Below are 212,895 nucleotides of genomic sequence, written 5' to 3'. Positions count from 1 at the left end.
TTTTTCAGCGACTTTTCCTTCTTGGTGGTATATAAAATAATGGCACCTTGAAATTGATACTAGCTGGGGGCTCAGAGGTTAAAGCGTCTGCCTCCAATGCGGGAGACCCGGGTTCGGTACATGGGTCGGGAGGCTCGCCTGGATAAAGAAATGGTAACCCACTCCAATATTCTTGCCTGGAGAATCCCATGGACAGAAGAGCCTGGCGGGCTACAGTCCACGGGGTCGTAAAGAGTCGGACACGACTGAGCGACTTCACTTCACTTATATTTGATTAAATACAGAATATAAATCCTCCGCGTTTATGTTCCTCTGTCTTCACTAGCAAAAGTTTAATATATCATTCCATATGAAAGTTTATTTTTGTTGCATTAAACTTAATTATAAGTTTAGTTGGGAATGGGTAATAACTTCTCACTTCCAAATTGTAGATTGCATCTGTATGAAAATTCTCCAGAAATTGTAAAACATTATATATATCCTGCGTATTTTTTCACATTTAATGATTACTATTTAATAGACCGGAGAGGCAATGGCACCCCACTCCAGTACTCTTGCCTGGAGAATCCCATGGACGGAGGAGCCTGGTAGGCTGCAGTCCATGAGGTCGCTAAGAGTCGGACACGACTGAGCGACTTCACTTTCACTTTTCACTTTCATGCGTTGGAGAAGGATGGCAACCCACTCCAGTGTTCTTGCCTGGATAATCCCAGGGACAGAGGAGCCTGGTAGGAGGCCGTCTATGGGGTCGCACAGAGTCGGACACGACTGAAGCGACTTAGCAGCAGCAGCAGCAGCAGTTAATAGAAGTAATCAACACTTTCCGCGCCGACCAGACGATCCTAGGTCACGCAGTTCAACTCACGCAGGTACACGCGCCCCACCCACCCCGGAGCCGGTCCATACACACTTGACAAGTACACACACAGGTGCAGAAGGCAAAGCTCTGATTGGCCGAGCGTCACGGGACGCGCACGCAGAGGCCCCCTCGGAGCATGCGCGGGAAATTAGACGCAGGCGCGGCGCCCCCCGGCGCATGCTCAGTATGCCTCGGTCGCAGCTTGGGCGCCGGCGCGGGGTCGCGAAGTGCCGGCCGCCCCGCCACTGTCCGGCATGAAGGGCTGGGGTCTCGCAGCTCCCTCCTCCCCGCTCCAGCGCCATGGAATGCCTGCGGAGCCTGGCCCAGCTCCTGCCCCGTGCGGTGGGGCTGCCCCGGCGTACCCTGTGTGCTCTGGCCTTGGGCCTGACCCCCGGCACTCGCCCCGTCGTCGCCTACGGCCGCGCCACCGAATTGCTCGGAAGGAGGCGGGCCGCGCCGCTGTGCTGGTCCCGCCGGCTCCCAGTGACAGGTACCGTTGTCCCTGCCCTGCAGTCCCGCGACGCCAGGCTTGCGGTGATCCCAGGGCCAGACCCGACCGCCCGAGCCCACGTGGCTGTGGCTGCCTGCCCCGCGGCCTGCTCAGTCCTCGGCCTCTGGGTCGGCCCTGGGCGCCAAGGGCCTGCCCTCTTGCACAGGTCTGCGGGAGGAGCTGTGTCCACCAGCTCCGAACTCGACTGAGCACCGTCCCCTGGGCCCTGCTAGAGTCCCGCCAGCCCTCTGTCCTCCCCACCGGTCCAGCTGCAAACAGGGCTGAGTGCGCCTGTGAGGTTTTTGAGAATTTCGCCCCCATCCATCGTAATAGTGCTGAAACCAAGATTAGGCTTATCTACCTGGAATGTTTTTTATAAGTACTTCTCCTGTCTGTCTCTTTCTTTTGAACGGACACATTTAGACATTTGTCCAGTTGCTCAGGAAAAGGATAGTGAGGCTGAAGACTTCAGAAACTGCTTCTGAGAAAGATCTGAGTTTTCTTCAAGTACTGTATAACCAGATAGAAGGGGATGGAGGTAGAAGTCTGAGGTGTTCCCCCCTCCCCCCCAAATGATAAACCACGATGCTACCTTGACATTTTCAGAAATGTGACAATGTGGGTGCTGCTGCTAAGTCGCTTCAGTCATGTCTGACTCTGTGCAACCCCATAGACGGCAGCCCACGAGGCTCCCCCATCCCTGGGATTCTCCAGGCAAGAACACTGGAGTGGGTTGCCATTTCCTTCTCCAATGCATGAAAGTGAAAAGTGAAAGTGAAGTCGCTCAGTCGTGTCTGACTCCTAGCGACCCCATGGACTACAGCCCACCAGGCACTCCGTCCATGGGATTTTCCAGGCAAGAGTACTGAAGTGGGGTGCCGTTGCCTTCTCCGAATGTGGGTGCTAATACTGCTCAAAAACCCAAGTCATGTATGGCTTCTCAAAAATGTTCTCAAACAAGTTTTCGCGATTGTACTCTAAAAACGCTCCTAAAGTAGCTCACTATCTCCACCTGCTTCCTCATGCTCATTAGGAGAGTCTTTCCAAATTGGGTTACATTTCACATTCCCTTCCTTTGGTAACTGCCTGAGAAACCAGGCTTAGCCGATCTAACCTTTTAGGACAAGCATTGAGATTCAGAATCTCCCTTTGATACCTTAGGGTGAACGATGTCAGATTTGTGATCTCTGAAGAAGATTTAGTTTTGGGATCAGAGACCAGGCTTGACCCCTCAGGGCTCTTGTGTGGCAGTTTTATTAAAGTGAAAAAGAGACAGAGAAAGCTGACATAGACATCAGAAAGGGGCGAAGAGTGCCCCATTTGCTAGTCTTAGCAAGGGAGCTGTATACTGTTTTAATTATTACAATAAATCAAAAGACTGTCTCAAGGTTGTAAAGATCTTACCAGACCCACTCCCACAATTTACATTTTACGATAACGGGATTCAGTTCAGTTGCTCAGTCGTGTGGGACTCTTCGGGACCAATGGACTGCAGCATGCCAGGCCTCCCTGTCCATCACCAACTCCCGGAGTTCACTCAAACTCATGGCCATTGAGTTGGTGATGCCATCCAACTATCTCATCCTCTGTTGTCCCCTTCTCCCGCCTTCAGTCTTTCCCAGCATCAGGGTCTTTTCAAATGAGTTGGTTCTTCACATCAAAGGTGGCCAAAGTATTGGAGTTTCAGCTTCAGTATTAGTCGTTCCAATGAATATTCAGGACTGATTTCCTTTAGGATGGACTGGTTGGAATAACAGGATTAGAATTTAACAATAGAAAGATCTTACCAGACCCACTCCCATAATATACGTTTTAAGATAAAAGTATTAGTCAGAAGGTTTTCAGGAAGAAGAAACTGTCCTCAAGCAGGATATGTTGTTGTTATATAATCCTTAGTACAGAGCTTAAACTGAGTTGTTTTGTTTTGTAATCATCAGTTCCAGGCTTAAAGAAAAAAAATGTTTTATGTGACTAATACTAAGGAATGTAGAGCAGGAAAAAAAGACCTTTGTCCTTTCCTCCTCCTTGAGAACTCCAGACCCCTATCTCCTCTTCAGGAACCCCAGACCTGTCTCTCCTCCTTGGGGACCATGGACTTCTTATCAATCTCCCTAGAAATTGACTTTCTCACCTCAGGTAACACTTGATCTAACTTGTGATGTATTAGCAAATGCTGATTTGTGGCGCTGTAACTTTTAGTCTGTCTATCAGATCTAGTCCCTTAAATCTATTTCTCACTTCCACTGTATAATCGTAAGGGATTGGATTTAGGTCATACCTGAATGGCCTAGTGGTTTTCCCTACTTTCTTCAATTTAAGTGTATATTTGGCAATAAGGAGTTCATGATCTGAGCCACAGTCAGCTCTTGGTTTTGTTTTTGTTGACTGTATAGAGCTTCTCCATCTTTGGCTGCAAAGAATATAATCAATCTGATTTCAGTGTTGACCATCTGGTGATGTCCATGTGTAGAGTCTTCTCTTGTGTTGTTGGAAGAGGGTGTTTGTTATGACCAGTGCATTTTCTTGGCAAAACTCTATTAGTCTTTGCCCTGCTTCATTCCATATTCCAAGGCCAAATTTGCCTGTTACTCCAGATGTTTTTCTTGACTTCCTACTTTTGCATTCCAGTCCCCTGTAATGAAAAGGACATCTTTCTTGGGTGTTAGTTCTAAAAGGTCTTGTAGGTCTTCATAGAACCGTTCAACTTCAGCTTCTTCAGCATTACTGGTTGGGGCATAGACTTGGATTACTGTGATACTGAATGGTTTGCCTTGGAAACGAACAGAGATAATTCTGTCATTTTTGAGATTGCATCCAAGTACTGCATTTTGGACTGTTTTGTTGACCATGATGGCTACTCCATTTCTTCTAAGGGATTCCTGCCCACAGTAGTAGATATAATGGTCATCTGAATTAAATTCACCCAGAGGAATTGGGGGCAGGAGGAGAAGGGGACAACAGAGGATGAGATGGCTGGATGGCATCACTGACTCGATGGACGTGAGTCTGAGTGAACTCCGGGAGTTGGTGATGGACAGGGAGGCCTGGAGTGCTACGATTCATGGGGTTGCAAAGGGTTGGACGCGACTGAACTGAACTGAACTTTTATTCAGCTGACCCTCGTAAGGTGGTTTGTACAGGGGAACCAACAAACCTCAGGTGGTAACAAATTATGTCTTTGAATGTATAGGAAAGAATAAGATCAGAAATGAGAATATAGCTTCATATTCTATGGATAGGAATTCTGCCCATGCTTCTTGTGTTTAGTACTGTGAACAGGGTCCTTTCTCAGGCATTAAATTTACTTGGTTATACTTGAGAGCTTTTCTTCAACTTAGTCTAATCACGTTTTCAGGTAAAGGTTTGCCTTTATTCCAGTTCACCGGGGTCTTTATTCCAGTGCAGTGAAATATTTCACAAGTATTCACTCTAAAGTATATCAGTGGATGTAGAAAATGGACTTGTGAAAATGCTGGGTAAGGAGAGGGTGGGATGAATTGAGAGAGGAGCATCGACGTATACACACCATGAGTAAAATGGATAGTTAGTGGGGAGCTGCTGTATAGCACAGGGAGCTCAGCTCGGTGTTCTGTGATGACCAAAAGGGGTGGGACCGGGGCAGGGAGGCTCAAGAGGGAAGGGATGGATATGTACACATAGCTGATGCACCTACAGCAGAAACCAAGACAACATTGTGAAGCAGTTATGCTCCCATTTTTAAAAATAATTAAAAAAGCATATCAGTGGGGAAGAAATTAAATATAGAGTTAAAATCTGTAGGTGTCATAATTTATAGATTAATCAAATAGTCCTGATATTTGAAATGCTGAGAGGTCAGGTAGTTCTTGGAATGTATGTTTTCTGAACTATGTCTTCCAATGTAACTTTCATGAAGAACCCTTCTACATTGTATGAAAAGGAATAGGCGTTTTACTTTAATCTCAGAACATTGTTAACACATTTGATGTCCAACTACAAGATATAATAATTAGAAAGGAAAAGGGGCGATTGGAATCCATAAATTTTTCTAATGCCTCACCTAAACTATTACTTTTTAAAAACCATGTTTTGCCAAACCTAACATCAGATCAGATCAGTCGCTCAGTCGTATACGACTCTTTGCGACCCCATGAATCGTAGCACGCCAGGCCTCCCTGTCCATCACCAACTCCTGGAGTTCACTCAGACTCACGTCCATCGAGTCAGTGATGCCATCCAGCCATCTCACCCTCTGTCGTCCCCTTCTCCTCCTGCCCCCAATCCCTCCCAGCATCAGAGTCTTTGCCAATGAGTCAACTCTTCACATGAGGTGGCCAAAGTACTGGAGTTTCAGCTAAATGTTAAACGTGTTTCTTATTTTCCTTCTGGGAAAAAAATTCAAAACATAGTGAAATAGTTTGAAGACCTCTACAGACTATGAGAGTTGTGTCTTAGCTATATGTGAAAACCAATCGTATGCTCACAAGGAATTCTCTAATTCACTCTTCAGGTGAAATTTACCGGAATAGAACTTCGGATGTGTCTCAAGCCACTTTAGCCAGTGTATCCCCGGTGTTCACTGTGGTGAGTATGTGTGATCCATTTGATGACTTACAGAGAGTACGTACTTATTAAGTTAACTGGGCTGGACTGATCAGCCATGAAACTACTTACTTAGTTTCATAATGTATAAGTCATTGTCTTTTGTTTAGCCAATGACTTGAGTGCCAGCTAGATTTGCTGCATAGCACTCTTGAGTCTTTGCTAATATCTGCAGAGCTTGTCTTAGTACTAGAACGAGTGGCTCAAATCACAATTCAGAGCTTCCTAGTTGAAACTCAAGATTTCTCCAGAAATCTGTTCAGAAGTCCTTGAAGGCTATTAGCCACAAAATGGCTTGAACCTGTGCTATGCAACATAATACATGCAGAAGCATTTTGGAGGTAGCACAGGGTATTACTTAAAACTGCAAGCTTTGTTGGATCTTGATCTCTGCAATGCTGTCTAGAATGGTTCAGAGAAAAAAATTGAATAAAACAACATAAATGGTGTGTATCTACACACACATTTAGAGAGAGAAAAATAAGGCCATTGGGGCACATATTAACAAAGGGAGACTCTAGGTCAAGGTTACATGGAAATTGGTTGTAATATTCTTGTAACATTTTTGTAGGCTTTTAATTTTTTTAAATCTTAATTTTTAGAGAAAGTGCTTGCTCTGAGCCGGAGTTTGTAAATTCAGATCTCAACTGTGTCTCTTACTAACTAGACGGACTTGGACAAGTTACGATAATATCTTTGTGCCTTGGTTTTCTCATCTGTATAGGCTGGGAAAGATTGAGAGCAGGAGGAGAAGGGGATGACAGAGCATGAGATGGTTGGATGGCATCATCAACTCAATGGACATGGGTTTGGGTGGACTCCGGGAGTTGGTGATGGACAGGGAGGCCGGCGTGCTGCGGTTCATGGGGTCGCAGGGAGTCAGACACGACTGAGCGACTGAACTGAAACTAGGAGTAATAGTACCTACCTTGTAGAATTATGAGATTTAAATGAACTTAAATATGTAAAACCCTTAAAAATAATACCTCACACATGGTAAGCGTTCAGCGTATATATTAGCCATTATATATTGTCATTATTATTTAGGCTTTTTAACATAGCTTTTCTTTATGAACTATACAGAACAAGACAACTCCCAGAACTGCATGGAGAAATTGTCACTGTTATTCACTCTTCTGGGAGTTAGCCAGTTTAATTAAACAATACAAAGTCAGATGTTAAAATTGAAAGAAGGTTCTTTGCAGGTGAACTCATTGTCTACCAAGAACACTTAAAATCAGTTGATGCTATTTGAAATAATGTGAGTTCCTTTACAATGTAAACATTTTTTAAAAAACCAGTTTGTATGATCTCATTTTTTAATTAAAAAATCCCATTAAAAATGATACAGATAAATACAAAGATGCAAAAATTTTCATCATACATTGTTCAGTTGAAAGGAGAGGAGAGACTGCAAGGAAGTGTATGTAGCGTGAATGTATTTAGTAAGAATAAGTCTGGAAGGGCATTTAGTAAAATATTAGCATGGTTTTCTCTAAAATTTGTGACCAAATAGTTTTATTTGCGAATTTTCTGCAGCAGATGTATGTATTTGAAATAAGCTTAAGGAGGAAAGCTAGTATATATTACACAAAACAAAACTTTCCTTGATGTAGGTTTCCCTTTAACTCTGATGTTTTATGGTACTTATATATTCCTATTGATGTTATCTTTGCTCACAAGAAGCGAGCTGAAATATACTATGCAGTTTTATTGTGGTATTATTAACATAGCATTCATATTTAGGACTTGTGTCTTAGAGTGTGTCTTCTGAAAATACATATTTAAATAGTAATTAATGAAGCCCAGCACACAGTGATTCATTTAACATTATTTTGACATCTTCAGACTTGACTTGTGGACAAGTGTTACAGGAAAATGTTCCCTCTGCTTTATAGGAAGTAAATACAGTTTCTGCATTGTGTCCTCTCTGCACTATCAGAAGAGGTCTTTTCTGTAAATACTTATTGATTCTGCAGCACCCACCAGAGAGACCTCTTAGCATCCCACAGATATTAATACTTAGATTCTCAAGATAAGCCACGTTTGGTCCCAGTCTATTTAGAAAGCAAAAGGATAGGAAATTCACAAGGGCAGTATTTGGTGTTTTCTCTTCAAAAGAAGTCCTTCCAGCCATCCAGGGGGTGCTGTGGCCCCCTGTGTGACGCTCAGTACGAGGAGAGGATATTCTCAAAGGTGGGTGCGAGATCCACCTTGGCTTAGACCCCCTGAGGCCCTCTAGTGCCAGTATCTCTCGTCACTATCCCAGGGGCACATCCCAGGCTCCTGCAAGGAGCAGTCAGTTCCAAGAGCCACTGTCTTCGGCAAAGGCAGAACTGTGGCTCCCCTCCAGGCATCACGATCCATTCCCAGTCTCTCCAGTGCAGCCTGTTGAGCAGTGATGGGGCATTGTTACCATGAACGATATGGTCTAGTAACACAGCTGACACTCCTTTATCAGATCTTCTGAGGAACCAAGGTAGATGGTTAATCCAAGGTCAGATTTGTCCTGGCAAAGGAAAGGGGACTTGTTGTTTTAATCCTGAACTCATAACTGAATTTAACTTAAGAACAGCAGATATAGTTTATATCTTCATTATTTTAGAGTTATTTTCATCATACCATATGATATGATACCACAAATCATGTGCTGATATGGGAGAAAATAATGCTTTTATTATCTGTCTCCAGACAAAATTTGACAAAGAAGGAAAGGTGACTTCTTTTGGTGAGTATCTATAATTTTCTTTTAAATCAACCCACTGGAAGTAAAGAAACTATTATATTTTGAGTAGAATATTGTTTGCCTATATGGATGTGTTGAAGATGATCTTTCTTAAGCATTTGTCCATTAGGCCTAATTACTAGCAGCATTTGACCTGTACTATAATTTTTGGGGGTTGGGGGTGGGGGCTTAGAAGCCACTCACTCTAACAGAATGTTAAAGGAAGAGTTTTGGCTGGTATGCAGCCAAGAGAAAAACACTTTTCCCTCTTGTTTCTCTTCATTAGTCTCCCTTTCACTGCCCTGGTCCTCATGTTCATTTCCTCCTGCGCCATGTTAAAGGCAGAATCGAGTAATACCACTGCCGTTGCAGTTGCAGTGGGTGACAGCAGACAGGAGGGACAGGGAACTGGATGATAGTTATTGAAGCTCTGCCAGCCATGGCTCTTGCGGACGGTTACTTTTTAAAATGAAACTCAGCATTACTTTACTGTCTGACCTCAGGTGCAGGTTTCGGGTCTCCCTGTCCTTCCTACCCTGTAGTCCTGTTCCTACTGTTGCTGAAATCCTAGTGGGGTATATTGGATATTTTTTGGCTCAGTATCACCTCAAAAAGTTGTTCTACTTAGAGCTCTATCACAGGTGTGGCTTGATACTATAAGAATAGATGCTTCCATTACCAGCATGATTTCTTGAGTTTCTTCATCTATTTTGCCTTTTCTTAGGTCATAAATTTAGTTTTCAGGTAGGAGAATCTAGTGATTTTATTTTCTCATTTTGTATTAGTCTAAGAACAAAGACAATTGGACTATCTGTTCATAGATTTAAAATACTGAACTTAATAATGTAGTAAGGAAAAAATAGAAAATGTAGTTCTGTACAGTTCATATTTAAAAATCCATGCATCTAGAGCTAGGAATTGTTACTGTAAGTTCTAATGATATATAACTATGGTTTTTATACTGGTCCCAAGGGGTGTCTCTAAGTGCAGAGAAATTTTAGGAAGTATGGTTAAGAGAAGAAAAGAAAAATTAGTTTGACTAGATTTAGCCTGAATATGTTTTTGAGGTAGAAATGGGTGTTAAAAAAGACCCATTTTGATTACTTAGCCATTAAAAAGAATGAAATAATGGCATTTGCAGCAACATGGATATAGAGATTGTCATACTGAGTTAAGTAAGTCAGACAGAAAAGGAGAATTATTGTGTGATATCCTTTATATGTGGACTCTAAAAAGAAAAGATACAAATGAACTTACAAAATAAAGACTCACAGACTTAAAGAACAAACTTACGGTTGTAGGGGGAGTGGGGAAAGTCAGGGGGAAGGGATAATTAGGGAGTTTGGGATGAACGTGTACACACTGCTATATTTAAAATGGATAACCAACAAGGACCCACCATATAGCATATGGAACTCTGCTCAGTGTTATGTGGCAGCCTGGATGGGAGGGGAGTTTGGGGGAGAATGGATACATGTGTATCTATATGGCTGAGTCCCTTCACTCTTCACCTGAAATTGTCACAACATTGTTAATTGGCTATACCCCAATGCAAAATTAAAAGTAAAAAAAAAGTGCAGTGGCATAAATTGCAAAAAAAAGCAAAAAGACCCATTTTAGCTCTTGTTTCTGGTAGTAATAGAAGATTATCTCAATGGTGTTGAGAGGGGTACTCTGACATAAAAATCTAAACTTTTTGGTTCATAAGTTTACCCACTCTTTTTATTGAACACATTTCTTTTTTAGAAAGGAAGAAAACTGACTTATATCAAGAATTAGGTCTTCAAGCCAGAGATTTGAGGTTTCAGCATTTAATGAGCATCACAACCAGAAACAATAGGATTATCATGCGAATGGAGGTAAAGGATTTTATTTCATTTGTATTTCTCCCCTGCAATCTTAAAGTTCCTTTCTCACTATCTTGATCAGTAGTTTAAAAGTAATTTGTAATAAAAAAATAGATGTGTGAAACTATTGTGTAGTATAACGTGGTGTTAGGAGTAGAACTCCTTTTACGTGAATTGTATACCTGTGCTCAGCAGGTGTAGCCCTGCTCTGTTAATAATGGAAAAGGTCTCACTGCAGTCTCCTTTCTCACTGTTTGAATTTAGTCTCTAGTTTCTGAAATAAGAGAAAGATTCTTGATTTATACCAGACTTTTTCAGTCATATACAGTATATATGTAATTGCATTGTAACTTCAGCTACTAAGAATATATTCTGGTTTTCAACATAGCCTAGAAGTAGCCTTTATATTTTATCATCTTTTGTTTTTTAAATATTTGTTTATTTGACTGCTGGATGTTAGTTGCTGCATGTGGGATCTAGTTCCCTGACCCGGGATTGAACTGGGGGCCCCCTGCATTGGGAGCACAGAATCTTAGCCACTGGACCACCAGGAAAGTCCCTAAAGTTTATAACTAGCATCTTTCAAAACTTGTTAAAAAGTGCCTCTTTAATAGAGAAGTATGTGATAAAGCAAACTATTTTATAATATAACATGTTAAGAGTAGAACTCATTTTACATGGATTATAGAAGAACATTAATTATAGCATCTAATTGGTATGTGTATAGGTATTCACTGTATAATTTTTCAACTTTTCTGAATAAAAATGTTCATATTACAGTTGACCTTTGAGCCTCATGGGGGTGGGGGCACCGAACGTCCAAGCAGTAAAAAATACATGTATACGTTAGAGTTCCTCCATCCCTGCTGTCCTCAGATTCAGCCACCGCAGATCATGTATTTGTGTGGTATTTACTACTGAAAAACATCTGCATGTAAAGTGACCCAAACAGAATATGTTAGCCTTTCTCTTCAGAATAAATTTTTAACTTCATAGTATTCTAAATTAGAGCACTAAGGCTACATTTTATCTTTATGATTTCAAATTAGCCTAGTATGTTTTGGTGATATTTTAAAAAGGAAACTTCCACACTTCAGCCAAACCAATCATGATTAAACTAATATTTTCTAAAAGTCTGCTGAAAGCTTGACTTTTAAAAGACCTTCTCTTGTTTGCTTTGTTCTCTATATTTCTCTTGATTTCCTTGGAAATCCTAGTAAATGCATAATTTGCTTAATTCTAGTTCTGTTGAGAGTGAGTTAGGTATTAAGACTTGCATTTATTTTAGGCTTCCTTTCTTTAAAAAAAAAAATCTTGGTTTTTTGTTTTTGTTGATTTGTTTTTGAAAAACCAAATGAACAGTGATTTGATTTAGGCTTAGTCCAAAATTAATAGAGTATTGGCACGTCCCTGGTGATCCAGTGGCTAAGATTCCTTGCTCCCAATGCAGGGCCTAGGTTCGATCCCTGGTCAGGGAACGAGGTCCCACGTGCTGCAGCTAAGACTCAGTGCAGCCAAATAAATAGTTTTTAAAAATTAATGGAGTATTAAATCCTAAATATTTTATGACTGTTACTTTTCCTCTACAACTTACATATATGCCTGTGTACATATATCTATCTACAGATACGTGTGTGTGTCTGTGTGTGTGTATATATATATATATATATATATATTTTTTTTTTTTTTTTTTAAACAGTATTTGAAAGCTGTGATAACTCCGGAGTGTCTTCTGATACTAGATTATCGTAATTTAAATTTGGAACAGTGGCTCTTCCGGGAACTCCCTTCACAGTTGGCTGGAGAGGGTCAACTTGTCACATACCCTTTACCTTTTGAGTTTAGAGCTATAGAAGCACTCTTGCAATATCGGGTAAGCCTGTGGTTTGTCTAGCTTCTTGAATGTTTCCTGATTTTACAATGCTATGGAGGAGGAAGACACTCTGGTTTTTTCTTTTTTTGGCTGTGCTGGGTCTTTGTTGCTGTGTGGGCTTTTCTCTAGTTGTAGCAAGCGGGGCCTTCTCTCTAGCTGTGGTGCACAGGCTTCTAATTGCCGTGGCTTCTCTTGTTGCTCAGGGTTTCCCTGGTGGCTCAGATGGTAAAGAATCTGCCTGCAACGCAGGAGACTGGGGTTCGATACCTGGGTCGGGAAGATCCCCTGGAGAAGGAAATGGCTATCCACTCCAGTATTCTTTCCTAGGAAATCTTATGGACAGAGGAGTCTGGTGGGCTACAGTCCATGGGATTGCAGAGTCGGACATGACTTAGCCACTAAACAAGACTCTTGTTTCTGAGCACAGGCTCCAGAGTGCTAGGGCTTCAGTATCAGTAATTGTGACTCCTGGGCTCAGTAGTTATGACTCCTGGGCTCTAGAGAACAGGCTCAGCAGTTGTGGTGCACAGGCTGAGTTGCCTCCCAGCATATAGGATCTTGCCAGCTCTGGGATCAAACCCATGTCTCCTGCATTGGCAGGTGGATTCTTTACGATTGAGCCACCAGGGAAGCACTGGTATTGTTTTAATGGCACTTACCGTAACCACACCCTCCCCCCAGATAGAAGCATCTCAGGGTCTTATATGCGGAAAGTACTTAATTCTTAAACTTTATGACTCAAATAGATCTAAAGTCTCTAGGTATAGCATACAGAGTCTCTTTAACGGTCATGTTATGACATTGAGTGAAACACATCTCTGGTTGTCTATCCTGACATCCTGTTCAAGGATACTAATTCAAAATACTTATCTTAAATATGATATAAATGAACATACCAAAAGGTTTTAGCTGTATGCCATTTTATTCTCTAACTAAATTGTGTGTTGGGTAACTGCTTACACATGATAAAGTGAAGTGAAGTCACTCAGTCTTGTCCAACTCTTTGTGACCCAATGGACTGTAGCCCACCAGGCTTATCCATGCATGGAATTTTCTAGGCAAGAATACTGGAGTGGGTTGCCATTTCCTTCTCCAGGGGATCTTCCCGACCCAGGGATCGAACCTGGGTCTCCCGCATTGCGGGCAGACGCTTTACCGTCTGAGCCACCAGGGAAGCCCTACACATGATAAATATAATACAAATATTTCATCAGATCATTCTGATACTTACCAGCCATTCTTTGATTTGTTTGTACAATCCTTTGTCGAGGTAGCTAAATGATGCCTCTGTTTGAGACCTAGTTTGACGTAGGAATTGTGTACACTTCTCACAGCGCTTGTATTGATAATCACTGAGGGTCTGGGGATCTTGTCAAGCTCCAAACAAGGATGGTCACTGCTTTCTTGGCTGTGACAAATCTTTCATCATCTATTCTTCCCCCATCAGTCAGGATAGTACTGTTCAGGACCTGGCTACAAGCAAGAGCCAGTGCCATGAGCATCCTAACCAGAGTGGGAGAAGAGGAGAGAAGAGGGGAGAGTAAAGGGGGCATGAGGTGGGTGGGGGGTTGGTGGTACCTGGCACCCTTCTCTTTGTCTGCCTTGCTCTATTGAGGTAGTAGGAGATGGCTCCATTCCTTACTGGGGTTAATGAGGCAATAGTACCAGCTAGTACCAGCCATGGAGAAGGCAATAGCATCCCACTCCAGTACTCTTGCCTGGAAAATCCCATGGATGGAGGAGCCTGGTAGGCTGCAGTCCATGGGATCGCTGAGGGTCAGACACGACTGAGCAACTTCACTTTTCTTTTCACTTTCATGCATTGGAGAAGGAAATGGCAACCCACTCCAGTGTTCTTGCCTGGAGAATCCCAGGAACGGGGGAGCCTGGTGGGCTGCCGTCTGTGGGGTCACACAGAGTCGGACACAACTGAAGTGACTTAGCAGCAGCAGCAGTATCAGCCAGTGAGATGGTGGCTAGTTGAAGCCTACTCAGTAAGCAGGGAAATAATAGAAAGAAAGGAATGAAGGTACATGAACAGTGGTCAGCGGTGAAGCAACGCAGACTGAGTCAGCTCTCAGGAGCCCATGCTGGGGTGGAGAGTGTGTTAGAATTTACACTATTAATTAATTTCACTACTTAATTCAGCTACTGTTAGGCTGTGTACTAACAGTTATTGGAAGTATTTTAATATTTTAACAGTATTTCTATATCATGGAGAAGGGCAACCCACTCCACTATTCTTGCCTGGAAAATCCCATGGACAGAGGGCTGTGGTCCGTAGGGTTGCCGAGAGTCTAACACAACTGAAGCGACTTAGCATGCACATAAACATGTCTGTATCAGTGCATACCTGCTGATTAATCCTGCTGTGCCTATATTAACATGAGTAATAAATATACATTTGACTTTTCAACTTTACTTTTTAGAGTTTAAGATATGTTTTGTTTTTTAAGAGCTTTTTTATTTTTTCCAAAAGAACTTTATTCATAGGAGTTTTGAACTACATCCTATTCTGTTACAAAGAACATAGGTATTGTTTACCAGATGTGAAGTTCGTTTTAACCAGGGAATGGCAGCTTTTCTTTTAATCACTCTTCCATTCCTTTCATACTAAGTGTCTATAGGGGGAGGACTCTTACAGGAATTAATTTCCTGTCACCCAAATGGGAGCCTGGCAACAACATTATGCATGATTATCTTTTAACCTAGGAGATCCAGTTTTTTAATCATCTGGGATAGGCATTCCAACAGTAACCATGTTCTGAAATGTTACCAGCCTTCCTAGCTGTTTTCGATTTCTGTATTTAATCAGAGGATTCACTGACCCCGAGTATTCTAAAAAGATTGTTTTAATTCTTATGAAAGGTCATGTTGTTATCTAGATCAACACCCTTCAGGGGAAACTTAGCGTTTTACAACCACTGATCCTTGAGACGTTGGACGCTTTAGTGGATCCCAAACATTCTTCCGTAGACAGAAGCAAACTGCACATCTTGCTACAAAATGGCAAAAGGTAAATATGGGTGATTTACCAAGTTGGGAATTAGACACAGATGTCTTAAACTTCTCTTTCAGTAGTCTTAAGAGTGAAATGTTTAACGTAAATTCAGGTCCAAAATTAGTGTAATTATTAACTATCTTAAAAATACCAACTAGTCTTGCAAATGGTAATGACATTATTTACTTTGAAACTTACTCTCAAGGCCTTCATTGCCATATCTGGTTTTCATTATTGTTAAAAATCTGTCTTTCATAACTTTTAAGTAGGAAAGTAGCCTAGGTGGGAAGTTGAGCTAAAGGAGGAACACAAACTAATGTTTATTGAAAAGCTGTTTTCAATGAAATGCTGTATCTGTCTCTTTTATATGTGTGATCTCATCTCAACCTGTCATCAGTCAGGTGACAGGTCACCATGTCATCGACATGGTCCTCATTTTGAAGATAAGAAAATCGAGGTCTAAGTAACTTGTCTAAACTTTAAGAGCTACTAAATGACAGGTCTATATTCAAATCGTATTTTTTTTCCCTCCAAAGTTCATGAGGTTTTTGTTTGTTGATGATAATGCATTCCAGAATTTAATATATTAATTTGTATTACAGATTGAATGATCAGTCCCTCAGGATTTGTACCCCCTAAAATCCCTTCAAGAGTTAACAGTTAAAATTCCTGAGTCAATTTTTTGTCCAAAAATATTAGGATGTTCTTATCAAATAAAAGTAAATGGTCTCTTCTTGTATTATCACTGCCATAATTAAGAATAAAAGTAAATTTCTGGCCCCAAAAGCTTACATCACAGTGGTTGTATGTTTCTGAGATAAAGAACATATGCTGAAAATTATATTGTTGTTTAATTTTATCACTTAATATATTAACAGTCTTGTATTGGGAATTGATTCTCAAACTGCATAGTAAATACCAAAAATTTTTTACAAGTCAGTGTTTATCATGAATGTATAAGGGAGTCTGCTTGATAAGACATTAGAAAGGTACTACTCCTGTAGGGAAATTTTTTTATGGGTTTATGTTATTGATCATTTCTATACAATTATTCTTACAGCCTGTCAGAGTTAGAAACAGATATTAAAATCTTCAAAGAGTCCATCTTAGAGATCTTGGATGAAGAAGAGCTGCTGGAAGACCTCTGTCTGACAAAGTGGAGTGACCCACAAGTCTTGTAAGTGAACAGTGATGCTTTGTTAGTTTTTCCCTTAGAATCAGTTGTCTTCTTCAGAGAACTTTTTATAAAGAAGAACATTTTTCTGGAATAGAGGGTGCACTTTTCATCCCCAGTTTCATTATTTCCTTTTCCGTATTGCATCTAACTGAATTTAATGAAGACTTATTAAGTGCTTGCTCTGTGTACAACAACTATAAAGATAAACACGCCATTGCCTTTATCTTCAAATGCCTGACCAGCAGAGTGACCTACACAGCTAACTGCTGGAGAGGTCAGTGGGAGAGATGGGGAAAAGGGTGGATGGAGTGCAGGGAGGCAAGTGAGACACTGGCACAGATTCTGTAAGTCTGGTTAATATAAAAACACTCACCTTACTGACCTTTCATCTCTTATGAACTTAAAAATCATGTATGCTTGTGTATATGCAAGTTTAAGTGCTGCCTTTTCGAATGTTTTTGTTCTTTGTGACTATCAGTATCAGAGATAATACAGGCACCTTTGTAATGTGCATAGTTTCTGTAGTGTGTACAGGTATTTTAATTGAGAGATTAGTTACCTATATCTTAATAGGGACACAAAATAAAAAGGGCTTTATAACCCTTGATATTCTAACAGATAGATATAGTAGCAGAAACTCAAACACTTGAACCAGAGTGTTTCATTCCTGCTTATCCTCTTTGGTAGGATTGGGGTATAACTAAAGAGGGGGAAAAAACTATTAATTTTTTTTTACTGAAGTATAATTGGTTTACAGTTTTGTGCGAATTTGTGTTATACAGCAGAGTGACTCAGTTGCACACCTGTGTATATTCCTTTTTTAGATTCTCTTCCGTTGTGGTTTCTCCCAGGAGATCGGTTATAGTTCCCTGTTGTGTACAGTAGGGCCTGGTGTCAGCCATTCCATATGTAAGAGTTTGCATCCACTACAGACTCCCGGTCCAGCCCTCTCTGTCGCCTCCTCCCCCTTGGTAATCACAAGCCTGTTCTCTGTGTCTGTTTTGTGGATAGGTTCATTATGCCACACTTTAGATTCCACGTGTAAACGATACCATGTATTTGTTTTTCTGACTTCACGTAGTATGATAATCTCTAGTTGTATCCACGTTGCTGCCAAAATGGCATTAGTTCATTCTTTTTATGGCTGAGAAGTATTCCATTGTACACACATACCACATCTTTATTCATCTGTCCGCAGACGTTGAGGTTGTTGCAATGTCTCGGCTGTTGTAAATAGTGCTGCTACACTATGCATTTGCTACGTTGGAGTCCATATAGCTTTTTGAATTATAGCTTTGTCCAGGTATATGCCCTGGACTAGGATTGCTGGATTATACAGTAATTTTATTTTTAGTTTTCTATGGAATCCCCATAGAATACTGTTTTCCATAGTGGCCACACTAATTTTAGTTTTCTATGGAATCCCCATAGAATACTGTTTTCCATAGTGGCCACACTAATTTACTTCCCCACTAACAGAATAGGAGGATTCTCTTTTCTCCACACCTGCTCTAGCTTTTGCTATTTGTAGAGTTTCTGATGATGGCTGTTCTGACTAGTGTGAAGTGGTACCTCATTATAGTTTTGATTTGTATTTCTCTAATAATTAGTGATGTTGAGCATCTTTTCATGTGCCTACTGGCCATTTCATGTCTTTGGAGAAATGTCTGTTAAGGTCTTCAGCCCATTTCTCGATTGGGTTATGTGGTTTTGGGTTTTTGTTGTTGTGTTGTATGAGCTGTTTGTATATTTTGAAAATTAAGCCCTTGTCAGTTGCATCATTTGCAAATATTTTCTTCCAGTCTGTAGGTTGTCTTTTGGGTTTTTTTTTTGTTTTTTTTTAATTGTTCCTTTGGTGGCTCAGAGGTTAAAGCGTCTGCCTGGAATGTGGGAGACTCGGGTTCAATCCCTGGGTGGGAAGATCCCCTGGAGAAGGAAATGGCAACCCACTCCAGTACTCTTGCCTGGAGAATCCCATGGAAGAAGGAACCTGGTAGGCTACAGTCTGTGGGGTCACAAAGAGTCGGACACGACTGAGCAACTTCACTTTCACTTTTGCAGTGCAAAGCTTCTAAGTTTGCTTAGGTACCGCTTTTTTATCAATATTTCTGTTGCCTTGGGAGACTGACCTAAAAATACTGGTATGATTAATGTCAGGTTATGTTTTGCTTTTGCTGTCTTATAGTTTAATGATATCATGTCTTGCGTTTGAAGTCTTTAAGCCATTTTGAGTTTATTTTTGTGTAGGGTGTGAGGGTGTATTCTAACTTCATTGTCTTACATGCAGCTGTCCAAATTTCCCAGCACTGCTTACTGAAGAGACTGTCTTTTTCCCGTTGTATATTCTTGCCTCCTTTGTCAAAGATTAATTGATGATAGGTGTGTGGGTTTGTTTCTGGGTTCTCTATTCTGTTCCATTGATCCCTAGTCTTCATTTTGTACCAGTTACCACATTGTTTTACTGTAGCTTCCTGGTATTGTCTGAGGTCTGAGAGAGTTTATGCCTCCTGTTTTGTTTCTGTTTCCTCGGGATTGCTTTGGCAGTTCTGGGCTTTTTATGGTTCCCTATAAATTTTTGGATTATTTATTCTAATTCTATGAAAATGTCATGGGTAATTAGATAGGGATCTCATTAAATTTGTATATTACTTTGGGTAGTATTGCCATTTAAACAATATTCTTTCAATCCAAGAGCATGGAATATCTTTCCATTTCTTTGAATCCTCTTTAATTTTAACATTCCCTTTTCTGTATTTCATCGTTAGTGTAAAACTGATTTCTAAATGTTAATCTTATATTCTGCTACTTTGCAAAATTTAATTATAGATCTAGTAGGTTTATTTCCTGCAGTCCTTAAGGTTTTCTATGCATTTTCATGTCTTCTGCATATGATGACAATTTTATCTCTTCCTTTCCAATTTGAATACCTTTTCTTGCCATGGTTAGGACTTCCATTACTACATTGAATAGAAGTAGTAAGGGTGGGCCTCCTTGTTTTCTTATTCCAGATATAGTGGGAAGACTTTCAGCTTTTCACTGTTGAATATTATATTGGCTTTGGGTTTGTCATAAGTGGCTTTTACTGTGTTTTTATTATGAATGGATTGAATTTTGTCAGATGCTTTTTCTGTATCTGTTGAGACGATCATATGGTTTTTGACTTTTATTTACATGGTGTATTACATTGGGGATTCCCAGGTAGCACTAGTGGTAAAGAACCCACCTGCCAATGCAGAAGATGTAAGAGACTCAAGTTTGATTCCTGGGCTGAGAAAATCCCTTGAAAGGTATGACAACCCACTCCAGTATTCTTGCCCCGCAAATTCCCATGGACAGAGGAGCCTAGCAAGCTACAGTCCATGGGGTTGTAACTGACTGAGCACTGATTGATTGATTTTGCATATGTTGAAGCATCCTTGTGAATTTGTGATAAATCCCTCTTGGTTTTGGTACATGATCTTTTTAATATGTTGTTGGATTCAGTTTGCTAATATTTTGTTGAGAATTTTTATATCTATATTCATTGAAGGTATTTGCCCTATGGTTTTCTGTTTTGGTGGTATTTGTTTAGTTTTGTTATCAGGTGATTGATGGTGGCTTCATGGCAATCCACTCCGGTATTCTTGCCTGGAGAATTCCACGGACAGAGCATGGTGTCACAGAATCAGACACGACTGAGTGACTAACACACTTTCCTATTACTAGATAGAATGTCTTTGGGAGTGATCCCCCCTCTCCAGTCTTAGAATAGTTTAACAAGGATGAGTTTAAGAAGTTCTTTGTACGTTTGGAAGAATTCACCTGTAAAGCCACCTGGTCCTGTACTTTTGTTTGTAGGGAGTTTTTGTTTGTTTTTTTAAATTACAGATTCTATTTCACTTCTAGTGATCAGTCTGTTCAGATTATCTTGTCTCCTTGATTTAGTTTTGGTGGACTATATCTTTCTAGAAAGTTGTCCATTTCTTCTAAGTTGTCAAATTTGTTGGCATACAATTGTTCATAGTATTCTCTGAAGGGTTTTTTGTATTTCTGCAGTATCAGTTGAAATTTCTCCTTTTTCATTTCCTAATTTATTTGGATTCTATCTTTTTTCTTCTTGGTGAGACTGGCCAGAGGTTTGTCAATTTTATTTATCCTTTCAAAGACCCAGTTCTTGATTTTACTGAATTTTTTTTTTTAATTTTATTTATTTTGGGCTGTGCTGGGTCTTCATTGTTGCATGGACTTTCTCTGGTTCTGGCAAGTGGGGATTACTCCAGTAGCAGTGCACAGGCTTCTCATCGGAGTGACTTCTCCTATTTCGGAGCACAGGCTCCCAGGCACTCGGGACTTCAGCAGTTGCAGCTCCTGGGCTCTAGAGCACAGTTGTGGCATGCGGGTTTAGTTGCTCTGAAGCATGTGGGATCTTCCCAAACCAAGGATCAAACCCATGTTGTGTCTCCTACAGTGGGAGTTGGATTCTTTACCACTGAGCCATGAGGGAAGCCTGGTGTTGGGGTGTTTTTTCTATTTTTTTTTAATCTCCTTTTATTTCCTTCCTGATCTTTATTATTTCCCTCCTACTGACTTAAGGTTTTGTTTTTTGTTTTTTTCTGATTCTTTTAGGTGGTATGTTAGGTTGTTAATTTGAGATTTTTTTTCTTGTTTTTTGAGGGAGGTGTGTAATTTCCTTTTTGATTTCCTCATTGACCTGTTGGGTAGTAACTTATGGATTTCTTTTCCTTTTGTTGATTTCTAGCTTCGTCCTGTTGTGAGGAAAAATGCTTGAAATAATTTCTTTACTCTTATGGTTGTTGAGGTTAGTTTTGTATCCTAGTATGTGGTCAGCCCTAGAGAATGCTCCATGTGCACTTGAAAAGAGTGTGTGTTCTGGGTGTTTTGGAAATAATGTCCTGAAAATACCAGTTAAGTCTTAACTGTTTTATCATTTAGGATCTCTGTTGCCTTAGTGATTTTTCTGTCTAGAGGATCTGCCCATTGATGTGAATGGGGTGATAAAGTCTTCTTATCAGTTTCTTCTTTTTTAGCGGTTAGTATTTTATGTGTTTGGGGCAATATATGTTGACAAGTGTAAAATCCTCTTCTTGTATTGATCCTTTTACCATTATATGTTTTCCTTCTTTTCCTTTATGGCTTTTGTTTTAATGTCTATATGTCTGGTAAGATTATTGTAACTCCTGTTTTCTTGTCATTTCCATTTGCATGTTTTTCCTTCCGCTCACTCTGAATCTGTGTGTGTCCTTTGCCCTAAGGTGGCTGTCTTGTAGGCAGCATATCGTAGGCTCTTATTTGTTTATCCAGTTTGCCATTCTGTTTTGATTTGAGTGTTCAGTCCATTGACATTCAAAGTAGTTATTGATACTTACATATTTACTGCCAGTTTAAACCTTTTTTCCCAGTCTATTCTGTTTCCTTTTTGTTCCTTTGTCTTTCTCTGTTTTCTTTTTGTGGTTTGATGATTTCCTTTTCTCTTACCCTTGTATTCTCTTTGGTTTTTTTTTTTAAACTATTGTATGTTTTTGATTTGTGGGTACCCTGTTTTTCAGGTATGTTAACCGTTTCCTATATCTGCTTGCTTTAGGCTGATAGTCATATTAGGCTCACACACATTCTAAAAAATAAGAATCCACATTTTCGTACTCTCCTTCCCCACATTTTATGATTTTGACGTCCTTTTTTTACATCACGTCTTGTTTATCCTTTTACTGTTCCTTGTGTTTATCTTCCTTTCGTAAATAGGTTTTTTTCCTATTTGACCTCTATACTGGCTAACTTAAGTGATTTATTTTCCAACTGTGAGTTCCTCTTTACTGTATCTTTCTTTTCTATTTAGAGAAGACCTTTCAATATTTCTTTAAAATAGGTTTCATATTGCTGTATTCTTCATTTTTTGCTTATCTGAGAAATTCTTTATTTCCCCATCCTTAATGGTATTCTTGCTGGGTAGCGGACTTCGTGTTGCAGATTTTTCCCTTTTTAAACTTTGAACGTAGTTTGCCACTCCCTTCTGGCTTGCATCATTTCTGTAGAGCAATCAACTGATAGCCTTCTGGCAGTTCCCTGGTAATTAACTCTCTTTCTCTTGCTACCTTTAGAATCCTCTCTAACTTCTGCTGTTTTTATATGTCTTGGTGTGGATTTGTTTCTTGTTTGGAACCCTCTGTGCTTTCTGTATCTGGATGTCTGATTCCTTCTTTAGGTTTGGATAGTTTTTAGCTATAATTTCATCACATTTTTCCAGCTACAGTTTCATCAAATACATATTTAATCCCCTTTTCTCCTTCTGGAATCACGTTTATGTGTAGATTGGCACACTTTATTCTGTTATCCCATTGGTCTCTTATATTGCTTTTTTTTTTTTCCACTCTGGCTTTCTGTCTACTGCTTTGATTGGGTAATTTTCATGATGACACCTGAGCCTCAACACCCAGCCTCCACTTGTCCCATCGAAGGAACATCTGAGTCTGGGGAGTGCCAAGCACCCACACCAACCAACTATGCGGGTCTTTCCACTTTGCCCTCCACAAACCTGTTGCTGCGCTCTCTTCCAAGGCTCCCCACCTGCCTCTCCCCCATCCCAGCTGATCTCTCCACCAGTGAGGTGCCTTCCCCAGGGATGAAAACCTTTTCTTTTTCACTGTTCCCTCCCAGGAGCAGTCCCATCCAGTTCCCTTCTCTTTATCTTTTTCCCTTTTTCTTTTGTCCTACCCAGTTATGTGAAGGTTTTCTTACCGTTTTGGAAGTCTGAGATCTACGGTGTTCAGTAGATGTTCCGCGAGAATTGTCCCAGGTGGATGTATCTTGATGTATTTGTGGGAGAACGTGAGAGCCACATACCGCTCCTCTGCTGTCTTGAGCTGTTTTGACTGTATTTACATTTTTCAGAACCAGTTTTCTTCCTCTATGGAAGTGATACTTTACATTTACCTTGGAAAGGACATGCTCATTATGTTTGTTTTTACTTTTTGGTTGTGTTTTACCTGATAGTGATCTGGACTTTGCACTAATTTGTCAGCATTCACATGTCTGGATTTTCCTGTAAATGGTAGTGTGTGTATTTGCATGAGTGTCCCTGGGTTCAGGGATGTGGAATACAGTAAAGCCTGTGTAGGGATAAACTCGTGTCCTTAATTTATCTGCGCCATGTTTAGGATCAGTTAGCAAAGCCACTCAGACTGGCCTCAATCACAATAATAGAAAAGGCAGAGGCTACTTTTTTGTGTGTGATACCTGAATTACTGTTGTTGTTCACTCACCAAGTTGTGTCTGACTCTGTTGTCACCCCATGAACTGCAGCATGCCAGGCTTCCCTGTCCTTCACTATCTGCCTGAGTTCACTCAAACCCATGTCCATCCAGTTGGTGATGCCATCCAACCATCCCATTCTCTGTCACCCCTTCTCCTTTTGCCCTCAATCTTTCCCAGCATCAGGGTCTTTTCCAGTGAATCAGGTCTTCGCATCAGGTGGCCAGAGGATTGGAGCTTCAGCTTCAGTATCAGTCCTTCCAATGAATATTCAGGGTTGATTTCATTTACAATTGGTTTGATCTCCTTGCAGTCCAAGGGACTCTCAAGAGTCTTCTCCAAGACCACATTTCAAAAGTGTCAATTCTTTAGCACTCCCCCTTCTTTATGGTCCAACTCTCACATCCACACATGACTACTGGAGAAACTATAGCTTTGACTATTCAGAGTTTTGTCAGTAAAGTGATGTTTCTACTTTTTAATACATTGTCTAGGTTTGTCATAGCTTTTCCTCCAAGGAGCAAACGTCTTTTAATTTCAGACTGCAGTCACCATCCACAGTGATTGTGGAACCCAGGAAAAGAAAATCTGTCACTGTTTCCATTTTCTCATCTGTTTGTTATGAAGTGATGAGACCGAATGCCGTGATCTTTGTTTTTTGAACATTGAGTTGTAAACCAACTTTTTCACTTTCCTGTTTCACTTTCATCGAGAGACTCTTTAGTTCCTCTTCACTTTCTGCCTTTAAAGTGCTATCATCTGCATATCTGTGGTTGTTGGTATTTCTCCCAGCAATCTTGATTCTTGCTTATGATTCTTCCAGCCCTGCATTTCACATGATGTACTCTGCCTAAAAGTTAAATAAGCAGATGACCGTAATACAGCCTTGATGTTCTCCTTTCACAATTTGGAACCAGTCTGTTGTTCCATGTCCATTTCTAACTGTTGCTTCTTGAGCTGCATACAGTTTTCTCAGGAGGCAGGTAAGGTGATCTGACATTCCCATTCTCTTTAAGAATTTCCCACAGTTTGTTGTGATTCACACAGTCAAAGGCTTTAGCGTAGTCAGTGAAGCAGAAGTAGATGTTTTTCTGGAATTCTCTTACTTTTTCTGTGATCCAACGGATGTTGGCAATTTGATCTCTGGTTCTTTACCTTTTCTAAATCTATATGAAAGTTCTTGGTTCACATACTGTTGAAGGGTAGCTTGGAGGATTTTGAACATAATCATGCTAGCATGTGAAATGAGTGCAGTTGTATTGTAATTTGAACATTCTTTGGCATTGAAATGAAAACTGACCTTTTCCAGTTCTGTGGCCACTACTGAGTTTTCCAGATTTGCTGGCATATTGAGTGCAGCACTTTAACAGCATCATCTTTTAGGATTTGAGAGAGTTCACTTGGAATTCCATCACCTCCAGTAGCTTTGTAGTAATGCTTCCTAAGGCCTACTTGACTTCACACTCCAGCATGTCTGGCTCAGGTGAGTGACCACACACCATCATGGTTATCTGGGTTGTAAGATCTTTTTTATATAGTTCTTCTGTGTTTTGTTGCTATCTCTTCTTAATCAATGCTGCTTCTGTTGGGTCCTTTCCATTTCTGTGCTTTATTGTGCCCATCTTTGCATGAAATGTTCTATCTCTAATTTTCTTGAAGAAATCTCATAGTCTTTCCCATTCTTTAGTTTTCCTCTATTTCTTTGCATTGTTCACTTAAGAAGGCTTTCTGTCTCTCCTTGATACTCTCTAGAACTCTGCATTCAGTTGGGTATATCTTTCCGTTTCTCCTTTTTCTTTTGCTTCTTTTCTTTTCTCAGCTATTTGTAAGGCCTTCTCAGAAACCACTATGCCTTCTTGCATTTTTCTTGGGGATGGTTTTGGTCACTAGGTCCTGTATAGATTCACGAACCTTTCTTTGTCCATAGTTTTTCAGGCACTCTGTCTACCAGATCTAATCCCTTGAATCTATTCGTCACTTCCACTGTATAATCGTAAGGGATTTGATTTAGGTCATACCTGAATGGCATAGTGGTTTTCCCTACTTCAGTTTGAGCCTTAGCTGATTATCTGAGCCGTAGTCAATTCCAGGTCTTGTTTTTGCTGACTGTATAGTTTCTTCATCTTTGGCTGCAAAGAATAAATCATTCTGATTTCAGTATTGACCATCTGGTGATGTCCATGTGTTGAGTCATCTCTTGTGTTGTTGGAGGAGGGTGTTTGCCATGACCAGTTCATTCTCTTGGCAAAACTGTTAGCCTTTGCCCAGCTTCATTTTGTAATCTAGGACCATCTGAATTAAGTTTACCCTTTCCCGTCCATTTTAGTTCACTGATTGCTAAAATGTCGTTGTTCATTTTTGCCATCCCCTGTTTGGCCGTATCCAATTTACCATGATTCATGAACCTAACATTCCAGGTTCCTGTGCAATATTGTTCTTTATAGCATCAGACATTATTTACACCACCAGACACAACTGGGCATCATTTCCGCTTTGTCTCAGCCTCTTCATTCTTTCTGGAGCTAAGTCTCTGCTCTTCCCCAGTGGCATATTAGACACCTTCTGCCCTGGGGGGCGCTCATCTTTCAATGTCATATCTTTTTGCCTTTTTATACTGTTCTTAGGATTCTCACTGCATGAATACTAAAGTGGTGTGCCGTTCCCTTCTCCAGTGGACCATGTTTTGTCAGGTCCTGACTAGCAAGGACATGCCCTCCATCTGTTCCACGTAGCCTGGCGCCCTGGTTGTCCCACTGCTGGTCCTCTTGAGTGTGTAAACCTTTACTGGCTGCTGGGTGTTGGTCAGCATACCGCCTGGGGACCTGGGCAAAGGCCCCTGGAGTTGCTGGGAAGGGGGTCCAGGGAAGCCTGGAGCCAATCGATATTGGAGGGCGCCCAGGAGCAGAGGGCTCCCTGGCCTCTCTGCTGCCGCTGGCCACCCTGGGGCCAATCTTCCACCCAGGAGCCACAAGGAGCCGAGGATAACTGAATATTGTATACTAATTCAGGAAGCTTTGTGGTACTAAATGTTTAACACATGTATCGAGGGCATGTTAGTCATGTGAACTCTTTTAATTAAAGTGAAAAGAGCAGCGCTGGGATTGACCATGCAGAGGAGATGGAGTTGCTGTTGGAAAACTACTACCGATTAGCTGAGGATCTTTCCAACGCAGCTCGGGAACTCAGGGCACTGATCGATGATTCACAGAGTATCATATTCATCAATCTGGACAGGTAAGAGGGTGTCATAGAAAACTATCCATGTTTTTTTAATAAAGTAGTTATTGCACAGTATAAAGTGTTTAAGGCTGGCTTTGTTTTTCCATTTTGGAAAGAATTATCCCATTTATCCCATCATTATCATTTATAACTACTACATGGGAGTGTCTTTTTAAGGTGTACGTTTAGCCCCTGTGATCTTTAATAGTGAATTTGTGGTGCTCGGTTGGTGGGCCCTTCTGATCTAAGCAGTTGTTCTCCTCCCCAGCCACCGTAATGTGATGATGAGGTTGAACCTACAGTTGACCATGGGAACCTTCTCCCTTTCACTCTTTGGGCTAATGGGAGTTGCTTTCGGAATGAATTTGGAATCTTCCCTTGAGGAGGTGAGAATGTATTATTTCAATAATCTAGGGATGGTTTTTAATGTTTTGAAGATCATTTCTTTTTCATGGATTTTGTTTTGTTTTCATTATTTACTTTACTCGGTCAGTTTTTAGCTGTGGCACTCGAAATCTTCATTTTTGCATGCTGGATCTTCGATTGTAGTGCATGGACTCTGTAGATCTGACTTGGAGGCTCCAGAACGCATCAGCTCAGTAACTGAGACACACAGGCTTAGTTGCTCCAAGTCATGTGGGATCTTAGTTCCTGGACCAGGGATTGAACCCGCGTCCCCTGCATTGCACAGTGGATTCTTAACCCCTGGACTACTTTAATGGATTTTAAAAAGAAAGTTCTAACCTCTATAGTTGCTTATTGGGATAAAATATGTACTGTAAATCATTTGAAATTCAAACAGTATTGTTAGACCCTGTAATGTAGAATGGCCTAGGTTTGAACAAACCAGAGCCTGTGCTGGGATTCAGGAAACTGTCACATAGGGCAGTTTAGGACTACCTTATGTTTCTTATAACAGATAACTACACATGGGAGAGATTTGACAATAGTATTATACTGTGAGGCAGTGTTAATGAGGGATTTTTTTTTTAACTTATATGTCAGGCAATGTGCCATGCAGTTGCATGCTTTGATTCAGTCATCAAAAGTCTGAAAATGAATGTATTTTCCCTGCTTTTTTTTTTTTTTTCCTGAATATTTACAATTTTTATTTGTCAAAAACACTATGTGACTATGAATTTATACCCTCTATCAGTAATTCTCAATTTAGCCCTAAATATATGTATTACATATATATTTGCCTTGAGAAACAGGATCCATTATCCCTTATCTGACACCATTGGGGCAGATGAGCGCAAAATTCAGAATTTCTCAATTTAGAGTTTTGTATATTACTGCAGCACCTGACACTCCCCGCACAGCATCTCATAACCACATACAACATTTCTGCAGAGAAACTCATAAACATTCACACAAAGTAGGATAAATGAAGATCGCAGATGATCATTTTTGACATTATCCTGTTCCTATAAATTAGTATGTACATGTTTAAGGTCCTAAGACATATTTGGAAAAAAAGACAAACATATCAAACCCATTTTCCCTTTTCAAAAGGAACTAATGGGAAATTCATTGTGCATCAGTGAGTCACAGCTCGTGGGCTCAATGCGGGGGCGGGGAGGGTTCCTGAATGATGCCATTTGGCAACAAGGACAGTCTTTACTGGTCAGGGCCAGCAATTTAAATGGAAAATGAAAAGAACTTGATTTATTCATTAACTTTTATACTAGAAATACAAAGGCACCGAGTTTCCATCACTAGCATAAATTTCATCGACCAGCCAAGCAGAGCCCTGCTGGGTGGCCACACACAGAGAGAGAATCTGAGGTTTCCAGGATCGTTTAGCCCCTCAAGGTTCTCCTTCCAGCCCTGTTGCCCAATTGTGTCTAGTGGCTGCAGCCCCAGAGGGAACCCTGAGCATCCTCAGCCTGGACACAGAGCTCTACTCCCTGTTCTGCCCACCCCCCACCCCAGGGTCTTCCCTCTGCTGCTGGGAGGGACTCAGTCTTTAGACACCAGTGGAGGAGTCAGTGGGAAGCCCCACAGCTGGGAGAACGAACCAACATGGAGACCTCCTGCTCCCAAGGTCTTTCATCAAGTGGCCTGAACTCCTTTGCCTGGCCATGGTTTGTTTCCATTGTGTGTGTGCTCAGTCGCTCAGTCATGTCTGACTCTTTGCAACCCCATGGACTGTAGACCACCAGACTCCTCTGTCCATAGGATTTCCCAAGCAAGAATACTGGAGTGGGTTGCCATTTCCTTCTCCTTCCCTGCTTTTTTTAATAGGTAGAAAAACTGAGGCTCAGAAAATATAATTTGCCCAAGAGCACAGAGCTAGGAAACAACAAAACTAGGATTTAGACTCCAAGATTTGCATCCTTCACTTTGCTCCATATTTAACACTGACTGGCAGAGTTTTCATGTCCTTGTAGCCTGTACTTTCAGATGTCCTACTGTGAGATTTTTTTCTTTTTTTTTTTTCTTTTTTTAATTGAAGGTTAATTGCTTTACAGAATTTTGTTGTTTTCTGTTAAACCTCCACATGAATCAGCCATGAGTATACATATATTCCCTCCCTTTTGAACCTCCCTCCCCATCCCACCCCTCTAGTTCGATACAGAGCCCCTGTTTGAGTTTCCTGAGACGTACAGCTAATTCCCATTGGCTATCTATTTTGCATATGGTAATGTAAGTTTCCATGTTACTCTCTCCATACATCTCATCCTCTCCTCCCCCTCCCCATGTCCATCAGTCTATTCTTTATGTCTGTTTCTCTGTTGTTGCCCTGTAAATAAATTCTTCAGTAACATTTTTCTGGATTCCATACATATGCTTTAGAATACGGTATTTATATTTCTGACTTAATTCACTCCGTATAATAGGTTCTAGGTTCATCCACCTCATCAGAACTGACTCATGCATTCCTTTTTATGGCTGAGTAATATTCCATTGTGTATATGTACCACAACTTCTTTATCCATTTATCTGTCAGTGGCCATCTAGGTTGCTTTCACGTTCTAGCTATTGTAAATAGTGCTGCAGTGAACATTGGGGTACATGTGTCTTGTTCAATTTTGGTTTCCTCAGGATATATGCCTAGGAGTGGGATTGCTGGGTCATATGGTAGTTTTATTCCTAGATTTTTAAGGAATCTCCATACCGTCTTCCATAGTGGCTGTATCAATTTACATTCCCCCCAATAGTGCAAGAGCGTTCCCTTTTCTCCACACCTTCTCCAGCATTTGTTGTTTGTAGACTTTGATGATGGCCATTTTGACTGGTGTGAGGTGATCTCATTGTAGTTTTGATTTGCATTTCTCTAACAATGAGCGATGTTGAGCATCTTTTCATGTGTTTGTTAGCCATCTGTATGTCATCTGGAGAAATGTCTGTTTAGGTCTTTTTCCCACTTTTTGATTGGGTGGGTTGTTTTTCTGATATTGAGTTGTATGAGCTGCTTGTATGTTTTGGAAATTAATCCTTTGTCAGTTGTTTCATTTGCTATTATTTTCTCCCGTTCTGAGGGTTGTCTTTTCACCTTGCTTATAGCTTCCTTTGCTGTGCCAAAGCTTTAAAGTTTTATCAGGTCCCACTTGTTTTTGTTTTTATTTCCGTTACTCTAGAAGGTGGGTCATAGAGGATCTTGCTTTGATTTATGTCATAGAGTGTTCTGCCTATGTTTTCCTCTAAGAGTTTTATAGTTTCTGGTCTTACATTTAGGTCTTTACTCCATTTTGAGTTTATCTTTGTGTATGGTGTTAGGAAGTGTTCTAATTTCATTCTTTTCCATGTAGCTGTCAAGTTTTCCCAACACCATTTATTAAAGAGGCTATCTTTGCCCCATTGTATATTCTTGCCTCCTTTGTCAAAAATAAGGTACCCATAGGGGCATGGGTTTATTTCTGGGCTTTCTCTCTTGTTCCGTTGGTCTACATTTCTGTTTTAGAAAAATATGGAATGCTTCACGAAGTTGCATGTATGTCATCCTTGTACAGGGGCCATGCTAATCTTCTCTGTATTGTTCCACTTTTAGTATATGTGGTGCTAAAGTGAGCACCTACTGTGAGATTTCTTTAGAAATGAATTTTCATTTGCGTTCAGCAGGCACACTCTGGTGCTAAATTTTGTGTCCTGATTAACAGGTGTGTGCTCTATGTCTGTTTTAAAGTGGTCCCTTTTAAAAAGTGGTCTTTAAAAGAAGCAGTTCTAATGGTCACTCTTCTGTGTAAAACTATTTGGGTGTAGGGGGGTGGTGTTGATTCTCCTTAAGATAGAAATCCAAACTCCCTGGCCGGTAAGGCTTTGCCTGGCCTGCTGTGCCCACATCCCCATCTTGTCTGCAGCCATCTTGTCCTCACTGTCCGTTGATTCATCAGTATTCTTACACTGCTTCCACACATCTCTTCTTACGTCCCACCTTTTTTTGCCTGGTCTGGTCTGTAGTTGCTAAGTCATTTGCAACCCTATGGATTGTAGCCCACCAGGCTCCTCTGTCCATGGAATTTCCCAGACAAGAATACTGGTGTGGATTGCCATTTCCTTCTCCAGGGGATCTTCCTGACCCAGGGATTGAACTTGCATCTTCCACGTTGGCAGGAGGATTCTGTACCACTGAGCCACCAGGGACCTCCCCCTTTTTTTTGCCTAGTTAATGTCTATTCGTCTCCCAGGTTTCAACTGTTGTGTTATTTCCAAGGAGACTCTTCACTGACCACACCCCCAACCCACCTGAGTAAAATTACTCTTCTAGTTATTTATGCCAAAATAATCCTACACTTCCCTTTGCCATGATCCTCAGACTTGGAATTGCTTGTCTGCAAAAGATCATAGGTGGCTCAAGTGGTAAAGAATCTGCCTGCAGTGCAGGAAACCTGGGTTTGATCCCTGGTTTGGGAAGATCCCCTGGAGAAGGGAACAGCTACCAACTTCAGTATTCTGGCCTGGAGAATTCCATGGACACTACTGAACAACTTTCACTCACACACACCTGAGAAAGGTCATAAGCTCCCTGCAGCAGTGTTTGTCACCTCCTTATAAGATGTGAAAGGAAAGTAAATGCAGTACATTGATTCATTCATCTTACAGATACGGTGTTTGGTGCCTATTACACACTAAACACTGCTTTTAGCTGTGGGGGTGTAGCAGTGAATCCCTGCCCTTATGGAGTCTGTTTCAGTGGGGGAGAGAGAAGAAACAGATTCATGGTAGGTTAGGCGATAAGTACCATAAAGAAAATTTTCTAAAGGAAATCAGTCCTGAATATTCATTGGAAGGACTGATGCTTTGGCCAATACTTTGGCCATCTGATGCAAAGAACTGACTCTTTGGAAAAGACCCTGATGCTGGAAAAGAGTGAAGGCAGGAGAAGAAGGGGACAACAGAGGATGAGATGGTTGGATGGCATCACCGACTCAATGGACATGAGTTTGAGCAAGCTCCAGGAGTTGGTGATGGACAGGGAGGCCTGGAGTGCTACAGTCCATGCGGTTGCAGAGAGTCAAACATAACTAAGTGACTGCATAAAGAAAATTAAAGCTAGGTAGAGGGTAGAGGGAGAGAGACTGTTAGCAGGAGGAGAGACAAGGGGCATTGTAGAGATGGCGTGGTTGAGGAAGGTCTTTCTGTGAAGGTGACCCTAGAGCAGAGCCTGAATGAAAAGAGAACATGGAAAGACCTGGGAGAAAGGGTGGTCTAAGCAGAGGGAACCACCCATGTGAAGACTGAGGCAAGGGTGTACTGAGCTTGTTGAAGGAGCAGCAGGAAGGCCAGAGTGGTCAGAGGAGGGGTGTCAAGTGGAGGAAAGTGGTAGTGAGAGGTCAGAAGGACAGAAGAGGGAGAGCATGTTGATTTGGAGCTTGGTAAGTGTTCAGGCTTATACTAGGTATGATAGGAATCTCTTAGAGGCTTTTAAGCCCAAATGTAGTAAAAAGTCCAGTAGTTACCAAACTATCTTGTGCAACATAAACCAGCCCTGGACATCCTCAGAAGGTCCTTCTGAAGACCTTTGCCAGTTTCCCAGCTCGTGAGTGTGTAACTCTGTACAAGTTCCTGTCCTTCTCCCAAGTCATTCTGTTTATGTACATGCACTCTTTCTGCAGGCTAACTCCATCTTATCGCATTCTAATGTTTTTTTCTAAATGCCTGTTGTTGTTGTTAATTTTTTAAAAGAATTTTTAGAAATTCCTTTCTGATAGTTTCTTGTTTAAGATAATATCAAACTATTTCAAGAATAGTAAAAGAATTCCCATACAGCCTTTACCCAGATTCTTGAAACAGCAACATTTTATCATATTTATCATTCTGTCAGTATATATATACTTTTTCCTAAATCATTTGAGAATAAACAACAAATATGAAACTCCTGATGTCTAGATATTTCAGTATATATTTTCTAAAAACACTGACATTCTCTTACATAACCACAGCTCACTTGTGACAATCAGAAAACAGCATTGAAACAACACTGTTTTTCTGATCTGTGGACCCTGGTCAGGTTTCACCACTTAGCACAGTAGAGCCATTTACCTCATAGAAAATCTTAAATGGTGTGTTGCGTGTATTAATAGTCATTGTGTCTCCTTAGGTTCCTTTAACCTAGGCCAGTTTTTCTGACTGTCTTTCATGGCCTTGATGCTCACAAAGAATGTAGGTCAGTTGTTTGGCTCTTGATTACTCTTGGTTACTAGAGTCTGGTTGTGACACGTTTTTGTCAGTGTTCTTCACATTGAATCCCATCAGGAGACCTTGGTGTTAGTTTGTCTCATTACTGGTGATACTAACTCTGATCATTTGGTTAAGGTGGTGTCTGCTGATTTTCTGTCCTATGAAGTTACTTTCTCTGTGGAATTAAGTATATTCTAAGAACCCTGCCATTCATCAAATTTGCACCCTCTAGTTTTTTTTTTTTTTAATTAAATATAGTTGATTGTGTTAATTTCTGCTGTACAGCAAAGCGATTCAGTTATACATATAATACATTTTTTAATGTTCTTTTCCATTGTGGTTTGTAATGGGATATTGAATGCAGTTTTCTGTGCTGTACAGTAGAACCTTGTTATCCATTCTGTATATAATAGTTTACATCTGCTAACCCCAAACTCCACTCCAGTCTCCCCCAAGCCCCTGGCGAGCGCAAGCCTGTTCTGTATGTCTGTTTTGTAGACAGGTGCATTTGTGTCATATTTTATTTATTATTTTTTTATTTAAATTTATTTTTTTTAATTAGAGGTTAATTACTTTACAGTATTGCATTGGTTTTGCCATACATCAACATGAATCCACCATGGGTGTACACGTGTTAGATTCCACATATCAGTGACATCATATGTCTTTTTCTTTCTGACTTAGTGTGATAATCTCTGGGTCCATCCGTGTTGCTGCAAGTGGTGTTATTTCATTCCTTTTGTGGCTGAGTAGTACTCCACTGTATGTAGGCGCCACATCTGTATCCAGTCATGGGTCCGTGGATACTTGGCTTGTTCTCGTGTCTTGGGGCTGTCATGAGTAGTGCTGCAGTGAACACTGGGGTGCATGTGTCTTTTTGAATTATGATTTTCTCTGGATATATGCCACGGAGTGGGATTTCTGGATCATATGGCAGTTCTGCTTTTAGGTTTTTAAGGAACTGCCCTCCTGATTTCCATAGAGGCTGCACCAACTTACACTCCTCCAGCAGTGTAGGAGGGTTCCCTTTTCTCCACACCTTTTCCAGCATTTGTTAATTGTACATTTTTTAATGTGGCCATTCTGACCAGTGCAGGATGGCATCTAATTGTAGTTTTGATGTGCATTTCTTTAATAATTTGCACCCTCTAGTTTTAGTATCTGCTGTTGATCCAAAAAATGCTTCATGCCTGAATCAGATACTACAGGGATGATTATCAATAGTCATTGCTAATTATTCCTACTTTTGTTCTTTGTCAGATAGAGCCTTCCTTCTCTCCCAATTATTTATTCATTTGTGTCAGTATGGACTCATGGGATCTTATTTAATCAATGAGTTACAATCTGTCACACTGCCCTCATTATTTATCTTGATATTCAAATTGTTCCTTTCATACCATCTTCTAAGTACTTTTGACATGTCCCCATCAGTTTAGGGCTTTTTTAGTAGCCTTTGGCATACCAGGATGCTGTAGGTGTCTTATTTCTAAGGAGTAGATAGGCTAGACGGTGGAGATGAAGAGCTCAAAACACAGGTACTTATGCATGCTGTAATACTATAGGGAATACCCAAAGCGGGGGGCGGGCATTGAAAATCCAACTTTCAGACACATTCCCCTCCCTTAATTTCCTAGAGGTCTCACACTCTGCTCTGTGTATATTTTAATGACACATGGAATTTTTAACTTGCTTAGCTCTCAAGTTCATCATATTTTAGCAATCCCAGGCTTCATTTATAGAGCATTACAGAACCAGTCTACAGGAAAGAACAGTAATCTGGGTATGCTAAATCTTATTTAAACATAATTTTTACTTAATAAATTAGGGTCTTTTTTAGAATAACTGGAAATGTATTCATCCAGGCAGTTAACTGACATTAGCACTTGTCTTCTTGATAAATGATGTCTAACATCTAACTTCATGTTAAAAGGAAGCAGATTTCTGCATCATATATGGCTTGAATTTCCATCAGTGGTTATTGGTCATTTATGCAGTGGCTATCTTGGAGGAAATTGGGCTCCCAATCATTGGAGACCAAGCCATTGTTGATAATAAATAATGGCATTTCTATAGCTTAGGCTTCTAACATGTGAGAGATTAAATTCTGTGATTCTGTATATTCACACATGAACTTGAAAGCCCTGCACTGCAAAAAATACAATTTTGAAAATGACATGGGAATTCCCTGGCAGTCCAGTGGTTAGAACTCTGAGCTTCCACTGCCCAGGACCCGGTTCAAGATCTGGGCAGAGAAACTAAGATCCTACAAGCCATGTTGCATGGCCACAAAGAAAGAAAATGACAGGGAAAATGTTTACTATAACTTTGAGGTTTCCAAACTTTCTTGGTTCATGATGCTTTTAGTGTTTGGGGCTTCCCTGGTGGCTCAGTGGTAAAAAAAATCCGCCTGCCAATGTCGGAGACGCAGGTTTGATTCGTGGGTTGGAAGATCCCCTGGAGAAGGAAATGGCAACCCACTCCAGTATTCTTGCCTGGGAAATCCTATGGACAGAGGAGCCTGGTAGGCTACAGTCCATGGGGTTGCTAGAGAGTTGGACGTGACTGAATAGCAACAACAGTTGTTTTACAGCATCCCAGGCCAAAAGTTCCTTTTATTATATTAGAGTTTCTGTCGTGTTACCTAAGAGTTTCTTTTATGAAAAACAGTTTAAGAGTAGCAGTTGTCACCGTGTTGCACAGATGACACTTGTGTTTTCCTTGAAAATTTAAAATACTCTTGAGGTGGCTGTAAGGCCAGGATACCTCACAGTTTAGCAAGGGTGGCCATAAGCAGAAATTTCAAGTTGTATGTCCTATATATTAAAATCTGTGAATGTAAACAAAGACTGGAAGGAAACAGAGTAAAAGCAGTTACATTGGTTCATTGATGATCATAAAATAACTCTTAAATCATGTTTTCCTTCCAGTTTATGTTCTGACTCTTGGTCTGAGTGCTGTTAGGGCACTTGTTCTTAGTTCCTATAGGAAAGAACAGCACAAAGTTTGAAAATTCCTTTTAAACTCAGGCAGTGACAAGTTCGGGAAGTTTTATCACGAAGGAACCTAGCCTTTGTGGTTGAAATTGACTGTGTTCTCTTCTAGGACCATAGAGTGTTCTGGCTGATCACAGGAATTATGTTTATGGGAAGCGGCCTCATCTGGAGGCGCTTGCTGTCATTCCTCGGACGACAGCTGGAAGCTCCCCTGCCTCCTCTGGTATGAAGGGTCAGACTCAGCGCAGTACGCAGACGGGCTGCAGTCCCCAGCACGAAGTCCTGTGGCCTGGATTTAAGTTGTCACAGGCTTTGAGACACTGAGCAGGTTTTTTAATGTCTTTAAGCCTTGCCCAGCTTTCCCACTTAAGTCAGTGCCTCCTGCTTCATGTAGTTAAAAGGAGAATTATATGTTATGTGGAAAGCAGTGGCGGAGTAAGTTAGAAGTTTATGGTGGAACGCTGTGACAGGCACTGTACATTTAGACAGGTGTTAGTAATTCCGGTGCAGGTTTGTCATGATCAAAATTGAAATGTAGACAGTATTTATCGTGTTAGGAAAAGATACAGTTTCTCTCTTTTTCATAGCCTCCTACTTGTAGTTTATACCCCTGGAGCAAGTACTCAAGACATTGATACATGGCTGGCAGTCCTTCCCTCATTTAGTGGTTAATGTATTGTTTTTATTGGTGGTTTTGCTTTTAAACCCACACAACTAAAATTATGAATTTTTTCTGCTTTTATTTAGATGGCCTCTTTACCTAAGAAGACACTGCAGGCCGACAGAAGGCTGGAAATGAAACACAGCTTCAGGCCGGATGGACTTGGATCAAGCAGGGGTATCCTAACAAATCGTTAGGAATAACCTGATGGAAACTGAACTATTTTTTTATGGTAGTTACAGGGAAATTCTAGTATCTTTTTATTATTTTATGGAGTCAGAGACTTGAAAGAAAATCACTGACACTTAAATTATAATGTCTGATGATAAAAATATTATGGCAGCCATAGTACTAGAACTTAACTGTATTGTCGTGCTTGCTTTGTAAAAGGCCAGAATTCTATTTCCTACAAACTTAAAAGGCTGTTTTTATAGATGTAAGACATGGAGAGATTAACTTAATCCAGGATTAGATTGTGGTATTGATTTTATTTAATTTATACATGTTAACAAAACTGCAGCCTCATGCCAAATGAAGCCTGGAAACTTGCCAAACCCGTAGTTGTGAGATTAGGTAACCACAGTTCTTACTGTAAGGAATCATGTTCTTGTGAATTTCCTGACTCTCAGGTGACTAAAAAGCCAGCATAATATATATTAACCTTAGAACAAACTTTAAATCAGTCTTTGACATAACTGTATTTTCTTATATTTGTGCCCCACCCCCACCTTTTTTTTTTTTTTCCTTCTTCTATTCTTTGGCTGCATGCAGGCTCTTAGTTCCCTGACCAGGGGGAACTAGTTCCCATGGGAACATAGTTTCCATGCCCCCTGCAGTGGAAGTGTGGTATTTCAACCTCTTAACTGCCAAGGAAGTCCCTGCCCCTATTTTTATATAAGGAATACAAAAAGGAAATGAGACATTAATATCAGCTTTGTATAGATTGCAATTATTCAGAATTTTACTTCCTCAACCTATGAAACTATTTTTCTTTGCAAGCCTTTGGAAATAGTTGAAAGTATTTCCATTCTGTTACTGTTTTATAGCTGTTTTGATCATTCCTTGGTTTTTAGAACAGACATGTAACACCAAAAATGGAAAATGTGTATCAGGATTAACTAGGCTACACATTTTTCAGCTGTTTGGCTACACCCAAGAGGCTGACTGATGGGCTTCCTGAAACAAGAGGGTAGATAAATTTTTAAATTGTGTTACCTTTTTGTTTTCACAGAGTTGAGTTTAAAACAAATGGCTAATATTTTTAGGTCTCAAGCACCTATGCTACCTGATATCTTCTATGTTTTTTATATTTTCTGGAGGTTAAAAAGTTACACAGTAGAATATTAGTTACATTTGTCTCCAAAAGCAACATACATAGACAATTCTAGAGTCTAAAGCAGCTCTTACACTACAAAATTAGTCAATAGAGTCCATTTGCCAGGTGGGTAAAAATGAATTAAAATGCTTTTTCCAGTTGCTGATCTGAAAGAGACAAATGAAGTTTCCCATTTCCATGTGTGGTTAAGAAAGGACATTAGAACAGCATGAAACCCGCTGGGCTTGTCTTGGCACGTGCTTTATGGTGTGGCTGTGGAATGTAAATGCCATCATGGATCTGTTTGATTTTTAAGATAAAGTATCTTTGACAATGTTTATATTTCACAGGGCACTCTTCTTTGGTATACCTCAGAGTACTATGCTGTTTTTGATCTTCAGGTTATCACTGTAAAATAGGTAATATTAATAAATATTACTGAACTGTGATGAAAACTTGGAAGTCCAAGAGGCAAAATGTGATTTGGTTTAAGGTCAGGTACAGGGTAGAATTTTGGTCTTTTCTTTCTGATGTTACTTAGCTAAGTATCATCATTTGAGGGCTTAGCTAAAATAATTTTGAGTCAGTGTCTCATCAGTAAAAGGGGAAGTAAGGGCAACTACCTCATAAGTCTGATGTAGGGAAGGTACTAATGGTTTATAAAGTTCTTGAACATGGTTCAATCAAGTTAATTTCTAGATGTCTGCTGCCTCTGCTTTGGTGATAGCTCTTTAATGTAAGAAGCAGCCTGCTATCTATCAAATAATAAAACAGCCTGTGCCAAAAAGAAAAAAGTTCAGTTTTAAATATTGAATTTAAATAGACAGAGTATATAAATTATTTGTAAATAAGGTGAAAGAATACGAAATATTCAGTTATGAGTAAGCAGGCAATCATATCCTCTTTAACATGTACAGGGAATGATATTCTTAACATGTCATTGTAAGACCTCTAAGAAAGTGTAGCAAAAATAAGTGTCATTTTAAGATACTATTAATACTTGCTTTACTCTTGATAGACTGATAACCAGTATATAATCATTAAAAAGCCGTATATTTTGGTGAGTTATTCCAAGATTTGTACACAGCTTTATGTTTTGGAAAATTAATATTAAATATTAAACTCACTTTAAATTCAGGATTTACTGTCATTACTTTGGTAACAGTTATGTAGTTGGAGCATGGAATAGGGAATTCAGAGACCTGAATTTATTCCCAAACTCACTTCAAATCTCTCTAGCTCTGTGATACAAAGGCATAAATCAATTCCAGTCTTGAAGCCTGTAAGACAAGACAGTCTTTGCATATACAGGTAATAGACAAAAATTGCAAATATGTAAATGTGTTCTGATATCATAAAGGTAATTTTGAATTAAATTGTTGTATAAGTTCAGATTTGTGTTCCTGAGAGATTTAAACCCTATAAAGTATTAAGTATGTCAGAATCAATTCAAAAGCGTCAATTGATGCTTTTGAACTGTGGTATTGGAGAAGACTCTTGAGAGTCCCTTGGACTGCAAGGAGATCCAACCAGTCCATCCTAAAGGAGATCAATCCTGGGTGTTCATTGGAAGGACTGATGCTGAAACTCCAATACTTTGGCCACCTGATGCAAAGAGCTGACTCATTTGAAAAGACCCTGATGCTGAGAGAGATTGAGGGCAGGAGGAGAAGGGGACAACAGAGGATGAGATGGTTGGATGGCATCACTGACTCAATGGACATGAGTTTGAGTAAACTCCAGGAGTTGGTGATGGACAGGGAGGCCTGGCGTGGCACAGTCCATGGGGTCACACTGAGTTGGACCCGACTGAGCAACTGACCTGAAGTCAGACCAGTGCTTAGAATTAATTTAGTGTAGAATGGAAACTTAATCCACCTGTTAAGATAATACATTAGTCTGTTGGATATTAGATTTTTTTTTCTGTATGCCAGGTTTTTACATATTTTCCATATATGCAGTAGGATACAATTTATATAATTTCTTGATACAGGTTAGCGTGGTTAAATATCCTATATGAAGATCTGCTTCTAACTTAGTAAATTTTAACCGTCTCCTCTTGCTGGTTGCTGTTATGTTTAGGCATTAAGAAAAATATAACTCCTCAGGTAAAGAACAGTCATGTTTAAACACTGGCCCAATCATTTAGTAAAGCGTAACATTTTGTTTAGCAGCCCAATGAAGGTACGCATCCTTCTAAATGAAGAGACGCAGTACGAGAGCATGCCTTTACTGAAATGCAGCATCATCAGCTTGGTCTTCACTCAGAATAAGGGAATATGAGTAAGGCGTTTCTGGTCCCCTAAAAATAAACTTTAATAAAAACAATTCTTCAAATAGGTTGAGCAGCCAATAGTTGTTAACCGAAAAGCAAGTGGTGTTTCTGTGCTTTGTGCTGCGCCGTAGGAACCATGCGGCTAGTATACCTCTTTCAGAAAGAGGAGATGGTCCTGGGAGTGAGCCAGAGGTCCTGTCTAGGTGTGAGCCTGGTTATGCTGTTTTCCTATATACACATTCACTATATCCTCACAGTTGTAATTCTACTGGTTTTTCCTTTGATTTCGAATTCAACTTAACTCTTCAGCCGAAACCCTGTGTCCTTTAACCAGTCTCTTTACTGCCCCAAGAGAAGCTAAGAGAAGGGCTCTGGTCATTTTAATTTTTTCCTGGTTTTAGAATCATTTCATTAGTGTCAGAAGAAAAGAGGTTGTACCCTGATAGAGAATCAACTAGTTACAGTTTACAGATAACAGTGCCCGCAGATTTTGAGTGAAGCTGAAATCCTGTGGTCCGTTCCTTCCCCCTAAACATGCCACCCTCCGGGCCTGGCAGATGAGACCTGCCCACTGAGACCAGCCCCGGAAGTAGGGAGGCCAAGCCTGCCTCAGTCCTTTTGGTCCCACACAGTCACCTTCAGCTCAAGAGAGATCTCTCTCCTTCCTGTTCTGGTTCTGTTGGTGAGGCCTGTGGCAGCCTCGCGCTGCCTGAGGCTTCCTGAGATGACTTCAGATACGCAGATCACTAGGTGCATCGGCTGTTGGAACAATCATTTCTCCAAAAGCATCTGAGGGCACAGTCAGGTGATGTTTTACTCTTTATATTTGCCCTTCACTGTATGAAACACTGAAAATACAATAGTCCTCCTAAGAAAGGACCACATCATTTACAACGTGATTTTGGAGTTGTGAGGTTATGCCTCACCCCCCCATATTGTCTCCTCGTTCTCTCCTCATGCTTTTTTCCTGTTTATTGTGCTTTCTGTTTCACTTTGATTGGAATGGGTCACCAGTTTTAAGAGGACATTTTTAGCAAGAATTGTGCTATAGGCATCAGAAAGACACAGGTGCTCAAGTGGAAGAGGAAACGGGTTTTGCAGCAGGTCTGAGCACAGGAAGCCAGTTAGGAATTAAGTTCAGGTGCACAGGAAACAAGTTTTGCAAAGGGACATGGCTAACCAGAGCATCCACTGTTCCACGTGCTTCGGGTGCTGTCACCACTTCTGTGGCCTGTTGGCAGCCAGACTGTGTGTGTCTCCACCCCAGGAGCCCCCACCTGTCGTAGGGCTACCAGGGCTCCCCTGGATACGCCACTTTGTCCCCCAGAACGCTCACCCGGAAGATGACTCAGCATGAGAGAGGGGGACAGGTGAGGAAAATGGAGTGAAACCTTTAATCTTGGCCGAGCCTATAGATATGAAGCACCCCAGAGAGTCGGGCTCCCAGAGAACTCCTTCCAGCAGCAATGATGACTTGATTCTGTAGGAAACACAAAACAGGATTCATTCCAACCTGTGTCATGTTCCTGCTGTAGTCCAGGCATCATGTTATGCTCTGAGCTAGAAAAAGCAAGCTAGACATTGGCCAGACAAGGGCTTGAGCTTAAATTCCTTTTTCCCTGGGTTTAAATACCCTCTCTCAGCTCTGTAGGTTCAGAAAACCATAGCTGAGGAAGTTCTCGCTAATTCCTTCTCAGGTACACAAGAGAAAAGGACATCTGTGTGTGTCTATTCAGCATGCTAGCTTGGTGCAGTGTAGACAGCATATCTGGAGTAATCTGGCTTTGTCACTGTGTTCACACCACCTCTGCCCTGCTGCTTTCAAAGTTGCCTTCAAAGCTTATACAAGTTTTTAAACATTTTTGGAAGTGGATTTTAGTTTTGAAACTACCAAGAGTATTTCTGGACCATGGCTGATAGGTGAGGTGTGGCTGATCAGACTGACTGACGGGTACAGCAGGGTGTGACCAAACCTGTGAAGTTTTTCACTGACTTAATTTTGAAACCTCCCAATGGAATCCAGATGTGTCAGGTACTATGCATAACCCTTTGCGTGTATCTTTTTAAATACCACAGTGTCAATTAAGAGGGGAAGAAAAAAGCTGTAAACTCTTACTTGTGGAATTGCTCATTTACTGGATACATCTGTAGTTTGGCCACAAGCTGCCTCCTGTTTTCCTGGTTAAACCATCTTCATTCCTAAAATCAAATCTTCCCCTGCTCTTGCCCTCTCTCTGCCCAGTCAGCCTCCTCTGATTTCCAGGGGCGCTGCAAGGCCTTCCCCGACTCCCCCAGCCAATTTCCACTGATCTCTGACTGCCGTGGGATTTGGGTCATCATAAATGGGCCTGGATGGGCTCATGGGCATGTTTCATTTTTCCACTTAGATTCTAAGCACCTGGGGGGCAGGGGGCATGTCTCAGGTTTCTTTGTCTACAACACTGTTCCACCAGGGCTGGCAGGCTGGCTGAAGGCAGCCCCACAGGAGGTTCCAGAGACCTGGTGGCAATACCACAGAAGTAAGCGGTCCTCCTAATTCTAGTTGGTTACTTAATGCTCACACAGAAAAAGGAAGAGAGGAGTCTTCAAAATCGTAACTTTTACTCATGTCTTGGTAAGAGGCCATCCACTCATCATCCTCAGGTTGTGTCCATTTTTAAAACATAACCTTTGATTTATCTTCACACTCAAAAGAGTTCTTCAGGGCCCCCAGCCTCAGGTATGTGTTGGGAAAGTGGAGTAATTTTAATATTGACTCATGAACTGTAATTAGGAAGATGAATTTGCAGTGTTAAACAGAAAGGAATCAAATTATCTACACGACCCCCTTCAGTTGGTATAAACAATGGTTCATTATTTGTATACAGTTCATGGGTTCTTAGTAACGTCTGATTCTTGGAAAGTGAATAAAATTTAAAATGCAAACCAAATTTATGATATTCTTATGATCATGTCTTTTGAGAAGTCCCCCATAAGCTTATAATCCATCTCTCTTTTTGTTGTGGTTAAGCTTGCCTATAAATGAGTTAAAGGGCTACTTGCACTGTTGGCCAATAGAGGGCAGTTTCACCACAGTGCCTTCAAGTCCAAGCCACAGCGCCTACCAAGCCCTGCAGACCTGGTTCTGTACTCAAAAATCTGACAGCTTCCCTAGCCTTTCATAGCACAGTTCACACTTCCAGTTAGCATGTATTACTATACTTGTTTGCCATTTAACTTCCCACATGTTAAATAAAATAAATCTTAATTTTCCTCAAGAGCAGACACTTGGTCTCTTTCTCTCTCGTAGCCTAGCACAGATCTGTACAATGTCATGTCCTTAAATAAATGAGTGAAATCAGTAGTTTAGCTGTATGTTTTCAGATAAAATCCTTTAAATGTGTCATGGCTATTAAAATTCAAAGTGTGCATATCCTTTGACCTAGTTGTCTTCCAGAAATCTAGCCAGCAGAGATATTTGCACAATTATTCTAAAGTCATACAAAAAGAAACAAATACATAACAAATATATTGTTAGTATGTATTTGGTTCATTCCTAAAGAACCAAAATATATTGACAGTGCTTAGCCATTATGGCAAGGGTTGGCAGACTTTTAACAGTGAAGGACCAGGATAATTTAGGCCTTGTGGGACGTCAGTCAGCTGCAGTTGTGGTGGAGTATCAGAGGTAACTGCAGTCCATGGGGTCACAAAGAGTCGGACACGACTGAGCAACTGAACAAGCAGCAGAGGAAGAGAAAAGAATGAACGTGGCTATCTATATTCCAGTAAAGCTTGTTAGAGACACTGCAGTTTGAATTCTTATAAATATCTTGGGTCACAAAATATTCTCATTTTTTCCAATCATTTAAACATGTCAATCATTTTTAGTTTGTAGATTACACAAAAACAGGCAGCCAGCTAGAGTTGGCCAACAGGCTGTAATTTGCCAACCCCTATTGTAGAGGATGAAATTGGAGGGGTAGTGAGGAGAACCTTTCATCAAAAAATTATGGGATTGTGTGTTTTCTTTTTTGTGAGTCCCTGTTTTTCAAATGAAATCTAAAATACATGCAAAATGAGAGCACTCTCAAATCCCAGCCTTTGAACAAACTCAAACACCAAAGCTGTACAGTCTTGGCACTTACCTTTTCCTTCGACCTCACAGTGATCACAGAGCTCCCAAACCTTGAGCCTGCCTGTGAAACACACGGTCTGTTAATGGCCTTTGAAAACATACCATATGATTTTATCAACTTGGGAAAGGACATTTTTTTTCTTTTAGAAGATACTTACTTCAGGAGAAATTAGTACATATTGGGCCTGAAAGAGAGTGATAAGAAAGGGAGACAGTGTTATTGCTGTTCACAGATTTTTTCTTTAACCGGTTTTAATTATACCCACTCAAATTTCTACATTTTAGAGAAGCCCTTTGTCACCAGAAATTCTTACAGGAATTTAGCTCAGAAAAATAGATGTATAAATATGTTTATGTGAATATTTATCTTACTATAACAGCAAAAATTTGAAATAGACTAAGTGACTAACAGTAGTCACTTAAATGGTCTATCTACAGATAAACTGCTAGGTATCTGGTAGATATATTGTGTAAGAATATAGAAAGCATAGAAGACTTATTACATTGATAGGTAGAACAAGATAAAGTTATAAAATTGTATACAAAATCATGTACAATAGGATCATAGCCATTAATATATACACACAGACACGGTGTAACGGTTTAAGGGTGTGCTTCAGAATCAGCTCTTGGTTCAAGTCCCTGTTCTACCATTTCCTAGCAGTGTGACCTGTAACAACTTCCTTCTCTGATCTTCAGTTTCTTTATAATGAACAAAATGCCAAGTTAATAACTTTGATGTGAATTAGATTTTATATGTTTATATAAAGCGCTAGGCATAGTGCTAGGCACTTCTTCAGTCGTGCCCAATTCTTTGACTGTAGCCTGCCAGTCCATGGGGTTCTCCAGGCAAGAATACTGGAGTGGGTTGCCATGATCCAGGGATCAAACCCACATCTCATGCATTGGCAGGCAAATTCTTTACCACTAGTGCCACCTGGGAAGCCCAGGCACAGAGAGTAAATTCACAATGCTGCTACTAAGTCGCTTCAGTCGCGTCCAACTCTGTGTGACCCCATAGATGGCAGCCCACCAGGCTTCCCCGTCCCTGGGATTCTCCAGGCAAGAACACTGGAGTGGGTTGCCATTTCCTTCTCCAATGCGTGAAAATGAAGTCGCTCAGTCGTTTCCGACTCTTAGCGACCCCATGGACTGCAGCCTACCAGGCTCCTCCATCCATGGAATTTTCCAGGCAAGAGTACTGGAGTGGGTTGCCATTGTACATAAATGGTAGTAATTAAGTTCACAGAAAAAAATACTAGCAGGACACACATCAAAAGGTTACTACACATCTCTGCAGAGTGGAATTCTAGGTAGATTTTCATTTTCTTAGTACTGCATTTTCTAATAGTTTTAAAATAAACTTTCCTTTTTCCAATTTGAAAATTAAATTTTAAGTTTAAAATAACAGCCAAGTGTTTTAGATCCAGGGAACTTAAGCAATGAAAGATGAAATAAAAAGAGCTGGAGTCTTCATGAAACTCCAGTGGCTATAGCCTGTTTTTTGCTGTGGGCTCCTAACCAAGAACCAGTAAGACACCACATCCAGCTGAACTTCAGCTCTGGGGGCAAACACTGCAGAACTGCAGGAAAGCAGGCGGCTTTCAAGCCAGCGACTGTGTTCTGACCTTAGGTATGGGTCAGGTTACCTGAGTCCAAGTAGAAAGTAAGTGTTCTAGAGTGGACATAATTTACCAAAGCATCAGCAAGTAGCCGTCCTTTCCCAGTTTGGTGTGGAAGTGTGTACAACACTTACCTTTTCTTCTGGACACGGAGTTACCCATGATTTGCATTTGCCTGTCACGTCACCCACGGTGATCTGTTTGCCATTAAACACATAAACACGGCCATCCTCTTCCCCCATCAGTCCCGCAGTTGCGTCTGTGATCCTCAGCGGGGCTGCTACGATGATTTCATCTGTGAACAATGAAAACCAGCAGAAGGAAGTGTCTTATTCCTTGCTGTCATCCTTTCCATTGTTCCACTGCTGGATCCTCACCCAGCCTCCCACTAATAATAATGCATCCTTCACTGGTCTACCCTGATTTCTTTCCAACGCAGTCAGAGGCTTTTGTTTTCTGTTTCATCATTCCTTGATGTGGGTAGCTCTCATGTCACCATGTTCAAGAAGTACAACTCACTCTTGTACATCCGGCTCTGGTCTTGATTCATTATAAGGCTAGAACAGGGGTGATCCTATGAGGGGGACCCATCTTCTTGGCCAGAGCCACCGTTCCTTTCCTACCTAAGCCATCATTATCCAAGTCACTCAAGTGCAGAACGCCACCAAATCGGGAGAAGCGGCGGTTTCCACTGAAGGTGCTGAGCAGAGAAGGCTGTGAGTCAGGTGTCAGTTCATACATCCGAGTGCTCCCACCTTGGTGCAGGGTCATGGTCAGGAATGATACCTTAGACACGACATCTGAAATAAACCACGAAACAGTAGCTACCACCATCACAAGAACGAAGCGAGGACACAGACTTGCAGTGACACAGGAGAGACTATGTCAGATTTGTGAATGCCAAGACTTTACATATGATCATTGCAAAAGGTGTGGAAAACACCCAAAAAGAGTATAAAGAAGAAAATGTATATAATGCATATATTTGTTTCTGGAGAGTGATATATACGTACATATACACACATACACATTTTAATGGGGTTTTTTGCAGATTACAAAATTCCTTTTACAAAGTTTTGGTTTTGTAATTAATACTAAGATAAATGATATTTATGAATTACTATGATCCCTCCCCCTTTATTAAAATAAAATTTCATTTTCTGAGAGCAGATTTTTTAGAAGGGACCCATCTAGCATTGGATTTGGGGAATGAATATTAGTTTTAAGGCTCTTGCCATTTTGCCAAACCTCTTACTAGAGAAAGCACATCAGTTTACATTTCACCAGCAGTGTGTGAGTTCCCAGTCTCACCACCTTGCCATTGAGTATTCTTTTTCATACCATAAATACTTTGTAGCTTTTAATGAGTACCGTAAAAGCTCCACTGAATATTTAAATGGCTGTGCGTCATGGCCACAGTCGGACCCAGAGATCCTGCCGAGCCAGAGGCTGTGGGGAGAGAGTGAGGAGGATAGGCCTAACCCTAATTATTCGTTTACTCGAACTCGCCCTGCAAGTGGGTCAGATTTTTCACATTTCACTCAATCTATCCATAGAGCTGTGATTCCCCAACTCTACACGGAAACATTTCAGTGATCTCATGGGTATACTCAATTGTCTTTAATCTTTGCTGGTGAGACAGTGACATCTGTCTGATGCCACATGGCCCACCTGCTGGGGGAGGTCACAGTTTCCACACTAGATCCCTTCCCTACAGTCCTTTCAATGATGTCATATCTTTGCAAAATTGGAGTTTTATCATAACAGGTTGTTATGATAAAATGCAGGCACCACTGGAAAAGCAGTGCAGGTCAAAAGGATGATCTGATTCCAGGGTTTGGGAAGCGGCACAGTGCCCCAGAGGGGCTGTTAGGACAGAAACACACAGCATGCAACCTGTTCAGTCACTTGGGGCCCTGTGCTGAGAGGCCGTGTGTGTGGCTTTAGGCTTGTTCAGTTCAGTTCAGTCGCTCGGTCGTGTCAGACTCTTTGCGACCCCATGACTGACCTGCAATTCTGGATAATTTACTAGGTTTTTATTTTCCCTGGGCCCCTCAAATTACATGGGCAAAATACAAGTAAAAAGAGGAACATCTGAACAAGGTTGGTGGGTTATATCTATGTTGATAACATGCTTGTGACACTGGTTATGGTTTGCAAGATGCCATTGGGGAAAGCTGGATAAAATATAACGTGACCTATTATTTCTTACAGCTGCAGGTGAATTTATATGACTATCTCAAAAAGCATCATTTATATATCACATATATCATGATATATATAATTAACCTTTCTGTTTTACATTTTATACAGTATTTTATAATAGAGAAAATTACTAAGGCAGTAAAGGGGCCAAGACTAAGAAAATTTAGGATGCTCTAATTCACAGCACTCTGACACCAACAGTGGTGAGACAAAATTAGTAATGTGTGTTGCAGGAGTTTAACTAGACTCTGTAGCAAAAAAAAAAAAAAATATTGCAGAGTTAGGACACAGCTTTATAACAAGTTGCTGACTTAACTCGTGAATTGAAAAATTTAACCATTCCTTTGCCCAATTCACTTATGCTTATTATTCAAATACATTGTATGAAACAAAAATATTTCTGAAAAATAATTTGACAGTATGTATTAAGAGCCTTAAGACTGGGCCATCCGACAGTAAATGTTGGCATGTACATATGCAAAAAAAAAGTGATACAGGTATACTTAATATGAGAACATGCTCAAGATATAATATTAGGTGTGAAAATATATTTCCTTATATTTTCACAAATTTCTACAATAAGCATAATCCACTTTTATACTCTTGGAGAGAATCATTTTTTGCTTGTTTTGTTTCTAACTTTCCCATAAAGTAAACAAAATACTGTTTTATTAACAATAAACTCTCAGAGTGGACCTGTTCCCGGTGAACTGGTTTATAAAATTTGCTGTGTCTCCAAGCTTAGTGGGATAGGAGTTTTAAAAACACACCAAGTTACTTTCATGTGTGATTTTCAACAAATCTCTGAATGTGGATACTGTAAGCTGTATTTTGCATTCAGGGAGTTTAAAAGCAACTTCCCCCAAGGTAACCCAGGTTGCTATTAATGAGAAAAACAAATATTCAAACTCAGGTCCATCTGCCTCCAGAGCTCATAACTTTCCCTCAGTATGACATGGTCAAGGAGTGACACAGCTATTCATGAAAAAGTGAAGTTTCATGGCGGGTGACCTACCTTGAGTCGGGGCCCCCACCAGCAGCACTTGGGTCCGGGTCCCGTTCACCATCACGTGGCCACTAGACAGGGAGGTACCCAGTTTCCCCATTGCCTGTGAAATGCAGTAAGTCACTACAGTACAGCTGAGAAACTTTCTCTGTGGTGTCCACTTCGCTGGGGAGGGAGGGGGCCACCATACCTTGTCTCCGGAAATGGTAAACCAGCTTTGACAGATTGGCGGGAAATAGCCGTACACCCGTCCAGGGCTCTGTTTCTCATCACGAGTGCGGAACAAGTGGCCCTGACTGGAAGCAAGCACACTGGGCTTGGGTGCTGGGACACAGGATACCGCCCTGGGCAGGTGCTCAGGTCCAAGGAAAGATGACCCACATCTTCCCCACTCACGGCGCCCCCTCCACCCCATGCTACTGGTCCTTGTCATCGCTGTAGGGGAGCTTTCAGAATGAACCCCAATATCAAGGCTCTCCAGGTTAAGAGGTTCACATTCTACTTTCCAAATGACAAAATGGGGGAGGGGTACCTCCTGTTATGGGCTGGATTGTGTTCCCCAAAATTCGTATGTTCAAATCCTAACCGCCAGTACCTCAGAATGTGATAGCATTTGGAGACAGGGTCTTTAAAGAGGTAATTAATTATGCTAAAATGAGGTCATCGTGGTGGGGCCCAGATCCAATATGACTAGTGTCCTCATAAGAAGAGGGAGAGACACCAGGGATCAATGCACAGAAAAGAGGCTGCATGAGACGCAGGGAGAAGGTTGTAAGTGACAGAGAGGCACCCTGGAAGATAGCAACCCCCTCACACCTTGATCTCAGATCTCTAATCTCCGAAACTGTGAGATCATCGATTCCTGCTGCTTAAGCCATCCAGACCACCCTAGCAAAATAACAGAGCTCTCTCGCTCAAACTTCTAAAAAGGAACATTTGCAACTTGACCCAGTCTTTGCTTTTCCTTGAAGGGTAGGACTTTCAGAGGCACTTCCTGTGAACCCCACATTCAGTGGGCTCCCCGGGCTTCAGGCACCCGGCTCCTGTGTCACTGGTCCCTGCACCCCACATCAGGTCTCACCTACTGGTGTCCTTCCAGGTCGGGCTTCCAGCCAGGAGCAAAGTCCTGTTGTTGACATTGACACCGTGAAGGGAGTACCCCAACCAAGCAAAGTCCTCCTCGCCTTTCACCATCCAGTTGGCAGCCTCCACATTCAGCTTTTCTGCACAAGACAAGCAGTGCCTTCTACTTTATGTGGAAAGACTACAGGAATGGGAAGAGTGGCCCTTTGTGCAGGATAATGAGAAATGGGTTCAGTGGGCTGTTTTTGCCACAACTCTTATATGCCCCCCACACCTGTCCCCAGCGCCCCAGCATCAGAAATGGGACTCACACGTCATACGAAAAATACATTTCTAGAGCTAGCCTCTGTGGAATGGAGGGTGCTGTTTAAAAAGAGGACCTGTTGGGAATTTTTTTGGCAGTCCAGTGGTTAGGATGCTGTGTTCTCACCGCCGAGGATCTGGGTTCAATCCCTGGCTGAGGATTCCACAAACTGCGTGCACCCCACCCCACCAAAAAAGGCCTGTTAGACAGCTGGAGCATCACTGGGATGCTTGAGTGATACTTTTGAAGAATGCTTTTCATCCTTCCATTGAGACACTATGAGGGTAACTATTGCCCACCCCCCTCCCCCTGCTTTGGATCCAGGTCGACACACTGGATCCTTCTGTATAGTCAGTAACTCTGTCCACATCACTTGTTGGAACATCTGGAAGAGTGTTAGAGATTTCAGGTGAAACCACACACAGCAAGGAAAATAGGACCAAAATCCATATGCAAGAGAAGGCACCACAGACTAGAGCAGTGGGGATCTCCACCCACCCCACCCCCACCCTAGCAAGCACTACCTCGGCTGCTGTAACTGGAGCCAGAGTAAAATGCAGCCACAATTCCCTTCTGTTTCCCTCCACCTGGAGCAAAAGGGGAGCCAATCACCAGGTCCGGTTCACTATCTCCATTCACATCTGCCGCCAGGAGGGTCCAGCCCAAGTTACAGTAGGTATCCTGAAGAGAAAACGGGAGCCCAACCACCTTTAATTCAGCCTTGAGGCAATTAGGATATGGTGAGCTCTTGTTTTCTGTACCTGGTGAAGGTGGTCAACATACCTGGCAAGAGATGGTGACGTTGGGGGAAGAAGATAGTTGTCCTTGTTTGGAACCGAAGTAGACATACACTGCACCCTAGACAAGGAGAAACCACAGCGTGATCTGGGAATCTTAAATAAGAGCAAGACAAAGACGACTGAGGATGAAATAAACCACCGTCAGAGCCCTGTAGGGTCAGGAGCTCAGTTACTGACTGAAGTCAGTGTCCAGTCCATTGCATCAGCCTCTTCCATCAGAGTATTAAGAGTCAGTCCCCAAAGCAGAAACCGTCATTTTCATCATGGTCTCCCCCACATCTTGCTCTGGGTCTGCCATCCATAATTGTTCACCATATTTGCAGAATGAGCTACTCAACTGCCCATGACCCTATCAAAGCCCAGCTCAGCTTCTGGCTCTTCCACGAAGCCCCACCACCACCACAACCCAGCCCATTACTTCTCTCAACACCAGTACATCTTGTCAGTATCACTCACTTGCCTTGGGACACAGGCCGTGCTGTTACTGTGTGATGAACCTGTTCCCATCTTACAACTTGCCTCTCTCCATCCCTCCTCCTTCTAAAATCATTTCCTTTCCATGGTGAGCTGAGGACTGAGTACACAGTGATGGATAAGACTAATCTCTACCCTCCCCAAAAGCTGGCCAAGGGGCAACTGTGACACTGCAGTGTGAGGAGCTACAAAGGGGCAGCAAGCACAGGACGACAGAATCCCCTGAACCAAGGTTTAGATCACACTTCCTCCAGGAAGTGATGCGTTACCTGCTACAGGGGGGGGAAATGGAAAAGAGGTTTTCCAGGTAGAAGGAACTAGATGAGCATGAGTCCTAACATGAGGGCGCCCGATGGGTCTGGATGACAAATTGTTCCCACGACTCAAGAGTTGACGAGACAGGGGAAGAGGTGAACCCGGTGGGAGAGGGTGATGAAGGGCTTTTGACTCCACAGCCACTCACGGTGCTCGGCTACGGTGAGGACTCGGGGGAGGAGAGCCCTGTGGGCCAGGACCCAGGATCTCTGCTCTCAGGGAGAAAAAGAGGGAATGTGCTGGATTCCATGCCTGAGAGGAAGGATCCAGGGACTCACCTCCCTGCCCCATGACAGGAAGCTGTGGATTAGCTGGAATTTTTGCCTCCCTTCACCATCTCTCAGCATCCCCAGGGGAGGAATGGAGGGAAGGAGAATGCAGGACCTGGTGGAATTGGAATATCCCACCTGTGAAGCCAAACTGAGGCCAGTGAGGCAGGAACAGGATCTGCCAGGTAACCTGAGGTCACAGCAAGGGCCTGAATGGAGGGCCGGGATCATCTCCCCTCAAACACTGCCTGGCACCCCTTCTGCCTGCTTCTCTCCGGAGGCTCCATGGGCACCAGCCTCCACTCCCACTATCCTCCCCTCCCCACCAGCCTCCTTACTGTGTATGTGAGCTTCTCGGAGCCCACCGAGGGGGCTCCCACCGCCAGGTCAGGCACGCCATCCACGTTAAAGTCTAGCACAGCCACAGCCGAGCCAAATCGACCTGAGGGCTGAAGAGACACCAGTTACTCCCCCTGGGCCGAGCCACAACCTTCTGAAGAGCACACCTCACTCCCTGGGGACCCCATCGAGCACCCAGGACCGAGGAACAAGACTGTAGCCTGCTCGTAACACATCCATGACCCTCCAGATGGCTAGCTCACCCTAAAGATGTTTCTGGCACATCTGTCTGCCTCAAGGAGAAGAAAAGGTGCCGGAGAGAAGAATGTAGGTCCAAAAGAGACACAAATGTAAAGAACAGACTGTTGGACTCTGTGGAAGAAGGCGAGGGTAGGATGATTTGAGAGAATAGCATTGAAACATGTATATTAACATATGTGAAATAGATCGCCAGTCCAGGTTTGATGCATGAGGCAGGGTGCTCAGGGCTGGTGCACTGGGATGACCCTGAGAGATGATGGGGAACACATTTACACCCATGGCTGATTCATGTGAATGTATAGCAAAACCACCACAATATTATAAAGTAATTAGCCTCCAATTAAAATTAAAAAAAAAAAGAGTATAGGTCCTTAAAAGTTCTAGGTTTTCAGAAAATGGTCTTGTGTATCCTTATTAAGGACTAGACTCCTCTTGGAAAGTACCCAAAATGATAATCACTTAACAGCAACTAATGTCTGTCTAATATTCAAGATGTTCTAGAGCTGTACTGACCGGTGCAGTATTCACTAGATAAATGTGGCTGTAACATTTAAATTACTTTAGTCAATTTTTCAGTTTCACTGGCCACATTCAAATGTTCAGAAATCAAAACACTTAGTAGCTCCTATACTGAACAGCACAGCTTTAAAGCATCTCCATCATTACCGAAGGGTCTATTGATTCTGCTGTAGACACTGTTCAAGCATTTTACATGGAATATTAGCCTCTAATTTCATGTTTTACAGATGGAAAATTCAGCCCATTCAGGTACCATTTTCTTCCAAGGTGGGTTTTCTAGATCTTCTATCTCCTGCTGTCTGGAATCAGCCTAGACATAAAGGTAACTGATGGGGTTCTCCTATCCTTTCACAGCTTATCTAGCAATGAAGAGTCTTGCACAAATGATGCTTGCTACATCACACACACACAGCCCAGAACCCACATCTCTTATTTGTTGGTTAATCTCTCTCTTATTTGTTGGTTAATCTCAGATGTGCAATGGCATCCGAGAACACAGCCCCTTTCTACCAGGTAGGGGGAGGTGGGGTGGGTACTTGATAAATGAGAAAGGATTGCCTGGAGATAGAAGCAAGCTGGGGCAGGTTGGGGACCCATAAGAAGGGGCCCCTGCCAGCTGAAAATAGGTTCATTTCATCAACACCAGCTCTACTAGCAAGCCCTCCTGCAGGGTAACTCATTCCAAGAAAAAGCATAGCATTCTAAAATAGGCAGATGCTTGATGGAATTCCAGCTGAGCTATTTCAAGTTCTAAAAGACGATGCTATTAAATTTTTTACTGCACTCAATATGCTAGCAAATTTGGAAAACTCAGTGCAGGCCACAGGACTGGAAAAGGTCAGTTTTCATTCCAATCCCAAAGAAAGGCAATGCCAAAGAATGTTCAAAATACCACACAATTGCACTCATCTCACACACTAGCAAAGTAATGCTCAAATTCTCCAAGTGAGGCTTCAATAGTACATGAACTGTGAACTTCTAGATGTTCAATCTGGGTTTAGCAAAGGCAGAGGAACCAGAGATCAAATTGCCAACATCCACTGGATCATAGAAGAAGCAAGACAGTTCCAGAAAAACATTTACTTCTGCTTTATTGACTATGCCAAAGCCTTTGACTGTGTGGATCACAACAAATTGGAAAATTCTTAAAGAAATAGGAATACCAGACCACCTTACTTGCCTCCTGAGAAATCCGTATGCAAGTCAAAAAGCAACATTTAGGACTCAACATGGAACAATGGACAGGTTCCAAATTGGGAAAGGAGTACATCAAGGCTGTATATTGTCACCCTGATTATTTAACTTATATGCAGAGTACATCATGCGAAATGCCAGGCTGGATGAAGCACAATCTGGAATCAAGACTGCCAGGAGGAATATTAATAACTTCAGATATGCAGACGACACCACCCTTATGGCAGAAAGCGAAGAACTGAAGAGCCTCTTGATGAAAGTGAAAGAGAAGAGTGAAAAAGTTGGCTTAAAACTCAACATTCAAAAAACGAAGATCATGGCATCTGGTCCCTTCACTTCCTGGCAAATAGATGGGGGAAAAAATGGAAACAATGACAGACTATTTTCTTGGTCTCCAAAATTACTGCAGATGGTGACTGCAGCCATGAAATTAAAAAACTCTTGCTCCTTGGAAGAAAAGCTACGACCAACCTAGACAGCATATTAAAAAGCAGAGACATTACTTTGCTGACAAAGATCCATTTAGTCAAAGCTATGGTTTTTCCAGTAGTCATGTATGGATGTGAGAGCTGGACCATAATGAAAGCTGAGCTCCAAAAACTGATGCTTTTGAAGTGTGGTGTTGTGGAAGATGCTTGAGAGTCCCTTGAACTGCAAGGTGATCAAACCAGTCAATCCTAAAGGAAATCAACCCTGAATATTCATTGGAAGGACTGATGCTGAAATTGAAACTCCAATACTTTGGCCACCTGATGCAAAAAACAGACTCATTGGGGAAGGCCCTGATGCTGGGAAAGATTGAAGGCAGGAGGAGAAGGGGACAACAGAGGATGAGATTGGTTGGATGGCATCACCAACTCAATGGTCATGAGTTGGAGCAAGCTCTAGGAGTTGGTGATGGACAGGGAGGCCTGGTGTGCTGTAGTCCATTGGGTCACAAAGAGTCAGATACAACTGAGCAACTGAACTGAATTTGAGATATCTATCTTAATCTTCCATTTTATAGATAAGGACCAGAAAGGTTAACTGCAGACCAAGAATGATGGCTACAAGATTCCCATCTTGTAATTCCCATCTCGCATGCCGTATGTGGCATCTTCCCCATTACTTAAGGACACTGGGAGACAAAGGCATGGAGTTACCTCCTTCCTCACTCCAAGGATCTTGGATGGAGTTTCCCATCCACAGGAAGCAGCTGCTTCTCTTACTCCTTGTCTACAGGAGCCCAAAGGATTATACTTTACACCACAGTCTGACAGGGGAATGGCTTGGTGAAGAAGAAAGAAGTAACAGGAATGGGTTAATTTATTTTGGACCTTTTTCATGTGGTGTCAGAAGGGCCCAGAAAATGCTGTCCCTGTCCCTCTGGGACTGTGTGATCACGTATTCTGCCATCAACTTAGTAACACCTCTTGGACTCAGGGGCTCCTTCCATCAGAGCTTAAAGTGAAAGTGAAGTCGCTCAGTCCTGTCCAACTCTTTGCAACCCCATAGACTGTAGCCTGCCAGGCTCTTCCATGCATGGGATTTTCCAGGCAAGAATACTGGAGTGGGTCGCTGTTTCCTTCTCCAGGAGATCTTCTCAACCCAGGGATCGAACCTGGGTCTCCTATACTGCAGGCAGACTCTTTACCATCTGAGCCACCAGGGAAGACCTATCAGAGCTTAAACTAGATTATAAACCACTGGACTTTTCATTATTTAAAGTATGTTCAGGAGCACCATCCTATTTTTTCACACCATTAACTCCACAATGAAAGGTTTAGTGGGGTGTCTGGGACAAGTAAAAGTCTGACCCCCAACTCCCCTGATGCTTGACATTTGGAGTCTGCAGTGCCACCAAAGACCCCACACTCATCTGTGGTGGGTAACAGGGCTCAATCAGCCCCTCCTTACTTATCCCTCACGTAAGGACGAATACCAATCATGTCCAGGAGGAAAACTCTCCAGGTCTCTAGTGCTTCCAAGAGGAACTCATGCTGCCTTCATGTGGAACATCTATCTGTACAGTCACTGTGGGATTTTTCTGGTAATGAATAACCACTTAACACAAAGGAATAAAATCTGACCAAAGTCTAGAGTTTAGTTAATAGTAATTGACCAGTGTTGGTCTCCTAATTTGGACAAGAATGCCATAATTATGTAAGATGTTAACACAGGGAAAACTGGGTCGAGGGTACATGGGGTCTCTCTGGACTGTCTTTACAACTTTTCTGTGAATTTAAAATTCTTCCAAGAGGACTTCCCTGGTGGTCCAGTGGTTAAGAATCCACCTGCCAATACAGGAGACATGGGTTCGATTTCTGCTCCAAGAAGATTCCACATGCTGTGAAGCAACATGTTGCTTAGTTGAGAAGATCCCTTGGAGAAGGAAACAGCAACACGTGTAACCCACGTGCTACAACTACTGCAGCTCGTGCCCCCTAGAGCCTGTCTCTCCAACAAGAGATGCACACATGTGTCTGCCTCTTTGTAATCGCATGGATTATAGCCCATGAGACTCCTCTGTCTATGGAATTTTCCAGGTAAGAATACTGGAGTGGGTTGCCATTTCTTCCTTCAGGGGATCTTCCCAACCCAAGGATTGAACCCACGTCTCCTGCGATGGCAGGCAGATTCTTTACCACTGAGCTACCTGGGAAGCTCCACAATGAGAAGTCCACACACCTCACCTAGAGAGTAGACACCTCTCACTGCAACTAGAGGAAGCCCATCCACAGCAATGAAGCTCCAGCACAACCAAAAATAAATGTTTTTAAAATTTTTTAAATAAAATTCTTACAAGATAAAAAAACAATTTCTATTAAAAAAAAACACCCCAACAAAACAAAACAAGGTTTTGTATTATCATATTATCAAGACATCACATCCTGATTGGTTATTCAAAGGCACTCGATAGTATGGGTGTTTAGGAAGGTGTCGGACAAACCATTAAAAGATAGAGAGACAATGAGATCAATAAAGTGAACATGCTTTTCAAAATAAAAGTCACTACACAGATGCAGGCCCCTGGCTGTTTGTTACTATCATTGTTCTCGCCATTGGACATTTATCCTGGAGAGTGTGCCGGGAAAGGCTGGCAGTGGCTTATCAACTTTGAAAGGGAAAATGTGAGATGCGGCCTCACCTGGAAACCCTCCAGGATCCCGTGGGCCTCCTTGTCCAGGTCCAGGTCGACAGGGGGCAAGCCCAGGTCATTGCCATAGATGAGGTACACGCGCCCCACGTGAATGCGGCCTGGGTGGCTGTAGCCAGGGGCACCCACCACTAGGTCACCGTATCCATCCTGGTTGAGATCAGCTGAAGTCATTGCCCTGTAAGAAGAAGAGAGAACGCACTGCAGTGCTACTGAGAGCTCTGGGCAGAACTGTCTCCTGTTCCTTTCTAGATTTTAGAATTTAACTTCCTCTCATTGGTTTTTCCATCCAAAAATATTCAGAGGTTATATTCACTTCTGAGCTTATATTGTTTATGGGATTCAGTCTTGTTCTCCGGAGGAAAAAAACAAAAGACAAAATTGGACAAATCAAGGCCTCGGAGCATTTCTGGACCATAGAACCTGAACACACAAAAAACACCCTCACAAAGCTTCTTGTTCTACATGCAAAACCCAGAGCAGACAAAGCACAATTCCAGGCTCCACCTGAGAACAGAGAGGAAACTCACCTTGAGCCAGTGACACAGATCGTTTTACAATTGGCTCGATGCAGCTCAGTTTGTCAGCTGATCAAAGACAAGCTTGTGGTAAGTAGACCATTTTATTTCTACCATAGCTACACAGAGTGCCTTATATTGGAAAAAATTAAAGAGACTTAGTGGATGTTTCTAAATAAGAGTCTATGACCTGCTGGTTAAAGAGAGGGACAAACTGAGTCAATTGTTCAAATGTATCATTTGGGGCTGGAATGACCAAGTCATGTATTTATTTTGGCTCTGATGGCCACATAAAGAATAAATAGCAGGGACTGCTCTGGTGGTTCAGTGTTTAGGACTCCACCTGCCAATGCAGGGGACATGAGTTTGATCCCTGGTCCCAGAAGATTCCATATGCTACAGGGCAACTAAGCCAGTGCACCACAACTACTAAGCCTGCGTGCTGCAACCACTGAAGCTCCCGTGCCTAGAGCCCCTACTCTGCAACAAGAGAAGCCAGTGTAATGAGAAGCCCACACACCACAACAAAGAGCAGCCCCACTTGCCACAACTAGAGAAAGCCTATGAAGACCGAGTGCAGCCAAAAATAATTTTTTTAAAAACAAGAAACAGCAGAACAGAGGAAAAAGAGAAGAGCAGTTTCTAACGGGTGTGACGCCTGTTGGATGGGGTCAGACACACCATGGAGACACTGCTGGTCTGTATTCTCAAGGTGGGACCCTGGCCAGTAATGGCCCCCGAGAAGGAGCTCTGTGCTGCACCCCTGTCCATGTGGCAAAGAGCCCAGCAGAAGGCCCTCATTTGGATTTTCAGGAAGGCGGCCAAGAAGAACCATTCATTATTCACAAATGAACAGCCAGTTAAGACAGCACTCACCCCCCATTCCTTGTGCTGGAGCTGAATACATTAGCAGCCTGAAGAGGAAGGGCTGTTGGTTTATTGTTCCAAGGAAATTGCAATGTTATTTGTATTTTAAAAGTGTGATTTTTAAAAATACATTTTATAAAAACCTCCAAAAAAAATTCACTTTTACATCCTTGGGCTGTTTGGTTGTGAAACAGAGTCCCCCTAAAACAAAGCTCCCTTATCAAGTTTATGATTAATCTCTCTATCCAAACCTTTATTCCCTTTCTTGTGCCCTCTGACCTCAATCCTGTGCTAACTGAACACTAATCAACCAGAGTAAGATGACTAAAACTACTATTGTCCATAACACTGTTAATGTACTGTAATTGATGTTGTAGATGTCATCATTAACGTACAAACACAGCTTGTTTCTTCAGGGCAGGATAAGCTAACAGATCCCCAAACCACGGACCACCTGGCCAGAGAATTGCAAACCAGAAACATCCTAACCCCTGAAATTATGATTAAGAAATGTCACAGGCTGTTGATCCCAGCTTCCTTGGTCTTCCCCTTTAAAACACTCTAACTCAGAGACCAAATTGGAGTGGACCTGAGGCTTATCCCCATCGCCCTTGCTTGGTGCCCTGCAATAAACGCTGTGCTTTCCTTCGCCACCACCTGCTGTCAGTACACTGACTTTGCTATGCAGCAGGTGATGGAAACCTAAGTTGAGTTTGGTAACAGTTGTTCTTTAAAAATCAGAGGAATCCCTAAAATTCTCTTTATTATTGTGGTGTCCCAGGCTTTTGCCTTATGAAGTTATAATAGTCCTGTCAGTATAATAGCCACCCACTTTTATCCTAATGTCATTAGACGCCCAAAAACGTGTAATAATCTATCTCCAAAAAACACTGAAGTTTTAAAAATATTCTATAATGTAATAGTTTATTGCTGTGGTTATTTAATAAAGTCAAACTTCCTTATATTTAAACATGTTTTTTGGTCAGAATGACAATCATCAAAAAGTCTACAAATAATAAATGCTGGAGAGGGTGTGGAGAAAAGGGGACCCTCTTACACTGTTGATGGGAATGTAAATTGATACAGCCACTATGGAAGACAGTATGGAGATTCCTTAAAAAACTAGGAATAAAACCACCATATGACCCAGTAATCCCACTCCTAGGCATATATCCTGAGGAAACCAAAACTGAAAAAACATGTACCCCAATGTTCATTGCAGCACTATGTAATAGCTAGAACATGGAAGCAACCTAGATGTCCATAGGCAGATGAATGGATAAAGAAGTTGTGGTACATATGCACAATAGAATATTACCCAGCCATAAAAAGGAATGCATTTGAGTCAGTTTTAATGAAGTGGATGAACCTATTATACATTAGATAGGATGAGCCTATTATACAGAGTAAGTCAGAAAGAGAAAGATAAATATCGTATACTAACACATACATACAGACTCTAGAAAGATGGCACCAAATAATTTTTTGCAGGGCAGCAATGGAGAAACAGACATAGAAAACAGACCTATGGACACGGGGAGAGGGGAGGAAAGGGTGAGATGTATGGAGAGAGTAACATGGAAACTTACATTACCATATGTAAAATAGATAGCCAATGGGAATTTCCTGTATGTCTCAGGGAACTCAAACAGAGGCTTTGTATCAACCTAGAGGGGTGGGATGGGGAGGGAGATGGGAGGGAGGTTCAAGAAGGAGGGGACATATGTATACCTAAGGCTGATTCATGTTGAGGTTTGACAGAAAACAATAAAATTCTGTAAAGCAATTACCCTCAATTAAAAAATAAATAATTTTTTTAAAATCAAGGTTTAACAAAAAAACATATTTTTGAGCAATTTTAAGGAGATAGTTTTATCTTTACCATAAATTAAGCAATAAATTCATGTTTTTGTTGATAAACTGATTGGAAAATGAAGTGTTAACAGGCACCATGTTAAATACTTGCGAGTGACTGCTTGAAATTAATAGTGATGAAAACGTTCAGGAATTAGATACACTCATACCTACCAACCAAGCCTTGTGTAGGGAAATGACAAGTAGTAAGATGCTGAGGGGCTAGAAACATGTGTCAGTGGCTGAGAGCTGCCAATAAACATCTCCCGTATACTCCTCTCCAAAGACTTGTACATGAAGGATAAGGAATCCTGAAATTAAATGATTACAGACAGAAAAAGACATAGCATAATCAACAAAGCTACCACTTCATGTCAAAGGCATTAGACTTTAAGAAATAAGTTTGAGGTTTTTTTAACATTTATTTATTTATTTGGCTGCACTGGGTCCCAGTTGGGGCACACAGGATCTTCAGTCTTCATTGCAGCACGTGGGTCTTTTAGTTGCATCATCTGAACTCTTAGTTGTGGTATGTGGGACCCAGCCCCCTGACTAGGGATCAAACCCAGGCCCCTGGGAGCACAGAGTCCCAGCCACTGGACCACCAGGGAAGTCCTAAGAAACATGTTTTCACAAGTGCTGAAAAATAACTTATTGACTCCTATCAACATGTAAGGAGACTTAAGACTGGAAATTAGGAGAGTGAAATCATACCCGCAATATATGCTCAGGGATGGGAGTTCTAGCCTAAAGGTCAGGACCATCACGAGAAGAAAGAGTCAGTTGAGATTAACCTGAACCAACCAAGTTAGGATAGTCTATTAATGTGCAGGATGTAACCAAACAAAATAATTGTTAAAAAATTAAAATTTTTAGAAGGTAAGTCCACTCAAATCTAGAACTATAAATATATTTGTGTATATATATATCCACCTTTTCTCCCCACAAACAAATGAACTGGAATGCCACCACGATGCCAGAAACCCTCCCAACCATATTCAGATTGAGAGGCTGCTGGATTTGCTTTGAGTCCCAAGAAGCTGGGAAGGCATGAGGGGCTGGAAGCTGTGTGCAAGAGAAATGGGGGGACAGCAAGGCCCCCAGCTTAGGGTGCCGAATTGTTCTTAGTGTGGTTACTGCAGACACACACATACAAGAGTGGGCCCAAGCAAACTGGCCAGGCACTAGATCCATCCAAGTTCAGGGAACACAACTCGAAATCCACCCCAAGTGACATAAGATCAAATGAGAACTGTCGGCTGCCCCAGAGCAGGTTCAGCTCAGAGCCGTGGGGAGCCCTGGACGCCCAGGCTCCAGAGAAGCACAGCTTAGAAGAGCCCTGCAGGAAGGGACTCAGCCTTCTGTTTTTCCAGTCTAACCTCTCTGGCAGGTCGCCCCCTGATTGCTCACCTGAGGCCCACTTTTGGCTTCCTCTTTCATTCAGAAATAGCCATACCAGGCATCACGCCAGGCCTTGGGAATGTAAACGCCTTCTCTTACACAACTTTTCCTTTTGTGAAGGAGACAGATACAAATAATTGCAGCATGCGTGATGTGTGTTTGGACAGAGCTTCCTGGTCTAAGTCTCGGTACATTATTTGCAGAACTCATTGCAAAATGAAAATGCAGAGCTGCTTGTTCAAAAGTTATTAAGAATTTGACCCTCCTCCACTGCTGGTGAGAATGAAAATTGATACAACCACTATGGAGATGAGTATGCAGTTTCCTCAGAAAACTAAAAATGGGATTTATTATATGATCCAGTAATCCCACTCCTGGGCAAATATCCAGAGAAAACCATGAATTCAGAAAAATACATGCACACCAATGTTCATTGCAGCACTATTTACAATAGCCAAGATATGGAAGTAACCTAAATGTCCATCAACAGAAGAATGAACAAAGAAGATGTGGTGTGTGTGTGTATATCTATTTACACACACACACACACACACACACCAGAATACTACTCAGCCATAAAAAAGAACAATATAATGTTATTTGCAGCCAGATGGATGGACCTAGAGATTATCATACAAAGTGAAATAAATCAGACAGAGAAAAACAAATATCATATCATAAGCGGAATCTTCAAAAAATGATACAGGGAACTTATTTACAAAACAGAGACTAACAGACTTTGAAAACAAACTTACGGTTACCAGAGGGGAAACAGTGTGGGAGAGAAAATTAAGTTTGGAATCAACCCATACCCACTGCTATGTATAAAATAGATCATCAACAAGGACCTACTCTAGAGCACAGGGAACTCAATACTCTGTAACAATCTACACAGGAAAAGAATTTGAAAAAGAAGGGCTATATATGTATATGTATAACTAAATCACTTAGCCATACACCTGAAAGGAGCACAACATTGTAAGTCAACTATACTTCAGTATAAAATAAAATTTAAATTTAAAAAAGGTAAGAATGTTAAGGCAATAACAGCAGAACATTAAACCAAATATGGGGAGGGACTTCCCTGGTAGTCCAGTAGCTAAGACTCCATGATCCCAATGTAGGGGGCATCAGTTCAATCCCTGGTCAGGGAACTAGATCCCACATGCTGCAATTAAGATCAAGTGCAGCCAAATAAACAAATATTTTAAAACTTTAAAATGAGTAAATAAACCAAGTAGGCGGCCCTTCTAAGCATGACGAAGGGTACCTTCTACATGACTGCACAGGCGGCGCACCGTGAAGCAGGCTCTATGGGGCCCTCACCCAGGTCACAAAATCATTTAAACCCTTCTCTACAATCTGATGCCGATTCCCCTTCCTGACTCTCGCAAGTACTTTGATTCCTTGTCTTGTGTTCCGGGCAAATAAGACTGCTCAAATTTCCAAACATCCTGAAACTTTCCTAACCCATTACCAGAAATACATGCTCAGTGACGAAAAACTATTAGTTGGCTACTATTTAAGGCCTAACTCAGATTCCAGCTTCTGCATGAAACCTTCTCTGATGACAGTTACATAATATTTTTTTAATCTGAGAGGCTGTGTCTCTCCTCCCACCAACCATGGTATAGTTGCATCTTACTCAGAAATGGTTAATTTTGTATTATCACCCCATTAGACTAAAATTTTCTAAACATCAGAGACTATTTCCCTTTCATCTTCTATCGCCCCAGCAGAATGGCTGACACTTAAGATGATCTCATGGAGGAACTGGATAGGCAGTGGCATTCCCTTGGTGTGGGGCTTTGCACTATGAGCCTGCAATACTGCTGACACATTTTGCACCAAGGACAGAGCAGGAGTGACCCAAGGGCCACCTTGAGCTCCACTGGGCTTTCCAAAGGCCACTGAGGTTCAGACCTTCGACATAGGATGTCTCCAGAACAAACCAGACTTGAAGACCAAGGATACTTGTGAGCCTGGCTCATGCCCAGATGACTTTCACTGAACGATTAAACAGCCAGTGATCCTACAAAATGCAGTATCACAGGAAGCAGAATGTACCTCTCCATTAAAAGCAGAAAATTCTTACCATGGTCCAGGAATCCACACTAAAGAACACTCCTCTTTTGGTATAGTTTATATGCTTTCCAATATTTTTAGTTAGGGCTGCAGTCACATTTTTATGAAAACCATTTTTCTGTACTTTTGAGCTGTTAGAAAGAGAGAGGAATGAAATAGTTAAGACTGAGGAAATAGCAACTCACCCTTATTCAGGGTGAATTGAAGATGTAATCAAGTTAACCCCAGGTTAAAATGTCATAAAATTTTAACATCTGCAAGTTGAAGAAACAGCAACACAAAAAGCAAAATTTTAGAAAAACTTCTATAGGATATTCCACAACACCTTTTAATAAACCCATTTCCAAGGTTGAAAAAGCCAGTCCTTACAAAAATATTTTCTATAGCCTCAAAGTTCTATAAGTGTATGAGTTTGAATTCTTTCCAGATTACTAAAAAAAAAATCAGAAGTTAAATCAACATTTCATATTAATGGCCCAGAAATGGTCATAGCTATTCAGGAAACTGGTATGCAAGTGGACTGATTTTGCTTTAAAGACATGGGAGAATTAATTATACAATAAAAATACATTTTTAAATCCTATGTTTTCACAAGTCTACATATCAGATCCCTAAAAAGCCAGGCAGGTTTCAGAAATGCTTACAGATGGGCCACAGATGAACAAAGAGGGCCTAAGACATCAGCCAGTGTAGGGACCCCAACAATCTAGAGTTCTTAAACCCAACCTAAAGACATTCAGTTATATTAAAACAAAACTTGCCTGATTCGAATAACTTAAACAGTATGGGCTTCCCTGAACTGTTTTTTGTACACTTTCAATTCTCTTGAAGCTCTGAACTCTCTCCTTAGCATCTTTTATGGCAATGATTTTCTTTTTGAGTATCTAACACTTGCTCGCCCTTAAATATCTTGGCCGAAGCATCAACTCTTCACAGGAAGTCTCCTGTGACTGAGTTAGGACACTCTGTGGTACATCATGAGAGCCCAGTGCTTGCCCTTCCTAACGCTCAAGGGTACTGACAAGTTCTCGTTCAGTGACCATCTGGCCACCCGCCAGGCCATCCATCCTCTGAGAGCAGAAGCTGTTTCTGTCTTGTTCACAATGAGGTCTCTAAATGCCTAAACTAGTTCCTGGTACCTAATGATGAGGAAATATTATAATTTGTACTATCTTATTAGTAATATAGTATCTATAGGATTAATATAGTTATTAAATGCATGAATAAATGGTTGGTACCCAACTCCAGCAGGGAGTACCACCTCATAGAATACAAATCAGACCCTCTGGCTCTTTTCCTCAGAAACTAACTGAAAGGGCTTCTCCCCACCAGTATCATTGATGGGAAGAATATGGTCAGTAATGGCAATAATGGTGAAGATGATAATATGATTAGCTATCATTTACTAGTTAGTGAGCAGCTTAGTAATGTGGTTTGCTAAGTTGTGTCCAGCTCTTTTGCAACCCCATGGATTGTAGCCCATCAGCCTCTTCTGTCCGTGGGATTTCCCAGGCAAAAATACTGGAGTGGGTTGCCATTTCCTTCTCCAAGGGATCTTCCTGATCCAGGGCTCAAACCCACATCTCCTGCACCTCCTGCACTGGCATGCAGGTTCTTCACCACTGGCACCACCTCGGAAGCCCTACTAAGGTGGTAATAGCTTTCTATCCATTCACGCACATACCACAACTCTGGGAGTATGGATATGTATTTTTTCCAGTTTTCCAGAGGAAGCTGAAGCTCAAAAAATAATTAGGCAACTTGTTTAAAAATCACACAATGGCAGCCCCGGAGCTGGAACCTCTGTCTACAAAGCCCATGTTTTCAGAGTCTACTGAGCACCCCTCTGAGTGAGATGCTCTTTTTCTGTGAGTCATTTGGGAATCCACTTACCCATGGGTGTTGTTTTGTTGACCGCCACATGTGATGAACAGAGGGTTCTCAGGGAGGTTGCAGTTACTGGGGAAAATAGTCAAACGAGTTAGGTGTTTTTCTACCTTCTGTTCAAGCATGAATTTTTCTGAGAATCAGTGTCACATTTCAAGCCACCTCCCCAAAGTCTTAGAATAGAGGTGTTTATGACTTAGCCAGACAGGACTGGTGAAGGGCCTGAGTCCTACTTAATAAGGGTAGATAAGCAGGTGGTGCCATGGTAACACAGACCACCCCAAACCACTGGTCACCCCCAGACTCAGCTTCCCCCTTCCCTCCCAATTCCATCTGCTGAGTTCTCCCTGCTGACAGGAACCATCTCAGAGTTAGAGACTGAAAGAAAATCACTCCCAACTGTGTCACCTTCTGCCCATTGATGTTTGGTGTTATAATTTCTCAGTCTCATTCCTTTCAAAGCTAAAATTTTTTAAATTGCCTGGTGGGGATTTCCCTGGCTAACACTTCACACTCCCTGTGCAGGGGGCCTGGGGTCGATCCCTGGTTGGGGAACTAGATCCCACATGCTGCAACTATGATCAAAGATCCTGGGTGCCACAACTAAGACCAGTGCAGCCAAATAAATGTTTTTTTTAATTTTTAAAATAAAATTTCCTGGTATTCCAGTGGCTAGGACTCTGCACTTTCATTGCCGTGTGCCCAGGTTCCATCCCTGGTTGGGGAACTAAGATACCATAAAGCCACTGGGCACAGCCAAAAAATCAAATAAAATAGCTGCAGTGCCTCTAACCTTTGCTTTAATAAAAATTAAAAACAAAAATTTACAAACTCAATAATTAAGTAGGTAACTAAGTCTGCCTTTTTACAAGTAAAAAGGCTCTGATAGAATGTAAGACGTGAACTTTCTCCCTAACACTGAACAGACACACTAAGAGAGCGGGGATTACATAAGAGTTTATTCTAGGATGAAGACTATTTGGAGGGAGAGGAAGACTGGAAAATCCCCTGGACAGAGGAGCTGCCACAGACCCTCTTTCCCCCTGCTGGCTGATGCTTAAGCTGTCCTTTCCCTGCAGGAGTTCTGTCTACGGTAGTCCCTATCCAGACCCGGCCCTACCCTGCCCAGTTCAGCAGCATGGGAGGGGCTCCATCCTGAGTGGTGTGGTTGGAAATGGGTTCTGAGAGAACCTCGGCTCCTTCAGACCATGAACAGATGCTGTGAGAGCCGAAATGTCTAATGTTGCAGTTGGAACTGGGGACAAGACCCGTCTACCCTGGTCTGCATCTGAGTCTCTGGTTGACATTCATCCTGGGTGTGCTGGGACAGAGCAGAAAAGGAGCTGGAGGTTGAGATGCTCTCCCATTGGGGCTGCATGTCAGATTCCAACAGAAGGCTGCGCCTTACAAATGCCTTCATTTCCGACTTTCTTTTGGAGTATGGGGCTTAAGTGAAATGCCCTCTGAAACCCTGGAGCCCTGAGTGCTCAATCAGGGTGGAGAGGAAGATGGCCATATCCACTGCTGGAGCATGGGGAGGTGGGCACCCCAGCCCACAGCATGAGGTCTCCCAAAAGAAACAGATGTTGCACAGCTGGGGAAGCAGATTCCTTCTCACCTGAGCCATTTCTCCCAGGTCATGAACTTGGCAAAATCTACCTCTCCATCCCTAGGACAGGAGAGACATCAGCAAACCCAACCAGATGGGAGCAAGTTGGAGTTTTGAAGTGACAGTTTCCATCCTTTCCCTGCTTCATTAGGACATGACAACACTTCCTGAGACTTTGTCCTCATTTGATCAACTGAAAAACCTGGGAGTTATGATGGGGATGGAACAGCAATACAGGGAGTGATTGGTAGGAGAAAGAGTAAGAATTCACCTGGTCCCGTTCTTTAACATGTAACTTGTCAGATGGTAAATATTAGTGGACCAAAACGCCATATCTTCCAGCCCTCCTAGGAAGTATTCTTGAAATTGTTCCACCAAAAATGGGGATTTTACAGAATAAGTGGGATAAAGCTATGGCAAAGAGAAAGAAAAATAATCTAATAAATAACTGAATCAAGTGCTTCTCATGGTATCTTTATAACACTTTCAATTCAGATTTTGAAGAATAAATGCCTTTACCTTGGAAATAGCTAACATCTCCGCATACCTGCAACATAAGCAATAATTTAGACTGTGAGTTGTGATTTCCACAAAGAAATGAAACAAACGAATGAAGAAAAAGTTCCAGCAACAGGTATCCACTATCACGCAACTGACTTTGAACAAGCAAAATCCATAAATCCAATACCCACACTCAGGCAGCTAAAGCATCGGAAAGTGTGTTAAGGAAGTCACAATAAAATCACTTGCAAATATTCCTCCAGTTACACTTACATTTCCAAGAACTGAAGGTATGAACAGTCAACAATGGCTTTTTTGGTGATGACTATTCGGCCGTAGAGTTCTCTATAAATTCCCAGGAGATCTTCAGCAGGCACATACCTGAGAAAAGCATTAGAATAAAATAAGGGCTGTTTTGATTCTGAAGTTGAAGATAACAACAGCAGTCACAGCAGCTACCAGTGATTCCAGGATTAATAGGTGCCAGACACCATGCAAAGGACTTTACATGCATTATTCATTTAATCTTGCCAACAACCCTGGGTGGTTGATACTATCACAGTCCTACTTCACATACAGGAAACTAAGGCACAGAAAAATTCAATAATTTGCCCAAGGCTGCAGAGCAAACGACTGGCACCCTAATCAAATATTTATACAAAGATAAGAAACTATGAGTAGCTCTCACAGTCAACAGAAGGGTCTGAAATGTGGTACTTGAGTGCAATCTCAGAAATGACAGAATGATCTCAGTTCATTTTCAAGGCAAATCATTCAACATCACAGTAATCCAAGTCTATGCTCCAAACATTAATGCCAAAGAAGCCGAACAGTTCCATGAAGACCTATAGAACTAACACCTGTTCAGAACTAACACCAAAAAAAGATGTCCTTTTCATCATAGGGGACTGGAATGCAAAAGTAGGAAGTCAAGAGATACCTGGAGTAACAGGCAACTTTGACCTTGGAGACAAAATGAAGCAGAATAAAGACTAACAGTTTTGTCAAGAGAACACACTGGTCATAGCAAACACCCTTTTCCAGAAATACAAGAAAAGCCTCTATACATGGACATCACCAGATGGTCAATACTGAAATCAGATTGATTATATCTTTGCAGCTGAAGATGGAGAAGCTCTATATAGTCAGCAAAAATAAGACTAGGAGCTGATTGTGGCTCAGATCATGAGCTCCTTATTGCAAAATTCATGCTGAAATTGAAGGAAGTAGGGAAAATCACTAGACCATACAGGTATGACCTAAAGTAAATCCCTTATGATTATACAGTGGAGGTGATGAATAGATTCAAAGGATTAGATCTGGTAGACAGAGCGCCTGAAGAACTATGAATGGAGGTTCGTAACACTGTACAGGAGGCAGTGACCAAAACCATCCCCAAGAAAAAGAAATACAAGAAGGCAAAGTGGTTGTCTGAGAAGGCTTTACAAATAGCCAAGGAAAGAAGAGAAACAGGAGAAATATCAACAACCTCAGATACCACTCTGATGGCAGAAAGTCAAGAGGAACTAAAGAGCCTCTTGATGAGGGTGAAAGAGAAGAGTAAAAAAGCCATCTTAAAACTCAGCATCCAAAAAAACTAAGATCATGGCATCTGGTCCCATCACTTCATGGCAAATAGAAGTGGGGAAAGTGGAAGTAGTAACAGATTTTATTTTCTTGGGCTCAGAAAATCACTGCAGATGGTGACTGCAGCCATGAAATTAAAAGATGATTGCTCCTTTCCTCCTTTAAGGAAAGCTGTGACAAATCTAGACAGCATATTAATAAGCAGAGATATCACTTTGCTGACAAAGGTGCATTTAGTCAAAGCTATGGTTTTTCCAGTAGTCATGTACAGATGTGAGAGGTGGATCACAAAGAAGGCTGAGTGCTGAAGAATTGATGTTTTTGAATTGTGGTGGTGGAGAAGACTCTTGAGAATCCCTTGGACAGCAAGGAGATCCAACCAGTCAATCCTAAAGGAAATCAACCCTCAATATTCATTGGAAGGACTGATGCTGAAACAGAAGCTCCAATACTTTGGCCACATGATGCGAAGAGCTGACTCACCGGAAAATACCCTGATGCTGGGAAAGACTGAAGGCAAAAGGAGAGGAGGGTGGCAGAAGATGAGATGTTTAGATAGCATCACCGACTCAATGGCCATGAATTTGAGCAAACTCCAGGAGACAGTGAAGGTCAGGGGAGCCTAGCATGCTGCAGTCCATGGGTCACCAAGAGTCAGACAGGACTTAGCGACTGAACAACAAAAAATAAAAGGAATGTTTAGTTTTGTGAATTCAAAGAGCAATAAAAGATATTTTTATTCTTTTGAGTTGAATCATTCTCAGGAATCATTTTTTAAAAACGCTCCAAAATAACTCCTCACCCCAACATCCTACTTTCAGAATACACAGTGGTAGGTAGTAAAAGAGAATTCTAAGTCAAGTTTTTGATTCAAAGGTATTAGTCATTTCAGTTGGAGGAAGAGCCACATTTTAAAAATTAGGTTTATACTGTTATCTTTTATCTTTAAGAAACCTTAGATTATACCAGACATAAATATAAATACAAACAAAACCTAATTTAGTGTATCTATAAGAAGGAATCTATTGAAATGTCCATTTTTTACTTTACAAGCACACCAGAATGGTCTTCTCCATAAATATAGCTTAAAAGTCTAGCAAAAGGCCTAACAAAAATATTTTTTTAGATGAATCACCAAGTTAGCAGGAAAGTGAAACTTTCCCATGGCCCAAAATAAGTTGGAGCTGGAAACTTTGGCAGGTAAGTGAGTGGGAAAGCCAGTTTTTGCCCTGAAGACATCTGCTAAACCTGGAACTTAGGTGGTGGTTTTTTTTTTTTCCCTCAGGTAGTTGTATGGCATACAAGAGACAAGAGCTAAAGTATAGGAATCAACCAAAGTGGGCCATTTCCCACATGAAACTCCTCATTAAAGGCTATACCTTCTGCATGAATATTAGCCAGAAATAAATCCAACATACTAACAAAGACAGCAAAGAAACGTCTGTCCTCATCTTGGAAATGGAAGGAGAGAGGGAAAGCTATCTCACCACTAAAATCGGTATCCACTACCCAACCGTATAAATGTTTGGTCTTGCATTCATGCTATCTGCGTAGTCAGAAAAACTTCTAGGGTTGAATATCATTTAAATGTGGTCCCAGTTAATGGTGCCTTGAGGTATCCTGCAGAATGCAAGTCTTCCCTGGAGAAATGCAACTGTAACTTAAGCCTTGAGGAATTCAAGCACCATTGAATATAACTGAAAGAAGACCAGATCCCGGATGATGTGCAATGTGAAATGGGCATTTCATCCAGTGCAGAGCACCCTGTGTGGAGAGTCGGTGGGGAACCTCAGGTCCCTGCTGCCACCACCTCTTCCTGCGGCATCCAAAGGCCAGTTGTCCTCAACTGCCTTGAAAGTGACCTATTGGTTCTGGGTCTCCCTTAGTTCTGAGGCAGCTGGACCAGGAATGGGAACGGGCAACTTGCCAGGCCCCCAGCTCTAGTTCTTTGTTCTGTAAGCATTCCTCCCTGCTTCCAGCTCTCCATACTCAGAGACTAAGACTGAGGGACAGAGTCATGTCACCTCCCATCTGCTTAGTAAACGTGTGAAGGAAAAACAACAACAAAAAGAACAGTGTATCCAACAGTAATATCTGATAAATCGGACTTGAAGGCAGTAAGTATTGTAAAATATAAAGACAGAAAGTTCGATTCACCAGAAAGACATGAGATTTGAAAACATGAATATACATAACAACATAATTTCAAACACATGTAAAGCAAACTTTGACCTAACTACAAGGAGAAATTGAAAAATTTAATCATCATAGAAGGAGATTTTTAAATGAATTTCTCAGTAATTGTGAGACTGTCCAGATAAAAGTAATTATATTTTTATATATAAATATATAAATATTTATAAAATATAAAAATATATATAAAAATATATTAAAAAGATTATATTATTTAAAACTTATGAATCTTCTGATTTGAGCAGTACATTTAAAAAGCTTGAGCTAATATATATATATATATATATTATATATATATATATAATGTTAAACCACAAATTGGAGAATTAACATTCTTTTCAAGTACAGGTGAAAAATTAATAATAATTAAATAAATGTTAATATATAAAAATTAATCATTTGGTGGACCTTAAAGTCAAGACTCAAATTTCACAGGAACCAAAGAAGAGTAGAAGGAAAAAAATAAATATAAGAAAAAGTAATGAAAGAGAAAAAGAACATATAGTATTAATAGAAAGGATCAATAAAGCCAAAATTTTTTTTCAATAATAAAACTGAAAATATTAGACATGATTAATTGTTTAAAAATATAAGAGAAGGCACAATAAATAACATTATAGATGCCAAACGAACAGAAGTACAAGTAAAATGAGAGGGAAAAATGAGGATATTATGAACTCCCTTATGCCAAAATGTTTAAACACTCAGACAAAATAGAAAAGTCCTAGAAAAATAATAAAACTCTTTAAGAAGAAACTGCAAAACAATACAGTCCTAAAACCAAAAGTCACTACTTTTTAAAACATCTGGCTTTATAGACGAGTTCTACCAAACATTCAAGAAATCAAAGTTACAATCTTACACAAACTTCCAGAAAACAGCGAAGGAAGGTATATTCCCACCTGATTTCACGGATCAAGTGAGGAGTATACCTTTGAAGAAAGGTACCTTTCTTCAAAGGTACATTTCTTCAAGGTACATTTGAAGAAAAAGGACAGGTTGGGAAATCAGCCCTGACAGATGTCAAAATGCATTAAAGCTGTCTTAGTTTTAAAACTCAGTATTGTTCAGGAAGAGTCAATTAGACCAATGGAACATGATAGAAAGCCCAGAAACTGACCCACATACACATGGAATTTTATGTTAGAGAGAACATTACAGATCAGTGAAGAAAATTAGACTATTGATAAATGGTTCTGAGACAATCAGTTATCTCTGTAGGAAAAAAATAAAATTTCTATCACAAAATATACAAAAAATTAACTCCAGGTAAATTAAAGACATAAAGTTAATAAAGGAAACTATACTGTGATAACCTAGAAGGGTGGGAAGGGGTGGGAGAGAGGTTCAAGAGGGAGGGGATATATGCACACCTACGGCTAATTCATACTGATATATGATAGAAACCAACAACACTGCAAAGCGAGTATCCTACAATTTAGAAAATAAATTAGAAAAAAGAAAGAAAATGAAACTATAAAATATTTAGAAGGCTATGTAGGAGAATAACCTCATGCCCTCAAGGTAGGAAAGGATTTCTTAAATAAGGTGTTAAAAGTACAAATTACAAAGGAAGAGACTGATACATTCAACTACATTAAAATTAATAAACTCTAGTTATCAAGATATACCATAAGTAAAAAGACATGCCACAAACTATTAAAAGATATGTATAACAAATAATTGATAAACTGACAAAAGATTAGAACTCAGAATATACCAAGAATACTCAGAAATAAAAAGGAAAGCCCAACAGAAAAATAGGCTAAAAACCAAACAAGGTTCTCACTTAAAATGAAACGCAATCAATAAAATAGGAAAGAATACTCAACCTTATTATAACAGTAACCTGGGAAATGCGAATTAAAACTTTAAGGAGATATCATTTTATACCAAATAGGTTAGAAAAATTTTAAAGCTGGACAATACCAAGTATTAGAGAATGCAGAAGAGGGAGAACAAAGCTGATGCGAGTATAAATTGGGAAGACCATTCTAAATGACAGCCAGGGATTATTTATTTAGGTTAAACATGCCGAAGTCCTATGGCCCAACAGTTCCACTTCTGGTGCCATTTACTTGAAAGAGATTCACCTCTCGTGCAAAAATGCATGTACAAAAATGTACATAGCAACATGATATTTAAGCAAAAACACTTAACACTACTTACACATCCGTCAACACTAGAATCAAGTCATTTTGGCAGATTTACATAAGGGAGGACCATACGGCGGTGAAAACCAATGCACTATCCCCGAACATATCAATATGATTAAATGTCAGGGAAATAATTTTAAACAAGAAACATTTTTAAATTAAATTCTAATTTAAAATTTCATTTTAAGCCAAATGCATGATGTAGAATTCTATTTAAAGTAAAAACCCAAATAATATTTTGCATACAGATATGACTGTGCTTATGTGCTCAGTTGGATCTGACTCTTTGCAACCACATGGACAGCAACCCACCAGGCTCCTCTGTTACTGGAATGTCCCAGGCAAGAATTCTGGAGTGGGTTGCCATTTTGTACTCCAGGGGATCTTCCCAACCCAGGGATTGAACCCGCATCTCTCATGTCTCCTGCATTGACAGGCGGGTTATTTACCACTGGTACTACTTGGAAGCCCATGGATACGCCTACATGTAGTAAAACTCATGTAAGGGAAAAACAACTAAGTGATTAAGTGAACCTAAGGTTGTGGTTATACCTAGTGGGAGAAAACGTGATATGACAGAAGGAAAGGCAGGGAGCCTCTACATTCCAGCTATGGTCTACTTCTTAAGGTAGCTGGCAGCTATACAGTGTGGATCATCTTATTTTTTATTTATAAAAAATACATTATTTTATATGTTTGGCATAATTCATAGATTTTTTTAAAAGAATCTACTTAGACTAGTCTAATCTTTAGTTATACTTTCCAACATGTACAAATGTAGAAGGCTCCTTATTACATTGTAGGTTTTATTTTCTAAGGAAAAAAAGAGTCAAGCTCCTAACTGCCACTTGGGTATCACATATTTAAATGTACATTGCTCTTACCAGTGCCGTGAGAGGTAATTAAATTTAAACTCGAACTGGCTCAACACGTCTCCTCCTATGATATGAGAAAAATATTTGCTTTTGGAGAATTAATGACAATATATAGCAAGCTTCTTTGAACATAAATTTGCACAATCCAGTTTATTAGTTCTTCACACTGTTATAGGTTTCTGTTCATTATTTTAGTTGCATAAGCACATCTTTAAGAAAAAATGACCTTTTAAAATCTTAGTGAAACACATGAATTAAGAAAGAGAATTAATTCAGAGAATAAAGAAACTCATATAACCAAAAGGTTTTTCACTTTAAAATGGACCATAAAGATTCTTCTATTTAAATAAACACTACTCACCAATACTGTGCATATTTAAAGGTAATTAAATATAGAAAAAGATGGAGTTTATCCATTTAAAGCTAAAGTATTAGGAGACACTAGGCAATGAATTTAAATCTGATTTTAAAAGTAATGCTTTTCTAAAATAATGGCACAAGTCAATGATAAAATATAATGGTGTTTTTTTGGTTGTTTTGTCCTTTTTTTGGCTACACCTTAAGGCAAGTGGAATTTCCCTGACCAGGGATTGAACCTGAGCTCCCTGCAGTGGAAGCACAGAGACTTCTTTACCACTGAACCACCAGGGAAAATCCCATTTTTTGTTTGGTTTTTACAAAATACATATATAGTATTATATATTATATACATATACACATATATACATATATAACGTATTCATATATTTATAATCTTTGCAGATGTGCATCTCTATATTAAATGAAGAATTCCTGTACTCTAAACAATTGCAATGTTAAAATAGAAAGCTAGTGGCAAGAAACTAAAAGCATACATACATAGGGTTCAATAGTGACTACAGGTGAAATATAACTACCACGAAAGAGACTCTGGCAATATGTAAATAAGTAGTACCGAAATCACCAGCCGGATGTGCCTCGGGATAGGAGTTGTGAAAATCAATCTGAGGGAAAAAAGAGAACCATCTAGTATATATCACAAATTGAACCCCACACTCCTACCCCGCAATGAAGCGAGGCGTGGGGAGATGATAGCCTAACCCAACGACTGCTGAGGACGCGTAGTGGTGACTGGACTCACTTTTCAAAGAAACATTTACTTTTATCATTTGTTAAAAAAAAAAATGATCCTGGCAGCTGAGTTGTATGCTTCATGTTTTAACAGATAAAGCTGCTGCAAACATTTGTATCTAACAGGATACATGAACAATCTCTAAGTGCAAGTTTATATTTTTTACAGGATAGTATTAACATCAATGAATAACCAGAGGGGACTTTCATCAGGTAAGGTCACAATTTTCAGTGGGGATATGGCATCTTCATATAGAAAAGAAAAAAAGGGAAAAAAAAAAAACAAAAAACAAAAGCATGCTAACTTACTTTTAAATAGAAACAGATAGTAGGGGTTTATACCTCTGCTATTAAGATGCACAGCTTGACTAAAACATAAAATGTCTCAAATACTGTTTGTGACTAAACAGAACATGACATCTATGGCTGTTTTCAGGGCACATTAGTCAATCTGCCCACGTGGATGAATTTACCCGGGTAGCAAATGTGTAAGAGCAATGAACAAGAAGAGATGGAAATCTAATGAATACTACATTGGGCAAAGAGTCTTATTTCCATGTGAATCTGAATAACCTAAGTTTTTCTTTTCCTAAAATAGTCAGGTTTTAATAAATTTTTTTTAATTTCATTTTTTTAGCACTGAAAACATTTTGTATTTAGGTATAGCCAATTAACAATGTTGTGATAATTTCAGCTGAACAGCGAAGGGACTCAGTCATACATATAAATGTATCCATTCTCCCCTCAACCCTTCTCCCATCCAGACTGGCACATAACATTGTTGATTATCCATTTTAAATATAGCAGTGTGTACATAACCTTTCCAAAGTCCCTAACTATCCTAAAAGAGTCACTTCTCAATCTTGGGTAGGACAATATCATTCCCACAAAGTCATTAACCTGAAGCTATGTACTCACGGCAGCCATCGTCCTAAGGAATCCTTGTTCAATACCCAGGCTATGCCAGTTGACATCAGCCACCATGTGAGACGTAATTCCAAACAAGAAAGCTACCAGTTTCTCTGTGTCCTGCCAAATAAGCAAATTAGAGTTGGGGTTAGGGGGAAGGTAGTAATTTTATAACAACCTTATTAAAAGGATTAACAAATATGAATTCATTTCCATTACTGAGACTTAACAAAACATCAGAGACAGGTATGTTGTAGTTACCCACGAACCACAAAGGACTTTTTTTTGAAATGTTTCTGAGTGCCTTGAAACTGCTTTCAGATTTATTTACTAGGGGAGCAAAATGACCACGTGACATGCCCCAAATTTTAAAAATTGTTTATTGAAAATAAAACTGAAGATGTAAATTTTGAAAAATCATTTGTTCAACTGTTGACTAGCTATTTACTATGTCCCATATGCTGTGTTTGGTATTGAGGCAGAAGGGTGAGTAGCCCTCAGAGCCTGGATTAAGGGTTGGGGTTAGAAATGGAGTTACTGCAGGTGCAACAATAGTACTTGGCAAGTCTGGAACGAAGTATTTTTAGGGTTACAGGCTGTGCCTACCTCATCCCAGGGAAGAGGATAGTTCTTCCGGATATAATGAACACTTGCGTTAAGAAATGGAGTCCAGTGAGTGCTCTCTGACACGTCATGGAATTGTCCTGACAAAACAGAGGCAACCGTCAGAGCTCCCTCTTAAAAGGTTGGAGGTTCTCTTGTATATACACACCACATCTTTGTTCATCCATTCATCTGTCAGTGGGCACTTAGGTTATTTCCATGTCTTTGCTAATGTTAATAGTGCTTCAACAAACACTGGGGTACTTGTGTCTATTTAAACAATAGAATATTACTCAGTCATAAAAAGGAATGAAAATGGGTCATTAGTAGAGATGTGGACGAACCTAAAGACTATCACACAAAGTAAGTCAGAGAAAAATGTTGTATATTAATACATAAACATGCAATCTAGAAAAATGGTACAGATGAACCTGTTTGCAAGGCAGAAATAGAGACAGAGATGTAGAGAACAAACATATGGATACCAAGAGAGAAGCAGGGGATGAACTGTGAGATTGGGACTGACATATGGACGCTAATATGCACAAAAGAGACAACTAATGAGAACTTGCTATATAGCACAAGGAACTCTACTCAGTGTTCTATGGTAACCTAAATGGAAAGGAAATACAAAAAAGGGGATATACGTATACAAATAGCTGGTTCACTTCAACGTACAACAGAAACCAACACAACATTGTAAAGCAACTATACCCCAATTTTTTTTTTAAGTTGGAGCTTCTCAATGAAATATTCTACCACCACCTGCTGTGTTGCTGCGTTCCTTCGCCTTCCCTCCAAACCTCTTAGTTTCCTGAGTCAATATTCAAAGGAAGCCTCTAGGAAGAACGGCCAGCCAAAAGAAAAAGGAGCCTTAACTGCTCATAGAATCTAGAAATAGCTGGGCTGCAAGAGAAGCTGGAAGTGTTAAGTTCTGTACCCTAAAGCTAAAGAAATAAGCTGTCCCTGTTTTTTTTTTTTAATTTGGGTTTTTTTTTTAAATCTTCTTTTCCATCACAGTCAGCCTCCCTAATAGCACAAAAGAAAAAAGCAGATATTTCAACAGCTTTCAAGTATTTGAATTTATAATATTTTTAAATGGGGTGTGCTATATGCCTCTTTATTCCCACAGGAGGCAGGAGGAGTAAGTGAAAAAAAACAGGAACTGACATCTATTCTAAACCTTCAAGTGCCAGATTCTTCATGGAGTGTCACGTGACACAGAAGCAATCAAAAGCAAAATCCCAGAATTCAGATCCCTCAAGTCAAATTTTTTATATCATTATTAAACTAAAAATAGCCTAACCACTTTTGTTTAAAGCATAACTGAAGCACATTTAACTTAATATTATCTTGGGTTTGCATAACACTTGACAAAATAACGTACATTAATGCCAACAGCAATTCAGTATAGCAGCCAGGCCTGCGTTAATTATTACTATTAAATAGTAATTAATTTAGATATGGCTATGTTGCAGACATGGAAACTAAGACTCAGCATGGAAGGTGCTTTTTCAAGGTCACACACTAACAGATAACATCCAAGGAATAAAAACTCGAACCTTTTAATTTCCTTCAAAATGTTCTCTCTTCTGCCACGAAGCAGGAGAGTAATTCAGAGTGCTTAGAATAAAGCTTTCAGAATTTTTACCCTTAAGCAAGTGAGTTTCGGTTAAATGGAAAACACAACCGAACTAAGTCATTGATCAACAACAGTGGAAAATATAATGTGTTGTTTGTTATTTTTTCGAGTCTGAGCTATTCCTATCAACCAAGGAAAAGCAACATCATCTGGTCTGTAAGTCTCCATCTTACCTCTCTCACAGATGCTAGGGTAAAATGAGTCAGGAAACACGGATCCAGCCTGATATGCATCCTGGTGCCTAAGTAACAGCTGGGGAGCAGGAAAATACAGAGGTTAGAGGGCAAGAGTCAACAGCCTGAGAAAAGCAGGCCCAGGTGTGGGAAGTTAGAATGATGTGATGGTAGGGGAGAAGTGATGGAAGGAAGAAGTGAAGGAAGGCAGGCATAAATAAATAACTCTTATATCAATATAATTCAAACAGCACCCTACCAAATGTAATTTCAGGTTCTTCCCTACCAAAAACAAACAAGCTGATTAAGTAGTAGTAAAAAAAAAAAAAAAATCACCTATTTAAATTAAATCTCTTGCTTTTGTTCTGTCCACCCAGAAGAATAAGATTTCTCCAAGACTATTTCACTGACCCAGAACTGGTGTGTGGTAAGTTTTTTGATGACCTAGTGACAACCAGTAAAATGAGAAAAATACAGACAGGTATACATATATATTTATTGGGGCTTCCCAGGCGGCGCTAGTGGTAAAGAACCCACCTGCCAATGCAGGAGGCATAGGAGATGCAGGTTTGATCCCTGGGTCAGGAAGATCCTCTAGAGAAGGAAATGGCAACCCACTCCAGTATTGTTGCCTGGAGAATCCCATGGACAGAGGAGCCTGGTGAGCTACATACAGTCCATGGAGTCACGAAGAGTCAGACACGACTGGGCAACTAACACACACATATATATATTCATACACATATACATGTATCAGTTCATATCTATTTGTGTGTGTGTATGTTTATAGTTGCTACCTGTGCTTTAGAGTAAGATGATATCCTTTATAGATTAAAGGTTAAGATTATAACCTTTTGGAGGGTTACAAAAATACCCTTTCCCATTTCCAAAAATGATGTAAGTCGATGGTAGAGGTTTTCTTCCCAGCATTCTTCCTTGGTGGCCTGGCTCACTCCATCCCATTCCAACCCCCTTATGGCTACACCCAGATGAGTGCTAGGGCCTAGAAAATGAAGACTACATTCCCCAGCCACTACTGAGGAGCCACTTCTCCCTTGTTTATTCCCAGCCAGCATGGAAGTGTTTGGCCTTTTGGCAGCAGCAGTAGAGGGGGCCCAGGTGATCACAGGCAGAGTAGAGGGCATCTATTTTGTTACTAAGGAACGTGGCTGAGGTGATGAGGTCCTGGAGCCAGCAGTCAATATGGCGGCTTCTTACTTTCCAAACCACACAGGAGACAGTTGGACATGGAGCTCGTGAATGGAACAGTGTCTGTTTGACTGCTTAGTGGCTCTGGCAGGCCAGTTCTGTGTGTTGTTCTGGGAGTCCTTTCTGGATACTCAACTCAATGGAGGAGGCTGCTCCTCCATTTCTCACAGTTTGTCAGCACTGAATCCCCTAATACGTGGTCTTGTACCCCTCTCTGCATAAGAGGGCTTTCCTCTTATGGAAACCCAGAGGGGTTTCCACTATCTGCAAATGAGCTCTGACCCAGTGGGCAAAGGAAAAGTCTGGCAATCCAACTTTTTAATTTTTCAATAGGGACTTACTAATAACATAGGCTAGATGTAGAAGCAACAAAGAAGTACCTCAAATAACTTGAAACAGAAGGAAATACAGTATCACCTACTTTTTGTTTTTCCTTTTTCAAGCAATGTCTCATCCCCAGTCTTCTAAAGACAGAATCACTTCCATACTGAGCAGGTGAGGCAGACTGACCACAAGGGCGGTATATCCATTCCCACTACAGTATTTGGCTCAGAGATGTTTGCTTAACAAAAGCTACTTCAGCTAGAACGTCCCCCAAGACTTCTCAGCTAGAGCTGTGGGGAGAAGAAAGAAGATGCTTTCTTCTCCTCAGAGTTTTTGCTTGTTAGTTTAAGACATTCTTTTGTTTTTAAGATGATGCTCTCCCTCCGTCTTAATTTATTTATTTTTGGCCACATCTTGCAGGTAACTGGTATCTTAGTTCCCCGACCAAGGATGGTTGAACCTGTGCCCCCTGCAGAGACAGCGCAGATTCTTAACCACTGGACTGCCAGGGAAGTCTTCAACTCTCCAGGGATTTTAGACTAAGAAACTGAGTTCTGGATGGCCAGTGTCTTCCAGTGTCTAGGAGAGAGAGTATCACTTAGACCTCTCAGTCCAGCTGTGCCCCAGGCTTATCAGTTACATGAACCCTTAAAGTCTTTTTTCCAAAGACAGTTGGAGTTGGACTTTTGCCACTTAAAAGTAATAATTAACTTTGCTGAACATTTACCTTAGCAGCCACTGTAATGGTCACTTCATATGTATTAAGACTTGTTGAATCTGAATCTCCTGGTGAGATAGTGTTATTTAACAGGGGAAAATAATGCTAAAGCAAATTTTAAATAATTCTAAAGCAAATTTTAGAAAGTAAAGGTGTCGGGTGGGACGGAAGCTCAAGAGGAGAGGATACACATATACATATAGCTGATTCATGCTGTTGTATAGCAGAAATGAACAACATTGTAAAGCAATTAAAATCCAGTTAAAAATAAATTTTAAGAAAAGGTGTCAGAAAAAAAAATCAGGAAACTGCTAGAGAGAAAAGAGTACAGAAGGAGGATATGTCCTTCAGATATAAAAATGCACCAAAAGACACAGATCAATGAAACAGAATAAAGAGTAAAGAAATAGATTCAACCATAATGCATGATAGAGATGAATGAAGGATGGAGTAATTGACAATTGTGTTGGCACAACCCCACTGCAATGAACACTCCATTCTTGCAGGGAATCCATACTTAACCTATGTGACACTGACTTGAAATTGACATTATCAGTAACAGGTCACTGGATCCCTATCATGCATTATGCAAAAATTAAGTACAAGATGAATTAGAGAGTTAAATGTCAAAAACAGAGCCATGAAAATAACAAGACACATTTTAAGTGAATAATTGTATAATCTCAGAATGGAAATGATGTTTCTGAGCAAAACATACAGGCAGAAACCATTAAAGAGAAGATTGATGCACTTAACTACACAACAATTTTAATGCTGTGCATGGTAAAAAGAACCAGACCGTGGCGGATGCATGTTGATGTATGGCAATACCAATACAATATTGTAAAGTAAAAAAAATAAAAATAAATAAATAAATAAATAAAAAGAACCAGAAACAAATTTAAGAGAAAAATAAATAACCATGAGAATCATTTGACACATGATAAGATGCTGTCTTTAGTAAAACAAAAAGTCATTCTTCACATCAAGATTAATATCCTAATAGAAAAATTAGCAAAGACACAGGCAATTCATAGAAGAAGCAATAGAAATAGTCAATAAACACTTGAAAATATATTTAACCTCATTAATAATAAATTAATTATTTGTCAATATAACCTATAACAAAATACCATTTTCACATATTGGCAAAAATGAAAAAAATAATAAGAACAGACTTCTAAAAGTGAATCTGTTTCCAGAGCTGAAGATAAAGAAATTTCAATGAACTACAGGAACAATTAAGGATATTAATCCTTTCTTGGTCCCGTATGTCTTCCCTGTTCTGTTTTTGTTTTTCATTTGTTTCTGGGCCAAGGGGATTCGACTAGCAGTACCAGAGCTGAAGGGACTTGCTCCTTGGATTACCTACAAGGAGATCAAGCATGTCAGAACCAGAACTTGTATTAAGGATAATGGAGGTCAGGTTTCACTGTTGCAGAAAGGAGTTACAGATAAGAACCTGGAGAAGATTAGATTAGATCCTGTGCTGATGGATTGGAATTGGAGATGTTTTCCTGTGAATCCAGGGTTTTAAACAGACACAAAAGCCAGCTTGAAATGAATTCTGGGACAATTGGAGCATCAGAATAAATAATATTAGTAATGTGATATAGGGCTTCCCTGGTGGTTCAGATGGTAAAGAATCTGCCTGCAACGTGGGAGACCTGGGTTTGATCTCTGGGTTGGGAAAATCCCCTGGAGGAAGGCATGGCAACTCCAGTATTCTTGCCTGGAGGATCCCATGGACAGAGGAGCCTGGAGGGCTACCATCCTTGGGGTCACAAAGAGTCAGATATGACTGGGTGACTAAGCACTGCACATAATGTGATATAAACCATTGAATAAAAGAGGAATCCATGAATATATAATATAAAGAGATAGATAAATGGGGAAGAAGAGTCTTTACCTTATAGCAGAATCCAAATTTATAAATGTACAAGGAATGATAGAATCAGATGAACATTTGGCAAACATCAAAATTATTTCAGGCAAGAATCAATGGATGCTAAAAAGTTTAATGAGAAACAGAATATTTGCATTACCTCAATATATCTCCCTACAAAATATTTACTACTTAAAGAAGTAGAAAATATTTATTAACTTTCCAATGTAAAATGCGGCAGACTCCATCTTAACCAAAATTATCATCGATAGCAATAGGACTTCTGCTTCCAGGAAGATGGAGTGGGTGTACTAATCCCTGTTCTTTTTGCTAAATACAGCTGAAACCCTGGACATTGTCTAAGAAAAGAATATAACTTATGACTCAAAGGTGGATAAAAGTATGCACATTGAACAGGAGCTGAAGAGTAACACTGTGGTGAGTTCCGTGGATTTTCTTTTTGCTTCATGTAGTCCAAACTGGATATTGGAAAAGCCATCTGCCTAGAAACTCCAATGGGTGTAGACAAAACAAAAGCCTGCAACTCTCAGGCCACAAAACCAGGCATGGGACAGCCTAGCAAGACAGAACTTCTGCACAGTAACCTCTCTGCTCTAGACAAACACCAAAGAAGAAAACACAGACTCACGCTTCCTCACCACTAGCTAAGGTCTCGTGGGGAGCCTCGGCTTGCCCTCTCACCAGGCTGCAATGAGGTGCCCTGGCTCCCCCACTGCAGTGGTATCAGAGAGCGCTAAGGAGGGAGCCAGAACTTTCATCCCTGCCATCCTGTCCCCTACCCTATGGTATCAGTGAGACCATGAGGAGAGCCTGGACATCCAATCCCAACTGGAACAAGGGATTTCTCCCCTTCCCTGCTGTGGGAAGGGGGGCAGTATAAGAAGAGGCCCAGGGGAGATCAGGACATCCACCTCCACCCAGGTAAGAGGCCACCTCTGCCTTCTGACATCAGTAAAGACCATGGTGAGGAGCAGCCATTAGGTACTCCTACCTATGCTAGCCAGGGAGGCATCAAGAGAGGCCCAGTGAGGAACCTTGAATTCTAACCCCCGTTGGCAGTTAGGAAGGAGTGTCCCCTGACTCCTTCCACTACCTGAGTGGTATCAGAAGAACACAACTAGAACAGGAAGTTTAAAGAAGATCCAGTCTCGTAACCTAATACCTAAAAAGTCCAGGCTACAATCAAAGATCACTCGTCATACCAAGAACTAGAAAGATGTCAAAAGGAATGAAAAAAGACAGTCATCAGATGCCCACCAAGAGATGGCAGGAATTTCTGAATTATCTGACAAATATTTTATAGCAACCCTCAGAAAAATGCTTCACTGAACAATTGCAAACACATCTGAAACCAAAAAAAAAAAGAAGAAAGAAAAAAGTTCTCTCAAATAGAAGACATAAAGAACTGAATGAAAAATACAACAGCTGAAATAAAAGTTACATCACCAGAAATGGTTCAAGTTGACATTACGGGCCTTTTGATAAAACACAATGAGAAGAGTACAGCGTCACTTCAGTGGTCTATCGTATTTCTGCCCAAAACTAACCTGCAGGAGAATCTAATTGTGAGGAAACATCAAACAAAACCAAATGAAGGTGCGTTCCACAGAGTTACTGGGTTGTACTTTTTCAAACTATTGAGGACAATAAAGAGAAGGTAGGCCTAAGGAACTGTTCCAGGTTGGAGAAGCTCCGAGGGAACCAAACACATGCTTCTGTATCAGCCCTGAAACGATGAAGTATGTTGAGTTAACTGTTGAAATCTGTAAGAGCCTGGGATTGGGCAATAGTGTTATTTCTATGTTGATTTCCTGATTGTCATTATTATCATACTGTAGTTATATGCACGTATATAGTAGTGTGTGTATATGTACACACACACATATATATAGTCCTTGTTTTTAGGAAATATAGTCCCTCCTTAACCACGGTTTTACTTTCCTTGGTTTAGTGACCCAAGTCCAAAAATATTAAATGGGGCTTCCCTGGTGTTCCAGTGGTTAAGAATCTGCCTTGCAATGCAGAGGACACCCCGTTTGATCCCTGGTCCAGGAAGATCCCACATGCCATGGAGCAACGAAGCCTGTGTGCCACAGCTACTGAGCCAGCTCTCTCTGAGCCACAACTGCTGAGCCGTGTGCCACAACTATTGAAGCCCACGAGCTTAGAACCCATGCCCCACAACAAGAGAAGCCACTGCAGTGAGAAGCCTGTGCGCCACAAGAGTAGCCCCCATTCCTCATAGGTAGAGAAAGCCCATGCGCACCAGTGAAGACTCAGCCCAGCCAAAAATAGATCATCCCAGACGGAAAATTCCAGAAATAAGCAATTCCTGATTTTTAAACTGGCCACCATTCTGAGTATGATGATGAAAGCTCGCACCATCCTGTTCTATCAAGCCTCCCTTTGTCCACTATATCCTGCCTGTTAGTCTCCATCATTAGACCTGCGATTTAGGTAGTACAGTGCTTGTGTTCGAGTAGATCTTACCTTACTCAGTAATGGCCCCAAAGCACAAGAGGAGTGGTGCTGGCCATTTGGACATACCAAAGAGAAACTGTGAAGGGCTTTCTTTAAGTGAAAAGGTGAATGCTGTAGATAAGGAAAGAAATATTCTAGCTATGAAATTGTGAAGGAAAAGGAAATTTGTGCTAGTATTGCTGCAGCACCTCAAACTGCAAAAGTACAGCCACAGTATACAATTAAGTGCTTAGATAAAATGGAAAAGACAATAAATTTGTTCAGTAAGTTATTTTGATAGGAAGACCATAGTTACATAATTTTTATTACATATATTGTTATACTTGTTCCATTTTTTAGTCACTGTTGTTTCTCTTACTGTGCCTAATTCATAAATTAAGCTTTATCATAAGTATGTACATATGTGTAGGAAAATATGGTATATATGAGGAACTTTTCCGGTAGTCATGTACGGATGTGAGAGTTGGACTATAAAGAAAGCTGAGCGCCAAAGAATTGATACTTTTGAACTGTGGTGTTGAAGAAGACTCTTGAGAGTCCCTTGGACTTCAAGGAGATCCAACCAGTCCATCTTAGAGGAGATCAGTCCTGAATATTCATTGGAAGGACTGATGCTGAAGCTGAAATTCCAATACTTTGGTCACTGATGTGAAGAGCTGACTCATTTGAAAAGACCCTGATGCTGGGAAAGATTAAGGGCAGGAGGAGAAGGGGACGACAGAGGATGAGATGGTTGGATGGCATCACCAACTCAATGGACATGAGTTTGGGTAAACTCTGGGAGTTGGTGATGGACAGGAAGGTCTGGCGTGTTGTGATCCATGGGGTCGCAAAGAGTCAGACAAGACTGAGCAACCCAACTGAACTGAACTGTCCACAGTTGCAGGCATCCACTGAGGGTCTTGGGACATATCCCCTGAGGGTAAAGGGAATTACTGTATACAAGGGTGCATTGAAGGGTAATTAAAACCACTTCAGCAGTTAACTCTCAAATGGCTCAGGGGAAAATCATATGCATACATAGGCTCAGAAGGCAAATAGGATAAGTTATCAACAATTGGGGGAATTAGGTAAAAGTCATACCGAAAGTATTTGTCTAATTTTTTTCAACTTCTCTATCAGTTTTAAATTATTTCAAAATAAAAAGTTAACATAGGAAACTGGCTAAATAAATTATGGTACAAAGAATTATGTAATTGTTAAAAATTATTCTAAAGACTTCTATTAATATGGACATGAACAAATATATGATCTCTCTGATATAGTAAATTACCAAAAAGGCAAGTTTACAAAATAACGTAACTTTAAATTTTTTTAATGATCAGTTTCTATTAGTTCTATGATCAGAAAACACCAAACCTATTCTACAGGCAGTGAGGGAGGAGCAGAGCAAAGAAAAGACAGCAACCAACCGAACACCATTGTTCTGATTTCCTGGTTAATACACCATATTTATTTATTTATCTAATAAATTATATTTATTCTTGTAGAAGGACTAAAATCAGGGCAATAATGACCACCAAACTCTGGGAGATTGTGAAGGACAGGGAAGCCCACTGCAGACCATGGGGTCATAAAGAGTCAGACACGACTTAGCGACTGGACAACAACAAAATTACCACCAGTGTGAGATATGTTTGGTTTTTACAGTTCTTATACATTAATAAACTGACTTTCTCAGCTTTATGCATTAGTCTCTTATTAACTTGATTATGGTAAGTTAGCAGTGAAAGACGCTCAGTCGTGTCCAACTCTTTGCAACCCATGGACTGTATAGTCCATGGAATTCTCCAGGCCTGGGTTGGGAAGATCCCCTGGAGATGGGAAAGGCTATCCACTCCAGTATTCTGGCCTGGAGAATTCCATGGACTGTATAGTCCATGGGGTGGCAAAGAGTCGGACACAATTGAGCAACTTTCACTTTCTTAATACTGGAGTGGGTAGCCTTTCCCTTCTCCAGGGGATCTTCCCAACCCAGGGATCGGACCCAGGTCTCCCGCATTGTGAGAGGATTCTTTATCAGCTGAGCCACAAGGGAAGCCCAAGAATACTGGAGTGGGTAGCCTATCCCTTCTCTAGGGGATCTTCCCGACCCAGGAATTGAGCCGTGGTCTCCTGCATTGCAGGTAGATTCTTTACCAACTGAGCTATCAGAGAAGCCATGGTAAGTTAAAGTCATTACAAATGCAGTCACCTCTGGATGGATCAGCAAAAGATAATCCCAGAACCAAAAGAACCCAGACCCTAAATGTGCAGGGCTTGCTGAGCACCACCAGCCTGTGGGATCTGTCTAGCATCCTTGGGGTAGCCTCCCTCTGGATCCTTTCACCAGACTGGACCAATGAGTCCAGCACTCACCAGAGAGCAGGTTTTAGTATAGAGAAGGAGAAACTTCAAAGCCCCACATACGAAGTTATAAAACAGATCCTCAATCTTTGAAAAGAGGTTTTCTGATAACATGAGAAAAGCTAACACAATCCCTGTCTTCATGAGTTAAAAGGGGGAGGTGTGTGTTCTCAGGGCACTCAAGCCGTTTCCAGTGACGACATCCGTATACGGATTAGGACCAGTGCTGAGGGGAAGGATGTGTGTCCATTTAACATGTTTAAAGTTAGTGATGCAAGCTTGAATACCTCTACTAGAAAATCACCCTGGGCACGCTCAGGATTGATTGTTCACACCATGAATGAGGCAGATTCTTGCTTCTCCTCTTTCCTACCACTTTCTATCAGGGTCAATGAAGACGACAAATATAAACGCTGTTTTTTTCCTTAGCGGGCCTGTTAAATTGGTAAATAAGGAAGTTGAAACTAATGACAAAAAGCAGTTTATGAACAATGCTAGATTTCAGTTTTTGTATCATCCTGCGTTCCATACTGGATTACCAACACTCACAGGTAAATAATTTGATCCAATTCTGAAGTCATAGAGAATTTAACCACTCTTCTCAAAGGTAATATTTAAGAATCATCTTTGTCACAGTTTTATTTAGCTATAGAATTAGAAAGAGTGTATAGTGCCAGAATGGTTTCAACTAATTTGAAGATGGATAAAGGTGAGTCATCAGCTAGTTGTACTAAGAGCACAGTAGGCAGAAAAGTCTTAATCTCAAAGCACACTTCTCAATAAATACTTACTTCTTTCCCATGATGATGCAGTTTTTACATAACACAGAGAGATAAGAAGTGGGAAAAAGTGGCTTACGTATAACTTTTCTTTACAAAAAGAAATAAAGTGTACCATTTTAAGAAATTCTCTCAAACACTGCTTTCACATGTTTTTCGCACTATAATTTATATAAAATATTTCATTATTACATATATTCAAGTAGTGCTAAAGGAGATATACATTTTAACCCCAAATATTAATATTTTATAAAGACATAAAAAGGACTCATCTTTTTAATTGAAACTAAATATTTCAATATCTGTTAGGATTTTTGTCACCTATGAGAGGAAGCTAATGCCCAAGGAATAAAAGAAAAAAATCAAACTTTTTACCTCTTTGTAGTTAATACTCCCATCCTGAAGGTGGAGAAACTCCAGAGCTCTGTGTCCTGAAAGAATGAGTATATAAATGAATTAAATCCAACTATAACTGAAAACAGAACTGCCTGAAGATCATTTTAAAAGGAAAAGATAAAATTTTGTGCTTGTAACTGTCAAGGAAGTGGGATGTGAAAATTTAATTTGTACTAGTAATTTTCATTAGCTGATAGCTAGATTCAAACAATATTTATATTGTTATGATACAAATCAAAATTACAGTTTCTGCTTAACTAGCTCTTATGACCTTGGGTAAGTTACATTACCTCTCTAGGCTTCAGTTCCCCCCTATGTAAAATTAAGTAAATAACATCCACCTCATAGGTTTGGTGAGAGAATCACACAGAAAAAGGCTAAGTGATGAGCTAATGACTGACACATGTCAAAAACTCAAACAGAAGTTATATTTTGCTTCAACAATTCACAACAAACCAAGTTTATCTGTACAATACACGGTGTAAACCATGGACTGAATTAATGACCCACAAGTGTTTTCTCATCATTGGACTATTTTAGAAGGAGAAAAAAAGTCTCAAAAGCCATGTGCTCCACCTACACACCCACACCCATAAGATATGCACACCCACATCCTCAATCTTCTTAGTATCAATAACAGGAACACGCCTTGTGAAGAGACAGTCAAAGGTGACACCTTATTTCTATTGGAAGTCACATACACAAAAATGTAGCCACTACCATATTATAAGCATTTATATCATAAAGAGGCAAAGTCGTAGCAGTCAGAAATAACAGGTAATAGGATTATAGAGGTTTACAGACTGAAACCAATGAAGGAGGCCAATTCTAATTAACTCACAAAAATGTCAATCATCCACACAGGCCTTATATAAGAAGTGAAAACAAGAACCAAGATATTTATTAAATCATGTAAGTTACTGGCAAATAATTATCAAAGTTTTAATCTCTTTGTATAAGAATCCTCACAATCTGTGCAGATTTGGAATTGCCTTCAATTATGTCCACATAAACATGTTATATTTATATTAACATATTAATTATTAGGGCCCTTGTTTGGCACCTACTGAAGAAAGGCAAGCAATTATCTGAATTTTAAAAATTTTGAAATTTCATCTGTCTTGCTAATTTTTTAACTCTTAACATTAAAAAGTTGAATATCCCCACTTATATTTGTTCCTCTTTGGCCCACTGCTAAAGTTTTTAGCAATTTCAGTTTCACAGAACTTAGATGTGCAAGATAATTTAGAATTCATTAAGAAGTTCAGCCCCCTCATTTTGCAAAAGAGAAAGAGAAAGTGAGTTGCCCAGAGTCACTCATGTAGTTTATAGCAGAGCTGGTATTAAAACCTACGCCTGAGTCTCTTTTCCACTGTCTCCTGACTCTAACATCTAACATTTTAGATTTTAAATGACTCTAACATTTTAGCATAGATGTTTCATGAAAGAATACTGGACCAACTGTTAGGATATGTAATTCTAGACTAGGTCACTAATGAGTTAGCTGTGAAAACTCTCTGCGATCAATTTCCTCTGTTGTAAAATAAAGGAACTATACTCAGTGACCTCTAGTATTCCTTCAAATCGTAATTCTGTGATCATATAGTTCCTGCCCAGCAGAGCTCAATATTCTGTTTTGCACTGATAAATTTTCATATGTTCTTTAAATTGGGGAATAGTTGCTTTACAATGCTGTGTTAGTTTCTGCTGTACAACAACATGAGTCAGTCATAAATATGCATATATCCCCTCCCTCTTAAGCCTCCCTGCCCCCTTTCCAAATTTTCATTTTTCATTCATAATCTTGTTCTGCTTTGAACCTTCTAGAGGTAGCATAACTAAAACATTGTTACTGTTTTTATCCAAAGAGTAAAAAAACATTAAGAATACATTTCATCCAAGAACCAACCTTTTGTGCTACCATCTACCTTTATCCAGATCACTCAGCCTTTGCCCCGAGCTCACAGGCATCAGCTTATTATATCCCTAGGCTCCCCAAATCCTGCCATCATTCTGGGTATCTCTAATACCAGGGACCATTCAAATTCCCCCGCTTCCTTGCTCTCCCTGAAGCCAACCATCTTTAAAGCCGTTTGACTCAGGGGACCCAGTCCTGTGGCTACATGTCCTTCACGTATACTTGAAAATGTAAAAACAAAAATAGATTCCTCGACTCCTACCACACTACCCCCATTTTTCTCTTCTCCTATTCTATCAGTTCTTCTGCTTCATGGGACGCCCCCCCGCCAAGTTTATCCAGTTCCTATTTCCCCATGCAGAGAAACAGCCCGAGACACAGTGATCAAAGCACCTTCCTGCTTCTCCATGGACTTCACTCCGATAGTCAGTCCCCAGCCCTGGACGACTCCAGCCTGGGCTTTCTCCCCTTCGCTGCCGCATGGCTCAGGGCAGCAGGGGAACTTGTTGTCAACAAGTGGGATAGATTTTAAATCCCCTCCTTAACGTTTCTGACAGATACACTGTCCTTCATACCACGACAAGAGGCTGCCACTTACCTATTTCTATGTGTGTCGAAATGCCACATGGTGAACTTCTAGGGCAGAGGAAGCCCAGTAGCATCAGCAGTCCTGACCAGAATCTGAAAGCAGACATGCTCTCATTACTCCCCGCTCCTATGGTGACGAGCAATGCTCAGAGCTGCGGCAGCACGGAGTCTAGAAGCCTGGCCCAGACCAGCTGCTCTCCCTCTAACCAGGTCACTGACACGGGAAACCCTGCCTCATTTCAAAATAATATCATTTCCCAGTGAAGTCAACTGTTTAACTACTGTTTAACTTCACCAGGACAGCAAACAAACTCCACCTGGGAGAGGAAAGGAGAAAAAAAAAAAGGGATAAACTGAAATCTCAATGCCTCCCGGTATGAGCATTCCCATCACCGGACTCTGGTTTCTCCTGGATTTCTTTCTAATATGACATTTGGATGGAGATGCAAAGTGGTCTCCAAATATTCTTTACTTTCTTTAAAAAAAAAAAGATATTGATAACCTTTATCTTTAAAAGTTATTGATTGTATTGATAATCCATATATTGGACCACCTCACCTCACAAGAGTCGATTTCTCTTGCATTTTTTCCGCACATATATCTGGTTGCCCTGCTTCCTCGGCCTCTGCAGCCACAAGTGCTGGGAAAGGTTTTATGATGATCAGTTGGAACCAGCTTCTCTTTCAGTATTTGGCAACAGATAATGACACTTGCATGGGATTACACAACAGCAACTTCTCCTGGTCTCTTTCTCCCCGGCTGTTCTTAGAGCACTTATCCAGAACCTGCTGCCTGGTCAGATTCCTGCAAGCAAAGATGCTGATAACACTTTCAGTGGGGGAGAGGGGAGTGTGAGTGGAGAGCGACAGATTTTGGACCAAGAAAGAAGGATTCAGAAAATGAGAGGTTCAGAATACACCTGACGTTACAAGTATGCAATCTATTGCACTTAATCAATGGGAGAACTTAGGTATAACTCTTTGTAGAAGTGATGGTGATCTTAAAGCTCGAATGACGCATAACATTAGAAGCAGGAAAGTTGATTTTGAAAGAGGGGGAGTTCACAGTGTTCATTCAGGTTAGCCAAATGGAAGAGAAGAAGAGAAGACGGGATGGTCTGAGACCCTCGGGTGTCTGCCAAGTTTCCTTTGCTCCTGCAAATCCCCAAGGAAAACAATGCTAACAGCTCTTCCCCAACCCCGATGGCATGAGGCCCTGCTGCTCCTGACTGTAGGTCAGAGGCCATAAACTGAGTGTTTTGTTTGGCAAATGGATTGTTTTATAAACTTACGACATTTTTTTTTTTTTAAACAGGAAAAATCTGCATATAAATCTAGATTTCTGGGAATTTGCTGCTGGTCCACTGGCTACGACTCTGTGCTTTCACTAGCTGAGAGCCCCAGGTTCAATTCCTGGTGTGGGAAATAAGATCCCAAAAGCTGTGCAGCACAACCTAAAACACAAACAAAAAACCTGACTTCTAGCTGTTTTTAAAAAACAAACAAACAAAGAACTGGCTTCATGAACTGATGCCCCCATGTGTGAGGACCATCAGCTGGACTCCATCCAGCTGGCAGGTCTCTGTCCCCAGCCAGAGGTACCCTCCCCACGTTCCCCCGTCCCCACCAGCCACACGATATGTGCAGACTACCGGACCCTTCTGGCCACCAGAGGCCATGGAATTTGCTCCCTTCTCACTCTGAGTTTTCTGAAGCCTGCATGTGAGAGGGTGGTGATTACAATTTAGGGCTCTGGTAAGCCCAGAAGAACTTTCCCTGGTGGCTCAGACAGTAAAGAGTCTGCCCACCGTGTGGGAGACCCAGGTTCAATCCCTGGCTCAGGAAGATCCCCTGGAGAAGGAAATGGCAACCCACTCCAGGATTCTTGCCTGGAAAATCCCACGGACAGAGGAGTCTGGTGGGCTACAATCCATGGGGTCAAAAAGAGTTGGACGTGACTGAGCAACTTCACTTCACAAGCCCAGAAGACTCAGGAGTATTCAGTGACTGACAAAGTAAGAGGTCTGCAAAGGGTCAACAGGGAAGATGAAGCACTGCCTGAAAACAATATCTAATCAGATTTAATAAGACAAATCCATCCACAAAGCTCCAGAGAAAGAAACAGGTTCAGGGATCTGTAACTAAGCAATACTGATCCCGAGTTTCTCATTACATATAATTTTCGTGTTTACGGTTCAGAATGACTTAATTTTATGTATGCAACAGAACGAGAGGTAATTACTTGCTTAGGCAGTCTAGTGTGATAAGTTATGAGATAGGGCCTTTACAGGACAATACTGCTTGAGCTTTTGTGAAGTTTGTATTACCTTTGTAACCATGAAAACAAAGATACGACTTTTAAAGGAAAGTTAAAATACAGCTTGCAATATTAAGAAAACTATCTTACAAATGTGTATGGAATTATTTTTCTTTCCACCCCCCTGCCCTCTTTCCTAATACAGGTGGCTTCGTCATAAAATAGAGACCATGAGTCTACCATTCAGAGCTTTTCTATAAATAGAGATGCAAGTTGAGAAGTAAACAAGCAGGTCCATTAAGGAATGGGGGCAGGAAGTATAAGCTTGAGCACAAGGCCTTGGGTTTCATTTGGGTCCTTGTTCTACTGCCTTCTATTGGGGTGACATTGGACAAAGTTACTAGAAGTTTATTTGTCTCAGTTTCCTTACTTATAAAATTATCCATAAAAAATGGGAATAATAATACTGCCCACCACATAGGGTCGTCATGAAGATCAGATGATTAAATACAGTAACATGCTTAGAATAGAGACTGGTACACAGTTTAAGTGTTCAATACACGTTGGCTTCCCCAGGGGCTCAGTGGTAAAGAATCCATCTGCCAATGCAGGAGATGCTGGTTCTATCCCTCAGTCAGGAAGATCCCCTAGACAGGGACATGGCAAGCCACTCCAGTATATTTTGCCTGGTAAATCCCATGAGCAGAGGAGCCTGGCGGGCTACAGTCCGTGGCACGGCAAAGAGTCGGAAATGAGTTAGCAACTAAACAACAACATCGTCGTTCAAAAGAATTTGAATTTTGCCTTTCTAAAAGATATACCTAAGACTTCTATTGAGGGAATTCCCTGGTGATCCAGTGGTTGGGACCCAGCGCTTTCACTGTTGGGGCCCAGCTCGATCCCTGGTCAGAAACTAAGATCCCACAAGCCCCTCTCTCCCCCAAAAGACTTCTACTGTGTAACTATATTTCTTATTGAATTCAAAAATAAGAAAAATAATTTTACACTCAACATATACAGCAATACATTTTTAATAACAATATAGATTTGTGTATAAATCCAGCACTGGGTAGGGCGTTTAAAGTGAAGCCAGATCTCCTTGTGTAGATAAATGAAATACAATTTTAAGGTCCAGAAACGTTTGAGATAAAGCAGACACTTTCAGCTCACATCTACACATTCTAATATGCTGCTGTCATCATAGTGTCCTTAGAGTGAAAGGAAGAGAGGATGGAGAAAGGTAAAAGCTAGGAGGTGGAGGTGCTCAGGACAGGGGAAAGCCAAGGGGAAAGGAAGAAAAGTCCCTGTCACTAGGTGGCCTTATCCTTTCAAGCCCTGGTGAACACACCTGGCCAGCTCTGGGAGGTGTCAGAGCAGCCTAGAAGCAAGATGGGAGTCAGGAGGGAATCATTCCTGCTCTGAATGGGAGTTTGCAAAGAGCACAGAATAGTGGGGGAGTCAGGCAAGGGACATGGTGAATTTCCTAGGCCCGCGGCACTTTTGCCTTGGTGGGGGCCTCCTCTTTCATAAGAATAAACATTTTTCTTTTTTAAAAAAATCACCTTTTACATCTGCATTGGTATCAAGGTTAATATCTTAATACTTAAAATCTTATTTTTTAATTCTGACTTTATAAGAAGGGAAACATTTTTGTGTTCCCATAAAAATACTATGGGCCCTATGCAGAGTGGACACCGTTTGAAATAGAACCTTGGAAAAATAAGAGTTATTTCAGATCAAGAGAAGCAACAAAGCCGACGTCATTATTCTGGGCCTTAGTTTGCTCAACAAAACAGATTTCCCCAAACCTTAGAAATCAACCATCCGTAGAGCTTCCTCTGCAGGCAGAAGATGGAAACACACCAGTTCCCCAGGCCAGTTCAGTTCATCTGCTCAATCATGTTCGACTCTTTGCAATTCCATGGACTGCAGCATGCCAGGCTTCCCTGTCCCAACTCCCCATCACCAACTCCTGGAGCCTACTCAAACTCAGCACTGCCTCTCACCCACAATTCCTTCAATAGAATACAAGAAAGATTAAACTCTGTTTGAAAGTGCAAGTAGCTCAGTTGTGCCCAGCTCTTTGAAACCCCATGGACTGTAGCCCGCCAGACTTCTCTGTCCATGAAATTCTCCAGGCCAGAATACTGGAGTGGGTAGGTGTTCCCTTCTCCAGGGGATCTTCCCGGCCCAGGGATTGAACCAAGGTCTTCCTCATTATAGGCGGATTTTTTTAACCATCTGAGCCACCAGGGAACCCAATGCTATTGCCATTTCTGCTACAAATGTGACCGACTCAAGAATGAATGACAGTAACTCAGCAAAAACCAAAGTCAAAATATAAAGTACAACCTCGGCCTTTCACAAAAAAAAATCTAGAAAAAGTTGAAGAGCCCACTGTTCAGTTCAGTTCAATCGCTCAGTCGTGTCTGACTCTTTGCGACCCCATGAATCACAGCACGCCAGGCCTCCCTGTCCATCACCAACTCCCGGAATTCACTCAAACTCACGTCCATTGAGTCGGTGATGCCATCCAGCCATCTCATCCTCTGTCATCCCCTTCTCCTCCTGCCCCCAATCCCTCCCAGCATCAGAGTCTTTTCCAATGAGTCAACTCTTCGCATGAGGTGGCCAAAGTACTGGAGTTTCAGCTTCAGCATCATTCCTTCCAAAGAAATCCCAGGGCTGATCTCCTTCAGAATGGACTGGTTGGATCTCCTTGCAGTCCAAGGGACTCTCAAGAGTCTTCTCCAACACCACAGTTCAAAAGCATCAATTCTTCGGCGCTCAGCCTTCTTCACAATCCAACTCTCACATCCATACATGACCACAGGAAAAACCATAGCCTTGACTAGACGGACCTTTGTTGGCAAAGTAATGTCTCTGCTTTTGAATATGCTATCTAGGTTGGTCATAACTTTCCTTCCAAGGAGTAAGCGTCTTTTAATTTCATGGCTGCAGTCACCATCTGCAGTGATTTGCCCACTGTTAGGGAAACTAAATAGTCTTTAGATTTCAGAGACAAAGCAGGGAAGGCTTCTGACCTTGCTTCTAACCTACCTGGACACTACCTTGACTCTGAGTGCAAGATTTCATAGATAAGCCCCATACATAAGATAGGGGACCTACCTTCCCTGGAGGGGATTAGGCCAACCAAGCCCCAGGCTTAACAAAATTCCAAGTTTTACAGGACAAAACAAACAGCCTTAACATGAAATCAGAGCTGCAATTTGCTCACAGATTGATGATGATATCAGTTTATGTTCTGGGATTATAAGCAGGAGCCTTGAACTGTGAAATTAAAAAGAAATTTAATGAAATTAAGACACTTGCTCCTTGGAAGAAAAGCTATGACAAACCTAGACAGCATATTAAAAAGCAGAGACAATGCCAACAAAGGTCTGAATAGTCAAAGATATGTTTTTTCCAGTAGTCACGTATGGATCTGAGAGTTGGACCATAAAGAAGGCTGAGCACTGAAGAATTGATGCCTTGAAACTGTGGTGTTGGAGAATATTCTTGAGAGTCCCATGGACAGCAAGGAGATCAAACCAGTCAATCCTAAAGAAAATCAGCCTTGAATATTCATTGGAAAGACTGATGCTAAAGCTCCAATATCTTGGCCACCTGATACAAACAGTCAGTTCATTGGAAAAGACCCTGATGCTGGGAAAGATTGAAGGCAGGAGGAGAAGGGGACCACAGAGGATGAGATGCTTGGATAGCATCACTGACTTGATGGACAGGAGTTTGAGCAAGCTCTAGGAGATGGTGAAGAACAGGGAAGACTGGCAGTTTGCAGTCCATGCGGTTGCAAAGAGCCAGATATGAGTGAGCAACTGAACGACTACTGAACTGTAATTTTTCACCCACAGAGCAGACTCACTTCCTGGGACATTTTCCCAGTTGGGACTCCAGATGAGCTGCGTCATGGGACTTCCCAGTGCTAAGTCTGGATGTTGGTCAAAACCCAATTTGATGATGTATCCTCTGCTGTTTCTATTTCTTTTTTAATGTTAGTATATTGAAAGTAAGCTGGATAATTCTCTAATAAATATTGGTATTATTTGTTTGTATATAACGAGTGGCTTGTTAACAAATCCTTTGAACCTGAGAAGGGAAAACTTTCTGTGAAACACCACAGGCTCTATCTACCAAAGCCAGCAAGAGCCTCTCCTCTTAGTAGAAATATAGGGAGTTTTTTGGGACTAGTGATCCTAAATCAACTCAGAGAGTTAGGTTTCATTTGAACCCACAGACTCTGAGTATAGGCCTGCTATTTATATCCTCATCAAAGTTGAGGCTTCCTTGCTACTTCCAGAGTTTTAGGCAAAGTCTAATTGTGATCATACCTTGGTTGCTTGATTTTGACAAAAGGGTCCTGTTGACTCCCTGGTAGCCTAACTTTTGTCAGCTACAAATTGGCACTTGCCAAGAGCATTGTTAGCCACCAAACAAAAGCATTTGCCACGTGCCTCTGCAGAGATTGAACCCCCTGGTGCTACAGCTGTTGAACTTCAACACTCCCTGAGGGAATTCAGGGTGGAGGGAGGCACTCTGTGCTCCAGGGAATCTGGTGGGACAGGTCTTTAGACAGTTGGACATTTTCAGGAACTGATTTCATGATTCTAATACTTGCATCTCCTCATATCTAGAAAGGCGCTAAAAGCATTAAATCTCTTCATGGTGACATCAGAGCCTCCTGACCAGCAGTAAAGTGAAAGTCAAAGTCGCTCAGTTGTGTCCGGCTCTTTGCGACCCCCTGGACTCTCTAGGCCAAAATACTGGAGTGGGTAGCCTTTCCCTTCTCCAGGGGATCTTCCCAACCCAGAGATCGAACCCAGGTCTCCTGCACTGCAGGAGGATTCTTTACCAGCTGAGCCACAAGGGAAGCCCGACTAGCAGAAAACCTTTTGTAAAATGAGCACTTAATTGTATTGAACTCCCTCCTTCACCAAAATCTTATATACTGACCTCCCCCCTCTGCCTCTTTGGAGCAGTCTCTTAGAGCTGAGGTGCTGCCTCCCGGGCTGCAGTCCTCATTTTGCCCCAAATAAAACTAGAAACTCTCAAATTGTGCATCTTTTTAGTGGACATTTTAATCTCACTAGTTGTCTGACCCAGGTCAGCTAGCATGGATTTTAACACTGAGCTGAATTTAAGGTAGCAACTGTACCGAGCCTTATACCTTCTCCCACAACAAACCTATGGGGCAGGTTATCATTCCATCCCGCAAAGCAGCGGACCCAGGGTAAAGGACTTGTGGAAGGTCACACGGCTTGTCAACAAGAGATTCTGAGTTTGATCCAAGTCTGTTCCTCTCCAAAGGCGCTTATATCAAGGGCATCCCTGCTCCCAGTTAACGCAGAAATAGACAAGCATCCAGGCAGCAGAACGCTGGGCCACACTGCACCCCCTCCGAGAACACTTGCCCCAGATTCTAAATGCACAGGAGCTACGACAGTGAAGCATGCTGCTCACGTCCTAAGAAACTGGGGCTGACATCGGCACATCCATGGACCAAGCACTAATTCCAGCGGCGGGGAAAGCTGGTTGCGGGATTGGTGGTGAGAGGGAGCGGCGGAGGGGCTAAGGAATAGTTACAAAGCTGACGCGGGTCCGCAGGCGCCGCTACCAGCGATCCTTCCCCGGTCGCGCAGGAAGCCAAGCCTGCTGGCGCCCTCGGTCAAACAAGGTCTAAAGTTCGCGGCTGTGCGGCGCTAAGGGCGCTGCTCCGCGTCCCCGCCGCCCGGCGCGCCCCCGCCGCAGCCTGGGTCCTGGGTGCGCACGCTCGCTCGCCTGCTTCCTGCCGCCACCGCCAGGGCCATGGCGACCTGCCTGCGCCTGCGGAGCTGCGCGGCTCCGCACCTCCGGCGGGCACCTCCCAGCCGGATCTGCCGCCCCCGTGCCGACTGCCCGGTGGCCCCGATCCGCGGCTACGCCCGAGGCCCGGCGGGCCTCTCCTCGGCCCTGCTGCACACCGACGGCTTCGTGGGCGGCCTCTGGGTCTCGGCAGCCGCCACCTTCCCGGTGCACGACCCGGCCAGCGGCGCCGAGCTGGGCTTGGTGGCCGACTGCGGGGTGCCCGAGGCCCGCGCCGCCGTGCGCGCTGCCTACGAGGCTTTCTGCAGCTGGAGGGGGGTCTCGGCCAAGGTGAGTGCGCGCAGGATCCAGGGGCGATAGGGGCTTTGTACCCTAGTGAAACCAGCTGTGTCACCTCTCCCCTCCCCAGTGCTCCAGGATACACCTTGTGGAAAGACAACAAAGAAGTTTGGTGCGGGCGTTAGGGAGCATGGCCCGGCTCTCGAGCCTCATAAAAGGTCGGGTAGAGGAGGAAAGGTTTCCCTGGTGGCTCAGATGTTAAAGCGTCTGCCTGCAATGCGGGAGCCACAGGTTCGATCCCTGGGTCGGGAAGATCCCCTGGAGAAGGAAATGGCAACCCACTCCAGTATCCTTGCCGGGAGAATCCCATGGACGGAGGAGCTTGGTAGGCAGCAGTCCGCGGGGGTTGCAAAGAGTCGGACACGACTGAGCTACTTCACTTTCACTGTCAGGGGAGCAGAACACGAACCTGCAATTACAAGCGAACAGACCGCTGGGGGAGGGTGGTTGGTTTCGGGAAAGGTGAGAGCACGTATGATTTCAGAGCATCTGAAGTACCTGCCTGGCTGCAGGAAGACCACGCAGGAGGCTAACAGGGTGGTTTACACGGAGGCTGGTAGTGAGTGCTCGGGCCAAGTCATGAACTGGGGAGTGAAGAGAACTGGGGGAAAAAATCGGGGGCTTTGGGCAAGGGAAGAGACAAGCCCAGAACCACCCTCCAGGTTTGGGGCCTGAATAGGGAGATATATCCATTAACTGACATAGGCAGAAGTAGAGAATTGGGGGTGGGGGGTGTCAGAGGGGGAGAGACTGTGGGGGATGTTGAGGCAGGGAGATTTCCTTTCTCCTTCATTTAGTTTATGACAGGTAGTCAGCCCAGAGGTCATTTTCTACCCTGCCCTTCAGCATTCTTCGTCTGAAGAAGACAGTCCAGCAATGAGGTCCAAGTACCAAGGGAATCTAACACTGATTCATCCATCAGACATTTTCTGAGCACCTGTTATGCTCCGCACTGTGGGAGGTTCTGGGATACAGCAGTTCCACAAAAGAAACATTCCTGCCCTCACGGAGTTCACTTGGAGGGGAGGGGAGGGAGGAGATTTAAGCTGTGACAAATAGCATAGCTAAACAAGTCACTGCTCCTGTCCCCTGGGTCCTGGTGCACACAAGATGTGCTTGCTCCTTGGAAGAAAAGCTATGACAAACCTAAACAGTATAAAAAAGCAGAGATGTCACTTTGCCAACAAAGGTCCCTGTAGTCAAAGCTGTGGTTTTTCCAGTAGTCATGTGCAGGTACCAGAGCTGGAGCGTAAAGAAGGCTGAGTGCCGAGCAACTGTTGCTTTCGAATTGTGGTGCTGGAGAAGACTCTTGAGTCCTGTGGACAGCAAGGAGATCAAACCAGTCAATCCTAAAGGAAATCAATGCTGAATATTCTTTGGAAGGACTGATGCTGAAGCTCCAATACTTTGGCCACCTGATGCAAAGAATTGACTCATTGGAAAAGACCTTGATGCTGGGAAAGATTGAAGGCAGGAGGAGAAGGGGACAACAGAGAATGAGATGGTTGGATGGTATCACCAACTCAGTGGACATAAGTTTGATCAAACTCCGGGAGATGGTGAAGGACAGGGAAGTCTGGCGTGCTGCAGTCCATGGGGTCACAAAGAGTCAGACTTAGTGACTGAACAACAAACAAATAAGTATGTTAGAAGTAATGAATGCTATGAGACAAAGTAGAGAAGGCTAACAGAATCAGAGGCCAGAGAAAAGGGGCAAAATGTAAAGTAAATAGTGTGGGCAACTGTATTAATTTGCTAGGGCCGCCATAACAGAGTATCACAGACTCAGTGACTTCAATAGGAATTTCTTGTCTCAGGGTTCTGGAAGCTACAAGCCTGCTCTCAAGACATGAGGGCAGGGCTGGTTTGTCCTGAGGCCCCTCTCACCCGGGCTTGTGGGTGGCCATCTTCCCCATTGTCACATGCTCCTCCCTCTGAACTTGTCAGTGTCCAAATCTCTTCTTGAGAATACACTAGTTATACTGGGTTAGGATCCACTCTTATGACCTCATTTAATCTTAATGACCTCTTTCCAGAACCTATATCCAAATGCAGTCACATTCAGAGGTACTGGGGAGTTACGTGAATTTGGGGGGAACTGAATTCAGGCTGTAACCTCAGGGTAGGTCTCATTGAGGACATGAGAAGCAAAGACCAAAGGGGGTGAGAGAATTCAGCTGGAGCAAATACCGAGTCAGGAGAGTGCCTGACACACGTGTAGATCAGCAAGAGCCCTTGTGCTGAGGAGACTGACGCAGAATTAGGAGGAGAGGGCTGGATGGAGTGGGGTGTGTAGCCATTCTAAGGACTAAGTGGGGTCTTACTCTAAGTGAGGCGGGGCTTCATTTCAGGGTTTTCAGAGAGATCTAACTTGCCTGCGGAAAGGATGCTCTGGCTACAGTGCTGAGAATAGATTGTAGTGGGGGCAATGGTGGAAGTCCAGGGACCGATAGGAGGTGGTGATTTACATGGGAGATGCTGGTGGCCGGCACTAGAGTTAGTGGTGGGGGCGGTGAGGAGTGTTCTGATAAAGGATATGTTTTGAAGGTGGAAGACAGCTGGTTTCCCCAACAGACTGTTACAGGAGAGAGAGAGAGATGAAAGACAAGACTGAGGGAGGGGGAGGAAGGTGAAAGACAGGACTGAAGGATGACTCCAAGGCTTTCAGCCAGAGCCACTGGAGGGAGAAGGAAAAACCACACACTGGGATGGGGAAGGGGCGAGAGGAGCATGGGGCAAGAAACTGGAGCTCAGTTTTGGCCCCACTGAGTCTGAGATGTCTGTTAGATGCGAAGTGAGGGTGTAAGGGGGACGTTGAGAGGAGTGGAACTGGAGAGATAACGCACAGGAGTGCTAACAGCTGTGGGAGACACGAGCTTGCAGGAAGCGTGTGCATCGAGGTGAGCCCTGGGCCCTCTGAAGTCCTTTGGGAGCTCCCCCCGACCCCCACCGGGGCCTGCAGCCTCAGCCTGCCCCGCTGGGGTGTTTCAGGGGCTCAGGAGCAATTCCAGGTTCAGTCAGACGGTTCTCTGGGGCCTTTCAGGGAACCCTTCCCGAGAGGACCTCGGAGCGACTTACTAAGGAAGTAGTGGGGTCAGCTTCCCACCTCTGCCGTCTGGATGGCGGGGTGCAAGCACAGCTTGTAAGGCAGCTCTCTTGTCCCCCCACCTCCGGCTATTTTCCACTCTCCTCTCTAGGCCCGTTCACGTCCCGGGTTCCTCACGGGTAGTGGCTCCTATATTACTTCTGCCAGGGAGCCCGTCGGCCCGCACAGCCTGCCGTCACTCTCGCTTCTCTGAGCCCGTGGCGTGGCCCCCACCTCCTTCCCCACCTTGTGCACCCCTGGAGGGGCTGAGATAAGAGAAGGGAGCTGACGCTTGCTGACCGCCTTCTCACCTGGCGCATTCGCTTCCTCTGGCCGTTGGGACGAATCATCCCCAGCCTGAGGGATTTAACACGACGCAGCAACAACGCAAATACCGCCCTGGAGGTCCGAAGTCCAAGAGGGGTTTGCAGGGCTACATTTCCTGGAGAAGCTCTGGGGTTTCCTGGGCTTTTCCAGCAGCAGCAGCAGCAGAGCCCTCCCTGGGGCTTCCCTTATAGCTCAGTTGGTAAAGAATCTGGCTGCAATGTGGGAGACCCAGGTTTGATCCCTGGGTCGGGAAGATCCCCTGGCGAACCCGAACATGACTTAGCGACTAAACCACCACCACCCCCTCCAGAGGCCTCCCTGAGTTGGTGGTCTGTGGCTCTGCACCACACCAACCTCTGCTTCTGGAATCACCCCACCTGCCCCACCTCCGACCCTCCCCCTCCCTTTGGTAGCCCTCCTAGTGATTATATGGAGCCCACCTAGAAAACTCAGGCTCTGCTCTCACCTGACCTTAATCACGTGGGCAGAATCCCTTTTGCCTTGTGAAGTAATACATGTAGTCACAGGTTCTAGGGATTAGGAGGGGAATGCTCTCAAGGGCCACTCTTGTGCCCTCCACAGCTGAGCACAGTTCTTGGAGCTTCTCGTCCTTTCAGTGGCTGGCTTCCTTGGTGGCTCAGATGGTAAAGAATCCGCCTGCTATGCAGGAGACCTGGGTTCGACCTCTGGATTGGGAAGATCCCCTGGAGAAGGGCATGGCAACCCACTCCAGTATTGCGGCCTGGAGAACTCCACAGACAGAGGCTACAGTCCATGGGGTCACCAGGGTCCAACTAGACTTAGCAACTACACCACCACCACCACTCTACAGAGAGGGTGAAATGACTGTAGTAATATTAAGAGCTGTCGATACCTCTTCTCTGGGGGTTTGAGATTCAGAAGATTCAACAACACCCTTGAGAGCTAAGATAACAAAGCATGTTAGCTTATCCAAAATAGGGAGGGGAAAGAACCCAGAGAGACAGTTGGCGGTGTTTCCACAGTCTCAGGCTCTCGGCTCATGAGAGGTATGAGAAAATAATTTAAATCTTACACCTACTAAATGGATTAGAATGACAGAATGACAAACCAGGTTTGCTCGTTGCTATTGGCAACCTCTCAGGCAGGTAGGAATAAACCACAGAGTCTCCTTTGCTTCATGTACACCTGTTAGATGCATGAGGCCAGAGCTCTGGGGACACCTTCCTTCAGGGCACCTCTGTGGTCTGCTTGACCTGGGTTCTCTGGGCTCTCTCTTTTGAATATAAATGAATTCTTTTTTTAAAAAAATATTTAAGAAATCATTTCTTCTACAATATACTTAATCTAGTTTATTCGTCCATCCTTTTATTTTTGAAAATTTTTTTAAATTGTGGTAAAATGCACATAATGTAAAATTTACCATTTTAGCTCTTTGCAAGTGTACAGTTCGCTGGCATTAAGTACATCCACAGGGTTGTGCCTGGCCTCTCTTCTGAAGTGTGCAAAACCCTTTCCTAAGCGTCACAGACCCCACACCCTCCACCCCAGTCTATGGGACAACTTGCCAGGGAGTCATTAAAATAAAGACCTGGCCATTTGTCAGCGGTCACTGAGCAAAGGTGTGGGAGCTCTCAGGGGTCTGTGGGGGGCTCCATTCGGGGCTCCTGAGCGGTGCCCGAGGTCTACACAGCTCGCCTGTGTCCTGTGGCAAGAACCTGCTCAAGAAATTTGCTTCGAAAACCAAGTAATGTTCCCAAGTGGGGGGTCCTGCAAAGGGTGGGGGCTCCACCTGGGCATTAGCCAGGTGCCCAAGCCCGCAGCCAAGTCTGTAAGCGCAGTCTCCGCTTGTGAAAGCCCACCCGTCACCGTTACCGTTTGCGGTTTTTCCACCCAGCCTTTTTTCTGTACTTGTATACAGTTGTGATGGTTTTAAGTCTGCTAAAAGCAAAGTGAACTTTTAAAGCAAAGTGATGTTTACATTCCACCGTGGGTCCGAGGTTCCAAATCCTCGGATTCAACCAACCTTGGACTGAAAATGTTCTGCAAAAATTCCATGAAGTTCTAAAAACACAAAACTTGAATTTGCCTTGCTGGCAATTGTTTTCGTAGCATTTACATTGTATTACGTATGGAGGAAGTTTTGGTATGAAGGTCCTTCCTTGGGCTCTCACTTGACCCACAAGCCATCCCAGTTGGAGTTCTTGATGAAGAGCACCACCAGGAGAACCCGAAGGAAGACCGGGGCACCTGAAGGCGCTGAACATTCTCCTCTACAAAGCGCTCACAGGCTTACTATGCACCCCGGAAGTGAGCCAGCAGCTGTGCAACCTGAACGCGGAGCTCTGCAAGGTCTCTCTGGCTTCAGGCTTCTCTGCCTGCCGCGTCTTCTGGAGGGCGACCCTCTCTGAGGCCCAGAACGCACACCGGAGGCCATCCTGCAGAGGAGCGCTGCGCACATGGGGCATCTTCTGATGTCCCAGCAGACCCCGAGGAACGTACCGCCCAGAGTGTGTGTTCAGGACAAAAAATACGTAGCTATGGTGGAGATTGATCGGCTACTGGCAATTGCTGATTTTGGACCCCGGGATGACAAGACTTTGCACACAAAGTGATTTCAGCGACCCCGAGGCCCTGGACACTGCTTCGCCAAGTGATACCCAGGGCCCTGCGGCACACTCGAATCTGAGTGGGATTGACCACTAGGCACTCAACAAGCAGATCCTGGAGTATAAGAGGAGAGAGAAAGGGCACGGGACCGTGGGCCCCCTGTGGCCAGAGCACATGGCTGAGCTCAGGAAGCAGACGAGGAAGAGGAAGGCCAGACCCTGTGTAGATGATGACCTCTCTCCCAAGAACTACCTGCAGGGCGGGGAGGGGGCCGCCTGAGGAGCGTGCCCCGGGCTCCAAGTGGGGCTCCAAGAAGCAGAGCAGGAACTGAGGTGGAGAGAAAGGATCAGAAGGGAGTGGATCGTGACCCAGCTCCGGGTGCCTGCGCACTGCTGGTGCCACTAGCGCCCTCCTGCAGCTGCAGGTGGTGTCTGCATCCTTTGTGCTGTGTTGCAGGAGAGGTGGCAAGGCCTGCGGGAAGGGTGTAAAACCCTTAGTGGAAAAAAATGTAAAAATAAAGAACTATACTTGAGGACACTGAAATAAGCCAGTCACAAAAGGACAGAGGCTGTATGATTCTACCTGTATCAAGTTCCTAGGGTAGTTAGATTCATAGAGACAGAAAGTATTAATAGAATGATGGTTGTCAAGGCTGGGAGGAATGGAGAGACAGGTCCAGACTCTCAGTTTTGCGAGATGAAAAGGTGGTGATGGAGGGTGGTGATGGCCACAAGACCATGTGAAGTGTTGTACTTAATGCCACTGAACTGTGTACTGAAAAGTGATTGAGATGGTAAATGCTGTGTTCCGTGTATGTTACTGCAAAAAGTAAGGAACTATACCTTTGTGTGGTGAAATTCATTATTCGCATTTACTGTAAATAGTAACAGTCGTTCCACAAAACTTTTTTTCGATTTTACAATTTATGACTCAGCACACCCAATCTTTTGATATTACTCACTGAAGAAAGGTCTGTACCCCTGGAACAAATACAATATTGCATGTTAGTTATACCTCAATTTTTAAAAACAGGTCAATATATGTTTCCCCAAGAATGAGACTGCACAGCAAATATTTTAGGAAACTGAAGACTATTTAATAGTCTCTCTTACACTTGGCATTTTACTATTTTGTATTTCTTTTTCAGGAGAGGAGTTCTTTACTTCGCAAGTGGTATGACTTAATGATACAAAATAAGGATGACCTTGCCAAGATAATTACAGCTGAAAGTGTAAGTTCGGGACCTAACTTAGTACTTGAAGAAACTGTCCAAGAGTTCTTAGAAGAAAGCTTGGAGGAGTCTCTAACTTCAGTGCTGTTAGGTAGCTAAAGAAAATGTGAATTCTAAAAAAAAAAGAAAGAAAATGTGAATTCTGTACTTCATGATCAGATATCAGTTATTATTTTCGGCACAAATTTTTCTGATTAAATCAGGCACACATATTTGCTAAATCAAAATTTCTATGTTGTAACTTACTCTTTAATAATATGCAAGAAATCGATTTTGAGTGGACTATGTGAATACTGCTTTTCCACCATTCTAGGTTTTTTTTTTTCCCCCACATGACTGCTTTGATTTTTTATGTTGTTTTTGTACATTTGCAAAGGTACCAGCTTTTTGGTCACTCTGATAAATTACTTTCCACTGTTCACAACATTTAGAAATATCAGAAGGAAAAAAAATTTGAAGAGGCCATTCTAGGCACCTCCTCCTGATTGTAAACCTGTTAAGGAGACAAATGACAACTGTGGCTCAAGGTGACCTGGCAGGCTTCCTTCCATCACCATTTGTGATTCTGCTTTCAAAGACTCACACTGAGGCTAGAAATTTCTCCACCGCCCAGTGGGTTTTGTAATGGGAGACTTTGTACTCTGCTTGCAGCTTTGAAGAATTGAGACACACAGAATTGCGCTTTTGTTATTAGAAGGTAATGAGTGGCTCGACTGAGGCAGCCGTCTTGCTCTTGCCGTGTGCTGGTGTTGGAGGACCCTCCCTGCTTCAGATTTACCAACAGCATGAATCAAGAAAAGGTAGCCAAACTTCAGGCTCAGGTCCGGATAGGGGGCAAGGGTACAGCTCGCAGAAAGAAGAAGGTGGTACGTAGAACAGCTACAAGCTGATGACAAAAAACTTCAGAGTTCTCTAAAAAAACTGGCTGTGAATAATATAGCTGGTATTGAAGAGGTGAACATGATTAAAGATGATGGGACAGTTATTCATTTCAACAATCCTAAAGTCCAAGCTTCCCTTTCTGCCAACACCTTTGCAATTACCGGCCACGCAGAAGCCAAACCAATCACAGAAATGCTTCCTGGAATATTAAGTCAGCTTGGTGCTGACAGCTTAACAAGTCTTAGGAAGTTAGCTGAACAGTTCCCTCGGCAAGTGCTGGATAGCAAAACCCCAAAACCAGAAGACATTGATGAGGAGAAGGATGATGTTCCAGATCTCATAGAAAATTTTGATGAGGCATCAAAGAATGAAGCTAACTAAGATCTTTTCTGATTTTTGGAAGCTGGCATGGACTAGATTTAACAAATCAGCTATGTGGTTCCAAAGTTTTACAGACACAGAGAACATCAACTGTTACTAGTTCAGTAATATAAATATTTTGTATATTGATAATGCTGTTTGTTCAGCATTTTTTGGTCATTAATTTTGCATTTTGCACTTCCTCCCAGGATCTATTCTTTTGGACAAAATACGAAGTGTTGGTGCAGTTTGAGGGTCTTTTGGGTTTTAATTCTTGTTTTTTTTTTGTTTTTTGTTGGGGTATTTTAGGTGTGTGTATGTGTGTGTGTGGGTATGTATGTATACAGTGGAGAGCAAATTGGAAACCAGTTTTATTTATCCTCCTCCTTACCCCAGTAGAAATATAGCAAATCTTTACATTTGTTAAAAAAAAAAAAAAAAGAAGAAGAAGGTAATGAGTGTGTCCTCTTCTGATTTAATTTAGGGAAAGCCACTGAAGGAGGCACAGGGAGAAATTCTCTATTCTGCCAACTTCCTGGAGTGGTTTTCAGAGGAAGCCCGCCGTGTTTATGGAGACATTATCTCCACCCCAGCAAAAGAAAGGCGGGCTCTGGTCCTCAAGCAGCCCGTCGGTGTGGCCGCAGTCATCACCCCGGTATGTGGCAGGATCAGCGAGATCTGGGGGAGGCTGAATGGGGCTGGAGCAGCTGGGCTCATCCTGTTCTCTCTGCCACCTGTTCCTGGCTTCCTGATGCTGCTCCTGGAGGCGGGGGCGTGTTTCCTGGTCGTCTGTGATAATGAGAGGTGTGGTGGTGGCCAGTGTTTCCTAACGCCTGCAGGAGGGGGATGACCCACAGGAGGACCCTGGGGGCTTCTCTGTCTTGGCATTAAAGGCTTCTTGGCGTTGTCTATGCTATGCTAAGTCACTTCAGTCGTGTCCGACTCTGTGCGACCCCATAGACGGCAGCCCACCAGGCTCCCCCGTCCCTGGGATTCTCCAGGCAAGAACACTGAAGTGGGCTGCCATTTCCTTCTCCAATGCATGAAAGTGAAAAATGAAAGTGAAGTCGCTCAGTCGTGTCTGACTCTTAGCGACCCCATGGATTGCAGCCTAACAGGCTCCTCCGTCCATGGTATTTTCCAAGCAAGAGTACTGGAGTGGGGTGCCAACGATCTTCTGGTGTTTATCATTTTTAAAAAAAGACTTAAGATGTGACACTTTCAAAGTATTTTTGTGCCCTCCAGCAGGCACTGGGCCACATTCTGAAAGTTAAAAGGCTGAGAAATAAGATACTGCATCTGCCTGGATAGGACTGCAGTATCCTTGTGGGGCAACCAGCTTTCTCTACATGAGTTGCTTCTCTTGGGTCCATCTTCGGCTAGTTACCATATTAACTTCTCTACGGTGTCTGCCAGCTGGTCTCAAGACTGCTAGTCTTTCCCTGCTCACTACAGTCACAGAAACATTCCCCTCGCTGTCTAGACTGACTAGGCTTGACCCAGAACTCAGTCTCCACTAGCTGTGTGACCTTGAGGAGGTTTCTTAACTGCTCTTGCTGTCTCCAAACCTGCAAATGAGAAAAATACCAACCTCATTGGGTTGTGATGAGGGTTTAATTGTAATAGTATAAAAGTACTTACAACAGTGGGCTTCCCTGGTGGCTCAGAGGTTAAAGCGTCTGCCTCCAATGCGGGAGACCTGGGTTCGATCCCTGGGTCGGGAAGATCCCCTGGAGAAGGAAATGGCAACCCACTCCAGTATTCTTGCCTGGAGAATCCCATGGACGGAGGAGCCTGGTGGGCTACAGTCCATGGGGTCGCAAAGAGTCGGACACGACTGAACGACTTGACCTCACCTCACGTACAACAGTGCCTAGGTCAGAATAAGCACTATACATGGTTTTGTTGAAACAAAATATTACTATAAATATCCACAGAGAGCTATCTATGAATATCTAGAGAGGGAAGTAATATATCATATACCATCTTCAAAATCACCTTTGCTACTCTTTTTCCCCAGAGGGTCACCAAACTACAGCCCTCAGGCCTGTTTGTAAATAAAGTTTCACTGGGACAGAGCCACTCCCATCTGTATACATGTTGTCTAGTTGTGACAGAAACTGGACATCCCACAAAACCTAAACTATTTACTACCCAGCCCTTTACAGGGAGAGTTGGCTGTCACCCAGTGTAGATAATTTTATAGTGTTTTAAACCCTGAAGGTGTTTTTGTCTCTGTGAGCCCTTGTCTCCACAGTCCCTGGAGCCAGCAGGTGCCAGGTGTTCTGAGCTCCCGTGTGTAAGAACACCTCTGCCAGGCAGAACTTGCAGGCTGGTGTCTCGACCCGCCTGCCTTTGGACCAGCCCTTCCTCTCACTCGCCTCCTCTCTTCTGATCCAGTGGAATTTCCCCAGTGCCATGATCACACGGAAGGTGGGGGCCGCCCTGGCAGCCGGCTGCACTGTGGTGGTGAAACCTGCCGAGGACACGCCCTTCTCCGCCCTGGCCTTAGCTGAGGTGAGCCGCTGCACTGGGTCCAAAAAAGGACGTTATCTATCTGGGACACAAAGAAGCATTGTCGAAGCCTCTTCCCTTGCCTGCATCTCTTGTTTGGTGGTGCTATGATTTAATTCACTAGTCATTATTTTAAGTCAGATGTTCCTCTTTTTAGAAAAAGTAATGGGAATTTTCTGACATCTGTAGGTTATTGTTTAGGCTACCCTAGCAATGATATCTTGGAGAAGGCAATGGCAACCCACTCCAGTACTCTTGCCTGGAAAATCCCATGGATGGAGGAGCCTGGTGGGCTACAGTCCATGGGGTCATGAAGAGTCGGACACGACTGAGCGACTTCACTTTCACTTTTCACTTTCATGCATTGGAGAAGGAAATGGCAACCCACTTCAGTGTTCTTGCCTGGAGAATCCCAGGGACGGGGAAGCCTGGTGGGCTGTCGTCTATGGGGTCGCACAGAGTCAGACATGACTGAAGCGACTTAGCAGCAGCAGCAATGTGACTAAAAGCTGGGCATTTCTCACGTTGAGGGCACCTCTTATTAACCACTCCCTTCTCCAACTCAATCTGCGTTCAGTCAGATCTTGTTCTTCTGTTTAAAACCCTCTAATGGCTTCTCATGTCACCAGAGTAGGATTGATCCAGACTTCCTGCAGTGGCCTCTACTTGTTAAAATTTTGAATATCTGATGAGTTCCTTCTATTGGGCAGATTCCCCTCCATCCTTTTCTTTCCAGTATAGTCTGTCTTTTGAGGAAGCTGGACATCTGACCGGTAGAGCTCCCCATCAACCAGGCTTTGCAGACAGCACATCAGGGACCACGTTCTTCTGTCGCCTGTGCTTTCCAAACTGGCAGGTGTATCCGCACACCTCATCAGACTCGGGTTCGATCCCATCTTGCGTCCTTTTGTCAGAGGGGGAATAAGGTCTGGGTGTCTGTTTTCACGTCTGCACTCACTGCTGTACGATGCTGCTCGGTCTGTTAATTCATTAGGAGTTGCCCAAATGGTAATATTTGAATTCTTTCCTTTTTCATTCATTTATTCACCAGACCACTTCTATAAATCAAAGCTTCCCATCAACTCTGTGGTTACCCGGCGGCGAATTTACAGAGGAAAGGCAGTATATTTGATTCTTTTTATTTCCCAGTTTTTCAAATAAATGAATCTATTCCTGTCATCTGCCAAAGGTTCCCAATTAGTTTGTTTTTTTAAGGAGCATTATGTGCCAATAGATTTTAATGTGCTGGTATTTGATGAGTTTCACTTTCTTGTGGTTATTATCCTTGATGAAGCTCCCACTGCTCCCACTTTGGCCGATGGCAGCCTCTTGGAGTTGGCTCTTTTATCTTCTAACATAACTCTAACAGTTTTTCAGACCTTCTTTGCTATCTAGTATGACAAAATGTTTTAGACTTATCGTACATATTTCTTGTCCCAGACCTGGGATTAACCATTTCTGCAGAAAGCCTTTATTTCCTCTGGTAAGAAATGATATTTTAAGGCTACATTTAGGGCACCAGGGATGGTCATTGCTACTGGCTGGTCACTGTTTCTAGGCCTTATTAGTGGCACAGCTGGGAAATATACATACATGTGTGTACACACACATGCATATGATAAAATACTGCTTAAAACTCATGCAGAAACTTGCAATATATTAATACCACATTGTCGCTCAGTCGTGTCTGACTCTCTGCAACCCCATGGAGTGCTGCCCGCCAGGCTCCTCTGTCCATGTGATTTTCTCAGCAAGAAATGCACTGGAGTGCATTGCCATTTCCTTCTCTCGATCTTCCTGACCCAGGGATCAAAGCCAGGTCTCCTCCATTGCAGGCAGACTCTTTACCATCTGAGCTACCAGAGAAGCCTTAATACCACATTAGCACTAGTAAGAATCTTATTTCGGTTCTAAATGTATTCTGTCCCCAAAGTTAGCCTATGGGTTTTTGTTTTTTGGGTTTTTTTTGCCATTACTTTCTGGGTTAAAACATTTATTTCTCTTTTCTGTTTTTCCAGTTTGATCATTTGCTGCCACATGTTTGCTGTTTCTCTTTATAGCTTGCAAACCAGGCTGGAATTCCCCCAGGTGTGTACAACGTGATTCCTTGCTCTCAAAAGAAGGCCAAGGAAGTAGGGGAAGCACTTTGTACAGATCCTCTCGTATCTAAAATTTCCTTTACTGGCTCAACAGCCACTGGAAAGGTATGTGACTTAAGTCTCAAAGGAAACAAGTGTCATTCTAATAACTTCTCTTTATACAGTATCAAAAATACTACTTCATCTCAGTCACCATTTGGAGGAGGGTTTCCAGCAGAGTGTTAGAAGCTCTGTCCCATATTGTAATGTCTGATCATCTTTCAGAAATATTTGGATGGTGTTCCTCATTGTGACATGATCTAGGTTCCTGTTTGACAAAACTGAAGGTTTAAGAGTAGACAAGGTTCCCATTATTTGTTGCATGTGAAGTAGCTGAAAGTTGTCCATCATATATTCCCATAACACTCAAGTGTGTGTTTCTTTCATAATCTAGAATTAAAGAAATGGATGCCTTAGAACAAAAATGTGTTTAGTATAAAGGTACTTACAGAAACAGAAAGGTCTTTTTTTTTTTCTAGCTTTCTTCTCCCTTATATGTTGAAAAGTTCTTCCCCCAAAACCTCATTTGTATGCCTATGACTGCATTTTTATTTATCCTTTTAAATATTTAAAACAGGAAAAAGGCAGACTAGAACAAAAGTTCCTAATTATGGTGTTTCTCACCAGATAGTACACATTTTTCCTGCTAGTATTTATATACATACATGCATATGCTCATATTAGAGAAGTACATAAACGTATCAGATTAAAATAATAAAAATCTAATCTGAAAGTTTTGGTTAAACTGGTCATTTTTTGGACACCATGAGAAGCAGGAGAAAATAAACCAATTTTAGTAACTCCCAGCCGTAACCATGATTGTTATGCTGCAAACTCATACTTGGGAAGCCTGCCACTCATTCATTCATTTCAGAAGCGTGAATTTTTAGATCCATAAAGTGCTACCACCCTGATCCAGGGATCTTGCAGACAAACTTATTCTCAGTGGGTTTCAAAGTCGTTAGAGAAAAAGAGGCCTGGGAGAAGAAAGGTTATAAACCTTTGCCACTGAAGCAAGAGAAGTACCCAGATACTGGGCAAAGACCAGCCACTCACTGCTTAACCTTACTTTGCTCAGCAAACTGTCCCCAACGGACAGACCCCTAGGAAAATGCTGACCGCGTTCCTGCCAAGTTCAACTGTCCTTTTAAGTTATTTACATGGGACAGTGCTTCGCTTCAAGTGGTTTAAAGGGAAGAGTGATAGAAATCACTGATAAGTAGCCATTCTCCATACCAATAGCCTCTTCTGAGCTGGTCTTTGCAGAGAATCAGTGGCTCAGCTCTGGATCTTGGCACATAGAATCTTGCCTCTAACTGAACCCCCGTCGGTCAGCCTCTTCTGGAGATGCGGCCCTGCCCTTACCCCTCCTGGGGAGACCGCCCCTCCCGGGGCCTGTGGAGGGGACAGAGTACTCATCTGCTCCCCACAGAGAATTCAGCCATGAATGGACATTTGACCTGAGGAAAACAGATTCAGAGGCTGGCCAGTGACCAAGGGCCGGTGTCTCATAGAAAGGTAAGCTGGGCAGTCATGCTCCCTTTCTAAGGCTTTGGAGGCTGAAGTCCCGAGAAGTTCATCAGGGGGAATGGGAGCAGAAAAGAGTCCTTAGGACGTAGCAGGATTGTAGGCAGCAAGGGCCATGCAGCCAGAGTCGGGTTCAAGCTCTCATCATGGGTGCTGAGTGGGAAGAAGACTCAGTCAGAGGACACAGGTGGAGGCAAGCAACCCAAGAGCAAGCCGAGTCGGAAAAACCAATGGCCTGGCAAAGAGCATTTCTTTAAAGTTCAAAAAAAAAAAAAAAAAAAAAAGCTATCTTGAGTCCAATAAAGAAATAGGTTTACTCACACCAGTCAGAATGGTCATCATTAAAAAGTCTACAAACAATAAATGCTGGAGAAGGTATGGAGAAAAGGGAATCTTCCTACACTGTTGGTGGGAATGAAAACTGGTACAGCTACTATGGAAAACAGTATGCAGGTTCCTTAAAAAACTAAAAAATAGAGCTGCCATATGATTTAGCAATGCCACTCCTGGGCATTCATCGAGACCAAACTATAATTTGAAAAGATACACACACCCCTGTGTTCATAGTAGCACTATTTACACTAGGCAAAACATGGAAGTAACCTAAATGTCCATCAACAAATAAATGGATAAAGCAGATGTGGTACATATATACAATGGAATATAACTCAGCCACTAAAATGAATGAAATAATGCTATTTGCAGCAACATGGATGGATTTAAGAGATTGTCATACTGAGTGAAGTCAGAGAAATATTGTATGACATCCCTTATATGAGGAATCTAAAAAGAAATGATATAAATGAACTTATTTACAAAATAGAAACAGACTCACAGACCTAGGAAAAGGGATACTTAGGGACTTTGGGATGGACATTACACACTGCTGTATTTAAAATGGATAACCAGCAAGGTCCTACTGTCTAGCACAGGGAACTCTGGTCAACGTTATGTGGCAACCTGGGTGGGAGGGGAGTTTGGGGGGAGAATGGATACATGTATGTGTATGGCTGAGTCCTTTTGCTGTCCACCTGAAACTATCACATTATTAATCAGCTATACTTCAATATAAAATACAAAGTTGCTTTTTAAAAAAGGTACATATCCCTCTGTGTATATAGCCATATTCTGGATAGATATACCTTAGGATTTTATCAGTGGTAAACTAGGGGTTCTGGGTGATTTTATTATCCTATCTCTGTGATTGTTAAGCCTGTTTGTAATGTTCTGAGTAGGTCAGACACTGACATGGTTCAAAAATCAAGGCATTATAAACATGTTTATATTCAGAAGTTTCACCCTTACCCCATCCCTGGTTTCCTCCCTTTTATACATAATTATTTTTAGTTTCTTGTCATCTTCTCCATGTTTATCAAATATAAGCAAGTATGAATATATATATATATTATATTATATATATCATTTCCCCTGTTTCTTATGCAAACTGTCATCCCGTATACACTACCGTGTACTTGGCTTCCTCCTCTATTGGGGACTTTTTTGAAACGAAGCCTTACTGGTCCCTGTTATTGATTGGTGCTCATAGCATCCTCTGTCTGCTCCCAGGTCCTGTTGCACCACGCAGCAAACTCTGTGAAGAGGGTGTCCATGGAGCTGGGTGGCCATGCCCCTTTCATCGTCTTCGACAGTGCCAACGTGGACCAGGCTGTCGCCGGGGCCATGGCCTCCAAATTCAGGAACTCTGGACAGGTGAGTCCCGGAGCATTTTTCTGGGTTGTGTGCTTTACAAAGATCCTACCCCCTCCCTCACCTCCTGGGAGAAAGGGCACTTCTGGGTTCCTTCATTCTTCGTGCATGTCCTCTTTCATTGGATGTTTAGTGAGTGCCCTCTCTTTGTCTGGGACTCTGCTAGGCTCAGAGGGTATGAAGGGAAATAAGGTGTCTTCATCCCTGGCTTCGAGGAAAATTTGCTGAACAGCAGATGCCTTTTAATCAAATCGTTCTCTTCTTTCATCTCCTCTTTGAATCTGGTTATTTTCATAGTTTTCCCTTGCTGGACTTTTCTCTGCTGAACAGGTTTAAACATCTCCTCAGATACAAAATAGCCTGAACAGCTAGGGTCTGGAGCCCACAGTCTTAAGGAAAAGAAGGTTGGAAAATGTTGAGATGGTGCCTTGAAAAACTCAAAACCCTACTGCCTGGGTCTCACTCTTTGCGAGATGAGGAGGGCAGGACAGGCCTCCACTAGAGGGCCACACACACCACAGTGGGCCAAGGAGGGTCCAGCTTGTCCTAGGGAGAGTGGTGGCCTCCGCTCACACCTTCTAGGGAATCCCAGAGCATTAGATCCAGCAGGGACCTTTCAAGTTATTTCATACAAGGTAAGCACTTCATCTTAGAGTACCATCAATAAGCGATTTTAAATGCGTTCCAGAAATGGAATAAAAACTGGAAAGCTATCTAGGAGGAAAAAGGTGAAGTGTATAATATTCTTTATTAAATAGTTTTCATCCTGTTTTGACCATTGGTAATTAATTTTTCTCCTTTCACATAACCTAAATTAGCTTGGTTGTTTCTGAAATAGGTGTGTTTCCTTTTAGAAACACAAAATGCACAGGTGTATAACCTTCAGAATTACATTTACAAAGCTACAACTTCGGGGTATGTTGCTTTAAGCCAATAAAAATGCACAGGGTACAAAATTATCTACAAACTGTTTCTACTAGAAAATACACAATTAAGAAAAAAGCCAAGAAGAAAATGTATCAAGGATAGCCTCATTTCCAATAATGTGTTTATATTTTATAACTTGAAAATATTAGGTCTAAACTAGAAAATATAATAAACAAAGGGCTTTTCAATAATTTAGACTGAAAGAATGGTCTTGTGTCCATTTTCAAAATGTTGGATTCTGCCAAGCTCTTGAAAAGTTCACTAAGCTAGAGGACATAAATTAGCCTTTGAATCCTTTTCCTTCTAGCTCTGCTCTCTGTCGCTGAGTATCACGTCTCAAGGAGCTAATTTCTTGTGTTGGTTTTCTGGTTCCAATATGAGCCATTTGAAAAAAACCTGGGTTAGTGGCTTTTTGCTCACAGATTATTTATGCTCGCTTACCTGTTTAACTACAGAGGTGTGGTGGCTGTGGAGGGGCCTGGAGAAGTACATGCTCTTGGCATGTTTCTCTTTAGGGCCAAGCTTGAGTATGGAGGTGGGACCCAGGACAGGGACCATCTGGGAAGTACATTTACATTCAGAGGTAGCAGCAATCATAGGTTTACTGGTTGGGTCAGTAGCTTCTGATGAACTGTTGACATGAGTTTGTTTCTTTCTGTCTAGACTTGTGTGTGCTCCAACCGTTTCTTGGTGCAAAGCGGTATCCATGACTCCTTTGTGAAAAAATTTGCTGAGGCAATTAAAACAAACCTGCATGTGGGTAATGGATTTGACGAGAGAACTACTCAAGGCCCGTTAATTAATGCGAAAGCTGTAGAAAAGGTAAGTTTGTCTTAGTATCTGTTCAGTGTCCTGGTTTCAGTATCAAAAACCACTCTGGTAAGGTGCCCAGCAAGGTGGTTTTGGAAACATGGAGAAATTAGAAACACTAGTGAATTTCTGCCAGTTGGTATGAATCAAGTGGCATCGTCAGGTTATAAGCTTTTCCAGCTCTGTCATTTCGCTGAGCTCCCATGAGATCTGCCTCTTGCATTCTACTGCTGTCCCTAAATCTTCTCTTGCAGTGGTGATAATTCTGTCTCCTGCTGCTTCGGGAATTACCATCTTGAAATACAAAGTTCTTTCATCTTTGGAACACCTAAAAGGAGAGGAAAAAGGCTTTTTGTTTTTGAGATCAGACATTTCTAGGAATCTAATACCTTCCTCCGAGAGTTTTGAGAAGACAGGACATACTCTTGCCTGGAAAATCCTATGGACAGAGGAGCCTGGCAGGCTACAGTCCATGGGAGTCACAAAGAGTCAGACACGACCGAACATGCACACACCCACACAGGGGTGTATCCATTTTAGTGATAGAAGCTCTAGAAAGACTTGAAGTGGAAGAAACAGGTCTATCAAACAAATGCTAGAGGAAAACTTATCAGAGCTAGGGGGAAATAATTTAATTCTTCAGATTGAAAGACTTTGCCAATTGCCAAGTATATAGAGTTAGAATAAAGAGAAAACCCAGGTGTGTTTTGCTAAAATTTTAGAATGTTAGGAACATACAAAGAAGATTCAAGCAGCTTCTAGAGTGGGGAAAATCGATCCATAAAGGAGTGAGAACTATTTCTGAGTTAGAATGTTCATTGTCAGCACCAGAAGTAGAGAAATATACTCAACACTCTGAAGGAAAATTATTTGGGGTCCAAATTCCATTACCAGCCAGTGCAAGAGAAAACCCGACCTGCAGTTATCAAAACATTCTGAATATAAACCATCTTCAGTGCACCTTTTTCAAAATAACTAGTACTCGAGGAGAAAATATTAGAACAAAGTGAAAGAGAAGTCCAGGGACAAGAACAGCGTGGGATCCAAGAGCCTGGAACTAACCCAGGAAGGCAAGGAGAGCAAATCCCAGAAAGGCAGCTGAGCATCAGCCCTGGAAAGACACGAGTGTATGTGTATTAGGCCATTCAGCAAACAGAAAGACCAAATAGCCAGAAACTCACAGAGCAGGGTTGCTGTCGTTCAGTCGCCAAGTCATGTCCGACTCTTTGCGACCCCATAGACTGCAGCATGCCAGGTTTCCTTGTCCATCACCAGCTCCCAGAGTTTGCTCAAGCTCATGTCCATTGAGTCGGTGATGCCATCCAACCATCTCATCCTCTCTTGTTCCCTTCTCCTACTGCCCTCAACCTTTCCCAGTGTCTTTTCCGAGGAGTCAGCTCTTCGCATCAGGTGGCCAAAGTATTGGAGCTTCAGCTTCAGTCCTTCCAACAAGTGGGGAGGAAGCAGCATTGTATATACAACCCTCCCTCTTGACTCCATATCTGTGTATTTGGTTCTTCCTACCTAGAAGGAACTGGGGCGTATGGTTTCAAACCTATTTGAAAAAGAAAGAAAAGCCCAGTTATAGTTTTTGACAGTTTAAACATTTTCCAAGTATCCTGGATTCCCTTTCCCAAAGGCTCTTCCTTTTCTCCTCACACAGGTCGAGAAACACGTGAGTGATGCCATTTCCAAAGGGGCCACCGTTGTGACAGGTGGGAAGCGACACCACGTTGGGAAAAATTTCTTCGAGCCCACCCTGCTCAGCAACGTCACCCGAGACATGCTCTGCTCTCAGGAAGAGACTTTTGGGCCTGTGGCACCTGTTATCAAGTAAGGCCATCCAGCGTGTAGGAAGACGGGAGGAAGAGTAGGAAAGGAAAAGGAAGGCTGGCGAGTAATCCAGTTCCTGTGTCATTTGCGGCCGGTGGGAGAGAGAGAGGAGCAGAGAGTGGGGCTGTGTCAGGGGAAGGGCCAGGTCCAAGGCATGGTTTTTTAAACATTGGTTTTTGTTATTGCCAGTTTAGACCACAAAATTTACCAAATTCTCTACTTTGCTCCCTGCCAAACTCATTTTTCTTCAAAACAGAGTACATCCTTCAAGACTTCTTTCAAGGGTGTCTGTGGGAAATGAACTATGTTCGTATGGGACCGTTTATCCCACACTCACAAGTTAATAATCTACCTGCGTAAAAATCGAGCTTCACAAGATAGCACTCCTTGGTCTGCTTATTTTCAGGGTTGTTACTGAGAAAGCTGATGTCTGGTTCTTGTTCCTGTGAAGGGATCTTTTTCTCTTCAGAGATTCATGGCCTTTGATGTTCTTAAATTTTACCATGGTAGCTTAGGTACCGGAGAAGGCAATGGCACCCCACTCCAGTACTCTTGCCTGGAAAATCCCATGGATGGAGGAGCCTGGTAGGCTGCAGTCCATGGGGTTGCTAAGAGTCGGACACGACTGAGCGACTTCACTTTGACTTTTCACTTTCATGCATTAGAGAAGGAAATGGCAACCCATTCCAGTGTTCTTGCCTGGAGAATCCCAGGGACGGGGGAGCCTGGTGGCTGCCGTCTATGGGGTCACACAGAGTCGGACACGACTGAAGTGACTTAGCAGCAGCAGCAGCTTAGGTACGGCATACTGTGAGCTTTTTTCAATCTGAGATCCCAAGGCCTTTATTTAAAATCTAAGGTGTTTGTTTAGTCCTCAGAAATTCCTGGTCATTATTTCTCCAAATATTTCTCTCTCCTCCATTGCTAATGAAATTAATAGATTAATCTGACATTGGGAAAATGGACCACTTGGAGAACTTTCATCTTTTAGTAAAAAAATTTTTACCTAGAATATGAACTTGACATTTTCCAAAAGGAGGCAGAGGTTAGGAATGTAGGCTTTGCTACTTTATACCTGTGTCCCCTTGAATGAGTTAACTTCTCTGAGCCCCAGGGTCCTTGATGGGAAAAGGACTAAAAACTAGTACTTGCCTCATGGCTTCCCAGGTGGAACAGTGGTAAAGAATCTGCCTGCCAATGCAGAAGACCTGAGAGACCCAGGTTCAGTCCCTGGAGTAGGAAATGGCAACCCACTCTAATATTCCTGCCTGGAGAATTCCATGGACAGAGAAGCCTGGTGGGCCATAGTCCATGAGGTTGCAAAGAGTCAGACATGACTTAGTGACTAAACAACAACAAAAAAACTTGCCTCACAGGACAGCTGTAAGGTTTAAATGATGTAATATACATAAAGCACATCACCTAATATCAGTGTGGTTGTTATTGTGTAAATAGTTCACACTCAAAAGGTGAAATCGTCGAGGATGTCCCACCTGATACTGTGATGAGTGCATTTTCGAGGGACACATAGGCAGTGAGGATATGGGTGATGCCCTGGTTTTTATTCTCTGGCAGATAGAACGGCTTGCTCTCTACAGTGGAGAGACAAGAACTGCTCGTACTTGGAACAAGTGATTCTCTTGAGGCCCCCCACCTCTCTCTTCCACACGTCCTCTCGCACTGACCGGGGTCTGCCAGCTCTGCCCGAGCCTTCAGACGGCTGGCTGCTGCTGGGTCTCTGATTTGAGGAGCTGGGATACATAGAATGTTCTGCCCCCCATTTACAGTTCTGGGGCAATAGAAAAAGGCCTCTGAAATCTAGTTTCAGAAATAAGATCATCAAGCTGGAAGAGACTGCATTAGGCTTCCACACTAGTAGTCTCATTTCCAAAGGGAACAGACCCCCAGCACTGTCACACTGCTCAGAGCATAAGCAGCGAACCAACACTGGAACCCTGGGCCCCACCAGGCCCTGGCTGTTGTCTTTCTCCCACGTCACGGCTGCTTCTCAAGTAGTTATGATTGGCACAAGTCTTAAGAGGGAACAAAAACAGTAACCCTTTTCTTAGGCATTTTATTCAACATTCTGAATACACTGTAGTTCCCTGCATGTCTCCTGTTCTCCTAGAAGAGATGAACTGGTGTTGATCCAAGCTCCCTAGCCTTGAACTCAGCGTGTGCAGTGAATGAAGGTGTTTTCCTCTTTGCTCCTTGCAAAACTCTGATTGACCCCTGGCTCTTACTTGGGAAACAGAGCAGAAGGAAAAACAGCTGGTTTCCCTTCCCCTGTGGGATTTTGCTGATGACCCACCCTGACTTTGGCAGGTTCAACACAGAGGAGGAGGCGGTGGCGATCGCTAACGCAGCCAACGTTGGGCTGGCAGGTGGGTGTCTGTCCTCGCTTAGCGACAATCACAGTCACTTCTCCAGCTGTGCCTTTTAAATGTTGCCTGGGGTTTTGAGAAGTCAGCTTCATTGCAGCACATGTTTCATTGCTTTCCAAGGCGGGAGGGCGGGTTTGTGCCAGTCCAGGTTCTTTGCTGTGTCCCCAGGATGTGGGATGGGAGCTCCCTGGTCGGAGCTGGGCGTGATGGAGGGAGAAACAGCTGTGCCGACTGTTCTGGGGAGAACCACCCACACCCCTTAAGTCCCATGTTCCCAGAGGCTCGATGCCTGGAAATTCCAAGCGCTTCTCCTCGCATCCCTCCTGGAAGCATGAACAAAAGAGATAGCACTTGACTTCACAGAGAGCTTTGGGGCGATGAAGGAAGGGAAGACAGCACAGGCAGAGGGAGCCTCAGGGAGTGGCTCTGTTCTTGCAGTTTGGACATGGTCAAGGCGGCCTTAGTATGTACCCTGTGTCCCTGACAAAACTGTATGTGCATAAAGACACTCAACAAATCCATCTTTAGCATCCACTAGATTGGAGAAGGCAATGGCACCCCACTCCAGTACTCTTGCCTGGAAAATCCCATGGATGGAGGAGCCTAGTAGGCTGTAGTCCATGGGGTTGCTAAGAGTCGGGCATGACTTAGCGACTTCACTTTCACTTTTCACTTTCATGCATTGGAGAAGGACATGGCAACCCACTCCAGTGTTCTTGCCTAGAGAATCCCAGGGATGGGGGAGCCTGGTGGGCTGCCGTCTATGGGGTCGCACAGAGTCGGACATGACTGAAGTGACTTAGCAGCAGCAGCAGCAAGTGAATGAAGTGTTGGCAAAGATACAAAGACATAAAGATACAGCCGTAGCTCTACAGGCGCTTCTCTGGGTGGACAAGAACTACTGATAACCAGAGGAAGGATGTGCACCCTGTAGAGTCCCTTATTCTACTACAAGGACTCGGAGTTGCTGACTCAGAGGGCCTAACGCTGGAGTAAGATGTGTGCACGACTGCCCCTGTAACGCTGAGCCCAGCATTCCTCTTGTCCCTTCTTGATGGGATGATGGTGGAGGAAGCCAGGCCCTGAACCAGGGCATCCATGCTGGGCAAGACTCTGATGGTGCAGATTGAAGGAGAGAGGTTCTGGGCAGAGGGGGACCTAGGGAGTTAAGTGAAAATAGGACAAGGATAACTGGGTGGACGAGTTTGGTGGAGATGGTCGGTGACTGGAAATAATGGAAGATAAAGCTGGACATGTTGTTCAAAACCACATTAGGGAGAGTTCAAATACCCACCAGGAACTTAACCTTATTTATGGGTAACAAGGAGTTGCTGGAATGTCTGGGTAAAAACATCACATGGATAACCTAACAGATGTGTGCAGGGTGAATTGATTAGGAGGCCATAGGAGCCGGGTTCATTGTTGTTACAGCCCTAGCTGGAGATGGTGAGAGTGCTAGCGAGAGTGGAACAGAAGTAACAAGATGATTTCTAAAGGTTGTGAGATGGAGACATGCACAGAACCAACTAGGGGCTCCACTTGGAAGCAGGGAGGTTCCAGCCCACGTGACTAGGCAGCTGGTCATCCATGGCACCCTCAACTGTGGACATGATGTCTTTAATGACTATTCTACATCTGTGTCCTTTATCCCCATGACAGGTTATTTTTACTCTCAAGACCCGGCCCAGATCTGGAGGGTGGCAGAGCGGCTGGAGGTCGGCATGGTTGGCGTTAACGAAGGACTGATCTCCTCCGTGGAGTGCCCTTTCGGGGGCGTGAAGCAGTCTGGCCTTGGGCGAGAGGGCTCCAAGTACGGCATTGACGAGTATCTTGAGCTCAAGTATGTGTGCTTCGGAGGCTTATAGGATTCTTCAAAAAATAAAAAGGGAGGCTTACCTATGTATGGGGACATGCCATCCATTATTTTAAATAAACCCATCGGGTAGCTGAACTAGGAATTTTAAAAAACCAATCATCCAATCCTTATAAGCAGATACAAATCCTACCCCTCCTCCTAGCTGACCTGGGACCAATACATGCCACAAGCCTGTGGCCACAGATCCCTGAGAACCAGCAGTGGGTTTATAGGATGAGGCCCCGGATCACCAGCCCCCACCCACCCCCCACCCCCCTGCCCACCCAACCCATGACCTCATCCGCCTCAGAGCAAGGTGCAACAAGCTGGTCCTGAAGCCCCCTCACCACAGTGGGACCACAGCCTGGGCAATGACATAGCCAGCACCCACGTGGCTCCAGAGCTAAGACCCAGAGGGCTGCGGGGGACATCTCTTGAGTGTGACTGACAGTCTGGGCAGGATGCCACTGCATGCCTGGTGACCGCCAGCTGGGCATTCAGAGGTGTTGCTGCAGCGGCTGTATCAGTGGGGTTTTTTTTTTTTTTTTAAGAACTTTAGACACAGCACAGAATTGCCTGAATTTCTTTGAGAAATGAAAGAACCCCTCTCTCTTTTTTGACTAGTTTTTAAACTGAAGGCTCCATCATCCTCAACCGCTTAAAGATTCTGTGTTCAATTCTTTGCTGTTTTTCCACATCATGTTTCTGAGAGAAAATAAGCATAAAGCAGAGTGTGGCAGCGGCGGCTTGGTGGGAGGATGACCGAGGTGTAACAGCCTGGCTGGGCTTTATCTGCACAGACATGCTATCTACCCCCAACACCCACCCTCAGTACAGTGGAGATTCTGTTCATGCCTTACTTAGCTCCATAGGATACTGTGAACCTAAGAGAAAGCAAACATATAATATTTGCCAAAAAGTGAAAATTCGATGTTAAGTGCGGGAGTCATTGTTATTATGGGTACCACCTCCCAGCCCGGCTTGGGTCTCCAGCAGTGGCTTTGCCAAGGTGAGGGGAGGCTGGTACCCACCTGCTCGGCATCTGAGCCCGAGGGCAGGCTGGTCTCCCACAGCCTGCTCTTTATGAGACGCTGCTCCTTCACCTGCGAGAGAGCGCAAAAGCACTTTGAGTACAGTGATCTCAAAAGGGAAAAGAATTTCCATAGTTGCCCGTTGGAAGAGGCGCTTTTTGTCCAATGAGTTTTTATAGTTCTTTTAAGAACAAAAAGCCCAACAATCACTGTTTCCTGTTGCTCTGAAAGAAAATCTCTGACTAAGAAAACAGTAGGCTTTTCTGTACTGTGTCTCTAAACGTCCTGATATATGAGGAAAGGGGAGGCTGGTCCTGGTGGAACAGACAGGGACAAAGCTCCCCCTTTTCCACTGTGTGTGTGTGTGTGTGTGTGTGCGCGCGCGCACACTCCACTGACATCCTCTGGATGTTTTGGGGAGCAGAAGGAAAACGTGCTGGAGGCAGTTGCTCCTGACCAGCCAGGACATAGCACCCCTCACTGAGCCATGGGAGCTGAGCAGCTAAAGGAAGGTCTGAGATGTCCCTGTGCACAGAGGTACCAAGGCCAGTCCTGGAGCTGCCTTCTGTTTGCCCTGGGTTACATCAGCCGTCCCCCTGAGGCCCAGCTAAGCAATCAGCTGAAGTCCACTCCTAGTGACAGGCACTGCTCAGACCCTGTCCACAGTCACATATACATCATATTGACTGTGAATTTGCTCTTACTAGTTCTGGGGTTGTTTCACGTAACATTTTAATTACTTAATGTTTGGATGTGTCCATCTGTTTTCTATTAACAATAAAAATGCTCTAAATAGTTTTTAGAAGTCCAGAATACTAGTGCTTGTAACTTTGTAACTCAGTAGACACTCTGGCTTGATGGTAGATTTTGAGTTTTCTAGTATATCTGGTTGACCAGGTACATAAATTGAGGGCCAGAAACTCACTGCCATATCCTTGATTAATTCTGGAATTAAAATAATTTGAAAAGGAAATAGCTTACTGTTTAGTAAAATTGATCTGGGTTATGGGGAAAGACGTATTTTTAAATGAATGTTTTTGGGGGTTATTGTTCAGTAAGGTGATCAATTATGTGATGGAATATGTGATGGATTTGTTAAAAATGTGTGTTTTAACGTTAAATAGAAAAGGACCCTTAGACCAGGGATTGGTTCACAGGCCAAATCTTGCCTGATTTTGTACAACCCAGAACTAAGAATGGTTTTTATATTCCCAAATGGTTAGGGGAAAATAAATCGAAAGAACAGTATTTCATGACACATGGAAATTTTCTGAAATTCAGATATCAGTGTCCATAATTCTTTGCAATCCCATGGACTGTAGTCCACCAGGTTCCTCTGTCCATGGAATTCTCCAAGCATTACTGGAGTGGATAGCCATTCTCTTCTCCAGGGGATCTTCCCAACCCAGGGATCAAACCCGGGTCTCCTGCATTGCAGGCAGGTTCTTCACCATCTGACCCCAAGGGAATCCCCAAATAAAATGTTATTGGAACCCAGCCATGCCCATTCAGTTACCATATGATCTGTGGCTACCTTCTAGGCAGAGCGGAGTATTTGCACCACAGACAGAATTGCCCACAAAACTCTTTGGCTTTTTACAGAAATAGTTTTCAACCTCTGATCTAAACCAAGAGGGAGATACTGACTTTCCCATGTTTGTGAAGCATTATTTCATTTTATTGAACACCTACTGTGTAAAAAGTACTTTTCCAGACCTTGCTCCAGTGAATTCTCCCCAAGAACTTTCCAGCAATCGTCACATAACTCATCCGAAATCACCCAGATAACGGGAGTCTGTTGGCCTTGAGAAAACAATTCTCAGTTTACTTTCCCCAGCTATGCAGGGATTCTCATTTTAAACCTCCTCTGTACCTGTTATCTTTATCCATTTGAGCAGCTTTTAAATATAATTTTATGTCAAGTGTTGGCTCATCTACCTTTAATTTTTATGGAAAGACTCAGTGAAAGTAAAGATCAGAAGCACAATGGAGATAAATCTGTTTTATTATAAACTTAGATCATTAACTTTAACTGTTCCACATGACTGCCTTCTCTGCAGGTTGAAGCCCAGAGCTTTAATTATTCGTATGCAGCTATGATAGATAGCATTTTACTTGAATAATATTTATGCTGTGGTTTTTTTTCATGCTGTACTTTGTGGGATAAAACTTGGGGATAAGTGTAGTTGGAACTGTGAAAACATTTTGTTTTTTAAAAATGTACATGTAATTCACTTTCCAGTTTTTGATAATTGCATATGTGTGTCAAGGCAGCAGAGTTGTGCGTGTGTGATTAATAAAGGTTGAATTAACAGAATTTCCTGTTTTAAGTAAAGGTTTCTGGTTTGTGGGATTTTTCTTGCCAGTTCATCATTTGAGTTTACTTTGGAGATTATTAGACCACTTTGGATATGTATGCCCCCCTCAAAATATGACTGTAGGAGTTCAGGACATGCTACCCCAAAATGTGCCACTATGGCATAAGGACTTTTGTGAGCTGAAGACAATTAAGTAGCAGATAAAAGAAAAGCACTCTGTCTTCTGTTACCCCTCTATTTGCCTAAAAGCAGGATGAGTGCTAAGTCACTTCAGTCATGTCCGACTCTTTACGACGCAATGAACTGCAGCCTGCCAGGCTCCTCTGTCCATGGGATTCTCCAGGCAAGAATAGTGGAGTGGATTGCCATGCCCTCCTCCAGGGGATTTTCCTGACGCAGGGATCGAATCTGTGGCTCCTGCATTGCAGGTGGATTCTTTACCACTGAGCCCCAGGGGAAGCCCCAAAAGCAGGATACAAATTTACAAAAGTGCCCCCTTTCTATCAAGAGGAAGGGACAAAGGTTAATTCCCAGAGACAACTTCAGGCCCAATCAGCCTGTAAATAACAAATTTTACTAACTAGCCTTTGGTTCCACCCTTGAAAGCCTACAACTGTTTTCCTCTATCCTGTCATTTCTCCAGAGATTTATTGTTCTTTATTGAAGATGCTATGTAAACTGACGCTTTAAGCCACTCTCAGTTATCACTTCTCTCTGAGATATACATGAGAAGTTTATTACAACATCTGTTTTTCTCTTGTTAATCTTTTATGGCAGTGGTCTCAGCCAAGAACTCAGAAAGGTAGAGGGAAAATTATTTCTCTGCTACATGTATGAACAATGCTCCTTTGATTCATCTGTGAATCTCTTGGGCAGGGAGCCAGCCTATGAAATTTGGTACCCTAACACATTCCTACAGGAGGGACTGTAATAGCGAAGAAACTTATATTCTATTACAAGTTAATCAGACTTCCCTGGTAGCTCAGTGGTAAAGAATTTAATTTGCCTGTCAATGCAGGAGACATGTGTTCAACCCTTAGGTCAGGAAGATCCCCTGGAAAAGAAAATGGCAACTCACTCCAGTATTCTTGTCTGGAAAATCCCATGGATGGAGAAGCCTGGTGGGCTACAGTCTGGAGGGTCGAAAAAGAGTCAGACAAAGTCAGACACAACTAAAGCACCAAGTTAAGCTTAAATTATTTGTAATGGCTCATCTCTGAGAACCCTGCTTCCCAGGTAATAAGCATTAAGCTAAAATACCTTTGTTTAGCTCAGAGGAAATATCCTGACCAGGCCCATCTGTGAATGGCTGGAGGGAGGAAGAAACCTACACACCCTTTCACAGAGGCTGATGGAAACCAGGAAGTGTTTGAGTTTACTCTCTCCTCTTTTAGTATAAAAGAAGGCTAAATTCTAACTCAAGCAAGATAGTTCTTTGGAGCATGAGCCCACCATATTCGCAGACTGCTGCCTTTCTGAATAAAATCATTATTTCTTGCCCCAACAACCCGTCTCTCAATTTTTGGCCTATGTACGGAGAGCGGTAGGAGCTTAGACTCTATGGAGTCTAAGGTTACTAAGTACAGGCTTACTGAGTCTAAGCCTGTCCCATGGCTTGGGCTAATTACATGCTTGCTGAATTAAACTGGAATTTACCTGGGTTTGCAGGTGTGGCTGCCTAAGAAAGGAGGATCCTCCAGCTTTCTCAAGTTCACCAGTGTCTCTCTGCTACACAGGCCACTGTTATCCATTATGTACTTTTTTCAAAGCTTGGGTTTTTTGGCTACAGAAATGTATGAGGAAGACATTTTTTGAAACCCTGCTATTCAGATAAAATCACTTAATTATTTAGACAGAATATCTTATACTTTCATGCAGTGTTCGTTTATATTTTCAAAATTTTCACGTAGGCCTCACTGAATCCAAGTTACATCAGTAGGCTTTGAACAAAATAAGAAAAAATAGCATTCTTTGGAAAAAAGAACAGCATTCCTGGATACCCATCTCCCTTTATCATTCCATTTATTCCATGCGTTTCTCTTAATCTGCTTTTGATTTTTAAAATTACTTTACCAGGAAAAATGATCCACTTACCTCTTGTTGACCTGAAACAAACTTTAGTTAGGACGAGCAGAGAACTAACCGTAACTTGAGATCTGCAACCATGGCCAGCTGCATCAAGTCAAGTCCCTGCACCTCAACAGAAGAAAAATGCTTTTATAGGGAGGAAACGGAAGTTGGGCTGGTTAAAGAGTTCGTGGCTTTTCATTGGCTGAGTCCTTATCAGGAAAGAGAGGCCTTCCTCCTGTAGGGCTCTGCTATCATCACAGTGCGTGAAAGCGCCCTCTTCTGGTCGCCTGACTCTATTGATGTTTCTGTTTATTTTTTACACTGAATTTGTGGGTTTGTTCCATGCTTAGTCTAGGCCTTCACTTGGAAGTGTATTTTCTTCTTCCTACTATTTCTAGCAGTAAATTTTCACCTGTTACAGTTTCTTTATCTCTGACTTAGCTTGCAACAAATTAAAATGCAAACTAGTGTGGTTTTCATTTCATTTTCATCAAACTAGTGGGAAATCTGGGGGAAAAAAATTGGTCATGCTAGGTGTGAATATTGAAAGGCTATATTCTATTTGTATGTTATTTATAAGTAAGTGGAAGTGGGTTTGGAAATGGGTGGTCTGTAAATCTACCTATAATCCATCCATTTTATCAGCTAACCAGGAAGGAGCGGCCACAATTTAGAGCACAGACAACACCACTGTCCCAGTGGGTTAGTGGGCAAGAGTTCAAGTGTTCTGTCAGATTATATTACATTACATTATATTCTTAGGACACAGTCTCTGTTGAAACTACTCACCTCTACTCTTGTAGGACAAAGGAATGAATGAATGTGTCTGTGTTCCAATAAGACTTTATTTAGGGACACTGACATCATTGGAAGGACTGATGCTGAAGCTGAAACTCCAATACTTTGGCCACTTGATGCAAAGAACAGACTCATTGGGGAAGACCCTGATGCTGGGAAAGACTGAAGGCAGGAGAAGGGGATGACAGAGGATGAGATGGTTGCATGGCATCACCTACTCAATGGACATGAGTTTGAGTGAACTCCAGGAGTTGGTGATGGACAGGGAGGCCTGGCGTGCTGCAGTCCATGGGGTCGCAAAGAGTCGGACATGACTGAATGACTGAACTGAACGGACATCTGAATTCCATCTGCCTTGTGAGTTTCAAGCGTCACAGAAATGTATGATTTTTTTCACCCATTTAAAAATGTAACACCCATTGTTAACTCACTGGCTGCACGAAAACAGGTCATGGGCCAGTCTGCTCCCTCCTCTCTGGGAAATGCCTCTACACAGAGGTATAAAGAATGAATATCACCCCAACCCACACAACAGCATGGAGGCATTACAGAGAATACAGACACCTTTATTCAGATTAGCACATACATTTAATAGTGTTATATTAGAAATGATACCTTGTCAATACATGGGGAAAAGACATTAAAACAAAAAAAAAAAAAGTAAAGAAAACCAAGACTTCAGCCAAAGTCCATGATGGTTTGGTCACACACAGAAAAGAACAGTACTGCCCCTTCTCTCTGCCCATAATGGAGGTGGTGTTGGCATGCCACATGGTATTACTCCTTACGTCACTGTGTCTTTTTCACCAAGTTCCTTAGTCACACACACGCTTGACCTCTTAATACTGTGGGTTTGAATGCTCTGCCATTGATTTTTTTAGCCAGCAACTAATAGTCTGGTCATCTTGTGAGCCCTGCCACTGGCCTCTCCCACATTCTTGGGCCCTGCTTTGCTCATCTAAGCTCCTGCAGAGCTTCATCTTCCCAAGACCCTTAATGCAAAGCACACAAGTGGGGAATGCTGGCTGCATTCCACCTCACGGTTGGCTCCTCTGATGAGAAGTGGGATAACAGGAGAGGACTCACTTTCTGATCGCTGGTGTGATGTTTATGTTTGATCCACCACAGATTCAAGATCCATGGGTGGTAGAAGGATCAAACCCGCTGGGCTGGAGACAGGGTCAGAAAGGGAGCAGTGGCAAGAGCAGTGCTCAGCCACCCAGAGGGGCAGCCTCGGGTATGATCCCGCAAAAAAGATGAAGTCTTCTCCCCCTTTGCCTTCTGCTCCCTTCACAGAGGGAATTCTTGGTCCTAGGAACCAAACTTCCAAAAGACCCACCAGAATTTGCCCTCCAATAACTGGGCATGGGAGTCCTTTGTGTATAGGTGAGGAGGGTGGAAGGTATGGACCTTGCAGCTTACAAAATCTGCATTCGATTCCTATATCCACCACTGACTGGCCATGACCATGAGCAAGTTACTTAAACTCTCTGGGCCTTTATTATGTTCAATATGAGAATAATAGCTACCTTTCCAGCTTGATTATAAGGATCAGTAGAGTATGTAAAATACATGTATTATGTACATAGATAGCACTTAACACATGATCACTCCTCCATCACTGCACTCTGCCGACATCATATTTAGGCTGCCATCCTCTGTGCCAGAAATTTCCAGTTGTGCACGAAAATAATATAACTGGCCACTGGGTAGGGCAGATTTTAAGTTTATGAAGCTAAATATTTATGGAAAAAGCATCACATTCTCCTTCTAACACCATCAATAGGACTGAACTGGCTGGCTAGACAGAAAGCGTACATATAAAGAAATGCTTAAAAGTAAAATCATACCTGTATGCTTTTTACTTTTGCCATTTCCCAGAAAACAGAATAATTAAAAACAAGACGGTCTCAAGAGGATGCATATTAGCAGCGAGAACAACAGCACCGGAAAGCTTCGTTTTTTTCAGGGGCCCACGGGAACTGTGTTCTCTATTGTCCTGTCCTGATGATTTAAACCTCATGATTTAATGGTCTTGCTTCTCCACTTAAATCATAGCAAAGCAATCCCGGTTTCCCTCTCCTGTGACAAAAGCTTGTGCAACAGAATATTGCTTAAATGTGGTCATGCTTGATGCCACAGCCCTGGTTCTGTCTGCGATGGGCCCCGTCTCTCATGCTGATCTCTTCATAAAGAATGCCAAGGGTACCGCCCAGGCCATCAGCCTCAGGACCACGGTGGATGGCAAAGGATCAGCAGCCAGCTGAGTTCTCAGGCTACAGTTCACTGTAGTTCCTTGCTCTAGGATGCGGCTTTGAGGTTAGAGATGCTTTAATTTTTTTCATACATTTAAAACAAGCTATTTAGTAGAAAATGGTGGAATAAATATAGTTTTAAACAAATTAAGTGGATATCTATGCCATGTTATTAGGAAGAGTAACTACAGGGGCTGAGTATCAGAAGCATACCATTCTCATTAAGACTTGTGGTATTTCAGAGTTTGGGAATACACTCAGCCCTCTCCCTTACCACTTCTGCATCCACGGGGCCCACATCCCTGACCATGTATATTACAAAGTTGCTGAGTCTTTATTCCTATTGGTGGAGGTCCAAACGCATGGCCTATTGCACATGATAAACCACTAATGAATTACTAATCACTTTTCTTGTGTTTCCTGTAAACTGGAGCTGAGAGAGGCCTCAGCAATAGTTTGTTTTTCTTGGAGAAAGAAAAGGTAAAACCTTTTAAAATGTTATCTTCGATTTTCAACCCACAAGTCAGCAAACCCCACCTCCCTCTCTGTTGCTTCTGGTCCTCAGAATACAATTCTTACTGAGCTCTCAAACTTCCTAGAGCTACTCGCTAGAAACAGCACAGAAATGGTGGTTGGCCGTCTCGAAGCAGCAAAAACAGGAGACCTCAGCCCTGTACGTGTGTCTCTTCGGCACAGGAAACTGGCTGGACAGAGGGCAACCCGCACCGCAGATAAATCAGCTTAATACACACAGACCCCAGGCTCCAAGGCTCCTATGACAGAAACCATGCTGGGAAAGTCCCCTTTAAAGGCAATTACTGCTCCTAAGGAAGTCAGTCCTCTCTGCATCTGTACTGAACTCACCTTCCCCAGGTGTCTGCAGACAGAAACAGATGCACCTTTTTCTTAACATAGGAATATAACGCTGTGTTAGCTACAAAAACACAGAGCTCTTTTAAGCATATACGTTAGCGTCTTACCCCACCTTTACTCCTACTAACAAGCATCTCAGTGAAAAGAGCATTGTTTTCGTTCTGTGTCTGGAAAACCCCAAGAAGACAGGTCTTTTCTATGGGGACACACCTCCAACCCAGTGTGAAAGGACAGGAACACACTATTCTAACAAGAGTGAGTTTTGTCTGTAACTCCCACCAACTCTGCGGGATTAAAGGATTCCTGTAGACGTCCTTCTGTTTCACAACCAATCGCTCCATTATCTGTCCTTTGAGCAATAGCTGAAAGAAACTCCGTTTCTGATGGATCCGTTCATGGAAACCTTCGGATTCCCTCGCTCCATCCTCTCTCGGCTGAAGATTGTATCCTGGTCACTGTCAAACTCGGACTCGGACACCATCAGGCTGGAGTTGTGCTCTGTGCTCCGGTGCTTGATACCTAGGGAGAAGCAGACAGACGCCTCTGGAGGGGAGCGGCATTCTCCCGCCCCGCCATCCATCATTCTGGTCCCGAGCACGGAGCCCTGCGCTCTGCACCTACAAAGCCATCACTTACGAGGCAGCAGGTGCTTGGGGTTTCCCTGCGGGTGTTAACAGGGACTGTGGAATCACTCCTGAGCTTGAGCCCAAGCTTTGTCACTCATCAGCTGCGTTCTCACAGGGTGACTCTTGGACGTCGGGATTAAACACTGGCAAGGCACTGGGAAACTGTCTTGGAGACTTACCATATTTGGGCCTCAGCTCCATTCTTTCCTGGTCGTCCATGTTGTCCAGGATGGTGTACTTTGTTTTCTTCCTTATTTTAGTCCTTTTCCGTCTGAAAAAGACAAAGAAAAAGGTCAACTCAGATTCTCAGAGAGATAGGTGGGATCCAGGATTTAAAACACGTGGAGGACACTAAAGGAAATGCTTTGCCTTTAGAATGCTATTACATTTTATTAATTGGCATCTTTTATTAATGATATGTGGGGCTTCCCTGGTGGCTCAGATGGCAAAGAATCTGTCTGCAATGTGGGAGACCCAAGTTTGAGCCCTGAGTTGGAAAGATCCCCTGGACAAGAGAATAGTAACCCACTCCAGTATTCTTGCCTGGAGAATTCCATGGACAGAGGAGCCCGGAGGACACGACTGAGTGTCTAACACACAAACAATCTTCTTTATTAATGATGTGTGTCACAGCCCAATCTGGGTTTGGTGAGTCTGAGATACATCATGTACCTTTTTTTTTTTTTTTTAGCTTTTTATTTGATATTGTTGTTATTTAGTTGCAAAGTCATGTCCGCCTCTTTTGTGACCCATGGACTGTAGCTGGCCAGGCTTCTCTGTCCATGGATTTCTCCAGGCAAGAATACTGGAGTGGGTTACCATTTCCTTCTCCAGGGGATCTTCCTGACCCAGGGATTGAGCCTGCATCTGCATCTCCTGCATTAGTAGGTGGATTCTTTACCACTGACCCAACCAATTAACAATTTTGTGATAGTTTCGGGTGAACAGCGAAGGGACTCAGACATACATATACATGAATCCATTCTCTCCTAAACTTCCCTCCTGTCCAGGCTGCCATATAACGCTGAACAGAGTTCCATGTGCTGTCCAGCAGGACCTTGCTGGTTATCCATTTTAAATACAGCGGTGTGTACCTGTCCATCCCAAAGCCCCTAACGATCTCTTCCCCCTCATCCTTCCCCCAGACAAACATAAGTCCGTTCTCTAAGTCTGTGAGTCTCTTTCTTATTTACGCCATGCATCCTGAAGAAACACATGTCAGAGTAGCACTGCTGTTATCACCTAACTGCAGGCTCTCACCTAAGCCTCAGGCTGAGGTGCAGGGACCTTTCCAGCAACTCTGTGTGTTGGCCCAGCAAGCTTTTCTCCATGAGGAATTCCTTCCTCAGAAAAAGCTGGATGAACAAGTTTCCCCCTGAACCTACACCACCCTGGGATGTCCGAATATGCAAGAATGACAAGATGACATAACTAGCAATCAGAAAAAAAAATCAAGAGAAATTATAATAAATTCTCCCAAAGGAATAAGCAATAACTCAATCCTTCATTTTTTCACAACACATCAAGACACGCAGGCTGATCCTATGGACCTCACCCTATGCTTTAGAGGATAATTTCAAAATATACATCAACACTATGGTAAGATTTGTAGAGAACAAACAAAGGCAATATTCTGAGAACTTGGTGATTAAGAGCATGGGGTTCCAACTCTGAGTTTACTAGCTGGGTAACTGTGAGGCCATTTTTTGTCATCTCTTTGACTCCATGTTCCCACCTGTAAAATGGGAATAAGAACAGTTCCTCTCTCATATGACTGATGGGAAAACTCATAAGATAACACACAGAAAGCACTTAGAAGCATTCATTATAATGGCAAGCACTTAATAAATGCTCAGTCACTCTTGTCATCATTGTCATCTACTTGATACAAATGTCACAAAGCTGTAGAGTTTGGAAAGCCAAGCACAGCAGGGTGACCTTCATCCCAGATGGTTCTGGGAAAATATAATGGGATAGAGGCTGCTAAGTACCTCTTCCTATGCACTCGTTCACTGGTCCTACCTTTGGAAAAGTAATCACAAATAAAACTACAAAAATTGATAAGTGATCTCTGAAAAATAACTATTATTATGGTATACCATTATGTTTTGTTTATCAAATCTTCTTCGGAGAGCATTCATAGAGTTCCATGTAGGAAAGTGGACCCAATGCTGCCTTCTAAGGACTTGAGTAATCATTATTCTTATGAATGTCCTCACAGAGGGTTGGGCATGGGGTTCTGGAAGGTTCGGATCATAAGGTAAGTCTGGGGCTCCTCAGCAATCAGCTTCATGGGAATAAAAAAAAGAAGGAAAAACCTAAAGCAAAACTTCTCTTTGGTGATCAGATCAGATCAGTCGTTCAGTCTTGTCCGACTCCTTGCAACCCCATGAATCGCAGCACGCCAGGCCTCCCTGTCCATCACCAACTCCCGGTGTTCACTGAGACTCACGTCCATCGAGTCAGTGATGCCATCCAGCCATCTCATCCTCTGTCGTCCCCTTCTCCTCCTGCCCCCAATCCCTCCCAGCATCAGGGTCTTTTCCAATGAATCAACTCCTCGCATGAGGTGGCCAAAGTACTGGAGTTTCAGCTTCAGCATCATTCCTTCCAAAGAAATCCCAGGGCTGATCTCCTTCAGAATGGACTGGTTGGATCTCCCTGCAGTCCAAGGGACTCTCAAGAGTCTTCTCCAACACCACAGTTTAAAAGCATCAATTCTTCGGCGCTCAGCCTTCTTCACAGTCCAACTCTCACATCCATCCATGACCACAGGAAAAACCATAGCCTTGACTAGACGGACCTTTGTTGGCAAAGTAATGTCTCTGCTTTTGAATATGCTATCTAGGTTGGTCATAACTTTCCTTCCAAGGAGTAAGCGTCTTTTAATTTATGTCTGCAGTCACCATCTGTAGTGATTTTGGAGCCCAGAAAAATAAAGTCTGACACTGTTTCCACTGTTTCCCCATCTATTTCCCATGAAGTGGTGGGACCGGATGCCATGATCTTTGTTTTCTGAATGTTGAGCTTTAAGCCAACTTTTTCACTCTCCACTTTCACTTTCATCAAGAGGCTTTTGAGTTCCTCTTCACTTTCTGCCATAAGGGTGGTGTCATCTGCATATCTGAGGTTATTGATATTTCTCCCGGCAATCTTGATTCCAGCTTGTGTTTCTTCCAGTCCATCTTTGGTGATGGTGCCACTTAAAGTTTTGCATTTAGGAAAAAGAATTCAGGTAGATTTGTTGCTTCACAGATGTAAACTAATGAAAACCTACCGTTTGGATCAGTATATTCTAGAACTCCTTTCTCTACTGAGAGTGGATTAGGCCACTTAGGTAGTGTTCTAGTGAGTGTGACGTGAGACTGGTAGAAAAGAGGATTAGATTTGATACAGAAGCATTGAATGTTCTAGAAAATATGACAGCTGCAATGAAAAAAAAGTTGCCTCTAGTATTATTCCATTTAACTAGTAGGCACGTAAGCCCTGTGGGGGAGAATGTATTATCATGTGGTTTTAAACTTGAGTCTCTCTTCATAAAAAGAGGGATTGTCAAAAGTTGAGCAGTTTCACAAACCCGAGCAACAGCCCTTAAACCTATCATATCACCTTTAATGCTGCATCTTTATTTTCAAAGAAATAAATAAGCATGCCAGGTACCTCTTACAGCAGCAGATGCAAAGCCACGTCAACCCCCCTGTTAGCACAATGAGGGCGAGCGCCAATATTGTCACATAGAATACGCTCCACTCTGAAAAACAGGAAGACCAGAGAGGACATGTTACATACCCTTTGCAAAACAGCTTTATTTCAATAACTCTCAATGAATATTTCTGAATCCTTACAAGCAAAGGCCATCCGTGGTGTTGTGACCACCTAACCAGGCTGGCTGCAGGGCCTGGTAAAATACTAACAAACCAAGAACAACTTAAAACCATCCTACATTTGTCCAACTGGTTCAGAAGAAACTGAAAAAAATAAACTCATCAATTAAGAAGGTTTCTTAAACACCCAGGTAAGGCACACCAAAACATTCATTCTAGAAACACAGAACTTCAAAACTGGTTCTGGTCTGGTTTCAATAAAGCAAATAAGGTGTTTATTTGTATGGCTGCCTGTGACATGAAGGTACTTATCATAGAGCCTGACAGTCATTCAGAAACGATTTCATCTTCACTTCTCTTCTTCCACATCCTTACAAAAATCCAGTGTAAAAAGCTTTGCAACAACCCAGGGAGAGAGAAACCAATGGAGCAAAGACACAGGGTTTAACTCCATTAAACGTTACAACACTACTTGGAATAATGATTCAAGGGCTGGTTATTTTCAAATTTTTAAGAAATAGAAACAGGAACATAATTTGGCAGGGAGCTCATCATAATTTTTCTGCCAATTATGTCCATCTGCATCCCCAAGAAGACAAAATGACTCTTAGAAACAGACTGGCATTAAAACACAGTTTCCTCCTCAGATGAGACAGGCAGTGGCTCAGGCAGACGCTGGCTGAGATGGTGGCTCCAATGTCTGGAGCCTGCTTGGGCAGACAGCCTGGTGAGTGGGTCAACCTTCTTGCTCATCTGATTCCAGCCAGGTCCACACCAAGGGGCCACTTCACCAGAAGGTCACACCCAGTTCAAGCCAAGGCAGGTACAGTCCAGACATGGGATCCATGTAGCCCAAAGCGACCTTCTCAGCAATGGTTAGCAACATCTGCTTTGCCGGGGTGAATTTCCTCAGCAGGAAGTTTTAAGGAAAAACCTTAAACACACCCCCAAGGTGAATTGTGGGAATATGTTGACCCATCACCACATGAGCTGGTGCAATGGGCTTTGGCTTTACATCTGTACAGTCAGGCAGGTCTTTCTGACAGTTCAGAATGATTTGTCTGAAGCCTCCTCTCCTGGAGCCACCCACCATGCCAGGACTCACCACAGTTGCTTTCCCCATCCCAGATATAACGCTGGATCAGGTTCTCCATCCACAGCTGGGAGCAAATACAGCGCTTTGTGATGGGGTCACAGTGACCATGGCCAGAACACTTCAGAAGGCATCCTGCAAGGAGGCGAGTGAGGCAGAGGTCATCATGGAGCAAAGGAGGCTCCCTGGCTTCAGCTGTGTCTTTTTCTTCCATAGACCCTGAAGAGAGGCACCTTGTTGAGTCAAGTGCCTCTTACTGTATGGACAGTGGTCCAGGGATGGTCTCTCATACTGACAATCTTATCAGGAAGTGAATGGCAGAAACATGTCAACACCGGCACCATGAAGCAAAAGCCTTAAACACGTAGCGGAAATGCAGCACCCTCTGGCCCAAGAATGATAAATTCTAATGATTTATCCAGTGAAAATGATTGGGGATGTGCACAAAGGTTTATCTACATTGTGTATGTGTGTGCTCAGTTGCTCAGTCGTGTCTGACTCTTTGTGACCCCATGGACTGTAGCCCATCAGGCGCCTCCATCCATGGGGTTCTCCAGGCAAGAATACTAGAATGGGTTGCCATTTCCTTCTCCAGGGAATCTTCCTGACCCAGGGATCGAACTCAGGTCTCCTGTGTTACAGGCAGATTCTTTACTGTCTAAGCCACCAGGGAATACTCTCTCCTCACTGGTTTCCAATTGCTGCTGTAACAAATGACTGCAAACTTGAAGGCTTAAAACAACGTACCATTATTTAAAAATCAACCTGACAGTCTGCGAGTGGAGAATTAGTTGTATAAACTGTGGAACATATCCAGGATGGAGTGTTCACTATGTGACCACGAATATCTTACTGAGGGATAAATTCTAAAAGATTTGAGAAAATGATCGTAATATGGTTTGAAGCTAAAAAAGCAGATTTAAAAATATGTATCAAATTATCCTGATTGCATTATATGTGTCTAGAGATGGGGGAACTAGAAGGAAAAACATCAAATTATTAACAAAAGTTATCTTTGAATGGTGGGAATTCTAGACTGTAGAATCTAGAGGGTTATACTAGGATTATTCTAGTTTTTTGTCGTCTTGTGTATTCCAAATTTCCTCCAATAAACAAAGATTACTTTTGTATCAAGAAAAAAGTTCTTAAAAATAATTTACTCCACATTACAAATAAAGTCAACTGTGGTTAGAGACACATCTGAGACAAATTAAATTTTACTATCAAATATTATCACAGTCCCTAGTGTCTACTGAAATGATCCTTTTAACATAATAAGGTATTCATGTCCCTCGGAAGGTGGGGACAGAGACCTGGGATAAAGACTACATTTCTATCCACACACGTGAATGGATTTGGTACCAGGAAGAGGCGGCAAGCAAGTGGTTAGGAAAAGAGGTCCCACTGGAAGGCACTATAAGCTATCTTAAATTTCCAACGGGCTTCCCTGGTGACTTGGATGGTAAAGGATCAACCTGCAATGCAGGAGACCTGGGTTTGATTTCTGGGTTGGGAAGATGCCTTAGAGAAGGGAATGACTACCCATTCCAGTATTCTTACCTGGAGAATCCCATGGACAGAGGATCTTGGCAGGCTATAGTCCATGGGATCCCAAAAAGTCAGACATGACTGCATGACTAACACTTTTACTTTTCCTAATGGCTCAACAGTGAAGAATCCACCTGCAATGCAGGAGACACCAGTTCAATCTCTGGGTCAGGAAGATCCACTGGAGAAAGAAATGGCAGCCTACTTCAGTATTATAGCCTGGGAAATCCCACGGACAAGAGCCTGGAGGGCTATAGTCCATGGGGTCGCAAAGAGTTGGACATGACTTAGCAACTTAAGAATAACAAAATTCCCAATAATCTACATAACATCTATTCACAACCTAAGCCACAGTGTCCCAGGTCAATCAATTTTCCAGCTATTAATACTTATCTGTCTTTAACAACATTCTGACTGTTTAAGTCTGAAATTTCCAACAATGACCAGGGTGTGAGACTATAGTTTTAAAAACGAACCATGACTTGTTTCTCTTCAGGTTCCCTCAAAGAGAAAGCACAGTTGGCAAATGTATGTTGCAGAAACCAACTTAAGAAGTAAATGCAAAACAAATCCCTGAATGCTAAAGTGAAGCTGTCCACATGTTTTCTTTCTGTGCCAGCAAAATGAAGCCCTGGTTAGCAAATCTGATTCTTTTAGAATATTCCCATAGGAGTTGACATGGAGAAATTAGAAAGATAATTAAATCCTGAACTTTATTTCCAATTAATTCAAAAAAGACTATGAGACCTGCTATAGTCCTGCCATATTGGAACCAAATCATATTTCACCTCCTCCAATAAATCTTTTCCTTTAATCTGGTTAGGTACTTATGTTTCTGTGATATTACCATTGCGTTTAATTGGATGGCATGTCTACTGCATAGTATTTAGTGTTAGTCACTCAGTCGTTTCCGACTCTGGGACCCCATGGACTGTAGCCCATCAGGCTCCTCTGTCCATGGGATTCTCCAGGCAAGAATACTAGAGTGGGTAGCCATTTCCTTCTCCAGGGGGGTCTTCTCAACCCAGGGATTGAACACAGGTCTCCTGGATTCCAGGCAGATTCTTTACCACTGAGCCACCTGGGAAGCTTTATGTCTAGTCCAGTGGAATCCAATTCTGAATATACAACAATTATATATTTATATTACTTGACCTCTAAAAATAAAGATATTTCTGATAGGGGGCATACCTGCTGTGTCAATCCTCAAGACTTTGAAAAGCAAGAAATCAGCCTTTTCCTTTGAGAGCCGCCTGTGTAGATTTCGGGCCACTTCGGCAGCTTTGAGGACCTTGAAAGGTGGCCCAGTCTGTACATAAAACACAATCACGGTGCTGCAGAGGAGACAGAGAGGGGCCAGCCACATGGTTAGCCAGTGACCGGCGTGACATATCCACTCCAGCCATGGGACCTGCTGAGAAGGCAGACGGCCACAGCTCCATGGCCTGGCAAGGACACGGGTGTATCCTGGGGGCCAAGGAGTTGATCGGCTTCTCGTCACAAATAAAGGCTCTTTGGTCCCAGAATTCAACTGATGAGGGGAAGATCTTCAGATAAACGGAGCAATGTGTGACTGCATGCATGCTAAGTCACTCAGTCATGTCTGACTCTATTACCCCGTGAACTGTAGCCCACCAGGCTCCTCTGTCCATGGGGATTCTCCTGGCAAGAATACTGGAGTGGGTTGCCATGCCCTCTTCCAGGGCATCTTCCTGACCCAGGGATCGAACCTGCATCTCTTACATCTCCTGCTTTGGCAGGTACCTGGGGGCCCCAGAGCAATGTGTACAGACAGACACAACCACACACAGCATGAGAACCTTCAGATGCATCTTCATTTTTACCTTTTCGCTGAGACATGATATACTTATGATAAGAGTCACTGTTCTAAAGTAAGCGTGTGTCTCAGTGTCCTTTAGCGTATTCACAAAGTTGTGCGTTTCCAGAACGTTTCCATCATCACAGAGACTCCACACTCATCAGCAACCATTCCCAGGACTCCAGCTCCTGCCAACTACTCATCTATTTTCAGTCTCTGTGGATTCGATTATTCTGGACTTTTGATATACATGGAATATGCATGAGGCATTTTGTGCCTGGCTTCTTCCACTTTGTATAATGTGTTCACAGTTCACCCAAGTTGTAGCATGTATATCCCCCTCCTTTGAAATGCCAACTATTATTCCACTGTATGAATAGGTATCTTTTATCCACTTATCAGTCGATGACATTTGGACTGTATCTACTTTGGGGCCATATGAATAGCACCACTGTCAATGTCCACATCCTGGATTTTGTAAGGATATACGTGTATCCTTTCTCGTGCGTATATATCTAGGAGTGGAATTACTGAGTCGTATGGTAATTCTATGTTTAGCATTTTGAAAAACTGTGAAAGTGTTTCCCTCAGTGGTTGCATCATTTCACATTCCTACTGGCAACATATGGGTGTTCCAATTTCTCTATATACTTGCCAACATTTGTTACAGTCTCTTCTGGATTAAAGCCATCCTGGTGGGTATGAAGTGGTATCTCCACGTGATTCTGATTTGCATTTCCCTACTAACTAATGATGCTCAACCTCTTTTCATGTGTTCATTAGCCACTTGTATATCATCTTTGGAGAAATTTCTATTCAAATCTATATTACTCTCCAAATGTTGCCATAAAAATCATACCACAAATTGGGTGTATAAAGGTTTTTTAAAAATTCAATTAAAATTATAAATCCTATAAGAAATCAATGCAGAGGTTGAACCTTACAGACCCTCAGGAGGTGGTTGGTGGTTTAGTCACTAAGTCGAGTCCAACTCTGGGACCCCATGAACTGTAGCCTGCCAGGCTCCTCTGTCCGTGGGATTCTCCAGGCAAGAATATTGGAGTGGGTTGCCATTTACTTCTCCAGGGGATCTTCGTGACCCAGGAATCGAGCCCAGGTCTCCTGCATTGCAGGCAGATGATTTACCAACTGAGCTATGAGGGAAGTGTAAATCCAAGGTCCTCTTAGAGTGGGAGAAGTCTCAGCCCCATGAACATGAGGCACGAATGGAATCTGGCTATGAAACATGCCCTGGGCATGCCCCAGACCATTTGCATGCCCTCTGTTGATACCAGAACTAAAACCCAGCTCCCTCTGATGGTCCCTAACTCCTTCAGTCAGAACATTCTCAATCAGCAAACATTTACTGAGCCTTGCGGGAAGGACCTCTATAATCATGCCCTTGCTGCTGCCCTTTGAGGAAAAAAAAAAAAGAATACAAATGGGATAAACGTTGTGTGGAAAGACACAGAATGAGAGAGGAGACCAACACCATCAGGCTGGACTGTGCGCCTCCTACCTGAGGTCTGAGTGGGCCTGAATCTTCTGAACCCTGATGTCTGAGTCCAGCACGTTCAGCAGCGCCGCCAGCTGCCTCACGAGGGTGTCCTTGTGCTGCTCCGTCAGCTGCCCAACGCCGACCTGCAGGATCAGCTCCACCAGGCCGCCCTTCTTCGGGTCTGGGGAAACGAGAAGACACAGGCTTTGTTTCCACTTGAAAACCCCAGGCTTGATAACAGGAGGCGCAAGGCCTGCACAAGAGTCACAGAGCTTTAAGTGACCCCTGTGTTGGGTTCTACACTTGGGTTCTACGGCTCAGGTCAATTCTCCCAAAAGCCACAGAGGCCACTGTCTGTGAGGACTTCTTCCCTGTTTTATATCAGCTCGCTGTCTACTAATTTTTCTCCAGATGATAGACAGGTATGCTTAGTCAGCCTTGGAGCTCACTTAACATTCTGGGACCTCACACACCTACCCTGACCCAGAAAGAGAACTCAGTCCCTGAGGGCTGTTCATGCCAGAGCTTGGTGTGGCCACCTCACTGGAGCTACCCTCCTGGCGCTCCCAGGAGTGAAGCGCTCATGTCCACCTCACGAGGTCTTTTGTCTTTGAAAGACCTCTTTGTCTTCTGGTAGGAAAACCAAAGTGACCAAGCAGTCTTGCTGTCAGGCCCAGTTCTCCCCAAGAGTTCAGAGGCTGGATCTGTTGGGGGATAGATGACCACGTGTAGAGAAAACCACAGGTGGGCTTGGCCTCCCACACTGGGTTCCATTGCTACCTGTAAAGAGCCCCAAAGGCAGACCCCCCCTCCTCTGACCCCAGCTCACAGGCCAGCCCCACAAACGCAGGCCCAGAAGCCCAACGCGCACCTGGCCGCACTTCCACTGTGGCGGTGTCCGTGTCTGAGGCCCCCTGACCATCAGCAACTCGCAGGCGGAAAGTGTAGATGCCCTCCACCAGGTTGGTGAGCTGCAGGGCCGAGCTGTGGTCAGAGCCGTCGATGACATCCTGAGAAATAACACGTTCACAGTCCGTACTCAGCTCCCAACCCGGGCCTCCGCGGACCCCAAACCTCAGTCTCTCATCTTTGTCACACATGCATGATTCTAAGGGACAGGCCGAGGAGGAAGTGGGGAGGGGAGGTTAGTGAAGGTCTGGGTAATCCTCGGTGTCTCTTCCACTGCTATTTTTATGCGTTTCTAAAAATTTTTATATTTTGGTCACACCTCAGAGCATGTAGGATCTTAGTTCCCCAACTAGGGATGGAACTCAATGTCCCTTGCTTTGGAAGAAGAGAGTCTTAACCACCGGACCACCAGGAAAGTCCCTCTTTCACTTTTAAAGCACCAGCAGACACAAGACTCAGACAGGACTTGGTTACAGGAGCTTCCCAAGGGCTCTGCTGCTGCTGCTGCTAAGTCACTTCAGTCGTGTCCGACTCTGCGCGATCGCATAGACGGCAGCCCACCAGGCTCCCCCATCCTCAGGATTCTCCAGGCAAGAACACTGGAGTGGGTTGCCATTTCTTCTCCAATGCATGAAAGTGAAAAGTGAAAGTGAAGTTGCTCAGTTGTGCCCGACTCTTAGCAACCCCATGGACTGCAGCCTACCAGGCTCCTCTGTCCATGGGATTTGTCAGGCAAGAGTATTGGAGTGGGGTGCCATTGCCTTCTCCTCCCAAGGGCTCTAGGAATGACCAAATTCTACCCAGCAAAGGCAGAAACTCCTGAAATTAGGGCAAAGACCTGGAGTTTGAAGCACTCTCTCTGAAGAGTTTTCTGGGTCTTATTTTCAAAGACAGCTTTGCAGTGCGTAGGATTCCTCGTGGTGCATCATGTTCACCTTCTCTAATGACCCAAGAGCCTCAGTAGAGACATCTCTGCTGAAAACGTCTGAGAAGGATCTCCTAGACCCCTGCCCTGAACTTGCTAGCAGAAGAGGGTGTAACCAACGGTAACAAGTGCTCTGATCAGGGAGCTGTTATAATTACACTTAGAAGCCAATCCACCATCTGGCTGAACAGTATTCATTCCAGAGTTACTTTGGAAATTATAAAGCACTTTCAGTTCTTTCCCCGGGACCACTCCCTTGGTACATCTCCAAGAGTAAATTTTCATCTTTCAACTTCTTAGCAACAGCAGGAATAGAAGATGTACCTACATTTATAGCCAAAAAGGCAGGGTAATGTGGAGAAATGCCTGCTAGGAATGAAAAACCTAAGCCTATCTGGTTGGTTAAAGATGAGTTAATCAACTTTGGCCAAGTCACTTTCCATCTCTGCATCTGATTTTCTGTACTTATGCAATGGGAATGGCAATCCTGGGTCTAGTGATCTATCTGGTACAATACTGAGGAAAAGGAAAGAATCCACATGGATCAAAACAGGAATAATAGGAAAGCTGAGGAGCAGAATGAGTCCCGTGAGAAGATTCCAGGCTACGGTTTCTAACTCTATCAAAGTCTGGGTGGGGAAAAAGTCAGAAAGGACTTCAAATTTATTTAAATTGAATAGCAGCTTCCTGCACTCAGCCGTCAGAGGAAACCTAGAATCATAAACATCTTAGGGGGGCATGGAAAGGGAGATGAGATCATAAGAGACACAGAAATGGAGTTAACTGTGTCCCCTCAAAGGTTGAAGTCCTAACCAATGTGACTCTATTTGAGATAAGGTCTATTATGAGGTAATTAAGGTTAAATGAGGTCATAAGGAGGAAATGGGGAAGACAAGGGATGAGATGGTTGGATAGCATCACTGACTCGATGGACATGAGTTTGAGCAAGCTCCAGGAGTTGGTGATGGACAGGGAAGCTTGGTGTGCTGCAGTCCATGGGGTTGTGAAGAGTCGGACACAACTGAGTGACTGCACTGAACTGAGGTCATAAAGGTGGGGTCCTGATCCATAGGATTAGTGTCCTTGTAAGAAGAGACACCCGAGAGCCCTGTCTCTCTCCTCTCTCTCCCCTCCTTCCTCTCCTTCTCCAGCCCTGCTCCCATGTGAAGACACAACAAGAAGGCAGTTGGAACCAGTCATCTACCACCTTGATCTTGGACCTTCCAGTCTCCAAAACTGGGAGAATATAAATATTTGTTGTTGAAGCTGCCCCTCCTGTGGTATTTTGCTATGCAGCCCTAGCAAACTAACATAGACGTAATGATTACTGGTCCAGGGGCAATTCTCTTCAAGTACTCACTCCAGCTGCTGGACTCTGGCCGTCCCGGATCCACAGATAGGACACAATTCCTTGGTCATCAGTAGACCTTGAACCATCCAAAGTAATGGAGTTATTGGGAAGCACAAGAACATGTCTGCCACCAGCCTGGGCTCTGGGAGGACTATTATTTTCTAAGTCAAATACAGCAGAAATGAAAGCAAAGAAATTGATTTAAAATACTTGTGATAAGTGTGTCATAAAATATCCATGACTATTCCATCTTGCAGATAAGTAGATTTAAAATATCCAGAAAGCATCATCTCTTGCCCAAAATACCCATAAGATAAACTAAAGACTTTCTTTAAGATCCCTTTGCACTCAGCTACTTATAATTTGGAAGCCAATATGTTGGACAGTTTTCTATCATCATTACAGTTTTTCCCTTTTTGAAAAGGGAAACCATGATCTTATTTACATTTGGGATCTGGAAAAGGAAAACATTTTGGTTTAAAATATGCTCTGGATAATTCTATACTGGTCCATACTATCTGGCCACAGAAATATTTATGTTTCTAGTCATGCCAAATTTTGATTGTGTAAATACAATAAAGAACTTGAGTCAGAAATAATTTGACCTCATTGTTCTGACTGGGTATCAAATATAAGGAACAATGTAAAGCCATTTCTGATATAAAGAAGCTGCTATGAGACAGATGGGGTTGTTTAGATGGGATTCTGGGATTCAATAAATCAGTCAATAGAAAACGGGTGAGGATAGTCAAATATTGACCCAAAGGGTTAATTAACATCCCACTTGGTCACTGGCCACTTTCGTCCTCAAAAAAGAGGCCAGAGACTGGAAGAGCCAATTGGTGCTATTTTTAGTTTGCCTTTTTGTCCACTCCGCTTCTCCACAAGCATTATCTTTTAAAAAATCCAAACCTTTCAGGTAAAAATGGCATGATGCTAGGTTTCGCCTCAAAATGCTTCGACCAGGATCAAAGAAAATGTGAACTGATAGATGAAATAAGAAGGGGAAAATGTTGCTAACTGTTGAAGCTGGGTGATGGGTGTATGATGGTCCATTAGGGCTATTCTCTCTACTCTTATATATGGTTGAAAACCTACATAATAAAACATTTGGAAAAAAACTCAAATTGATGTCACTGTGCTTAGAAAATTGCTTCATTCTCTCCCAAATGCACAACAGATAAAGTCCAAACTACTCAGCACAACACAACACACACAGTCCTTTATGGCTGAGCCTGGGGCTCGGCTGCCCTCCCCAGTGTTCGGACACTCTTGCTGGTCCCTAATATCCAACCGGATTTTCCCACCCAGCCATGCTGTTTTACCTTTCTGAGCTTCAGTGCATCATAATCATTCATTCACTCACTCATTTACTGAAGTGGCCAACATTTATGATTTGCTGTGAGTCCAGCACCGCACCACATGGAGGAGACAAATCCCTACAATAAAAGACTTCAACCACTCACAGTCCAACGGAAAAGTCAAAGAGACAAGTACCTAAAGCAAGATGGTGTAAGACTGGACCACACATTTCATATTCATGGTTTCATGGAGCTTGAAACCATCTCTGCACTTAGATTTCCAAGGAAGAGAGAAAGCACCATGTGGTCACTGGGACTCAGGGCTGTAGCTGTCAGCAGTCACAGAAGAAGAGTGAAGCCATCAGAAGTGCACTCCACAAACAAAAGAGAAGGCTACGTCCTTGCAAAGGGAGGCGGGAAAACAGCTAACGTGGACAGAAAAGGAATGACCTTTGTTTGGCCAAGCAGAGTTCAGCATCTGTTATGAACGAATAAGCAAACACCAGCATTTCTGGATAACCATGTGGCTAAGGGTTTGTGACATGGAACAACAGACTGGTTCCAAATAGGAAAAGGAGTACGTCAAGGCTGCATATTGTCACCTTGCTTATTAAACTTATATGCAGAGTACATCATGAGAAACATTGGACTGGAAGAAACACAAGCTAGAATCAAGATTGCCGGGAGAAATATCAATAACCTCAGATATGCAGATGACACCACCCTTATGGCAGAAAGTAAAGGGGAACTAAAAAGCCTCTTGATGAAAGTGAAAGTGGAGAATGAAAAAGTTGGCTTAAAGCTCAACATTCAGAAAACAAAGATCATGGCATCTGGTCCCATCACTTCATGGGAAATAGATGGGGAAACAGTGGAAATAGTGTCAGACTTTATTTTTGGGGGCTCCAAAATCACTGCAGATGGTGGTTGCAGCCATGAAATTAAAAGATGCTTACTCCTTGGAAGGAAAGTTATGACCAACCTAGATAGCATATTCAAAAGCAGAGACACTATTTTGCAAACAAAGGTCCGTCTAGTCAAGGCTATTGTTTTTCCTGTGGTCATGTATGGATGTGAGAGTTGGACTGTGAAGAAAGCTGAGCGCCAAAGAATTGATGCTTTTGGACTGTGGTGTTGGAGAAGACTCTCGAGAGTCCCTTGGACTGCAAGGAGATCTAACCACTCCATTCTAAAGGAGATCAGTCCTGGGTGTTCACTGGACGGAATGATGCTAAAGCTGAAACTCCAATACTTTGGCCACCTCATGCAAAGAGTTGACTCATTGGAAAAGACCCTGATGCTGGGAGGGATCGGGGGCAGGAGGAGAAGGGGACGACAGAGGATGAGATGGCTGGATGGCATCACTGACTCGATGGACGTGAGTCTCAGTGAACTCCAGGAGCTGGTGATGGACAGGGAGGCCTGGCGTGCTGCGATTCATGGGGTTGCAAAGAGTCGGACACAAATGAGCGACTGAACTGAACTGAAGGGTCTGTGAGATTGAGAAGTAGAAGGTGCCCAGCCCCCTCCACCGACGGATCCACCCACCCTCTGCCCTGACTCACCCTTCTTCACGGCCACGGTGAGGGTGGTCGTGCTGCTCAATCCCTGCTGGTCTTTCACTGTTAAACGGAAGTGGTAGGTACCCACCTGAAGACCGCTTACTGTGGCTATAGCTTTGTCGAAGTTTTCCATCTCCACTGTGCTGGGGCCTCTATGAAACATGACAGTCATTAACAATGAGCTCAAGGTATGAGAGTCTGAGAATGGCAGGCATGTTGTTTGTTATAGATGGTCTTTTTTTTTAATGGCAATAATATATACCATCTAGAGAATTCTAAGATAACTTTTTACTCATTTAGATTCTTGAGTTTTGTGTAAGAGGCACAAGCTAAATCCTATTTCAGACAAAATCTGCTGGATTCCTGGGAAGAGGATTTTGGGGTTATTTTTTTTTTTTTAATTGAGCTGTCAGTGAAATGATCTGTTTTTAGAAGATGGAGCCTTAGAAACCACTCCTACTTCTTTCGTTCTTTTTTATTTTGGCTGTACTGTGTGGCACGCAGGATCTGAGTTAGTTCCCTGAGCAGGGATCAAACCTGCGTCCCCTGCAGTGGAAGTGCACAGTCTCAACCCGTGGATGGCCAGGGAATTCCCTCTGCTATTTCTTCTTTAAATAAAATCTGCTGAAATCCTCAGCTATCTTTCAGGAGAATACGGAAGAGGAGGGATCAAGCCAGGTAACTGATTTAAGAGAGGAATTACAGCAGAGTTGTGAAGACTGGGCTCTATAGTCAGGAAGACCCAGGTTGACTCCCGGAGCTTGCTCAGCCCTGTGATCTCACTTATCTCTGCAAGCCTCAGTTGCTTTACCTTTAAAATGGGAATAATAGTATTTACCTCTTAAGAACTGATCTAGCATTCCACAAGATTAAGCATGTAAAGTACAAAAAAAAGTCTCAGGATACAGGAATCCCCTTGAACTCTGCACTTCTGCGTCTATAGTCACTGCAGGTGGTTTGAGAGTATGTAGACGTGGGGGGCTCTCATGAGGACACCCCCCCAGGTTCTCCTGCACCTCCTCTGTCAGGAAGCCCACCTCACCCCAAGACTGCCCTGTCCACCTGCCCTGCTGCCACCTCCTCTCCACTGTCAAGAAATGCCCATCCTGTCCATCCACGCCTGATGGAGAATTTAAACAATGGTGCCCCTCCACTTCTAGACACGAGCTTAAATCCTGACTCCTCAACAATCTCAAGTTGATTGCTTAATCTGGATCCTCCAGAGAACGGGAGTATTAGCACTGAGCCAGGGTGTGAACCCAGCTCTCAGTGACGAGATGGGCGGGCTACCTGACACGCTCCCAGCGGTAGAAGACAATGCCATGGTCATCGCTGCTCCTGCTCCCATCCAGGGTGGTGCTTTCCACTGGGAGGATCAGCTCCTTATCCGGGCCAGCCACAGCCACTGGAGGCCTGTTGTTTTCTAGAATTATAGAAATGGTGTGAAGAAGTAACATCTCTTTGCATGAAGTCTGCCATCTTCTGATTTCTTGATTTAAGCAAATTACTCATATTTGGATCAGGTGGCTACTAGAGTGTGCCCTGTCCTTTGGGAATCCTGGGGGGGATACATGCAGTCTCTTAGCTGACCCAGGAATTAAATATTCCAAGTTTAGACTGGGATGACAGATAGCAAGAAATACTGTTCTGTAATGTGTATATCTCTGGTTTCTTGAAGAGACCTCAAAAGTCATGGAATGGAACTCTAGTCAATTGCCAAAGTCTGGCCACAAGCCTTCTGCGTATCAAGCCACACATACCTACCAGCCTCTTCAAGAATGCAATTGAGCTTCGCAGCAGAGTGGGACATGGCATCAGAGCCCACAGGGTCTCTGCAGAGGGCTCTCATTTGTCCCTTGTGCTGTAGTTTAGGGACACCGTCAGGACACAATTCAGAACCACAAAAGAAAATTGGCTTTATATTAAGATTTAGCTCCTGCAGCCCCAATTTCTTGACAGTTCGAAGGCTTACGAGAATTTCCACCAAATTTGACTGGTCTGTAGCCCAGAAGCCCAGGTGTCATTTCTGTTTTAATCTCTGGGGCTAAATTCCTTTCCTATTTCACCTACCAGGCTGGACAGTCACGGTGACCACAGCCATGGACTGTTGCTTCGAAGAATCTGTCACCATCAGCTGAAACGTATAATCTCCTTCCTTCATTGCAGACAAATGAAGGTATGGTGTCTTTACTCCCTAAGTCATAGCAAATACAAAAATGAAAAGGAAAAAATAATATTAAAGAAGCACAAGTAATCAGCATGACAGAATGAAAAACTAGTGATTTTACTAAATGTGGAGAGCCTGCTTTTAAAAAATATATACATGTCCCAGGAAAATGGGATCTAAAGTCCACAGTATATCCTCAGACACAGTTTAAAGAATATAAATTAATATAGTCTTTTTGGAAGTCAATATGGCAGCATCCATTCAAATGTTAAAAGTACACACTCTTCAACCCAGCCTTTCTACTGAGTATCTACCCTAAAGAAAAGCTCACGTGTGTAATAATGGAGACTCCCCCATGGATGCTAAGACATTGCCTATAGAAAAAAAAAAGAAAAGGGAACATTCCAGATGATCATCAAAAGAGAAATGGCCAAGCCCACCATGATACACTATGGGAGGCTAGCTGCAAAGAAAGACGTTTAAAAGAATGAAGTAGATGTATACATTAAAAAGTGGAAAGATATCAAAGACATAATATGAATCAAAGAAAACTGTGCAACAATGGCTACAGTGTGGGAGATACTATTATATGTACTTTACACACATACAAACACAAAGATTCTGGACACACAGGTTAAACTCATCACAGTAATTATCTCATATAAAGGGACTTGGTTGAGGTCAAGGGGGGTTTCTGCTTTATCAGAATTTGAGGTTTTTTAACCACAGGAAATAAATCATGATCAAAAACAATTGTTTGTTATTTTCCCCCATATGTTATCACCTCTTGAATTTTTCTTTTTGTGCATGTATACTTTCTTTTTAACTTTTATTGATTATAGTTGATTTACAAAGTTTCAGGTGTCTAGCAAAGTGAATCCGTTACACGTACACATATTCTTTTTCGGATTCTTCTCCATTATAGTGTATTACTATATTGATTAGAGTTCAACACCTGTGCTATTCAGCAGGTCCTTGATGTAAAATAACTTTTTAAAATGCTAGGACAACAACACTTTTCAATAAGGTTTTTTTTTTCAGTTGAGTATACAGTAGTTTACTCTTGGACTATATCCTGCCAGGCTTCTCTGTCCATGGAATTCTCCCAGCAAGAATACTGGAGTGGGTTGCCTTGCCCTCTCCAGGGGATCTTCCTGACCCAGGGATTGAACGTGGGTCTCCTACACTGCAGGCAGATTCTTTACCATCTGAGCCACCAGGGAAGCCCAATATAGTAGGTCCTTGATGTAAAATAAATTTTTAAAATGCTGGGACAACAGAACTTTTCAATAAGGCATTTTTTTTCAGTTGAGTATACAGTAGTTTAACCTTGTTGCCTCCTGGTTAATACCCCTTTGGTTATTTTTGCTCCTGTGTTGCTGGAAATTTTTCCAGTTGTTGCCTAAGCTTAAAGTTCATGGCATCTTGGAAAGGATTTTTAAATTTAAGTCCTATCATAATGTATTTACTTTCACAGATCCTACGATTATCTATAGATAAATTTCTGTTCATGTTTTTCTTTTAGTTTTAAAGGAAAAATTTTTTTTAAATAATAGAAAATCAAGTGTGTTATCACAAGGGGAGTTGCTGAAATTAGAAATGCATTCTTTTAAGACCTTAAAAAAGGGCTTTCCCCTACTTTGACTCAATAGAGCAAAGTATTTTTTTTTCTGGAAAGCTCTTAGAGAAAGTATAATCTCCGGTACATGACTCAAAATTAACATGGTTACAGGAATGCTATGCTTACAGTTAAAAGGAAGCTTGCAGCAAATGCGAACTGAGCAGACAAATTTACTGAGAATTTTTAGTCTAAGTATAAAGAAGTCTGGTTTAAGAACTTATCTTTGTGACTGTCCCAGTTCATAAAAAGCACTACTCCTTTCAACACGGTAGTCAACCACGAGGCAGCAGCATCCTTACTGTGGCTAATCCGAGAGTGTTTCCAGCAAGTGGGCAGGTGCACAGAGCAACGAAGTTAGCCCTGCAGTCCGGCACAAGTGACCTCCTGTGGATCCAGGTCCCGCAGACATGGATGCACTGCCCCATTAGCTCTGGGCACATCATTCTCAGAAATTAAGGGAAAGAAATTTTGAAATATTTTTTTAACTGAAAAAATACAAAATAGTCCATGCTCTTGTTTGTATCCAAACTCCTCTGAATCCGAATGCCTAACCCAACAGCTGCAAACAGCATTTGCCACAACTCTCAGGTAGAGATGGACACTATACCACGTGCTCTCTAAGGGTATCCAGAGGACTCACAGCTCTTTCAAGTTCCATGCATCCAATCGGTCATTTTTAATTCATTATAATCACAAAGCTCTTCCCAGAAAGATCAAAAAAGTAAAGCAGGTCAGTCTTCACGGACTGTCTGACTTCATCACAAACACTAACAAGAAATTTATCTTGGACTGGTGAGACGGTGTTTGAAGGAGAAGAGGAAGGGTGCAATGTAAGGTACTATCTTTTTTTCCATTAAACTCTTAAATAATAACATAACTTCAAAGGTACCAAGCTGGTTAGCAACAAAAACCAACAGCTCTGGCCATCACCAAAAGAAGAATAAGTAAGCAGCTCACACACATGCATACAAATAGAGCAACATTTTATTGCTGTTTAATCTGTCTGTTATTACAGACAGATACATTAGAGATTGGAACCAATCAAAAGGTAAATACAAAGAGATCTCAACAAGAGACTGCTGGACCTAGAAACCATAACATGCAATTTCTAAAACTAGAAGGAACAAAAAACACAGGAATCTTCTGATAATGAGGTTTAAACTAGATTACTTCTAATGTTTACCCTAATATGTACTAAAATGATATTTCTGGACCTCAAGATCAAGTTTTCAACGTTTAAGGTCTACATTTCAACTAGGACCTGCTTAGTTGCTATTCTGGGCTTACATAGAGTGAGTGAGGGAAAGTGACATAAATTTAGAAGATTTGTGAGTTTAGCTACTCTCCTGATGGTTATAACAGGCAACTTTATAAAACATGTTTTCCGAATTTAGCTTCCCCCTTGTACCAATATTTTAGACGGATGGATGGATGATGGACAAAAAGAAAGACAGAAAGAAAGACGGACAGAATGAGAGACAGACGAACAGATAGCTAGAGAAATAGAAGTCTGAAGGCAGGATGAGAACGCACCTGCATAGCCACCTCTTGGTTCTCACTCCCAGGCACCAGGGACCACTCATAGAGGACAATCTGGTGATCATCACTGCTCTGGTTTCCATTCAAAGTGATGGAGTTCTGGGGCAAAGTTATAGTCTGATTTGGTCCCGCATTGGCAACTGGTGGGTAGTCCACAGCGCTGTTGACTATTAGGGCTGCCGTTGTGGAGTTAGTAGCTCCGTCTGAGTCTGTAACAGTCAACCTAGTGAAAGGACAGGAGGCCATTATACTGCATGAATCTGCCAAATCTTAAGGCAAGTGGTCAGCCGAGTCTGCCTATGTTTATTTCTCAGAACAACTCAGAGCAGAAACTTGAGGATGAAGCTGAGGAAAGAAGAGACCTGAGGATATATTTTTTGCTGTTTATTTACTTTATTTTTAGCTAGCAATATAGTCACACGATAGGGTTTTCTTTTATGTGGATTTCTCATGATTCTTCCAGACGCTGGATGAAGAAAACAACCCTGGCCAACACAGAAACCTCTCTCTGTTACCGGAGATTCAGAATGTATCAGTTTAAGTCCTGCCCTCAGGCCTGAACATGTAGAGGCAGAAAATCACTCACAAGTTTCAGATACAAAGCCTTTTAATTTTCTCATTCTTTCCTAGAGGACTAAGTATTAAGTGTTTTCAGGACACTCCTTGCAAAGCCATTTTAGAATTAAGCACTTTCAAATACAAATGATACTCAACCTACACAAACAACAGAGAAAGGGCTGCACTGACCCTCCTGTAGTAAACTCACTGGTGATGTGGCAACTGGATCAGTGAAATAAGGCCACTATATCTTTCTGGAATAAAGATGTTAATTCAGAGTAGTAGTGCATGTTTACCAGGTATAAACAGGACTATGAGAATAAAGCTCCGGAAAGAATACAGGACATATTTGTAGGTAAGGTACTTACAGGGGGCCCAGGTATTCTGGGCCTCTAGCCCACATATTCCATACAACCAAGATCCGAACTCCAGTTCTCACTCTGACAGGAAACCAAACACCTAAGATCCTTCCTCCACAACCAAGTTTAGTCAGAATACATTCTGAGTCCTTAAATAAATGGCTCGAAAATGACCCAAGATTCTACTCTAAGAAGTCATTAGTAGAAGAAAAAGAACAAAGTAAATCAAAAGTAAATAGAAGTAAGTAAATAGTAAAGACAAGAACAGAAAAGAACAAATTAGAAAACAAGCAAATAGATTAAAGCAGTTCTAGTTAGGTTCTGCTGCTGCTGCTAAGTCACTTCAGTCATGTCCAACTCTGTGTGACCCCACAGATGGCAGCCCACCAGGCTCCCCCGTCCCTGGGATTCTCCAGGCAAGAACACTGGAGTGGGTTGCCATTTCCTTCTCCAATGCGTGAAAGTGAAAAGTGAAAGTGAAGTCGCTCAGTCGTGTCTGACTCTTAGCAACTCCATGGACTGCAGCCTACCAGGCTCCTCCGTCCATGGGATTTTCCAGGCAAGAGTACTGGAGTGGGGTGCCATTGCCTTCTCCGTTAGTTAGGTTCTATGAAAAGATAAATAAAATTAACAAACCCCTTAATTAAACTAATCGAGAGAAAAAGAGAACATAAATCACCAATACTGGAAATGAAAAAGGGGTTATCATCACAGATCCTACAGACTTGAAAGGATAATATGAAGATATTATGAACAACTTAATTTCAAAAAATATGATGATTTAGTAGGAATGCACAAACTTGTTGAAAAATACAATTTACTAAAAACTGACACAAGAAAAAACAGATACACATCATTATTAAACAACTGTATTCCAATATAAAACTTAAAAAAAGAAAAAGTAAAAAACAGAAAATCTAAATAGCATTACATCTATTAAAGAAATCAAATTTATTATCAAAACTTTCCCAAAAAGAAAATTCCAGGTCCAGACGATCTTACTGATTAATTCTATCAAACATTCAAGAAAAAAATGCCACCAGTTATTCATAAATAATTCAGAAAATAAAGGAGATGAACTTGTTTTATTTGGCCAGTATAATCCTCACACCAAACCTTAACAAAGACAAACATAGAGGGAGAGAAAGACAGAAACCAAATCTTTCATGAGGACAGACATAAAAATATTTATAAAAATATTATCAACTTGAAGCCCATTTTATATAAAAAGACTATCATGATAAAATAGGGCTTACTCCATGAATGTAAGGTTGACTTAACATTCAAAAATCTCACACAGTATATAAAACTAACTCAAAATAGATCACAGATTTAATATAAAATCCAGAAATACAAAAACTTAAAGAAAGAAACCAGGATCTTTGCAATTTGAGGAAACAACAGCTACCTAGACAGAACACAAAAAGCATGAAACATAAAAGAAAAAAACTGATAAATTAGACAATCAAACTTTAAAACTTTTGCCCTTTAAAAGGTACCATTAAGAGAACAAAACTTCATATACTGGGAGGAAATACCTATAACATATATAAAATAAAGAACTTGTTTCAGAATGTATAAAAATTTTACAACTAAATAAGACAAACAATGTAATTTTTAAAATAGGAAAAAGATCTGAATGGAGCTTCACAAAAGAAGTTACATGAATGGCCAATAAACACCTACAATATGCTTAATATCATTAGTTATCAGGAAAATGCAAATTAAAACCATGAGATATCACCATCCATCAAAGTAGATAAAATTAAAAAGAATGATTACATCAAGTGTTGGTAAGGATGTGGAGGTTGAAAATTTAATATACTATGAGTGGGAATGTAAAATAATAATATACCCACTTTGGGAAAGAGCTTGGAAATTTCTTAAAATGTTGAACAAACTCAACACAGGACCTAATTCTTCCACTGGGGGGTATTTACCCCCAGAGAAATGAAAATATATGTCCACAAAAGACTTGTATGCAAATGTCCATGGCAGCTTTATTTATAATAGCTCAAAGCTAAAAACCCCAGAGCCCATATAGATGAAAGGATAAGTAAACTGTGGTATATCCGTACACTGGAATAGTACTCAGCAATTAAATGGAATATGCTATTGATAGAGACAACAGCATGGATGAATATCAAAATCATTTGCTGAGTGAAAGAAACTAAGAAAAAAGGAGCACATACTGTACAATTCCACTTATATGAAATTCTAGAAAGTGGCAGAAAGCAAGCCAGTGGTTGCCCAGAGACAGGGATGGAGGGAGGAAGGGATTGCCAAGGGGCATGAGAAAACTCTGGGGATGATGGAAATGTTTATTATCTTGACTCTGACAATGGTGCAACAGTTATATACATATGTCAAAACTCATCAAACTTTATATCTTAAATATGTGCAGTTTATTATACTTCAGCTATACCTTAAAAAGCTATAAAAAGATAAATAGATAAATCACATAACTCTGCCTCACACTGACTCAGAAGATAGAAACTTTCTTTCACGTTTCTTAACACAGCAAAAATAGGTGCCACGCCATACTGCTACTGACAACCAAATCCAAAGGCTTCCCATGCATAGACACTTGCAGTTTATATTACTGATCAGAGTACAAAGTGGCTGCCAACCAAAACCCCCGACAAAACCAAATCTGCCCTGTTTCCTGATGAAAATGAAAAGATGCATCAATTTAAGGAAAGAGTCAAATGATCAGTGCTGGAAACTGAGCCCACTTGCCTGAAAGTATAGTTTCCAGGAACAAGGTTAGACAGATGTAAGACGGCGGAATCAGCTGAGGTCTTCTCTTCTCGGAAGGGCCCATTAACTTCTTCCCAGTGATAACTCACGATTTTAGTATCATCTGTACTTTCTAGAAAGATTGAAAATAAATGAAAACTAGAATTAAATACAAGGATATTAAAACATCAATTTCATGATTAATATCATTGAGTGTTTAAATTTGTATTTATTTGAAATTATTTAATTGCAAAGATTTCAATGGCCATACATTATGTGCTAAAAGGAAGATTTCTTCTTCTCCCTAAATTATCATCATGATTTTTCTCCTGGATTTCCACCAGATTTGAGTCAGGGTGCTTCCACTCAGTTGTGAATTTAAATGGCACAGTGACAGGCACTATTGATTTTTTTTTTAAAACTCACTTTAACTACAGCACATGATATCTTACTGATAATTTAAGTAAGTATCTGACTGACAGATTCATAAAGAATTCAGAGGTGCTTCTATATAATTACAAAACACTTTTTACCACCCTAATCATTAAGTGTAAATCCAGAGAAAGACTGTACCCTACATGAAAACCTCCCACCTCTACTTCAAAAGACAGTAAACAAAATGTACTGTGCAGAATAACAGTAATTTAGACCTAGAAGGGAGCCAGTTTCATCTCATTCATTTAAGGAAAGAAACTTCGCTGTGACAGATTAATAATCCTGAACAGTTTCCTGTAACCAAGCTACACTAAATTAGAGGAATCAAGACATAATGCATCCTCTCATAAATATTTTCATTTAAAATGTGCTTTATTTTCGTTGCTAAGGGGGCAATAGAGACATTTATATTGGAAGAGATGCAAAAGACTGTGTCAGTGTGATATGTATATATTTCTGTATCTGTGCAGACTTGCAAAAAGGAGCAGCTCTAGTGACTGACAGGTACTCTTCTCTAGGAACCAAGGCAAGTATTCTTCACTCACTGGATTTGGTATTAGCTTTGTGATTTGACAGACATAAATGCAAATACCAGTGACACTGATATGGCTGAACATATTTTGAATATGGTGTCAAACACAGGATATGTTTTCATCTACTCTCATTTGCCTGGACCCACGAGGTTACACTGGGTCCCTTTCTACATACACTAATTGAAGGAATGAATTCTGAATTAAATGAACAAAACTCTGCCTTCCCTCACTAAAGACATCTCTTCTACCATTTGTTAAAAGTGACTTTCCAAAGGCTCATCACATAGACTGCATCGAAAGGAGGGTCTTTCCTAATTGCTTTAATTCCGATGCAATAGCTAGGCCCTAAAGGACTTTTCTCATAGACAAATGAGACATAACTGAAGGGAAATTCAGCCAAGGCAGAGAAGTTGTGCTAAAGGAGCTGAAGGACTTGACTATACAGACAGATGCCCATCTATTGATGAGTTAGCCCGTAAGTCCTCTCAGCTTCAGCAGAGAGCTCCCATTACATCTCATGGTTCGTGGGGCAAAACCCTTGACACGAGGCAGGGTACCCACGGCTGCCATCGATGAGAGCCGACACCAATGGCAGGGAGAGCTCCTGTCTCTCGGGAGAAGCGATTGCTGTGGGAGGCAGGTTGACTCTTCCAGCTGCGAGACAGAAAAAAATGACGCGGATTGAGTCATGTTGTATTCTGTATACACCACCACCGAAATAAACCATCTAACTTTCAAACACACTGGTCATCAATATCCTGTCCAGACGGTGCTTATCCTACAGGCCTTGAGTGTGCAGAGTGCTTGTTAATGTTTTGGGATGTTTCCATACATTTCAGGAGCATGTCTGCGGGTTTAGATTTTTGTACAAAAACCCCAGGCTCAATGAACACGTGTAATAACAACCAAGGGGCTGGTGACAGAGTTTGAGCAGCAACTGCAGAAGAGGAGCCCTGGAGTATGGTTCCAGCTCCTATGATTAACTGGATCTCCAATCTTTGACCGAAGGCTCCCTCATCACCCCTGAGGTAGAGGCTGGAGCGGGGGTTGGCACCCAGTTGGTCCACTGCCCTTATGTCCAGCGGAGGGGATGGAGGAGGTTCAAGACCACACCACGCTCCACGCACAGAGCCAGAGCCGTGCCCACCCTGACAAAGGGCCACTGTTTCTAACTCACACAAGTGCACTGACCCATGGCTAGTGGTAGCCTGAAAGGACCGGGGGGCTTGAAAGCCCATGGCATGCATTTTCCTTGATCCCTGAAGGTGCTCAGTTAAATGTATTTGAAAAGCTTTCACCTAAGGTCAAGCTGAGTCAGGGAACCAAGGTAGAAAAGTGTCAGATGGAGGAGGCTAAGGCACAGACAATTTGCCACTGACCTGAGGCTTCCCTGGTGGCTCAGATGGTAAAGAATCTGGCTGGCTACAGTCCATGGGGTCACAAAGAGTCAGACAAGACTTAGAAACTCACACTTAAGAAGAGAAAGCAATAACCTTGCAACCCTGCACAGCAGTGTCAAGTGAGTACTAAGCACTATACTAAGAAAGCAGAAAGAAAAAAAAAAACCCATGTCATCTTTGCATGGTCTCTACAATGGTGTCCAATGCAAAACTAAATAATATATTACCGTGTAGTTCAGGCACCAAAAGGCGAGGGAGACCTATACCACAGGTTCTCTTCCAGCCAAGCTTACCTGGCTTCACGGTGACATTTACAAATCCCTCTCCAAAGGCATTTTCACCAGAAACTGCTACTTTGAAGGCATAACGTCCTATTGACAACTGCAAGATAAAGAAAAGTTACACCAGCAAACGTGCAAACAACAGGATGCGTCCACTGCCTAGAAGATCCTTAAATATTCCAGAAGCTGTTCTCCTGAAGTCAGCACAGAGCAGGGGCTTGGGACCTAGGGACACACTGCCATGTCTGAAGCCTGTACTCTAGAACACTGACGATCAGCTGGGAAGGACTTCAGCTTCATTACAGACGTCCACAGGCCTTAAGGAGGCATTCGTGAAATGGACCAGCCAAGGGTGGCCATTCGCAAAGTTGCATGTATGGGAATCCTGCATTTTTACCAAGTAGATCTGGTGGGTCAGCTGTCCCAGGTCCAGATGCCAGTCTTTGAGAAACAGCGCTCAGTGACAAGGGGATGGTGATGCTAACTTGAGTTGCACCAGGAGCTGTGCGGTCTCAGAAATGAAGACAACATAATCGTCTATGGCCATCTAAAACGGGGACATGTTTTCTCCTGTGATGGCTTACATCTTGGAGCAATATTTGGTAGTCAAACCATTTGTGAACTGGAATGAATTTTTGGCAATCCTAGAAATGTGCCTAAGAATCAGAGATGACTCTGACACTGCAAAAGGGGCAAGGGTTGGAACACAGGCTTTAACCTCACTACAGACCCACATCAGCCTTCTTCCCCAGACTGATATGCAAAGTAAGTCAAACGAAGAAAAAGTTCCTGAAAGCCCCTTTATTCACATCTGCCTGTCTACCTACACACTTGAAATATAATTCATTAATGTGTGTGCTCAGTTGCTCAGTCACGTCCAACTCTCTGTGGCCCCAGGACTGTAGCCCACCAGGCTCCTCTGTCCACGGCTCTCTTTTTAATCTTAATCATAACAGAGACTCTGGGTTCAACAGCTAAGAAAGTGACACTGAATTTTTAGGTACGCTGTCAATTAAAACCAGTCACCAGTTACTTACTTGAGAGACATTAAGAGCCTGCGTGTGTCTCTGTTTTATTTCTCCTTGGTAGTCTTCAGGGTGGCTTATTAAACTCCATTCATAGCTGTAAGTTGTTTCTGAGAGCCAAAGAGAAGAATGAGTAGTTATAAATTCTTAGAGGTCACTATAATTTGGGCAGAGGAAAGAAATTGAGAGTCGTCAATCTATTAGCAGAAATTAATTTAGGTATGTTGAACCCAACTTTCAATTATCATCCAAGTAAGGAATAATAAGGTTTATGTATCTTTTGAATGTAAAATTTATTTTTTATTATAAGAACACATAACTTATAAAAATTGAGAAAATGTAGAGAGTTTTTTTTTTTTTTTTTAAGGGCCCTAATTTCATTGTTTGCACTTGATGACTTTCCTTCCCGACTGCTACACCTGACTATATAATATAAATTTTAACATAATATAATCCACTGTGCTATGGATTTTTTCTCCTTTATTTTTCTCCTTTTAATAAAAAGCAAAAACAAAACAAAACAAAAATAAATAAAAAGCAAGAAGATTTTAATTCATCTGTTGTAGGGGTTTATATAAGGACGTAAGAACAGATTAAACCTCTATATGTTAAGACGAACCTATCTTCTACTTTGTGATACTAGTCATTAAGGCATGAGATACGTCAGCTGAAAGGGATAAATTACAAACGCCAAGTATCATCATTTATGCCTAAATTTTGATCCATGTGTGACAGGGAGAAACGAATAAAGGAACTAACCTGAATGAGCAATATTCAAACACCAGAGGAATGAATATATTTTGAGAAAGAATGTATTTGACAGGTCACAAGTTCAAACATTTGCTGAACAGCAGAGTGCTGGACCAGCAGAAGAAAGAGCGTTTTAAACAACGTGTTTTTGAACAGCTGTTGTCACTACAGTGTCTGCAAACAAATCTTTGTGCACATGTGACCTCCCTCACCTGACAGGAGAATCATTCCAGGTTCTGTGGGCTGTGCGTGCTAAGTCGCTTCAGTCGTGTCCGACTCTATGGGCTGTAGCCTGCCAGGCTCCTCTGTCCACGGGATTCTTCAGGCAAGAACACTGGAATGGGGTGCCATTCCCTTTTCCAGGAGATCTTCCTAACTCAGGGATCGAACCTGTGTCTCTTATGGCTCCTGAACTGGTAGGCGGGTTCTTAACCATTAGCGCCACCTGGGAAGCCCTCTTATTACAAGTCAAAAGCAAGCATATGGAAACCTCTCCTGTTCTAAGATTATCACTCTGTTTTACATCATTGGAAATGTAGGACTTGGGACTTCACTGGTGATCTAGTAATTAAGAATCTGCCTCACAATGCTGGGGACGCGGGTTCGATCCCTGGTCAGCAAACTAAGGTCCCACGTGCCGCAAAGAAACTAAGCCCAAGCACTACAACGACTGAGCCTGCGCATTCTGGAGTCCATGAGTAATAGCTAAAGAGTTCATGCACCCCAACAAAGATCCTGTGTACTGACACTAAGACCCAGTGCAGCCAAATAAATAGATAAGTATTTTTTAAAAGACATAATTCTCGACTTAAAAAAAAAAGAAAATGTGTGACTTTTTATTCTGAGGAATATACTGGATTTAATTCCTATCCTCTTACTCCGTTTTAAACTATTTCAACAAACTTTAAAGCTTATGATCATCAAGGCCTCAAGAGTGACATATCCAGGTTGTGAAAAGGAATCCAAGTGTAAAAACCCAGTAAAGACTCCTTAAGGACACACCAGCAAATGGGCCCCCTACTGGTCCCAGTGCGTTAGTCGCTTATTCGTCTCCGACTCTGCGACCCCGTGGACTGTAGCCTGTCAGACTTCTCTGTCCATGGAATTCTCCAGGCAAGAATACTGGAGTAGGTAGCCATTCCCTTCTCCAGGGGATCTTCCAGACCCAGGGATGGAACCTGGGTCTCCTGCATAGTAGGCAGATTTTTTTTTTTATCTTCTGAGCCACCAGGGAAGCCCATTGTCCCAGAAAGAGAGAAAAGTGAAGTCTCTCAGCCGTGTCCGACTCTTTGTAACCCTATGGACTGTAGCCTGCCAGGCTCCTCCATCAGTGGGATTTTCCAGGCAAGAATACTGGAGTGGGTTGCCATTTCCTTCTCCAGGGGATATTCCTGACCCAGGTATTGAACCTGGCTCTCTCCACACTACAGTCTGAGTCACCAGGGAAGCCCACTGGTCCCAGAGAAAAGTCAAACTCTCACCTGCAGGTGGCGCTGGCACAACAGAAGCCTTCAGTTCAACTTCATCTGCTGGTGAAGTTATGACTATGTTCTCGCCAGCAGACACCATGAGTTGTTTCACTGAAAGTTAATTAGAAAAAGTACATTTCATCATATACTCTAATGATGCTATAATAGATTTTTTTAGTATCCATGAAATAAAATAACATACTTCTGTAATAGTTCTTCATCTGACTTTATCGAAGATACTTTTTTCCCCCTCTGACTAGTAACTGAACTGTACCCCATATTAGGCTGCAGGGTAGATTTCATCCATTTAAAACTGTCTATGTGAGTAGGCACTGTGGGGAAAATAATGCTTCAGGTTGACTTAGCCAAGGTGTCAGTGACAAGACTTGTGTGAAACAGGTGGGATACTGCAGATCAGGGCTATTTTTTCCTCTTGCTACCAGTTTTGCTTGACTCTCTAGTAGGTGCTATTTTTAGTCATAAAAAGATGGAGTGTAATCATAAGTGTTTCTGAATCATTATTCATACACCACTCAGTTCTTCTGATAGTAACCCCATGTACTGCTGCAATGGCCTTGCTCTTGGAACATTTCCAGGAGAAAATAAATCCAGGCAACCTCAGTGGTAAAAAGGCTATTTTAACTCAAGCAGTAGGCACATCCACTCTCACTAAATCAGCATTCAGAACAATGGTTCCTTGCTCTATAGCCAAGATTACATTGATACAATTGACTGGACTCAACAGGACATCAGCCTCACTTGTAAAACACCATTGAGATAGGTCAAGATATCACATAGAGAAAAGAAAAGATTAAAAAAAAAAAAAGCTGAGTGCTTTCTAGAGGTCCCAGCTACTTGGAGGTGTTAGAGAGACACGTGGCTCATTTAAATCCACTTTTCTCCTCCTGGTTTGTATTCAGTCCCTTGAGTGCCTTCCTAGACCAGCTATAGTGGGTTTGCTGCCCTCTCTGGCTCCTCTTCCCTATCTTACTCTTTGTAAGAAAGATCAGCAATTGTGAACTAAGAAAGGACACTGGTTCCAATCCCTCACTTTAGAAATTGAGCCCTAGAAAGGCAATGTGAGTTGCAACAGATATTTAACTAATTTAAATGTGTTCATTTCAACAGTCGCTTACTTACCAGATTGAACACTGCCAAGGGCTTTAAAATGATCAATTCATTTCATCCTCTAAGCTCTCTAGACAATAGATGCTATTAGAACCCAAGGATGCTAATTCCCAGGCCAGCTTCCTTTTCATTATAGTACTATCCAGCATTTCCTCCAGCATTGTCCTTCTCTCTACTGAAGCTCAGGATCACAGTAAATAACCAAAGAAGAGAGTGAAAGTGAAAATAGCTCAGTCGTGTCTGACTCTCTGCAACCCCTATACAGTCCACGGAATTCTCCAGGTCAGAATACTGGAGTGGGTAGCTGTTCCCTTCTCCAGGGGATCTTCCCAACCCAAGGATCGAACCCAGGTCTCCCACATTGCAGGCAGATTCTGTACCAGCTGAGCCACCAGGGAAGCCCAAGAATACTGCAGTGGGTAGCCTTTCCCTTTTCCAGTGGATCTTCCTGACCCTGGAATTGAACCAGGGTCTCCTGCATTGCAGGCAGATTCTTTACCAACTGAGCTACCAGGGAAGCCCAAAAGAAGAGAGGGTAATCCTGAAAGGATATCACCCACAGAAAGGCTCAGGAAATATGACAAAAGTCTCTAGTAACTTCTTGAGTATTAAATCTAATGGGAGCTTTTCAGTCATCCTATAACACACAGACTCCTCATCACTCGGCTTCCAACGTGGAACCCGCTCCTCTCTCCTTCCGTCAGTCCACATCTGCTCGCTCGCTCCTACCTTTCAACCATGACCACCCGGTCAGCTCCGTAGGCTCCTTCTGTTCCCCCAACTCCTAATACAAAGACAACCCCAATGTTCCATCCCTCAGGCCTCTCCCCAGCTCACCTCCCCACTCTCCCTGGACAGCCTTCAACAATCACCTCTCCACCAGTGACATCTAGCTCTTTATCTTCAGCCTGACTACTCAGCTAATTTTCAGTTCCAGGCGTTTATATGCCTCAGCGTGCTCTCTGCTCCCTTAGCAGTCTCTCACAGTATATTGTATGAGATCCTGTATTGCCATACTGTTTGCCATATGTATCAAACCATATATTTATCTGTTAGACTGGTCCTCTAGATCACAGACTCATGGAGGGAAAAGACAATATCTATTCATTCTTTTAATTCCCAGTGCCTAGCACTATTTCTGGCAAACAACAGATGCTCAACAATGTGCCCAGAGGGAATGAGCAAACTTTGAAAGTTGCCACCACTATGAATATAGTATTTATAGTATAGGAATATAGAATATAGTATGAACACAGCATGTCTTCAGCACATTTCTTCCAGGTGTATTTTTTAACTTACCTGTCCTGGGAGCAGTGGGAGCAGATCTGGGCTGCTCAGATGGGATGGTGCTGGTGGGAAGGGTTGGAATGCTATGCTCTGTGCTCCACGGGGTGACTGCGAGAACCGGGCTCTTCTCCACAGTGGCGGGGCTGACCTCCAGGCTGGCTGGAGGAGGATCATGGGATGGCATTAGGACCTAGGCGATCAATTACAAGGATAAGTTGTTAGAGGGGAAACAAGGTTGAATAGAGCCAGGTCAGTAAACTCAGGCTAATAGGACAGGGAACCAAAAGGGGAAGTTGGAGTGCAAAACCCACAGAAAGAAAAGCTGTCACTCAAACATTAACTGGAGAGGGGCACTGGTATTTACTGAAAAGGTACTCACTTTTGCAGTTCACTTAGCCACTAAAAGGTGAAATGTGTTAATACTCAGTGGTGGGGGAAAAGAACACGGTTAACCTGTGATACTTTATTTTTTAATGGAAAGTCTTAAAGTGTTTAAGACAATTACAAGGACAGAAAAATACGGAAACTTTGAAAAGAAACATACACCAAAGCAGGGGGAAAAAAAAACCAAACACTTCTGATAATATCACTACTTAAAAGACTGTTTAGCAATTTTTAATGGTTGAGATTATAATACACAGTCAATTCAATCCAGCTTTCCTTACTTACTCTAACCCTAAGCACTGATATCTTAAATAACATTCTTCTTTTTTTTAAAAAGAAGTCTTAATTGGTTTATGTTCCTTTATCTTCTGATGTGCCTTCTTGTACCTTGAAATACACTAAATTTTCCCATGACTTGTCCTCCAGTCACTGTATTGCGAGTTGCATTTGGCTTCCCCTGATCAACTCGCTCACTGCGTCTCACCGAGTCCTGGCCTTTCCCAAGCAAGTACCCTCTGGACTCTCAACTGTTCTCCCCACAGGGCAGCCTCCGTGTCTACCTCACTGAGCTTCTGCTCTTAGCACTTGAACCTTCTCTCTGCCTCGGTACGTCTTCTCTCCCAAAGGTTCCCATTCTTTTCACCTGTGTTTTTCATGGAAAGTTCCATACAGTTTATATCCTCTCCTTGGTATCTCCCTCCCCCAGTCCAACTGATTCATATCACTAGTGAGTTTCTAGCAACCTCAGAACCTGTTGGGTCTTGAAGAAACTGCAGGGGGTTGAGAATACATCATCCCCAAATAAGACACTCTGGCAAACTGATTATTTTGAACTAAAGGTACTTGGAAAATTGTCAGTGTAAAAAGAACACTCTGACCCTCCTCTGTCCCCCTGAAAGCAAGAGGCAAATCTCCATGGGAAAGGGAACTTTCCTTTCAAGGATTATCTACAACTTAAAGCAGCTCAAAAAAATTTAAATGTGACTATAGGGGGAAATTTGTATTTTAGTGGAAAATAAAGCATTGTACCAGGAGGACAGAAGGTAACCTTTTCACCAGAGACAAGAAATTTAGGGCTGAGAAGGCTGAATAAACAAACTTTGTGTTAAAACAACAGGCCCAAAATAGAGTCACTTACGCCAAGTCCCTAAAGCAAGACTTACAGTTTCAGCTCTCCCAGAAATGGAAGCTTAAACCAGTCAATCAGGAATTATCTTAAGGTAATCTGCTTGATAAACTCCCACTGCCCCTTAAAGGAAAGTAACCTTGCAATAATCAATCCACTTGCCTGCCTTGTATAATTTCCTTGTTTCCAACTCCCTTCTGCCTAAAAATGTCTTTCATTTTGTACAGCTCCTCGGAACTCCTTTCTATTTGCTATACTGGATGCTGCCTGATTTGAATGCAGATATATTTGTTCAAACTCTTAATAATGTTAATATGCTTCAGCTTAATTTTTTAACAGATACTTATCTTTAACAGATATTTTGTCACCAATTTACTACCCCAAGCCAAAACCTCTTTGGCTTGTCAATTCTTCACAGATTTATTGTTTCTCCTGTTAACCAGGAGGAAAAAAAAAAAAAAAAAAACTTAGAAGAAAAAATTTTTTCTGCTCCTACAAAACCTACCACAAGAGATTTGCAAAGCCTCTGTCTATACATGCTGCATTATATGGGCTGGCTTCAAAACTTCTAAAAAACCCTCATTCATCTTAGATACCAGCAGAGGCATCTAAATCATCACTAGGTGGCTGACTTGTGAAGGCAAAAGAACTATTTGCTCTTTTAAACAGTCTGGTCATGAGAGCCCAACAGAGGAACAAGATGTTAGGTCTGGAAGGTTCTGAGAGCCATCTTTCTTGCCAATACCTTAATAGGTGCCCTTAAGAGGAAACTTCTTGTGTCCTCCACCTAATGAGACTGTGTGGTTTAGTTGCCAAGTCGTGTCCGACTCTTGGTGACCCCATGGACTGTAGCCTGTCAAGCTCCTCTGTCCAGGGGATTTTCCAGGCAAGAGTACTGGAGTGGGTGGCCATTTCCTTCTCCAGGGGATCTTCCCTGATCCAGGGAGGCGCCTCCTGAATTGGCACCACTGAGCCTGGCTCCAAAGTGAACTCAGCCCCTCCCCAGCCACACACACACCAGCCACACCCACCTCTTTCCCAGAGCTGTTGCCGGCTTGCCCGTGGAGCTGAGAAGTCTCTCTCTCCAGTTCTTCTCCTGGAGGTGGGGCAGTGACCAAAGGAAGCAATAACATCTCCGGAGAGGGTTTTGGAGCCGGGGTCCATGCTGACTCATTTGGCTTATGGAGCTCTGGGTCCTCCAGCTGCTTCTCCGCTGGTGCTGCAGGGCTGTCTCCAGCAGAGGAGTTGAAACCTCCCTCACTACCAGGCAGCAAGCCCCAGTCCGTGTACTCTGCACTCCCCCGGGGCTCCTGCTTGCTGATCGGCTGGAAGAGGTTCTGCTCCAGCTCCCTGTAGTCATCTGAGTACTCAGACATGTCCAGGCCCTGATCTTTGCCCAGGAAGGGTAGGTCCTTTCTGATATCCTCAAGTGAGTCCCCCCAGATTCCCGATGGGGCGTCCCTGTTCAGCATCACCTCCCCGTAGTCCAGCAGCGGTGCGGGCCTCTGAGCGGGCCTGAGCACAAAGGTCAGGTAAGACCTGATGGAGCCCATCTTCTTGGGCTCGCAGCTCTCTTTGTGCGGGCAGCTCACCAGGTAGCAGCGGCCCTCAAACCACCAAGCCAGGTCACAGCTGGACAGGTCACAGCAGGCGGATGTGCAGTCCCCCAAGGGGGTGGTCTGAGGCACCGGCATGATTTTGCTAGTTTCCAAGTTAGGAGAGATGATGGCATTGGAATACGTCCTCCCCTCACTGCACTGCGTCCAGGCACAGCCTGCAAACACGCCAGCCACCAATAAGGAAGCGAGGCAGGTCACTTCTGGCAAGCAAATAAACCACCAGCACCTCCTACAGGAAGTCCCCTGCCTTATCGTACAGCCCACCCATCAACACCCCCATCAGTACACCTGTCCTCACACCCTTCCACCCCAACCCATCCATCTACAGATTCTTCCATGTGTCCATCTAACCTTCCATCTTCTCTCTTTATATGGTGCTACTTCACTTAGTGAAGAGAAGCGTTCTTTTCTATGTATGTATTGCTTTTACACTGTCTGTAACATTTTGTTCCTCACCCAAAATCCAGTTATAAAGGTTCACTTTAGGAACAATGTCTTATTGTTGTTGCTGTTAACTGAATGTTTAAACATCTCAGCTTATTCTGATGACAGGGAATTATCAAAAGAGAGAAAAACTCATCTGAAATATAGGTCTAGAATAACTAGCTTTAAGCCGATTCTAAATAATGAACCACAAACGTTGCCAACTGGCAAATCAGTAGGCAGAAGACTGGTGCTTCCTAAGTGCGATCTGCAGACACGGTGGGGCAGGCCACAGACTCTGTGACCAGCCCACGGCGTGGTAAGGGAAGCCGGGGCTTTTAGAAAACTTGGTAGCAATCTGTCATTCCCTGGCACCCAAGGACAAAATCACTTTTCTCCTTTTTTATGTTGTAAAACAAAGCAGATATTGGAATCTAAAAAATGGTGCAAATGAACCTATCTACAAAACAGAGTCATAGATGGAGAAAACAAACACCGTTACTAAGCGGGGGAAGATAGGGAGGGATACACTGAGAGACTGGGGTTGACATATACACAACTAACATATACAAAATAGATAACGATTAAGAACCTACCGTATGGCACAAGGAACTCTACTCAACATTCTCTAACGACCTATGTGGCAATAAAATCTAAAGAAAGAGGGGATATATGTATAACTGGTTCACTCTGCTGTACAGCAGATACTAACACAACATTGTATATCAACTACACTCCAATAACAATTAATTTAAAAAAAAGAAGAATGTTGCCCAGCATTCGGTTCTACAAGGATGAAGTCATTGCCCACTGCAGTCACTGACAGACAGTGTGCCCAGAAAGGAATTCAGGGTGAAAAGCAGGATGAGGCACTCTGTGCTTTGGAAAAACAGGCCCTTAGATAGTTGGACACATGTCTCAGGAAGAATTTTAATGAGCCCAGACTCTTGCATCTTTCCGTACATAGAAAAGCACTAAAATCGTCAGCTGAGATGCCTGTTCCTCGGGACTAGCAGCAGTGGTGTACCAAGAGGTGTGCCTGGCTGCATGCATTCTCTTGCCCCAGATAATATACACACGGGCTTCTTCTCTCAGTTTTTCAGAGCAGTTCCCTCAGAGCTACTGAGATGCCTTTGCCTGGGCTATAGTCCTCAGGAAGGTCCCTGAATAAAACTGAAACCTACAACTCTTGCATGGAGTGTTTTTCTTTCAGTAGACAACTTGTTGTTGATATTTTACCAAAGAGTCTGTCTGTGGTAGATTGGAAATAAAAACAAATTGGTCCCTCATCACATACAGTTCCAGGAATGCGGTTCTGCTGAACTCCGAAGAGCAAAAGATCTTTCTAGTGAGTGCTCATCACTGATCATTCTCTTAATAACTGTTACATTTTTCATAATGACAGTTAGAGATGACTTCTAACTGGAGGTAAGATAAATGGTTAAACACAGTACAAGAATTCAGGTCGTTTGGGACTTCCCTGGCAGTCAGTCTGTTGGCAGGGGCGCAAGTTTGATCCCTGGTCAGGGAGCTAAGACCCAACATGTCTTCCAGCCAAAAAACCAAAACATGAATGAGAAGCAACACTGTAACAAATCCAACACAGACCTTTAAAAAATGGTCCATATCAAAATAAGAATCATTTCTTTTTTTCACCTGTATACACACCATCACCATTATAAATTTTTAAGAACCATTCGGTACCAAATATTGACCCAATAGGAAAGTCTAACTGGTCTCATCCAATAAGAATTAGATGTAAATATGTATCTTTCCCAGTAAATAAGCAGGCAAACTGCTTTACTTCAACTGAAATGATATTTTCCCAAACCAAATCTATTTTTTTTTAAATCTCTTTAATAGTTTTAGCCTTTTATTTTCTAAAGAAAAGCTTAATCTTTTATCAGATATGGAGAGGGGGAAAACACTCTGTGCTGAACATGACAGAACAGTAATTATAATCAAGGTCAAGAGATGATAAAGAGATGAAATAGGTAGATAAATCTACAACTCCCAGCCCTACTCCCAAAAATACTGTCATTGCTTGTAAAGATATCACTGCTGCTGCTGCTAAGTCGCTTCAGTCATGTCCGATTCTGTGCGACCCCATAGTCGGCAGCCCACCAGGCTCCTCTGTCCCTGGGATTCTCCAGGCAAGAACACTGGAGTGGGTTGCCATTTCCTTCTCCAACGCATGAAAGTGAAAAGTGAAAGTGAAGTCATTCAGTCATGTCTGACTCTCTGCGACCCCATGGACTGTAGCCTTCCAGGCTCCTCCGTCCATGGGATTTTCCAGGCAAGAGTACTGGAGTGGGGTGCCATTGCCTTCTCCGAAAGATATCACTACATCCCTTTAAATGAAGCAGCCTTTAAACGAAGGTACTTTAAATGAGGTACTTTGGCCACCTCATGCGAAGAGCTGACTCATTGGAAAAGACTGATGCTGGGAGGGATTGGGGGCAGGAGGAGAAGGGGACGACAGAGGATGAGATGGCTGGATGGCATCACTGACTCGATGGACGTGAGTCTGAGTGAACTCCGGGAGTTGGTGATGGACAGGGAGGCCTGGCGTGCTGCGATTCATGGGGTCGCAAAGAGTTGGACAGGACTGAGCGACTGAACTGAACTTAAACGAAGACCCAAGCTAGAAATTTCTTTCAAACACAAATGGCAGGATACATTTTATTTCCCTTGAACACCTGTTGGGTCACCTCCTTTTGAAAAATATGATTCATAAGAACTATCATGTTTCACTTCTGGCTTTGGACACCAGAAGCTTAAAAGTCAACAGTGAAAATTGTGTCAAAGAAACATTAAACAGGAACAAGGCTGTGACCCTGGAACAAGCAAATTGTTACATGTGGTTGAGAAGTTTAGCAGAAGTCTTCAACACGAAACTTAAAAGCAGTTTTCCCTCAGGCTGGCGGTGGTGGTCTCCATAAGCCTCTAGGGCAGATCATCATTTGGTTCTGCAACAAATCACCTGAATGGGCTGTTTATCTAGATAAATATACTTTAAGAGTGGATCTGAATATTAAACAAAGAAGTTTGAGAAGGTGGGTATCCCGACAACTAAACTATCTATTAGACTCACTCAAGAAAGTTCTTGCAGAGACAGGAGAACACTCACAGGTTTGTTCCCTCTACAAATCCCAGTCCAATCCATGAACACAGTAAGCACTCCACGGGTGTTGACAAATCAGCAAAACCAATGGTTAGCATCTTGTCAAAGGCAGAGGATAGAGAGAAAGGACAGAAAAGCCCTAAACAACATTACTGGGGCTCAGTTAACTCAGGAATTTTGAATAAATGAAAAACACCCCATAAGAAAATGACAAAAAGCTGTGAAAAGGTAGGGATGTGAGAGGGGAAAAAAAAGAGCTCAAACATTAATGACAGCACTTTCCAGAGTACAAGAGTACATCAAGCATGGGATAAAGAATCATTTTGCCTTGTATACTAAGCAGTGGTGAGGTTAATAAGAAGGACATTTGGCATAAGGAGAGTAATATGCAGGAAATGATAAAGCTGTCCTGACTGTAGTATTTCCTCAAGTAGCTCTTGCATGACCTAAAAACTGTGCTTCTTAAAATCTAGATGCTTCAGGCTCCTGAGTCACACCCACGAGGAGTTCTGATTCAGTAGGTCTGGATGGGGCCTAAGAAGACATTTTAACAAGGGTCACTCCCAGGTAAACCTCAGCATGGTTTTACTACACTGTGACAAACCCTGGATATAAAATCAGTTTTCCTAGCCATATCTCCATTCTCAGTCTTCGGTAAGTTTAAAGGGGTCTGGCTGGCTTAGCTGGGGCATGGATCACCAGAGCTGATGCTGACCAAGGATTTTATGCCATGGTGTGTCCACAGTAAGTAAACAGACTATATGAAAATAAAGATTTAAGACAGAAAAAAGCCTGTTATTTGCTTTCTAAAAAAGATCTACTATGCAGTTCTTTGAAATAAATACATGAAGTTTTCCCAGTATATATGAAATGTGATTTTCTTTTTCCCAAAATAGTCATGACAAAAAAGTTAAAAGCCTGTTTCCAGAAACCACTTATGCATGAGGCCTTCCTTTTCATATGTGAAATAAGTCTGCTGGAAAGCAAACACACAGCACCTTCATCTCAGGTTGATCTGAGTTGCTTAAGTCAGAGAGGAAGTTCAAGTGTGAGGCTGGTGTCTCCAGGGTACCGGTTTCCTACCTGTAAAGGTCACCAGCAGCAGCAATGAAGCGAGTTCACCTGTCGGGGGCGCCATTCTGCCTCACACAGCAGGTGCAGGCAGGCTTCGCAGACAGCCCTCAGAGGTCTTTGCTGCGGGCTTCTTTTGTGTTTCTTAGGAGCCAGATTTGGCCTCAGAACTTCAAAGGAAAAACAGAAAAGAGACAGGAAGGAAGAAAAGAATACATAAATGCAGAAGCACACACAGTTATCTCTATCATTTATTCATGGCAAGGGGAAGCCTATCGTGGTAACACCTCAGGGTCATCGTGGGGTTCAGGGCAGGACACCCCTAGATGTGCCACTCTGGCATGTGGATTATTTCAAGATGAAAACAATAAAACCCAAAGGACTCAGGATGATGCTCTGTCCATCCCTCTAACTGCCAAAAAGGCAGAGGACCTGTTCGAGGAAGGCAGCTATCACCATGAATAAATGCAGTATAATATGAGCTAGGTGTGGCAGACATGGAGGAACCTAGCAAAGTCTGCTTGTTAAAACTCCTCTCTGTGTCCCACTATCTTCTTAGGACACGGAAAACATCCATTTCCCAAACATTGGCTCTTTTTTATCTTCCTGTGAATTGCCTTCCTTCCCTTTGAAGTCCCAGATCCCTACCTGCTTCTCCTTGGTCCAGGAGGACAAATATACCTCATTATACCTGACTCTCATTTTATCTGGAATCTCTCACATTATGTGGATTTCTTATTAAATTGCAAATTTAATAGGCAATTAAATTTGGTTTTCTCCTGTTAACCTGCCTTATGTCATTATAACTATTTGACCAAACACACACAGAGGGCCCCTCCTGACAATCATGTCTCAGGCAAACCATCCACCTGAAGTTAGTTTAAACAGAAAGAACAGTTCCTAAGAAGGGGTATAGGGTTTCTCATGCTCTCTCCCCTTATAAGCCCAAACCTAGGAAATAAAAGAGAACTGGGCTCAGAGGCTTGAAAGAAACCAATGCGAAGCCCTCTTTCAGAAATGCTACACCCCCAGTGCACACGACGACACAGAGGCAAGACTGTACAGAAAAAACACAGCTCACTAAAGGCCTTCACAAGTGACTCAGCAGCAATGCACTAAGACTATCAGGAAATTTTAAAATGTCTTAATGTGTATTCACATAGATTTCCTTTTTGTATATGCCCAAGAATGACTCAGGAGAAAAATCTGCCTGAAGCAACCTCCCCAAAATCTCCTTCAGTTGTAGAAACAGTTTACAGGATAAGAAAGGGATGTGCTATGGTATAGACAGGATTTTTTTTTCTTCCTTTGTGGTATTTAAAATAATGATGCATCTCCTAATTGCTAGTATCTTAGATTCAATGATCTAGAGCAATACAAGCATCTTATTTTTGCCTGGCACTTTATTCAATATGATCTTCACAATAACCCAGGTGGCATTATTATCAGTGCTTTAGATAATATGAAGATGATGAAACTGAGGTTCACAAAAGTTCACTGATTTGCTCAAGGGTGAAGAAGAACCAGTACAAGGAAGGTCTGGACTCCAAGTGCTTGTTAATGTAACAAGGCCCCCAGGAACAAGCACAGCTAGATAAGGGCTTCCTAATGAGTGTGCCAGAGCCTTGCCTTGAGCTGCAAATTGATACGCTATGGTCAGCTAGAGTTCAGTTCAAGTTCACACCACTCTCTCCCACCCATCCCTCGTTCCCTTCCCAAGCACATTTACACTCAGGCTTTTGGGAGAGAAAAAGACAGCTTACTTTTCTTCTTCCCGTCCCCTTTCCAGAAGCATCTCATTGAGAAACTTACGAGGGGAACAGGGATGACAAAGAGTGGGACATAATCCAAGGATTGAGGGAGTAGAGGGCATCTAAGCAGTGGACCAGTCTTAGATTTGGGGCAAGAATGAGTTTTATTGAACATCAGAAGCAGCATTGCTGAAAAAGGGCACGACGGACTAGGAGGTCAGAGATTTCCTTACAAGGCGAGCAGGTCCCATTTTCTAGGGTGAGATGCTTGAGCAAATTAAGCTGAGCCGTCCTTAGTTACTCAGTCATGTCCGACTCTTTACGACTCCATGGACTGTAGCCTACCAGGATCTCTGTCCATGGGATTCTCCAGGCAAGAATACTGGAGTGGGTTGCCATGCCCTCCTCCAGGGGATCTTCCCAACCCAGGGATCCAACCCACATCTCCTGCATTGCAGGCGGACTCTTTACCGTCTGAGCCACCAAGGAAGCAAGTTGAGATGGAGGCTTGCAATTGGTGTGTGTGAAGATTCCTTGACAAGCGTCTCCCATATGTGCAGGCGGACTGTGGTTTAGATTTGGGATGTGGACCGGGCCACTGAGGCAGCTGCCTTTTCGTACGTCCTGATATGTGAATTAGCTTTATCGGCGGGTGCTCAGTCACTCAGTTGTGTCCGACTCTGCAACCCCACGGACTGCAGCCCACCAGGCTCTCCTGTCCATGGAATTTTGCAGGCAATTATACTGGAGTGGGTAGTCACTTCCTTCTCCAGGAACTCTTCCTGACCCAGGGGGCGAACCGCGTCTCCTGCGTCTTCAGCATTGGCATGCAGATTCTTTACCACTGAGCCAGAGAGGAAACCAGAAAGGACAAGGAGGCTGTCAATACAGTCAAACCCGGGATCCTATGGAAGAAGGGTTGGGGAACCACTGGACCTTGCTTTGAGTCTTTCTCGAGAAATGATTCAAACCACAGGAAGGCCTTCCACTGAACTGCGGTGATGGCTCTGTCACTGACCACTTGGAACAGGTTGCTGCACAGCCTACAAGCATCACTGGCCAGTGCCCACTGAGAGTCGGGGGCCTCCCTGGCCCCCGTGTTACTGAGCTGAGTCACATCAAAAGACTGGAAAGGAACCACAGTGAAGGTGGCCGTGGCTATATTCAGGAGGTTGTTTCTGTGTGTCAGGATAACAGAGGCCATCAGAACACGAGCTTCCATAAGGTGAAGCAGAGAATGTGAACATTCAGAGTCCCATAAGCTTCAGGCCTAAAAACCCAGAGGAAGACCACCTGCTGGTGCAAACTGTCTGCCACTAATACCTTTCTTTCTCTGAAGCAATGAAAATGTGGTTTGGGATGGGAAGTGGGTAGAAGAAAAGATTGGCCATATCCCGTCTGCAGTGATTGACCATGCCCTAAAAGGCAGGAGAGCAACTGGTCCTCCAGCGATGGCATTCAGCCTCCTGCCAAGACACTGCCCAGAAGAGCAGAGTTGCTATCAGCCAGGGGCAGTTGGCTGAGAACCCCATGGATCAAGACCAGGCCCCTGACGTACCATAGGATAACTTCAGCCAAATTAATAAAAGGTGAATCTCTGGGCAGACATTGCTCCAAAGGCACACAGCCTGGTAAACGGGCCATGGACCAAATTTCCAACTCCTCTGGCAGATGCCCTTGTGCAACGTTCCTTGAAAACTATATCCTACGTGGAAAGCTCTGGAAAGCAATTATCTTAGAGCCAACTTATAGTGCTCAGCAACAGTCAGATCAGATCAGATCAGTCGCTCAGTCGTGTCCGACTCTTTGCGACCCCATGAATCGCAGCACGCCAGGCCTCCCTGTCCATCACCAACTCCCAGAGTTCACTGAGACTCACGTCCATCGAGTCAGTGATGCCATCCAGCCATCTCGCCCTCTGTCATCCCCTTCTCCTCCTGCCCCCAATCCCTCCCAGCATCAGAGTCTTTTCCAATGAGTCAACTCTTCGCATGAGGTGGCCAAAGTACTGGAGTTTCAGCAACAGTAAGCATCTCCTTTTGTCAACACCTGACCTGCCTCTTGAGAAATCTGTATGCAGATCAGGAAGGAAGAGTTAGAACTGGACTTGGAACAACAGACTGGTTCCAAAAAGGGAAAGGAGCACATCAAGGCTGTACATTGTCATCCTGCTTATTTAACTTCTATGCAGAGTACATCATGTGAAATGCTGAGCTGGATGAAGTACAAGTTGGAATCAAGATTGCCGGGAGAAATATCAATAACCTCAAATATGCAGATGACACCACCCTTATGGCAGAAAGCAAAGAAGAATTAAAGAGCCTCTTGATGAAAGTGAAAGAGGAGAGTGAAAAAGCTGGCTTAAAACTCAACATTCAAAAAACTAAGATCATGGCATCTGGTCCCATCACTTCTTGGCAAATAGATGGGGAAACAGTGGAAACGGGGGCAGACTTTATTTTTGGGGGGCTCCAAAATCACTGCGGATGGTGACTACAGTCATGAAATTAAAAGACGCTTACTCCTTGGAAGGAAAGTTATGACCAACTAGACAGCACATTAAAAAGCAGAGACATTACTTTGCTGACAAAGGTCCATCTAGTCAAAGCTATGGTTTTTCCAGTGGTCATGTATGGATGTGAGAGTTGGACTATAAAGAAAGCTGAGCACCAAAGAATTGATGCTTTTCAACTGTGGTGTTGGAGAAAACTCTTGAGAGTCCTTTGGACTTCAAGGAGATCCAACCAGTCCATCCTAAAGGAAATCAGTCCTGAATATTCATTGGAAGGACTGATGCTGAAATTGAAACTCCAATACTTTGGCCACCTGATGTAAAGAACAGACTCACTGGGGAAGGCCCTGATGCTGGGAAAGATTGAAGGCAGGAGGAGAAGGGGACGACAGAGGATGAGATGGATGGATGGCATCACTGACTCAATGGACATGAGTTTGAGTAAACTCCAGGAGTTGGGGATGGACAGGGAGGCCTGGCATGCTGCAGTCCATGGGGTTGCAAAGAGTTGAACACAGCTAAGCAACTGAACTGAACTGACTGTCAACACTGTCTATGAGGTTCCTTCAGCACATTAATATAAGCAAACAATGGATCTCCATTTCCTCAACATGTAAAGGCATACGGACTTCATGGTATCAAGTCTTCTCTGCTCTAACAATTTGCAGGTTTTGCAGGTATTCTTGATATTTCTGGCCTGATCTTGTTCTTTAAATATATATATAGCACCTCATGGATTAAATCATATTTTGACATGTATTTTCCCCTTTGATCCCTATAACTACTCTCTCTGAGATAGGAGGTTTTATTATCCCCACTTTACACAAAAGGAAACTGAGTTTTGGGGTCAGTCTTGAGACTTTAGATCTCAAACCTGCCCTGTAGCTGCCCCAGTCCTCCTCTATGGTTTCAGAAAGTAAGAACATTCTACTCTGGGTGACTGAAGAAGCCCTCTTTTACTTATTATTCAATCTCGGAACTGCTGGATTCTCTTGATAGAGTCTTGCCCTCTCAGCTGCTTGCCTTGCCTTCCTGTGGTTTTATGTTCTCATTAAACGAAAGAAAAGTATTGAAGAATTCACAGAGAAAGCCTCACTAGCTTCCTAAAAATTTCAATCAAAGGCAGCGTTGAATCTGAGCAGTAAAATAGGGCTTTTAAAATAAGGCTTAACAAGTTCAAAAGGCTATAAATAGTACAAATACATAGATCCTTACATAAACTCTGCATGGATCAACTTTATATATGTGAAGATCTGAAAGAAATGCCCCTCCAAGGTGAAAACTGGTGAGAATAATTTTTATTTCTTCCTTTTGATGATTTCTTGTCTATTCCTTTCTTCCTTCCTCTCTTATCTGTAAATTCTATTTTTTCATACACTAAATACATCTTTCCTTTGTATTAATAAAATACAATTGTATTTTCAGTTTTAAAGAAGGCTTAGGGGACTTCCCTTGTGATCCAGTGGCTAAGACTCTACACTCCCAGTGCAGGGGGCTTGGGTTCAATCCGTGGTCAGGGAACTAGATACCACATGTAGCAATCAAGAGTTCACATACTGTAACTAAGACCCAGCACAGCCAAATAAATAGACAAATATATATTTTTTTAAATTTCAAAAATAAAGCAAGCTTTGGTTGTAACACAGCATTTTTTTTTAAGTTACCAACATGTATGTAAAGGCTATTTCTGATTCTTGATGCTTCTGGCCTGATTTTGTTCATAAGTGTCACCCTATCTCTGAGCTTCCTGCCAAGCATAACCATCCCAGAAGCCTCACACCAACTGTCCTTTCTCTTTGGATGATAGTGATGACATCACTGACTCAGAGATGATCTAAAGCTCAGGGATGGGGTCAGAGAGTGAATGAGCTGTAGCAATGGAGTGAGATCAGAGAGAGCTCTGAGAAATGTATTCAGCAAGAAATGATGGACCACATCTCGTCCTGGCCCAGGAAGGGAGGAGGGTCAAGGAAGCAGGAAGAGTGAGGCTCAAAGGTTGCTGCTGTCTGTTCAGTAAGTGTCCTCCCCTTCTTCCCTGGTAACAAGATAATTATTTGGGACACAAAGGGTATCCAGTTAAAAGACTATTTCCCAACACCCCCAGCAGCACCGTGGGGTTACAAGTGATTAAGCTCTGGTCAGTGAGATATTAATATAAAGGAATTGTTGGCAAGGACTTCCAGAAAAAGCTCCTTTTGCCCTCCTCCTCTTTTCTCCTGATAGCTGGAAGAGGACCTGAGGGCTAACGCCCCAGCAGCCGTCTACATCCACGTAGAGGCCCTGAGGAGGCGAGCCAGGTCTAGAAAGATCAAAGGTCCCTGATGATATGGAGCTGATGTATTGATCCTCAACTGCCAACCTGTGAGTTTTTCTGAGGAGGAAATAAACTTTTACCTCATTTAAGCCACTGCTTACATTGCACTTTCCATTATATGGCACCAGGTGCCATTTTAATCTATAAGTGACATTACTTATGGATTATTTTTTTTTCAGCTTATGGATTGTAAAATACTTAGGCTCAGGTAAGCTCAGTTGCTTCATGGGGATTTCAAATACTATAAAAGGCCAAACCTTTATATAGTAATTAAAAAACATTTTTTTTTTTTGGCCACACTGCATGGCATATGAGATCTTAGTTCCATGACCAGGGATCAAACCTTGAGAGGGTAACAGGCAGGAAGGCCAGGGGTCTCCAAACGGAGGAAAGAGCCTGCAACTGTCAGACATTTTTATCTCTTAAGTGGCAGGAGGAAACAAGCGATATTTTTTCCTTCTCTATACAAATTTAAAAGGAGGTTTCTCTTAAAATGCTGTGTTACCATAATGACACCTGGTTTCACCTGAAGTTAACCAATACCTTTTTCTTATGGAAATGTTTGTCTTAAGCTATGCTAATGTACTATGCATTTACCCCCAAACTCCGTCTTCAAGTCCGTTCCGCCTCTTGGCTCAGAACCTACTTGACAAACCAATATGTTAGACTCAGATATTGTTCCCCTAATCTATGTAAATGAAACTATTTGTATGGTGGTCTGCCCTTCTTCAAGATTCAAGTTCATCATTTTATGGCCCAGGATAAATCATTTGGTGCCGAGATTATCCCAAAATGCATCTTATGGGTGAGGGGCCTGGTACCATTCTAAATTTTAAGACATTCCTTTCTTTCATTAACAGACTGCTCTTGACTATATAACATCCAGCTGAAGACTAGCAGGAGGGTGCTCTTTCTGCCCCCTTCTGATGCCTATGTCAGAAGCTTTCTCTATCTCCTTTATACTTTAATAAAACTTTATTACACAAAAGCTCTGAGTGATCAAGCCTCATCTCTGGCCCCGGATTGAATTCATCTCCTCCGGGGGCCAAGAATCCCGGTGTGTTTGCGTGATTCAACAACAATCTTTCAACCTGCAGCCCCTGCAACTGGAAGCATGGAGTCTTAACCACTGGACCACCAGGGAAGTCCAATAACTTAATCATTTTTAAAGTGGCAGATATGCCCATGAAATCTGAAACCATTTATATGAGAGGCAGCATACACTTCCTTATAGGATTAATTAATTTTTCATGTATATTTTCTCTCTAATAAACTATAAACTTCTTGAGGAAAGATCATCAATCTTAAAACACAGCTTGACTATATTTTGACTTCAAGTTTACTAATTTCTCATCTACAACATTAACAATTTTAGGTTTTAAAAAAGCTAATGTTTGGAATCATGCTGTAATGTATAGAAATATCAATCACTATGTTGTACACCACATTTAAAATAGTACTGGAGGTTAATAATACTTCAAAAACCAAAGGCATAGGAAAAAAGGTCAGATCTGTGGTCACCAGAGGCAGGGGTTGGGAGGGGCAACTGCTTGAAGGTGGTCAAAAGGTATAAACTTCCAGTTATAAGAAACATCTTAAGTTCTTGGGACATAATGTACACGTGATTAATATAATTTACTCTGCTGTATATTATATGTGAAAGCTGTTAAGAGAGTAAATCATAAGACTTCTTATTACAAGGGCTTCCCTGGTGGCTCAAATGGTAAAGCGTTTTCCTGTAATGTGGGAGACCTGGGTTTGATCCCTGGGTTGGGAAGATCTCCTGGAGAAGGAAATGGCAACCCACTCCAGTACCCTGGCCTGGAGAATCCCATGGATGGAGGAGCCTGGTAGGCTACAGTCCATGGGGTCGCTAAGAGTTGGACACGACTGAGCAACTTCACTGGTTCACTGGTTCTCATTACAAAGGGAAAAACATTTTTTTTCCTTTTCTTGTGTGTCTGTATGAGATGATGGATGGTTACGAAATTTACTGTGATTATCACTTCATGGCGTCTGAAATTCAAATCATGCTGTACACTTAACTTATATAGTGCTATATGTCAATATATCTCAATAAAACTAGAAGAAAAAACAAAAAAAAAGAATGTAAAAGAAAAAATAAAAGAGCTAATATTTAATGCATTTTAAATAAAAATGTTTCTTTAGGTGAAAACTAGGTAAAGTGACAGATGATTTAAAAATTGCTCGCATGCATAACAAGTAACTTTTCAATTTCAACTGTGAACATAGAAGATACATTTGAAAATGTTTATTTTCAAACCTCAAGGAGCAAATGATTTTTTAAAAAATAGAAAATTAAGTTGCATGCAATTTCTCTTAAAATTTTACCATTAACAACAACCAGTTAGAATAAGAAATGAAAGAAAACAACAACAAAAAGGAATATAATAAAAAAGAATAGCAAACAACAACAAAAAATAATGAAGACCTAAGAATGAATTTACAAGATACTTGCCTATTTTAAGACAACTTTAAATTCTGGTGAGAAATACAAAAAAAAGCTTAAATAGACAAAAATATGAATAAATTATTCTTGGACAAAACGATATCAGAAATATGATCATTTTTCCCAAATTGACAAGTACATTTCTATGTTCCTAATAAAAACAGTGAATTTTTTTTAATAAAATAGAAATTTATTTGGGCAAATGCAAAACTAGACAAAGATGATTCCTCAGATCACATGGAAGAATCAGTAAGAAGAGAAGAGAACTAAGGGGAAGCTAGTCCTACCAGACAGCAAAACATATTATAAAGTAAGAATCATTTAAATGGGACAGTACAGGTATAAAAATAGATCACTGAATGGACAGATATTCAAAAAATGAATCCAAATATTTAAAAGATTATAGGACATGATTAAAAATGCCATCTCAATCAGTGGAGGGGGTAGATTATTAAATAAATGATACTGAAAAATGGAGAGCCTTTTGAAAAAAAGTAAGTTGTATCCCTACCTCATATGTCATACCCAGATAAATTCCTAATGTATAAATAAGACCATAAAGGCACTATAAGAAACTGTGAGGTTGGTTTTTGACAAGGATGCCAGGACAATTCAATGGGGCAGAGACCAATACATATATATTTTTTTTTTCTATTATCTCATATAATGTATATGGGGTTTCTTTTTGAAACAGTAAATTCATAAGTTCTAAAAGATACTGTGGTGATGGTTGCCCAAGTCTGTGAATATACTAAAAGCCACTAAATTCTACAACTTAAATAGGTGAATTGTATGATATGTGAACTGTATCTTAAAGCTGTTTTTTTTTTAAATGAAAAGAAACTATGGGAGATTGTATTTGTAATCTCTGAGTGGGGAAGGCTTAGGTATGAAATGAACTCAGAAATCATTATAGAAAACAGGAATAAATCATGTACTATGCTCTTTGAGATTGCGACCCCATAGACTATGGCCCACCAGGCTCCTCTTGCCCATGGAATTTTTCAGGCAAGAATACTGGAGTGGGTTGCCATTTTCGTCCTTCAGGGAATCTTCCTAATCCAGGGATGGAACTCATTTCTTGCATCTTCTGCATTGGCAGGCAGATTCTTCACCGCTAGTGCCACCTGGGAAGCCTGAAAAAATCATGTCCACTAACAAAAAAAATGGATAAATAAAGTTTTTCATGGAAGGAATACCATTTCTAAAGTCAAACTGTCAACAACATGAGAAATGCTGGGCTGGATGAAGCACAAGCTGGAATCAAGATTGCTGGGAGAAATATCAATAACTGCAGATATGCAGATGACACCACCCTTACAGCAGAAGGCAAAGAAGAACTAAAGAGCCTCTTGATGAAAGTAAAACAGGAGAGTGAAAAAGCTGGCTTAAAGCTCAATATTCAGAAAACTAAGATCATGGCATCTGGTCCCATCACTTCATGGCAAAGAAATGGTGACAGACTTTATTTTTGGGGGCTCCAAAATCACTGCAGATGGTGACTGCAGCCATGAAAATAAAAGACGCTTGCTCCTTGGAAGAAAAGTTATGACCAACCTAGACAGCATATTAAAAAACAAAAACATTACTTTGCCAACAATAGTCTATCTAGTCAAGGCTATGATTGTTCCAGTAGTCATGTATGGCTGTGAGAGTTGGGCTATAAAGAAAGCTGAGAATTGATGCTTTTGAACTGTGGTGTTGGAGAAGACTCTTGAGAGTCCCTTGGACTGCAAGGAGATCCAACCAGTCCATTCTAAAGGAGATCAGTCCTGAGTGTTCACTGGAGAACTGATGTGGAAGCTGAAACTCCAATACTTTGGCCACCTGATGTGAAGAACTGACTCCTTGGAAAAGACCCTGATGCTGGGAAAGACTGAGGGCGGGAGGAGAAGGGGACGACAGAGGATGAGATGGTTGGATGGCATCACTGACTCAATGAACATGAGTTTGAGTAAACTCCGGGAGTTGGTGAGGGACAGGGAGGCCTGGCGTGCTGCAGTCCATGGGGTCACAAAGAGTCGGACACAACTGAGCAACTGAACTGAACAGAACTGAAGTGGGAAAAATATTTACAGCTTACATCACAAAGATAATTTCCCTAACACATAAAGTGTCCTCTAATAGAAAAGTCCATCAATAGATACAACATTGAAAATTTTAAATGCATTTTAAATACCTCAAAAGATACTCAATTTCATTCATAAGAAGAGGAATACAAATTAAAGCTAAGAGATACCATTCTTTCATCTATGAGACTGTCACATATGGAAAAACATTCATACTTCACGGTGTGGGTGAGAGTTTGGCTCATTCTTACTGATGGGAATGTAAACCAGCACAATCTCTATGGAGGGCAAAGTGACACCAAGCACATTTCAGCAGCTCCACTTCCAGGAATTTATTCTACAGAATATACATAACCACTCATGAAATCATATGCACACTAGTGTATTGCTGGGGTAAATATCGGTATTAACAAACAGACTGGAAACAACCAAACTTTCATCAGCGGGGAAGTAGTTAATCAAATTAAGGCTGCCCATACCCCGAAATTCTCTGCATTTGTGAAGAAGAAAGAGGGACGCTCTCCACATGCTGGTAATATACCAAGACCTAACATTACATGACAGAAGCAACTTGCAGAATGGTATAAATGGTAGTCACATTTGGGGGAAAAGAGAATGGGCTGCAGAAAAACATAAATATGAACTTGCTTGAAAATGCACTATCTCTAGAAGAACACAACCAAGAAACCGTTATTAATACCTGATGATGAGACAGGGAGCAGGAAGAGAGAGTTTTTTGCAACAAGCAGTCTTTTGTGCCTCTTGAGTCACGTGAATATCTTCAATATTTTACACGTAAATAAATAAGGTTCATATTCTTGCCATTGTGCTCGGTCTGGAGGCTTAGATCTACTGAGCATCAAGAACAACACAAGAGGTTCCATGCAGGAAAGGAACCTGGGCGTGTAACCCAGAGGGGGATGGGCTATGAGAAAGGCAGCCAGATTTAACGAAAACAGACACAGGATTCCCAATCGAATGTGAATTTCAGATAAATAACAAATAATTTTTATTATGCAATATTTGGGACATGTCTACACTGTGTTTTGTCAGGCAGCTCAATCTATGAGAAAATGCCTGGGCTTTCCTGGGCAGCTACTTAGAACTACAACTAGTATACATCTCTGCTCAGAAGGTCTATACATACAACACTATGGAGAGAAAGAGCTGACATTTATACTTCACCTTAGAAGAAACTGTCTGACCCAGATTCAGACAGTATGCTGACTCCCCATGGATCTGTGAAGTCATTTAAGGTAAGCATGAACAACTTGTTAAGACCACAAGGAGTTACCATCATTTCAGGCAAAGAGGCTTCCCTGGGTGGCTCAGATGGTTAAGAATCTACCTGCAATGCAAAAGACCCAGGTTCGATCCCTGGGTTAGGAAGATGCCCTGGCGAAGGAAATGGCAACCCACTTCAGTATTCTTGCCTGGAAAATCGAGGCATGGACAGAGGAGCCTGGTGGGCTACAGTCCATAGGATCATAAAGAGTCGGACATGACTGAGTGACTAACACTTCACTTTCAGGGAAACAAACCAAAGTGAGGGGAAGACCTAGTAAACAAGTCACTGAAATTGGGGCTGTATTCATATTTTAATTTGCGACTGTTAAACTCAGTAATCTCTATTTCAGAGAGAGAGAATTACCATGGTTCTCTGTGACAAATTACTTTTCATAGTCAGCTGACAGATTTCATCTCAGCTGGAGCTGAGTGTATGAAAAAGAGAAAGAAAGAAATCCTGTATGTGACAGCCAAAATCCGACATATCTGACATTTGCTTCCTAACTGCCTTGTTTTGTGGTAAGGTTTGCCCAGAACGATGCTATGGAGAATAGCAGGAAATATATTATTCATATATTTCTCTTTCCATTTCACTGCAGTTCACTTTTCATCTTAGAAAAACTCACTGTAGTAGCTGTGACCAATGAACTCAGTTCAACCAAGTAGGAACCACCTCCTGGCCCATGGCAGATCTCCTAGGATGATGGTGATTACGTGTATGCTATTGGGTAGGCCAAAGAGTTTACCTGGGTTTTTCCAGAAGATGGTATGGAAAAACTTGAACAAACTTTTTGGCCAACCCAATACATAGACTGGTTCAAATGCTGACTGGAGCCAGTGTTACAAACTCCTGAAATATGCCAGGATAAACACCCTGGGAGAGGAGAGAAAACTCATCACAAGACCCTCCATGTCCCGCTCTTCCCAGTCTCCTTTCCAACGTCCACAACATCCTCTACCCTGCCTATATCCAGTTGAAAAATCAGTTTCTTCAAAGAAGCCTTCCTCAAAACCAGAATTGAAAGAGACACATGTACCCCAATGTTCATCGCAGCACTGTTTATAATAGCCAGGACATGGAAGCAATCTAAATGTCCATCAGCAGACAAATGGATAAGAACGCTGTGGTACATATACACAATGGAATATTATTCAGACATTAAAAAGAATACATTTGAATCAGTTCTACTAAGGTGGATGAAACTGGAGCCTATTATACAGAGTGAAGTATGCCAGAAAGAAAAACACCAATACAGTATACTAACGCATATATATGGAATTTAGAAAGATGGTAACAATAACCCTGTACGCGAGACAGCAAAAGAGACACAGATGTATAGAACAGTCTTTTGGACTCTGTGGGAGAGGTAGAGGGTGGGATGATTTGGGAGAATGGCATTGAAACATGTATAATATCATATGTGAAACAAATCGCCAGTCCAGGTTCGATGCATGATACTGGGTGCTTGGGGCTGGTGCACTGGGATGACCCAGAGGGATGGGATGGGGAGGGAGGTGGGAGGGGGGTTCAGGATGGGTAACACATGTACACTTATGGGGTGGATTCAAGTCAATGTATGGCAAAACCAATACAATATTGTAAAGTAAAAAAAAATAATAAAAATAATAAAATAAAAAAGAAGCCTTCCTCAGCTTCCTGAACATAACCTCCAAGCTGAAGTCACTGTTCCCTCCTCTCAGGACATGTTCCAAGACTAGATTATCATCACAAGTAAACATTGTATAAAGTACAATTAACCTCTGTAAAAATTCCCATTTATTTCATACTGTCCCTGGCACTCATTTTAATCCTCTGAAATCCCTCCAATTGCATATTATCATCCAATGAAATCAAGGCTCAGAAAAACTAAAATGCCCAAGAACTGGAACCCAATCCAAGTGTGTCAGACACCACAGAATATGTTTTTGCCACTATTCTATATTGCCTTATGAGTTTCTCCATTAAAAAAAAAAAAACCTAATTGGGTTTTCTTCTAATGTATAAAAGCAATAATATCCAATATTAGGGTACAGGTAAATATAATTGTATATCCTATGGATATATAATACCCATGTATTAGTGCTATGAGGCCCATGGTCCAGTATTACCAATTCATGAAAGATGCATATTTTAAAAAGAAAATACATGGGGAAAGTCTAGATTTCTATGTCTAGCAAAACAGCAACACATACAACATTGAGATTTCTGGGGGAAAATACAACAGACACTTTTCAAATATATAACTGCACTCACAAGGAAATAAGGGAAATCCACTAAGGCTGAAAATGAACAGAAAGCTGGAAGTTGACGCTGAGCTTGTAGTTGCCTGAGATATGTGTTCATTTCTAGAACATAGAGACAGGAGTCTAATGGCTACAATACAGAAGTTGGAACCTTGGGTGCATTCAAGATGAGGGGTTGGAACTAAGGTGCCTTGGAAAACCAGGAACCTTTAAGAGATGCATCCTTGTGGGTGAAAGGATGAACTGAGAAAAAAATAAAAATAAAACCCTGGCCACTGTGCTCTGTGGGAAGTAATAATTCTCCCCTGAGAACTGACATTCCACAGGTTTGCTCCTCACAGGTCTGGGCTCCACTTTTCATTACAAGTTTGGTTCAATTAAAACCAAGGGGAGAAGTTACCTTAAAGTAGTTCTGGGCTGGTAGTACCCACAGATACCTGGCAGAGGCAATCACAAATCCTTTCTGGAAGAATTCACATCAACCCTCAGGGAGAACTCAGATAAACATGAGATTAGAGTTCCAGGAAGAAAGGCAACAGAAAAGAAAGATAAGAGAATCCGGTTCCTGAGATTTTAAAATAACAAAATACTGACCTACAAATATAAAATAAGACACTTAAAATTTTACAAAAAGTAAGATGTAAGATTACTACAAAAAAAAAAAAAAGACCCTGGCAGATTTGAAAAATCACCAAGCACAAAGATAAAAGTAATTAAGATACTTTTGCTGTCAAAAGCTCAACAGATGAGTTAAAGAGCAGATTAGACACTATTGAGGAATTCATGGACTCAGAAGGCCCTATGTGATGTATGTATACCTATGGCTGACTATGTTGATGTTTGGCAGAAACCAACACAATTCTGTAAAGCAATTTTCCTTCAATAAAGAAAATAAATGTAAAAAAAAAAAAAAAAAAGGTCTTATTGGAGCCAAGTCTTAAAGAGATGAGACAATGAAACATGTGGACAGAAAGGAGAGTTCTAGGCAGAGGGGACCTGAAGTGCAACAGCTTTGAGGAGGGAATGTGCCTTGTATTCCAGAAACTGCAAGATGGTCAGCATGGCTAAAGGAAAGGTTATGGAGGCAACTGGAGGCCACACTGGTTCACAGGTCAATACAAGGATCTCCGGCTTTGCCTCTGAGATGGGAAGTGGTGCAGCATTAACTCTGTCCGCTGAGGCTTCCATGTCAAAGGGAGTGTAGAGGGCAGAGAGATAAGTGAGAAGCCCGAGCACTTATCCAAGTGGGGGGATGGCATCTTGCCCCGAGGTGGCAGCAGGAAGGGTCTGGGTCTCAAAACACCTGAATTATTTTGCAGGTAGAGACTGCAGGATTTGCTGCTGGAAGTGGTGGAGGGCCTGAGATGAGGACAAGTGGTCAGGATGACTAAGCAGCCAGAAGAATGGGGTTGGAATGACCTGAAGTGGGGAGCGACTCAAGACCGTCAGGTGGAGTGCTGATCAGGGCACTGGATAAACAGGTCTGGAGTTCAGAGGAGAGACGAGCCAGAGGTATAAACGGGGAGCCAGAGAGTGGGTTTAAAAGCCACAAGACTGGTTAACAGCACTGAGGGGGAGAAGTATAAACAGAAAGGAAAGAGAAGAGCGGGGAGAACTGCCTGAGTGATAAAGCTGAGCTCGGAGTGCAGGGACTGGCCCATCTCCAAAGGGGCCCATCAACGACTGCTCTCCCCGAGTCAGGTGGACCCGTGGGGAGGCCTTGATGTGCAAGGGGGAGAAACTTAAAATAACGCCTTCTGATTCGGAGAGCATCACATTTTGCTGTCAATGGGAGTGCAAATCCCATGGCAGCAGCTCCCTGGCTACTTCAGCCAGAGCAAACCAAACAGAGCTCTGGTCAGAAGAAAGGACTAACTGACAACATCAACCATTAAGTGGATTCCGATCACTGCCAATTCTACCACTACCAGATGAACTGATGGAAAACCCAGTTTTGTATCTCCTCCATTAATAATATACCACTGGGGGGAAAATTAGAAATTTATTTTTAATATATTTTAACAACATTGGAGAAGAGTAGCAGAGTCAGGCTTCATGAGCTTGACATTCAGTTGTGCAAAACTATGTAATTCTATTTCAGAAACTTTTAAAAAGGCATTTTGGTAAGGCAGGCTGCAGCAATTCAGAGCTTGGTTGTAATCTCAGCTTGGAAGATTCCAAATATGAGGGGCTCTGCAGTTTTTACCCTGGAGGGAATGCTGACAATCCATAACTGTGTTTTTGCTTTCTGTATCCTCAACCTAGCCCTAAACCTAGCCCTATCCACTGGGCCTGTGCATGCACAGCACTCATCTTCCTGCTGCCAATTTTCTTTAGTATTTCATTTCAAAGCAAGAAACGGAAGTAACAAGAGATCAGCCAGTGAGTGTAGGCACACAATTATGCCTATCTCCCCTTTTGGGGGAAAGTGGGGGTGGCTTCCCTTGTAGCTCAGTCGGTAAAGAACCCGCTGCAATGCAGGAGACCCGGGTTTGATTCCTGGGTTGGGAAGATGCCCTGCAAAAGGAAATGGAAACCCACTCCAGTGTTCTTGCCTGGAGAATCCCATGGACAGAGGAACCTGGAGGGCTACAGTCCATGGGTTGCAAGAGTCGGACACGACTGAGCGACTAAACCACCACCACCACCCCTTTTAGGGTGTCTTGGTCAGGGTCTTCCCTTCCCCTCCATCGATCCCCTCCCTGCAGGTCTCTATAAACCCAAGCTTCCAGGCAAAGGTATTGGCTGTTTTTACTTGATTAAACCTTAAGGTCTTTTTCTTTATGCGGATGTCACAGGAGATTCCTGGTGACCAAAGGCTCTTTTAGGTATTTTTGACAGAAGGGTATGGGAGATAGCTGGAGGATAGGTGTCTGTCTTGTAGTTCTCTAATCACAGCTTCTTAACACACCCATTTTGTTCTCAAAGCAACTTGAGACAAGCCAGATGCTGTAGTACTAGACCAAGTCCCCAGGTGTTCCTTAGAGAAGGACTGTTCCACCCTTGCTGTTTGAGCTCTCCAAAGAGGCAGATCCTGGAGATAAGGGTCACCATTATACCAAGAGACCCAGCCCACACAGCAAATATATTCACATGAATCTTCCTGGGGGGGAATTGGCTTCATTAAAAGGATGAGTTTCATTAACAGGATTAATAGGACTTGGGAGTTTTGAAATCAGCTTCACTAATAACTGAGGTCATGGTGGAGAGATCTGACAAAATGTGGTCCACTGGAGTAGGGAATGGCAAACCACGTCAGTATTCTTGCCTTGAGAACACCATGAACAGTATGAAAAGGCAACATGATAGGATACCGAAAGAGGAACTCCCCAGGTCAGTAGGTGCCCAATATGCTACTGGAGATCAGTGGAGAAATAACTCCAGAAAGAATGAAGGGGTGGAGCCAAAGCAAAAAGAATACCCAGCTGTGGATGTGACTGGTGATAGAAGCAAGGTCCAATGCTGTAAAGAGCAATATTGCATAGGAACCTGGAATGTCAGGTCCATGAATCAGGGCAAATCGGAAGTGGTCAAACAAGAGATGGCAAGAGTGAACGTCGACACTCTAGGAATCAGCGAACTGAAATGGACTGGAATGGGCGAATTTAACTCAGATGACCATTATATCTACTACCGCGGGCAGGAATTCCTCAGAAGAAGTGGAGTAGCCATCATGGTCAACAAAAGAGTCCGAAATGCAGTACTTGGATGCAGTCTCAAAAACGACAGAAGGATCTCTGTTCGTTTATAAGGCAAACCATTCAATATCACAGTAATCCAAGTCTATGCCCCAACCAGTAACACTGAAGAAGCTGAAGATGAACGGTTCTATGAAGACCTACAAGACCTTTTAGAACTAACACCCAAAAATGATGTCCTTTTCATTATAGGGGACTGGAATGCAAAAGTAGGAAGTCAAGAAACACCTGGAGTAACAGGCAAATTTGGCCTTGGAATACGGAATGAAGCAGGGCAAAGACTAATAGAGTTTTGCCAAGAAAATGCACTGGTCATAACAAACACCCTCTTCCAACAACACAAGAGAAGACTCTATACATGGACATCACCAGATGGTCAACACCGAAATCAGATTGATTATATTCTTTGCAGCCAAAGATGGAGAAGCTCTATACAGTCAGCAAAAATAAGACCAGGAGCTGACTGTGGCTCAGACCATGAACTCCTTATTGACAAAATCAGACTTAAATTGAAGAAAGTAGGGAAAACCACTAGACCATTCGGGTATGACCTAAATCAAATCCCTTATGATTATACAGTGGAAGTGAGAAATAGATTTAAGGGCCTAGATCTGATAGAGTGTCTGATGAGCTATGGAATGAGATTCGTGACATTGTACAGGAGACAGGGATCAAGACCATCCCCATGGAAAAGAAATGCAAAAGAGCAAAATGGCTGTCTGGGGAGGCCTTACAAATAGCTGTGAAAAGAAGAGAATCGAAGAGCAAAGGAGAAAAGGAAAGATATAAGCATCTGAATGCAGAGTTCCAAAGAATAGCAAGAAGAGATAAGAAAGCTTTCTTCAGGGATCAATGCAAAGATATAGAGGAAAACAACAGAATGGGAAAGACTAGAGATCTCTTCAAGAAAATCAGAGATACCAAAGGAACATTTCATGCAAAGATGGGCTCAATAAAGGACAGAAATGGTATGGACCTAACAGAAGCAGAAGAGATGGCAAAAATACACAGAAGAACTGTACAAAAAAGATCTTCATGACCCAGATAATCACGATAGTGTGATCACTGACCTAGAGCCAGACATCCTGGAACGTGAAGTCAAGTGGGCCTTAGAAAGCATCACTACGAACAAAGCTAGTGGAGGTGATGGAATTCCAGTTGAGCTATTCCAAATCCTGAAAGATGATGCTGTGAAAGTGCTGCACTCAATATGCCAGCAAATTTGGAAAACTCAGCAGTGGCCACAGCACTGGAAAAGGTCAGTTTTCATTTCAATCCCAAAGCAAGGCAATGCCAAAGAATGCTCAAACTACCGCACAACTGCACTCATCTCACACGCTAGTAAAGTAATGCTCAAAATTCTCCAAGCCAGGCTTCAGCAATATGTGAACCGTGAACTTCCTGATGTTCAAGCCGGTTTTAAAAAAGGCAGAGGAACCAGAGACCAAATTACCAACATCCGCTGGATCATGGAAAAAGCAAGAGAGTTCCAGAAAAACATCTATTTCTGCTTTATTGACTATGCCAAAGCCTTTGACTGTGTGGATCACAATCAACTGTGGAAAATTCTGAAAGAGATGGGAATACCAGACCACCTGACCTTCCTCTTGAGAAACCTGTATGCAGGTCAGGAAGCAACAGTTAGAACTGGACATGGAACAACAGACTGGTTCCAAATAGGAAAAGGAGTACATCAAGGCTGTATATTGTCACCCTGTTTATTTAACTTATATGCAGAGTACATCATGAGAAATGCTGGACTGGAAGAAACACAAGCTGGAATCAAGATTGCCAGGAGAAATATCAATAACCTCAGATATGCAGATGACACCACCCTTATGGCACAAAGTGAAGAGGAACTCAAAAGCCTCTTGATCAAAGTGAAAGTGGAGAGTGAAAAAGTTGGCTTAAAGCTCAGCATTCAGAAAACGAAGATCATGGCATCCGGTCCCATCACTTCATGGGAAATAGATGGAGAAACAGTGGAAACAGTGTCAGACTTTACTTTTCTGGGCTCCAAAATCACTGCAGATGGTGACTGCAGCCATGAAATTAAAAGACGCTTACTCCTTGGAAGGAAAGTTATGTCCAACCTAGATAGCATATTCAAAAGCAGAGACATTACTTTGCCAACAAAGTTTCGTCTAGTCAAGGCTATGGTTTTTCCTGTGATTATGTATGGATGTGAGAGTTGGACTGTGAAGAAGGCTGAGCGCCAAAGAATTGATGCTTTTGAACTGTGGTGTTGGAGAAGACTCTTGAGAGTCCCTTGGACTGCAAGGAGATCCAACCAGTCCATTCTGAAGGAGATCAGCCCTGGGATTTCTTTGGAAGGAATGATGCTAAAGCTGAAACTCCAGTACTCTGGCCACCTCAGGCAAAGAGTTGACTCACTGGAAAAGACCCTGATGCTAGGAGGGATTGGGGGCAGGAGGAGAAGGGGACGACAGAGAATGAGATGGCTGGATGGCATCACTGACTCGATGGACGTGAGTCTGAGTGAACTCCAGGAGTTGGTGATGGACAGGGAGGCCTGGTGTGCTGCGATTCATGGGGTCACAAAGATTCGGACACGACTGAGCGATTGATCTGATCTGATCTGATCTGATCTGAATAACTGAAAAGAAAAAGAAAACTTTCTAATTCCAAACTGCAGACTGGATCGATAACATCTATTTCCCCTCTTTCTTACATTTCTACTGAAAAATGAAAATAAAGGGGAAAGGCGGCAGGACATATGAACAGATGGGAGAAAAGAAACCATAAAACCATAACATTGGAAAAATAAGAATGAGAACTACTAATAGACCAGAAACTTCAAAGAATTCCTGGAAGATAGGAAGCAGGTGGCATGGAACCGAGGAGATAAAGGAAACCCATTCTCTAGAAACTGGGGAAGTACAGGACTTTCAGGGGGCACTGGAGGAGCCCTAAGCCCTGAGCCCATGAAAGCCAAGACAAGATGGGCCAATGTACAACCTCTGTGAAAGCCAGATCTCAAGCTTATGCCAGGAATCTTCTCTCTTAACAAAGAGAGACCTGGGACTTCCCTGGTGGTGCAGTGGAGAAGAATCCGCCTGCCAATGCAGGAGACACAGGTTCAACCCCCGATCCAGGAGGATTCCATAGGCCGAGGAGTGGCTGGGCCCCTGTGCCACAACTACTGAGCCCGCACGCTGCAATGAGCCCGTGCAGCTAGGGCCTGTGTCCACACGAGAGCCACCGCAATGAGAAGCCTGTGCACAGCAACAAAGATCCAGTGGAGCCAAAAATAAATAAATATGTAATTTTTTTTAACCTCTAAAAAAAAGAGAGATTGGTCCTCATAGGGTGTCAGTGGCAGCAGAGGGCCTATGAAAAAAGCAGAACCAAGAGAATGTGAAGACTGTCCTGGAAGGAAACATATACCATTCCCAAGCCATGTACCTCAAGAGCAGAGCTCTCCTCCTCATGGCTACCTGGGGAGTCCCTACCCACCTAGACTGGAGGGAAATTTTCCCACTTTTCAAGTCGTTGGCTTTCAGTGCAAAAATGTTTTCTGAGCAACCTTACGTGTTCCTGTAGCCTGGAAGTTCTCTTCTTTAAATTGTTTTAATATGTTGTGTTTGACTCAGACAAAAGTTCTGAAGCATCATCATCCTGGAGGGGCTTAAAAGCCTGCCCAGGTCCATAATGATAATGCCTTGTCCATTCTATGCACCCATCAGGTGATCATCATAGTGGTTATTTACTGACTATAACCCTTGCTTTTCACATCTGTGTTAGTTTCCTGGAGGTGCTGTTATAAAGCACAGCAAACTAGGTGGTTTAAAACAGTAGCAATTTATTCGTTCACAATTCTAGAGGCCAGATGTCTGAAATCAAGGGGTCACAGCCCCACTGAGACTCTGGGGCAAATCCCTTTTTGCCTCTGTCACTGATATTCCCGGGTGTGCAACTGCATCATTCCGGTCTGCATCTGTTGTCAATGATGCTCTCCCAAGCTGCCTCTGTGTCCAAATTTCTCTCTGCTAACAAGGACACTAGTCGTACTGGATTAATCTCATCTTAGCTCAGGTACATCTGTGAAAACCCTATTTCCAATAATGTCGCGTTCACAGGCACCAGGAGCTGGGACTTCACCTTATCTTTTGGGGAGGACACAGTGCAACACACAACACCATCCTTTGTCCTTTTCAACAGAAGGGCTTTCTGAAATGTTCCTACTTTGTCCCATCACTGACCCCACAGAGTACCTAAAACAGACAGCATTTTCTAAGTTTAAGGGTGGACCAAAAAAAAAAAAAAGCCAACTATTTTACAGGGAGAAGAAAGAATAACTCAGGTCTTCACACACTGGGGATTTTCTTTCATCTCTGCCCAAAGGAAACCAGTCAAGTCAGAACCAAGGTAGGATGAATGGTAAAGGACTTCAGGGTATTCCAATCCAAACCATGATACACTGTAGCCAGAAGGTACAGACATTGCATGGTGATGGTTTATTATGGCTGCTGCTAGTTTTTGAAATGAAAAGTCAGAAGCAGCTATGAAAGATCAACTTCGTGATGAAACTGCTGTTCCTCCGCGGCTGCCATTTTTCTGTGCTAACATTTCTGATCAAAGGGAAAAGTTTGTTTTTTAAAATGATATATTACATAAACCCAGGAGAACTGGCTTTTATTACATTGTTGTCTGTGTCTCCAACCTCTGCCACACTGCCCGGATGGAGGCTGAGTGAATAAAATAACTCGTTTTTTAACTACAATGACCAAAATGTACACTAAAAACACTGCAATCAAATCACACTAATGAATGGCTATTTTCTCTTTCCAGGCTCTCCTTCCATTTATTATATATACATGTACTTCACCAAAGCTATTCTCTTAGTGAAAAATAGCTCTCATTTTCATTTCACATTCTATCCCTCATTATCCTTCATTGCTACTTTCTTATTCATTATTCTTTTCTGTTATTTTGCAATATCCCATGGAGGTGATTATTATAACTGACTTCACCATTTCCTTGTGAAAGTGAAAGTGTTAGTTGCTCAGTCTTGTCCGATTCTTTGGGACCCCCATGGGCTGTAGCCCACCAGGCTCCTCTGTCCATGGAATTCTTCAGGCAAGAATACTGGAGTGGGCTGCCATTTCCCTATTGCTGGATGATTGGTTGTTTCTGATATGTGGCCTTTATCAATAATGGTGCAGTGAAATGCTTCTACAGGCTCAGAAAGAAAACAAGCTCTAGCATGTCTGCTTGAGGGAAATGAAAACAGCTCAAATGGGGCCTCATTTCAAAGACCTCAACGGATCTTCTGGACAGCATTTTCCTGTGGGCTATTCAGGAACAGGCTGTGTTTATAGCTGGTCCTGTTTGCAGTTAACTGGCTAGCAAAAGTAGGCTGGTAAACTCTAGCTTTTCAGAGCCAGTGAACTCAAACAAGATAAGCTGTATTTTGCTATTTCGACTTAGCCCCTGGGAGCTGCTGGAGGTGCTCTATTTGTCATATTATTCTTATACCATCTGAGCCTCCAAGCTTTATCAGTCACTACTGTGATAAAAGCTGTCTTTGCTGAGGCAGTCTTTATCCACAGGGGTGACTGCAGGCCCTGGGCTACCATCTGAGCATCTTGCACTCAAGGAGTCAAAGTGACACTAGAGAAGAACATGGTGATTTCCTGGAAGTAACTGGATAAAACAGTCAAGAGAACCATTCAAAGCACGGGTGGCTAGTGAAAGGCTGTATGTGAGGAGAAAGAAAAGGTAAAGAGAAGTTATATTTACTTAGGTACTGATTCCTAGAGTAAACCATCTTTTCTGAACTTCTGGAAATGGACACACTGTCTCAGGGTCCTCATATTATAAATAACACCAGACACCGGTATTCCTGGAGATACTATTCCTACATTAAGGGAAAATGTTTCAGAAGGTGAAACCTTGAGTGTACATCTTGGAGCTTTAAATAGTCTCCCTAATTATGGGAATAGCTTAGCTTTCAGTTGGCTCAGCATTTTTGTTTCTCCCTAAATTTAATTCTTACTAATGGGGTCAACACTGCTTTCTAAATAAATGCTTTGTCTTGTGCTCTAAAAATTAAATCATCACCTTTAGAGAGCATGCACGAGGCAAGGCCAGGAAGAGTGCAGACACCATCTGCCACCCACTGTAGGGGAAAATCCAGTCAGTGCTCAGCGATGTTTAAATTCAGATACTAGAGGTTTTGTGTGTCAACGACAGTGAATCTGCTTTATGCCAAATTCTAAAGACAGGTGATGATTACCAAACTTCTGAAACTGGCAAACTGTTCATCAATTCTGAGACTGTTCATGCCCTCAATTCTATTAATATTTATCAACATGTCTATAATTAGCTGGTCTAAGAGTTCTTTACACAACAAAGATTTACTATATAGAACAGGGAACTATCTTCAATATCTTGTAACAAACTATAGTGGAAAAAGAATTGAAAGAAAAGATTCAAATTACTTTGCTGTATACCTAAAACTAACACAATATTGTAAATCAGCTATACTTTGTTTAAAAAAAGAAGAGTTCTCCTTTAGAATTTAACTTTCTGGAATTAGGTAAATAATTATTCATTTATTCCCTAAGAAAGAAAAGGAATAAAATAGAAAGAAGGTAGAATATTCTAGGTTAATAATCTATCCTATTAATAACAAGAAAAATGGTTTGTAATATTCATCATCACCATCACAATATAACAGCCATTGATAATAGTCCTTTTATTCACAAGGCAGTTTTACATACTATTTTCATATTATTTGAAGTTCCCACTAAGAATCTGAGAGAAGTAAGACAGATATGTGTCATCCACAAAAGGTATATAGAATGTTCTGGTTGAATTAGCTGAAATTCTGTGGTTTATCAGTCAGAAGTTAGTTTCCAGTTTCTCCAAAGCAAGTCTCTAAGTATCAATGGGTAAGGAACACAAAGAATGAAAAAGAGTCAAGGTTGCTTTCTCCTGATCTTTTTCACTTTTAACACTGCCTTTGCCAAGGCAGTTGATAAACTCTTCATGAGTCACACTCCTTCACCCTGGACCTGCCTGAGCCTGGAGAGAGGACTTGAAGATTAAGCAGTTCAGAAAGTACCTGTGGAGGAAGCTTCAACCCGCTGCTCTTGCATCTACAAAGGGCTCTCAAGGCCTCAGATCTTCACCAACAAACCAAGGAAGAAAGGTGGTGGAGGAAGCCCAGACATGATTAGATGCCAGGCCAGGAAGGTAAAAACTTCACAGTGTTTCAGTAAGGTAATCTATGGTCTGAATTTCTCCATTGAAAGAGGATAAAGTAAAACTAGTCCTAGAAAAAACCCGTGCTAATCTACACAGAGGATTACCCAGGAATTTACTGACAACAGAGATAATGCCTTACAATTATTGTATAAAATGATTTCCTAATAGGCGATCAAGCAGAATTAAGGGAAACATGATCCAGGACTGGTTGGTAAACACAGGATGGGCATTCATGTGGAATGGCGAGTGAACAGATTCTGTGATGCTCCAAAGGGTAGACCAATAAATAGGAGGGAAAACAAGCCAAAAAAAGAAAGAAAAGTCAAATCGCTCTTTTAATAATATTCTAAGAATCAGATTATTAAGGAGACAGTGAAGAGAATACACAAGATGTTTCCTCATCATTAGACACATCAAATTAGTGAAAGAAATATCAGCACAAGGGTTACCACAACCAGGCTGGTGACGATCAGCAAAGTTCTTTGAAGCAACAGCATCTCTATAAAACAGACAAATACACAGATAGAGCACTAATTAGAGAGATCCCATTGCTAGGCATGGCCAGAAGCATTAAAATATGCAAAAAGACTCAAAATGTGAAGAGAATCTATTAAAATACAATAAGAAAACTCTACTGGGAGAGAGAACAGGAGATACAAATACCAGGGGAGGGAAACCTTGTGTAATCTGGAAAGACAATAGACATTAAAGATAATAGTACTGTTAACAAAGAAACAAAAAATGAACTAAAACTCAACAGATGGCTTTAAAGTACTTAACAAAATTCATTTGCAAAAAAACAAACAGGCAAAAGGATATTTGGGGAATAAAAGAAGAGGTAATGGTAGATTCTAAAACTCACTGTAAAATCAAAAATCATCTATTAAAATATATGTGCTAAAATGACTTTTTATTAGGGCTTCCTCTATAACGGGGCTTCCCTTCCAGTGGTAAAGAATATTCCTGCCAATGCAGAAGACACAAGAGACTTGGGTTCAATCCTTGGTTGGGAAGATCCCCTGGAGGAGGAAATGGCAACCCACTCCAGTATTCTTGCCTGGGAAATCCCATGGACAGAGGAGCCTGGCGGGCTACAGTCTGTGGGGTCACAACAGGTCAGACATGACTAAGCATGCATGCACTACTCACTACTCCTCTATAACAAACCAGGAGTAACAAAACAGTGGGATGGGAATTACTATTTAAGAAGTGCCATCATGATAATGAATATATGTTTCCAACAAGGAGGAAAATTTACTTGAATGTTCAAAAGACAAACAAAAAACTTAATGGGAATAGTTTTTAAAAAGAAAGAGAAGGAAGGAAAAGTACAATATTAGTTTCAAACACAGGGACAAAATTAATTTAGATCAATTAAGGAATTAGATATTATCAAAGACTAATGCAGCAGGAAAGTAGCTGAACATCTACTGACATTATAAAATATTATGAGGAGCCTCACAAACACCACTGTAGCCTAGAAGAACTAATGCATCCTAGGAATAGGGGCTAGAGGAAACCAGAGGCATGCCATGACAAGACTGAAAGAAAACAGAGGAAGATGGCCAAGATGTACCTCTCTATGGGGACTTCCCTGTAACAACCTGGTACAACGCCAATTTATAAGTTCCATTTCCAGGCTAAGTGGACCACACATATACGTAAGAACAACAAAACTTTTTATTAACACAAAGCTAAGTGCCGAGGCAGAAGCAAAGCAAAAATCTGTTTAGAGGGACAGTCCTGGATACGAAGCACATAGAACTCCACCAGAAAAGCAATTCCCATTGAAAATGAACCACCGTAATAACAAGAGTAATACACCTTAGGGAACAAACCAGTACAAAGGAGAGGTGGCAGATGTTAACACATGGGAGCAAGAAACAGAAGTAAAAAGTGTACCAAAGAGACACTACAGAGTAAGTATGTTTGAAGTGGTAAAGCAGATTAAAGTGAAAAGAGGAGACAAAAATTAAAAGACATAGTTTAAAAGATGCAATCAGAAGTTGTATAACTAGAAATAAAGTCATTGGAGTCATGTCAATGTATGGCAGAAGCCACTACAATATTGTAATTAGCTGCCGATTAAAATAAATTAATTAAAAAATAAAACTCAATGAAATGAAATGGAAGCTGTAACTCAAGAAATAACCTGAAACGCAATTCAAAGAAATAAGCTGAAAATGCAAAGGACAGAATAAAGTCCTGAAGTAAAAAAAATGGCCCAATATACGTCTTCTGATGACTCCAAAAGGAAAGAATAAAAAGAATTGGGAGGATTAAATAGCTATACTCCAAAACAAAATAAAATTTTTTATAAAAGAATTGTGAAGAAACAAAATGTAAAGAGAAAATAGCCAAGAAGGTTCTGGAATCAATGAAAGACAGAAATCTTCATATCCTGGAAGTACAAGAAGTTTTGAGCAGGTTGAAAATAATTCTATTCCTAATCTCTCTGAAACGAAACTGCAGAACTGGAAAGACAGAGATTAAACCTTGTGAAACCATCCCCATCACCATCCCCAGAATTTGTCATTATTCCAAATGGAAGCTTTGTGCCCATTAAATCATAACATTAGCCACTCATGGCAGTTTCCAGTAATCACTATTCTACTTTCTGTATCTATGAATTTCACTCTTCTAGATATTTCAAGTAAGTGGAATCATACAATATTGTCCTTTTGTATTTGGTTTACACCACTTAGCATATCTTCAAGATTCATCCATGTTGTAGCACAGTTACAATTTCCTTCCTTTTCCAGACCAAATAATATTCCATTGTATATAAGGATCACATTTTGATTATCCATTTATCCACTGATGGACATGACACTGAAGATTCTGAAGCAGAAGTGTGACATGTTCATATACCTACTTTACAGTAATCCTAGGAGGGGACTGATGGAGGAGGCAATGGCACCCCACTCCAGTACTCTTGCCTGGAAAATCCCATGGACGGAGGAGCCTAGTAAGCTGCAGTCCATGGGGTCGCTAAGAGTCAGACACGACTGAGTGACTTCACTCTCACTTTTCACTTTCCTGCATTGGAGAAGGAAATGGCAACCCACTCCAGTGTTCTTGCCTGGAGAATCCCAGGGACAGGGGAGCCTCGTGGGCTGCTGTCTATGGGGTCGCACAGAGTTGGACATGACTGAAGCAACTTAGCAGTAGCAGCAGGAGGGCACTGTGATTGTATTTGTGAACCAAGAGAAGATTTTGTTTCAAGAAAGTGAGAATAGTAAGAGGTCTAGTAAAATGAGATCAGAAGAAGTTTCTCCAGATTTGGGAGGAGCAGTTGCTGCACAGGAGTAGTTAGGAAATTCTGATATAAACGAGTGAAGACTAGTTAGTTAGCAGCATACTCCTAAATATGTGTGTCTTTCCCACAGGATAATAAAATGTTGAGCATTTGGCACCTAGAATTTGGATGTCTTGTAGTTTTAAGATAAGGAGGCTGAAGACACTGAATTAACAAAATATTTCAACCTCCTGATAAGTAGAAATACAATGAGAGAGAGTAAAGACAGCAATTTTATTGAAAATAAGTCATCTTAAGAGGTGGTTTTTGAAAACATTTTTAAGAAAGAAAACTATGTTATATTGACCAGAAGACATCCTACTCTTTATTTTAATGAGGGGGATAGAAAATAAGTGGTAAACTATGCTGATAATCACAACCTAAGAATAACAGGATCTTTATCCTAGAGAGGAGTAATACATACTTCCCCATCACATGAAAAAACATACCACACACACTAACATTTAAAATTTGTAGGTGGGGACTTCCCTGGTGGTGTAGTGGCCGAGACCCCACCCTCTGAATGCAGGGGACCTGGGTTCTATCCCTGGTCAGGGCACTAGATCCTATATGCCACAATTGGGAGCTTGCATGCAGCTAAGACTTTTGCCAACTCAAGGTGCAAAATTGAGTTAATTTACCCTCCATACTTAATAATTCTTTAAATTATAGCACAGAATAAAACTAACTTTGAAAATTTATTTTGAAATCGGAATTATCCTGTCTCTAGCTACATTGCTTAAATTAAACAGATGTTTCCTAGAATCCCTTGCTTTTATGAACTTAAGGAAAAGAATGCACAGCAGGCTAGACATAATACCACTTTCCAACAGGTAACATATTCTACCAATGTTATTTGGAAGGGATTATAGTACAACACCGTATCTTTAATCTATCTGTGTGTCATTTAAGAAGACTTATTTTGAAACCACCACCCGACTGTCAAATGATGCAAAAATAGATGCTATTTTGGCCCACCCATATTTACTACTTAACAGAAATAAAGCTTCTCACTATGGAATTCACATGAATAGTGTCTAAAAATACACATTTAAAAAAATAAATAGAGCAATAACTCACCAATTACTCCATGCCCATTACAGCAAAGCTCCTTCCTTATGGTATCAAATATAATTACCTGAAATTGACATGCCTTTAAGATTGTGATTATATTTATTATTGTTGTTGTAAAGATGCTACAAAGAAATATTTATGCATTTCTGATGATTTGATATTACAAATCAGAACAAGTTTTCTCATATTAAAATATTTCTATTTTTAGTGCCAAATTATTCTGAAGACATAGAAAATATTTTTTGAAAAGAAAACTTAGGTTGAGAACAATAATAACAACTAAATTTTACTGAAGTGGGCTTCCCTTGTGGCTCAACTGTAAAGCATCTGCCTTCAATGCGCAAGACCTGGGTTCGATCCCTGGGTTGGGAAGATCCCTTGGAGAAGGGAAAGGCTACCCACTCCAGTATTCTGGCCTGGAGAATTCCATGGACTACACAGTCACAAATAATCGGACTCGGCTGAGAGACTTTCACTTTCACCTTTTACTGAAGTGTTACTGCATGCCTGGCAACGAGTCAAGAGCTTTATGTATATGTATTGTATGTATATGCATTGCTTTCATTCATTCTTATAGGAATTCCATTAGGTTGTTCCTATTATTATCCCTCTTTTACAGATGAAAAAATTGAGTCTAAGAGAAAGTTAGGAATTTGTCAAATGTGACACAGCCACTAAGTGGCAGAGCAATGACCAAACCCAGGCCATCGGACCTGGCAATCTACATCACTGTCCCAGAAATAGTCATGCTTGACTCTACAAATTTATTTAAAGAGAATGCATCTTCTCTGTTTGGTAGAAAAAAATGAAAATTTAACAGTATATCCATTCTTTTACAATTAAAAATTATTGAAGCTCTCTTTTGACTGGTTTCATTGCATAGTGAGTTTGGCTGAATTATTTTTGTTATTCTGAAAGGAAATTAATTTCCTAAATTGGCATCTTAGATGGCAAAGGTGTGATGAATCTATCACCTGAGGTCCTAAAAAAGTCTTGATATATATTTGTAATTCTCTTTTTCAAATTTTTCAAATTCAAAGAGGAATTCAGCTTTCCATATGAAACAAAAGTCTACAGCTGAACTGATATTTCCAGTTTCCCTTGTCTATATGAAAAATCAGGTATAATAATAAGCACAAGATAAAATTTTACATTTGGCATAATTTCAGGAGTCTCCATGATTGTGGTCTTCTTGTAACGAACAATTTGAAACATCTGGACAATGAACATACATTTCAGGAATAAAGAAATAAACACTAACACTCCCTTCAAAATTTCTTGCTCTTTTGAGGGAGTTGTCTGAAATTGACTTTTTCTATTATTATCAAAGATATCATTCAATGCTTCTATTTAAGTACTGGAAAAAACACTAACATTTTACCCACAAACAAACATGTTTAGATGAGAAATCTAGCAACAAAAATGGATGAGTGTGTATATCATATTCTTTTCTCACTCCATATACTTAAGAGAAAGAATGATGGAAAGAATAATGACTTTCACAAACGAGGTTTATGCTCTTGATTAATAATATAGTGATGAATATCCATTCTGTAGAGGAAGTTCAAAGGGAAGGAAGAAAAAGCCATGAAAAGGTTTTTAGCTTCAAATTATGGTTAAGATACACAGACAAAATGAATTTAGCAAATGATAGTAAATATCACATAAATAATACCAAACGAAGTTTAAAGAAAACCGATTCTACAGGACTAAGAAATGCAATTCACGAGATTGGGAAAAGATGCAAATTTTCTCGACTCCACCCTACTAAGAAACAATCAATCGGTGCAGCAATCAAGAATAAGCCCTTTCCTAGATGGCCAGAAGAACCTTAAGAAACTCACCTCCTAACTCAGGGCGTCTTGATTTTATTTTTCTTTGGCATAACCTGCCTACTTGCTGCCCTCTCTTCCCATTACTCGGCCAGAGGGTTGGGAAGGGGGATATTTTATCGAGGCGCTGCTGGCCAGGAGAGACTCTTGCCCAAACCGGAGACGGGATGAGGCTACTGCTGCGCTCGTACCTCCAGCAGTGACAGCGACTGTGGTCACCGCTTCTCTGCGCGAGGCCAGCCAGTCCCGCCGGGATTGGCACGGGTCTAGCCAAGATGCAACCAGGAAGGCCCCCGCCCGCCCCGCTGCAGCTTCTGCTGGAGCTGGGATAGCGCGCGCCCGTGATTCAGCGCCTTTCTGCTGCGTGGTTACCACGGCGACGCGCGCGCACGCGCACACGTGCCCCCAGGGATGGGAGGGCAGCAGTCCTTACCCAGCTCTTGGCTCCCAGCTCGTGCTCCAAAAATGGGTACGCAAGCTACCCGGACTCCCACCCCGCAGGGGACCAAGCAGAAGGCTTTTGGGCAGCAGGGTGGTCTGCATTGCTCCACCTTTCCTTCACCAACCCCTCAGGCCACCTTGGTCCTAAATAGCCTGAGGAGATAAATACCTCTTCCAAATGCCCAGGCCAGGTTCAAGGGAGGCGTGAGCACAGTAGTTGGGTCAAAGACCCTTTGCAAATGTCTCCCCCAAAGCAAAGTCACACCAGATGCACACGTCCTACTCCTCCAGCGGGAGCCTCTTTAGGCTTCCCGCTGATTTTGAGCACGTGTTGCTTTCTAAAACGAGGATGGAAACCGGTGTTAGGAAGTATTGCATTATGGGAAGGTGATCATTTGACAATAGAACTCCTGTGCAAGATTATCCCTTGCATTTATAGTTTCCTTGTAAGAAAGATGCACACATCGAGGTGTGGCAATGTCAGATCAGATTAGATCAGTCGCTCAATCGTGTCCGACTCCTTGCGACCCCATGAATCCCAGCACACCAGGCCTCCCTGTCCATCACCAACTTCCGGAGTTCACTGAGACTCACGTCCATCGAGTCAGTGATGCCATCCAGCCATCTCATCCTCTGTCGTCCCCTTCTCCTCCTGCCTCCAATCCCTCCCAGCATCAGAGTCTTTTCCAATGAGTCAACTCTTCGCATGAGGTGGCCAAAGTACTGGAGTTTCAGCTTTAGCATCATTCCTTCCAAAGAAATCCCAGGGCTGATCTCCTTCAGAATGGACTGGTTGGATCTCCTTGCAGTCCAAGGGACACTCAAGAGTCTTCTCCAACACCACAGTTCAAAAGCATCAATTCTTCAGCACTCAGCTTTCTTCACAGTCCAACTCTCACATCCATACATGACTACTGGAAAAACCATAGCCTTGACTAGACGGACCTTTGTTGGCAAAGTAATGTCTCCTCTGCTTTTGAATATGCTATTTAGGTTGGTCATAACTTTCCTTCCAAGGAGTAAGCATCTTTTAATTTCATGGCTGCAGTCACCATCTGCAGTGATTTTGGAGCCCAGAAAAGTAAAGTCTGACACTGTTTCCACTGTTTCCCCATCTATTTCCCATGAAGTGGTGGGACCAGATGCCATGATCTTCATTTTCTGAATGCTGAGCTTTAAGCCAACTTTTTCACTCTCCACTTTCACTTTCCTCAAGAGGCTTTTGAGTTCCTCTTCACTTTGTGCCATAAGGGTGGTGTCATCTGCATATCTGAGGTTATTGATATTTCTCCTGGCAATCTTGATTCCAGCTTGTGTTTCTTCCAGTCCAGCGTTTCTCATGATGTACTCTGCATATAAGTTAAATAAGCAGGGTGACAATATACAGCCTTGACATACTCCTTTTCCTATTTGGAACCAGTCTGTTGTTCCATGTCCAGTTCTAACTGTTGCTTGCTGACCTGCATACAGGTTTCTCAAGAGGCAGATCAGGTGGTCTGGTATTCCCATCTCTTTCAGAATTTTCCACAGTTTATTGTGATCCACACAGTCAAAGCTTTGGCATAGTCAATAAAGCAGAAATAGATGTTTTTCTGGAACTCTCTTGCTTTTTCCATGATCCAGCGGATGTTGGCAATTTGATCTCTGGTTCCTCCACCTTTTCTAAAACCAGCTTGAACATCAGGAAGTTCACGGTTCACATATTGCTGAAGCCTGGCTTGGAGAATTTTGAGCATTACTTTACTAGCATGTGAGATGAGTGCAATTGTGCGGTAGTTTGAGCATTCTTTGGCATTGCCTTTCTTTGGGATTGGAATGAACACTGACCTTTTCCAGTGCTGTGGCCACTGCTGAGTTTTCCAAATTTGCTGGCATATTGAGTGCAGCACTTTTACAGCATCATCTTTCAGGATTTGGAATAGCTCAACCGGAATTCCATCACTTCCACTAGCTTTGTTCATAGTGATGCTTTCTAAGGCCTACTTGACTTCACGTTCCAGGATGTCTGGCTCTAGGTCAGTTGTCACACCATCGTGATTATCTGGGTCGTGAAGATCTTTTTTGTACAGTTCTTCTGTGTATTCTTGCCATCTCTTCTTTTTTTTAATTTTATTTTATTTTTAAACTTTACAATATTGTATTAGTTTTGCCAAATATCAAAATGAATCTGCCACAGGTATACCTGTGTTCCCCATCCTGAACCCTCCTCCCTCCCCATACCCTCCCTCTGGGTCGTCCCAGTGCACCAGCCCCAAGCATCCAGTATCGTGCATCGAACCTGGACTGGCAACTCGTTTCATATATGATATTATACATGTTTCAATGCTATTCTCCCAAATCTCCCCACCCTCTCCCTCTCCCACAGAGTCGATAAGACTGATCTATACATCAGTGTCTCTTTTGCTGTCTCATACACAGGGTTATTGTTACCATCTTTCTAAATTCCATATATATGTGTTAGTATACTGTATTGGTGTTTTTCTTTCTGGCTTACTTCACTCTGTATAATAGGTTCCAGTTTCATCCATCTCATTAGAACTGATTCAAATGTATTCTTTTTAATGGCTGAGTAATACTCCATTGTGTATATGTACCACAGCTTTCTTATCCATTCATCTGCTGATGGGCATCTAGGTTGCTTCCATGTCCTGGCTATTATAAACAGTGCTGCGATGAACATTGGGGTACACGTGTCTCTTTCCCTTCTGGTTTCCTCAGTGTGTATGCCCAGCAGTGGGATTGCTGGATCATAAGGCAGTTCTATTTCCAGTTTTTTAAGGAATCTCCACACTCTTCTCCATAGTGGCTGTACTAGTTTGCATTCCCACCAACAGTGAAGAGAGTTCCCTTTTCTCCACACCCTCTCCAGCATTTATTGCTTATAGACTTATGGATCACAGCCATTCTGACTGGCATGAAATGGTACCTCATAGTGGTTTTGATTTGCATTTCTCTGATGAGTGATGTTGAGCATCTTTTCATGTGTTTGTTAGCCATCTGTATGTCTTCTTTGGAGAAATGTCTGTTTAGTTCTTTGGCCCATTTTTTGATTGGGTCATTTATTTTTCTGGTGTTGAGCTGTAAGAGTTGCTTGTATACTTTTGAGATTAGTTGTTTGTCAGTTGCTTCATTTGCTATTATTTTCTCCCATTCTGAAGGCTGCCTTTTCACCTTGCTAATAGTTTCCTTTGTTGTGCAGAAGCTTTTAAGTTTAATTAGGTCCCATTTGTTTATTTTTGCTTTTATTTCCAATATTCTGGGAGGTGGGTCATAGAGGATCCTGCTGTGATGTATGTTGGAGAGTGTTTTGCCTTTGTTCTCCTCTAGGAGTTTTATAGTTTCTGGTCTTATGTTGAGATCTTTAATCCATTTTGAGTTTATTTTTGTGTATGGTGTTAGAAAGTGTTCTAGTTTCATTCTTTTACAAGTGGTTGACCAGTTTTCCCAGCACCACTTGTTAAAGAGATTGTCTTTAATCCATTGTATATTCTTGCCTCCTTTGTCAAAGATAAGGTGTCCATATGTGCGTAGATTTATCTCTGGGCTTTCTATTTTGTTCCATTGATCAATATTTCTGTCTTTGTGCCAGTACCATACTGTCTTGATAACTGTGGCTTTGTAGTAGAGCCTGAAGTCAGGTAGGTTGATTCCTCCAGTTCCAGTCTTCTTTCTCAAGATGGCTTTGGCTATTCGAGGTTTTTTGTATTTCCATACAAATTGTGAAATTATTTGTTCTAGCTCTTTGAAGAATACCATTGATAGCTTGATAGGGATTGCATTGAATCTATAAATTGCTTTGGGTAGTATACTCATTTTCACTATATTGATTCTTCCAATCCATGAACATGGTATATTTCTCCATCTAATAGTGTCCTCTTTGATTTCTTTCACCAGTGTTTTATAGTTTTCTATATATAGGTCTTTAGTTTCTTTAGGTAGATATATTCCTAAGTATTTTATTCTTTCCGTTGCAATGGTGAATGGAATTGTTTCCTTAATTTCTCTTTCAGTTTTCTCATTATTAGTGTGTAGGAATGCAAGGGATTTCTGTGTGTTGATTTTATATCCTGCAACTTTACTAT

The 212,895-nt window shown here is 42.2% G+C and overlaps 4 protein-coding genes, 1 long non-coding RNA gene, 1 other non-coding gene and 1 pseudogene across 13 annotated transcripts; 3 read left to right on the top strand and 4 right to left on the bottom strand.

The window, feature by feature from the left end:
* The first annotated feature begins 1,031 nt into the window (after nucleotides 1-1,031).
* On the top strand, nucleotides 1,032-40,002 carry MRS2 (magnesium transporter MRS2). Its single transcript, XM_027525371.1, has 11 exons — nucleotides 1,032-1,349; nucleotides 5,839-5,912; nucleotides 8,622-8,658; nucleotides 10,402-10,514; nucleotides 12,202-12,375; nucleotides 15,261-15,391; nucleotides 16,437-16,553; nucleotides 26,880-27,032; nucleotides 27,286-27,403; nucleotides 36,744-36,857; nucleotides 37,382-40,002. The coding sequence occupies exons 1-11, from the start codon at nucleotides 1,160-1,162 to the stop codon at nucleotides 37,490-37,492; spliced, it is 1,332 nt and encodes a 443-aa protein (XP_027381172.1). The 5' UTR covers nucleotides 1,032-1,159; the 3' UTR covers nucleotides 37,493-40,002.
* On the bottom strand, nucleotides 30,925-31,035 carry LOC113882359. The gene has a single exon (XR_003508367.1). It is a non-coding gene; the product is annotated as a U6 spliceosomal RNA (small nuclear RNA).
* A 1,689-nt stretch (nucleotides 40,003-41,691) lies between the features above and the next one.
* GPLD1 (glycosylphosphatidylinositol specific phospholipase D1) lies at nucleotides 41,692-100,956 on the bottom strand. 4 transcript variants are annotated; one of them, XM_027525184.1, is made up of 26 exons: nucleotides 100,626-100,956; nucleotides 93,175-93,257; nucleotides 90,638-90,693; nucleotides 80,500-80,578; nucleotides 78,688-78,785; nucleotides 78,091-78,201; nucleotides 76,997-77,045; nucleotides 76,072-76,126; nucleotides 69,525-69,632; nucleotides 69,270-69,297; nucleotides 69,022-69,161; nucleotides 67,148-67,213; nucleotides 65,265-65,385; nucleotides 61,943-62,079; nucleotides 58,521-58,707; nucleotides 53,419-53,529; nucleotides 52,006-52,080; nucleotides 51,747-51,903; nucleotides 50,917-51,058; nucleotides 50,026-50,131; nucleotides 49,845-49,938; nucleotides 47,248-47,424; nucleotides 46,759-46,919; nucleotides 45,161-45,187; nucleotides 45,013-45,063; nucleotides 41,692-42,365 (listed from the first exon to the last, which is right to left on the bottom strand). In XM_027525184.1, exons 2-26 carry the CDS (start codon nucleotides 93,236-93,238, stop codon nucleotides 42,279-42,281), a joined length of 2,487 nt encoding a protein of 828 aa, XP_027380985.1. In that variant the 5' UTR covers nucleotides 93,239-93,257; nucleotides 100,626-100,956; the 3' UTR covers nucleotides 41,692-42,278. The 4 variants fall into 4 exon arrangements, with proteins under 4 accessions (XP_027380985.1, XP_027380983.1, XP_027380984.1 ...); XM_027525182.1 differs by lacking the exon at nucleotides 100,626-100,956 and adding an exon at nucleotides 93,723-94,614; XM_027525183.1 differs by lacking the exon at nucleotides 100,626-100,956 and having other exon boundaries at nucleotides 93,175-93,383.
* Nucleotides 100,957-101,053: 97 nt separating this feature from the next.
* Nucleotides 101,054-129,099, top strand: ALDH5A1 (aldehyde dehydrogenase 5 family member A1). Its single transcript, XM_027525186.1, has 10 exons — nucleotides 101,054-101,573; nucleotides 108,731-108,814; nucleotides 110,541-110,711; nucleotides 112,457-112,573; nucleotides 114,631-114,774; nucleotides 117,802-117,945; nucleotides 119,533-119,691; nucleotides 121,343-121,512; nucleotides 123,838-123,896; nucleotides 125,556-129,099. The coding sequence occupies exons 1-10, from the start codon at nucleotides 101,247-101,249 to the stop codon at nucleotides 125,759-125,761; spliced, it is 1,581 nt and encodes a 526-aa protein (XP_027380987.1). The 5' UTR covers nucleotides 101,054-101,246; the 3' UTR covers nucleotides 125,762-129,099.
* LOC113882018 lies at nucleotides 109,376-110,497 on the top strand (annotated as a pseudogene).
* Nucleotides 119,692-126,857, bottom strand: LOC113882020. Its single transcript, XR_003508254.1, has 3 exons — nucleotides 126,783-126,857; nucleotides 120,861-121,234; nucleotides 119,692-120,007 (listed from the first exon to the last, which is right to left on the bottom strand). It is a non-coding gene; the product is annotated as an uncharacterized LOC113882020 (long non-coding RNA).
* Nucleotides 129,100-132,513: 3,414 nt separating the features above from the next.
* KIAA0319 (KIAA0319 ortholog) lies at nucleotides 132,514-208,732 on the bottom strand. 5 transcript variants are annotated; one of them, XM_027524397.1, is made up of 22 exons: nucleotides 208,385-208,729; nucleotides 206,547-206,604; nucleotides 176,603-176,760; nucleotides 171,385-172,127; nucleotides 168,856-169,033; nucleotides 166,441-166,539; nucleotides 164,222-164,319; nucleotides 163,197-163,284; nucleotides 162,065-162,157; nucleotides 160,536-160,668; nucleotides 156,874-157,102; nucleotides 153,623-153,746; nucleotides 152,843-152,975; nucleotides 151,556-151,704; nucleotides 148,699-148,850; nucleotides 146,376-146,514; nucleotides 145,526-145,685; nucleotides 143,379-143,521; nucleotides 140,652-140,774; nucleotides 139,383-139,473; nucleotides 135,902-135,993; nucleotides 132,514-135,615 (listed from the first exon to the last, which is right to left on the bottom strand). In XM_027524397.1, the coding sequence occupies exons 3-22, from the start codon at nucleotides 176,655-176,657 to the stop codon at nucleotides 135,437-135,439; spliced, it is 3,201 nt and encodes a 1,066-aa protein (XP_027380198.1). In that variant the 5' UTR covers nucleotides 176,658-176,760; nucleotides 206,547-206,604; nucleotides 208,385-208,729; the 3' UTR covers nucleotides 132,514-135,436. The 5 variants fall into 5 exon arrangements, with proteins under 5 accessions (XP_027380198.1, XP_027380199.1, XP_027380200.1 ...); XM_027524398.1 differs by lacking the exon at nucleotides 206,547-206,604; XM_027524399.1 differs by lacking the exon at nucleotides 206,547-206,604 and having other exon boundaries at nucleotides 208,564-208,729.
* Nucleotides 208,733-212,895: the final 4,163 nt, after the last annotated feature.

Source organism: Bos indicus x Bos taurus, chromosome 23 (genome assembly GCF_003369695.1).
Source record: "Bos indicus x Bos taurus breed Angus x Brahman F1 hybrid chromosome 23, Bos_hybrid_MaternalHap_v2.0, whole genome shotgun sequence".
NCBI lineage: Eukaryota > Metazoa > Chordata > Mammalia > Artiodactyla > Bovidae > Bos > Bos indicus x Bos taurus.
The sequence above is the reverse complement of the archived record's forward strand: the minus strand, read 5'-3'. Positions and strand labels throughout refer to the sequence as shown.

Excerpts from the sequence above, each read along its gene's own strand:
- ALDH5A1 (XM_027525186.1), top strand. The coding sequence starts at position 101,247 with ATGGCGACCTGCCTGCGCCTGCGGAGCTGCGCGGCTCCGCACCTCCGG. Across the intron at positions 117,946-119,532 it reads AATTCAGGAACTCTGGACAG|ACTTGTGTGTGCTCCAACCG; the intron begins GTGAGTCCCGGA and ends CTTTCTGTCTAG. Across the intron at positions 121,513-123,837 it reads CCTGTGGCACCTGTTATCAA|GTTCAACACAGAGGAGGAGG; the intron begins GTAAGGCCATCC and ends TGACTTTGGCAG.
- MRS2 (XM_027525371.1), top strand. The coding sequence starts at position 1,160 with ATGGAATGCCTGCGGAGCCTGGCCCAGCTCCTGCCCCGTGCGGTGGGG. Across the intron at positions 15,392-16,436 it reads TTGCTACAAAATGGCAAAAG|CCTGTCAGAGTTAGAAACAG; the intron begins GTAAATATGGGT and ends TTATTCTTACAG. Across the intron at positions 27,033-27,285 it reads ATATTCATCAATCTGGACAG|CCACCGTAATGTGATGATGA; the intron begins GTAAGAGGGTGT and ends TCTCCTCCCCAG.
- GPLD1 (XM_027525182.1), bottom strand. The coding sequence starts at position 93,748 with ATGCAAGAGAAATCGACTCTTGTGAG. Across the intron at positions 78,786-80,499 it reads CCCTAGCATCTGTGAGAGAG|GACAATTCCATGACGTGTCA; the intron begins GTAAGATGGAGA and ends CTGTTTTGTCAG. Across the intron at positions 65,386-67,147 it reads CAACAAAACAACACCCATGG|CTCAAAAGTACAGAAAAATG; the intron begins GTAAGTGGATTC and ends TCTTTCTAACAG.
- KIAA0319 (XM_027524397.1), bottom strand. The coding sequence starts at position 176,657 with ATGGCGCCCCCGACAGGTGAACTCGCTTCATTGCTGCTGCTGGTGACC. Across the intron at positions 145,686-146,375 it reads CACAGTGGAAGTGCGGCCAG|ACCCGAAGAAGGGCGGCCTG; the intron begins GTGCGCGTTGGG and ends TCGTTTCCCCAG. Across the intron at positions 143,522-145,525 it reads CAGGCCCACTCAGACCTCAG|CACCGTGATTGTGTTTTATG; the intron begins GTAGGAGGCGCA and ends TCTCCTCTGCAG.